General features: G+C 40.6%; 8 protein-coding genes and 1 long non-coding RNA gene across 26 annotated transcripts; 4 read left to right on the top strand and 5 right to left on the bottom strand.

Moving 5' to 3' along the window:
• Positions 1-570: 570 nt before the first annotated feature.
• LOC105925278 (phosphoglucomutase-1) lies at positions 571-16,562 on the bottom strand. Of its 2 annotated transcripts, XM_036137933.1 has the most exons (12): positions 16,479-16,562; positions 14,533-14,884; positions 10,102-10,264; positions 9,765-9,911; positions 8,455-8,580; positions 6,449-6,639; positions 6,128-6,282; positions 5,903-6,018; positions 5,687-5,822; positions 2,602-2,785; positions 2,322-2,450; positions 571-1,360 (listed from the first exon to the last, which is right to left on the bottom strand). In XM_036137933.1, the coding sequence occupies exons 2-12, from the start codon at positions 14,788-14,790 to the stop codon at positions 1,271-1,273; spliced, it is 1,695 nt and encodes a 564-aa protein (XP_035993826.1). In that variant the 5' UTR covers positions 14,791-14,884; positions 16,479-16,562; the 3' UTR covers positions 571-1,270. The 2 variants fall into 2 exon arrangements, 1 of the variants encoding a protein (XP_035993826.1); XR_004931193.1 differs by lacking the exon at positions 16,479-16,562 and having other exon boundaries at positions 2,322-2,418; positions 14,533-15,103.
• A 980-nt stretch (positions 16,563-17,542) lies between these two features.
• Positions 17,543-36,307, bottom strand: LOC105925279 (angiopoietin-related protein 3). 4 transcript variants are annotated; one of them, XM_036137936.1, is made up of 8 exons: positions 36,000-36,307; positions 27,407-27,842; positions 25,886-25,996; positions 25,390-25,507; positions 21,634-21,750; positions 21,223-21,318; positions 18,422-18,694; positions 17,543-18,326 (listed from the first exon to the last, which is right to left on the bottom strand). In XM_036137936.1, coding segments are annotated over exons 1-8 (1,374 nt in total). In that variant the 5' UTR covers positions 36,002-36,307; the 3' UTR covers positions 17,543-18,105. The 4 variants fall into 4 exon arrangements, with proteins under 4 accessions (XP_035993829.1, XP_035993828.1, XP_035993827.1 ...); XM_036137935.1 differs by lacking the exon at positions 36,000-36,307 and having other exon boundaries at positions 21,634-21,747; positions 27,407-28,453; XM_036137934.1 differs by lacking the exon at positions 36,000-36,307 and having other exon boundaries at positions 27,407-28,445.
• Positions 36,308-36,484: 177 nt separating this feature from the next.
• On the top strand, positions 36,485-52,722 carry LOC105925277 (KN motif and ankyrin repeat domain-containing protein 4). Of its 4 annotated transcripts, none has more exons than XM_021315665.2 (9): positions 36,485-36,667; positions 43,699-45,168; positions 46,586-46,661; positions 47,099-47,419; positions 47,545-47,629; positions 49,800-50,043; positions 50,120-50,262; positions 50,483-50,683; positions 52,178-52,722. In XM_021315665.2, exons 1-9 carry the CDS (start codon positions 36,658-36,660, stop codon positions 52,268-52,270), a joined length of 2,643 nt encoding a protein of 880 aa, XP_021171340.2. In that variant the 5' UTR covers positions 36,485-36,657; the 3' UTR covers positions 52,271-52,722. The 4 variants fall into 4 exon arrangements, with proteins under 4 accessions (XP_021171340.2, XP_021171341.2, XP_021171342.2 ...); XM_021315666.2 differs by having other exon boundaries at positions 43,699-45,165; XM_021315667.2 differs by having other exon boundaries at positions 36,487-36,667; positions 49,824-50,043.
• Positions 52,723-56,236: 3,514 nt separating this feature from the next.
• Positions 56,237-178,815, bottom strand: LOC105925275 (low-density lipoprotein receptor-related protein 8). 3 transcript variants are annotated; one of them, XM_012861035.3, is made up of 18 exons: positions 178,643-178,815; positions 177,860-177,976; positions 134,570-134,692; positions 112,420-112,548; positions 100,534-100,923; positions 94,217-94,339; positions 92,013-92,135; positions 85,069-85,188; positions 83,149-83,274; positions 78,123-78,294; positions 76,659-76,886; positions 69,060-69,178; positions 68,657-68,796; positions 65,194-65,335; positions 64,371-64,523; positions 62,469-62,756; positions 61,688-61,756; positions 56,237-58,635 (listed from the first exon to the last, which is right to left on the bottom strand). In XM_012861035.3, exons 1-18 carry the CDS (start codon positions 178,707-178,709, stop codon positions 58,295-58,297), a joined length of 2,970 nt encoding a protein of 989 aa, XP_012716489.2. In that variant the 5' UTR covers positions 178,710-178,815; the 3' UTR covers positions 56,237-58,294. The 3 variants fall into 3 exon arrangements, with proteins under 3 accessions (XP_012716489.2, XP_012716490.2, XP_012716488.2); XM_012861036.3 differs by having other exon boundaries at positions 56,237-58,617; positions 62,469-62,759; XM_012861034.3 differs by having other exon boundaries at positions 62,469-62,759.
• A 3,952-nt stretch (positions 178,816-182,767) lies between these two features.
• Positions 182,768-187,505, top strand: LOC118563397. 8 transcript variants are annotated; one of them, XM_036137940.1, is made up of 10 exons: positions 183,642-184,119; positions 184,278-184,336; positions 184,462-184,570; positions 185,524-185,582; positions 185,699-185,801; positions 185,911-185,981; positions 186,096-186,224; positions 186,422-186,565; positions 186,682-186,789; positions 187,059-187,505. In XM_036137940.1, the coding sequence occupies exons 1-10, from the start codon at positions 184,090-184,092 to the stop codon at positions 187,063-187,065; spliced, it is 819 nt and encodes a 272-aa protein (XP_035993833.1). In that variant the 5' UTR covers positions 183,642-184,089; the 3' UTR covers positions 187,066-187,505. The 8 variants fall into 8 exon arrangements, with proteins under 8 accessions (XP_035993831.1, XP_035993837.1, XP_035993835.1 ...); XM_036137938.1 differs by lacking the exon at positions 183,642-184,119 and adding an exon at positions 182,768-182,874 and having other exon boundaries at positions 186,682-187,505; XM_036137937.1 differs by having other exon boundaries at positions 186,682-187,505.
• Positions 187,506-201,559: 14,054 nt separating this feature from the next.
• LOC118563370 lies at positions 201,560-203,420 on the top strand. The gene is made up of 3 exons (XR_004931165.1): positions 201,560-201,583; positions 202,675-202,751; positions 203,399-203,420. It is a non-coding gene; the product is annotated as an uncharacterized LOC118563370 (long non-coding RNA).
• A 12,375-nt stretch (positions 203,421-215,795) lies between these two features.
• Positions 215,796-217,873, top strand: tmem125b (transmembrane protein 125b). The gene has a single exon (XM_012860960.3). It carries the CDS (start codon positions 216,404-216,406, stop codon positions 217,106-217,108), a length of 705 nt encoding a protein of 234 aa, XP_012716414.2. The 5' UTR covers positions 215,796-216,403; the 3' UTR covers positions 217,109-217,873.
• Positions 217,874-218,026: 153 nt separating this feature from the next.
• On the bottom strand, positions 218,027-224,800 carry LOC105925169 (leucine-rich repeat-containing protein 19). Its single transcript, XM_021315648.2, has 3 exons — positions 223,892-224,800; positions 220,065-220,255; positions 218,027-219,972 (listed from the first exon to the last, which is right to left on the bottom strand). The coding sequence occupies exons 2-3, from the start codon at positions 220,228-220,230 to the stop codon at positions 219,578-219,580; spliced, it is 561 nt and encodes a 186-aa protein (XP_021171323.2). The 5' UTR covers positions 220,231-220,255; positions 223,892-224,800; the 3' UTR covers positions 218,027-219,577.
• A 21,568-nt stretch (positions 224,801-246,368) lies between these two features.
• LOC105925222 (protein shisa-like-2A) lies at positions 246,369-253,970 on the bottom strand. Of its 2 annotated transcripts, XM_021315650.2 has the most exons (4): positions 253,554-253,970; positions 252,891-253,027; positions 252,685-252,742; positions 247,244-247,363 (listed from the first exon to the last, which is right to left on the bottom strand). In XM_021315650.2, exons 1-4 carry the CDS (start codon positions 253,733-253,735, stop codon positions 247,333-247,335), a joined length of 408 nt encoding a protein of 135 aa, XP_021171325.1. In that variant the 5' UTR covers positions 253,736-253,970; the 3' UTR covers positions 247,244-247,332. The 2 variants fall into 2 exon arrangements, with proteins under 2 accessions (XP_012716409.2, XP_021171325.1); XM_012860955.3 differs by lacking the exon at positions 252,685-252,742 and having other exon boundaries at positions 246,369-247,363; positions 253,554-253,962.
• Positions 253,971-288,358: the final 34,388 nt, after the last annotated feature.

The raw sequence follows: 288,358 nt of genomic DNA on the forward strand, positions 1-288,358 counted from the left end.
TGTTGTTCCTTTCTCTATTACATTTCCCGAACTGAATACAGTCACTCAAATTAAAGGTGGGATTTTTGTTTTCCGGAGTAAGACTATGCTGTTTTACCAAAATTTGTTTTTTTAAAACTCTTTAAATGAAACTTCACCAGCAAGGCAAAGAAATTGGTCCACGTCTCTATCTTTATGTTTGATGGTAAGGGTATCTTTCTTGCCCATACCTTTAATTTACAGTTCAACATTTTAGAGTTTTCCATAAGATGATTACCGGGTGCTCTCAGTGCCGGTTTTTAGCAGGAAAACGGTGCAATACGTGACCTGTTGAACTGCAGCACACAAAAACCTGACCGCGTGTCCATGTTTTCTTCTAGACGGATTTCAGGTTCGGAGACCAAAAGGAAGCAGCACTTCAAAGCGCATCAGTGATCACAGAGCTGGACCAGATGTTTGTTGACTCCTGCTGCCACTGTCCGGATGGAAATTCTGTAGTCAGAGTATGTTTCATTCATAATGTGTTGTTTCTGTTATATCCTGGCTTTGTAAAAAAAAAAAAAAAAAAAGTTGGATAGAAACTACACACAATACAATTAAACAGAAGTTTATTCATGACGACACGTAAAAAAAAAAAAGAGATCATTCTATCTGGTGAACAAAATGGTGCCTTGTTTTTATTTTTGTAATTTTCTGGAGAGCTGACTTTAATTGCTGCAATGGTTTATGACACGCATGCACTGTTTTAGGTTATTATTCGCTGAGGAGTTTCACTTTTCCCAAATTACGGAGCACACATGTTCCAAAAGAATAGTTTGAAGCTGAAGAGAGTGAGGCTGTCATAGGCTTTTTAATCCAAAACACAGTCTGTGTTAAAATACAATACAGTATTAGAGGGCCTGGAAGCAACCAGCCTATTTATATGAAATTAAGCTCTCAGTAGTCTTCAGCAAACAATATTTGTATGCAAAGTCACATTAGTAAAAACAACATCAGTGGAAGAGCAGAGAGCATGCAGTGGCGAATAATTACTGGAGTTGCTCTAATCAGACACAATGCAGAGGAGTCAAAACTCCATAAGCAGGAAGCAGATGGAGTTCATTCCAGGCAAAAACACATTCAATTACATCCCAGATGCATGATTAAAATACAAAGATGAGTCAGAAATGTCATCTGTTGCACTAAGTGCTTCCCCTCCTTGATTTGCTGTTCTGTTTACACAAAATATGGGAGGAACAATATAATAAAAAAAAAAAAAATTAATGGGAGATGAAGCCCTTTGGAGGAAGATTCATGTAATGAGTGACGGCCCCTTTCGACTCGTCCTGTGATGAAGCTGAGAAATCTTGAGAGCAATAGTTGCCAGGGGCGCCAGTATCACCTGTCCCAAAGAATAATGATAAGGTCACAGACAGATACACCTGGGTGTCACATTACCGCAAGGCTAATTTTCCCTGGACTATTTCCCTGCAATACTGCATTTACATTGTCACCTACTAAGAGCATTCTAGTGCAGTGTGAATGGATTTAATCTATTTCGTCACATTGCAACCACAAACTTTATTATATTTTCTTGGGATTTTTTATGAGACAGACCAACAGATATTGGTGCAGAATTATGAAATGATGGGGAAAAAAAATGTAAAAAGTGTAATTTGAATATATTATCAGCCCCACTGAGATGATATTTTGTAGAATCGGCTTTTGCAGCAATCATAGCTAGAAGTCTCTCACTTTCAGCTTTGTACATCAAGAGGATTAATCATAATTTCTAAATAGCCCAACTGCAGTGACCTTGGACACAAAGCATTTGTGGACACAGATTTTCAAGTCAACAGATTCTCAACCAAATTTAGGTCTGGACTTTGACTGTACTATTGTTAGACATGCACAACCTTTGATGGAAAGCATTCCATTCCATTGGTTCTCACATTTCTTTAAACCCAAGCCTGGCTTTAAACTTCTCCTTGACCCGAGTGGTGAGAGATTTAAGGTTACTCTCAAACAGCATCATGATATACATATACATATATATATATATATATATATATATATATATATATATATATATATATATATATATATATATATATATATATGTGTGTGTGTGTGTGTGTGTGTGTGTGTGTGTGTGTGTTTTCTGATAGCAACTGGTTTTACTAGATAAAAAAGGAAAAGGAAACCATGCTTTTTTTTGGTCGATTACATAAAATCCCAATAAAAAAGAAAAATACATTGAAGTTTAGAAATGTTCCACTTTTGCATGGCAGTGGGCATGTAAAGACCTAGTCTAGTCTTAATGCTTCATGCTGAACGAATATTATTAAATATATTAAACGTACCTGGGTGTCTTCAAATATGAGTTTCCTTTCATAGCTGTCAATGTAGATCCTGACTGTTGCTCCCTCAGCAGCTGTCCCACCCAGCCTGTAGATGATTCTGGAACCGTCAGAGAATATAATCCTCAGTCCCTGCAGTGAAAACATGCCGACACACTGTGAGAGCCTTCAGAGACTCAGATTAGTGCTTTTGATGCTTACAGACATTAAGGATACAACCAGCCAGGAGTCCAGTTCCTCCCTGTGTCTTTTACAAACACAGCACAAGCAGCGGCAGCTATACCTGGTTCCTGGTTATGGTGCTGTCCACAGGGTCTGTGTACTCAAAGTTGTCAGCTTTTTCCACCTGGTAGATTTTGTCTTCAACAGCAAATCTCTGCTTCACAAAGGACTTGTCTGAGATCAGAATCTCCAAATCCTCCATCATGTCGCACGCTGCATCTATGTCAACATTCTCATAGTCATATCTGAAAATTGATGAAAAAAAAAAAACAGATTAGTGAAATTTTTATGGTGCATGCTTTGTTTTAAAGTGTCAGATCATTTAACAAAAAGCATTTTATCCATCTCTTGTTGCAACAGACTCGCAAAGCAGTCTGTTATTAGAGGTTGACAGTTGATCAAAGAAGAATAAAAAGACTTAAAATAAGCTTAAGATAAAGCATGCAGGTGCAAAGGATTAAGCTTGAGCCTCTTTGGGGGGAAAAGGGAGGAGGAGGGGGGGGGGAACTGCAGGTTTGAGTAAAGACAATGTAGTTGCCTTAATTCACCACTAGGTGACGCTTGTGTTCTCTGCTGTGCTTCTGTCCTTATGGGGACAGGTTGGAGAATATAATAAGCACTTCATGTTGTCCCTAATTTGACAGAACACAACAGGAGAGATCAAATCAAATACACAGATCCGTTGGCAGCACAGTTATTAACACCCCCTGGTAGAGCTGAGTGAAAAGCATTAAAATATATTGGCCTATTTTCAGGGTCATAATCTCACGCTGAAAACTTTGGAGAACCCCAACCTGTAATTTTGACACAGTCATTCCATGGGGACAATATTTCAATAAGAATTTTATTTATTTTTTTAAACAAAATCATCTGCACGACACTAAGCACTTCTTCAATAAAATATGCCTAACTGAAATGTGTTTGGTAATTCATCCTGTCACGATCCCCAGGTATTTGTATGTTTTTAGGTTCCTGGGATCATGCGTCTTTCTGTTTTCTTCCTACAGTGTTCATGTTTATCCGGGCTGTCGTATATTCACTTCTGCACATATGCTGTCCTACGCACGAGGACAATCAGAGTGTTTTCTAACCAGAAACCATGGGTGGACAGCTCGGTGCGGGGTCCCTGCTGAAGACCCGGGGTGCAGCATTCAGTTCTGGAGACTAACTGGCCTACAGCAGGGCTAGAAGTGAACTGAAAAAGGCATCCAAACAGCACAGCACAAGTGCAAGCAGCGCATAGAGGAACACTTCAGCAGCAACAACCCACGTAGCATGTAAAGAGGCATCAGGACTAACACCGACTATAAGAACAGCGACCAGCAGCTCAGCAATGACCCAGCTCTACCTGACACTTTAAACAGCTTCTTCGCACGCTTCGAATCTCTCAGCAGCAGAAGCTCTGAATATCTTCCTCAGCCAGAGGTGCAGCATCACCCCTTCATCTTGCAGCTACACCAAGTGACCTGTTCCTTTACAACGGTCAATATCAACAAGGCTGCAGGTCCAGTCTTGTGCTGACCAATTCACAGGGCTTTTTCTGGACATCTTCAACCTCTCCCTGCTGCTCTCCATGGTCCCTGGCTACCTGAAATCATCCATCATCATGCCGGTCCCCAATAAAACAACCATCACCTGCCTCACTAATACCGTCCTGTTGCTCTGACCCATGACATCATGAAGCGCTTTGAGAGGATCCTCCTACAACACATCATGGACTCCATCCCTGCTGGCCTGGACAGCCTGCAGTTTGCCTAGAGGGAGAATCGCTCCACTGCACTCAGCTCTGACTCACCTGCTGCATCCCAGCACCTATGTCAGAATGATATTGGTGGACTTCAGCTCAGCCTTCAACATTGTGCTCCCAGACATGCTGGCCCTGCAGCTCCACAACATGGGATTATCTGCACCGCTGAGGGCTGAGGACACAACCCTGCAACGCTGCAGGGTTGTGTCCTGAGCCCTGCTCTCTTCACCCTCTTCATACACAGCTGCTCTGCTATCCACCCACAAACAACAGTTAGGTTTGCAGACGACACCACTGTGGTGTTAACATGACACATACTTGCCTTTTTAGGTTGATCAGATTGTCTAAGAACTGTTGATTGCTAATCTATGATGCCCTCTTTTCCCAGGGATATAAATATGACACTTTTCTTTAGGTGAACACTTCAATAAAAATTTCTTATAGCCACTCTTCAAAATAGGAAAGACAAAAAAAAAAACATGCAAGTAAAGGAAGGGTGTTTTTTTTTTTCATAATTCAGTTAACAGCTGCATAAAAATATCTACTCACTTATACTTAGACTTAGACAAACATTATTGTCATATGTCATATGCCCAGATCCTGAGTGCAGGCCAAGTAAAATGTACAAAGATTGACCCTTGCATGTTTGTCCCCTACCTCAAACAAACCCCTTTGTACCAATGTCTTTGAACTATTGGGTTTAAGTTGTTAAAAAAATAGGGTCTGTGTAATACTAGCGCTCAGGACTAGTGTCCTGCATGTTTTAGATGTTTCTCTTCTCGGACACAACTGATTTAAATTATTCGATCATTAGAAAACTCCTACAGAATCTGAAAACAGACTGAGGAGATTGTTCAAAGATATTGATCAGGTGTTAGAGCAGGAACACATCTTAAGCCAGCAGGACAAATACTACTTACTGCAGTTACCCACCTTACAATAGACAGTATTTATTTGAGACATATGACATTTCCTTACAGTTTTCTGTTAGTAGAAAAAAATAACTACTTTAAATTGTTGGTTGTTAAGGCAGGTGGAAAACTTCTCCCTGGTGGGTACGACTTCATGCCAGTTTTGTACCAAATCTCGCGACATGTCTTAGAGTTGCAGGAGAAAAGGTTGGGTACAAAATTCACTATGAAATTACAGAATGGGAAAAGGAAGAAATGACCAGCACCAATTTAAACCAAGTGGAACTGTGCCTACCAAGGCTGAAAGACGACCTAAGTCCGTCTCACTAACCCGGACTGTGAGGAAAATGGCAAAGGAGGTAAGACAAATGTGTCAGATCATGCTACTGCAGCAAAAGATGGATTTATTTTGAGGCTTTTTGCACATCTTAACCAGGGGTACCAATACATGAGACAGGGCGCAGTCTGTTGCATACACCACCCCTCACCTTGTGAAGTAATTTCTTCCATATTTCAACCAGTGTTCCTTCAGAATGTCCTCCACACTCTGCCTTCTAGTCGCAATGATGGACAGCCATGCCAGCACAGCCCAAAGCCCATCCTTCTCACGAATGTGGTCCCCACCTATATGTATTTTAGAGTTTGCAACTCACAAAAACCACAAGCGGTTCAAATCTTCTGATGTTTAACAGGAGAAATCTTACCTGTACCAAAGTTTTCCTCTCCACACAAAGACAGCTTGCCGGCGTCCATCAGGTTCCCAAAGAACCTCCAGCCAGTGGGAGTTTCATGCAGCTCTATTTTTGTTGCTTTGGCTACTCTGTGGACAGTTCAATGAGAAAGTATTCTTGGCCCCAAACAAGAAATGTTTGAGCTTGATTGAGCTTTTTGCAACAATGGGTCAACTGGATACTTGGCCAGAGTTTTACCTGTCCAACGCTGTGCTTGTAGGCATGCTGCGGGCAAAGCCTCTTACGCCTGTATGCTGAAAGTACGGGATGCAGAAGATGTTGTCCGCTATCACAGCCACAGAGTCAGACGGGGTGACGAAAAAACCATGCTTACCCAGGATCATGCTACGGTCCTGGAAAGAAACACAGACAGTGATTTGAAATCTTGGTCGGAGGTTCCTCTGAACATGATTGGAAGTCCAGCAATCATCTAAACGACAACCCCCTGAACAGGAATTATTATTTTAATTTTCTAGTATTAAATCTGAAAAAGAAAAAAAACTGAACTCAAGAACACACCCCGTCCCCATCAAATGCCGCTCCAAAGTCATACTGTCCGTCTCTCATGCTGTCAACCAGGTCTGCAGCATACATAAGGTTAGGATCGGGGGGTTGACCTCCGAAGTCTTCCAGCGGGACACAGTTAATGGCAGAGTTAGCCGGGCAACCCAGCTCCTCACACAGTATTCTCTTCACATATGGTCCCAGCGCTGGGGAGCAGAAGGAGTTACAGCAAGGAGAGGAGACATGCAGCAAGGAGCTACTGAAGACAGACCTCCTACTGTACACAGAAAGCAATCCCATCAGCTTTCTAAAGCAACAACTACACAAAAACAACATCTCTACATTGTGATGATGCGACATAGTTGCAGTATTTGGGAATTTCCTGCACAGGTCAGGTAACACAGCTTCAACTGTGAATTTAAACTGATAAATGATGTTTGTTACTGACGTGAGTATTGGAGGTGGCAGGAACTGGGGTATTTTAAGGAAATTTTCACACCAATGCCGCTTGGACCACTTGAAAGGCACCAGAGTCTGTTCCCTTGCATAGCCTGCTTCATTTGGTCAGGTGTGAAAGTTCATCCAAACTCTGGTTTTGTTTTCTGGACCAACAAGCAAACTCTGTTCTGTGAAGTATCCAGTGAACAAAAAAATAGAAAGCGATCCAAAGGGGGCCAGTTATGAGCGATTTGCGGACATATGTGATCTGAAAACGTTTAAATCCTTGTGACACCTAAATCTGGGTCAGTGTTACCACAACAGCCCGTCTGGCATTGCTTTCATCAATTTGCATATAGCTTAAGAGTCTTCTTAAGCTATAAGTTTGTAGCCATAAAAATGTGACTCAGATCCAAGCCATCTCAGAATAGTTATGTGGTGATTTAATTTAGCCTTTCCATTGAATGTGGGCATCTTTACTGTTACAGAAACACCAGCATATCTATTGACTGATCAGCTGACAGTCCACTCTGTAAATGTGTTTGTGGACTTATTTGAAGATAAAACATTTCACTGTGATCTGATCACGGGATTTTAATGGCAGGTGTAAATTGTCAGTGTTAGGCTAGTTCACCTACATCCTGATAAGCCAGGGCGCATGTTAATAACATGTCTGTGCAGCGTTTTATGATACTGCTCCGAGTGAGCAGTGGTTGTCAGTGTTTCGCACTGTTGATGGGGTTTGCTCTGCTTTTAGTAGAACAGCTTAAAAATGAACCAAACCAAATGAAACCACGATTTTTAAGCATTAAAAGTACAAAGGATCGAAATGACCAGCAACCTTGCTTCACTGTTCTAGATTTCAGATTTGTTTAGCTTAGTTTAAAAACAATATATATATATTCACGTTAGCATGTAAATTCATGAGATTATAGCCTGGCGGAGAATTTATATCTCTAGTCCCATTGGCAGATTGGTGTCAAACACATAAATAAAATAGCAAGAAAAACAACAAGCAGATAAAAGATATATTAGAAAATGCATAAAAGACCACAAAACATACTAATTCGGACAAACTCATGCTGACATCTATTGCTTTCCAGTGGCCATATTTTGTGAGGAATGGGAGTTCCCTTGTGTTACTCTGGTCTGTATTCCTACGTGAGATGAATGATGAGAATAAGCAGCTTGACCAAAAGGAGTTTTCTTGTTATTTTTTTTTCATCAGAAATAAAAACAAAACAAAAACCAAAGCCAATCTAAAGTTTATTAGCTAAAGTCCTGATAAACTGTAAAAAAAAGAAAAGAAAAAGAATAGCCAGGTTTATACAAGTCTGTAGAATTTCTACAAAACGTTTCACTGGAGCTCCATTTTAATTTCTCATTCAGCCAGGCTCACTGAGCTAGTTCCTAGCCCTTTTTCATTTAATAGGTCCTACATAGCGAAGCAAATGAGCTTGAATGGTCTTACCCTGACTTTAATATGGCAGGGGAGTTTATCTAAATGAGCAGAACCAGAAGTAGTGGTATTTTTCCGAACCTTTAACTCTTCAGAGTTAGGCTCTTGGTAAACTTTCTCTCACCTCCATGCATTGCATCTAGCCTTATGCTGATATGATTCTCGCCAGACAGAAGTTCCTTCAAAGCCGCAAAGTCAAAGATGTTCCTCAGAAGGTTAGCGTAGGACTCCACAGGGTCAACTATTTCCACTTAACACAAAAAACAACAGAAACAAAATATGTCAAGAACCAAAGGGCAAAGGGTTTGAAAGCTAATCACATAAGTTTGCATCCCACCTAAACTCGATGAATGATACAATGTCTTTACTTCCTGTATTTGAGCTGGGTTGAGTTTGAGTTTTTTGAACGTAGCATAGTAAAAGACTCCACTATGTCAGCAAATTTGAACAATTTAGATGAATAGTGCATTTCTGTGATCCAAATAGCAAACCTTATTGATTGTTCATATTGCTTGTTTTCACAATATTATCAGTGACTGTAGTGAATTTATGTAGTTATTGCCCCACAACTCTACACAGTAGCTCAGATGTGGTAAAACTAGGAAGTAGTTAAGAACGTGAAGAGCTGTTTCCACCAGGACATGTTTGTTATTCAATATAAATAGACTATTTGATAGCTTACTTTGAATATATCTAATTTAAGGTTTCCAGTTTATCATCGATAATGACCCCAAGAAATCTGTAATCATTTACGCTTTCAATGCTTACTCCATATAACTGTATTTAGATTTTTATATTTGATCTACAGCCAGCTTTGAAGACAACTTGCTCTTATTAAATTCATAATTTCAAGTTCTTCATTGTTATAGTTACATCACCGAGCAACTGCTCCAGACCGTCTCCAGCAAAAAAAAGGCACTAGTGTCATCTGCAAATGATAACATTTTGGAAGTTTGATATTTTATATTCGATATTTGTTTGATATTTTCACCATAAAGTTTGATATAGTACAAGTCTTTGGTACATATCTAAACAATATAAAGTAGCTAAATGTTGTTCTCAGGTATTTGGTAGCAGATATCATCTGTAACGAAACTCCAAGTCCCCTGACATCAGATTTTTTCTTTCTGTGCTGTATGTAGACCATCCTGGGTACCTGACCAGGATGGTCAAATAGGCACAATTATGTGCCTATTTGTCTTGCTCTATGTTATAAAATATTAATAAAATACAATGGGGTTCATTGTTCGAAAGTTCAAGGGCTGTGAATACTTTTACGGTGTACTGAAGCATATATAAAAAAAATTCTAATGCTGCAAGTTTATCTGCCAGCTTATTTTAGACTCTGGCTCCTTTTTCACATGTTCCCCTTTTATTCCTGTCATTGTTGCGCTGTTGAAGAAGGACTGAAGGCATGCTGATAACCCACATCACCTGTGAAGGGTTTGAACTTGTTTTCTAGATCAAACGCCTGTTTGCCGAGGGTTTTCAGATCCACACACAGTCCAGGGCAAATAGCAAACTCCTCAATGGTTCTGCTGATCTGGTAGATCTTGCTTGTGACCTCCTCCTTTGCTGGGCCTGGAAGCAGCGGAAAAAGGTTTTCTGTTAAACTGATGTTCATACGTTCCGAGGTTTGTTGCACTACCACAGGGCATCAATGGCAACTTCCCATTATCCAGAAGAAGCTGTGATCTGTCTGCTTCTCCTGCGACACTACATTGCACTCCGCTGATGGTTTTGCATGTGTGATTTTCTCACATTACCATACCTCCAGCTGCTGTGTTAAACTTAATGCCAAAGTCTCCACCGGGTCCACCGGGGTTGTGGCTGGCAGTAAGGATAATCCCACCGATGGCTTTGTATTTCCTGATGACACATGAGACCGCTGGCGTTGACATTATCCCATGGTGTCCAATGATAAGACGTCCGATCTGTGGAGATGCCACACAGGATTTTGAGTGGGAGCAGAGGAGAGTGGGTCACAGTTTATCTCAGTGAGATAGGTGCACATGCAGCCTGACTCCTTCCACTTGTAAGTGAAACTAGGATTACTGCTGCTATTAACAAGTTCTAACATGATTAGGTCTATTTTAACTCTGTGTAATTAATTTGTGATGTAATTTAAAACTGGGGAACAGCTCCTGACTAATGCTGGCAGCCAGCCTGAAACCAGAATGGTTCCATGTGTTTCTTGTGGAACAAATCAGAGTCAGGACCTGAAACTATTCTGCTGACTTAGATTTTACTGTGGAGGTGTAGAGCTGCACTTCTCCTGTCACATTCTGCTGTATGTCTGCTGAGGCCTGTGGTATTGCCATTCTTTGGAAATGCCCATTATTCAAAATGATCACCAATTTTTCATTTTTGTCATTAAAGTATGCTGTTGACGATCAGAAACCACTTCTTTTTTCTTCAGGAACCGGGATTTAAGAAAAAGCAAACAAGAGCAATGGTTAGCAGAGCCGACCCAAGACTGTATAGGGCCTAAAACAGAATTACATTTTGGGCCCCATTTCCAGTTAAACCCAAGCAGCAATAACATCTCTTTTAAACTAGTGCAGCTTGATTCATTCCACGGTTGAGTGGTAAGGATCTGAAACTATTCTGCTATTCTTCCTAGCTAGCTCCGTCCTCTATCATCTCCTCGCTCTCTTCAATCTCCAAGCACCTCCTCTCACCTAAACTTTACAAAATCTATCCAAACTCTACTATTCATTCTATCAAAATTATATCCAAAACCTGAATTGACCGCAACTCTCCAACAAACTTCCACATTTTTACTGAATACTGAGGCGCCTAAATGCCTGTCAAAATTCACAGGCAATCTGAACCGCTTCCTGAAGCAGTCACGTGGTACGGCTGGGTAGCAAGGCTTTGGACGTCATCGTTTTCGGCTCCTCCTCTAAATACGCGCTTTGTGGAAACGCGCCCTCCATCAGTCCACACACACCGTGAGGCCTTGGCTCATCTCATAACATCCCTACCTGTCGGACTGACCCAAGATATCTGGACCTCGGATTGGATTCTGGACTCGTTCTGGTGGATTCCCAATTGGTACCTCAGCCTTTCTCTGAATGTTTGTGTATGACCCCAGACTGTCTCTGCCAAGCGAGGGAACCAGCTTCTGAGAACAGCGAGAGCACTACGCTCCTTTTGTTTGTGTCCCTTTCACTTCCAGAAGTTTTCCTCACCGGCTACACCTGACACTGTAAAAGGTTACTCTGTGTCGGTCGAATTATCGAGTCAAACACCAGACATTTTATAGTGCGGTATCATAGTGATAACACAAATATTTAAAAGAAATGCAAAACAGGATCTAATCACCTTTAATAAACAATGACTATTAACTTGCTGCTAATAAAATATTGATTATTGCAGATAAAAAAACATTTCCTGTGTTACTGCAGCTGATTGGGTTATCGGTATACTATCGAGAGTATTAAGATACACATTTTTTCCAACTGAAGAAAAAATAGGATTAAATGCTAGTTTAGTCACAAGCAGTAAAATAAAATTTAAGTCAGTGTCATCTTAAAACAGGCCATTCTAAAACACTTTTTGAGAGATGTGGTGGAGGACTGAAGCAATGACTGGAGCAACACCTGCTGACTTCGGCAGAGGCATTTATGTTCTTGTTGCCCAGAATACCTTCGCTCCTTGCTGTTCTGCTCCTCATGGAGTACCTCTGAAAGCTAATATTGGTTGGCTAATTAGCCAGGCTCAGTTAGCTAGCCAACTGTAGTTTCCAGTTCATGCCTTTCCAAGGACTTGGCTGTCTTTCTTGTAAACAACAGAAATGAGAGGGCTCGCTGTGGGAGTGCGCTGAATCAGGGAAGGGAAGAGCGGCTCTGCTCCAAACTCTGCTCACTCCAGAACTTTCTCTGGGGCTTTAGTGAAGGGTCTTTAAGCTATAGCAGCAGTATGATGGAAAAATTTAACATTCTGAAACTGCCCCATGCCTAATTACCAGCACTAACATTGGCAGATCTTTAGAATAAAGCTGTTTTATTTTTAAAGAACCTGTGGAACTCGTACGCATGGAGAGGTAATTCAGTAATTTAATTGAATTGTCATGACTTGGTTCATATTCAAAAGATGAGGGATTAGGATGGAGAATAACAGCCATTGAAGAATGGAGTTTGACACCCTCGCCTTAAACCTTTGAAGCAACTTTAAAAGTATGTCCATTAAAGATGACAACTATTTTGGTGTTTAATAATCTGGCACCAGCTGACTGTGGAAGGCCAGTATGAAGGCAGAGAAACAGATGAATGAAATGAAGTGATTATGCTATAGCAGAGGAGCACATGTGCAGCTAGAGAACCTGATTATAGGTGCAGAGGGGCACACACACACACACACACACACACACACACACACACACACACACACACACACACACACACACACACACACCGCAGTGCAGGCTGGTAAAATCTCATCATTGTTGGTCTGTAAAAAATGTCCCTGAAACTGCCTGTTTTTTTCACTTTGCTAGAAAGCCTGTATTGTTTCATGTTGAACTCACATGTTCGCAATAAATGGATTGAAGACTATAGAGACAATTCAACCATCTTATTGTGAACAATAAGTTGATTGAAGTGTTAATGGCCACCCTGAATATGATCAAAACTGAGTGACACTACGTGGGCCTGTTGCTGTGCCGCATGTTAAGACCATCTGGACAGGTTGTCTGCAGTAATGAGAGTGCTGGAGGGGATTTCAGATGAGACTATAAAGAGCTGCAGAAGCCAGAGGATTACACTCTCGGATTGACTTGAAATTCATAGGATTCAAAGGTTTCGTCTGGGATGCAACTAATGTACAGCAGCTGACCTCACTGAAGCCCTCGGACTGACTTTAGAAGACTACCACAAAGAGGAGAGCTTTGATGAGCTGTGGAGTACAATGACTGAAACATGCAACAGCTGCAATATTTGCAATATTTCTACTGAAGCCAGTACAGTCGTGTAACACCCACACTTGGACAGCAAATGACTTTCAATAGCAAATATAACTTTAGAATCGATATATTCCCTGCTATTATACAGTCAGTGATGGGTGAGATGGTCAGATGTCTCTCAAAATCTAGCTGTGAGAAAATGAGGGTTAGACAAATATTAATCCCACCAAAGAATGACTTCTTAAAGGATGATTAAGTGTTTTTAGTAGCTTAATCATGTGGTTCTGACTTCCAAGACATGAAAACTGAGATGTGCCATGCAATAAGACTCCTTGAAGAAAATAAAGCAAATGACGAGCTGTGCCCATCCATCTGACTGAGTTTGCCATGTTCCTGAACCTTTCCAGGAGGTTTTCTTTGAACTATATCTCCTGTGTAGGATTGCTATTGTTTTCCCAGTTGATTATATTACTATATTGCCAATGATTAGTGCTGGGTGTGAGCAAAATGCTTCTACTTTAAAGGAGCAATAAGCGATTCTTCACCACTAGATGGAACTTGAGTACGTACGCACATACGCAGCAGCCCTGGCTATGTAAACAAGAGATTGGAGAACTACACAGAGAGGTAGTGTGTTTAACCATAGTCCATCTAAAAATGTACCTTTAGTTCTTCACAAATTCATTTAACTATACTTTCTAACCACACAGATAAGGTATAGTTTGAAAATTTTAAAATTCAGATTTCTATTTAAGTAAACATTTACTATTTCCGGGCGACGGTGGTGCAAGAGTTCGGGAGGTTATTCTGTAACTGGCGTGTACGATCCCCTGGTCCGACCGTCTCCTTGAGCAAGACACTTCACCCACATTGCCTGCTGTCGTGCCAAGCTTCTGTCAGTCTGCCCCAGGGCAGCTGTGGCAACAAACATAGCTCACCACCGTCAGGGTGTGAATGTGTGAATGACTGGTTGTAGTGTAAAGCGCTTTGGGGATCGTCAGACTTGATAAAGCGCTATACAAGTACAAGCCATTTACCATTAAACTATTTCACCACTGGCTGTAGTGTCTTCTGTCTTGCAAATCAACAGATGGTCACCCTGATGTTTCTAATTTGAAACACAACCCAACTATTTCATCTGCTTGATACAACCAGCATGCAGGTTACAAGTGATGAGTCAGGTGACACTGACATTCATACAGTTTTTTGTCAACATCACCTTTTTGTCACTAGTATTCATGCATGTAGCCGATCACTTTTTAGTGTTCACACAGACACAAACACACACAGACTGACCCCGTTGGCAGCTGCCATCTGAACAATGACCCCAATCGCCGGTCTGTTGAAGAAGCGGCCGTCTCCTCCCACCACGAGGGTTGCACCCTGACGGTCAGGTAAGTCAATGGAAGAGAAGATACTCTGGATAAAGTTGTGCAGATAGTTCCTCTTGGACTGAAACACGTAGACCTTCTTTCTAAGGCCGCTGGTGCCGGGTCTCTGGTCGGGGTAGGGGGCTGTGGGCACAGTCAGAACCTGCAGAGGCACGTTCTCCATTGCTTTAAAATTAGGATCCAACTTGGAGAGCCATGTGGAGAGGACACAACCTTTTCACTCAGAGGGAAGCCCGCCGGAAGGTGCAGCAATGGCTCTGAGGAACAGAATGGAAAGAGGAGAGCTCGGCTCCTCCTATTATTTCGCCGGGTTACAGCAGGACTTCAGCAGCTCGAAATAACCATGTGTGTGCAGAGGGGTAACTGAAGACGCTCCTTCACACATGTGCATGTAGATCACTGTCAGGGCTCCAGGCCCAGCCACAAAGAACTGTGTGTGTGTGTGTGTGTGTGTGTGTGTGTGTGTGTGTGTGTGTGTGTGTGTGTGTGTGTGTGTGTGTGTGTGTGTGTGTGGTTGAGTTTTTGTGTGTGTGTACTTGAACTTGCAGCTGAGTGAGGAAATGTTTTTGCTAATTTTACTAGTAGAGTGAGGACTTTGATGTAAAATGAGGACCTTTTGTTAGTCCTCACTTTTATTCTGGGCTAGGGGTCAAGTTTAGCACTATGGTGTCAATAAGGTTTAGGTTAGGGTAAGGATTAACGTGGTAAAGGTTAGGGCTAGGGTCAGGGTCAGGCCATAGAAAGGCTTGAAGATGAATCAAAGTCTATGGAAGACAAGACACGGTCCTCCCTAAGTACTTTAAACAAGGATGTGTGTGTGTGTGTGTGTGTGTTTGTGTGTGTCTGAGTGGAAGTACTGAGGTCTTATGGGGGATATTTATCAGCATGTGAAAGGCTGCAGCTGTGCTCCTGGTAATGATGTGCAAAAACACGGATAGCATTTCTCATTATATGCACCACCAGCATTTTAGCAGAGTATTTACCATGTGTTAAATGCTGACTGTAAAATCTGACGGTCAGAGGAGCAAACAGTGCGCAGACTGAAACATGCAACATGTACATTCCGCTTTCACAGAAACCTACAAAACAAAAAAGTTAACTCTAAGAGCTCATATCAAAATTGCAACAGAATGTGATCAAATGAGGCAAAACAGCACTGCCCTCTAGAGGTTAGTAAATGCTACACCACAAAAGCACAAAGTTACAGTAGCAACATTTCTCATACATTTTTCTTTTTGGCTTCACACCCTAATTAGCTCATTTACTAAAATCTTTCCTGAGCCTCTAAGGTCTCTCACTCTGGGTCAGTAGACTACACAAACATGGCGAAGAAGGTAATTTCTAAAGAATCTGGTTGTTCTCAGAGTGCTATATTCAAGGATAGTCACAGTTTAGTGGAAGGAAAAAGTGTGGTAGACAAAGGTTCACCTGCAAAAGTGAGAACCACAGCCTTGAGATGTCAAACAAAATCCATCCAAGTATTTGTGTAAGCTTGACAAGTAGTGGACTGAGGTTGGAGAAAGGGCATCAGGAGCCACTACGCCCAGAAATTCCCCCCTGGTCGAACTATGCAATGATTTGAAAGATTACATACACCCAAAGATCTCCATCAAGTAATCCACAGGCGCCAGTCAACATGTTAAATTTTAAAGTTCATCACAGGGTAGTTAGTATAAGACTGAACAAGTATGGCTTGTTTTGGAAGACTTTCCAAGAAAAAGCCTGTTCTCACCAAAAGAGCATTGCAGCACATACTTAGAGCTCCAAGCTGCACATCTGAACCAATGTTCTTTGGACAGGTGAAATTAGACAACTTTGACTATAATGCACAGCGTCATGTTTGGAGGAAACACAAGCAGATCATCATAGCAACCACCTAAAAACTGTCCAGTATGGGGGTGGATGATTTAGCCACAGCACCTGGGTGCCTTGAAGCCATTGCTAAAGAGTTTCTGAAAAAGAAAGAATCAAGATACAATGGCCCAGTCAAATATGCAGACCTAAACCTGATGGGATGAGACTTTTGGTGAGCTGTCCAGAAACAAATGCCCACAAAACCAAGATAAACTAAAGCAATGCTAAAGAAGAGGCAAACCTCTCCTATAACGATGTGAGCAGAAAAGTCGTAAAGAAAACAACCTTCTTTTTTTTCCTTCCATTTTTTTCCTTTTCTTTCTCTTTTTTCTTCTTTTTTCCCTTTTTTTCCTTTTTTCCCCTTTTTTTCTTTTCTTTCTTTTTTTTCTTCTTTTCAAGAAAACAACCTTCTAAGGTTGTTGTTGTTAAAGGTGGTTATTCAAACTGTTGAAAAAAGGGATACATTTAATATTTCCTTTTTATTATACAACAAAATGTAAAACCCCCAAAATGAAAGAGGTGCACTTTATTTATCCCATGACTAGTTTTTTTATTTATTTTGCTTACATTGTCAAAAAAAAACTAGATTTTTTTTTACATTAAATTAGATATAGTAACATAAGAGATGGAAATGTGTGGAATAATGAATGCTGCAAAGACATTTTTCAGCAAATCTTGAAAGCTGTGTTGAAGAATAACAAGTTTAGATTTGACAAAAACTTAGGGTCTACAAGCAAAATGTTTTTAGGCACATATTTAAAAATGATGTTGCTTTTTACTAAAGCAATGTAAAACAGCATTTTGCCAACATTTACTCAGGTGTAACACAGGTGGACCAGTTCAGTACTTATCCTCGTCTTCTGCAGCATAATAGCAGATATAAGTACTGAAATGACCTGTCTGTGCATTGTGTTGAACACCATTAGACATTTTTCTATTATTAACCTTTTAAACAGAACTATTCCCCCCATGAAGGCCGGCTCAGCATCTACAACAACAAGTTGAAGAAACCCCTCTAACAACATTTGATTTCCCTTTGGGATTAATAAAGGATTCTTGAATGGAATTGAATTGAATTTATTTTTTAAACATATTACAGCAGCTGTTCTGTATAACACATTCTAAGTTTACATTAACTATTTGTTCACGAGTGCTGAGACGTTTCTGCTAAAGTAAACCGTTGCGCTACAACAATATGACCAGTGGAGGATGAAGAGACGTTTAACGACAGCATGAAAAACTGATGTGTTAAAACACTTTTTCTTGGCCTAAATGTTTGAAAGTCTATCAAAGGTGATGTCTAACATGACATCTTCAGTATTCAGTCATGAATCTATTACCTCATGCTATAAAAGCATCTTTACAAAAAGGCTCTAATGCCCTGAAACGCGACACGGCCGTTAAGGCCCCGAGTGGCACACTGGACTGTTATTTTTAACACAACAACACATTGCTTGTGTAACCGGATTTAATATGCTGCTACTGAGACATGTTCATTCTCCTCCAAATCCCTGAAACCACGGCTAACCAAATGAGGCTCTGACTGAAAGGGCTTTCCTAAAAGGGGCCGCTGTCTCATTACCATTCAGAATGAGCGCAACAATCAGAGATAGCAGGCGTCGCATCAGAGACGGACAGTGGCATCAGAGGGGGCTGATGCTGGGGAGATGGGGCTGATGGAGTCCGCAGGACGGATGGAGATCTGGGTGAACGTGAAGGAGTAAAATGGCTTTGGTCCTGACTTCCACTGGATCCCTCTCCTTCGCTCTGAGCGCCCATTGGCTCTCGTGCGCAAGTATCTCTCGTTAAGGTTGGTGTCTCCACAGGACCTGAACCACCACCCACCTTAAAATGGAAGAGATCATGTGTTGTGCAGAAATTACGACCAGACAGGTACTTACTAAACTTATTTTTTGTCAGGTGGTATATGTCTGCTTTACCTGATTGGGGGTGGGCACATCTGGATGCCCAGCGGCTGCCGTTGTCTCTGTCCTTGGTGGAAAACACCACGCCTGTGTGGTTGTTCATGGGGTTGGGCAGACTTCCAGACAGATGAATGAGTTGTATGGCATAACTCCTCTCTGGACCTTCCAGGTGAAATCTGTATTCCATAAAGTGTCGGTTCTGCTTCCAGTCTTCCAGTTGGATGTGAAGGACATAGTTGCCCTGAGAGGCCAGAGAGTAGGTTTTCTTGAGGCCGAGCCAAAACTCCCCTGTGAGAGGAGGAGAGATAGCATGTTGGCTGCATACTGAAAAGCTGACAAGCAGACATACAGACGTGCAGAAACAGTAGATCTCATAATTGTACCCAAAACTGCATCATGGTTGTAAATGTGCACACTGTTAAACTAATGCCTTGTTGAACCATCTGCTGATTAACTTTCAGCATTATTTTAGCATCCTACTGCCTGGCTTGGCAAAATGTGCCAACTTTTCCTGGCAAAGGCTCTCCAAATCCATCAGACTGTGAGGACTTTATATTTCTACAAGGCCTCTAGATCCTTTGTTGATATGGATGCAAGCTTGGACTTACTCCATCTTTGTAGCTAATTGTTTTAGGTGGAAAATGATTGCTATTTTGAACTGTTTATAACTCCATCTAAAGAAAAATAATCACAGCCAGGACTAAATGCTGAAGAAAATTATTTAAATTTTTAATCCTACAACTTTGCCCAGATAAAATGGGAATACAGGAGATTGTTGTTACATGTAGAACACAGCTAGAACGTTTGGAAATATCCAGTTTTTGTTGTTCCATATTTGCTCTTTCTTACTGATGACTGTTTTCATTTGGCCAAGACGCATACACACAATGCTGTGGACCATTATTTGCAGTCTTCCCCAGACTGATACCTTTCTGCAATGAGGTATTTTTGATTCTTTGCATCCAGTGTGATAACCATGGATTTGGAAAGAATATGCACATAAGTGAATGGCAGGAAAATCCAACAACCTGATGTTAGGCTGCAAAAGTTGAACAAATGAGACACAAATGAGACACGCCTTATGAAACATCAAATCATGTCACATCTATAAAGTGCATGTGCTGCTTATGCTACGCCCTGTTTTGTATCTAGAATGTGTATTAGGATAAAGCACGAACCTACGGTCACATTGTTTCCCAGCTTGTGTTTAATGTGAAAAAATGTGTGTACATTGTTCTAACATGAAGAAATGAGTACATGTAGTAGTGCATCAGTATCTGTTCCATGTTTTGTATAGTAGCTACATGTGTATTGTGATTAAGGATGTAATCTCTAAAAGGGTGTTGTAACAAGAGCTGTCACTTAAATTTTTTTAAATAAAAAAAAAAGACCAACTGCTGCCTCAGTAGTTGGTTAAGTATTAGCTGAAATAATCAGAAGGGATATCTGGCCACCAGCAGAGTTCAGTTTACAGAGCTAAATCTTCATCAGTGTAAACAGAGAATCTGCAGAGCACAACATGACAATAAATAACTAAATAATTATTATGATAAGTCATTACTGTAACATGTAACATTCATTACTGTAACATTACTGTAACATTCTATTTCTTTGGCGGCTATGAGTATACATGGTCTCTGGGAGTTGTGATGCTCATGCCATGGAATATTTCTTCACTTTTTCAAATGTGTATGAAGGTAACAATGAAGCATTATTTTTCTTTAACTGTTGTAAGACATTAACAAGCCAGGCAGATACACCGTTAATGCGATGATGGATAAAATCTGCTAATGGTCTACTGCATCAAATTACTTTAAATGATGTTAAGACCTTATTTTTTCCCACACTCACTTATGACCTGCCCATCTTGGGCTGAAAGTTAAATGTTTATGAGTTTTCCTTAGTAGTCAAACAATTATTTGTTAAATTAATCAAAGAATAGGTCAGACTTTGAACACAGACCACACTGCATGTCAAATTGAATAAATATGAATCAGTGCAGACAGAACATCTGCCTAGCATAGCATGGGATTAGGTGATGTTTTTTGCTGCAAGGTTTCTGCAACATATGTGCCAAATATAGAATCCCAGAGCTGTGAAACTAATGTTACAGTGTTTATCAGTACAACCAAAACATCTGTGGCATCAGTCTGACTTAGCTTAATATCATTTTAGTGTCATTTCTGCAGGAGGGGGACAGTGGAGCATTATATATCTTAAGCTGCAGGTCTTTGCATTACATTGACAAGCAAATATATGTGACCCAAATGTCATGGAAATGACCAAGTATTAACACTGCTTAATCTAATTCTGTACTATGCAGTCATTCTGTCTTCACTAATGAAGATTCTCTCACATCAGCAAATGCTTGAAGTGTTTAAAATGGCAACAGACTTCGCCTTATTTTCTGATTTATTCAGGAATATTTTTCCATTTGCTGGCATTCATAGATTCTGATTAGAGCATACAATTCGTACTTCAAGATGATTGGTAAAATGATTATTGAGTGTGGCATAAACTAACTTTCTCAGTTCTTAGCAGCACATTGTGATTTCTACACCCTTTTTCCTGAAATATGCAATATATGTAATATAGATGCATCTTAAGCAACACAGACTTCATATGCATAACCGAACCTGATTTTTCTCTAAATCTGTTTCCTTTTGTCACATTTATACCAATATAAAACATGTTTTAAATACAACAGGAAACATAGCAGAACAAGAATCAGTATAAGAGCAGCTTTAAACGTTTCATGGTATGAGACAGATCCCCGGAGTTAGTTCACAGCATCAGATAATTAATTAGTCTCTCACATTGCAAATCTCCAAATCCATCTTCATACTTTTCCCATGGTTGATCAAAATTCATTGAACCATCTTTCCTCTGCTGGATAACCGTTGCACCATGGCCTAAAGACAAAAAAAAGATCAGAAATTCTACATTAAAACAAATTACAGAAGCTGTCTTTGAGCCTCAGCAAATATATGTAATGTACAAACACAAATGCATAATAAACCTTTAAATATTTTTTTATTAGCAGACAGCTTTATTAAAGCTTTTAAACAACACATGTTACTGATCCTGACATTAAGGCTTGCATTAAAAACTTGAGTTGAGCAGACAAGGAATCAACATTAATAACTAATAAGTGGTTTATCCGAACACTTATGGCTCCAAAATCAATCTATGCTGTGGTGTAAGTAGAAATGTGGCTCATATCGTACCTCTGCTCATATCACAAAAGACCATGAAGGGCTCTGACCCATTTGGTCTGATGGTATAGGTTCCGTCTGCCCGTTCCCCTCTTTCAAACAGCTCGCTGCAGTCTGACGGGAAATCTGCTGTAAAGAAAACAAACAAAAAAAGGCAGGAAAAAAATATAACCAAGGTTCAATGAAGGGGGGTGGGGGTGGGATACCAAAAGAATATGTCATAAAAATCTGATGTTTATTTTTATTTTTTCCTTCCCTGATGTTGCACATGACGCAAAGAGGAGGATGGCATATTCACACTGACATTGTTGTTGTCAGGGTACTATTTGTGACATCTGACTGTGACAATGGAATCGTTTTCTCATAAATGTTCAGTAGCACACAGGCACGTTTGTAATTATATAGAAAATCAGCAGAAAAGGGAAATTTTTCTGACTCACAATGTGATGAGAAAAACCACAGCTGCTATTGTTTTGCTTGTCTGAAATGCAAAACAGTAAAATAAAACTCTTCAATCAGGTTAAAATTCAACAGCCACCTTTTTTAGATGAAATGTTGTGCTTCTGCCCTTGAATCCGATCTGATCATCGTTCTCAGATGACATTCCAGGCTGACATCACTGATCTAGATGCTATGGACTGCTATGGATGCCATGTTACGATCCCCAAGTGTTTGATTATTTTCAGATTCCTGGGGACCTGTCAGCTTTTAACTATTTGTATTGTTGATTAGTCTGTAGATTGTTTCGTTCTTCTTCTTTCCTGTCATTTAGTATTCTGTCCATTATGGATTTGTATATAGTTCTGCTGGATTATCGTGTCCTTGTGCTCTTAGCTGCTGTATTCAGTTCAGTCTTTAATAGGTTTCTAGTTAGAGTCTCTTTATTTATGGCAGGTTTTGTGGTCCTGTTAGGTTCTATCTTCCTCCTGGTCTCTGTCATTTGATTCCTTTCCCTCAGCTCATTGCCAGAATATCATTCACCAGTGCTAATTGTCTGTCTCTTCTCCTATTTAAACTGACAGTTCCTCTCACTCTTGGTCGGGTCCTCTGTTGCGCTACCCTTATTCAGGTTCTTGTCATCGCCTACCCTGCCAGTAAATTTAGCCATTTGCGTCATAAAATATTATTACTTCACTCCATCATGCGACTCCCAAGCTCTTGCCTGTACTTCGGTCCTGCTACAACAACACCAAACTTGACATGCTATGAATTTTATCCACATATATGAAGGGACGAAACATACACAACATTCTCATAAATTTATTTTTGATATATATTAATACATGTATTTGGCAGATATGCCAGCATACGTTAAGTTTAAACATGGGTAGAGGTTGTAGAAGTCCAATGTACTCTACTACTCATTGTCACTTTGTTGAGAGGTAATATGTCACTGAATAGGAGGAAGAATATAGCTGTTTGTGCTGTGTTCTGTACGCTCATTTAGAGCAGTGGCTGTTTGGTTGAATTATTGCAGGGAAATAAGTGATGAGAGAACTATGTGCAGCATCACTTGCAGCTCTGCTGAGGAGCATGAATGAGCTTCAGCAGAAATAGGATTAGTTCCTTTAATTGATTCTTCTGAGCTTTTAACCCGCACCTCCCACAAGGCATATAGGATTTACCAAGGTTGGCAGCCTGATGGAAGACTTTAAATGACGTAGGGATGGTCTACAATCTAAACTATACACAAAGGGACTGTGGTTATTGCTTGCAATGCTAACTGCACCGTGGCTTTATTCATGGCATAAAAAGAACATTCTGACACATATTGTGTAATTATTAATCATGAAAAAATAAAGACAAATTGGGAAGGCTTGTAGCTCTCATTGGGTATGGTTTATGCATATCAGCTTGTGTAAAACTCATACCACATACAACACTTAATGTTTTAAATAAAACCAGGGTAAATCTGAAAATATTAGCATAAGCTTAGATTTTTCATATAGGTATTTGACCTGGTTTGTGAATCCAAAATACCTGGAATGGAGCATCTTCACTGATAATAGTGAAATTAAAGGTCCAATTAAGGATCTTGGAAATGCAGCCCTTTGCTGTGAATCCATTTCCATAAAACATTTTACAGACTATGCCAGATTGCATGCTCTAAAGTCAGCCAGTAGATCTTCTTTAGTTATATTATCAGCTGATCTGGAGGTATACACATTATCTGTGCTGTCGTATATTCACTTCTGCACTGCTGCTGTCCTACTCACAAAGACCATCAGAATATTTCCTTACCGGAAACCATGCTGATCAACTAGTTATTCTGGGCATTTTCAACCCCTCTTTCTGCTGATCTATCCTGCCTGCCTGAAGTCCTCCATCAATGTGACTGTTCCCAATAAAATAACCATCACTTGCCTCAGTGACTACTGTCTTATTAATCTGACCCCTGACTCATCTGCAGCATCCCAACACCTATGTCAGGATGCTATTGGGGGACCAAAGCTCAGCCTTCAACACAGTTCTCCCAGCATGCTGGCCCTGAAGCTCCACAGCTTGGGGTTATCTCCACCGCTCAGCTACAGTATCAGTGACTTCCTCACCAACAGGCCCCAGGATGTGAGGATTGGGAAATGCACATCTGCTCCACTGCTCCTCAACACTGGAACGCCACAGGGTTGTGTCCTAAGCCTTGCTCTCTTCATCCTCTCCACACGCAACTGCTCTGCTATCTGCCCACAAACATGGTTGTGAAGGTTGTGGAAGACACCACTGTGATGGGTCTCATATCCAACAATGATGAGACCCACTACAGAGAAGAGGTCCACGATCTGACACAGTGGCGCCCCAGGAGTAACCTGATCCTGAAACCAGCAAAATAAAGGAGGTAATAATTCACGTCTCCGCTGACTTTCTCCTGGACTGTAAACACCTTCCACCGGGTGAAGAAGGCCCAACAACAGTTCTTCTTTCTCACGAAATTGAAACAGACTGGACTTTCTACTCAGCTTCTCATAAACTTTGACAGAGCTACAATCAAAAGCATTTTGTGTTCCAGCGTGAAAGTGTGGTATGATGGCTGCACAGCACAGGAAAGGAAGGATTTAACACAGGTGGTGAGGTCAGCACAGGGGATTGTAGGATGCTGTCTACAAGATCCAGACACAGCCTATGCTGCACAAGTACAGAGAAGGGCCAGCCGCATTGCCACAGATCCCACCCACCCGAGTAACAAGTTTGTCCCACTTGCATCAGGGAAACAATTCAGTATCATTAAATCAAAAACTATTAGACTTAAAAACTGTTTCTTTCCCTAAGCTGTCAGGGCTAACGCCCCCGGATGAAAAACAGAAAACAACCAGCCCAGTTCATAGTCTGTTACATGTTACAAACACACCACTGGTTCCACAGGTTCTTGATCTGAAGAGAATTATTAACATTGTCTCTCACATGCAAACCTGTATTCACTCACTTCAATTTCTGAGGAGAGGTCTGTTTGGAGAGCCATGCAGATTGCACAGTTCTGTAACATGAAGGTTTAAATTTATTGCTCAGTATTGCAGACTGCTAGTTGTCTTTTTGACTTGAAAATGAGTCTATTAGCTGCTAAGGACTAGTCACATACGTTAAGCCTCTCAGGGAGTGTTGTTTGTCAATGCAATGAACTGAAAAAAAGACTTTGGAAAGATTATGTCTTGTTGTGTCTGCATGTTATTTGTAATTTGTGTGCATTCTGAGCCAGTGTCTGTCTCATCGAGAATTTCAATATGGCAACACAATAAAGATTCTTGATTCTTAAATCTTTATAGTTATTCATCTTACGCATCACTGCTGTGCTTCTGGTGCCTGAGGTCAGATAGGGGGAGGGTGTTGGTGGTTCAAACTTGGAGATCTCTGGCTTCTTCTCAAAGGTCTCCTGAGCTGATGTACTGGCTGCTAGCTGCGGTCATTAAGGTAGAAAAACACTTGTGTTTTTAGTCATTGCTGGCAAATCAACTCATAATGAATTGAGGGTTCCCGTTAGGCAAAATCATATTTCTATGATGTACTTTCAAATATGAATTTGCAGATGTCAATATCATAAAAATGTAACAGGACTGAGATCATTGCAGGAAAGCTATCGGTATTTTTCAAAGGTAATCTACGTGGTGCGACACAGCAACACAGCTAGATTACAATTACTTTTCCGAACATATTAACTTTTAGATTTGTTGTCTCTTTTGTGACAACAAATCTCATACAATATAACAGAATACTACTGAGATGCAAGAGTTAAATGACCAAACCCTGGCGCAGAGGGGATATTTGAAACGTTTACCTTTTCCTCCAGAACCTTGATCTTCATCGTCTGGTGGTCCAGACTCCTGCCTTGTTCCTTCATAGCTTCCATCAGGTTACCAATGCTCTGCTCCTGTTGCTGGATTACTTCCTGTTCAAACAGTGGATCACAGCTACAGCTACAGTTAATAGATTCCTCTGAACATGTGCTACAGGAACTTTACTAAGGGAAGAGAAAAAATGAGCTGAGGATAAGAAAAAGAAAGAGCTTGTGTAAGTCACTGGGCATTCATAATGAACATTCAGACACTTTCAAAATGCAACGAAAAAGTAACTGTGAAAGGGAACTGGTGGATTTTCACCTTGTTTGGCCCTGACAGAAGTCCAGTCTGTCTCTGATCAGAGAATGCACTGTAAGAGCCACCTGATTGTGTTGACACCAATACTGCAAGACACGCAAGTTGTCAACGTTGCCAACTTAGTAATTTTGTGGCTATATTTAGTGAGTATTCAGACCTCTCTGGTCACTCCTTTAAAAAAAGACACTAAGGCCTTTAATTTTCCACACACTAAGGCCTTTAATTTTCCAAAAGCCCTCAGAGACAGTCCAGTCCTCCCACAGCAGTGCATGTGAGATGTAAATTAATCAATTAGAGACAGATGTTACATTTTCTGTTTAGAATTACATCATTTTACTAAATCACTGCAGATCCATTGTTTCATATTTAGATGGGTAATGTAGATAATGAACAAAATAATATATATATATATATATATATATATATATATATATATATATATATATATATAAAGATGTATTGTGTAAATTGGGTGTTAACATCATAGCAAATTCAGTAGCTGTTTTCCTAACTGAAGAGTTGCCACCAGTGCACGTTATTAGGTCAAAGAAAAGGCGAAACATTAGAGGAAAAGAGACATGCCGATAATTAGAGTCAGTGCAAGTGAAGCTGCTCCACTAATTAGCTGAGTGGAGCAGAGCTGAAGGTGGGACACAGCGAGCCTGACTAAGGACTGAAAACAGACAGACAGGATGTATGACAATTGGAAAGTCTACATCCTGTCAGGCATACACACAAAGACGGCTCATTCCATAGCCCTAGCTGCCTAACTATTAACATAAAATGCTAAACATAGGTTAAAATGTAACTCTGTGATCATTTTGACCACACAATCAAAATGTTTCACAATGACTGTTCTTACTCACAAACATGATGTGCCCTATATTCCTAATGCACATTATTATTTACTGCTTTTAAAGGGAAGACTTGAAAGTATATAAAAAAATCTTATAATAATCTTATATTGTTATGAGCAGGTCAAAGCTTTATCTGGCCAGTGTCTCTGATTTAGCTCCATACTGTGAACAAAGCTAAATACAGAATGACTGTTGATTTTGCTGGCTACATTTTTTTTTTTTGTTTTGTTCTTTGTGCAACATAGAGAGTGTCGGTTTGCTGGGAGTTTAGGGTTTAATGCCAAATCATCAGAATAACATTTCAGAAGCTGACGGTATTAAAGTTATCTGGTACAGGTCACTCACTCTGAGGCTGTTGATCTCTGCTACCCGGGTGATCGTCACTGGGCCCACAGACAGGCTGCTCAGTTTCTCCGCCAGGCTTTCCACTTTGTTCAAAAGTTGGCTTTTCTCCTGCAGGAGGCTCTCCATCTTGGAGCTGATCTTTTCGGACAGCTCCTTGATTTCTTCATTGTGTGTGTTTAGCACAACAGCAGTTTCTTTCAGCTCCTCCTCCCCCTCCTTGATCTCACCGGCCAGCGCCGACAGCTGGCTGAAGGAGCGGTCAAAAATGTTCAGCTTCTGGAAGATGGTGGTGATCTGTCCCTTTGTCTTTTGCACAAACTCCCGCATGCTCTGGCCAAGCTGTAGGAGGCCGTTGGACAGGAGATGCACATCATCCAGAGGAGCGAACAGGGAGCTTGTTGCAGGTGGAGCCTCGGGGTGCAGGACTGGAGGCTCCCTGGTGTCACATAAGACAGGGACAGAGGCAACAACCAGGAAAAATATGAGAGAAGTTGGTGTTATTCTCATGTTTTCCCCTGCTGTTTGTCCGAGATGTCAAGGTATCAGCTGTTTCGTCGGACAAAGAGCCACTGGGTGAAAATGCATTGCTGTATCCCCTGTCTGGGATCAGGTCAATAATTAATCCTGATCAATATACTGCATTTAAGTTGAGCAAAACAGTTAATGATTGAAATGTCTTTGATATTCTTCTTGGTGTGATTTGTGGAAGAAAGAAGATTCTAACAACTAAAAGCAGAAAAGAAATAACATGTTTTTTCCACTAAATATCCATTTCAATCAACTGCAGATAGCTGCCTGGGTGTGTTAGGCAAACAGCAGGCTTGTTACAATAGCTGTTCTTTTTGTTTTTTTGCTGTGGGAACTGTTTTTTTTAATGTATTTACACTTCTTGAACTGCTTTTCTCCGTCGGGACAGCTAGTGAAGGGTTTTCATGCTGTTGTCGTGGAGCTGGTTTCATTATTTTTGCTTATTTTAATTTCGTTGACCCAGTTTTAAATTTCAATGAAGTAACAAGGCCACCAAGGCTTTGCAATGCATACAATGTTTCCTGTCTGTCCTGATAAATTTGAATCAAAGGAAAAATCATACTAAAACAATTAGTTCTATTTATAAAGCAAATGGCTCTGAAAATACAAAGCCCAAGATGGAAAAGTATGTACATTTTTCTTAGGCATTCAGGTTTAGCATGTAAATCACATCATTGTTACATTAAAAGTAAAACTTTATCCTTGCTTTTCCCGTTCATGAATCGTATCCTTCTTTACCAATTAACTGATCAAATACAAAGACCAGTGCTTGGGGTCATCATCCTGCTCTAAAGTGGTGAAATGCTCCATCACAGATTTCTTCAGTTTTTGCTTTTTTGTCACAATTATATGTTTTAGATAATCAAATTAATGTTAATGTCAAACAAAGATGACCTGAATAAAAATAATTTTCAAAGAATTCCCTGATCCAGCAATACTTTCTGAGGGCTCTCTAGATTTTTAAGAATGTTTACCATTAAAGGTTGAAAGACCAAAGTTCTTAATTTGAGCTGAATTTTGTCAGCATTTAGCACTTCTCTTGTTTTACTCACCAATGAAACTGCTTTTAACACTAAGCACAAACCTTTTAACAGCTCTGGGGTAGCATAGGGTCATTCACAGTGTTGTGAGTCAAGAGCAGTTTGAAATGTGCTGTAGAGTAAGACATGCGTGTGTGTTTGAGTGTGTGCCTACATGTATGTCTATCGTTGTGAGGACCAAACCTGACAGTAGACCAACGTTGTGTGGACAATTGGCATTGGGAGGACATTTTGCAAGGTCCACACAATGCAAATTGGGCAAATGCTTAGGTTTAGCGCTAAAATGTGAAATGAAGCTGAAGGCGCAAGTTCAATTGAAGAAACTCATCGCCTGCCTCCATTCAATCAGAGTCCGATACGCCTCTGATGTGAGCCAATCAGCTACGAACCGCACCTCCATGAAGCCAATCAGCATCCCACGCTCATCTTAAAAGCAACTTCAAATCCTCGTCTCAGCCTGCTAACCAGCAAGCGCAAACGGATTGCATGTTGGATTTCGAATCAGATGTCCGATTCAACCCACCCCCAACCCCTTCTTCACCATCATAGCTGAGTTCATCTAGCTTCCAAGACGTTCCTCCATCCTCAACCCATCAGAGTGTTTTCTCCCTTCAGTCGCCTGTTATTGGTCCGGCAGAAGACCACCATGTTGGGCCCGGTTCTGCCAGAGGTTTCTTCCCAAAGGGGAGTTTTTCCTCTCCACAGTCGCTTCAAGCTTGCTCATCATGGACAGTTCATGCAACCTGTGTTTATCAAGTTGGACATCTATCTTAAACAGATCACCATATGGACTGAACAAACTTCTTCTATCTCCACTCCACCACCAGTTTCAGACCCGGGGGGAACATACCTGTTCTCATACATCTACTTATGCATATTAAAGTATAATTCAGCATTAATGTTCCTGCCGAGGTCTGAGCGCCAAAGACTTAAAATATTGTATCAATAAAATCCTTCTAATTGCCATTTCTTTCTCTGTGAGTTTTTCAGATTGAATTGAGTTTAGGTTCAGTTTAGGGTTAGGTATTCACTTGGGACCTTAGGTTTAGGGTTAGGGCACGGAGAGCAATAGAAAATTAATGGAAGGTCCACACAATGATGTAGATACCATGATGTGTGTGTGTGTTTAAGATGTATGTGGTCTGATGAAATCTGCTATATGTTTACAATTTCAAGAAATAATTAAATTGAATCTTGCGGCCAATCATGCGGGGCCATTGACACTTAAAAAACATCTTTGTCAAAATGCTGGTACTTGAAAGACTTGGTGTTTACTGACGTGGCACTTGTTACCAAAAGTTGGAAAATCACTGAACTACATTAGTACCATTCCCCTCCAATGCATCTGGACTAAAAATCTTGGTCATTGCTTTTGTACACCTACTTCTACATGTAATGATTGGTTTCAGTGTGTGCTCCATGACAAGACTGTTTCAGCGGGCCAACAAGCTTTCTCGACGGTTATGGTTACAGCTGATATGTACTTGAAGAAGATGCCAGCTGGGACAGACATCTGAGCGAACTGAAAAACTTCTTCAAATTCCTTCATCTGTTATGTGTTACTGTAGTTCTTCTGCAAAATGCAATTCCTCCTCAGAGACTGCCTGTGCTCGCTTCTCCTGTAAATACTTACTGTTCAAGAAGCAAAAGGATCATGCAGTCGCGTAGAATAACTGACAGCTTTTTCAATATGTCTGGGTAACTGAATAAGGCTTAGATTTCCTTAAAGAACTTTGTAATATGCAAAAAGTTCCTGTGTTTCTTGCTAAAAGAAGAACCTTCCTCCCTCTAACTGTAGTGACCAGGCCCAGTACCCAAAATGCTCATCAGGTAAGGAAAATTAGCCCCAAACACACAGGCTGCTAAAAATCTATAGCTTTCTGACAGCTCATCTGTTGTGTTTTAATACCATTTAATATCATTCCTAACTGGATTTATGCCTCACATCTCCTAAATATGACCGACCTCTAAATCTTTCTCTGAGACTGCCCTTGAGAAGATTTCTGCAGTTTGGCCAAACTAGCAGCAGCATGTGGTCAGTCCGTCAGCAGTTTTTTGGTCCAATAAAGGCTTTTCCTCCCTCTGATCAAACCGCAGTCCCTCTCACAGTCCCTTTTCTGCTGGTAATGGAAAAAGGGGGATCTTTTACTAATCCTTTTTCCATTCATGGCAGGGCAAATGACTTAAATTGCAGTTCATTACTCAACATTTCATGGGCATTGCTCTGTTTGTTTTGCTTCTGACTGAAGTATCCACTGAGAAGTTTGTGGGTTGGAGTTGATGGGAAATGCAGTTCCTATAGGACTTTTGGGCCCCAACAGAAATGGTGAAACTAAATGGACAGTGAGATTTCCAAGAAACAGATATGAAAAAGTCAAAGGACTCATCAGCAACTTTACTGGAATCTGGACATCTCTTTTTAGTTGTCTTAGGAGAGCACATTTGCAGCTCCCCTTCAATAAAACTTCAATAAAGTCAAGATGTTGATCACAATGATGCTTTATTACGAGTGAGAGGGAAGGAAAAAAGAAATAACAGCTATAAACTTGGAAAACGTAAGTGCAAAAAGGTCAAAAGAGCTGTTGTGTGTGCATAACATCTTACCACTAACTACATCCACATGTGCCTGGAGTACCTTTAAAAGCTACTGACATTACACACAGTTCAGAAACCTGAAAACAATAAGCAAGAAGGCCTCCATTTATCTATTCTGCACAGAAGTAGAGCCAAGCTCTCTGGGCACGAGGTCTCCTCCCAGATGGACCCGTGTTCTATCAGTTTACTTTTCTTCTAGCAGAGAAGGTACACTCCTATGTAGCAGTGTTGTAGTACTCGAGTCCGAGACTCGAACTCGAGTCCGAGTCATTAGCTAAATTTAGAGACTCGTGACTTGACTTGGACTTGAGCACTGATGACTCGAACTTGGACTCGGACTCCTACATTCAGATCATTCTGACTCAGAAATTGAGAAAAAGACTCGACTTTTTTTTATATCATTAGGCTATAATTTTAATATGTCATTAGAATATTATTTGGTGTATGATTTTAATATCTAAATGTCGTACCGCGCACGTGACGTCACCATCTCATGAGCAACGCCCCTTGCTGCTAAGGTTGGGCAAACAGTGTGAGAGCGCACGTTGCAACCAGCCGTTACACATGCAACATATACAAGGATATCACCGACTTTACAGCTGTTAAACTTTCACAAGAGGATGTCCAGGCGCCCATTTTACTGGTAGAACTGTGGAATAACATACCAACGTTCAGCTCAAACGATGGCTTGAGTGTCGAGGGCTCGGAAAGACGGGCCGAGTTGATAGGAAGGTAAGTCGTTGTTTTTCTCCTGCTTGGTGTTCATGCCGTCATCGGCCGTTTTTTTTTTTTTTTTCTGTTTGTAGTCACCGTCCAGGAATCGGTATAAATTTTCCGGCCCGCCGAACAATTTAGTCCGGTCCGGTGGCCAAATGCATTATCATTATCCAACGGCTATATCTCCTCGCTGCATCGACCGATCCACACCAGATTTGTTGTGAGTCATGGGGGAACACTGCCGAACGCGTTTGTGGGAATCGCCCGGTGGATGAGCGAGGAAAATGCGTAACAGCATCTGCGGTGGCGGGCGGACACCGCCCGCCGGCCGGCACCGCAGCGGTGTGCGAACCCCGCCCGCCGGCCGGCACCCCAGCAGTGGCCAATAGGCCGGAGCACGCTTGGCTGCGAGGGCCGTTCGACGCCGCTTGCGGCTTTAACATCCTTCATATGCGGCCTATCAGCGTACCTCGAGTCGCTGTTGCACGTTCCATAACAACAATGTTTAAAAACCATGGTTAGGAGACGTCTTAGACTTGGAAAAAGCGGTAGTTTTACCGAGTAAAACCAAGGGTAACTACAGCGAAAGAGTTATTAGTGCAATGGAATGTTACTGCTTCATGTCATACATCACACGTCAATAGTGACTCGACTCGGACTTGACTCGGATGAGTAGTGGACTCGACTCGGACTCGACTCGGATTTTTTTTTTAATGACTTGGACTTAACTCGGACTTGAACACTGGTGACTCGAACCTGGACTCGGACTCGAGGCATAGTGACTTGACTACAACACTGCTATGTAGTAAGAAAAGGAAAGGACCATGCAGAAATATTTTAGTAAAAAGTGCAAAAGGGTCTTGGATGGTGTCAGGATGCATTAAGGCCAACAGTGGTCTGCAAACGTTTTTCACTGCAATCACCAAGTTTAAAGTACTCAGGGTTCATAACATTAATGTTTTTCTTTTTTTAATTAAAATTGAAAAAAAAAAAAAACCTCATTGGGAACTCTTTTGGCTATGTAATAATGAGCTCGGTTTGGCTCAGAATAACTAGAAATAAACGCCACGGGCAATTAATAATAAAGTTAGTAATTTTACTAGAGCAAATGACTTATTTAATTCGACTTCAAAAAGGTCTGGGACAGAAACGATGGCAGAAATAGCATGTTTATTTGGCTGCTGAGTGAGACTGTTTAGGTGGTATTCTGCAGTACTCTGCACTTTTCTTTTGTTTTTCCTTAAAATATGAAAACTACCAACAAATAGAGTTACAAAAAATGTATAAATAACAAAGTTGGTAATTTTAATCAAAATTGCAAAGTCTGGGCACTGCGTCGAATAAGGGTCTCAGAAAGGTTTACAGTTTCATAAGGTTTGGGGTGGAATCTTTTCTGTTTTGCAGGTCAGGAAAATCTTTAATGATTGGTTGTGACCAAGTCTGCTTTGATGTCTGTGGCCCTACTTGCTATGACATTAAAAGGAAAGTAAAAAAAATAAAAACATGGCTAAAAGAGAACAAAAAAGGCTTCATGTTGGTACATTTTCCATTTAGGGTAAACCTGTATTTTAAAACCTCATTAATACATTTATAAAAAGTCTCCATCTCTATCAGCTCCATTTGTTGTTTGATCAGAATGTTACCAATCCTGACCAAACAATTATTACAAGGGCTGCAAACGGCCACATTTAGCCACACTTTGAGCACCCCTGGCTCAGATGACCTGCATTCATCTGAATGTACCTTGGTGGAGTGGAGACTTGTGAAAGTTTGGATATATTCAGGCTTGAATCCACACAAGGCTCTTTCAGTAAGAAGTCCATAGGCTGTCACTGGGAGCCCTGCTTTCCTCCCACTCCCCTCAAACCTGACTGTTAGGTTATTTGGAGATTTAAATTTGATCCTAGGCGGGAGTGTTCATGTCACCTGTAGAACCCTCACCCACACCACCCTGAGAAAGCTCTTATCTTTAGATGTCAGATTGTGGAGAAATGAGAACATTTTCAGAGCAGTGGAAAGCTAAGACTTATTTAGAGAGAAGCCTCCATTATTTGATTTAAATATTTACAAGAACAAGTAGGTGATCTTAAAATGCAAAATGTAAAATATGAGAAATTGTACTGCGCCAAAAGCAGGTGTGGAAAATGTTACATTTATTTTTGTTTCATATTTGATATGTTAACAGCAGAAATTATCTGACTCAGAGAAACAAATAATAGCCATTTATTTTCTTATTTCTAGACAAGCACCTAATTCTGCGAGCTACGCACACTGTGATCATAGGAGGTGCTGTTTCTTCTCCACACCTTGACTTCATTTACTCTATTCACACACTCCTATTATCCTATTATTATTGGAAGCCAAGGTGTTCAGAAGAAACAGCGCCACCTGGAGCCACAGCAAATAATTGTTGCAGGAATAGGTGCTCACTTTTAGAATCATGAAAAAAAAGCTCTATTCTTTTCATTTCTCTGAGCCAGAAATGTTATTTTTTTATTATCTTAATATAAGAAAGGAAAATGACACCTTTTCCTCATTTGGTTTTTGTCAAAAAAATTTTTTTAAAACGATTCGTATTTGAACGTCACATTTTGGGTTTTAAAACAAAAGTCAGTACTGGTTTATCATCTCTAGTTTCTGATGAGAACGTCCAACTGTGAGAATATGCATGGACCATTTCAGCTGATATTAGTTTACGTCCATGGGATACAACGGCACGTCATTAATCGTCTACTCCTTCATGTAAAAATGCTGTAAAGTTTGTTGTGCTGCAACAGCGACGCTAGCACATTTTCCTGGGACTGGTTTAACAGTAAATATGGTCATAAGGTTGACCGTTGTGTCTCTGCATTTGTCCTGTAATGTAAATATCAGCAGAGATAAACTCCAGCCCCAGTTTGCCAGCACAAAACAAAGCATATGCAACTAAAACCAAATATTTACATACACCTTCTAAAAAAACACATTCTTATTTCCGACTTGGAGCATAAAATTAGACTAAACTTTTTTCCTGTCTTAGGTCAGTTGGAATGATCAAAAATGATATCAAATTCCAAAAAAATAATGACACATATGCACACATGCTCTCAGAATTTGGTGGATGCCCAAGCTTTAACTTCCTGGCTGATGTCTTGAGGGGTTGCTTCGATACATCCACATAATATTTATTCCTCATGCGGCCATCCATTTTAGGAGCTCTACCAGACCCCCTACAGTAGAAACCACGCAGCATTATTCCGCCACCACCATACTTAACAGTTGGGATGCCGCCCTTAGTCTTTCAGGTTGGCACTAATGCCAAACATTAAAATTTTAGTTTGGTCTTTTGAGCTGTAATCTGGCTTTGTATGTTGCTTTTGGAGCGATGGCTTCTTCCTCACAGGGTGGCCTTTCCGCCCATGTCTGTATAGGACTTGTTTGTCCTACCAGCTTCAGCCAGCAGCTTCTGTTATTTCTGTTTTGGGGTTGAATGCATAGTAATTTTAGTGAATGCTAACGAATGACCTTGAAGAAAGCGATAAAATTCTCTCTCCCCTATACTGGTGTTTGGCAAATAGAAGCAATGTTAGCAATCCTAAAGGACCTCGAACAGCAACGGTTTAGCTATATTTAATGTCAACTATGTGCATCTATCTATTTCTGTACAGGTCGAGCAATCTTGAAGCATGTGTAACAGACCCCCTGGCATTATAAAGAGCTGGGCAAAGCCTTACATTGGCACGGTGGTGTTGACGGTGTTGCCTCAGAGGAGAATGTTGGTAGCATGCTGAAAGATAATCCATTAACAATGAGAGGTATGCCAACAAAGAATTAGCCCCCATGGATGACATCAAGCCCTCTGATCACCCCCACTCTGCACACAATTATACAGGAGACGGCGCACAGTGGATAAGGGTTTCCCATCTCGGTTTGCTGGTCAGTTGGTTGGTTACTCATGTTGTCCTTTTGATTCTGGTCAGCACACAACTTTCCTCACGTTTTGCCACACGAATCAAACCTTGACAGACTGTCCCTTTTTCCTCCCCGGCTGTATTTCTAGACTTGGCTGCTGTCTGGTGGAGTGGGTGTGGTCCAGTGAGTCTATGCCTTCCTCTCAATCAGTCACTCTTGCTGGACCGGAGGCAACGTAGGAAGGCATGCTCCTGGCTCCTCCTCGCTCGGGGCTCTCTTTCACACACACTCACACACACACGCACAAACACACAAGCAAACCCAGCTTCTGTTATGGCAGGGGCCGCACGATGGCATTTCCCAGACAGCCGAGGCATGCCGCCCTCCCCGTCTGCTGAGGAGACAGACAGGCAGAGCTGAGCGCAGACTGCACAGGACCGTCTGACAAGCAAAACCAGCAAGTGGAGGAAAGTGCTGAGCATGTCCCGAGGTAAGAGCCGATAGAATATATTCCCCTCATAGCATCTCTCCAGGCTGTGCAGGGCTGCTGGATTGGGTGCTTGCAAGAAGCTGATGTGCTGAATGCTGAACGCTGACCTTGACCGCTGTGGTTCAGAAACTGGCTGCTCTAAATTCAGGGTCAGAATAGCAGTTCACTAGTGCGATTTAACAAGTTGCGTGAAGTGAACCTACAGGCTTAACATGAATATTAAGACGACTTTCAAGACAAGAACTTTGTGTCTTAAAGATACCTTGCTGAACTGCACTGACATTTCCATGCGCATGCTTCTCAGGACTGCGGCTGAGCTGACAAACATGCGTGACCATGTAAACACACACATAAGCGGCGCACTTTCTATTTTAACTCTGCTATGCTAACATGCCATCGCTTTCTTCCTTGCATGAAGCCCCTGGCAGCTGTTTCTGCCATGCAACGAGGCTTCGGATGCCACACTGCAACTCTGAGCCCGTTGCTGTTGGAAAACGACCCGGATGTGTCCAGCAATCCAAAAAGACCAAAAAGCTGAATAACTAAAAAAAAGATAATACAGGGTATGATATTTCTAGGAATCCTGGGAAGAGTTTGATAGAAAAAATAGGAGACAGAGTGTGTGTGCCGTGTGGTGGGGTGGGGTAAGGGGGGGAGCAGAAAGTCCAAACAGTTGGCTTCGGTTCCTAAATCAACTCTGAACAGAAGATGAGGTTCAGAGCTATGTGCTGGTAAAAAGCCACAGGTTGTACGGCCAAAAAGGGGGGGAAGGAAGGATTTTTCCAGGAACAGAACAACGATGGTGAAACATGCAGGCAAATGTATACTTTGGGGAAGGAAGGACATTAAGAATAAAGAGAGCTCTGTTCTTTACTGTTAGTTTACAGAATTGCTTCAATTTGCTTGCGAGCTGCTTCACTGTGAACGGAAAGGGGATCCAACCTCAAAAATACGTCCAGCGTGGTAAGAAGGCCAGACAGTAGTGCCATGTGGTTCATGCAGGTTTGTCAACACATTCTCCCTCCTAACTCATCTCCTACTGACCTCGGCTCCGAGCCTGTCCAATCCAGTGTAAACTCACAGGGCAGACCTGTTCCATCAAGATTTTCCACACTGCTTCATATATGCAGGTCATCTTTTTAACCCTTGAGTTTCACGCTGAAACTTTTCTTTCTGTCATTCATCTGACTTCCATTTCACTACTACTAGATATATAGGAACAGTTAAAGGAAAGAGTCAAGATTTTTAGTTCTGTTACCAGGTTATAAACAGTTTTAAAATGGTCTGGGTGAATACTTGGTCCTGATTGGCTGCACGGTGCTTTGTGTCAGATAGTTTACACCTCCGCGTTGTCCATTCATTTCTGATAATGGACACCTCTTCGGGCATTATCCCTTACTCAGCAGGTTATAAACTGTTAATGTCTAACCGGTGGTAGATAACTCTTTTGGCACCTTCATTTTGTTTCCATCCAGATTAGTAGGTTGCAGGGCAGTCAAATTTTTTTTACAGTAGCAGGCCGCACACTATCAGGTAGGAGAGTGCACTTATGCCGGTGCCCTAGCCCCGAAAGGGAGAATTTTGAAAAATAGAGTCTCCCTGATATATTTTGGAAGCTCAGGTGATTATTTAAAGAATAGAGACAGAGTGCATGTTTTAAGTTGAATAAAAAGCAAAAAAAGTGAATGATCAATTCTTCAAAAACAACCTTTGTTTTTTTTTATTATTATTATTATTAAAACATTTTTCTCATGTTATCATCATGTTTTAACAAGGTTTTGAACAAATTTGCATAAAATTAGTTGAATTTGAATTACTAGCACCATATAAATCAGATCAGATTAGGTGAATATATGGCAAGTTACTAACTTCCGCTCAGTTCCTTCTCTGCTCGCGTGCTCTACCTGCTCATTCCATGCTCAACACCAGCTGTGCTGTGCGCTCGCTTGGCTGTTTCTCCGGGAGCATCGCGCGAGAAGAGTTTTTCAGAGTTGAGCTCGTATTCGTTCCTGCGCGCTCAACCAGAAGGCACAAATATCGCTCCATTATATAATCGGGGAAATGTAGGCGGCGGCATGAGCTGCTATAGATAGTGATTTGCTGCCTGTTGACCGGCTACTTTTGACTGCCCTGCTGTTGTGGAGACAGAAGCTAACGGTTAGTTAGAGATTGGCTAGGATGAAAGGGGAATTCAACCGCGTTAAATTAATTCAGTCTCAAAAACAATGGAATGGGTTATGAGAAGATTATTTTACAAACATCAAACCACTGTCAAGTTTGCACTGGGTGGCTATTTCTACAGAAGCAGAGAATCTTTTACACACAAAATGGACATCAGAGGCTGGGCGACACAAATGATGGTCCTGTGTGAAACACGTATCGAAAACTAAACGTGTAAAGTGTTTTCAGAGTAACGGCCTGATATAAAAGGCAATGTAAAAAAATCTTCCCTGAGAGCACTATAAGATTTGTCTTTTGTACAATGTTCATCAGTATCAGAAACACCCAAGTTTTTTCTGATACTTAAGGTAGCAAAGATCCACTTGCTCTAGACCCCTTTAGCTCCAGCCTCCAGCCTCTGGGACCAACCAACCAGAAATTATACTAAACGAAGACATCAAGAGATTTATCTACAGCATGTAATATATTGTATATTTAGAACCTTTCAAGTGAACATCACTTTAAAACTCCTAAACTATGTCTTTAAAGTAAGGTTTCAGATTATGAACTTAAGCCACAATATTCAGGAGTTACAAAACAATGAAATACATTTCATAGTATAAGGTCCGCAGACTTTCTGTGTCGCAGGAAGACACTTTAGGGATTAGCTGTGGGTCAAAAACCGAAGCCGCAGACAGCAGGCAGGTTTAGGAGTGAGAATGGGTTGGGTTGTTATTGGATTTTGGATCAAGTCTTGGTTTTCTGTTACCAGGTGCAGGACTCAAAGTTTGGCTCTCACAGAGCAATGACTCCTCGGTCACAAAGTGACCACATATCAGAGAATTATCACACTTTTGTTTGTCTTCTAGTCTAATTTGAGGGTTATATTTTTAAGTCAGAATCTAAAATCACTGAGAAATTATTTATAGAGGTCATAACTCCTTCCGGCACAGCTGGATATCTATTTGCGTCTGTAAAGGTCACCCCCCCCCCCCCCCCCCTTCATGGCATTATACAGAATGCTAGTTTAATGGCATTACCTTTCACATGTAGAATTTATGCACAATGTTCTTTTACTGTTTATACCAAATCGCCTTTCCAATATTTCATACACCACCAGCATTGACAGCTATATTATGCAATATGGCTGTACAGGCTGTGCCGGATTTTAGCAGGGGCTTACCGGAGCTGCAGCCCGGGGCCCCGGCATTTCGGGGGCCCCGAAGGATGTTTTCTATTTTTGTGAATGGATAGTGCCCGCCGGCCGGCACCTGCGCACCGCCGGCCGGCCGGCGGGCGGGGTTTGCGCAGCTAAGCACTGCTGCGGTGCCGGCCGGCCGGCGGTGCGCGATCCTTGCCGGCCGGCCGGCTTGCTCGCGGAACGCCATTTGTTCTGGCAAACGTCCATCTTGAATGCTTGCTTGTTATTGGTCCACTTTTGAAGCATCTTACGCATTGGGGAGGAGGAGCGTCAAGGGAAACCTCCAGCAAAAAAAATCCAGAAAAGTGGGCAAATTTTCAAATTTCATATCAGACTAAGGCTTAAATGTCTGATAACCCTTTCACTCATTACTGAAAGGGCTTGGTGTTACTGGTTAGGGCAGTGGTGTCCAAACTTTTTGACATGAGGGTTAATATTATGTAAAATAATTTTGGAAACAAACTTGGTCTTTTTTAAAGTTTATCTGCTAAATGAAAGTAAAAATTTAAATGAGTGTAGATACAAAACAAAGATTGTGTTTGTGTGCATTATAAGACAGGCTCAAAGTTTCAAACTTTTCAGGGTTGAGTATTGTTTTCTTATTTGGTTTGCGTTTGAGTAAATGTAGGTCGTGTTTGTGGTTCCAGTTCCTACAAAGAAGTTGAATGCAAAAGTGTCACTAATAAATGAAAAAAAAAAAAAAAAAATATATATATATATATATATAGACTCTAGCCCAGGGGCCCCCATCCTCCTAAATCCGGCCCTGTGTACAGGTACCATCAGTGAGCAAACGGACCATATCCTTTGGGCTTAGCAGGATGCCATTTTTAAGCTTTTGTCATTGCTATACTGAGAGATCGCCCCTATCTGCTGGTTTTTTGGTAAAGAATGCTGTGGACAGACATGGTGTGATTATGAGGTTTATGCTGATGCAGGGAGAGTTTGTCTCAGCCGGGTCATATTCACCCAGAGGAGACGAGCAGCTGCTGTGGGAGAGGGACAAAACTGTCCCTAGGAAAAGAAGGGACATTTCCTCTTTCATCATGTAGGTTTACTTGTCTGAAAAGATGAAGGTAAAGGCGAACGTTACACTAAGCCGAGTCTTCAGCAGCAATGCTCTAGCTCGCAGCGCTGCTGTTTTTTTTGCTGGGGCCTGTTTGGGGTTAGGCAAATATTTTAACGTTTCATTTCTTTGGTTTCCTGTGAGGTGGGCCCACTGCTCCTAGCACAGACAATTAAAATATGTGCCACAGACATGTGGACATAGTTAGGCAATGACTCTGGGGAATTACCTAACCCTAATTCAGCTATATTGTTTCCTCTGTGGTAACCTGGTCTGGATGAAATGCACAGGTCTATATTTATAAGTAGGAAACAGAGAGCGCATTGGCAACAACAGGCGGCTTTGATCACGTCTGCAGGGCGGTTAAAAACCCGCTGTCTGAAACCGGATCTTCTGATTCACTGGGAGACATCCAGGTGATTTGTCAAGGCACCCCACTGATCTCCATCGTTTTTCAGAGAGTTATGAAATTTGGTGAAACGGACATTTCCCAATTTGTCGGGACCTTTATTTCCCAGACGGAGGGATTTTCTGTCTATTTGCTGAGCAGCGGGTCATTACCTGCAAGTTTGTTTGCATAGCTGGAGCTGGAGCTGGTCGTCTGAATGATCTCCTATAGCGTGGAAACTAAAACGGAGTCTCCTTGACATGTCTGCCTGATGAGTGCTCTGGCTTCTGGTACATGTGTGCATGCTAAACTTAAACTCTTCAGAGTGATGGGATAACAACATACTAGAACAGATGACAGGAGGGATAAAAAAGAATCATCATATTTATACCTTACAGCACTTTGCAGAAGTCTTTAAACTGCTTAACTATTACATATTTCATCATGTTACCGGCATATACAGTATTTATTGCCATTTTCTGTAATTGTCAGTTGCAAACTAGCGTATAATTGAGAAGTGGAAAGAACATGATACATTGTGTCATGTGTATTTGTATTCAAACCCCCTTTTCTCTGGCACCCCTGAATGAAATCCAGAAAAACTGGATCTCAGTCTAAATCCAGCTGTTCTATGGAAGCCTTTAAATGTTGGAGAACATCTGGAAAACAAAACACAGCACCATGAAGACCAGGGAACACAGCCGGAAGGTTAGGGAGAAGGTTGTGGAGATGTTTAAAACAGAGTTAAGCTTTGAACATCTCACAGAGCTGTGCTCAATCCGTCATCTGGAAATAGAAAGAACAAGAGGAGCTGCAGTGATCTACAGCTCAGGTGGGATAATCTGTTGACAGGACAGCCAGTAGTTGTGCACACTGGTAGTTGGTTAAAGCTTTCATGTGCCATGTAGGAGACGCACTAAAGGCCAAGTCCTTTGCATGGAGGAAACCTAATGCTGTAGGTCACTCTGAGCACACCATCCACATGGTGGTGGCAGCATCCTTCTTTGTGGCTGCCTTTCTTCAGCTGGTTACAGTTAATTAGACTATTTAAGGAGCTTTTCCTTCCGCTCAATTAGAATGCACTACGGTCCAAATTAGCGGTTGTAAAGCAACAAAAAGCGAAAAACCTTGTTTGCTTTGACTGCTTTTGCAGGGCGCTGTGAGTACATATATAAAAGTTTTTCTTGCTAGAGAGAGCTTCATCTCAAAAGTGGAAAATAGTGCCAACCTTTCCAAAAAAAAAAAAAACCATCCGATTAAATGTTGCAACCCATTGCAACATTCAGATGTTTGTGTCTTAGCTAACAAAATGAGCTCATAAGCCACCTTGGATTTGGGGATTTGTTGCTGTTTACTGTCGGCCTTCAGAGGGTGTGTGAAAGATAGACGCTCGGATTCCTAGCAGGGCCATTTGTGGGTGTTTGTCTGTTTACTGCATCGCTTGCATTGTTTGGGCCTGTGGCTTGGTGGCTGCGGCGCCTCATGATGACAACGAGCTCCCGCAGGAGGACGGTGGTCAGTGGAGGGGAGGGGGAACGTAGGAGGAAAGAGGAGGTCGGGTTTTAAAGAAGATGTAGAGAAAGGACCATGTGGGAATTCCCAATCGAGCCGCTCATTAAAGGAGGGAGAGGTGAAAACTATCGTGCGGTTAGGGAACTAATTGACACACGCTGGAGGAAGTCAGCAGATCACCTAAAGTAGATTCAAACTCTAAGGGAAACTGCTTAACTAAAGGAGCCACAGCGAGTACAGCTGTGAAGTAGTGAGTCAGAACAATGGCTGCCTGTGTTTATGTCTGTAGGAGTATATTTTTTGCGTTGCTGGCCATAACCGCTGGGCGAAACAGTCGCAAACTATTTTCAGCTCTCGTCCTGGAAACCGTGGCTGTAATCAAAAGAAGATCAGGCCGGCCCCTGCTGAAAAAAAAAACTGCTGCCTGGTGCATGGAAGAAATGAAGAGTCTTTGGGAAAAGAGGAGCGTTAATGGGTGGAGAAGGAAAGCTGCACTTACTGGCTGTTTCTACCTTGCTCTGCACGTGGGACTCAAGGAAGCTATGTTCATATTAAGCCTGAAACACTCTTTGAGAAAATATAAGTTAATTTCAACCTCTCATTGTCAGATAGCAACAGATAGGCAATGTTTTTTTTTTTTTAAATGTCAGAGATGCACTAACCCTGAGATGTATTTGTAATGCACACTCCCTTCCTGTTTACAGGTCTTATTGCACGACATAAAATGGCTGAGAATGGAGTTAAAGGGAAGCCCCCATACTCAGTGGAAACCCCCTACGGCTTCCAAATAGATCTGGACTTCCTAAAATACGTGGATGACATAGAGAAAGGCAACACCATCAAAAAGGTTCCCATCCAGCGGCGAAGCAAGGGACCCCGGGCCAGCACTCTTCCCAGGCACCTCCACTCCTCTGGTTCTGGCTACCAACCAAGTCCATGGAGATCTACAGGAGCTCTTGACCCCAGATCCCGACCGTGCGATAACCATCATCACGGGTATTCCTCTTGGACCTTTGATCACAGGCCGCCTGTCTCTCCTACAGGGCTTACATCTCTAGTAGAAATGGAGGCCAGGATCAAGGAGTTTGATGAACAGCCTCTCGGCGAGCACATCCGGCCTCATCTCCTCCGGGCCTCCAGTTTGCCGCTCACAGTGTTTCTCAGGCAAGAATCAGAGACCACAGATGACAGAAGCAGCATCCGGAGCTCCAGGGATCACCTCGGAGGAAGAAACACCTCCTGCGAGGACGTCTTCCTCTCAGACAGCCCCCGGCAGCAGGACTGCTCAGGGCTGCTGAGGCGCCTGAGCGAGGCCCTTGAACGCGTTGGGGAGCTGGAGATGGAGGTGAGGGTTGTTCCTGAGCTCAAAGCTCAGATCTGCATCCTGCAAGAGGAAAGGGAAAGGCTCCGTCTGGGCTTGGTCCACCACGTCCCTCCATCAACAGCTAATGGAACAACAGAGCGTTGTCCTTCATCTCCCTACGGCAAAGAGGACGGCCTAATGTCACAGCGGGACGGTCACGTTACGTTTCCCAGAAATCACAACATCACTCAGAAGAAAACAAATTCTACGCACGATTGGCAAGCCAGCACGGATCTGGATGAGCTGCTGACGGTGACCTCCCTGCAGGCTAAAGTCGCAGCGCTGGAGCAGAAGCTCCATGACACCGAGCAGGACCTCCAGAGGATGGGGGGACTTCTGAAGGAGCAGCAGCAGGAGAGCAGAAGGAAGGATGAGAAGATAGAATACCTCATCAGGAATCCAGGGACGTGGGTCCGTGCAGAGAGGGTGGTGGTGGACCAGGAGGGAGATGAGACCGTGGTGAGATCCCTCGAACCCGATTATAATGCAGCCTCCTCCTTCGTCTCCACAAGAACTGCAACCCCAAGTTCCCAAAGGCACCTTTACTCAGTAAGGCCTACTGAAAGGGCTTCACATGATGGGGGCACAGACACGTCAGTGATTGTTCAACACATTCAGAGGATTAAGAGTCTCCTGGACGAGCAGTGGGAGTGTGTGTGTGGAGAGTCAGGAGACAAGGGTAAACCGCTGAAACACCCAGATCCAAAAGTCAGCTCCCTGCAGCGGCAGATGATGGAGCTTGTTGACGTCCTCATGTCTGGATGCAAGCAGCAGGAAGGCAGCGATGGAGAGAAGATCCAGAACAGAGGTGGTGTGTCACAGATCTTCTTTTACAGCACCAAAACCTTTGGACAGCACAAAATACATTTGCTCAGCTGTAAATTGACAAAATCAAACCCACAAAGCAACTTTTTGTCATGAAATTACTGATTTTCCACACTTGATTCTATTAAGAGAATATTGATTATAGGCCAGTGGGGTGGGTGGAGAACATCTGGAAAACAAAACACAGCACCATGAAGACCAGGGAACACAGCCGGAAGGTTAGGGAGAAGTTTGTGGAGATGTTCAAAACAGAGTTAGGTTAGAGAACAACATCTCAAGCTTTGAACATCTCACAGAGCTTTGCTCAATCCGTCATCTGGAAATAGAAAGAACAAGAGGAGCTGCAGTGATCTACGCACTAAAGGCCAAGTCCTTTGCATGGAGGAAACCTAATGCTGTAGGTCACTCTGAGCACACCATCCACATGGTGGTGGCAGCAACTTACTTTGGGGCTGCCTTTCTTCAGCCGCCAGAGGGAAGCCAGAGGGAAGCTGGTTACAGTTAATTAGACTATTTAAGGAGCTTTTCCTTCCGCTCAATTAGAATGCACTACGGTCCAAATTAGCGGTTGTAAAGCAACAAAAAGTGAAAAACCTTGTTTGCTTTGACTGCTTTTGCAGGGCGCTGTGAGTACATATATAAAAGTTTTTCTTGCTAGAGAGAGCTTCATCTCAAAAGTGGAAAATAGGGCCAACCTTTCCAAAAAAAAAAAAAAAAAAAACATCCGATTACTTGCTACACTTAGTTTGGTGTATTGTGTTGTAATTTATACCTTACATTTTAACCATACTTGAACAGAAGTTGTAATTTATACCTTAAATTCAGATACTATAGTAGTTAGAATTGAGGGCAAAATATTTACATATGGATTTGGAAAATGTTTTTTTCAAGATTATTCGAAATTTTCCAGAAGAAAAACTCAATGTTGGACCTTTTCAAAAAATTCAAATTTTCTGATATACGGAATTTGGGGTTTTCATTAGTTGTCATATATAATCATCAAAATTAAAAGAAATGAACACTTATATCACACAAATATATTAGTCTGAATGTAATGAATAAATATAATACACAAGTTTCCCTTTTTGAATGGAATCAATAAACTTTCATGATATTCTAATTGTATGATCAGCACAGGCACTGTACGGTAAAACATCTTGACATTAATTATGAAGTTTTTTGTTCAGATTCAATGATAACTGCAACACATCATCTGAACTCAAGAAACTGCAAATTCTATAGTACACTTATGACACATGAGCCTCAAGAGTAGGTGGCTCTCTTTTGCATCAAATAGAAAATGTACATTTTGGGAAAAATAAGTTTTATGTCAAAAAAGTCTCAGCTATATTTGTTGCTGCTTATATATTTGATCTCATTTTGTGCATTTGTCTTCTGTTTAGCCTCTAAGTCCACCCTGGAGATGGACGGAAGCACCCAGACGTTAAAAAAGCCGCACTCAGTGGATGTTGATGAAGGGTTAGTGGATACCACTCAGAGACTTCAGCAGCCTTAACAGTTATGATTATTGGTTACTTGGCTGAAATTGAGGCTCTTTAGGCGAATATCTCTGTGACCATGAAAAAAAAACGAGACTTCTTGACTTTGTGTCTGGAAGATGAATACCACTCCATCTGAAGCTGTCAGTTAGACAAGACCCACATGTCTAGAGATGACATAAGGGAAAGCAGACAATGCCTTAAATACATGTTTCTTTTACCCTTTTAGGTTTAAAGCCTCAAAAGAAGACTAATGTAGTGTCTGGCTCAGACTGTCACATATTCAGCTTTAAAAGGCATCATGTTCAGTTTGGTGCCTTCACTTTTGGCCCCTGAAGCCTTACTGACTCAAATGGTTTCCACCTTATATAATGAGGATAAAAAGGTAATACCTTACTGTTTTTCATTTTACCGTAGAATCCAAATGTCCATAAAAGGAGGCATGGTTGGCCAGGCCAGTGGGAACCTGCATGGTTTTGGTGATTTGGAGAGCAGGGACATCAGTGTTGCCCCCCAGGACATGGAGACCACCCAGGTGGATGTACACACTGCAAAAAGGGGAGTCCAAGCAGAGACGTCAACATGCCCAAAGGGACATGTAACACCGGTGGGAACGATATCAGCACAAACAGATGGAGGCACAGTGTCGCTGGAAGCTGAGGGGCCAGAGAAACGGTCCAAAGCAAAAGCCCTGGGAGAACAGATGGAGGGGATCTCTGGCTCAGGACCCCAGGGAAGGTGAGAACACTATAGACTACAGATCAGTGTCTCTTTAAAATAAATCTTATCTTGATCAGGTCTTGCTTCTAAATTTTGTAATAGGAGGCAGGTCGTTCATGTTGTTTCTTCACTTTCTCTTCTAGGGACACATTGAGTGCAGACTTTATGTCTGCCTGTCACTTTGTTAAGGATCACATGGACAACACAGAAAACCCCAATGAGGACATGGTGAATACCCTTTCATTAAACTTCAGGAGAGGAGAAAATATTAATTTCAAGCAGTTAGATCCAGTAACCTGGGAGTTTGTCCGCCCACTGTCGATAACTGACAAACCCAAAACCCAAAACCCAGCTAGTCATCTTATTTTCGAATACCTAAGTTTCCTTTGCCAGTATTTGATCATGGACAGGTCTCCAGTCATAGGGCTGAAATATAACCGTTTTATTATTATTTACTTTATTAATTTTCAAAAAGGTTAAACAATACCTTTTATAAAATTGTGATAATTCATTGTGCAATAACAGGCAAAGCAGAGAATGATTACTGTAATGTGCGATCTGTGCTAAATCAAAATTATTGTTGATTATGTGTCAAAGCATATTGTCCCACATTTGGTTATTTGAAATCTGGTCACCCTACCTGTGAAACATGTGCTGAAGTGGGTAAAACTTTATTTTATCCACTATTTTACCCACAATTGAAATTCTATTTAAATTTTCTTCCCAAAAGTATTTGGGATTCTATATTATGAGCTGGACCAGATGCTTTGATGTTTTGCATCCAGGACTTTTAGGTACCGATCCGAGCCAAATATACAAATTTAATTAAGTTAGGATATAATTGTATTCCAATCCAGAGTGCTTTTACTTAAACCTTTAGACTTGTTTTAAGTCTGGGTTTTGGAAAATATAAAATGACAAAAAAATAAATAAAAGCTGCTGAAATTTGTGTCAATAATTTCAACTGAACTTTTCTAAAAATGCATTTGGATTTACAAGTTTGATACTTTGTATAATAGGCAACAGAATGATCCCTTTATGTCTTCAGTAGCAAAGTTGCAAAAACGTAAAAGCTGCTTTACCCAATGACAAAATAAATTGGTTATAGATAGTGAGCAAGCTAGTGGTTAAGGTTTATTAATTATTTATTAACAGAAGCAACATTACGTCATGTTTATGAATGACAGACTAAAAATGTTGAACTAAAGAGGTAGGTTAAATAACAATTTCTTATTTTAGGCACAAAGTCAACAGCCTTTAATGGTGACATTTTTAACAAACAATTTTTAAAATAGCTTTTTAATTATTTATTGTTTTTATTTACGCTTAATTATTTTTTATTATTTTAACTGTTTTAACTATCTTACTTTTTCTTTTAGCTTGTCTAAGTTTTACTTGTCCATTTTAACTTTACTGTTATTTTTAGTAGTATTTACAGCACTTTGACAACCTTTGTTAAGATGCTTTATGATTAAAGGGGGTATGGTTTGGGTATTAGTAATTAAAACTGTTAGCGGAGTTAGGATCACAGTAGCAGCAGCTTCTCTGTATTTTATAGAAAGAAAACATTCCTTCCACTGACAAAGTCTTTCAAGAGTCTGTCAAGATTTCCAAATCCTTGACACTCCATGTAATAAAGAGGTCTAAATAAATGAACAAAATAAATGAAAGCACAGCTTCCTGTTGCTGCTAAGGCTAAACCATAGAGTTGTACAGCTTACATCTCAGTTATTATAACTGTAATGGTAAGACATGAGCTTTTCTGGTCTCAATGTTTGCACATATCTATCCTGTATTTTGTATTTTTTAACAGTAAAGCATTTCAGTGAAAGATTTTGGCAGAGCGGTCACTCTGCAGCTAGCAGCCGCCACTGACGGCTAACAAGCTCCACCCATACGATTAATCCATTATTAATCTGGCAAATCAAAACATGCTACATACTAAATACAGAAACAGGTACTTGTTACATAATATGTCTTTATGGATGTGTTTATTAACACATCCATAAGGTTACCATGGTGCTTTAACAGAAAATCTAAAACAGTCATGTTTTTCTAAGGTTTTCATGCTTAAAAAATAAATAAATAAATACTAACAGGCAACACCCCAGATTATTGGTTTGTGTCCAACGGTAAAGCCAAAGTTAGCTGATGGCTAAACATGCTTGAAATGTAGTGTTCTAACAGCTAAGGAAAACGTTTGTTGGTCAAAGTGGAGCTTCAACAGGACTGAATATCAGTGGTTGTATACAAACCATAAAACAATAATAAAAAGGCATTCAATAAAACTGAATGTAACTAGCTTGCCTATTACATAAACTCTAGATACCCTCAAGGGTTATTTTAAACTCAGTTTAAATCAGCTTTGCTCCCACCTGTTGACCAATTGGTTCATCAGCTTCTTCTTGGTGTTGCGGTCCAGAGGAAAGCTCTGGTCACAGTGTTCCAGCACTGGTTCGGCGCTGCAGCGGATGAGGCCTCTGAGGCCAGCAGGGTAGCTGCGTACCTGAAAGAAGTAAAGAGGGAGGCGCCATCTCTGCTGGCCTTCCTCGTCAACCTGGCAGACGACAACGGCAACACGGTGCTGCATTACAGCGTGTCCCACTGCAACTACAGCATCGTGAGCCTGCTGCTGGACACAGGTAATATGGTTGTTGGCAGCCTTTGCATTAGGAAATAACTTTGCTGTGCAGGCTGAAAATAAAATCTCTCGTGAAGGTGTGAGCGACGTGAACATTCAGAACAACGCCGGATACACAGCAGTGATGATGGCCTCGCTCACTGCTCCCGATGGACCTGCTGGGATGGAGGTTGTCCGAAAGTTAATGGAGCTGGGGAATGTTAATATTCGCTCCAATCAGGTAAGACTGTGTGTATTTAGTCTAATGTGAGAAAACGTTATACATTATGTCAAGCCTTTCTTTAACTGTTAAGACGCATTGGATTATAGTTTTAGCCTATTCTTTATTTGCTACATTTGAAGAAGTTTAATGGCAAGTTTCAGATAGCGCTTAAATCCAGAAAGACAATGAGCTCAAGAAAGAGTTCAGCATCTCCCTTCTGCTGTTTCTCTCGCCGCAGACAGGTCAGACAGCTTTGCACCTGGCAGTGAGACATGGTCGAGTTGTTATGGTCCGCCTGTTGCTGAGCTGTGGAGCCGACGCCAACGTCCAGGACAGCCAGGGAATGACGGCTCTCATGTTCGCGTCAGAACGAGGCCACACACACGTTGCGAGACTGCTGCTGGAAAGAAGCCAGTGCGACCTGCGTCTGACTGACAAGGTAAGGCCACAGCCAACAGGTAAATCCAACGCAGGGACATCTAAGCAGGAAAGTACCGTAATCAGCTGTTAAAGTTATATACATCTCAACCAACCAGATTGTTTTTGTGGAGCAATTTGAGATTATTTACGTGTATGTAAATATTACATACAGTATAGGGATTATACAAAGCCTGCACAAATGTGGCTGTCAGCAGGACAATGTTCCAGTTTCAGGTCATGCATCGTGTCGCCTCTGGCATACTGTGGTTTTGCAACAGGATTACTTTGTTTTTCTCTACAGCCTGTGACTAAAACCAAATTAGGTCTCAACATTTTTTCCTCCTATGTATGTAATTAAAAACAATGACAAAAAAAGCAGTAGCTCAACGACAGTTTTACCATATTGCCTCCCTGTCCACTTTATTTCAGCAACCAGTTGGTGTTAAATACAAGAAAACGTTTGTGTAGTTTCCCACCAGGGGATAAGCTGCTATGAGGATTTACAGTATGATGACCTTGAGTTAAGATACCAGTTTTACTTTTGCTTTTCCCAAAACGCTTACATACAAGTATTATTCATACTGATAATAAAATAAGAAAACCTAGATTATGAATTATATATGTATAACATTATTTAACAGTATTTCTAAACTGATATTTTGACTTTGGATGCATCAACTTAAGAGGAAAATAATAATAAATACCTTCAAAATATGGAAGTAGTCTAGTAGTAGTGTTTGCACAGAATATTATGTCATGTCTGATGTTAGTTGGTTAATTAAAAAGAATATCTGCTTAAAAGTAGGGGCCTTCTTTCAGCCAGCTCAGCAACGGGTTGGGGAGGGGAAAGCACAGCACACCTCTTTGCGCCATCTGTAGAAAATCCATTCCCATGGCATCTAAAAAAAGCACTTTATATGGAGGGAACCGATGACGAATGACTGAGCAATTCTGAAAACATAACCTTTAAAAAAATGTCTTATACCTTCATACATGTAACCAGTCAATACTTCGTCACATCTAGTAAATATGATCAAAGGGATTAAATTCATGCTATGCATGCTATGAAAAAAAAGATTTATACTTTTTATTGATATAGAAGAAAGCTTCTCTAAGAAAATACTGTGCAAGAATCAAGAATATTGTCACCAAGGGACAAATTTTACCGTGGTGAAATTTGTTTTTGAGACAGACACCGGCTTAGGATGCACACACATAATATATACAGGCAGACACAACAAGCACAGTATTTTCACACTTCTATCCATCCATCCATCTATATATATCAATGAAGTCAGTTTGCACTGGCAAAACATACTTCCAGAGAAGCTTAAGATAGCAGTCTTTTTTCATTTCCTAACCTCTGTGACATTAGCAAGAGAGGTTTTACTAAAAAGAAAGCTACAACAAAGGTTAACAACATGCACATAGGTCAGTTATGCTATCACGTCCAGTGCAAATCATACACCTTGTTTCATCAACAACCTAATGTAGCTGCTTTCCCCTTTCTCAGCGGGGCCAGACTGCGCTCTCTATTGCCACGCGAGGTTCCCACACCGACACAGCGGCCCTCCTGCAGGCCCATGCTAAAGCTCGAGCTATCTGAAAGTGGAAATCTCCAGACCTGCCAGTGGATCATCTTCTCACACCCTCTGTTTGAAGCACTTGAAAAGAGAACAGACTGCTTTTTCTTTCTTGATAGTGTTTTTATCCTCTGAACTGTTGCATGAGCATTAGCTTTAGCCTTGGTCGAGGAAGCCATAAAATAAACGAGACCGTATGTAATCAGTTATGCAAACTATGCAAAGGAAAAAGTATTTATTCTGAAAAGGGTTTACTGTATATGAGTAAGAGTTATAAAAAGGATCAACATGTCACATGTCTGTTTTAAAGGAGCTTTTTGCTGCAATTTAGCAGCCTCTAAATGATTTCAGTGTACCCCTCTTTGCATGCGACCCTTAGAGGAAAGCGACTGATAAAAGCAAACGTGTCCTTCCAGTTGCTAAAACAAGCTGCACACTGTTTAACTGACAATAAAGATAGTGAGAATTTTCTTTACCTTGCTTGTGCATGGACTGAAACACATGGCCAGCAGGTGTCAGGCCTCCTCCACTTCAGGAGAACTCATCCCAGGAAAACGACAGCAAAAGAGCAACCAACAATGCACAGAACGCTCCTATTTAAAACAGTAAGATCCGGGGGATTGGCTACGATCCTTTTGAAGTTTGGAAGATTTGTGCTGATTCCGGTATGCGGTTACCAGAGAGTGATTCACCTGCAGGTCAGATGTGTGGCAGCTTCAGGGCAGCCCAGTCAGTGATGAAAGCAGGTACATTGCATTGGATTATTCACTGTACTTGGGAAATGGCGGGCTGAAGGCAGGGGGGGGGGGTGCTCATGTTTGGGTGATAAAACAAAAGGGATTGAGCGCAGGGAGACTGAAGAGACGCAGGATTTCTGTCTGACAGAGGAAATCCACCTCATTTCCCTCAAGGATTTCTTAGAGCCATGGTGGCTGCCCTGCTGCAATGACCCTGAGCAAATATATCCTAAGACGAGCGAGACAGAGAGGTAGATAAAATGGGGAGCTTTTCCATCTCTCAAGCATCAGAGATATAGGATCACAATAATAATAATAATAAAAACACAATGTCAGAGCTCCGTCAAATGAAAAAAATTATTTAGAAAAGGTAACATATTTCTGCACATCTAATAAACTAAGGCAGCCTTCCAGCTTGTGCCCCCCAGAATGAGCATGTTCCACGTGTGGAAGGGAGGAAATTCCCCATCCCCCCACCCAAACAGGCTTTAATGTCACAATAAATAAAGGGGCTCATCTCAGCCTTTGTGCAACAGTGAGCATGTGTGACACCTCTTTCATCTGCTGCAGGCACCAGTGGACCAATAAAAAAAAAAAATACTTCTCACACAGCTCCCATACTGGGTCTGCAACAAGGAGTCTGAGTCTGAAGGCTTTCGCCCTGCTTTTCCTTTCGTATCGTTAAAGGTCTGGATTTTTCTGTGGCCGGGATCCTCTCTTCTGATCATACTCAATGGATGACAGTACAACACTTTTCAGCCAGCGACAGTTTGCCAAGAGAGGTGTAAAGCCACATCATAGGTTTTATAAATCCAATGGGCTTTAGTGCTTTTAACAGACAGTGGAATAGATGCTTATGTGCGCTGTAATGGTTTTAAAGATGCCACAAATTTACTGCAATGGAAAAGAAAAAACAAGCACAGTAAAAATATGCTATATCTTATCGACAGGCATCATCTTTTATTAGCCATGTCATCTACTTTGTTCCAACATTAAGTGCATCTTACTAAATATGTTTGGTGGCTTTATTCACTGTAGAAAGGATGGGGACGTTGTACATCTTGTCTTTTCCAATGAGGTTGTACTTATGGCTCACAAACAGAGGTATAAAAGTTATATTCATTTTCATATCCCAAAAGGAGACATAAGCAAAAGAAGAAAGAAACTAGCTTGAAAAGTAGCTTAGCACACCGCCGAGAGTTGCTAAAGAGTAATTACAATATGTAACGAACACCAAGCCTTGAGTTCAATCTACAACAAAGTAAAAGATTAACAGCAAATGATGCTGAATGTGAGTTGGTCTGGAGATAGAAAACATTCCAGTGAGGATGAAGTCAGGAGTAATTTAGCCTAAAAGCAAGAGCTTGAAGGCCTAACAAACCTGCTCCCCAGGATAGTGATATGGAAACTTACAAATCAGACGTTTATTCCATTACAAATTAACTTCATCATCACATTACGCAGAGCTCATTATCTTTTATTTTGTACCTGAGACTGTCAGAAGAAGCAATGTTCATCAGAGGTGTCAAGTAACTAAGTAAAAATACTTTGTTTCCTTACTTAAGTAAAAAGTTTGGTTTACACTTTAGCAGACTAACTACTCTTCTTCTACTCCTTACATTTTCATGCAATTACATGTACTTTCTACTTCTTACACTTTAAAAATAGTCTCTTTACTTCTATTTTATTTCATCTAGTTTTGGTTCTGGCTCGTCAATAAAAAAATTATAAAAAATTCAGATAAATTGCGCTACCTGAACAGAGTAATTGTTATAAGAGGGAAATGCACAAATGTGCAGTTTTATCTTACATATGTTGCCCTCATCAATTCCTGCAGCTACGCTTGGATGTTCATTTACATTCCAACAATAACAAGTAAAAGGTTATTGGTAATATGTCTCTGAAATTTGAGTATTGAACAAATACTTATGGACAACCAGGCGTCAGATTTTCTACTCTATGAAACCCATGTTGATGCTCAGTATAGCACCTAAATGGACCTTTAATATACTTGCATTGTACTATATGGTTTGTTTTTAATGGACATTTATATGGGTGAAACAGCCATTTCCATTTCTTTCCAATATTAACATCATACTACAGTTATAGTGGGGGGGGGGGGGGGGGTACTTTCACTTTAATACTTCTACAGAAGTATTCTAAACCCTAGTATATATACTTCTAGCTTAGTAATAGATGTGAATACTTTTGGCACCTCTGATATTCATCACTCTGAAGCTGTTGTTTCAGATACCTGCGGTTGCCTTGAAAGTACTTCTTTAAGTGATCGATAGTCCGGAACTCTGTAAGCTTTAGAAATGACCCAGAATTCATGATGGGTTTTGCTCTATAAGACTCCAAAATGGACACATTGGTGGTCTGTTCCTTCTTCTCATCTCAACCTTCGCAGTAGACTCTCGCTCCAGACAGCGCTAAATCTTGTTGCTTTGAAACGGCTTCATCTCTGAAACAGAAATATTTCTTTTTGACCCTGGTTGTATAACGAAGTGTTTTGGTAATCACTGTCAGACGATGCCACTGAGCAGTTTCAAACTTTCAATGCTGGAGAAGACTGAAATAATTACAGAACAGAACCAAGAAGAGAGCTTGGCTGGATATACCAAGCCTGATCCACTTGGTTATAATCCAGTGCATAATAGCCTTTTGTTTTATCTTCGTTCACCTGCAATAGAAATCAGAGCCACTGTATCCACCTAGATTACATTTTTACTAATGTTCATAATTTAGCTCCTAATTTCTGACAGAGGAACCCCAAGAAGTCTTCCAGAGTGACCGCTCCTAGCAGAAAGAGCAAGACACGGCCGGCGATCCCTGCTGGTAAGAGAGAGACAGAGAGAGAGGACAGAGCTGACAGAACCCTGTGAATTTATCCTTTCAGACTGATCACTGACTGATTCACACTGTCAAAAATGGAATATATTTTATAATGTAACAGATGGGAATCTTTAATAAATAAATGTCATCTAAAGCAGAGTATTATTGCTACACCAGCCATGGGTTTACCAGAGCTCTATGACAATCCTGGTCACTGGTGACCACTAGTGTAGATGGAAAATAGAAATTGTGAGAATATTCAGGTAGATGTTGTAATTTCTGCTATGTAACCCACTGCACAATTTCACTTTTTTTTTTTTTTTTTTACATTCTTGAACACAAAGAGTTTTAGAGTTCCAGTTTAGGGTCCAAACAACATATAGGAGAAAAGAAAAAAAAAAAACAAATACTGCAGACTTGTTTTTGGCAGATTTTATATGACAAGAGAAATAGATATTCAAAACTAATCAATTATGGAAATTTAAAACATGGAAACGGTTTGTTTGTAATACAGTTCATTGTTAGATGTGCAGCAGCTGGCTGATCCTTTTTTTTTATTAAAAAACAAAAACAAGATTAATATGAGAGTGTAAACAAAGGCACAAATAAATACAAAGCAATCTTCTCACTGACATTAAGGTTTAAAATGAGGATTTTTTTTTTTCTTTTTGGGTAGAGGGTGTGGGGCATCTTAAACGTATGTGAACAATAACCAAAAAAAACAAACAAAAAAAAAAAAAACAGGTTTGCCTACAAAAATGATGCTAAACGATGCACAGCAAGAAACAACACAAACTAAACAAACCACTTTGGTGGATACCTCTGATTTTAAACAACCAGGGGGGAAAACAGTGCTTCCTTCATACAAATAAATTAATATAGGTGTCAACACTTTTATCTAAAATCTTATATACAGCTCTTCTTTTACAGAATTATACAATACATTATCAAAAACGTTATGAAAACATATTTACAACCCGATGAATCAAAAAGCACCCTCAGAGCTTTCCTGCTGTCACACACTCGCTTTCACGCACACACACACACACATACACGCACACACACACATACACGCACACACACACACACACACACGCACCTTCTTCCATGAGAAACACAGTACAGAAGGCATTCTAGAGGATTGTGCAACAAATAGCATCCAAAAAACTGTTTCAAATATGGCTGTGCGATGAACACTTGGCACACATGCATTTCAACGAGCACACACTGGGAATTTTAGGGAGATGAGGCTAAACCAGCATGAAACCTGTCCACCTGCAGAATCAGTCGATGCCAACCGCACTGCGTTCTTGTTCTTGGTGGTTACATCACCTGACGCGTTCCTTCTCCCAGAGCAGGCACCAGCTGGGCTCTCCTGCACAGCGCTGTCCCAAACTGTCTGCTCAAACCGCGGCCGTCTCAGCCGGCCACAGAATCCGCTGTGCAGTATGCGTGTGAGTGTGGGGGAGCGTGTCTCGCACGGAGCAGCGAATGGCTGCATTGTCAGCTGGTGAGCAGTTAAGCATGCTGCTTGTGTTTGCGGCGGGCGAATGCATCTCGTCCCCGTCCCCCCCAGGAGAACAGCGGGAATGTGATACCGCTGCATGGCAGGTGGATCCGAGCGTGTGTGCATATGTCACAGTCAAAAGCGTCTCGTCAAATGAAATGGTTAACACTCGGTGACTTTCATCAACCACTAAACACCTCAGCTGGCTGATATCTGTGGCCTATTGCTTTTCTCAGGCCATTTAACATCGAACAAGCCACTGAAAAAAAGCACTAACCTCACCTCCTTTTATTCTCATGCAAGACTAGCCAAATATGGCATGTCTCAGTTTTTTCTTTCCGCTCTTCAAATCTATTGCTCTTCACCAGATAAAATAAATAAGTAAAACCAACAGTGTATAACTACATTGTGAACATGACCTCAGAAGGGTCTGAACCAGGAAAACTTAGCCACAAAAATGTTTACAACACAAGACTTCTCCAGCAACACCATTTGGGATTGGGAACACCAATCTGCACAGATTGTCTCACCAGATGCCCCAGTTTAAGAGCTCCTCTTTCTTTAGCAGCTGTCCCAGAGCTCCACTGCCAACCAGGAATAAACTCAAAATGAACACATCAAGGACGTAACAGAAGCTCAACCGAGCCCGCTTGTGAAATCTGAGACACACACATCTCACTCCGTTTTCAACAGAAGTTGAACTTAATTTTTCGAACTTCGGGAACACATTATCACACACTGTATATTCGTAAATCATTCCCAGCATTTGCTCAAGAAAAACACACCATTCCTTAAACATGAGCTGATCTAATAAGAAATGTCGGGGTTTGAATGAAGTTTGATGAAGGGTATGGCTGCGTTTGGCAGAATGAATCAATGATATGTTGTTCATCCCTTCAGCAAACTTAGTCCGGGTTCATTCTGACTTCACCGTGTGCCTGAGCGTCCATCTGCATCAGCACTTTGCCTCACTTTGCAGTGGAGAGCATGGGCTGCTCCGTGTACCAGTGAGTTCCTGCATCCGGCATGCTGCCCCCTAGAGGCAGGGCGATGAACTGCGGGCATGTACCACCCCCTGCTCCGACAACACCCATGCTCACCCCTGGAGGATAAGGGTGGTGGTGCACGTGGTGTGCCATGGTGTCAGTCCGTCCGATGTGGATTTCATCCTCCTCACCCTCGCCGGTGGTTTTGCGGTACACTGGATTGTCAAAGTTCATGCTCTTGGTGGAGTTGCGCCGCCAGTTCCGCCACACCAGGTAGACTCCGGCGCAGACCAGGCCAAACACCACTGTGGCAACGATAGGAACTGCATGCATTTAACACACAGTAGCAGGGACATGGGAAGGGGGGGAAGCGTTAACGAGGCATAACAAGTCCATGGTGTGAAATGACAGGAACAGCGAGGAGAAGAAGAGGCATGCAGGGGACAGAGAGGCAGGAGGGGGCGGTATGGAGGCTGTGTGACTGGGTATGGGTGGTGCCTGGGTTAATGATGAGTCACACGGCCACCCACAGACTCCAGACAGTCACAATAACCGTCATTAAGGCCTAGATTTTCAAGATCCCGTGAGTCTTTAAATACCAGACTATGTCACATCAAATTTAAATAAGAAGACTGCACCATGAAATTACACCAATTAAATGATGTTGACACTGTCATGGTTGATCAAAACCTTTTGTGTTCTCCACCTGTAGATGACCTTATTTTATACCTTTTAAAATGATAAAAAGTCCATCTGATAAAGGAGGCTAATCTAGATAGTACCAGTTTGTTGAATGCACAAATGGGGTTTATTGCAAAGCTTGTATGGACTAAAATGGTATATTTGTGGGAGAATTAGGTTTATTTTCGTTGCATCCAGTGGCTTTCAATTAGGGCTTTTATTGTAAAGAAAATATATCATCAATAAATGCTTTGTTCCTTTTTTAGGAACAATTCAATCAAACATCCAGCACAGTGTAATGTAACAAATGAGCTGTGTGCCTTTGCTTAAACACATACGGATAATATTTGGAGTAGTATTTGGGATTCCTGATGCAACATTGTTATATAATTTCTTTCTGGGTTAAAATGAAGAAAGCCTCATTCACCTTTATTTACCAGACACTATAGATATAATGAGTAGATATAGCCACCTTGCCATGACTCAGACCTGGTGTTAATCCTTTGGCTATTATCTTGCTCTTTTTGATGGCACAATGGGATGGACTTAGAGCAATGATTGAACACTTAATGGCTGATTGAAAAGACTTCCCCGCCAAGAGAGATTACATTAACAAGACAGAACAGAGAAACATAGAAAACATAATGTGATCCTCATCAAAACGTCTTCATATCTAAATGTGGTAAAAAAGCCGTTAACATTGATTAAATGGGTTAGCAAAGCAGTTTTTTGTTGAGGCTAATTAGGTCATAACACATGGTCTTAAGAAAGTCCCATTTTTAATGTGTTCTTCTAGGCCAAAGGAAAAAGAAATGTTAATAAGATGTCCATGGCTGTTCTGTGACCACATTTACCAGACAGTGCACTCTAAAAAGAAAAAAAAACTTAAATGAATTGCTTCAACTGGTAACAAGTAATCAAATTAAGTCTAGCCAACTTATTTTATTTATTTTCTAAGTTGTCAAGTTAAACCATTGTAAATAAAGTAAGTGGCGTAAACTTAATTCAATTACTTGTTACTAATTGAAGCAATTTGTTAACTTGTTTCAAGATTCCCTGTAAGACAGATAAACTTTATTTCTAGTTCACCATTAGTTGATTCCCTATAATTGATGGGAGGTGGGAACCTAGAGAAAACTGAAAGCTGAAACTGACAAAGAAGTGATTGCATGTTTTTTTTTCATTTAGTTACTGTATTTTGTTTTTCACTTCAATTGTAGAGGGTAATTTTTTTTTTCTATTACAAAACCCCAACATTTGCACAGGAGTGTATATGCTTTTGAGATCCACTGTATTTTCTGAATGACCATTTTGATCTGTAGGAGCGGCTCAAAGTATTCAGTCTGGGGTAATATTCCTTAGCTCCTTTAAATCTAAGTTCACTGGCCAACCTCTTGCCTCCCACACTTCTCTGGTGTACCTTTGTTGAACTACAGCAAGTCAGATGAATGTGTCTTCAATCCAGAAACATAGGAAGCCAAAACTAAGGAAATGATTTCAGTTTATCATAAATATAGTTCCAAAGATATTTGCTGTGGTTTCTTTTTTTAATCATTCTTACTCCTCATTAAAGTTTGAAAACCACAATCAGATGGTTTAGTCCTTACTAAAACATTACCCACAAAGCACCACAATAAAAGGTGAACATGGTAAGAACATGAGACACAGAAAATGAACAGCTAGAGACGAAGACCTGTGGATGAAGATGGGCTCTTCCAGTCCACGGCTGTGGATGTGGGTTGGGCTCTACAATCAGGGGCCTTAGACAGCAGGCACGGGGTACATACTGGGTGCAGAGCCTTGCAAGGGTATTCATATCCCTCAATACTTCCACATTTTTTAAATTACAAACCTCAACATATTGTATTGGAAATTTATGTGACAGACCAACGCAAAGAAGCACAAAGCCTCTGCTATGCTCAAAACCAAAACCAAAATTTTTTGATTTACATTCAAAATAGTATTAGTGGGGGAAAGCTAATACTGTAAATCATTCAGAACACACCATCTCTGTGGTGAAACATGTTGGTGGCTGGCAGAATCATGCCGTGCTTTTCTTGCGAGAACAGAAAGGGGGTAGAGTTGATGGGAACACTGGTTGGAGTGAAATACAGAGCGATACAGGATGAATACCTGGCAGGGGCTACAAAGGACTTGAAACTGGGGCTGAGGTAGCCCTTACAGAAGGACAACCCTAAATACACCCAGAACTAAAATATAATAGTTAGGATTAAAACATATTCATGTGCTAAACGTGTCCAGTTAAAGTCCAGGCCTAAATCCAAATAAGAATCTGGGAATGTTTTGAGAAAAAAGTTGTTCAGGCACCCTCCATCCAATCTTACTGAGGTTAATGAAATATGCAAAGAAGAAAAGACCTGCAACTTTAATTACAAAGAAAGATGGTTCTCCAAAGTATTGGCTAAGTGGGACTAAATACAAATGAATGCTACACCTTTAAGAGTTTTGTTTGCACAGATTGTTAAACCCAACATATCCTTTTCCTTCTATGTCCCAGTTATGTGCTACTTTTTGTCACATGAAATACCAACAGAATGCACTGAGGTTTGAGGATGTTACATGAGAAAAATGTGAAAAGAGGTTTGAACCATTTTGCAAGGCACTGTGCATGTAGCCCTAGCATCTTCTCTGCGACCAGACAAACACAGAAAACAGAGGCTGCATGCAGCTTACCAATAGGAATGACCACTCCGAGAACAGCCACTGTCAGGTTCTCACCCAGGACAAAATTCTCACCACCAGCTGGGGAGAGAGAAGAAATGAGAAATGAAGTGGTGTAAGAGTGGGGGGGATGAAAAGGCAGCAATGTGAGAAGAACAAATAGTAAGAAGGTAGGTAAGATATAAAATATGCGAGGAAGAGTGTGGGAGATAAGCAAAGCGGCGAGGAAGGGCGAGCCTGTGGAAGAGAGAGGTGATAAAACAGGGAGGCGAGAAGCGGGTGACCGTGCCTTAATGGCCGTGAGTGTTTTACAAAGAGAGGCAGGGACCAAGATGAGGGAGGAAGAGAAGGGAATGTAAAAGATGTATTTCCAGGTATTTGCCAGAGCGTGACTTTGAGATAGCCCTGACCTTCTGAACTGCACATATCCAGGCTCCATTTAACTGCATTAGAGCAAATTTGCATTCAACATACTTAGTAACGCACTTACATGCCGCAACGCAAATTTTCTTCCAGACATGCAACCCCCACCCGCCCACATAAAGCACAATTTTATGAGGAGAATAGCATAATTTTCAAGGTGACAATTATTCCTGCCGATGGTTGCTGAGGCTTGCAGAAACCTCACTTTAACGACATCATTACAGCCAGGAGGGGATTGTTAGTGCTGTTATGACAGGAAGTAGAGCCACAGATGCAAGTGAACAAGTTTAAAGTTGCTTTTCTTTTATCCCAATTTCTAGTCATGTTGAAGTTTGGAGGTAACACTAAACTAGTTTTTCAGCCAACTTACAGTGTTGGGAGACACTGCTGTCCCCTGCAGATGTGGTTGAGATGACCATAGCTGAGGCCGTGGAGTGGGAGCCCAGTGATTCTGACTCCTGTGACGACAGAGGGTGCAGGGTACTGAGGGAGGTGAGAAACTCTGGAGAAGCAGACGGCGCGGTGGTCAAATAGGGGACATCATCTGCCTGCGAGACTCCCTTTGAGAACGGAGCGACACCCTCAGCAGCAGTCGCTCTGGTGTTTGGTGTAAACCCAGAGGGAGGCGGCGATATCACCGTCATGTCATCTCTTGGGGCTGCTGAGAAGAGAGTTAAAGCAAAACAGAACATATCACCAAGAGATGGACAACTATTGCTATTAAAACATGTGTACCATATTGAAATTAGCAAAACTATTTAAAATGTTATCTGAAAAGAAAACATTGTCAAGTCTTGAGCTGCTCTTTCTAATTCCAATCCTCTTTAGAAAAACGTGCTTCATTTTTCTAGTCACATAACTCACCATTAAATTTGGCAAGAATACATTATAAACTGAATCACAATACTCCATATTAGTGGCCTGCTGTAGTGTAAAGAGTCAACTGTTTTTGAGTTGGATCTACCAGAGAAAAAGCCAAGAACAACAGTTTCAGTGTATGGGTGACTATGGAACAATATTGCTCATCAAAGGAAAGCCTGTCTTGCCAAACACAATCCAGATGTTGTCATCATGAAGGTAGGAGGGTTAAACTTGACACCCTGTTGCTTCTCTGCTGGAGACTTTTATTTTGAAAATAGAAAAAGTAGGTTTTGAAGTGCTGACAGAGGCTCTCATTCAAATGGTTTTGAACTGTTGTTCAACTGCTAATTTGTTGAGATTCTCCGCTGCCACTGAGGCATTAGAGAACACCCACTGTTTTAGAGATGGACCACGAAAGACCAGCAACAAGCTCTTCTCAGACCCAATCACAGACTCCAAACAAGAGTTTCAAAACAAATCTCTAGTGTGACAAAAAGGGCAAAATTGGACTCAGATCGGCGAAGGAACCAAACCAGAGTAAATATCGGGGCAGCTGTCAGGCAATGGAGGGAGCTCCGATCTACCCTGGAAAAAAAATGGACCAGCAGTTGGCCCTCTTTTTGCTAAAAAGGTAAGATGCTGTGATAGAGATCTTTTACCTCTGACATAATTTGTATCTGCTGTGTCGGACTCGGGAGCGCGTATTCAGCAGAAATAGTGAATCCAGTAAACTCCGCCTCATTGCCAATCAACTACTAGATAACTCTTGATAACAATCCATGGCATTCATCCGCTGCTTCGCTACCGTCTTTTTCTGTGTTATTGGCGACTTGGGGGAGCCGTCATTCCCTTTCCACTTCAGACAGCTGCTACTGCCTCATTCTGGCTGCAAACCCCGCTATGAAGCTTATTCCTGCCTGCAGTCATAGCGGGCTTTGCAGCCAGGACGAGGGTGGCTGCCAGACAGCGGTCTCACAGACAGCTGCGTGAGTCTGACGGCAGAAGTGGAAAGCCAATCACGGCTCCCTCATGTAAATGGAGAACAAATGGTGCTTTCACGGTGAAGTCGTCAGTAAAACTGAAGAAAAGACGAGAAGTTGCTTTTTTGAAAATAAATAGATAGGTGTTCTCGAAGGTGGCCAGTACGCCACTTCTGTTATTGACCGACAAAAAGGGTAGCTTGCCTCAGGAAATATCACGCCTCTAAAAAAATTAAAAATAAACAGTGAAGTCATAACGGTTAGTTTTTTTCCTCTCTTCTCCCATGTGCGTGTACACTACACTAGTATTATTACAACTTGTCGCCAGAGGGGGGAAGGCGTCAGCAGAAATCCTGGAACTTGCGCAATGCACCTTTAAAGCAGGACCTTTTGGGTCACTAACAAATGCTTGCAGTCCCTCAGACCCTCACCTGGTACACAGCCCCTCATGTCAGGCCCCAGGTCCTGTCCGTCCGGGCAGGCACAGGTGTATTTGGGGGAGTGTTCTGTGATCTGCGGTGCTTTAAGACATAAATACTCGCAACCCCCATTGGCTACACTTCCCAGATTACAGCTGTCAGGTCCTGGAAAGAGAAATAAGTGAGAGACAAACAGATGCACACAGATATAGTTAACATGAGAAGGGAGACAGCATGGATCCAAGAGTTCAAATATCTTCTTGCTCCTCATGATCAGCGCTGACAAACAGGCTTCAGACTAGGTTTATCACTCCAAAGAAAATAAAAAAACAGGAAACGTGAGAAAATCCTAATATCTGTACAATTATGGTGGGTATAATATTTTTAATTCCTTCATTTCAATATACCAGATACTCATCAAGCCTGGTATGACTATGCAACCCACAGGGCCCTGATCAGAAGTAGTCAGCACTTATGAGACACCAAGTACACTTTAAAAAATGGCCAAAACAAAATCCTTTAGATTAAAATGGAAATATAGTGCTTAATTTAATAAAGCATTCATACAAATGTTAAATGGGAGGCTTTGAATAAACAAATAAATAACATGAAACCAAAACCATGAGTAAATGGTCTCTTCACTTTGGTTCAAATCAGATTAAACTAGTTTGGCAGCTAGATTTGGTTTATTTATGGCTGTGGATTGGCTCAGATCACAAAGCAAAACCTTATGCACTGAGCTTTGACCCTCAGCTCACACAGACAGAGAGCGGAGGGATGGATTTGACGACCCATTCCTGCAGACACTTGTGCCTCAAACAGACTGAACACACACCTGGCGGCTGTCGGAGGTAGTGGAAGACCACAATGTCATGAGGGTCATTCAGGTTTTCAGCCAGAGCTTGGACGTCCTGGCCAGTTAACCTGTTGGCCATAAAAACTGCTGCCTTGTCTCTGTCAGTCCAGTAGATCCGATCCTGTAACACGGAAGACAAAAATGAAAAGTTATTTCTGTTGGTGTAGCTGTGGCTTCAGGACAACAGCCCAAAGTTGTAACAGATGACTGAACTCATTTCAGAGCTGGTGAGGCTTTAAACACTGTAACGCCTAAGGTTCAGATAGCTTCACAAGAGTTATACAGAAAGTGTATTCCAAGAAAGAGCCCCTACATAGATCACAGGGATTTTACCACTTTCATTTCTCTTTTAAGGAAGTTCTCTTTTAGCTGTTATGACAGTTCGACATTCAGAGGACTAAATCTTTCCGACAGGGACATTTATGGTCCCCAGCTTAGTTTGGTTATGGTTGGTTTCAATCTCAACAACTAGTACTCCATAATCAGAGGGGTCCAAAACTCAAGACCTATACCTAAATGTTTAATGTTGTGGCTTAAATGTGTCATTTAGGTAAAGTGCATTATATTAAAGTTTGTTCTGTAGAGAGAACATAGGATGCTACTTTTTTGGGACTATTTTATGTCAAATTGTTTAAATGTGCTGCTACATGGTTATTTTAAAAAGATCTTTACCTGTGCTTGAAAAACAAAGCAAGTGATTTCATTGTTAAAAATTGAGAGAAACAACAATGAAATAACTAATCCAACACTGGATCAGACCACTGACCTCTGACAGAGAAGAAAGGAAAAAAAGAAATCAGAAGATTAATAACTTAGAATTCTTGTCTTCTTAAATCAAAATGCTAGATAAAGATAAGTAATGAGGATCCCTAATATTCTCAAAGATGCTTTGATGAGATAAACCAAGTAGGGATGTTCCCTAATTCAAATGAAGCAGTTCTGACAGAAGACATTGACCGTTACACTGAGTGAAAGATTCAGAGTCAGAAATAGAAATTATAATAATGGTTGCTGCTTTAGAGTTTCTAACTAAAGTGTCTTACTGCTCTTCCACGGCTGCGTCCCTTCCCTCACATTTAGCCCACTTACCAGCACACTCTGAAGGTAAGGGGCTGAAGAAAAGAGATTGTTTGCAAAGTGTACCAAGATATACATTGTGAAGCCTGACATCATCAAACTCTGAAATCAGAGGAACGTACTATATGTTTTAAAATTATGGGACATGTTCAATTTGCTATATACTGATAGTTTAATTTCTTTAATAAACAGATTATTAAAATTGCAGAATGAGATTACCTGATCCTTTCTATATTGTTTTGGCTGCTTTAAGCAAAAAAAGAAAGAAAAAAAGAAGAAAAAGCCAATTTTCTATTGTCCTGGCTGAGCCAGGACTATGCTGGTACTAAGTAAAATTATGATAAATTCCCTGTAGTAGAACATATAATCGATCCCTGGCTTCACTCTGCCCTGTTGCGACTACAAGGTGACTCTCTTGTTCAGCATGCTGGAAACACCCCAGCCCGACGATATCGAGCGGGGCTTGTCGCATGCATCACATTACTGCCGTTGTCTGACCTACTATATCAGTAGTCATGAGGTGCTCTTCCACACACTCATCCGTTGTTTCACTCTAGATATACCGGGATTGTTTTTGCTGAAAAGCTTAATCTTAGTCTTACTTGACTAAAGTGGACGGTTACAGTTTAAGTCCCAGAAGAGATCCTGAAGATTTTTTCCTTTTCAAGATTTTGCTTTATCTCTCTCCCCTCACCGGCACCTCCACCCCCCACCCTGCTGATGGTAGTAGTGAGATAAATAGTCCTCATCCAGATTTTGGGCAAGTGGCTATAAGAATTGGGCCTTTGTGTCACGTCATATTTATACCCCAGGGAAACGGGAAGTTATGGACTACCAAAAAAACAACAACTTAACCAATTAACTTCAATAAGAAAAAAATGCTCAAGCAATATCAACTTTAAATGCTTGTTAGGAAAACTACTAACTATTGCTGGTGATTTTGTCAAAAAGTATTCAGTCAGACAACTTACATGTAAATGTTTAATTCAATCCATATAAGCGAACATGTTATAAGTTGAAGTTGAACATCCAGACGAGATGGTCAAGCTGTTCATGTAATGAGGTTATTAGCACATCACTACCCTCCTGGGCATATTGGTATGAGGGATTGCTGCAAAGCCATGGACAATGCAGACGACTCTCCCTGTGGCTCTACGCTTCTTCAGGAGGAGTGAATGCTGCTTGTCAAGACTTTGATGCAATCAACTGGGTTCCCTTATATAGGAAATGTTTTGACCAATCTGTATAATCTGATTAAATTTGATTTTGGAAAGTGCCTTGAGATGACACGTTTCATTAATTGGCGCTATATAAATAAAATTGAATTTAATTTAATAATTTCACATTTAAGGAAGTGAAGAAAGGCTCTCTAACCCTGAAGCCTGGGGACTGAGGGGTGGGTGTGTTTAGAGGCTGAAGAGAGCCAAGCCAAATCTGGACATAATATGTGTTGCAGCTTGAATAACTGGCCCAAACGGGAAGGGTCCACAGAACGTGTGAAAGATCACAAGTAAAGCAGCAGCACAGGTCGACTGCCTGAACTAGCTCACTGGTGACACTCATTTGTCTTAAGAGCTATTTTTTCCCCACTGAAAAATATATATTAACCTTAAAGTTTGCATTTTTCTAAAGGTGTTTTTTCTATATGATTATGCTAGTGCAATAATAGATGAGTTCATTTTAATGATTTGCATAGATCTGTATCAGTGGTAACAACACATGTTGGTAGCACTGCAGGACTCCCCCCTAGAAGAAACAGTTAATGGTAAAGTCTCAGTGGACTGCTGAATCAGTTTCTACCTGTAGTCACACTGAGACTACCTCCATGAGAGGAACCGCTCAGAGGGATAGGTCTCCTAGCTGTTGCTAGACCTGCTGGGATGATGCTGCAGGCACCTGTTGGGACATTGCTGCTTCTGAAAACTACAGTGGGCTTACACCAAGACATAGATATTCTTCATTGGATTTATTTTCTTTGAATGCCCTGATTCATCACACACACAAACGCACATACGCACACACCAAATTTGGCTGGTGACCAAAAACAGAACTGTGTATGCTGCTTTAGAATCCTCTCTACTTCCTACAGCTTATTTGGTATGCAAACCCAGTGAAAGCGACAAGGAAATAAGACAAAGAGCTAAAAATAAGGACACCCACCAACTGAGCATGAAATAAACTGAATTAAATGATTTGATTCAGACTCCAATTTCCCATTCCTGAGGCTTCTATGAGTTTCTTGGCATATATGCAGACCTGATCAAATGTGGGGAGGTTGCGGCTTTCTTTAAATCAATCTTTAAAATCCATTGCAAATGGTTACTGCATGAAGGACTGAGATTAATTGGTGAAGCAACACACAAACCTCAAATACAGCCAGAGCATAGGGGTGTCCCAGGCTCTCTGCAGAGGACATGTGTGTTCTGCGGTGAGCTCCGTTCAGGTCCACGCTGGCTATGAGATGCAGTTTAGAGTCCACCCAGTAGAGGCGCCTGTTGGCTACATCTGAGAAGCACACACAGACACACAATGGGAGGGAGGGCTTTCCCAGGCTGAATAGAAATTGATCGTCTTTGTGGTAAGCCTTCATGCACTCTGACCAACAAATCCCTCTGGTTAGAATTGATTACTTTTTAAAATGTCAGATTCTCAGTGTTACAAAACACACAGAGATTTACTGTGAGGATCCCAAACACTTCAAATATCATTTCAAAGCAAAGCCTTTTTTCCCCTTAATCTAGCTTTTGCACGATTGGTCTTCCTCTTACCCAGAGTAATGCCATTGGGCCATTCAATATTTTCCGACACCAGAACCTGTCGATCCACTCCATTCATCCCAGCCTTCTCTATCTTGGCTCGTGTGCCCCAGTCTGACCAGTACATGAAGCTGCAAGAAAGACAATAAATTGATTATTTTATTTTTTATATTTTGATAATCATTGAAATTCCTAATGCTAAAATTGCAATATAGAACCCATTATAGAACATCATGACTAGTCAGGAACACATCTTTTTTTTTAATCAAAGCATTTGATTTGCAGGATGTTGCTGCTGTTTTTGATTAGCATAGAAGCATGTAAATGTTTCAGAAGACCCCAGTAATGGTATGGTTCCAAAGGTATTTTCTTCATACAAGTCTCTTTGCATGATCAAGAACCCTCCAAACCAGTTAGAATTTGTTCAAAAGTTAATGGTCAAGGCTCAGAGGGAAGACTGGTCGTCCTCTACTTGATGATTAGTGGTTCATCACATGTTGCATTGAGCTCTGCAAGAACTGAACACTAGACTGTAACTGCCTGGTGATATCACTGTCCTCCTCGGTGTGTGATTGAAGAGAAAGAAGCTGTATATGAAGAGTGAAATATGATGCACATAAGAAAAACAGAGAGGGGAGAGCATTAAATTGTTCAGAGTACAGATCTCTGATGACTTCAACAACTAGAAGAACACCAATCGCATCTGAAAACGGTTCCAGAAGAAACTGCATTTTCTGAGGAACAAGCTTCACAGTCTCCCAGCATCCTAACAACATTCAGAAGAGTAATGGTTAAGAATGTGTTGATGCACTGTTTCTCAGTGTGGTGCTCCACTTTCAAAATGGTTGATGATGGCCTGGTTGAGGACAGAGGGGGGAGCTGAGAAGGTCAGAGTACTCCTGTTCTCTGCCCACGATCTGTCTCTGAGACGCTGCAGGGGAAGGACTCTGGACATTGTCACAGGTTCTTCACACCAGCTCTATGAACTTTTTTAACCAAATCAGCCGAATGGTACCACATAACCAGCAGGCTCCTACACAGCTTCCAGGCTCTGTCTTTAAAAGGCTAAGCTGCTCTTAAGATTAATGTGCCAGCTGCTAATTTATCTTGGTTGTGAACTACATCCATCCATCCATCTTCTTCCGCTTATCCGAGGTCGGGTCGCGGGGGTAGCAGCTTCAGTAGGGAGGCCCAGACGTCCCTCTCCCCAGCCACTTGGGCCAGCTCCTCCGGAGGAATCCCAAGGCGTTCCCAGGCTAGCCGAGAGACATAGTCCCTCCAGCGTGTCCTGGGTCTTCCCCTGGGCCTCCTCCCGGTGGGACGTGCCTGGAACACCTCACCAGGGAGGCGTCCAGGAGGCATCCTAACCAGATGCCCGAGCCACCTCAACTGACTCCTCTTGACGTGGAAGAGCAGCGGCTCTACTCTGAGTCCTCCCCGGATGACTGAGCTCCTCACCCTATCTCTAAGGGAGAGCCCAGACACACTACAGAGAAAACTCATTTTGGCCGCTTGTATCCGGGATCTCGTTCTTTCGGTCACGACCCAAAGCTCGTGACCATAGATGAGGGTAGGTACGTAGATCGACCGGTAAATCGAGAGCTGCGCCTTTTGGCTCAGCTCCCTCTTCACCACAATGGATCGGTACAGCACCCGCTTCACAGCAGACGCCGCACCAATCCGCCTGTCGATCTTCTGCTCTATCTTCCCCTCATTTGTGAACAAGACCCCAAGATACTTGAACTCCTCCACTAGGGGCAGCACATTCTCCCCAACCCGGAGGAGGCACTCTACCCTTTTCCGGTTGAAGACCATGGTCTCGGATTTGGAGGCACTGATTTTTTATCCCGGCCGCTTCACACTCGGCTGCGAACCGCTCCAGTGAGAGCTGTAGATCACGCCCTGATGAAGCCAATAGGACCACGTCATCCGCGAATAGCAGAGATGCAATCCTAAGGCCACCAAAACGGATCCCCTCAACACCTTGGCTGCGCCTAGAAATTCTGTCCATAAAAGTTATGAACAAAATCGGTGACAAAGGGCAACCTTGGCGGAATCCAACTCTCACCGGAAACGAGTCCGACTTACTGCCGGCAATGCGGACCAGACTCTGACACCGGTCATACAGAGACTGACAGCCCTTATTAAAGGGCCCGGTACTCCATACTCCCAGAGTACCCCCCACAGTATCCCTCAAGGGACACGGTCAAATGCCTTCTCCAGATCCACAAAGCACATGTAGACTGGTTGGGCAAACTCCCATGCCCCCTCCAGGATCCTGCTGAGGGTGTAGAGCTGGTCCAGTGTTCCACAACCAGGACAAAAACACACTGCTCTTCCTGAATCCGAGACTCGACTATCCGACGGACCCTGCTTTCCAGAACCCATGAATAGACCTTACCAGGGAGGCTTAAGAGTGTGATTCCTCTGTAGTTGGAACATACCATCCGGTCCCCCTTTTTGAATGGGGGGGGGGGGGGGGCACCACCCCAGTCTGCCAATCCAGGGGAACTGCCCCCGAAGTCCACGCGATGCTGCAGAGCCGCGTTAACCAACACAGCCCCACAACATCCAGAGCCTTAAAGGCATACTCTGCAACATTTTTCAGTTAATTAATGTGTTCCATACCGTTTTAGATGAAATAAATGAGTCATTTCAGGTCGAACAAAGGTTTTCTCGGCCGCCCTGGTGGTCTGTGGGGGAAATACCGCACTTGCAATTGCAAGAGCCCTCGGCCCGCACCCGAGAGTCGGTCTTGCTTTACGGCGAGAACTCCATGTGTTTTTTCCCTGCCATTCACTATATGCACGCGCGGAAGCAACAACAAAGAACCGTGTGTTAATGTCAAATAAACGTGCAAGCATATCAAGTTTTATTATTATTATTATTTATTTTATTTTTATTTATTTATTTATTTATTTTTTGAATGTTGGCGAGATGCGGCGGCCGCCTCACCAAGATAGCGCTGCGGGAAACCCCGATGTTCATACTTTCACTGTGTTAGTCATTGCTTGTACTGCCGTTTTTTCGACTTTTCGTTGCGTTCGCCTGTCTGCTAAGCTCAAAACAACCGCGCCTGGCTTGACGGAGAAACCAGAACAGCTGAGCATCTTTATGACAGTGCACTTTTACTTTCGCCCTCTGGGGGGAGCCTCCCTGGAAAATCAACCCCGGTTGCATAGTATACCTTTAAGGTATTCAGGGCGAATCTCATCCACCCCCGGGGCCTTGCCACCGAGGAGCTTTTTAACAACCTCGGCGACCTCAGCACCAGAGATGGAAGAACGCGACCCCGAGTCCCCGGGCTCTGCTTTCGCAATGGTTGTGAACTATTTGCTTTAAATTGACAAATGGATATATATCTGTTGGTTTAGAAACAGGACATCTATTTCCAGAACACAACATTTAATGGATAATCCTGCATTTTTAAAAACAACAAGATTTTTGTGTGCATGTGTCCTGTCTGGCAATGTGCCAATAAGAATTGTTGTCTTAATGCCAAAGAGAGCCCAACAGTGGAACCTTACTGCGTTCGCCATAGTGCTCAGCTTGATTTATATATGCAAGAAGCTTTATTAGATTTTATGCTGGGAATATTTCATGTTCAATAGACACTGAAACGGGAAGGCAGAAGAGGAAAAAAAGAGGAGAAACAGATTAAACAAAATGCTAAAATGGAGAAAAGGAGAAAAAGAAAGGAGAGAAAAGTGAGAGAGCAATATAACATCCTCTGAGTCTGCTTCTACACCTGAAAAAGAGAGAGGTACAAACAACTAACACCTTGATACCATTACTCAAGAATATACAGTATTCTTCAATACGGAATGTATAAAGTGAAAGCTAAAGCAAATAATCAGGATTTTCTGTATAGAAATGAATCTGTAAGCACCTGAATCCAAGCAGCTGTAGGTGTTATTGAGAGTGCGCTTGTGTATGTAGGGATTTTCCATAAGAAAAATGCTCAGTAGTGGATGTGAGGAGCCAAAGACCACCCCCCCAGAGCTTTGACGCAGACACCAGGGGAACCAGAACTCCAAATGCCCGAAGGGGCACCCAGAGCAAAGGTGCCCAAGAGGGGCCAACACAGGGAAAGCTGCACACCGAGGGAAGAGCAGAGATGAAACCCTCCAATAGCCATAATGCCAAATCCCCTTGGGAACTGCGAGGGGCGCCACAACCTGACCTACCTGGTCCAAACTCCGGTCCTAACCCCCCACCCTAATCCCAGCCCAGACAACCCACGGGCCACCCAGAGATGGGGCCAGAATGAACCGAACGGGCCAACCAACCAGAGCCCAACCACAAACCCTGAGGTTCTACTTCTCCCACATCCTGCCGTCCATACCTAAGCCCCCCACCACCACCACCATGTTCCAGCGGAGAGCAAAAGTGCCAGCCCCAGTTGACTCCCGGGACCCAACGCCCACCCCCAGCTAAGACTCCAACCAGGTGGTCCACTCCCCTTCTAGGCCCCAGACTCTGCATGGCAATCAGAGAACAGGGGTGTGAAAAAGACCCCAAGTCAATCTCGTAAACAAATCTCACACCACATACGACGATAGACACCCAGGCAGGGTTCATGCCACCCACCCTCCCTTCCCATCCCCCCCACTAGCATAATGCACCCCCTGAAGGGGAGAGCATCTACCATGAGATGTTAATGTCGATACCACCACCCTCACAAGGCCTGCCAGCGTAACTGAGGCCCTGGGCAGAAACCCGGGAATATACCGGCCCAAGCCCCCAGCAACATATTCCACAGAACCCAAGCCCCCTGAGGCCCCCACCAGGACACCCGCCCAAGGACGACACACCCGAGGAACCCAGAACCCACCCCAGACCCACACAAGAGCAGCACAGCTATCAGGCCAGTAACCCACGTCTGCCGGCGCAAAACCGCTGGATGGCGCTTGCAAAGAAAAACAGATTTAAATGATACAACAGGGTCCATGTAACATTTAGCCACTAGGGGCTAAAAAGAACATGCTAAAAGCCACTAAGGTTTAGTGCCCCTGAAGGCCTCTGGTCTTAAAATAAAACAGTTTTCCTCCATGTTTTGGAATCTGATAGCAGACCACTTTGGACCAGCAGATTGAGAAGTCACGGAGTTGCATGTAAAGGCAAGGCCACATTCACCTCTCTAGATTAAATACTACATCAAAGAAACAAAATATGTCTGATCCGGTTAGTGTCATATAGATTTTATCACTTTACTATGTTGTGTAGTCTGGTAGATTTGTATTTGGCTCCTACAAAACTGCAAAATACACATATTCCAGTCTAATAATAACGATGCAAAAAAGAGAATGGGTCTTGCACCCTGGTTCCTCTTTCATCAAACACTAACAAGCAATTTATTTTGCAAGATCCAATCTTGTTTATTCTCTGGAGCGATCCCTGTGTCGCTCTTTCTTTTTTTGCTGTATATTGACCCGAAAAATAATTCAATACATCTAAATTAAGCTAATATTAAGGTCAAAACTTCCAAGGTGTTGCTTTAAAAACTGGAAGAATTAAAAAAACAAATCCCTGCCCTGTTTTTTCATACAACCGAAACATGATTAGTTTTAGAATCTCAGCATAGTTTGTATTATGCTAGAGAAGCAATAACATGTCCAATTGTTGAAAATTATTCTTAGGTGATTAATAAAATCAAACAATTAATTCTAGATATGTCCTTTCCTGAATTTCTGTGCACCTTCCTCATGAAAGCCTTTCTGTTGTTCCATCAGTTTTTCTTTCTTTTTTTTCACCAAGCATACAGCCTGATCCGTGAGGCTGTGTGAAAGTGCTTCAGCATATAACTTTTCAGACAGCTTCTCAGACAAGTGAAATAATGTCAACAGTAAAAAAAATGACTCAGGTTACGTAACACATCTTTAACTCTGGGAGAGAGGTTGGTGGAAACACATTTAGTTTGTTTACGTCAGGGCGCTCAACTAAAATCCAAATCTGAGTTCACAATCACGATCATCTTTAATAATTTAGAGTGATGAATAAAGTACAGCATAATTGTAGTCTTGTCCCTATAAACTCAGTGTGACACCATATTATGCTGATGAATGGTAAATTGTTATGTAAATTCACAGTAATTAGCATAGCTTTTAAAATGAGAAGGTCAAACAAAGGTTGTGCTGAAGAAATTATCACAATAGTTTTTACCAAAGATGATTAATGATAATTAAAATTATTTCTATTTTTTTTTTTATCTCTAATCAGCTTCAGTAATGATTTACCGCCTGGTTGGGTAAAAGTACAGTGCCAGGGAAAAGCTTCCATCCACTCATCAAGAGCATAAATAATTTGAACTGTTCTTTTTGATTGTTGACTGCTTGGCCAAAAAACAACAACTTCAATGACATTCAGAAACAGCAGCTGGTTGAACAGGTTTATATTTATTGCAGATTTTGTTTAACTCACACAGGGTCAAAATTATTTATGCAGGCTCAAATCTATTATTCAGTCTAAAGTCATTTAGAGCGTTGCAGAGTAACTACATGCTTCTTGTAGCCAGCTACAAGCTTCTGAAACAATTCTTCCTGGATGTTTGACCACTGTATATTATAAAAAAGGCTAATTAAAAATTTAATTAGCCGTTTTCAGGCAGTAAACCCAGAAGGGCTACATGGTGGATCAGTTAGTAGCACTGTTGCCTTGCAGCAATGTCATGGGTTTATATCTCACCCAGGTATCTTTCTACATGGAACTTGGATGTTTTTGTTATGCATCTGTGGGTGACAACCAAGACAGAACCCCTTGCAGCAAAACTAACAGAAAGTTTTAATCTACCCCTATGGACAAGCCAAATGACTTCTATAAGTGTATAAATGAAAGGAGGCGAGATTGAAAGAATCACAGTGAAGCTTTTATACCTGAGAACAATGTCCTACCTGTCATGCATTACGGTGGTAGCATTATGCTGCAAGTCTGTTTCAATGACAGTGGTACTGGAGCATTGAGCTAAGTGGGTAGAATAATAAAAATAGAGTAGTATTTCAAAATTCTTCAGCTTGCTAACACAACTTCGACTTCGTGGCTAAACCTTAGACATACTTGGATATTTCCACAGCACAAAATCCCCAAAACACATTAAAACCAATTTTGGAATGGATAAAATAGGCTAATCATAAGCTTTTGAAATGGTCTCCATTTCAACCCTATAAAAAATATCTGATAGTTATGGTTAAAAGATGATTCCATTCCAGAAAACCGACCAAATTACTTAAACTGTGCTCTTTCTCACAAAAAGTAGAGGGCAAACACCCTGCCATGTTTAGGCCAAAAGCTTGAGTACAAAATGTGTGTATTCTCTCTAAAACACACCAAAAGGCATTTAACCAAAAGTGGGTGGGGTTGTATGTACATATTTGAGCCTGTATGGATAGTTTTGACCGTGTATAAAATAAATCCTGCTTTGTTTTTAAACTTGTTCACCTAATACCTATCTGTGAAATTTGTTGAAGTTGATACATTTTAGAATCATTTCACCCTGGAAAGAGAAAAATTCAAATATATCAGTAAAAGTCCAAAATTAATATGACATTCATGTCCAAGATGAGAGCATGAAAACTGCACTGTAAATGGTGCTGGGGGCCCCGTCAGTATAATTACCCACGGTGGGGATCCAGAGCTATGGCCCGGGGCTCGCTCAGGTCAGAGCTGATGAGGACACGCCTCTTGGTGCCGTCCACCGAGGACACAGAGATAGATTTGTCTCCTGAGTCGGTCCAGTACAGGTTGTGCTGGAGCCAGTCCAGAGCCAGGCCCACAGGAGCCTGAAGAGATGAATCCACCAGTGGCACCTGCTGGGATGGGTCGCTGGCCTCGTGGATGAAGGCGCTGCAGGGAATGAAAGGGGCAGAAACAGGGGAAGGGAGAACAAAGGACAAGGAGGGAGATTGTTGCTGTTTTGGCACATTGGTTTGATCATTTATTCAAAAACAAATATGAATATACAGCATAAAAGCTCACCACATAATCACAGTAACATATATAGAATATATCAACCCCTGAAATCTCCACTGTGCAGTAAAGTCAATGAACAGCACAGAATGAGGTTACTTTGGAAGTCATAGCCTTGGGTCTGCACAGCACCGGTTCATGCAGGGGTTATTGCTCTTCTTAGGTAAATCACTTATCAAATAGACAAGGCTTCACTTGAGGCTTGCCCTAGTACCTAATCATTTGGACCCAGCAGGGGTGTGAGGTAAGGGCAAAGCAGCTGTGCACCTTAGCCAGAATTTTAATTTTAGTTTCTCCAGAGAGGTGGCTCTTTTAATGTCTATATTATAAAAAGAACACAGTGATCCAATTAGAATGCTCTGGGGGGATGAAATATAGTTTGGATACCAAAAAGGAGACATGAGTAGATTCTCATTACAATCAAATACGGCTAAATCTTATGAGAAAGCATCAACGATTAAATTACCTAATAGCTTCCTGTTGAATGGTTCAGGTGTGTCTCTGCGTCTCAAAGGCTTTGTTGCAGCAAATTCTTAATTCAGGTAATATCAAAACTAAAACAACAAAGCGTTTTGAGTTATGTAATCTATAACCCAGTCTTTTTAGTTTGCAAAACACATCAAGAGGATAAGTAACTGTAAATAATACATTATTTTTCAATTTAATTGAATTGAACAGCCAAGTGTTGCTAAACATATGCTTAGCCAAGATACCTGTTGTAGTTGTTACGGTTAGCGTGACCCGATAGTGCTCCGGTACAGTGCATTTACCTTTTAATAAAATCTTAAATCCCTTCTGGTCACAGCTGGTGTTTATATGCATCTCTAAAGCAGATTCGCTCTCATCTTCTAAGAGGTAGGTCTCATTATTTCATTCAGAAACGTTTCCATCCCAATGTTCCAAAAAATGCTGCAACCACTAGAAAAACCACTGGCAGCAGGCGCATATTTAAATTCTTATAAGGTACACAAAGCCACATTTTGAGAGTAACAGTTTATGTATAATACATTTCAAAAGAGTTATTCAAGTTTTAACATTTTAATTGACCGAGTTTCTTTATTTGGTGATGTTCTCCATTGGTTAAACTGTCCTAGACCTCTAATCTATCTTTACCTGTAGATTTTCCTGTGGAATCGGTCACACCAGAAGACCCGGTTGTTAGCCACATCCAGGTCTAGAGCCACGGCGTTCTTCTGTGTAGACACAACCTGGCTGTACTCCCTCTTCACCAGGTCGATGCGTCGGATCTCATGGCGGTTAGTGAACAGTAAATATGGGCTTTTCCCTGCACAAAAAGAAAAAAAGGCAACTGATTATTTGGAAGGGGAAGCAACCATGAATTCGGTGTAAAACTGCAGACGAGCATGTCACAGAGCAAAACCTTTAAGACTAATGCAAAGCTGAACACACTTTGACAGTTTAGTAGAAAGTAGAGAAAAGACTCTGGACCGTTTCCCTGATTAGGAATCAGATCTCGTTTTGGTGCTCCACAAATAATTATCCGTGAACACGGTGCCAATAATATAATTCAAACTAGCCAGCATGTAAAGAGTATAAAAGCAAATTAACCTTTTTGCAGAAGATCAATTTACTATTGCATCCTAAAAAAATGGATTGAAAACAAAATGTAATTGCTCTTGAGCCAATACATGCAAGACTTGTGAACCATGATGTTCCTTGTCAAGATGATTTAGACATTAGGCATTAGCTAAAGCACTCAGGCTTCCCCTTCGAATCACATTTACGGAATATTGAGCTCCACGTTTCCTAGCACACAAGTCAATATTCTAAATACCATGTTTTATACAAAGGTAAATAAGAAGGCTGATTTAAATCAGGAAGGCTGATTTACTGCTGAAAAACCTCCCTGGACAAATAAGGGACAATAATCCTTCATTTAAATGGCTAATCTGCAGGAGAATCAATGAATGGCTCTGTGTGTGTCGTTAGGTTACATGCTCCAGGACACCTCCTCTTTGCAAATACAGATCAGAGGCACCTCTGAGTCTGACTGCACCTTTTAAACAGCACGTTTCCAACTGTTACACAGGCAATAGACAAAGAAAGAACAACACCTGAAAAGTGACTTTATCTTCAGGAACTGCAAAAAAGTTATTTAAATTCCAAACAGCTCTTCTTTCACGGTATTTTATCTTATTGTCATTCGTAGAGAAATCAGCTGATGACCAGCCATGATTGGGCAATTTTAAGCTTGATCAGTCAGTTGTAAACAGAAAAAATGCCCTCATCTGTTTTCCAATTAGTTAATGCATCATAGCCAAGCAGGCTGGTCCCCTTTCAGCAACAATGTTTGTTGTGGGGAAAGTAGTAACTGAAGGAAGAGAACTCAATTAGCTATCATTGGTACCATGGGTGTGCCTGAAAAGGAAGTCAGAAAAAACTCAGACGGTGGAAGAAGCTTCTGGAAGGGAGAGCATGTTATATCTGCTGAGCCAGCAGTCATTCAGACTCCTGCTTTTAAACAGGCATTTAGATTCTGCAAATAACTGGAAACTAAATGTATAACAGCACCAAATAGTTCAATTCTGTCTGTCACAGAACAAGCTGGGTTGGAAAATGGTTGCAGTGTTTTGAAAATCTCAGTTACAGTAAGATTTTAATAACTCGATGGGGAAAACACACAGAGGAACCGCTGTTGGTTCTGATACCAGTAGGCAACAATCCTTCACTACAAAAACATTGCTTAAGGTTTCTGTAAAGCTGCAGTAAATTAATGGAAAATTGAACATCAATTTGAGCTTTATTTTTCATAAAACGTTAGAATTGACAGCTATTAATTATTTTAAAGGGTTCTTGTAGAACCAAATATCTTATGATACACTGCATTCTAGGCATTGAGTTGTACAAAAGGAAAAGCTATATAATGTGTTTTAAAAGAGAGTGAAGGATATACGCTTTAACTCTATTCTGATTTTATTTACAGATATATAGATGTTTTTATTTATATACATATAGATTTATATAGATTAGATCTATCTAATAACTAGGATTTTGTTATATGTGTACATTTTAACACAAAGGAAGACAGCTCTCTAACTGGCTTCTTTTTGATAAATTATTTGGTTTTACTTCATTATATATATATTTTAATCTTAAGACAGAAACCTATGTAGAAAGTAAACAAATACTTTATTGCTATTTATCTTTCTAAAAGAGACATCAGTATCGGCTAAAATCAGTATTGACAGGTCAGAGCTTTACAAAATCTGCAATCTGGAATAGGCCTCAAAATATTTGATTGGTACATTTGTTATTCCCCACAACCAGTTGAACCAACCAGTGAAAAGCTGTGACAACTGCTAAATAAAAACACCATTAATGTGATGGTGTTTGTATGCCCACATGGGCTAATTAGCATCAACAGCTTCACCCATTAATCAAATAATTTTGTATAAATTACTTTAGTAAAATGTGTGCCGCCATGGCAATCCATCAATTTATTTTACAGGAGAATAAATACCACCCTGCACGTGTTGCCACACAAATAGTCAACAGTACTGTGTGGACAAATGACAAGGACGAAATATGAAACAAAACTGTAAAATGTCTTCCCTTTTACAGACTGGTGGTTTTGCTTGTTGTTATCACACACTGCCATCAATGCTGAGCACCAGCATCTAAGTGTACGCTCCTTTTATGTTCAAACCTATTGTTGAGCTCTCTGATTTCCATAATTCAATCAATCAGTGGTACAATACAACAATGTAGCTTTAATTCACGTTATTTCCTCTTCACTTAATTGTGATCTGTAAAAGCCAAGAAGACAGCAGGCGGTAGTATAGTGTCCATGTAGGGTTTTATCTGCAGTGAGGAGCTGGTAACCTCTTTTGTCTGGGTCCATGTCCCTTTAACGGAGTATATGACTTCAGCAGCAGCGGCTTCTAGTCTCCGGAGGCTGATTTGAAAGTTTCTCATTAATAGTTTACAGTCCTCAGTTCTCCTTTGGACAGTTTGTGTCACAACCTCAGTGTAACGTTGTGGTCTAACACTTTGTCTCTTTCTGCTCTTCTTCCTCTCCCAGCCCAAATCAGAATGATGAAAGTGTGGCGTGGGACCAAGTGTTCTAAAAAACTGGTCATTATATTGTCATCTCTAAAGTCTCTAAAGGGGAAATTGCAGCCATGCTGGTGTCATGAGCTGTCAGTGCTGAGCTGGATTTGTTTTATTGTCTCAACAACACCCCAAGCATCTGCAGCTGCATTCACTGCCACCCCGCCTCTAACACTCCATCTCACACTCTGAAAGAAACAAGACTCTTAGAACTACAGACAGTGCCCTGCAAATAAATCCATAGCCTATGATTTTTTTTTTTTTAAGTTTTTATGTTACAACCACAAATATCTATGTTTTTTAAGGTGGGAGACGAACGCAAACCAGTGCATAGTTTTGAAGTGGAAGGAAAATGATACTTGGTTTAAAAAATGTTGGCAAATGAAAGAAATCTGAGAACTGCACAGTGCATTTGTATTTAGTCCCCTGAGTCAATATTTTCCAAAACCAGCTTTAAATGCAAATACAGCTGCAAGTCTTTAAGGGTAAAATGTGTCTTTAGAGTTTGACATAGTTCCCTTTCCTTCTACTGCAGACTATCTTTGGCAATACAAATTTTGAATGAATAAAGAATAACAAGTTTTAGCCAAGATTGACTGATGCAATATCTCAGCTTTTTTACAATAGATCTACACGTTGATATTATCACTATAATATCATAATGAAGAAAATAATAAAATTCATTTATAATAACAAATCAAGTGAACAGATATTTACATACTTTTTTGCAGATCTTATAATTTTTTATTTAGACTCCTTTCAGACCAGCCAGGTTATGCTTGGTCTAAACCTAGACCAACTGAACAGGTCCAAATCCCAGCCAGAACTAGATTTGTTATTGACTCATTTCTTAACAAGGTTTATGTGCACTTTCTATATTGAAATCAGGTCTAAGTCTCAATGGGATGTTGACCCAAAATGCATTTATGGGTACCAGACTAAAGTGGGCTAAGTACAAATTGCACAGCATACTTTTCAGATTTCTATTTGTAAAAGGTAAAATAAAAAAAAAGATGAATTTGTATTATGCTTCATAGTTATCCACCACTTTTCCTTGCTCTACCATATAAATGCAATTCATATTGAAATTTCTAGCCGTAACAAGACCCCGTGTGAAAAAGTTCATGGGCTATCAATCTTTTACATAAAGCCCTGTAATATTTATATAAGGAATATTGAAATGCACAGACATAACATAAAGGCAGCATTTAAAATAGCTGAACTTTAATTAAGCAAAATAAAGTACCTGCAAATGAATGTGATTAATCTGAGTCGCTGTTTTCAGTCTATTAATACATTCTAATTTGGAGGGGAAATGAGGTGTAAACAGAGAACACAAAGGCCTTTATGCACAACGACCTTCTTCATAGCCTCCAGTCAATGCTGAAGCCAATGAATATGAAGTTGCCTTGAACCAGCTCACTTCGTTCCCTGCTTGTCACCTAACATTTATCAGCAGCCAAAAACTAAATTGACTATATTGATGTAATTTCCCTCCACCAAGATCGGCCAGGTACCCCCGCAGAGTTGATATGCCTATTTATAAATGTTCAGCATGGCTAAACACATCAGTGTGTCACTCAGGAAACTAAAGTGAAGAGAGCCAGTGGATGGATTTGGCCAAGGAAAAAACAAGGCTGGCTGCTCTGATGACGCTCATCATTTATGTTTTTTTTTTTTTTTTACAGTTCTGTTAGGTACACAAACAGCTGCAAAATGGTGATAAGGCTGTAATTGCAGAAAGATGTTTATGATTATATGAAGCAGGGGGTTTGACGCTGTGGTACAAAGGAGTGATTGGGTCCACTAATGAGCCAGTGCAACAGTTCAGAGATTGTCTCGTTATCAGCAATACAGCAGAATTTCTTGTTTATAAAAGGAAACACAAACACAAAACTAGTTAAACTGCATCTATAGATGTTATTAACTAATAGCATCAACTCAGCTAAACATTATATTTGCTCCATCGCACACATTTGTTAATAGTTCCTTCACTGCGTTTTACCACATTTAATCCTCAGTTTCTAATTGTCTTAAATGTCCTTCACTGTTGGTCATCATAACTCACCTTCAGCCTTGCATGTCTTGGTGACCAGGTCCATCTCATATCCTTCATAGCACTCACACTTAAAATCTCCCTTATAGTTGATACAGATCTGGCTACAAGCGTCAGGGTTCTCACACTCGTTGATGTCTGCGAGGAAGACAAGAAAGAGATGTGATCAGTCCCAAAGCTGAACATCAGAGCTGCACCGAAATGGACAATTATCCCTGTGACACGGAAAATCGTTGAAACAAGATGCTTATTATTGATATTACCAGCGGAGAAACACGGATGATATAAGGAGCTTAAGGAAAGAGCTTAACAGGGAGGCATGTTTCATGTATGTCATTCTCTCCTCACCTTCCTTTTCAGACACCTTTTTCTTAGGGTTGTGATGGGTGTGATTGTTGTGTTAGAATAGGGGGAAAGGGTGTGAAGGTCATGTTATGTGTATGTGACAGTGTGAGAGCAGTGCAAGTGCACCCGTTTCCCTGTGGGAATGAAGAGCAATGCAGATGGACGGACAGCTAGAGAGAAGCAAACACGTTTAAACTGGTATTGCCAGCAGTCAGCTGGCTACTCCTTCCTGTGCCTTTTAAAAGTTTTTGCTAAGCTACAGCCAAAAGATGTATTGTTTCTTATTGGGATTTTATGTCGTAGACCTGGAGGCAATGGCGACAAGAAAACGGCTGTGCCCCCGCTTATGCCCCCTTCCCTCCGAGCCCAGCACCGTTACAGATTATTATAGATTCACATTTTGTGGTTGGTTGTTTATTTGATCCAAAGTCAGATCAAATCGCAGTTTTCATGCCTGCTGTATGTGCTCTCATGTCTATCAAACTGGCCCTGGATCTGTGCCACATGTTTTGTAGAAAAAAAGCATTCCCATGGATCTGCGGGGAGATAGGGCTGCACAATATATCTCAAAAGTCACCGCAATATCACGGATCGCAATGTGCATCTAGCAAAGAACCACCTGGAGTGCAATAAATGTTAATAAAGTGCAATAAATGTTAGCTAATTATTTAAGCACCCGGTTACATGATGGAGGTTAAATGATAACCTGCATTCAGGTTCTCTGTGCCCATAATGTGTTTGGTGACATTTGTTGTTTATTGCAATATAAGAAGCTTAAAGAGGTGGTAAAGTTGATAAGAAACTACAGATAGATTGTTCTATTGCCAAAACATCACAAATTGGACAAAGGCAACCTTTTCATTAAAACCTTGCGTTTGATATAAAAATTATGATGAATGCTTGTTTTTTTAGTAGCTGGGTATCTGAGGTCTACATTTGCTATGATCCTAAAGCAGAAAGTCATTAACACTTTAATTTATCTGAAGCTATATTGTTACCGCAACATTTACAAATATAATCGCATATCACAACTTTTGCTGATATTGTGCAGCTCTATAAATAAATAATTTTTTTAAAGAAGATTATTTAATCAGTATTAACAATTTAATTGCAAAAAAGAGCGTTTAATTTTGTTGTAGCATCTCCAGATTTATTAAAATGTTCACATATATAAATAGCAATTCTGGCCATTTTATTTATTTTTTTTAATGTGTGGCTCTTTTGGCTTTATATCCATTTCCTTGGAAAGCAAACAGAAGGTAGGCTGTACCTGTGGCTTGAGGCGTGTCCGTCAGATGACCGTCAAGATACCATTTATTAAAATCAAAGCGATGAAGTGCCTGCCTGATCTAGAGCAGAGGAACGGCTTGAGGCTGCAGATTTTCCTCCCTCTGCCTGAAGCGCCCCATGCATTTTACTGGAGCATATCAGTAAAATCTAAGAAGTTTTGTAATTCTTACAATTTTTCTGTTCATCTGTCACACACATCCCAAAACAATACTGTGTATTCAATCAGTTATGACAAAATGGAGTAAAGTATTACGGGTATTCTTTTTGTTGAGCTGTGTGCTTAAAATCTAATTTTACCTCCACAAGTCTTCTTGTCCAGCAGCTGGTAGCCAGAGGGACACTGGCACTCAAAGCCGATTGGTCTGTCCATGCAGACATGGGAGCAGCCGCCGTTATTGATCATACACTCGTTCAACCCTGTGAGACAAACAAGGGGAAGATGGTGTTCTAATGCAAAGAATTACAGAAGAGGCAGGCACAACGTGATCAACTTGCAGGTCAAGTTCTTCAGAAATGAACCCTTTCTGCTCTGCTCTAACCCCGCTGTAAGATCTGCACAGAGGTTGGAAAAAAAACTCATTCATCTTGGCTTTTGTACTTTCATATCCTCTTCTAAAGCTTATCAGATGTTCTCAAAAGTAGAGGCAGCCTCAAAGAGACACTACAGCACACAAGGGGAGCTGTTTAATTGAAAATCCTCCCATCTGCTGGGATATGAAATGTGTGTGTAGAGTGCTTCAGTGCTGTGAACTGAGAATCTAAAAAGCCCCATAAGAATCTGTCACAGAAGTAAAGGGGGGCAGTTAAATTAAACAGGTACCCTGTTTAATCTTGGCACAGTGATCCTAAAAATGACAAAAACTCAAATATGGCATACACAACCCATGACACATTTCTTTTTAAAGTAGAACACTTTCCACGACTTTCTGTGTTTAACCCCGTTTCTCTCCTAGACAGATTTTGCTGCGACTAACTGTATGTGCTCTCTTTCATCTTGTAGACTTTAAACCTGCCTCAGCGCTGATCTGTTTAGCTGTGTTTCTCTTCTAGATGAAGCCACTAGAGGAACTACTACTTACATTTTTTATTACACAGGAAGTACTGCTGGATCATTTCATCTTTTTCTTTTTTGTGCGCATTTGCTTTGTCTTCTCAACCCCCCAGTCGGATCTGGCAGATGGGTGTTCATACTAAGCCTAGCTCTGCGGGAGCTTTCCTCCTGTTCAAGGGGAATTTTTCTTCCCACTGTCGCTACATGCATGCCCGGTATGAAGGATTGATGCAAAGTCACCGACACAATGTCCAATGTGTCTACATGCTCTTCCAGGAAAAGAAAATACTGCGATTCAATGACTCAATGCAATCTGCTGGCCTTCGTTGGATAGAAAACGTTTCACCAATTTGAATAACAAACTGAACTTGACTGTTATTCATTAACTAGGATCAAATCAAAACATGTATGTGACTTTGAAGCTATATGATCGGACTGAAAGCTCATTGAGACAATATTTGTTGTGAATTGGTACAAAAAATACAAAGAAACTGAATTAAACTTAAAGCAGCTGATGGCACAAAAACTGCTCACAACAAAGAAAACAATTATTTTGATGTGCATGAGCAACATTGATCATTTTTTCACTGACACATTTAGGAAACTTTTTTGTGTGCACATGATTTATCCAACTCTTCTATACACGTTAACTTTTGTTTAAATGAGCAACATCAAGATAGCAGACAGGGTAAAAGTGGAAAACATTGAAGGATTTCTTTCAGACGGCTGAATTGCTTTTCAACGTCTAAAAGCAAAACTGCACAATGAACAGCTGGAAAGGGGTGATAAAAGAAAAATGGATTAAGCTGCAAGAGAATCCGCGCTCCCCAATCATATTTAATTCTGTCAGAAATGTGCTACCCAATCTAGAGTTACACATTTGTCAATAACTAGAGAGCTTCTTATCAGCCCTTGAAAGCTAAACTTGTGTGTGTCTGTGTGTGTGTGTGTGTGTGCGCGCGTGTGTGTGTGTGTGAGAGAGAGGGAGAGAGAGTACGAGAGAGAGGGAGAGAGAGACAGACAGAGAGAGTTATTAGTCAGTTCGGCCAAAGCAAAGCTCTGCATCAGCTTACTCCACAGCAGAATGTAGCTGCATTAGACGAACACTTCAGCAGTAAACAGAACAAACCTTTTTACCTCTAATGGGTGTGCTCTCTGAATATTTTTTGTAAAAGCCCCATCTAAAGTTAAAATCTATAAGGTTCAGAGAAAAAAAACTGTATCAGTGTATCACTGTAGTTATTATGGCAATTCTAAAAATGCATCACGTTCTTATGAATATTTACGCGTTTACGCAGGAAAGGGTGGGATTCCCGTTTTTCTATGAAGCACGGCTGTGTTTTTAATATCTTTATGTGGATAAATACATTCAATGGTTATGCTAACCAGGTGGTTTGCTCTGTGAATATTAAATGAAAAGGTCTCTGGTTAAGGTCTTTGGGTATGCATGCCTTTTCTGTGTGATGTTTGCTCATTCTCTCATTATTTGGTTTCGTCAGAGAAAATACTGCTCTAAAAAACCACTCTGCCAGTGATGGTGGGCTAAATTTGTATCATTATCGAACTGGGGTCAGGGTCTGCACCAAATCATTCAAAGGGCTGCAAATGGTCCCCAGGCCATACTTTGGACAGGCTGTTGTATTCCATTTATGAAAGCATCAAATGGGGCAATATAGGACCGCCTAAAAAACAGACAAGCATAAAAAGCTAAACATAAGGTCTTGTCAGAAGTTTACATAATGTTGGGTTCACAAGAGAAGATGAGATTTTAGCAGAGTCTGGTCTTGCCATTTCCTTTTCTCCTATCATACAGGGCATCTTTCTATGCAGAAATGCAGAGTGATTGGGTATAAAAGGAAATGGCATCAGGAGCACCGTGGGGAGACGTTGATGGTCTCAGGCCAGTTGGGAACTTTGACACCTTGGTTGAGTCTTGCTGAATATTGAGACAAGATACACGACAGGCTTCCACCATGGTTTGTTATATCAGAAGGATCAGTCTACTGAACGAGAACAGGGTTCAAAAGGGATTTCTTGGCACAACTCTTTAAAGTCTCAGCCACCGACAAGACCTTCCTGGTATGGATTGTTTAATAAAGAGTAATAGGTGAATACTTTTGGATGTGTCATAGGTTTTTGTGGCCCTTACGTGGAAGTGCACATTTGCCAGGTTATTTTTTCTAGTGTCTCTTCAATGATCCTTAGACACTGACCTGCGATTACAGCTAGAATAGATATTGTAGCCTGTGCCAGCTTGAACAGGACGAATTAGAAGTAGAAAATTAAAAGAAGTAATTTTTCCATGACAGATGTATTTTTAATGCCCCCTTGGAACAACAGAAGCAGGGAAATAATGCCCCGATTTCCAATCATCAAAGGAGTAAATTAATGATAATAGGAATTTGCCAGCTGCCAGTGGCAGCATCGAGTAGGTGTGGATTTTCTGATAATTATACAGCCACTGTTAGCTTTGCTTTGGGTCTTTAGTCTCCATTCTGTATAACTGGTAAAAGCATCACATCGCCTCATTGGCTATGAGGTCTACCATGTAATTGCAGTGTCTGGTTCTCAACAGATAGCGGGTGGAGTACTATTGATCTTTTGAGATTGGTTTAGAGTTAAGCAAAACAGAGAAGGTGCAGGCTGGAAAAATCAAAACAATGATCTGATAGTAGATGAAATCCTTTGTAGAGCTGACACAGTTTTACTGGACTTGCTGAATTTGCTAAAAGCTAAATAGAGACTGCAGGGACCACAGAACACGCCTTCTTAATGCAGAAATTAAGGAGGATGAGTTACAGGTAACTCTAGTTGACAATGTTGAACTGTCTACTAATTGAAAGTAAATTTTCTCATGTAATTTTGCCCTCTGCTTTGCGTTAATGCCAGCAGACTGAACTGCTGTCACCATTAAATTGCCTCCTATAAATCAGCTGAATGAGTGGCGGCAACCTACCACTCTCAGTAACGCCATCTATCTCCCTACTGTCAGCTCAAAATGGACGTCAGATAAAAGAAAAGACTAAGATGTAGCAGCATGTGAGCTTTCACTCAATCCTGCGTGTTCAGGAGGGGCATGCTGGTTAAGACTGAAGCCCCTAGAGTATTGGTGTGTGAAAACAGAAACTGCTCTTTCCTCACTGCGTCCAAGAAGATTTAGAGGGCAGATCCATTTTCCCCACATGAGAAAACATCACATCTCTTTTTCCCTCTTTCTAAATCTATCTTGTCTTTTTGCCAATGTGGAATCTTAGTATGTTAATCCTGTTAACATACATTCCTCCCAAGTGAAATAAATTAATGGTGTTCAGTAAAAAGCCAGGGCAGTGGTGATATGTCAATAATTTCAATGAGACAGTAAAGCATTTGCCTGAGCACTCTGAGAAATGCATTGTCTTTATTTTCTTTATTAAGCGACCAGGAAGCCAAACGTCCTTGCAGAAGTTTGTTGCGTTGCAGCACGAAACAAATGATAATGCAGCCAAGACTGTGTGTGTGTTTTTTCTGTGCGCGATTCAGATGTGGAACATCTTACACGCAAATGGCTGAGTGAGCACAGACAGGAGCAAGGTGTTTGTGTGGACATGCTTTTAATGAGCTGAGAATGTGAAGCGATGAGGGAGAGGGGGAAGGGAATTACACTCTGGAATATCAGTCTTGGTTCTGTAATTTCATTTCCTGGCAGAGGTCAGTCTGCCTTGGTACCTGTCACATTTCCCGCACAGATTGAGATTCCTCCAAGGAAAGGTCCTCAATGAAGCTGGATGTCTGCTTCTTATTTTCTTTCTTTGAAATTCTCACCCTGAAATCTGAAACCTCCACATTTTGTCTCTGAATTTCCATTTTATTAATTTGCTTAAGTAATGAAGAATATAATTTTTGACCAAACTGAGCATGTGCTTTCAATTCTGAAGATGCATTTTTTCTGGACAATTTTGCAAAAGGAATTGTTCTGTATTAGCCCAATTGGTCTGAATAATAATGTAAATAAATACCCACTACTATTTAGAAACCATAAATACACTAACTGGTGACTTTGTGATGGACATCGAGCTAGTACTGGGATGAAAACCCTTTTGCCTTTTAAACTTCCTTATTTTGGCTTGAAATCTATTCCACAAAGTGTCTGAAACAGCTTTTAAGAGATTTTTGTTGGATGTGCACCACCTCACAAAGATGCTCTGTTGGATTGGGATCCAGTCACTGTGGAGGTCTTTGGAGTGAATACATCATACAGTGATGTATTCACTGTATGATGTGACATGGTGCATTATGGGGTCATAAATGGATAAAAATGGTCAACAGCCATACTTAAGTAGGCTACGGCATTTATACAGTGTTAAAATTGGTACCTAGGTGCCTAAACTGTGTAAAGAAAATATTTTCAAACCATTACACCACCATCACCAGCCTGAGACATTGATATAAGGTATGATGCTAAATCAATGCTTTCATGTACAGGTATTTACAGCTAATTCAGTGTCTAGATTCACCCCACCAGGATACAATTGCTGTCTAGCTTTGGTGAGCTTGTGTAACCCATAGCCTCAGTTTCCAGTCTTTATGTTACAATTCACACACTCTGTGTGGTATTCTGCTGCTGTAGCCCATCTCATTCAAAGTTTGATAATTTTCGGTCTAATCTGATCCTAAATTTCATACAAAATAGTCTAACTAAGATCACTGTGCTAGGTGCTCCAAGGTTATCTGTGTACAGTGGACAGCAAACTGCATCGAGACACTGATTTTGTAGTCATCACAACCGTAACCCTAACCCTAACCCTAACGGTCCGGATCTGGACCCACCTGCTGGCTAATCTGGACCCAACCTGATTTAAAACATTAATAAATTACTGCATGTTGTCTGGCGACAATGTCTAACTTCACTTGCGCCGCTTCTTCTGTTAATATGGTAAAGCCCTCTGGAGCGTCCGGCACCAGGATGCACATGATGCAAATTAGCCAATGAGCTGTGTCAGTCAGGGTTGCTGCTGCTAACATTTTTTAGACACAGCAGGCAAACCTGTGGCAAGCTGGGCAGTGGAAAAGAAGGAGAAGATGAAAAAAAAGAGCAAGGAAAGACTGGACAGCTGGAAAAAGCGCGGTGAACTGGTGAAATGACATGCTCAAAAATTAGGAAAGTAGACACAGAAAACAGGTCTTTTAAGGAAGAATGGACTGACGTGTACCTGTTCGTCTCGCCAGGTGGGAGCTAAAACCCGCCTGTTTCCTTTGTTCCAAGACAGTCGCTCTCATCAAAAGCAGCAACACTAAGCGGCACTACGTAATGAAGCACAGCTCATTTTCCCAAACATATCTGCTTGCTTCAGCCATACATACGGAGAAAATAGCCGATTTAAAGGCACAATATGATCGGTGCTGCAGAATTATGGTCCATACATTCACTCCGCAGCAATGTGCTAATGAGTGCTCTCCTTTTCGCCATTCAAGCTCAGGTTTAAAACCGTTGCAGGGCAGTCTAAAGCCCATTTCTATCATTAAGCCATAAAAAAAGAAAGGAAAAAGAAATGGTCGGTTCAGGTGTTTTATAAAAGATGTGAAAGTCAGGAAATTGTCTAGATACCAAACTGGAAAGTTGTTCTTTATTTCAAAAAGCACTTTAAATTTTAAAATGAAAAAAAAACATTCTATTTTTATGCTATTTTTTAATTAAAAAAGTCAATGTAGAAGATGGATGCATAAACACTTGTATTTTATTTCAGTGTTAAATGCTTTTTAAAGTAACAGATTATAATTAAAAATGTCTCCGGACCTTTGCTGGTTGTTGATTTTCTTTATTCGGACCCCGCTAATTTTTAATTACTGACCCCTGTTCTAGACGCTTAACTGCAATAAGAGGCTGCTGAGATTCTCTTTTCGTGTTAATAAGGAAATGAAAAGGTGCACCTAATAAAGTGACTGATTAGCCTGTATTAAAAGGAGTCATTTTATGAGGGTGCTCCATTGTTTCAATGTGTGTCACAGAAATGTTGACTAATTATATGTCAAACTGAGAAAAAAAAGTAACTGACATGATTCCCATGAATACAAAAATAACTGGATACAGATGGTAAAGTGTGGACTCTAGTGTGTCAGTATCAGTTAGAAAAACCTTTTATTTTCACCAATGATAGAAAAATCTATCTATAACCAGACCTGTATGTACTAAATACATATAACAACATCTTACCGCACTCCTTTTTAGGCTCGTCAGAGCGGTCCTTGCAGTCCTTGACAGAGTCACACACCTTGGAGCTGTCGATACACTCTCCATTTTTACACTGAAACTTCAGGGGTCCTTCACATTTTGTGGCTGCAACAAAAAGCCAAAGTTTAGAAACAGCCTGTGTAAACCACACATAACCATATGAATTTTTTTGTTTGATGACTGAAGTATAAGCCATATACTTAATGACATAAAATAAGTAAACATACAAAAAAAAGTCAAACTGAAGTTTGCAAAAAGGTGAAAATGTTAAAATTAAAAGTAAACTTTATCTTACGGTCTCATCTCTTGTTAATTGTATTTTCTAGGTCTGATTTTCCAGCCGTTTTATTACCAGACAGCTGATAAATTATCCATAAGAAGGTGAACCCAGGCGACTTGCATACCCAGAGCACTGTCTGAATCCAACCCATTCATGTTGGTTTATACTCTTCACACTGGTTACCTCTCTGTACAGCTGTTAGTATTATAAGCTTTAAACTGTCCATCAAAACATGAGCAACTCACAATAAACTGCACCACAGGAAATTCTGCCTTTTTTTTAAAATCAAGCTTCACACCTTTGATTCACAGATTCGAAATAAATCATTTGTTCCCACATTTAACACTACCTGCTGGGATACATTTAAACCAAACAACAGATGTTTTCTGCATTTGTCGAGGCAGCCTTTGTTTTAGATACTGAAGGAGGCAATGAAGAAAAGAGCAGCGGCACTGAGCTTTTAATGAGGGAGCTGAAAGCAACAGACTGAAAGTATCCACCTACTCATCAAGGTAGCACCGCGCGGTAAGCAGTATCATGGACCCGTCAGTGCAATTCTGGTTTTGATCAAGTTTTGCTGTGCTGTAAGCTCATGAGGTTCACCTGCTGCTCTTTTCACTCTCAGCTGCAGTAACACCTGAAGGAGCATGATGCTACCCCAGGTTACACTTGCATATCTTTAGCACCAGCTTTGTTTGTTTGCATATACAGTAAGCCTGACTGGCATGTGGTAATGTTAGATAAATTTGCTAATTGATAATTAATTTCCCCTGAGTCGAGCAGTAAAGAGGAATTTTATTTTCATCATTCAGATAGGGGCTGATAAAATAAGCCTTGTTCCATATCCAGCAGATACATATCCCAGATGAAAAATCCAATAACACAGTCAACAGTGTCACTTGATCATTACTGTAATCATTATTTGACTGATAATAAGGTCACATTGGGTGGATGAGATTTTTATTATCATTTCTGCAGCAATATCTGCTTAATTACATATTCTGAAATTTTCAACTTTAACAATTTTTATGCAAAAAAAAATTAAATCAAGGGATTGCTGCTACGAATGAATTTGCAATTACCATTAGTTATTTGCTCAGAGTTATTTAGCTCAAATGGAACAAAATAAATATTTATTTGAAATGATGCACACCGATAACATTAAGCCTACCTGCCTATTGGTGTGTTTGCGTGCCACAACAGACCTGAGTCATTGAGGTCCAAATCCAAATGTGCTACATGGCACCAAGATGTCAGCAGTTCATAATTTAACTCCTATAAGTTACAAGCTGCGGCCTCCTTTGATCATACTTATTTGTCTAGCACATTCTACGGATGTGATTTTTTCTGATATTTGAGGAACACCTCAAACTTGTGATCCTCAAATTATTTCTAAACCAGTTTTACTTTGTGGCAGGGTCCATTATACTAATAATAGAGGCTGCTTAGGTCAGAATAACATCCACATGGATGCCAGAATCCAGCTGTCCCAAGTAGATCAAACTGGATCCACAGACTTTCCTTTTTTCCATTGTGTATACTGTTTTTGTGTGTTTCCCAGGTAAGGGAAACCCACTCACACACAGAAACCTAACCATCGATGTGATGTAAAGAAAACTGTGATTTATTTACCAGGCCTCCTTTTTCATTTTGTTTTTAATGAACATCCACTGTTTTCTTACGGTTGTCACCATTGGTGCTGGAAAAAAGACTTATTTTCTTATTTGCTAAACTGAATGATGCACATATGTCCTAAACTACTGACAACTTTAATTAATGTATAATTAAACACAGAGGTGCTAACTTGATGTAGCAACAGATGCATAAGATTTCAGTACAGAAGAGAAGAACGTAGAGGCTTAGATAAAGTGAAGATGCTGAGGGGTGTGTAGCTTCTGAAACCAACCGTTGACGCAGCCAGACTCGTCACTGTGGTCAGGACAGTCATGGACCTTGTTACACTGCTTGGTACCGTGAATACACGATCCATCACCGCACTGAAACTCATCGGGCCGGCATGTCAGCAGGGCTGCAAGAGGGACACAAAAAAGAACAAACACATTTTAAAAAACTAAACAGAATTCACACTCCTCTGAAGATTACTGGATCATATCCAATTCCAAGACATTTTCTTAAATTTTACCCATTTCTTGCCATTTCTCTTTGCCTCTGAGATAGTGTTAATAACCTACTTTGAAAAGAAAATGGGCAAGAAACATGTATAAAATCATCAAAATTGAGTAATTACACACTTCAGCTATGTTAATTTCTTTTTGCGTTTGGTGCAGCCCAGAAAATGTCAACCTGCGGTGTGCGATTAATGAATTTCAATGTAGTGAGCCAAAGAGGGAGGCAGCATAAGGCCACACCAAAATTTCTTATTACCCCAAGATGAGAGCAGCTTTTTATCAACAGCAGAACTCCCCTCTGAACCCCATTAAAAAGTAATATATATGTCTTATGGGATGCAATTTAGTGTTATCATAAGATAAGATAAGGACAGGACAGGGCGAGTATAATGGAGACAGGCCAGCTGATGCCTCAACATGGATGTAGCAGATCATCCTCTCTGTGTTGTGCTGTGGTGATACGTCAATATCAGTGTAGTGATCTGTAAATAAATGATGCTCCCTTCAGATCCAAAAAAAGAAGAAGAAAATGAACAACGGGTGAAACATATTGATCAGCGGTGCTAATAGGAATTCAATTCTTTTGAGAACTGTGTACAAAATTCAATGTCTATGGGAAAAATATCCTTAAACAGACCCAAAAGTGAGTGAATATACCAGAAACAAATGTCTAATTTGAAACCAGAGCACATCCATCTCTTGTAAATGCTGCTTAGATAACACCACACACCATGACGGTTTGTCCTACATGTTCGCTGCACATCTTGATAATGAACGGAGGGACTATCTGAGTTTCACCCTTTGGCTTAGTGAGAGCGCTCAGCTCTGTGATCCTTGGCCAGCTAACAGGAAAAACTGTTTTATTACAGAGCTTCATCTTTCATCTACACAGTGTTATTCAACCGAAATATTGGAAAAGACAAGCATACACTAAACGTCCAGCTAAATGTTAAATACCAAGCACAACGGAAATGTTATGTAACATGACAAAGTTAGATGACTAAATTGGAAAGAAATCTGTTGGGACTTTCTTAAATTTTTCAGATCTCAGTATAACAAGTTTCAGCTTAGTTCATCCATTTCCAGTTTATTGCTCTATTAGACTCAAAGAGTCTTTATTGTCGCCGCGTGTTACCGTGGTAAAATTAGCCATAAGTGTATTTGTTAAAACCTAGAGTTTTTTTTACTGTTAACATACTTTTGGTAACACCTGAACCTGCTGGTGCATTGGTTGACATAATAAGTTAATGGTAGCCATTTTTGCTTTTATTCATGAGTGGGTATCTCAGTCAATAAAGTACTTGTTTTGGTTTGACCAGTATCTATATGAAAAAAAACATGTGACATTACACCCTCTGGTTAATCAAATCCATCTTCGTTTGCAGCGACATAAACAGCAGACGTATTTCACTGAGCAATGGGTTCTGCTGAGTCAAAGGGTCTGAGTGCAACAAGCTCTGGTGCCATTATGTGTACTGCAGAATCTCTCCTTCAGAAGCTGTGTGTATAAACGCTGCATGTGTTAGGACTGCAGCTCCTCAAACACTTTCAAAGAGAAGACTGCTCTGCGCTGACAAATTTATTTCCTGCAGTGTGGAAAAACCATGCTGCAGAGTTTGGACAGTTGCTGTTGTGTAAGTGGACTCTAACATATTACCATGTTACACTGAGCTTCGTAGACATAGAACAGGTTAGTGTGTTAATGTAAATAGAGGAAGTCCTAGTTAAAGCTAGATGTTTAAAGAGGCTTTAAATATTATTAAAATTGGATAATCATATCTACCGGCTCTTAAAGGTGTACACACCTCTTTGATGAACCATTTATCTTGTCCAAATCAAGTGAAAGACAAAGTTCATAACAGGAAAAATAAAATCAGTACCAAACCTCACTGCATTCATGTGCACACTCTTAAAGCTGCAATAGGGAGTATTGAGAAAACTGTGAACTTGCAAAACCGTAAACAAGCACGTTACAGGTTCCTCCCCCTTGCTCTCTGCTGTGCTACAGGCCTCCCTCTACAGCTCCGCCCCCACAGCGAAGCTAGCCCTGCTGCTCCAGTGTTTACCAGTCCTTGTTTTCTGAGCAGGAATTGGCAGTTTTGCTGTAAAGCAGGTTGTTCCTCCATCATTTCTTTTCAAAGCTGCAGCTCACCGGCAATCTAGGGTTTGAAAAACAGTAGAGCTGTGCAGGGCAGGGGTATGAGCAGCGTGCACACAAAAGTGACTGACACCATTAACAACAACAGAGCCAGACATTACTCTTGGCTCTGATTGGTTGTTTCTGACTGGGAGCGGTGTATTTCTGCAAATGGCAGTAGGACCACTGGGAGACACCGGAGGAGCTTTATTTTTTTTCACAGATTATCTGTCTCATATTTTATTGTCAGGACTTAGTGGCTGTTTTAAGAAATCTGTAATTTTATTTATTATTTTTTTACAAAAGTTACCTACTGCAGCTTTAAAGTGCTATTACCTAAAGTGAAGTTCAGCTGTCGCAGCAGAATATTCCAGACATTCACTTGTTTTCAACCTTTACCAAAAACTATTAGCTCTCTTTCAAATCACAGGTTGTCAATTAAAAAAAAAAAATCACAACACATGATCACAAAGAAAAAAGAAATTTTGTAACAGGTGATTTGAAAGGAGAATAGTTTGCAGATAGGTTTCAAGGCATTAAACGGATATCATTGTACTAAGGCCTCAGTCAGATGGTACAATAAAAAAAACAATCTACAGCAACATATTTTTATACTCCTCAATTGTATCATTCAAGTTATTGGAATCATTTTTCAACCCTAAAAGAAAGTGGAAAATCTTGATCACAGTAGACAAAAAATTAGCACTATAAAAATGGTTGTGACAAACTTTTCTGGCTAAGTTCCCCTTTAAAGAAAAAAAAAAAATCACAAATGTATTGGGTTCTTTGGAAGACATATCCAGTCTCTGTGTTCTCCTCCCCACTTATTAAAAACAGCAGGTATCAGCATCTTTACTTCTCTTCCTATTCTCTCTCAGTCTGTTTGCAGCATTTATACTGCGTCAAACTGTGACTTTACTCAGACAGGTCCAACAACATTGGATCTGTCTTCACACTGCAGAGAAATGCAACCCATATCCGTCTTTTTCTTGGCAGTAAGAACTGCCCAAATCTTTTCATGCCCAAGAAAATCTGATTTGTGCCACTTCCATACGTTGTACTATTTCGGACACGTATGGGATATTTTTCAAAGCGTCCGCAGTCTGAACGGTCATGTCGCATTTTATCCGTCTTTCACGTCACTCTCCAGTCTCTCACTATATATCCACACACAGTGGTAGCAGCTGGTGCTCCATAAAATACCATTAATAATAGCAGTGCTGCTTTCTTCTTACCTTACCTCATCTTGCTATGATGTGGTCTTAATAATGTTGGCTCCCATTGCTCAACAGCTTTCTTATAATAAAGAGATATTGGCAGGTATCCTCATTTCTCTATTTCTTCCAGGATTTGTTTTAAACCAAACTTTATTGAAACACTTCTAGTAACAACTGCATTCACCATTACTTCCATAAACAATCTGCTACTGTGCAACGTCTCTTTCCGTTATCTGCGAATGCGGGTCGCTTTGTAGTCTTGAACCGTTCAGACAGCAGTATGATAGCAGTCACATTTAATAGTACTATGAATGGCCACCCTCAAAAAAAAAAATCAGATTTTAGCAAAAAAATAACAACTGAGTATCAAGACCTGCAGTGTGAATGCAGTCTTAGTTTCACTTGTGGAGGCATATTTTTTTCCCATATGTTTAGAGGAAATAACCGTCTCCCACACTGCACAGTCAGTAGCTCCCCGATCGGCTTGCGTCACAACGAAGGGGGCCTGATAAAATACAAAGCTTAGATACCAAAGTTCTGCCAGGTGCAGCCAGTTGCTGCTCATCTTCATCATTATCATCATCATCATCATCATCTATTTACTGCTGGTTACACCTTGTTATGTCAATGTGTCTAAATTCAGGGGCTGTATCCTTTAAAAGATCCCAGTCTACGCAGCCTGGGTTCTTCAGAGGCCTCGAAGACCACAAAGGCCGGAAGTGAGCAGCTGTCTCAACCTTCACCAGCTATTCCCACCCTTACCTCAACGTAACTTCTGTCGCCTAGCAACCATGACAAGGTGAATTACAGAGCTGTGCATTTCCAAATATATTCTCCTGCTCTTAACTATTAAAGTTAAGAAAAACTATCCCATTATGAAGATTAATTTAATCCCTGCCGAAGTGATTTGTTCAGTAACAAATGAAACACTGACATAAACCAAACATGAACTGTTAGATCACAGCTTCCATTTCCACTCAGTGGGGAGAGCCAGCCAGCCTGCAGAACGAGGTGCCAGCTGCCAGGTGTCAGATGTCAGGTGTTCTCTATGGGTAAAGCGGGCCTCGTCTGCCGGGTCAGCTGACAGCAGGGAAGGCGGGCTGCCTGTTACCGCAGTGGGAAACGGATGTCTCCGGAAAAGTCGGAGCGTTTTTGTAATTAAGCAATGTCTTTGTAAACCGACCAGATATTTGAGGTTTACAAAGCTACATTCTCACCTAAAAACATCTTAAAAGTTAATATTGTGTCACAGAGAAATCCATGTCACTAAAACTTAACTCTATACTGCACACAACAAGGAAATAACTTCCTAAACTGTATGAATCTAAAAACAGAAATTGCAATGAATAAAGGGAGACGGAGTCACTTCTCCACATACACTCCACACTGTGAGAGGGCATCGGCCAACTCCACCCTGCACTGAGCACAGTTCATGTCGTGTTGTCCTGTAGTTTTCTCTATCAGTATCAACAGTTTTGTTCCATACCCTTGCTACTGGTGTTTCTAGCTGTGTTTCCATCCAATTCTCATGCAAATTTTGAACAAACGTTTACAATATCTCTAAAAAGAGAATGTGCATTAGCGAATTAGTTAGCAAATTAACCAGGCGACCCACAGTATGATGTCGTCATATGTTGACGTTGGCTGTAATAAACAGGAAGCAGAGGTTGTTAACTAGCAAGGACCACAAATCACTAATGGAGCGAGGCTTCAATGAATGTGCTGAGTTTTTTTTTTTCAAGGATGAGACTAAGAAATGCTTGTGTCTCTTCGTTGTTCCACACGTATCTGTTGTTGCTTCCAGCCCTGTTTGAGCATTAGGGAATATCCCTGAAGATGTCGGCGGCGGAAATAGCTGATCAGTCATGTGAGGTAAACGTTCGCTACATCAGAACTAATTAGAGAAATGTATCTCCATCTCCTCTTTAGCGCATTTACTGTTTTTTGAAAAAGTCAAAAACCACTTCAAGCGAGCGTAAAAACGTTATTGCGAACCATAGCAGGTTTTTTGTAGCTGCTGGTTGCTGGATTTTGTCATTTCATTCTATGCAGTTTTTTGTCTCATTCCTTTCTGTTATTCTTGCTTTGTTGTACCTCTTCTCCTCTTCCTCTGTCATGTTTTGCATCAGTTTGTACATACTGCTATTAAAACAATAAAATAAATCAATGAGGATTTATATGTATAAAGCAAATTCAATTCAATTCAGTTTTATTTATATAGGACCAATTCACAACACATGTCATCTCAAGGCACTTTACAAAGTCAAATTCAATCAAATCGTCCAGACAGATTGGTCAAGAAGTTTCCTATCTAAGGAAACCCAGCAGATTGCATCAAGTCTTGACAAGCAGCATTCACTCCTCCTGAAAGAGCGTAGAGCTACAGGGAGAGTCGTCTGCATTGTTGATGGCTTTGCAGCAATCCCTCATACTGAGCATGCATGAAGCGACAGTGGAGAGGAAAACTCCCCTTTAACAGGAAGGAAAAACCTCCAGCAGAACCAGAACTCAGTGTGAACGATCATCTGCCTCGACTGACTGAGGGTTATAGAAGACAGAGCAGAGACATAGAAAGCACACTATGTTATATGGAAATAGTGGATGATCTGCCCCCTTGGATGGTGGCACAGCTAATGGATATGTTTTTTTTGGCATAACTACGTCTGACAGAGCACCATTCTACTTGCCATGAAGCTGGACACTGATAAAGGAAAAAAAAAGAAGAAATAGAGACACTCACGACAGTTAGACTCATCAGACTTGTCTTTGCAGTCTGGATCTCCATCACACTTCCACGTCAGGCGAATGCATTCCCCATTGGCACAACGAAACTCGCCACCAGTGCAGTTAGCTCTGCGATTAGGCAGGTAGGGGGCGCCATCACCACCGCAGCGTTCTGGGCTTTCATCGGAACTGTCAGAGCAGTCGGGATCCCCGTCACAGCTCCACATCAGTGGTACACACTCCGAGGTGTTACAGCGGAAATGGTTGGGCCCGCAAGTCTGCGGTGAAGAACACTTGAGCTCATCGCTGCCGTCTCCACAGTCATCATCACCATCGCACACATAGACGGTGGCCAGACATTTACGGTTAGCACACATGAACTCTGCGCTGGGGCAGGCTTTGGCATCTAAAGTCAGAAATGACAAAAGGCAGAGATGAGTATCAAGAGCCAAAGTATTACATTTTCATAAATACATTCTAATAACTTAATTTAGAGAAAGTGAAGTCCTTGGTGACAAAAAGTAAACAGAAACATGAATGAATTTTGTTAATTAATGTTAAAAGCTTTTCCTTACATTTAACAAAAGTAAGGTTGAAAGGATACTGAATGAATATTATGACATAATGGTGTGAATTTCAATTTAAGCGGCAGGTCACAGACACAGAAGTTTCCCTTGGTAACAGTCTAAAATAAAGCTGGATAGGATGAGAGCAAAAATCACAAGAAAATATGGAGAGGCTTCCTCTTCACATGAGTGAATGCATTTTCATATTCCATAGTCTTTTGTTTTTTTTTTTGCTGGAACTAACAAAAGCATCAATAATAATATGTTGTTGTGTCAATATCAAAGTATTTTAAAGGGTTTTTTAATCCTGAAAAATATTTAATTTGAATTGAAAGTTTTTTTTTAATTTTTTTTTTAGATAAATTCATACCTCTGTGTGCAGGTCATCTTGCATGAGGAAATAACTTAATGTGCCTTTATTAAAGTATCTCAACATGTACCCACAATTTGATGCCTGATATCCATAAAAATCCGAATCAGATGTATTGGCTGAGATTGTGTGCCCAAGCAAGGAGTTTGACTTTGGTTTCACACACTCACAACGTACAGACATTAAAGAAGTAATAAACCAAATTTCATTATTTGACATTGAAAGAACTAAAAAATAGTTTTGTGAAGAACTAAAGTGAACGTTTTAGATGGACTATGGTATAACATCACACACCATTTATCTGTGTTGTTACCAAGTCTGATGTTTACAATGCCGGGCCGGCCTTGTAAACATCAGGTAACAAGAGGCTTTGTAAACAAAAGGTAAAAAAAGCCCTTGAGGTGGAAAGTGAGGGCTCCCACTGAGAGTCCACAGCCTCACAGAGGTCGGCAACAGAAAAAAATCCTATTTACACAAACCTCGGGGAGTTCAGCCTCTGCGCCACACTGCTTTAGTTGCTCCAGCTGGTTACAGGAACGGGTTTATGTTTTACCTTATTTTATGAGGGATCAGCTGTGGTGTGGGGCAGCAGCTGGCTGTATATGCTGCACAGCAGCACCAAACGGCAAACCTTACACATCACCTATAACTGCTACAGATGTGAAGGAGCCACAAAATAAAACTAGTCAGAAGCAGCAGAGTACATAATTGTGCTCGGTTCTGATTATTGCGTCCTTTAACAGACTTGAACGGAGTTCATCCTTAAAATAAAAATCAGACATAATTGTTACTTACTGTTATGTCAATCATGGTTTTTTTTTTTATTAAATGGTCGGACTTAATAACCTGGCTGGTACCATAATTGTTGCCAAGATGGGTTGGACAATTAAATGAAAACATGTGTTGTGGATTCAGTTCAATAAAAGGGTTATTATTCATTAATATTAAACAAGCTGCTGCAGCTGGTTCTGAAGTGCATTTTAACCACTGCCCTGGTTTCGCCTCAACACACTCTCTATCCTAATTTGGAATTAAATCATTAAAGAGCCTCAATAAACATGTGCATTATTACACAAGGGGCAGAGCATTAGCAATGTATGAGTGGCCGGGTTAAACCGGAGAGGCACTTTGTTTTCCGCTGGGGCGATGAATAAATGTACTTAAAGACTTCTGAGCAAGGTTGATCCCACAGACCATCTGCTGAGGATGTCATACAAGTTGGTAGGTTTTAACTGGTGAATAAATAATACAGAAAACAAGTTTTCTGGAAAGTTGAGTGTCTCATTTTATTTACAGCACTTTGAAAGAAGTATTTGACCCTGATAGATTTCTACTGACTTTAGTAACTGGATCCTGAACCTAAAAACTGGTTGTGCAAAAAAATTACATTTTTTTTTCTATTCCAATTTTAAACAGACTCCTTCCATGGATTTAGTTCCAAGCTTTGACTAAAATTATCGTTCTGTGGCAAAACCCATGTGTTTTTGGGCTCAAGGTCACTAACGTCTGTTTTTTAGTTTTTTTTGGTAGAAAGTAAAGGCAAGTGGAAAAGGTCCTGAAACAGCAGATTAGCCACAAAACCTCACACTAACACCACTATGTTTAACGGTTGGTATGATGTTTTTTTTTTTTTTTAAATAAAATCCTGTGTTAGTTTTCTATTTTTAATGATTGAACAGAACACGCACTTTACAAAAAGTTCAACATTTTTCTTGCCAGCCCACAGAATATTATCCCAAAAGTCTTGGAGAACATGAAGATATTTTGTAACAAATATGAAACAGGCCTTTATGTTCTTTTTTATGGTCAGCAGATATTTTCACATTGACCTCTCCTACTACTAGTCGTAGCTTCAAACTGTATACTTTCCAAAATGATCAGAAAGTATGATTCTCATTTTGCTTTATCAGACAAATAAGATGACTTGAAGAGAAATTAATTCAGACAATTTCACTACTGTAATAATCTATAAGGCATAACATCATTAAACTCAAAGCACACAATATTGTGAGGGAATCAAAACCTAATACCTCGAGAGCTACAGAAATGTATCAACATTTTCTGTTCCCTCTCTTCTTCATCTTAAAGGGTAGAACATTTTCTGTGCAAACACTAAAAGAGTCAGGAGTTGGGAGCTTAGCACTTTCCTTAATCCGGCTGCATTAATGATGGAGGATTGTTGCCAGCGGCAACCGGTGGTTCAGATGAAGAGCAAACGGAAGACATGTTGCTCTCCCTGCATTACTATAACAGGTGATGAGTGTGTGCATGAGAATAGATGGATTAATACAGTGTCAAAGGTGAAATTTAAAGTAATATGGAGTAATTATCGACTCAGATGTTAAATTTAATAAACACGTCAGCTATGTTTTGCAGAAAGTTTTTTTCTAAAAGGCAAATAGCAAAGGCTAAAGATATAGTTGATAATCCTGTTCAGAAACCCTTTGTTATACTCTGTAAAATCGTCCTTCCATCCTGAAAGTAGTCAATACATTTTTAGTCAAATAGATTACTGCAACAGTGTTTTCACAGGCCTGCCTAAAAAGTGGATCAGACAGCTGTAGCTGATCCAGAACGCTGCTGCCCGCGTCCTCACTAAGACTAAGAAAGTAGAGCACATCACCCCAGTTCTAAAGTCCTTACACTGGCTCCCTGTATCTCAGAGAATAGACTTTAAAATACTTCTGTTAGTCTATAAATCCCTGAATGGCTTAGCACCTAAATACATCACAGACTTGTTATCAGTGTATCAACCCTCCAGACCACTCAGGTCTTCTGGCTCCAGCCTACTCTGCATACCTAGAACCAGAACTAAACAAGGAGAAGCAGCATTTAGTTCCTATGCTCCACTGATCTGGAACAAACTTCCAGAAAACTGTAAAAGTGCGGAAAACCTGAGTTCCTTTAAATCAAGATTAAAAACACATTTGTTTAGGATTGCCTTTGACTGTTCTAGTTAAACTGTTTTACTGAAACATCATTAGTTCAACTTTAACTGTTAATGTTTGCTTTTAGTTTCTACTTTCCCATGTTTTATTTTGTTTCAATGTTTCTACATTTTATTCCTATTTGCTTTTATTCTGTTTTTATTTCCCTATATTTTAATCATGTAAAGCACTTTGCATTGTCTTTGTACTGAAATGTGCTATACAAATAAATTTGCCTTGCCTTGGTCATGTATTCAGAAAAAGGAGGATTAAAAAAAAAATCCATCTCTTTGAAAGCTGCAAGCCTGTAAACACTCTAACCAATCCTTACCATTCGGTCCGAATAGCAGGGATTTGTCAGAGTTTTGGTCCTGCTGTAACCCCCCCCCCCCCCCCCCCCCCCCCCCCCCTCCTCTGTCCCTCAAGTTCCAGGGGCATCACCTTATCTATTGGTTGTCCCACATGCCATCATGCTGACCGTAGACTTTGAACATGGCTGTCAGTCACAAGAAGCAAACCGCGTTAATGTTTATGAGAAGAATAGGAAGGCCTCAGTAGATAGAAATAAGGCCAGGGTGGATTTGAGAGATTTTTGAGGAGTGGAAGAATAAGTTAAGACGGTCTTGCACATATGAAGTTATTCAAAACTTGGGGAAACTTCTCTTCTGGAAAAATCTGCAACTCTATACCTTTAAGCCAGTTTTACTAAGCACAACCTGGAGAAAATAATACAAGCTTTTCTCTAAACTCATCTCAACTTCCGCATCTTCAGCTTGTTCAAAATGCTGATGCCTGTCATGGGGTAACCCATGACTTCAGATATGAAATACCTTTATGGTATGTTCACACCAAACGCAGTGTCCCGCAAAACTTCTGTCTGCGCCACACGGTGTTGACTATTGTGCATTTGGCATGAACAAAAGGTGACACCGGCTTCACCGCGTCATCAAATAGGAGAAGCTTCTGTCCGCTTGTCTGTTCTACTCAACACGGCGGACCGGGATTTTACCAAACGAGTCACGGTGCTGCATTTAATGGGGAAAGCTGAATAACGGCGCCGGTGTCCCTTCCACGGATCTCAGACAGAAGCACCAGGAGAATGCAAAGCAAGAGGCCAAGAGACAGATTACCCGATCTCCCCAGCGAACTGGCAGCTGGCCGGTCCAGTTCTGGAGCTACAAGAGGAGGACGAATGATGAACGATTTAACAGTCATTTAAAGGACTAAATTAAAACGGCTTTTTTCAAAGCAACCCACAAACCTTTAAAGAGCATGCCTTTCTTCATGATTTTTCCATCTACTATGTGATTGAAAAAAGCTTTGCCTGCGCTGCGCTCCTTCATCGTGTATCACAACAAGAACCAGACCCTGACTGGTTCCTGCGACGCAATTTGACAGAAAAGTTCAGATTTTTGAACTCCAGCGAAAGTCACCGCTCCACTCGTTCCGTGCCAACCGAGCTGACCGCACCACTCCAACCACGCGGACCTCACCGCGGGCTGCTTCACCACTCCTGACCGCGGCCTTTGCATAGGAATAATATGTAAATCCACCGCCTCACTGTGATCAGTGTGAACGCACTATTATTGTTCCACAATGGGGAAATTCGGGCTGGACAGTGGCAAAAACAGAGTTATACTAGGTGAGTAATGAATAGCAAGCTAATTTCAAACAAAAGAGAATTAACTTTTCAGAAAGGCAACTAGACGGTTTTGTGCAATTATTGATATATGGCTTATTCGGAAAAATATGCAAGTTTCAAGTTCAATAGAAATTTACAGAACGATGTGATAAAATTATGCAATATGTATGATGGTACAAGCAAACACTAAGTAATGTATGCAAATGGAAATTAGTATCTGAGAGACTAAATTGTTCTTGATCAGATCAGAACCCGTGCAACCGTTAGCGTGTTTCTAAACACTTATTGAGTCTGTTTTGAGCAGCAGAGATTAGAAAGTCTAGCAGCAGCTGGGAGGAACCTATGCGCCTAAGAATATTTGATTAAGCATTAAAATATGCTTATAAAAATTATGCATTTTAGGTAATATTTTTGCTTTTCTTGAGCTACTAAATGACCTGTGAATTTTCAGGATTTTATTTCTCCTGAGGTGATGCAAAGCCTTCTTTGGTTTCTACAATATCAGAATAAAAAAGTATTAATTATTTAGCTGTAGATTTTTGGGTATAGACCCAACTGAAAAAGGCACATAGACCTTTTTCAACTATTTATTTTTTTATAATTCTGCTATTTCCACCTATTCAGATAGAAATAGATTTAAAAAAGTGTATTTTCATTTGCTGGTTGGATGAGTTTTCATCCATCTGAATGGAAGGAGTACTCTGACTAGATGAAATAGACCTGTCTGTGATTGAATGATGGTGCGGTTCATTTACATACAGCTTAAGTCATTGCACTGCTGATGCTGAGCGTGAGGAGCAGGCGAAGCTCAGAGACAAAGCCAAGCAGGAGCATAGCAAGAGTTTGTCAAAGTTGAGCGTGTGCCGGACACATATTGAGCATGCATATGTGAGATTTAAACTCTGAATACCTGTCCCCCTGCCCGCTCACATTCGTGTCTGCGCTCTCAAGTTGGTGCCACAAATATAACGCCAAAGAGTAGAAACTTCCACGCAAGAGTTGTGCAGTTTGAGCCAATAGGCACAGAGCACTAGAACTCAATACCTAGGGGTCTAGTGCTGTCGTGTACTTTTAATGAGTTAAGTTTGAATATTCAAAGTTTTTTTTTTTTTTATTGGGATATCTTTTTCCTCAGAATTTTGCTCTTCATCATCCAAACTCTGCACAATGTACGTCCACCTACTAGGGAGAACTGAGTAAAATAAAGCACCAGCTGGAGTATGAAGTCTCTGAGTCCTCCTTCCAACGTTAGCCCAAATCTTACACCTATCTTTTAACTGGTACCCACAGACATGAAGACATCTAACCAATTCTGAATTGTCTCCATTGGCTTTCTGTGCACCACACAATTAGTTGTAAACTCCTGATGTAGGCTTTAAAATGCCTAAATGTTCCTTCTCTTCTATACAGAAAAATCCAATTGTTGTGTTTCTGTAATGATCCTGGCACTGGAGCTGATCCGTTTCTCTATCATCTCACCTGTTCAGTCTCCACCTCTCTGCAATTAACCTTTACTGGTTCCACCTGTCTCCAGCTGAATAAAAGCCCCGTCATTTTCAGTCTCCAGTGCCAGATCGTCTCGAGCCTCACGGTGAGAACCTTCAAGGAATTATTTACTAAGCCTGTTTGCCTTTCTGAAACCCGACTCCGACTTGTTGCCTGTTTTTTGAGCCTGCCTGTTCCTAGTCTGATTCTGCCTGCCTGGTTCCCTTTTTTCCTGGAACCCTCACCCGTGGACTACCTTCCCGTATACCGGACTGGACCTGTTGTGAGTACTGCAACTTGCCTTTCCCCTCTGACACTGTGAGCCTCCTAGTTACTGGATTTGGATTTGGACCTGGACCTGCCTCTTGGATTTCCCCCCTGTACCTCTGCTGGATTATTGGACTCCCCGTTACCGGACCTGGATTGCCCCTGGACAAATGTCTCTTGGAAAGCCCCGTTGTGATAGACTGCCCCTCAGCCACTCAACGGCTGCCTGTGGACGGATCCGGCTTCCGAAGCAGCGTGTCTGTACAGCCCGGTTCTCCTTATTATAAGGTCAGTTTCTCAGCAAGATCTCACCATTCACTTGTTGTTGGTGAGTCTAAACCTGTGCTTCTACCTCCAGGAGGTTCCTGCCTGTGAGCGCGCAGCCGCGAGCCCTGAGAGCCGACACCTGCTTCTCCAGTGTATAAATAAACTTTTAAAAAACGTTATTAACCTGTTGTGGTGAATCTTGGGTCCAGTTGTCGGCTCATTACAGTTTCTATATAATTGAAAATGGAGGTAAAGGATCCATGTTTTATTTTCTTTTTTTATTTATTTTTTTATAAATATACTAGCCTCAGATCATACGTTTGTCTGTTTTGGTTAAAAGAATAATGCAATCCAATAGTTTTCAGAATTTGCTATACAGTTTCGTTTTATTAGTACAATGTTGCACAGCTTTTATAGTAGCAGAGCTTTTATTGATTTATGGAGTTACATATAATTCTAAGGTGGAAGCGTCAGAAGGAATGGCCTTAGGTATTATAGTTTAACTATTCATAAAATGAGCAGATTTGAATTTGCAGTTTAAGTGAAAACAACAACGTTATAGCTGAAAGTCCTTGGTTTCTTTTTGTATAGTTATTCCCATCCTTTAGAGTGAAAAGAAAAAAGCTCTTAGCATTTTTAAAGGAGTGCACACCTGCAGGTGAATGCATGAAAGCTGCAGCTTCACACCCACACAAGACACACAGAAGGCCTATTCTATAAGCAAACCACCATTTATGAATAACAAAAGCGGGTGAGAATGTGCACAACCTGCACTGTTTAGACTGCATAAACATTCATATCACAAACAGAAATAGAAACATAAGTCCCTACACCACAGAGAGACAGGAAAGTCATCACCTGGTGAGGTCTCAAGATCACATTTGAAAATTTTTGATAGCTAATCAATGTCATCACCACCACATTCTACAAAAATATAAGTTCTTGAGTTTTGTAAATGTCATAGACTTTTATTACATAAAGTATGTATTTAATTTGTTTAATGGGCCAGTTAGGAAATTACAGGAATACTACTGCTTCAAGTGTTGATGTTCAAATCCCATCGAGCAGAACATATTTTTCTTAGTCTTCTTTGTCAAAGGAGGACGCTCTGTATAACAATCCTTGCTTATTAGAAATCTACTGCAAAATGTCATGTTTTCAAGAAATCTGGTTATGAAAGCAATTGTTTATTTCTTCTGTTGTGTTTTAGGTCTGTGAAAGTCTGCACTGCCAGCTTTGCTTTTTAATGTACAGGCATGTTATTTCTATCTTAGAATGTGTTTTTACTTTGCTTTTTATTGGAAATGAGTGAATGATCCAACATCCACATCTGCTATTTTACATGGTCTACCACTTTGTGGATGGATCGCTGTCATTCCTCATTACAGAGGTGGCATCCTAGGCTGGACTGCGCCTATTTCCTGGGAGTGACTTAGTCTTTTACAAACGCTTGTAGAAGCAGCCTGCACACTGTTGCTGGTTTTGTACACCCCGGACAATGGAAGCGTCAGACAATATCTGAATTCAATGATTTAGATGGTTCAGCGAATACTTATGGAAATCTACTGCGATTTTAAATCAGGACTCTTGACGTGTACTGCACAGTGCCATGTCTGCGTTATGAGCAGCAGAGGTGCTGCCGCTGTGTTAAAGATTAACTCTGGTTAAAAATGTGATTCTTGCTGCTGAACAACTGACACTTTTACTTTAATAAAAGTGGACTGGAATGAGGTGATGCCTGCAAGCTAGTTTAGGCAGGGAGCCAGAGCCTGTGCTGCTGCTGCTTCACATGTGATCTCCTATAGAACATATAAACATACCTCACCAATTTGGACGGTCTATTTAAGCTTTCTGAATCATTCTGCATAACATGTCACACTGCTGCTCTGCTGCTTTTCAGCCCATCCACCCCTCCAGCACTCACGTGGGCTCCAGCGTTATAGACTATCTCCTCATTTCTGTCATGCTGAAACTCTAGGGGTGGAAAAACATTTCACTCCATAACATGTAGAGCAACATTTGCATTAAGTGAAAATATAAGAGTCTCAATGTCAAACCTAATACATATTCTATGCTCTCTAATACAGATATATATATATATATATATATATATATATATATATATATTATTTTTTATTTTTTTATTTATTTTTTATTTATTTTAATTTATTTATATATATATATATATATATATATATATATATATATATAATTTTTTATTTATTTATTTTATTATTTTTTATTTATTTATTTTATTTTTTATTTATTTATTTATTTCATTTCAACATTTACAGATGAGTTGTCCTTGCAAACTGATTTTTGTGATGCCTCAAAAGCAACATGTTGCCAGAGCACAGACTGTTCCGCAAAACATGTTGCTTCCCTGCTTCCCAGTATGGTAACAAATATGAACTGTGACACACTCAAAGCTCCCAAATAAACCGATATACACATTGATGTGAGAAAAAGCAAAAAATAAATAAAATAAAAAACGCATTGATATTATATCAAATGAAGCATTCTTCAAGTTTCAGTTTAAGCTTTCTGGCGTTTCTGCATTGACTTTTTCTGAATCTTAAATTTTTTTTTAATTCTGAGTCTAAGCTGAGACCACTTTAAAAGCAGACAATTCTCTTGGCCTAAACTTGGTTGAAATGTAGAAGTCTGAATCAGGGCTACATTTATGAAACTTCATGGGGACTTTGTGTAGCTTCAGTATTTATATACGGCCTATTGCTCAGCGGGAAAGCTTTATAAACCTTAGGACAGACTTTTAGAAAAGTTTTTAGTAGAAAAATAATACACAGTGGAACATTGTGACTTTTGCAAAAGTAAGCAAGTTTGATTTTTATCTGAAGCCTCAGTTAAACTTTTCTGTTGACCTTTTACCAGTATGCGTGACAACAATGTCAGTACTACCTTCTGAATTTTGATGAGTACAGCTATTAGACATTGTAATTTTTTTCAGATTGCAGAGCTGCAGCACAGACAAAGAAGGAGGGAAAAATCAATGCTATGCAGATCCAGATTTGATCTGCAGAAACATTTAAAAAGCTTCTAATCCTTGTTTCAGACATCCTCTTTCAGGTTGGTACTGAGTCCAATCACTCTTCAGATAAACTGGTCTGAGCAGCATTTAATAGTTTTAATTTGTGATGCTATCAGACCCAATTCTACGCTAATGCAACAGCCAGCATCTCTCAGCTGGTCATGCTTGGCGCCATTAGTCCCTGCAGGGACTTGAGCCCTTGGCTGGGTGGACAACATCCTGCTGCCTGCCCTTGTGTCACTACTGAGAGGCTTAGACTGCCACATCAATACAGACATTAGAAAGAGAACAGGATTAGTCCAGGCTAGAATGGCTCTCAATGAACAGCGCAGTGAAAAGCCAGCTAAGCTAAGAAGGTGTTAGACTGAAAGTCAATAGAGTCACTACTACTTGCTCCAGTATGAGGGCATGAAGGCCACTTTGAGCTCTGAACGTCATTCAGAGGATAATTACACAATTACTGTTATACGGCGATTTTTAATCAGACGGGTTTAAATAGAACATCATGCTTTCAATTAAATACTTTTTTCAGATTTTCAGTTTAATTTTGTCATATGTGGTTTCCGTCCTTTGATGAAAACTCCTAATTACTTATATTTTTAACAGGTTAAATCAATGGCAATGCTGGACAGACGAGAGGTGGGTGTTGTGTGAGGCGCTGAATTCACACAACCCTAAAATGTTAGCATAGTAAGGAAATGTTTTCAAAATGTATTTTGCCAAATGCTGAAATGTGCCATTTCCACAGCCTTCAACTGTAAACACTTTCAGATTTGTTGCCTCAATCGCATTTTCCTGACGTAAAGAGGAAAGCGAGTGAGAAAAATAAACAGCAGATTCTTCACGGCTCCTCAGAAGTAGGCCAAGGATAGTCCCCGAAGCGATCTGGGGGTGGGGGTTACCATACGTGCGAGTCATGTGATTGGCTGCGTCTAAGGTGCCTTCATATTTGATGGCTCTAAGGGCTTCATGAAGAGTTTAAGAACTGTACAAATTATAATGGTAGAAATCCTCCTAATACCACCAGGAAGCCTAGATATGTGAAGTTTCACACCACAAACCATTTTATATCAAAGGGGACTCTACTGTCAAGTGTGGGTGGCTTAAATCAGAATTCACATCTATCTGATTATACAGTGACTTCTTACTTACTTTAATGTGTTGAACCTCTAAAGAACACGATCAAGGAGGTAAAAACCTTTTAAAATCTAAAAGGGATCCTCAGAAAGTCATTCACTTGAGCAGAACTGTGCTCCTGAGATGAAATCAGCAGCAAAAAATTAAATAAAAAAGACATTTCTTACAGGAAGGCGAGTTTGCAAAACTCACCAGATGCGCAGTCCTCCTCGTCCGCGCCGTTATCGCAGTCTTTCTCCCCATCGCATCTCCATGACAACGAGACACACTTGTTGGTGGATCCCCCGCAGTCAAATTTCTCTGGAGGGCACGTCTGTTTGCCTGTGGATGGAGATCAAAGAGACGGGGAAGATTTCAGCAGTGAATTTATAGTCCCGTTAAGGCAGTTTAAAAAAAACCCATAAAAACTACAAACCACAACAGCCATGATGCAGTTACAACTCCTCTGGTACTACAACACTCCAGCCAATTGATTTTACCGTCTGGGCAGCCTCTAGCAGGAGGGCATGCAGAAGGATACTGAAACACAGCTAATGCATATTTGGCTGAAACGCAAAGGAGCAACCCAGCCCTCCCTCCCCTCTTCTTCTTCTTTCCTGCCAATCTGTTCAAGTTGGCACGGTCGATTTGATCCTGATTACAGCGTGTTTAATATGACGAATGTGGTTAAATTTAAACCTTAGCTTACAGTGCGGCCTGAAGCTTTCCAGCAAGAAAACAAGGGCACAACCTACAAAGCAAATCATCCACCCTCTCAGATCTTAGTATTAGTTATTATTAATTAAAGATGCACGAAGAAATCGTCTGGTAACCAGCACCAGATGATTTTATGCTACTGGGCCTGATTCTGATCGGAAGGTTGGAAAATAAAAAGCAGAGGCTGATTCGCAATCAGTGAATTCACCATACAAAAGCCCTGCTGGGAAGCACTGACAGCAATGTGGAAGTTGGTTTACTACTAGAGGACCTCTCAGTTTAGCAACACGAAATGTGAAATGACGCCAGGAAGCACAAATGGTTAAAGAAGCTATTTAACAGAACATTGCTTTTTTAAAACTGTTTTTTTAAGCTCCCACAACAAGAAGGCAACTTTCAAGGTACAGGTTTACAAACTATGGATTAAACACATTTAAAATATCCACTCTGTAATCATGTTGTTGCCATTTGTCTTAAAACATTTACTTGAATCCAGTTGGTATTTATTTTTGCCATTATGTTATAGGGGAAAAAAATCCTCTAATTTGATGAACATCACATTCTCTGGTGGGAAAAAACACTGAACTATAATTAGCTTTTTATTTCAGTGAAGGAGATATAATGTAAATCTTTTTACTTTTCAGATATCCCTCCCCCAGTTGCTTGCTCCCCCTGACAAACCTATTTGCAGCCCCCACACAGGAAGGCAACTCCATTATTTGCTGTGGGCAGAGTAAGAACAAGCTCCGTAATGAACATCATTGGTGAGTTCTAATAGAATTTCTGATGCCGTCGCTGGTAATGTTGGCTGTACGTTGCATTGTGGGTTATTGAACGAGACAGGGAGGGAGTCTCTGAGGCCATGTTTGCACACAGAGTACATCTGTTCATACAGATAGAACATTGTGCTTATGTTTCAATTTGAATTCCTACTTATCTCATGCAAATCTGATTTTCTGAAGAGTTCAGCTAGAACAAGTGAAAAATCCTCTATTGCACTGAAAGAGTCGGATTACAACGTGTTTTAGTATGACCGCTAGAAGTTCTGTTATTGGAGCATCAGTACAAGTTTATGATTTGAACAGTACATGCTTTTTGTTCTGTTTTTGCTCCTGGCATTGAGGTCCAATAGGTCAGTCACATTTTGTGTTTGTAGGACATGGCTCTTATTGCAGTTTCTTTTTAGAGAACCACAGTAGTGAAGTCAGCACATCGATTTTACAAAAAGTAATTGTATTGCAACATTTCATCGTCTCACTAAGCCCCATTTCAGAGGAAATATTTAAAACCCTCATTGATAATCATAATCTGTCCCTTGATTTTCTTCCTAGTACACACACACACACACACACACACACACACACACACACACACACACACACTAAGTAAATGGGTGAGATACAGGGTACCTCCTAGCCAACTATGCAAGCATACAGTCAATAATCACCAATTTACAGGGGTAAAATTCACAAAATCTATGTTTTTTGACTTTAGGAAGAAACAGACATTTCCTGAGAAAACTGTATATGCAGAAGAACATATGAACCCCACGAGAAAAAAAAAAATCCAGTTCAGATTTGAACCCAGTATCCTCTTGCTTAGAGGACACAGCTCTAATCCCTTCAAAACAAGGGATGTGTCATGAACGGGGACAGAAGGACCCAGTATTCAGGCCGGACAAGCAGATGATATTTAAAGGAAATTTATTAACGAAAAAACGGACAGAACTTAAATGGGCATCTAGCCAAAAACAGAACAACATAGCTCAAAAACAAAAATAGTCCAAAACTGATAAATGGTAAGACTAAATCAAAAACAGAAGACAGGCAATATCCAATATACGAAAATCAGATCCAGTCAGGCAACGGGCAGGCAGTCAGAAAAAACAGGACAATCGGGGGGTCAGGCTAGCTCAGAACTCCAGAGGCTAATTGGGTCAGGTCTACAAGCAAACAGAGTACGGGGAATGCTGGACAAGACTCACCAATAGGCATGGAAAACAATGATCTGGCCTCGTGCAGGAGACAGAGGCAGGTATAAATAGGGGAGTGAGCAGGTGAATTGAGTAGAAACTAATTACAGGAAAACAGGTGGAACTAATCAGAGGCAGGGAAGTGACTGACAGAGAACCGAACTGATAGGTTGGTGACTGCTGACAGGGGAGTGACAAACTGATTGGGTGAAAACAGGGAGGTGAGCTGGCAGGTGAACAGAACTGAGCTAAAAGCTTGCAGAACCCTGACTGATAATATAAAACAAAGAACAAAAGCAAACCACAACAAAACTCAAACTATTCCATAAACCAAACTAAGACAGAACCTAAACCTAAGACAGATTTGGTAAAATAGAAAGAAGTACAAAACAAACCAATAACAAAACTCCAACCATGACAGGATGGATGTATTTTTTGCCAAACTGCCACGGTACATATGTTACACAGAGGTCCGGGCAGCCAGACAATCAATACATCCGTTATGGGCGATCACCACTTCTATTAAAAAAAAAGGGACCTAACATTTTATCTCAAATTTTTATGTCATAAGAGAAAATAAAGAGATTGATAACTTGTACTCCACACGAAAGTAATGCAACAACAACTGGTATGAACAGGAACCTGGTTGAAGATCTCCCTGCTTGTGTTTAGTCAGCGCTGCAAAGAGTTGGGCTTTCCAGTGACAGACGGGAATAGGAGCGGTGGACACACGTCCAGCCCGCTGGTCATATAACCATGTGCCTATGACAGTGTATCACTGATATCTGCCTTTATTTTCTGGTCTTACTTTGCAGCTTTCCATGCACCTTTGTAAAATTTTGCTTCATGCTATTTGATATTCTAGCATTCACCACAAGAAAACAAAAAGAACAGATACCAAATGTTCACGAAGTTTTATACCAAGTTATAAGATATTGATAATTTTATAAGCTATTTATTTTGTATTTTTGAGTGGGCAGAAAATGTAATACACCTGCTGGTGACACAGTGTAACCCCCCTCCCCAACCTTACTGTTCTTAAAACAGGAACAGTAATGCTGTGTTCACACCGCATGTATTTTGAGTGTCAAGGGCATCTGGTTTACATGCAAAGTCTATGGTGGACGTCAATAGGTCCCGAGGCACCTTTTGAGCTTTTAACGTCGGAGGCGGCAGATGCTAGAGTTGAAAAATCTGAACTTTTGCAACTGGACGCGGAGTTTCAACCAATTAGAGAGACCATGTTCATATGTGACGTAGAGGTGGAATTTTTAATGGGACAGAAGGACCATGATAAAGCTGGGAAATCAACAATGGAGGACAAACTCATCGTCGCTGTTTGTGCGCCTCCTATTATCTATGATCACCTAACACTACAGAGGCAGTAAAGGACCTTTCCTGGAGAAGGATTTGCGAGGAAGTTGGACTCTTGGGTAAGTTATCAAAACTTTTAACACGGTAAATATTTCCCCACATTTGAGGAAAAAAACAGAGCAGCTCCTCCCAAACGCGTTTGACCACTCTGTCAACACTTTGCTGACACTCTGCACAGGCGTCCAAGCTGAGGCGCTCCAGTCTGAAAGCAACATAACACTTGAACTACTGCCAGAAAGTATATGAAAGTATATGATAAATATATCAAATCTGCCTAAATTGTGGTCTTATATGTAATTAAAGGCAAGCATTCATCCTCTGCTTGAAAATGTCCTTGCACCATTGAGGGGATGACACTAGGAAGGCGAGAGGAGGAAGTCCGGGAGACAGTTTGCGTCTGGGGAAAGCGAGCAGTAAAGATGGCTGATGCTGCCGGGTCATGACCCCTTCAGAAAAGAAGAAAAAAAAAACTCAGAGCCCTGACATAGCCAGCACTTTCTGTTACTACATCAGCAAATACTTAAGACTCAGAGAACCGTGTGTTGCAGTTTTCTGTTAACTTGGAAGTGACATTTACCTCATGCACAAACTGTGGGCTGAAAAACAGCTGCAGGTAAATGTCAAACAGACGATCGTAGCTCTGAAGAGATTTCAGAATGAGGGAGAGACTCCTAAAGCTTGCTGTGCAATAGACTGTCAGTCAACACTGTTGACAGCTGTACCTTATTAAAATAATATGCTGGAATATGTCCTGCAGTGATGTAGGAGATAAGAAAGGATTATGGTAACAAATAAGCAGTGTGATCATGCAGTTCTGTATTAGCCAGACAACAAAATATTGAGTATAGATGCTAAATGGTTTCTGCTAGTCTTATGCCAGCAATAGGAATGTACTGTCTTTGTTCTTGACTTGTCTTGTCTTCTCCAGTCAAACCTAATTTACTTTTTTCCAAACACAAGCGTCAAGCACTGACAAGTGGAGTATGTAAATGCTGAAGCGAAATGAATGCTTACGACTGAGTTATGTTGGAATGCCAAAGAATACAGGGGCTGCTTGAAATTCACAAAACATAAAAAGATGAAAGAGGTGCAGGGGAAAGAACCTTTGAAAGAAGAAAGAGCATTCAACTGGAATGAATTTTAGCTCCACGCACAACCTCACTGAGCATGATGAGGAAAATAAAACGGTGAGAATGAGAAAAGGAGCAACACAAAGGAGGAAATCAGAAGCAATAGGGGTTCCACAAGAGACAAGGAATGTGGGATATCAAGGGAGGATGGGATGGATGAAGAGGAAAAGGTGATGCGCAACCTGTACTATTTTGTTCTAAAGCTAAATCGAAGCCATCCATACCAAGTGGAAGGAGATGAGGGAAGAACGGCAGACTGAGCACAGACCCGAGCAGAATGTGAATCCACTGATTGGAGGGTGAGCTGTCCTATCCTTTTAACTGATGGCTCCTTAATGAAGCGTGAACTCTGCTCCTTCAGACTCCAAACAGAGATATCAGACCAAAGTTGTGCCATTGGATCCACAACAAAGACAGCTAAAGTTAATGGATTCAGGTTTGAAAGTTAACAGCTTTATAAAAGTGCTAATCTACAACAGACAAATCAACTGCTTGGCTATCATTTACCATCATGGGGAAAAGTGTCTCCAGACATGTCTTTGTTTCAAGACTAAATTCAGCTCCACAGCAATGACACTGCACTTTTAATTTGAGAAGTACAGCTAAACTTGCCATTTGTGGCAGTTTTTCTTTTTCCATCAGAAAGCTTTGAATGAAAAACTAAAAAGGAGACAAAATCTTTGTTCCATGATTCTGATGCAACATGAATAGATTATCAGAGGGCTTCATAGGAACTAGTAGATTGAAAATAAGTTAAACAGACCTAATCTAATCTAGTGCTATACTACAGCATGCCACAGAGGTAATGAATTTCAGACTGGTATTATAAATTAATGATCATCCTTCGTTCAACTAATAATCATTTAAGAGTTTATCAGATCTTCAGTTTGCTTTAATTCTACATCTGGTCCCCATCTAAAAAGGTGTGTGTGAATTAGTATTCAGACCCCTTTACTCTGAGAACCCTAAACACAGTCGAATGTAACCAATTGCCTTCAGCAACTACCTAATTAGAAAATAGAGCCCATCCTTTTGTGATTTACTTGGCATATAAAATGATCTTTTCCATGCAGGCCTCAGAAGGTTTTCAGAGAACATCGGTTAATAAACAGCATCAAGAAGACAAAGGAAAACAGCAGACAGGAGGAGATGTTTAAAGCAGGTTTAGGTTCTAAAAACAGCATCCACGTTTTTACATATGACAGAGCTCAGTTCAATACATCATTCAAAAATAAAACATGCATAGCACAACTGCAAACCTACGAATATCCTCCACATAAACTCACAGGCCAGGCTAGGACAGCAATAATAAGAAAAGCAGCCAAGAGGCGGATGGCTGCAGAGATCCACAGCTGACATGAGGGACTTTGTAGAGAACATAACAAATAGCCATGTACTACTCAGATCTGGCTGTATATAAAATATAGCAAGAAGATAAGCCATTGTTCAAAAACAGCCAGAAGGTCCCAATTTATGTTAGCCAAAAGCCATGTACTGGACACAGCACACATAAGGAATCAGGTGTTTCTGGTCAGGAGTACAACTAGATGCAAATCGTTGTGTGTTCCTAAACACATTCTCCCAACCATTCCCACACAGCATCATGCTGTGGGGAATTTCTTTCTTTTGTAAGGCTTGAAAACCCAGTCCAAGTTGATGGGAAGATGGATGGAGCTAGATGTATCCTGGTAGAAAATCTGTTATATAAGACTAGAGACTGGCACCCCACCTTCCAGCACGACAACAAACCCAACACATACATTCAGAGGTCCAGTAGAAGAACTAAGCAAATTTATGACTGTAGAAAAGCAGTATTATTTAAAATCTTGGGTACACATACAGTAAAGATACAAGCAGGAATTTTTTAGGAATACACTGTGCTTTTTATGCCTCCATCGGGTTCTATTTACTGCAGGAGCCCTCTATGGCATGTGCACCTGTAAAAGTCAATGTCACTGTTGGGGTGGTGAAGGATATAATTCAGCACCTCCGTCTCAGAGCTAAAAAAGGCACAAAGTGCTTCAGTATCATGAGTCATTCTCAGTTTCACTGCTTCATTAAATTGGGCTAGGGTGGACATGTCGACTTTGAATTATAGATCTGTTGTGAAAAAGAACCCACTTGCTGCTTGGAGACTACAGGTTGGAAAATTGTTGTTCTCAGTAAAGTGTCTTTGCAAGAAATAGACTTTTGCTTCACATTAAATGCTCTATCCCTGCTCCCTAAGAGGTACTTCATTATTCGAATAAAACCTCTGTAAACTATTGCTTTTTTTTCATCCATTTGTTAGCAAAACCCTCTCAGAGTTTGCTTGGTGGAAATGCTGAACATGTTTACACCAACTAGATAATGCACAGCTTAAAGTGGTTGGATAAATATGTACTTAAAGCATTTTAGTTCTGAGAACTGAGCACAGAAGGATGTGAGCACTATGAACTATTTATGCAATCAAAATAAACGTGCTAAAGTAGATTTTAATGTGTTCATTCGCTGACTTAATTATTTAAAGGCAAATTCTGTTGACTTAGAACCAAAGCATGTAGTTGGGCACTCAGTGACTGTCACACTTTTATTTTGGCTCTGTTAAACTGCATTTTAAATTGAGGTTTGAGTTATGACACATCTACAATTCATTGATGCTTATTTTTATCACGTATTAAAATTGTTTATATTAATATAAAGCCTCTACATCTATCACTACTGCAATCTTTCCTGCTTAGTCCATCACCTCTTTATCTTAGTCCTATCATTCTCCACCCCTTGGTGTTGTCTCTCAGTCTGACTAGTAAAGCTCTAGCCCATACTCAGCACAGATGTTGCTGTACACTATTCTTTCCACTTGGTTATGGATATCCATGTATGCCTGTCCTGTCAGCAACTTGCAGCCAGCTGCTATGTGCTGGACTGTTTCAGGGGCATCTTTGTCCAGCCTGCATCTTGGGTCATGTCTGATGTGCTAGACCCTGACCTCTATTGGTTTTGTGGTGAGAGCCTGATCCTGTTCCATTGATAGGACATCTTGATGTCCGCCACATCGTCAATCTGACTTTGCTTTCTATGACGGGTTCTCATGGTCCTTCATTTGCACATTGAGTTTATGACGCTTGCATCATTTAATAATTATTATGAGTAGATCATCATCATTGGGGGCTGATAGTTGTTTCCAATTCTTATGCAAAATGTACTTTAATCTAAAAGGACAATTTTGGACCCCTGACCAATAGGACTGGGCACTGTGCTTTTTCTTTTTTTTTAACTTAGTGCATGTAAGAGGCTTCTGACAGTCTCTGAATCAGGTATGGCACAATGAATGTGACAGCTGGCGTCTGCATTCTGGTTATGTCTGTGTGAGGTGGCTTTCAAATCTCTGACTCTAAATGCAGACCATATCTTCTAAATGTCTCCGCACATTTTATATCGCACCTCTTTCTTTTGCTTGAATCCAGAAATCTGTGAACAGCCAGATTCTTTACAAATGGACTGGCCTTTTTTTGTGGTTTACCTTCCTTGTTGAGGGTGTTAGTAGCTGTCTGCTGGACAAACGTCAAGACAGCAGTTTTTCTTACTGTCTTGCAGGACACAACAAGGTCAAAACATAACATTTCTTAATGTCTTAAAATCCATGTATTTATTCGTGTAATCTTCTTTGACAAAGCCTTTTGTCCAATTTATTAGCTGTAAGCCAAAATCAAATGTAATTCATTCAAAATTAGCAAAAACAAGCGCCTGAAAAATATCACACAGTGTGTAATGAATTGGAATTAATGTTTTAATTTTAATTAAACTCTTTAAATGAATTACTTAAACATGAACATATACATAATATGTCTCTAAAAGGTCCCCAATGACCAGCGGTCAAGAGGCAGGGTATACCCTGGAGAGGTTGCCAGTCCATTACAGAGCAACATTACAGAGGTGAAACAACCATGCATGCACACACAAACACCAAAGGGCAATCTTGCATGCACAAGAAGAACTCCATACAGAAAGACCCCAGGCCAGAACTCACACCCAGGACATTCTTGCTGCAAGGCCACAAGGCTACTGACTGTGAGCCATGCAGCCAGAAGTCATAATGTGAATCACAATTAAATGAGCAATGAGTAAGAAATTTAGTGTTAAATTAACCCAAATCATTCTCATTTATCAGCCAGAATGGAAGTAGCATTCCCTATAAGCAATTGGTTCTCACCATCAACAATGTCTTAATCATGTTTTTCTCCTTTCAAACCTAGAGGTACTGTCCGGAACCACTTCAGTTGTGAGTGTAGCCCGTGTTTACTTCCTGGTTCCTGAGCCAATCATAAGAGAGTTCCCAAAACATAGCACATCATTTGGTACAACATATTCCTGTCCTGTGGAAGTAACAATTCAGTGGGGTTTCACAGCAGCAGGACCGCTGAGGAAATGGCTGTTGTCAGTGGCAGACTGTGTATGTGTTTTTCTGATTTGAAACGCTAGGTGTCATTATTACTTATTTCTCCTTTAAAATTATAACATTATTTCGAAATAGTTAAGATATTTCTGCTGAATGGATAGACGTATATCAATAGTTTGGTTTCAGCTATTCTTTGCCACTTACCAGTGTCAAATCTGACACAGTGCTACGTAAACATGGTCTTCCGCTAAGTTTGTGTCTTCGAGCGATATGGACAGACCAAAAACACAGCTGTGCATAAGGTCAAGGTGGCTCGCGGATGTACCTTTGATTTGCGATCCCCTTGAGGAGCTGAAGAGGAGGTAGGATGGTCTTGCACATGCAGTTATTCAATCAGTGACTTGGGTGTTTCTTACCTACATTTCTGGAAAAATCACCCATTATATCTATGAATGAATTACTTCAATTGGTAGCAAGTAATGGAATTAAGTATACCTAACATAATTTATTTACAATGGTTTAACTTGACAATTTATAAACTATTTAAATTTGTTGGACAAATTTACTTCAGTTACTTCTTAACAATTGAACCAATTCATTTAAGTTGTGTTTTTTTTTACATTATATTAATTGTTGTCTTATCACTCCTGACTTAAAGTCTAACTCTTGGACCGAAAAAAATCCTGAAAACCATTGAATAACTTCCAGAATAAAGTAAACTTTGAATATTCATGTATCAAAAGTGTTCAAATTAAGTTTAAATATGAAATATCGGACATTTTTTACACCGATTATGGTATTCCGCGTTTGAGTGCTGCCTCCGTTTACAATCGGCCAATTCCGACGTGTGACGTCAGTTCAAGAACACCGAGAATGCGCGAAGCGAACTTGCATAGAAACACACAGGCGAACAAGGAATATTTATGCATGTTTTCCAGTATCTTCTTTCACACACCAAATCTGCTGATCTACGTCTACTTTGAGCAAGCGCTTTTGAAAAAAATAGATAAAAAAATTGCCGAACTAAGTCCACAATAAAATGCCTTCTAGGTGCGTAGTTGGTGGCTGTAGTGCAGACCGCAGTGAAGTTGGCTTGACATTGGACATTCAAGCTCCGCGGAGTCACCGGGATGTAGCTCACGGTTGAGCCGGTTGAACGACTCCGATTTCGGCTAGCGTCTCTCAGCTGCTCCCTTCTCCCATACGCGGTGGGACCGTCAACAAATCTGATTTGATTTTTGTTTCTCAAGAGTGCTCCGCTGACTCCGCGGAGCTTGAATGTCCAATGTCAAACCAACTTCACCGCGGTCTAGTGCAGGCCAGAATTTAGCGCTACATACTTGGCCGAAGGATCAAAAGGTCCGAAAGAAATGGGATAAATTCGTAAAAGAAACGCAAAAGGACTGGATTGCCGGCAGTGACAAAAGTGTTTTATGCAATTCATACTTCACGAACGAGGATTTTGAGGGGTACTTACAATGGAGCATGGGCTCTATGTCTTCTTGGGCAGCGTTAGATATAGTCTCCTCAGGTTCACCTTGTTCAAACTGCGTTTCTTCGTATATATATTCGGTATCGGAGTCGCCGATGCTTGAGGTGGAGTTTGTAAATGTATCAGATATTTTTTTATATAATTTTTTTGTAAGTAGAGTACGAGTTATTAATTAAATTTAATAAATCGGTAGCAAAAGTCGTAGTGTTAGCAGCCGGATGCACGGTACTAGTTCTGTTTGTGACGTCACATTCCGGAGCAGCCTGACTGAGGAATGTACGGGCTTTTTTGCTTATACAGCAAGTTTTATCGAAATTACTTCCAAACGGCGCACATAATTCATATATAATATACATTTCTTTACTCTGGTGACTATTTGAATGCATCTGTGTTAAAATACATTCAGTCCAAGAGTTAGACTTTAAGGTAGCCACATTTCTTTGCCAAAACACTGTTGTATTCTGAGAATATTTCTACTATATGGTTGAATAATGCTTTAAAATACAAAAACCAAAGTCAATAAATAGCCACGGCTTCGGAGCCAACTCCTCCAGAAAAATCCCAGCAGGATGTGAAAAGCAATATGTGTGAAGCTTATGAGGCACCCTTCGTCAAAGAAAAATCTATACTCCACTCTAAATTATATACCACATGAAAATTTACATTAAAAAGCAGAACACAGTGGATTTAAAAGGAACTCCCCTGTCTGACTTAATGGTTAATTTTCGTTAATTTCATTCATTTGAATAATGTAAGACCCCTGAAGGAACAGGAATACACCAAAGTTCACTCATAGCTGTCAACTCATAGAAACATCTTTAAAATCCCAGAGGACCAACTGACACACAGACTTGAGCTGAACTTATTAATTTTGTCAGAAAGCATCATGTAGCCACCATCCCACCTCCCTCTTAAATCCGTGAGACTGTCACTGCAGCATTGTGGGAGCGGAGGAGTTTCTGCACAGCTGGCTGCAGTGGCCCACTTCCTCCTTGATTACACGCTAATCTAATTTGAAAACCAGGAGCTCTGGCACTTCACATGTTTCTCCAAAGAATCATTCATTTTTCACCGCTCTTGAGTTACTCGTTCCGTGCGACCCGGATTCGAAATCTGCAGAGCAGTGCTACTCTAGCGTGTAATTGGGAATCCAATCAGTGAGGCAAGAATGACTCTGGCACAGATGTCTGCAGCACAAAGTTCAAAATGTCTCAGCAATGTGCGTGCAAGCATGAATGTTTATAGTGTATGTTTGGGTACATATGAAATAAAAAAGACAATCTAATTCCAGCTGCACCTGTATGTGACAGACCCTCTCTCATCAGGCAAGCAAATACAGAATCAGTGTGTTATGGTGCACAATACATTGACTCCATTAGATGTACAAAATTAATTATAACCATCTATCCAGCCATTCTTTATAGGATTGTTTATATTGTTGCAGGGTCACAGAGGGTAGGGTTGCGGGTGTACCCCACCTCTTACACCCTGGACAGGTTACCAGTCCATCACATAATGACGATTGCCATAAGAGCTCATGTTTTAACTCAGATAAATTAAATGTAACATGCAGAGAGTGAATATTCCACATCTATAGGCAGAAATCTTCTTTTGAACCTCTAACCAGTCCATCATGTCCAAGCTGGTTTGGATGCAAGGAAACATTACAACCTTGGAAATAGGAGACAACACTACAGTGCCAGAAATATTCACTCATCTGCGTTCACACACACATATATGAACTTGAGTAACATTCCACTTGAATTAAAAGGTTTGATGTGTTGTTGTTTTGGAGGCACAATAGCTTCAGTTCATCTGAGAAGATTTCCCACATAGTTTAGGGGAATCTTTGACCATTCTTCCAGAAGATGAGAGATGAGATGTGAGATCACACTCTAATGTTGGAAGAGAAGGCCTGGCATCCAGTTTTTACCCAAAGCTTTTCATCCAATAAATATGAGGACCCTATGCACACAAGTCAAGTTCAAGTCAAGGGAGTGTTGGTGTAGTGGCTAGAGCAGCATGCTTGTGTTCTGAGCAGGCTACAAGTACCTGGTCTCGATCCCCGCAGACTGCCACCATGGGTCCCTGAGTAAGACCCTTAGCCCCAGATTGCTCCCCGGTGCCACTAAGTGTGGCCAGCCCACTGCTCCCTAAGGGATGGGTTAAAACGCAGAGACAAAATGTCCCATCTGTGGGACTCTAAAGGGAAAGGTATTTATTCATTCTTCCACATCATACTCACTCACCCATGTCTTTATGGAGCTTGCTTTGTGAGACACTTAAAACATGCAGGACAGGGGTACTGAGTACCAGGGTTAGGAACCACTTCATTAGATTATCAGAAAGGGAAGCATGAGTCATCATTCTCGAGAAGACCTCTCCACTCCTCCAAATACCAGTGGCAGAGTGTTTTCCATCACTGCATATGACACTTAGCATTGCACCTCAGGATGTAAGGCTTGGATGCAGCTGTTTGGCCATTTAAACCTATTCTATGAAGCTCTCTACATGCCATTATTTAGGTAATTTAAAGGCAGCTCTGTAACTACTCACCAGGTACACTCTGTAATTTAGTTGCAGAGTAGCTAACTTGTTCCACAGGTGGCATCGTATCAGGATACCATGATGAAGATCACCAAGCTCCTGAAAGTGCTCCATTCTTTCACAAATGTCTGTAGAAGCTTTATCTGCATGCCCAGGGGCTGCATTTTATACACATTTATACCATTACAATTAATTTGCTCCCAGTTAAATATCGATTTAGAAAATCCTCTGAATCGATGTGTTCCCCTGGCTACTGGGTTCATGAGCGTCAATTTCGACTGATTCGCGTTTTGCGGCCGAAAGCCAGAAAACGCACAGCGCTTTAGAGAATAGAGAAAATTATTTTACTGCAGTGTTAATTCAATGGTGGACTGGGCCTACTGGGGATTTCCCTGGCACACAGTGGTTCAACCCGTGGAGGTTCTGACGTGCTCTGCCTGGTAATCACGCAACACGCTCTGCGGTGCCCTGGTCCCTCAAACATCTTCTGCTCTCTACCTCTCCTCTGGTCCATCCAGGCTCTGCTCAGCACGTGGCCATGGAGTGGACCTGTTAACTCATGAACGAGTGCTACAGGGCCGGCTGGCAGACAGTGAGTAGTCAGAATCAAATCAGAAAAGCATGTCCCATAAAGCCCAGCCAACGAAAACAAAAACTTTCTGTGGTGCTTATATCTCTGCAGTCATGAATGGAAAAGCCTCTTCCCTCCCTGTTTGGCCCTCACATTTAACAGAGAGAAGCCCGGTGCTGGGGTTCAAGCTCAATTACAGATAGCGTAGCAGAAAACACTTTTGCAGAGATTACTAATAGACTGAACAATGTAGGCTTATTAGCTTTCCAGTTCTTTATTTTGTTAAGTTCATGTTAAGTTTATAAGTTGTTTTGTTGCAAGGAAGAAACTGTGGCTTCATTATAGTTTACTTATAGGCTGCATACTATATGTTGTTGCTGTATATTATATTGACCATCTGAGAATAAAGATCATCATATTAGCGCTGTGACTAGCACTGTGTTTTTTCATTTAAATTTCAACCCAGCAGTTGAAAGTGTAACTGTAACTCCCAGGCTTCTACCCCCCCACCCCCACCCACCCCCAGGCCAAAACCCTTTTTAACGTTTGCTCTCCATATTCATCACAAGTATTACTGCTTTAGTGCTTTATTTTCACATGTTATTGTTCACATATTATGAGAATGATCCCAGTTTGTAAGAGGAGAGTAATTTAGGTTTACATGCACTTTACTGCAATATTAATACATTACTGTGAAGTTTTCACTTTTGTACTCCATATTGATTTTTGCTAATAACAATCACCTCAGTGATAATAATGCATGCCTGGTATACTATAGCTGTTCATATGGACAAAATATAAATAAATAAGTAAATATCTAAACTGTACTGACAGGTACTTCTAAAAAAATGCTTACTTTTGCAATTTTTTATGTAATCACTTATTACAAAATAAATCAACATTGCAACATTTAAATTAATATTGAATCAATGTTGAATCTAATTGTGACCCAAAGAATTTAAATTGAATCGAATTGTGAGGTTCTTAACTATACCCAAATCTATTTTCACACACAGTTTTCTTTTTTTTTTCTGTTTTTTGTCCACATAATTTAATACTCCTTATTTATAATCTTTGAAGTTCAGGCCCTAAGTGTATATCTCATTAGATGAGCAGTGAAATGAGCCTTATGACAGATCATAAAAAGCAACTTTGGTTATTCTAGTTAAAGATGTATTTATTAGAATGAACACTCTTGAGATTCTCTTTATTGATTTGCCTATTCAGTGTGATTCTGTCACAGCAGAAGTCACTCAAACAACAGAAAGTCGGCTGTGATGACGATCTCATTAGGAATCCCCTGTTCAGTTGATGTGGTCATTACCTGACTCTCTTCATGTGAAGTTGTTAGCTCGACAGCCAGAGGCAGCTGGGTTAGACCTACTACTACTCTTTTATGTGAAGCCATGCTTCCATGTGGACATCTGAACCCTAAGTGGAAGATCAGTCTCAAGCTGAAATCAGAATCTCTGAAACTGATTTCATAGGCAAACAGAATCCAAATCTTGCATTCTAGTATTCAAACTTTTAGAAATTTAAAGCATTAAGTAAATCAATTTGAGATTTCCATTTAACTGGATTTCATCCAAACCAGGATCTTTATTCTGCAGCCCTCTTTCATTTATCTTTAATTGGATTTCCAACATAAACATGATGTCCTTTAAAGTAATTTTATGTTTTCAGTCTTAAACTTTGTGAAACACATTAGGGATTTTGCTTGGCTGCTACATTATTTTAAAAACAGCCTGACTCATCCACAGCCAATTAAATGTAAAAAAAATAAAATAAAAAAAATAGTAATAAAACTTGAGCGACAGTCCTGTGAAAGATTGAGTTGGACTTTTCCCATTTCACTTTCCACTCAGTTATGCATTTAAAAGCTGTCCCAAGAATCACTTTCAGGAGATTAAAGATGTAAACAATAATTAATGTGGCTAAGCTGAGTAGACTTGACCCTATCATAATCGGGAACATCAACTGACATCAACTTATCTTACCTGAACAAAGTTGATGGTTCAAAAAGAAAATAGTGGAGTGAAAAGAGGCCCGGCAAACTATAGACTTATACAACTTATTTACCAATTATCACACAAACAGCTTTACTAAATGCCCGAACTGTGAGGAAGAATTTGTAAGGAGTATTTCTTTATTCTCTTATTTTATTCTACATGCCTAGAGATTTCCTTAGTGGTTGGTGGAATTATCTTTTAAACTGTACAACATCTCAGGATCATTTCCTGGAATTTTTCCCTGTCTGATGAAAGTGGGTCAGGGTTGTAGGCCACCTTACTCACACACACACACACACACACACACACACACACACACACACACACACACACACACACACACACACACACACACACACACACACACACACACACACACACCTTTTAATCTCTGCCCACACACTGGACTGAGATCAGGGCTTTGTGATGGACACTCAAAAACATTAACTTTGTTATCCTTAAAGCTATTGTTGGTAATCCTGTTCAGAAACACTTTTTGTAATTCTGGATAAAATGGCCCTTCCATCCTGAAAGTAGTAAATACATTATGTATTCACAAAAAGGAGATTTAAAAATTGTTTCTGTGGGAGCTGCAGGCCTGTAAAAACTCTAACCAATCCATGCCTCTCAGTCTGAAGGGCATGGATTTGTTTTGTCCCTGCTTTCATTCCCCTCTGTCCCTCATGTTCCGGGTTATGATCTTATCTATAGGTTGTCTCACAAGCCAATCATTCTGACGTGCTCACATAAAGCCAGTGTCCGTGCTTGTTCCTTCTGGCTGCGCATGAGCACTTCTAGTGTTTATGTATCCGGTTAGCCTAGCATCTAAGTCAGCGGTTAGCCGTTCATTGTAGCTCCACTGCTCTCACTGTAGACTTTGAACGTAGCTGAGAGTCACATTAAGCAAACCACGTTCATGTTTATAAAAGAAGAGGAAGGCTTCAGGAGAAAGAAATAAGACCAGAGTGGATTTGGGAGATGTTTATGACGCGATCCCCCTGAAGAGCAGAAGAGCGAGGTAAGCTGGTCTTGCGCAAGTGCAGTTATTCTTGGGGGAACTTCCGGAAAAATTGTAGACACTAACTTTTTGCGACTTCCTAACTATTTTGATAATAAGCTCTAGGTCATTTTCCATTTGGAAGACCACTTATGTGTCCAAGCTTTTACTTTTGTGCTGATCTCAAAGATGTCTAAAATATGTTTTATCAGTTTTGAATTTTAACACTCTGTGTTGATGATGTCGTCTGTTTCAGGCACCAGTTTCTCCTCCAGGAAAATACCCACACACGACCTGAGGCTCCCAGCTGTGTACTTCATAATCAGCATTTTGTTTTTCGACTTGTGAGCTTCTCCCTTTTTTCTCCTGACGTAATAATGGACATTATGGCCAAAAATTTTAACTTCAGTTTCATTAGACCACAGGACATGTCATGAAAATTAAGGTATTCGTTCCTGTGCTTAGTTAAACTATAAATGTTTTTTTCATGTTGCTTCTGAAGTAATAACTTATTCCTTGCCAAATGGCGTTTCAGCTCATGTTTGTACAGAATAATCTCTTTCCAGCTTCAGTCAGCATGTTCACAAGAACCTTCTCCATTGATGGTGAGCTGGGCATGTCCAGGCTGTTTACACTTGCTAGTAATAGTTTAAAATTATAATGAATGGCACCTTTGGGCATCTGGAAATTGTGCCCACAGAAGAACCAAACTTGTGGGGCTCCACAGTTCTCTTCCTCATTTTTACCAATTTGTATTTTCCCATAATGCCACACAACGAACCTCTGCATCTGAGATGTGCTTTAAAAAATATTAATGTGTGCTTACAACTAACTGGAATTAATTTGAAAAAAGCAAAACTGTGAAATCATCAACTGTTTAGAGGCATAGTAACCTTGTGTGATAAAAAAAGTCTCAAAGAAATTATCTCTCTCATTGATTTGGCATATAGAAAATAGAAATAATTTTGGTGATCCTGAGACCTCTATAACCGGGAAAATTCAGCATGATTTAACCTCAAACATAGAAGAAAAAACAGTTTTTTTATTTTTATACGGTGTATGTAAATATGTTTCAAATGTATGTTCACTATTTTATTTTAAAATAAAGTAATACTTTCTATTTCAAAATACAGCTTTGTGGAATATACAGATGGAAAATAAGAAATGAGGTACAAAAATAAATAAATTATGGCCGTATTTAGGCTTTATAATTTGAAAAAATATCATAGGAGTATTCCTGAAGGGATTGTCATAGTGATCTATTATACCAATGGATGAACTGTGGGGTAATTTGAACAGGTTTTATATGTATATCTAAAAAATAGAAGCAGATTCCTTCCCCCTGCAGGGAACTGTCTGCTCTACGTCAGGTCCTACATAAAGGATGTTTTACTGAAGCTGTAAGGAAAGTTGAAGCAACAGTGACAGAGGTCTGAAAACCCTCTGTTTGGGTGACTGTTAAAACTATACAGTATTATCTTCTCTGTCTGCAATTGGATTCACTTTTTTAATAACAAAGAAAAAAATAAAAGAATCAAAATTAACTCATATCACTCATTATAAACTATTTATCAAATACAGCTTTAATATACTGTACAATTTAAGTACTGTACAATAATCTATTTCAATTTCATGCAGAGAAAATCTACTATTCCAATAGCGCAGTGCATTCAGCTCTCTAATAACTGAAGTCCCAAGAAGGAACGAAGCAGCCAAAAAGTAGTGAATCACAGAATAAAACAAATATTGATTGATTAGTTACCTCCTGTGCTAGAGATCATGCTTGGTTTTGAAATCAACTCATCCAAATTGGTGCCTCTGAGAGAAACCAATGAAACTGACATCATACACGAGTCAGGCAGCACTGGGTCTTCACAGCTTGGCAGAGAAATTATCAAGGGTTTTCTAGTACTTGCCATCAGACAGCAACGAGTTTTAGAGCAAGTGGAGGCCGGCGAGATGACTGAACCGCAGCCAGAGCCAAGGCAGCATGGGAAATTAGCAACTTTAATGAAGGTTCCAGGACAGACAAGTTAAATCTCCCTTCCTGGATTTGAAATCAAATGTGGGTGCATTATCTATCTATCGTATTTTGTCCCATTTTTATTAACAGTTAACATTACTGGTGAGATTTTATTAAAATGAAATCAAATTAATTTGAGGCTTTGCAAATATTCAATTATAAGTATTTGTCTTTCAAAGCAAAGTTTTTGTTTTCATTCAAATAAATTTTGATTGACTGAATCAAATTTAATAGACATATCTGGTTTGTGTCATGATGATGTACAAACACTTCTAGAGGAAACTGATGCTTTGGCTTTGCTTTCAGGCAGGATTCAGATGCAGCTAAAACAGTCAAAACATCAAGTAAACCAGCAGCTTTACAAAACAAATAGCAACATTTCTATATTAACACAGTTTCAGCTATAATAAGTGTAAACATTAAATAAATAAAAAGTTGACCATGAGAAAAAAAACACAGAACAGCACAAATGATTTAACCAACACAATAGGACCTTAAAGGCAATAATGAATATAGTCCAAATGTGAAAACAAGAGAGAACCAAAACACAGACGTGCACAGATCAAGCCTATGTGTTTTTCACACACAATCTTCAGACAAAGCTCTATGTTGACAGATTATTTTACCATCTATAAATCACCACAAGAGATGCATCAGAAATTCGCTGGTGACTAAATTCAACCAATGTTGAATTGACCAGCCCTGACTGCTTCCTAGCCAGTCAGAGACTCTAAAAACAGATAATTTGCCGGTCAGCGAATGCATCATTCTCACAGTGCTACAATGTTTCTATAACAACACCTTTTGGTGTGGAAGTTATTATTACTGCCAGAAGAAAACTCAAAATTGCTATTTTCAGTATCACTGAGGTGATTAAAAATGACATCAGTCAAAAGATGTATGAAGCTATTTAAAATAAAAATCTACGGAGGGATACATGCTGGTTATTCACGCCACTAGAATGTAGACATGAATCTGGTCAAACAAATGTATTTAGTAGCAGCTTTGTTCAATCTCTGTGTTTCTGGTTATTATGTCAGATGGGATCATCTAGAGTCAACACAGTAGGTTCTCCTGGGTTCAGACCCATCTTTGAGTGTCAGTCCATAATTTGTTCACTTTGAATAGTTTTATTATTAGCCACATTAGCCACTAATACCTCTACCTATGAACAGCAGAATAATGGAAGGCATTGGACATTTCCATCTTTCCAGTTACCCATGAAGATAACTGTTAAGCAGTTTAAACCTAGAACACTGAGCACCAAAGCTCATTAGCATCCTTTGGCATTTTGGCCTTTCTTGTTCATCTGCCTAATAGGCTAAATTTGTTTGGGCAATGTTTTTTGCCATTGCCTTGTCTACTAAAGAGGGTCACAGAGGCTGTTCTCCAGACATACACACATTAATGGAGTTTTGAACTTCCAGCAGCCCCCCTTTTTTATTCTTAGACAAAATTGTTCAGGTTAACTTAGTGCTGTCAGTTAAACGCGTTATTAACGGCGTTAACGCAAACCCATTTTAACGGCGACAATTTTTTTGTCGCCGTTAACGCGCGTCGCGTCAAAGCACACACACTGTTCCCTAATGTTTTTTCCCCCGCCGCGCTCTCCGGACTGTGTTTCTTTTACGCTCGGCGCTTTCCGTAGTTTCAAGAGTGCTAGAAAACTGTAGCATAACACACCCGCCCAGAAGGGTTTCTTTTACCCTCGGACACATGCGACTTTGGGCTTCTTTTTTCTAAAAGCGCTTCTAAATTTCATGAGTCACGGGTTGCGGTTTTTTTGGGCACGTCTCTGAAAGTGAAATCGCTTATTTGGGCTCTAAAATAAGTGACGAAACAGCGGTTATTAAGAGACCTGCCTGCACTAGACACTTTGTATCCAGCTGAAATATCCCTCCGCCATAGGAGCCGACGGTAGTAAAGGCAGACAGAGCAACTCTGCTCGTATTTTCTGCAGTTTACGGTGCAATAACCGGTGATAACTGCTGAAAGTAGATTACATGGTGCAGATCACCATTTTATCAGACATTGGTTCTGAAGATGAGCTTTTACACGTTGATAAAATTGCACAAATCCAACCCATAAACCGTACTTTAATGCTTATTAATTTGTTTTCTCTGTATTTGACAAACTAAGGCTGAATCACGTTGCCAAACGAAGGACCTGGAGTTACTAAACAGTTGCTAAACAGTCTTTTTCAGGGGTATTAAGCTCCTGCCCAGTTGCAAGCAAAGTGTAAGACTGGAATGACCTGTATTGTTGTTGGTGTGAAAGCTCAGAATTAGATGTGAGAGAGAGAGTGAAGAAATGAACAAAACTTATGACTTTATTGAAATGTACAATTTTTATTAATTTATATGTTTATGCATAATACCATGTCTAGCTTTGTTTAAGAGGCAAAAAATATATATCGGTATGAAAACAGGTATTTATTTACAAATTTATTCACACATTGTGTAAACATCAGGGCGTCATGATTAGTCATTTAGCCATTATAGTCCAGAGTTTAACATTTGGCACCAGGATGTTTTCATTCCAATTCTGAAAAGTGCTTGAAAAATAACATAAAAATATGTTTTGTACAAGCATGTATTTTTATTAGTGTCATTTATTGCAAAATTGCACATTAAAATGCCCAAACAGGCTATTACACTTTCAGAAATAAAAGGATAAAATATGCGATTAATTGCGATTAATCTCGAGTTAACTATTGACATTATGCAATTAATCGCAATTAAAATTTTTAATCGTTTGACAGCACTAGGTTAACTATAAGGGAGAGGAGTCTCTGCATTTTAGTACAAATATAATATCAATAAATCATTTTATATAGCACTAATGTTGCTACTACACTAAACAAATCACGAAGAACAGTTTAAAACAGCTCACGTTGAAATTATGAACAGCCAAATAAATGTAGATTCTTTTAAGACCAATCATTCAAAAACATCATAGGTAAAAGCAAAGATGGAAGAAAAGTCTCAGGATTCCTTTTTTATTAACTAATATTTGATCTTATTTCAGTCAACAGTTTAACAGCGCGTCACTGTGTTGCTGAGTTTGACTGTAACTTTTCTAAAGACAAAACAATAGTGAAGAGCATCTTACAATAATAGTTTGGAGCAGGAAAATATCAAATGAGATTCTTACTGCATGTCTCCTCTGCTTCGTCGGAGCCATCTGGACACTCTGGTTCCCCGTCGCATCGCCACCGTCCCGGTACACACTGTCCGTTTAGGCAGGCAAACTCTGCAGGCGCACATGTTTTCCTGGCTGTTCAGAAAAAGAAGCACAGATTAGGTCAGAGTGTGTGAGTGTAGGGACTTAAAACGTGTCAAAACACTGCAGCCAAATCATGTTGGCCAGAAACTGTACGCTTGATCTAAATCGCAGCAATCATCCTCCGATCAGAGGAGATCAGTCTCAGCATTTCTCTCATTATTCCTGCCTAGACCTCTTCACCACTCTCCTCCTCTCACGATACCCGGTGCTAATTATCTCCACTTCCCACTATTTCTGCGACTCATTGTGCCGTCTTCCCCTCACCCCCATCTGTCTGGCTGACAGAATGAGTCTCCTGTAGGTTTTCTATCACAGAGCAGTGAAATGGATATTAATTGCTGAAACTCAAGGTTAAATGCCTTCCCTTCCAAAGCTGTGTCCTACATTAAGATACAAGCCAGCGATGGGCCAAGAAAGAGATCGAAATCTCAAAAACATTTAAGGATGATCAACAGCCAAGAGGTTATGCCAGTTACGTTCTCACTAATCCTTAAAACATACCCCCACAAATAAAAACCATTTCTACATGTAAACTTTGCCAAAGACTCAAACACAGGCAGAGGTCGGAGTCAATCAATTTTGTGGTACTCCAGGAGGACCTGTTGTTCAGACTAATAAATCACTGGCTGCAAGCCCTCAGCACAGTTGTCTGCTCTTGTTATTCAGCCACAGCTGTAGCTGGCTCATTTGCCATTCCCCATCGCAGGCCACCGCAAGGCTTAAATCTCACACCACGACTGCAGATATTCAGCAGTTCTAGTAGACATTTTTAGTCTCTTGCAAAAAAAAAAAAAAAATTCACACCCCTTGAAATTTTCACATTACAGCCACAAACCAGAGAGTGTTTTACTGGGATTCTATGGAATAACAGCGGTGAAATGGAAGAAAATCAATTTTCACAAACAAAAATGTAAAGTTTGCCATGGATTCAGCACCCATGAGTGGCGTTCTTCAATGCAAAAAAGTTAAATCCTAGTTAGGTTTGCTGAAAAAAATTTCAAAAGCAATTTTCAATTCTTGCCACATATTCTCAACTGAATTTACGCTTGGCCTTATGAGCCATTCTAAAATATGGCAATGCTTCAGTTTAAATCCTCCCATAATATCTTTACAGTCAGCGTCCTGCTGGAAGGCAAACATTCACTGCCGGCTCGTGTCTTTTACAGCCAATCTTCCAGGATTGCCCTACATTTACGTCAGTTCCTTCCATTGTCCCATCAAATCTAACCAGCTTCCCCGTCACTGCAGAAAGAAGGTCGGTCCCATGACACGATGCTATCACCACCGTGTTTCATGGTAGAGAGGGTGTTCAAAGGGTAAAAAGTGTTTTGCAACGCATTGTTAATCTTTAGAAAATTTAGAATAATACACTTTGACAATTAATATCTGTCTCCCTCCTTTCTTTCATAGTTCTTCTAAATCAAAACCCAACAAATAAACAATAACTTATCTCTGCTCTTTGTGAATCAATCCTAACAACAGTTTGTCCAATTTGCCTGTCATAAACCATTTGCAAATCTGTCCTCAAGCTAAACAGAGGTTTCACCACCACGAGGTGCACAAAGCACAAAGGGTACAACACATTTGCCAGAGGATTTTTTTTCTGGGGTTGATACACACAATTGGATGGAGGTTCCCATGGAGTTAATAGTTATGTATTAAATTTTTGACTAGATGAGGATAGCATCTTCAGGAAATTGTACCCAAGAATAAACCAGACTTGGAAATATATTAATTTAATCAAAAGTGCAAATCCTCTAAATTAAATATTTTCTCCTATCACTCTGACATCAACACATTGATAGAAAAATATTTGGTGAGCATAAATGGCATCAGGTCCATTTAGTTTGATTTAATGTCAGACAGTGTGAAGACAAGGCCACTCTGTTAAAGATCCCTGTTTTAAAACAATCAAAAATTCCCTTTGTTGATTGCCTTTTTCATGACAGACAGCTTAAAGCTCAGCTTCTACTGCCTTGATTCATTAGTATAATGGCTTGTCTTTTCCATGACTACAAGAGCCAATGTGCACGAGAACTTCATTCAGCCATTGTCAAGTCAAATTACAGTTGAGATGAGTGCATTTTTAACTTGCACTAAAGAGATTCAATACAGGTGTGTACAATTCACTGACGACAGTAGCGTCAAGCACCAAAACGGAGACAACATGCTTAATTGCTGCCTGGTGCGCTCAAGAGCTCATGACGTCATGCACCCGACGCATCGCTGAAGCGCAGGTGTGATATCAGACCCAAGTAAGAGCAGAAGTTGTTGAGACACGGACGAGGATCCTGTTAAAATTAATACCAACGTAGCACGTTGGTTTGAACGTCTACAAAGATTGGAGAGGCAGCCGGTAAGAAGCTAAACTTAAAATCTGTGCTACAGAGTTGCTACTGCTGCTGCTGAGCCGTGCGGGAATGGTGTTTGTTTACTTGATAGTTTGCAGCAAAATGGATGCGTAGCTCTGTTTAATACGTGTTGTTTGCCATGCTTTGATTGTCTTGATGAAATGTGTGTTAGTATGACCATAGGCTGCGTGTTTCTTAAATATTATTAGAAAGTGTTTGGTCGATTGGTGTAATAAGAGGGTCTGCTTTTTAATTGGTTTAACAGATTTAAAGGATAAATAGGTTAAATGGGGTTTGTGCAACTAAAGTGGCAATATGTGGTTTGTACTACATAAGCTTGTATGTGTTTCAGTGTTTGGTGTTATTTATCAAGTAGCATTTTGTATTGAATGGAATATTTAAGACTGACATTTACATGTAAATTTGTAAATATTTATGGATATTTATGTGTTTATGCGATTACTTATGTGTGTATTTTTTGGTTGTTTAAAGGTTGTTTACCTGTTTGACCACTGCTAAAGAAAAGAAAAGAAAAAGAAAGTGGAAAAGAAAACAAACTGAGTGGATTCCAGTTTTATTCTTCATGTAGACGGGTCAAAATCCCTTTCAAGTTGGGGAATCTGCACAACTAAGCTGACAACTTGACAGCCATTTTCTATTCTCAATAATCCTGGTCAGAGTTGTGAACAGACTGGACCCTATCCCAGGACTCAACGGGCAATAAGCGAGGCCACCATGTGCAACTCAGCTGTCAAAAACTAGCACCGTTTGTTACATTTGTTATGCCATAAGCTGGTTGAATATGCTTATTATTATTATTATTATTATTTATTATAATTTAAATAATAAATCATTCAACTCAAAATTCCGCTATAACAAATATAGTTCAAATGGTGGTGATGTTAGCTATAAGCTTGTAAGTATTTATACCACTAATGCATTAGTTAATTTGCTGTTATGAACTCATTTATGCTGGAATAAATGATCAGGTCGGACTGTTAGCCGACCAGGTTTATCCAGCAGGCTGTGAGAACCCCAATGTAACTGCAATTAGAGTTTAAATTCTTATTCCTTATCACCATCCAATGATATTGTCTCTGTATTAATATCAGATGTTAACTCCAAAGGAGGTTAGCTCTGAATTCTGAATACCCAGGCAACTGTGAATTGGACTGAACACAAAACAATGTCTATTCCGCAGTCGTTGGTTTTATTGAACCAAAAGCAATTCCCTGTTACAGTAATTCTCTGATTCAACAACTTTGGAATTCTTACTCACTACTAAACTAACATGCAAAATATATATATGGAAATAAAAGAACAAAACAAAAAAATAAACAATGGATTAAAATGAGCGGTTAGCAGATCTTAACTTAACTCACAGTTGTTTAACACCGCCCTCGAAACATCTGCATTTGACGTATCAGCATTGACAGACAGAACAGCTTCGGGAATCTCACTGGACGCTTTGATGTCTTACCAAAAGCTAGTTCAGCTAAGCTCCCTACAGTTAAGATACACGTCACCCTCCCAAGATGGATGCTATGATGACGTATGAGGGGAGGTCCTAATGACGTAACCACGCTTACGCTGATGGGATAATGCCTCGCTTCGAGAGGGCGCAGCTAACTGGGAGTTTAAAGCAAAGCCCGCGACTTGAGCTTGGACAAAGAGATTAAACTGATAAGAAGAAGCGAAAAGAGAGAGGGGGGAAACAGGGAAGAAGATGAAAGAAATGAAGCAGTAACCCACGGCGGGGTTCTTGATGGATCACAAATCAACACAGCAAAATCAATTGTAAAATGCATGCACATACAAAGAAAATGTTCAGCAAAATAATTCCAACTTCGTCATGGAATAAAAGCATTAACCAACACCTACAAAGTTCTAACGCCTGCCCAGGCACTTCTAAACACCCTGTTGGTGAGACAGAAATAAAAGAGGAGACCCCGTTACTTTGAGGTGCCTCGGGGCTGGTCCGGAGCGCTCCGAGTAGTGGCTTTCTGGACGCGCCTTGACGAGCGCAGTTGTCCGCAGGCTGCAGCGGCACGGGGAAAAAGCTCCTTCGTTTCTTCCACCGGGTTCAACAGTCGCTTTGTTGGCCAGACAAAGCGGGGTCCTCTTCGATCACTGGGAGATACGGCGTCTCTCAGTCTTTTGATCAGAGGGAATTTAAAAGTACTTATTTTAGTCGACCTCCTGTTATGTAAAGCAGGGAATAACCGTTGCGTCGAAAACTCTCGGTCCAGCGAGGAACTCGAACACGTGGCGTGGGATTAACCCAACGGAAACAGCTGTGTGTCTTCTCAGGTTGGCTAAAGCCAGGGAAGAAGGAAGATTGTCGTATGTGATCGGCTTTTATAGCCATCACCATAGCAACCTTATCTTGATCGGCGGCCATTTTGCCGTGTTGCGTGATGGGAGTTGGTGGCCATTTTGACCACATGAGTTGGTGGCCATTTTGACCACATTGCATCATGGGTAACGCAGTCCGTTACGTCCCGAATTGATGACGTTTTCTGTCACGTCTGAACTGGCACAACACATTAGTTTAAGAATTTCCAGATAAATCGTTAACTAGTAATTAGCACAAAGAGTAACTTTGAAAACAACTAGAGCCAGACAAATTACTTCTAAAGTGGTGCCAGACTAACCTGACTCTCGCCAGATGTATGTCGCTCCGCCTAGCTCCACTCACATCCATCTGGGACCTCTCCATAGGAATTGCCTTTTTTGAAGGCTGGGCCTTATCAAAAATCCTTGGATATGATTGGATAAGCCACTTGTCTGTCATCTTTATCGACGTGCTATTTCAAACACTCACACCAAAGCTAACCTGTGACGCTGTGAGAGCGACGCAGAAAAAAAAAAAAAAAATTTTTTAAATGTGTTTGCGACAGTGAGCTGACAGGAAGAGGGGAAAAGACAGGCGGCAAAGCGCCGCGGGTCGGAGTTGATCCTGGGCCGACCGCGTTGAGGACTAAAGGCCTCCTAACATGGTTCGCGCTAACCTCTAACCGCTCCGCAAACAAAACTTGCCAAATCCGGTCGGGAGAAGGGCAAAAACATCGTTTCCACCAACAAAAGCCTTCAGAGGCGTTCTCTGATGTTCTTTTAATGAAACAATATTAGGTAGATTGGACAACACGGAAGAAATAGCAGCATCAATGTTAACGCTTGCTTCCTCGATGCGAGCCGCCATTGTTGTCTGAATCAAAACAGTCTCACGTCACAGTCGTCACACATGGCATTTGCAACATGAAGCTGTCTAAACGGAGTCCGGTGTGGGATTACTTTTGCACTTTTTAATGACGACAGTGATGCAAAATGCAGTTTATATGGTTCTAAACACTCAAAAAGGCTCTTTAAGTTGAGCTAAATACCTCCCATTCAGCCGGGCTGCTTGGCGGAGCAGTGTCAACCTCTCAACCAAAACTTGCTGATGTGTTTGGAAGGTGATGATGTGATGACAGAAAAGCGGCAGACATTACACCAAAAATTGTAACATGATAGAAAATGAAATTATGCCAAAAGCACTGTTGATGGTAAGGGATTTCGTGGCGATTACTATTGTTTCATATCTTTTTTTTCTATTCAGCAACCTAATAGGTTCCTGTTTTGTTATATATTATAAATATGTCCAACTTTAATAATGTGTGAGAAAACCACAATTTTTGTTTTTTCAGTCAATATTAAATACAGGTCACATAATAGACTGTTAACATATAATGATGTGCTTTTTTTAAGTTCAGCATATTGTAAAAAATAAAATAAAAATAAATAAATAAAAAATTGCCCTTCATGTTATGGAAAGACTATTGATTCAAGAGAAAAGTAGAGTTTTTAAGAAAATGGCAGCTTATCAATTAATCATTATTTGATGAATAAGATCAATCAACCTTAGAGTAACTCAATCAATAACTTGCATCCGTAGTGTCAACCTTTTACTCCCTAAATCATCTGTCAATCATCTATATAAGACTGGAAGAGCTAGACTTCTTAGGCAGACGATACTTGCAATGAAGGTCAGCTAAAAAATCTGTTATATGACTTTAAACCTTGTTGCTGCACTCTAGCTGTTAAAGCCGTGAAAAGCTTCACACTGAAATGCACTTATACAAGAAGGTGATTATCTCTCTCTGATTCTTGCAGCTAGCAAATCATGGAGCATCTAACAGAGTTTCTAACAGGATGTGGAGCAGTAAATGTGTTTGTCACTAACTCTTTTATGCTTTTCCTGCAAAATGCATGAACTGACCCCATTATGCTGAGCAAAAAAAACTCAAAAAAAACAGCATATTTCTAAGACTTTCCCTTTCCTTCTTTCAACTGTAGGTATTCATTAGATTTGGCAAATTCTGAGGTCTCTTTCTTATTGAAAAAACAAAAACACTTCACCACAATTTTTCTCTACGTAATAAAGCAAACACAATTTTCAATGCAAGGCTCATATGTCATTTATCCACGATGGAAAGTAGAACTGTGGACCTTTGTTTAAAACTGAACATGGTAGGGCTAAGGTAGCAAATAAAGACTATGGCATTCTTTGATCAACTATAATTCTAGTTAAATAATCCCATCAGTTACATGCAAATATATTTTTTTAATATGAAAGCTCCTTGTTTCCTGTCGAAGAACAAATGTTAAAAGTTGACAGCTGCAGGTTGGTAGGTGCTGAGAAAGAGCTCAGCACAGAGAAAGCAACTAACTCAAACTTTCAAAGACATCAAAAGTCCTGTTGGGAATATTTTAAAACAATTTATTCTCCTTTACTTAAGATAAAGAAGTTCATTGATTAGTATTATCACAGAAACAATTCTGTGACTAACAAAGGATAAACTGATGCAAACACCATTGAGGACCAAAGGCTCTGCACACTGCACAGTATTTGGTTGCATGATGTTTCTAAAAATCCCACCCTGATCCGCTGCATAGCCCCTGCAGGTCAAATGTCTCTTCATGCAGCTACTCTGTGAGAAACTGAGCTTCTTACCCATCCCAGCTGTGTTCTCTGCTCATTTCACTCAAGGTCCACAAGGGCCACGGTTCCCTTGGCAATAATTACCCAGGCCAGATCATACCATCTGCTCGGAATGACTTTTAGTTTTAATTAGTGTGAGTTTTTAAATGTTAAGGCTGATTGGGAAGGGAGTGAGCTTGATTGGCATGGAGACGAAACTGACATGAGAATCAGAAGAAAGAAGACTCTTAGATTATGACCAAATTCGATCGTGATGAAAAGCCACATGAGAGTTTCAGCACAGTTAATGGCACAGATACACAAATCTAGACTACTTTTTCCTCACATAAACTACTGCTATCTGTTTAACTATTAATGATAGATTTCTACACAGAGACACAGTTTCAGTACATCTGAGAAAAATCTGAGCAAAGGCTGTTTGGTGTTACGTGAGTCACAGCTTACAAGCATCACAAATAGGATATGACTCAGTCAGATTGATGCATAAGCATGGGAATTCATCTCCTGGAGGAGGCACAAGAAGGAGATCCCTGCCCCAGCAACCCCACTTGGAGCCTTCTCCCTTGGAATCCATGTTGGCAACATTTAGCTTTTCCCACTCTCTTTGTCTACAGCTGGACTTCAGACGATCCCTCAATTGGCTTATGTTCTAAACACCCTATTGAAAATCTGTTTTGGATTTCTATAACGAACACATATGTTACGCACATCTTTTGAAGAATTCAGTTGATAGTTATTTGAACATTAGGGGCGGGGGCACTCAAAAGCCCATTTCATATAATATTTCTGATAAAAACAAGCAACCATTAAGCCACCCCTTAAAGATCACTTGGTATGATACAAGTCAATCTTCCAAGAACACCAGCCCTGTGTGCTTTCAGAGCATGCAGCTAGTGCTGGCGAACCAAATGGGTGTATCTTACAATGTGCAGTCATCACCTGTGCATTACGTGTGTATGTGTGGAGAATTTCCACTGTATCTGCGTGAGCTCCTACTGTTGTCCTCAGGCATGCTGTCGAAATGTAGTCAGTGTTTTTAATTGAACCAAAGCTATTCTGTCACTTACTCAGTACGCCAATATCTGCATCTTATTCTTCACTTTATTTCTCTGACCAGATGCCCACAGAGAATCTCTTCGCAGCTGTGCTCTGCATACACCTGTGGACTTAGGCTGCTCTTGCAGGTTATTATGGTTATGGGTTTAGGACTACCTTCCGATGATCATATCGGTTCAGTTGGAACTTTTCGGTCTACTGTGAGTGTATTAAACATGTTGCTCACAGATCAAAAGCATCACTGTTTATAAAGAATTGACCTTTCAGAAATGTCGCAGAAACTTGTTACTTCTGTAGTAACTTAACAGTAAGCAGCAAAATTGATGTTTCAAGTCAATTTCAAAGAGGGTCTTTATAATTTTTCACCACAATATTATCCCAGTTCTCACAGGTGTGTTATTTGGTCTTTATAATGTTTTTTGTTTATTAATGTTCTCTAACAAACCTCTAAAGTGTTCAGAAGTGGAATCTTTTTACTATTTAGGTAACTTCTGATGGCAAAGGTTTGCACTGGGTTGCATCTAACATAATCACAATAAAGTACACTGATGTTTGTGGCTGCAGCATGAAACATGCAAGAACATTCAAGAGAAAAAAAAATACTTTTGCAAGGCATTAAGTGCTTGTGCAGCATCTGGTTCAAATGTCTTTCTGCAACTATTCAAGAAATGAGGTCACGCTACTGTGAGAAAAGAAAACAAAAATTGGTTATCAGATACAAATATAAATACATATAGACACATAAACCAACATTCTTATTTATTTCACCACAAATGATAGATATGGCCGACATTTATTTTTGGTATTCGTTAGAAGCTGAATGTAAGTAATGCATTGATAAGCACGTTCTCCTGTGCATTAAAGATGAATGGCCTCTTTAGCTCAGAGTGATGTATGGGAGCGGTGTCTAAACAGGAGACATTATGTATCCTGTCGACCAAAAGCAGCATGCAAATCACTAATCTCCTAAAATGAATGAGGTGTGATGAAAGCATAGAAAATGCTGCATGTCATCAACAAATCCTGAGACAAGCTGTTCTCTAAAATGCTTTTGCAAGTAATTATTGAGTTAATTAGTGAGAGGTGAGTACCAAGACCAGATTTTGTTTTCAGTTTTTTTATTTAAGTATCCAGAAGCTTCATGTAATTATATTAGCTACCCTTTGGCAACATAACGAACTTTGCTCTGCTCATTTCTAGTCATTGGTCTTGTTTTTCATCAGTAAGGTCTATGTGGATTATAGTGACAGTCTGAAAACCCCTCACATCAAACCCATTTCTTACTAAGCGGTCGCTGACTGATTTCTCTACCCCTGCTCTCTCTAATTTTGAACAATTTCCATTTCAGACAAGCTGACAAATCAAATGCTCAGGATTAGGCTAAAGACCTTTCATATCATATTACTAAATTACTCCATGACTTTAACATCTAATCAGATAAAGCTTTTTGATAAAAAGATTTGATGATAAAAAGATGATAAAAGAAGGACCAGTGATGTCATACCTGCAAATATTGCAAACATTCTGGTGCTTTAAAATGTAATAAAGTCAATAATGTGGTACTGGATGGATGGATGGATTTATTTGCCTGGTAAAGAGGAATATTTTACAGAGTAAAATGTGCTGAAATTAGGAATGGGAGGCAGAAAACAAAAACATAAAATGGAAACTGTTATAAAAAGTTTACAGTTTTTTACTAAATATAAACTGGTAGAGTTAGGGGACATTATTATTCTGAGCCTGTCAACAGACCTGCATCACGAGGCATGCAGAATGTCAGCAGCTACCTGGTGTGACTTAAAACACAGCAATTTCTCTAACCTTCTGAATGGGTCAAAGACACACGTTGTGCTAATTATAGCCCACAGCCTCCTAAAATACATGATTTCTCCTTTCCCATCAGCTCACATTGGCACAAACTCTTGAAGCAAGAGACTGGGCACCCTCATTATCTCTTTGGAGACACCTCGGAGTGATTTATGGTCAGAACATTTTGGTAGACATTTTGCACATTTATCTTGAAGCCAGAAGTATGACAAATCGCATCAAATATGAACACATCCAGGTGGAAGCGTTAGCATCTATGTGAAAGCATAGATGTTGATATCTTAGTGTTGTAAACATAACATAAACACACATGCACATTCACATCATTTGCCAAAAGCATTTTCCCGATGTGACTGAGCTTTACATTCATTTTCTCTTGTTTCCTAGATTAGTTTTACCACATGCTAACATTTTTCACACAGCTACATGTATACATTGAATATGTGTGTATGTGTGTGACAAATAGGTGCTGCATGCACACACACAGCACATGATGAACTTCAACTTTTACATGGCAGTGGAAGCTTATGAGAAGAAGATTCTATACCTTTGTGCCCAGACTGTAGCATTTAGAAAAAATGTTGCATGCAAGTCGGGAAGCCACTCCAGCGTTGCCAGTTATTGTGGGAGAAACAAGCAGCCAGTTCTATTGGCTCTACCTCGTAAACAGTATAAATTGACAAGCCCAAAGTCACGGAGCGGACCTGGCAATACTGCTGGAAGCTCGGAACACAGTGCTGACCATTTCTGGACGACACTTTTCCCCTGCATCATCAAACTTAAAATAAATCATTACGTTTTGGGTTACTTATTGTATCAGTCATATCATATATTTAATGTGCAATATTTTTGACTAGAAAAGCATGAATAAAGATTGGTTTCATCATTACTAGTTAAATGTCCCTTGAGGATTACCATAGGACAGTAAGCTGTTTTATACAGAAGTGTTGGAAAAACAACGCTGAGCTGTGCAGCGACCCAAAAGCCCAGCTACGAGTTAGGGGGTGGGCAATATGAAGAAAATCTAATATCCCGATATCTTTGGGCTATATCACGATACACGATATATATCACGATATGTTCAAATAACCTTGAATAACAAATGTTTTTAGCCAAATAGTGCCTAAAGTTGCATTGGTATATCTCATATTAACGTGTAAAATTTTTTTGTTTAAAAAATTGATTGCAAAATAAAAATTAATTTAAAATGTTTTATTTTAGCAATTTTTTCCCACCACAACTGCACATAGAAGCTTTTCACAAATTACATTGTCACATTTTGTGCTACTGCTACCATTTGTGGCAATGGTGTTAGGGCATGTTTTGCAAATTACCGCGTTTTGTTCGACATCCGCTTCCTGAAAAGCTCGCTGTCACAATAGTTCTCGCTGTCTCGTCAACGTAAGCAAGCGCACGGGTTCGTTGTTGTGTGCACGCGTGCCAGAGCACTTTCTGGTTTGGAGGAGGAGCGAGTGATGCGTTCACCGCATGTGGGAAAACTAAACTCACAGTGTATTAAATACAGCGGCTCAATCTTGCCAAGAAAATTTACACGCGACGGTTGTGATAAAGTCATTTTAACTATCGTGCGGAGGAAAACTTGAGACACATCGAGTATACGCGATATATCGCCCACCCCTACTACGAGTCCAGTCTCCTTCCACCTCATGCAGTGCCGGAGACAAACCCAGAAAGCTCTGTTACACTAGACTAGAGTCACACAGAAAAACAGAAGAAAAAAAAAATGCGGAGACCGGCGTCTCTGTTTTTGAGCAATGGACCAACTGCATCACAAGAAAAAAGCCAACTAAGATGAAAACAGCACAGTTTTTTACAATGGTGTTTTGTGGAGTCATTACTCTTACTGCTGTAGGGTCAGTGGGGATGTGTATTGAGAGCCTGGAAGTAGCAAAAATTATGCATGCATACAGTATGTTGTTGTGAACGTTATCATACTTGCAGTTATCAAAACCCAATAAAATGGATGATAACCGGTCTGCAAGCAATTTCTAGACTTAGCTTGAGTGATAATGCAATGAACAAAAAGTTAGCCCCATAATTATCTATATTTGTATTATCACAACTGTACTGTATTGCACACTGTATACAGCAGAACAATTTTTCCATAAATGTGTCACAGCTCAGTTTACCTGGGATCCGATGTTACAAGCTGAATAATCAAGGCGTTTTGTTAAAACAGTGACGAAACATGCAAGCACCAGCCTAGCTCTATAGCTCTTCTAGCTAGCAGAAGCAAAGCACAAGTTTACTGAAGACTGTAAGCCATGTTGAGTCAGATAAATCTTTAAAAACCTAAACACTAACTTTAATAAGGTACTTAATAAAATAAGGTACTTAATAAAATTCTCTAATAGGTTTTAAATGTTTAACTCACCCCTAGTAAACATATGTTTTTCTTCTTCTTGTGTGATATTTTTTCACAGTATACAATGTTGCCTATTGTAACTTACAATTCCTAAAGTCTGTCTCTTAAATTGTGAGGATTAGAGCCAGAATGAAACAGAACATTTATGGTGCCAATGTGTCTACCTGGCTTCTATATTTTTCTGTTCCTGATGTAATTTCAGGTTCGTTTTCAGCAGGTTATGATTATGACATATTGTGACAGTCTGTTCATTTCCAGACTGTACCTAAAACAGGTGACTACCAAATGATTGATGGTGATTTTCAGATAAATAAGTCCCCCATCTTATCTAAAAATTAAGAAAACTATGACAAAAAAAATAGGTTATAACTTTTACGATAAGGATGTTTTGAAAACAAGTGTGAGAAAGAGATATGTAATACTGGTTTAGCTTAATAGATTCTAGAGAAGCAGTATTTCTTTCCACTGCAGCATTAAACCATATCTCTGTTAACAGAAACTGGATGATACAATCATAGTGAGTAGGTCTTCTCTACTTGGATCTCTTTCTGCTTGAAGTGCTTGGGTGGTAGATGCTCAGTTAAGGAAATTAAAGCGATCAGCCTTGTCAGGTACCATATAACACCACGAGGAGAAAGTAATTAAAGCTTGCGGACCTCTGTGATGAGATGATGGGGATGTGGAAAAGTGCTTGACATCGTGAGTCCCTGACTCATGAAAGACTGTTGAATGGATTTAGTCAGAGACTAAAGTGACCTATAATAGCTGAAACCAGTTATTGAAACAAGTCTGCACTCTATCACCATTTTTAAAATAATTATTTTAAAAATTTCAATAGATTGTATATCAGAAAACAAACAGCACAAATATAATATATTGATGGACCCAACAACAAACACAATAAAATTAACAATTAACAGAGTGCTGCTTCTTTTTTTGGGCTGTTGATTAATTCTTCCAATTAGCCACAGAATACAGCTTTATATGAGCAGCCAGCTTCTGTCTCTCTCAATGTTTCTCTTATTTATACATTTATCTGTCTCTTTTTCTGTTTCTGTCTCTATTGATCATCTTATACGTGGTTATATTTTGAAGGCTAAATGTTTCTCTTCCTTCCAACTTCTTGATTGCATGAAAATCTATTTAAAAGGCAGATTTTATAATATAGTGTAACTTAGTTCACTTTTAATTTTATTACATTTGGCATCCGCTTCTGATTCATTCATGAGGTCCATCTAGCAACAAAAATGTGTTTTCAAAGAATAAAGCAGCCATCTGTTTTCATAGATGGAGGCAGGAAGGTGTTTTGTTTCCAATAGACAGACTTTTGGTGATTTGCGACAGTCAAAGCAAACTGTATCTTTGTAGGACCATTTATACTTGTTGAGAACGTGCTGCATTGAGCTTTAATGTTTATAATAATCAAGTTTAAACAGATGTGATCATTCTTATATTTGTATTAGGCAAACAGTCTCAGTATATTGAAAGTAATCAGGGTACCATGTGAAGTAAACAAATGTGTCCTTTTCTGTTGTAACACACATCAGAAAAGGACACATTTATCCTGTTGGATCCTGCGCTCCTGACATAAGTGATACAAATTCTATCAGGGAAAACTACTCGCTCGTTTAAGCAGTTGTTGATTCAATTAACGCCCCATCAGAACAGACTACGACAACGTGTGCAAGGCAAGTAGATAACCAGTGCTCCCGACTCCGTGGGAGATTTGACTGGGTGCATTTACAAAACACAGATATTTTTATCAAAGCAGGCAAAAATATGTTACGACTCGTGAGTTGTCACTCCTGGTGGTGTGATGGTGCATTCACATTGGCGCCACAATGTCGCCACTTTTGCATGCTGTCACTCGACTGACATTATTGCCGGCCGTTAGCACAGCACGCTACAGTAATTGCTCAGCAGACAACAAGCCAATAGTACAGCGGTACAATAGCGCCATCTAGAGACGCTTTCATTTAACTGCCACTCCAGTCTCCTCACTCACTCTTCTCCAGCCTTGCTCCGTTCTGGACTCGTCTCTGTAGTAAGAATTGGTTGAGTCATACAACTTAGAGCGATTGCAGACCACCACTATCAGTTTTTCTTCCATGTTGAATGAAAACACCTTCGCCTCTGCTGCAGTCCTTAACCCCACATCACAGCCACATTCAGTTCCTGACTGGTTGTCGTGGAGCGACAAGACACAGAGTTCTGCTTTTTCAACTCCAACAACTGTTGATTTGCAGCCATTGCAGGTTTCGTGTCGCTCTGGCATCGCTTTAACTGCCAAAATCACTCGTTTAGCGTCGCTGGAATTGCCTCAGTGGCATTGCGTTGCATCAATTTGCGTCATATCGCTTTGCGTTGTGTCGCTTGGCGTTACGTTGCTTGGTGTGCAAACCCTTGTGACTTTGAGCTGAAAGTAGGACCGATGACACACAAGGCTCCCCCGCACACCAGGGCATACTGTGTGCAAAATGTGAGCCACATGGACTCTCCACAGACATTTTAGTTGAGCAAATTCCTACATTTTCCACAGCAGGCGCCCACCGCGCCTGTCAGTACGGCACAGAGTGGGTGTGACGCTGTAGGTGCTTAAGAATCGTGACTGCCTTGGAGCAGCTCAGAGTATCAGCTCAGTGTCACATAGAAAACCGTTCAATGTGAAGACTTCTCCACGCCAAGCAGTTTATATCGTGACGCCGCATAAGCGCTCGTAAAAATTGAGCACTGGGCGTACCTGACCGCAAACTCATGTTCGCCTTGTGGGAGCCTAGAGACAGAAATAGCTCCGGGAGTGACCTGGTGCTATTCAGAAAGGCTCATTTAAAAAAAATTAACTGCGAACACGTACAGACGTTTAATAATGTACTACATGCTGTGTGGGTGGGGGGGGGGGGGGTATTTTGATGTAGGCGTGCTCTCCTTGTTGAATGGTGGGGGAAACACTGCAATAAACAGTTCAGGTGACTCAGAAACTAAACAAGCTTTTTCCAGACTGTGCTGTGCCGTCTTTATAGGCCATATGTGGCATTTCTACAGCACCACAAGTGCTGCAATCCGGCTGTAATGTCAGCCAGTTTTTATTTGCTACTTTTACTGTAAGATTTTATCATGGATTCAAGCAGGAATTTTACATCTCATCATGATTTCAAACAATTGTTCAACAGAGCAGTTAAAGCCGCTGCACAGATCATTTAAATGAAACCTGGTCGCTGTGTGGATTCCAGCAATTCTTGCTGAAGATTCAGCACAGAGCATAATCAAATCCCCGGTCTGTCAAAACCGATTGCTGCTGAGACATAGACAACTCAGTTTCAAGAGGAACTGCATCACAAGCAGACAATGGGAAGCACGACACAGGACGGTATAATGAAAGGCTTAAAAAGCACAGTGAAGGTTAAAGTAAGCACTGCAGTGGTATGCTTTAGACAAACTGCTTATATTATAAATTAAATGTGATTTGTTTTAAACCATGTAAAATGGGTTATTGTTCTATATGCGACTCAAAATTTCGGCGTAAGCTCTGAATTATCCAGAACAAACAAAAAAGTCAACAAATAAGACAACATTTTATGAAAAAGGCTCTTCTCACAACATTTGTGAGAAAAGCTGAATAATGGTCAACAGTTGATGTTAAACAGTTCATATCAGCGTTTGTAAATCCAAGGAAAAAGGTCAGATCATGTGCTCTTTTTCCTGTTAAAACCAAAGCAGCCCCAAATCCTTCTGGCTGACAAGAGGCAAAAAAAAAACTGTCAGCTTCAAGAACTAATCCTACTGGACAGATGGAGAGCCTTCTGTGTTAAGAGCCCAGGATATCTTTTTGGTCTAGTTTCAGATCTGTCTTTTTCTGATTCTTAGTTACTTTTACAGCTAAACTGTATAAAGTCTTGTGAAATAAATAGAAACCTGCATCAGACTTTGATGTTGCCAATGTCTTCGTCATCCCTCTGTGGAACAGCTGAAACAGTAATCACCTCCGTTCCCTGCATGGCGTCTGCATGCTTTAATGGAAATGATCAATAACAAATAAAATCAACACAGGAGCCATATGCTTTCTTGTAGCCTAAACGTTTAATTTAGATCATGTGAATAAAACTTAGATTTTTTTACCCTTTCTGTTAATTACAGAGACCTGAGAGCTTACATTTCTCAACGCAATCGAAGCTGAGGCTTTTCCACTGAGATTCCATATTTCCACTCTAACCTCTAACAACAAAAGGAACGAAGCTTGACTGCCACACAATCTTCCACAGCGATGCTTTGCTTTGCAGTCTAACTGTTCACAGCAACTTAACTCTGCAAGAATCAAAGTGAAAGTGCAGAGATGAGTCTAAAACAGCTAAGCTGTAAAGATGAGAGAAGGAATCAACAGAATCCCACAGCAATTTCCTCTTCACTTAAGTAAATCTTTCCTCAGTACTTCAGTGTAGCTGAAACACAGGAGACCCCCCCCTTCCAACCCCCTTAAAATTCATTCTAAATCTGTCAAAAGTAATTATAGCTGCAGACCAAAAACTTTCAGTCTTTGTTAACAGCCATCAACGTACCATCCATACAACAAGGCAAATTGCTAGTGTCCTGTGTACTAAATAGCTATCATGCTCATCTGGTGAATAGTGGGAAGGAAATTACCTGAACAATATCTGAGGGTTGTGGGAGACAATTAGTGCACAAACAGCATCACGAAGACAGTAGAAAGCAAAGCAATAAAGCTGAGGGGAGGTTTAAAGCAGGGTTAGGTTATAAAACAATATCCAATACCAAGCATCTCATCTCAGTTCAACCCATCATTTGAAAATAGAAAAAGTGTGGCAGAACTACAAACCTACCAAGACATGGTCATCCACCAGGCTTGGCAAGTTGGGTATTATTAGGGGAGGAAGCCAAGAGGCCCATAGCAACTCTGGGAAAGCTGCAGAGGTCCACAGCTCAGGTGATAGAATCTTTTGACAGGACAAATATTAGTGGCGGCCTAGTCGTTAGAGAGCAAGATGCTGTGTCCTGGAGAAGATGCAATGTTCTGTGTTCGAATCCCACAGATTGCCACCAAGGGATGGAATAAATGCAGAAGATGAATTTCTTTGGAATGTCTGTTGTAATGACAAATAAAGATGATTATTATTATTATTAAAGTGCTCCACTAATCGCTGCCCGTATTCACAAATATTCTCAGAGTCCTCACAGAGAGCTTCTATCCTAGCCAAACATTTCCTACCTTAGAGTTTTAGCTTCAGAGGAATTCAGATAGCTGCTGAGAGTGACTCTATGGAACGAGATGATAGAAATGTTCATCTTAGTGAGGAGGTGTGGTTTACTCTATTGCTAGGTGTGACAGTCTTTTAAGAGGATGGTTGATAGTACAAAGAAAAAAACTCCCTGTTCTAATGTTCAACTCAACTCAACCTTTATTTATAAAGCACATTTAAAAACAACCGGGGTTGACCAAAGTGCTGTACAGAAATCAAAGTTGCAGAAAATAAGATAAAAACTGAAAGCTAAAATACTAAAACACAATGCGAAAAGAAAAATCAAAAGGAGATAAAATACGATAAATGTTTCAATTTAAATAAAATACATTTTAAAATAAAAATAAATAAATAAATAATGTCCCGTCAGTTTTGATAGACACTACGTCTTCAGCTTACAACTTTTATGAGATGGAGAAAAAAAAAGTTTCCTTCCTTTTTCCTCCATCGAGACGTGTGCCAACCCATTCACTCCGTTGGTCGTAGGGTTAGGGTCAGAGCTTTATTACCTTTCAAAAACGAATGATGTCTACTGTCATTTATTTTAAATGACCTTCCCAACAACTGCATGCAGGTTTTGACAGTGAATGTTAACACGTGCCTACCTTCCCAGAAATGGAATGGGTTAACGTCTTAAAAGCAGCAGTTCTGCGTATGGAAATATGTGGCACACTGGATTATAGTAGCTCATTTCTAATTATGGGGCTGTTACTTGGAATCTGGAGATTAACCTTTTACCCTAAGCAGAGAATGAGCCATCTTTTTATTCCTTCCCCTATTTTCCTTTCAGACACTGAATTTCACAAGAAAAAAATATTAAAACTCACTCCACAGTGCCGACCAACCTTACAGAGAGACCCTTCCTGGCTTGAGGACTAAAGCATTCAAATTACTGTGACAAGGCACTGGGAGCCCACTTTACATTACCCACTGCAGGCAAAAAATTTGCATAACTGTAACACTGCCTGAGGTCACATTTCTTGTTCTAGAAAATCTGCCTCTAGTAACAGAAAAGAGTAATTAAGAGCCACTCAGACTAAAGTCCCAGCTGCTGTTTGAACGTACCCCGACAGCTGCATGGAAGCATGCACACACATCCTGCACATGTGTGATTAAGCCCTTCGTGTTTACAGTTCAACACTCTTCTTTCTTTTATCTTTCTTTATCGCACACAATGAGGTTATAAGACCAAAGGGAAATACGGCTACTGATGAAGCCAAGTGGGGGTTGGTCATCTTTAATGTTAGCCCGCTATAAGCACGCGTTACAGTCTGGAAATCCAGGAGCCGCCTACTACATAAAAACACTGGACTGGATGCAATTCTTTCAGCCACAGGACAGCTCCAACATGGGCAACAAGACACAGTGTTATTTTTTTGTAGAGGTAAAAAGAAAATGCCCATTTCAATCAAACAAATGCTTGATTTTGAAGAAATGGAAATTTACGAGGTTATATAACTTCATCTGAAAAACTCCACCTGACAATACTGGTGGCAAATATTTCCAACACAAGGGTTCCCGTCTGCATCTTCTAAAAATAAGCACACTGCGTCTTCAAGTAATTCTTTAGAAAAGCTGAAGATGAAATCAGCTACGTTCTGAGATGCAGTTCCCTCCATGCATGTAACGCGCCGTTAAAAGCACGGTACACTTGGTGCTCATCAGGCATCTAGCATGTTAGTTGGCCTAATTTAACTAGTTGGAGAGATCAGAGGTGATTCTTTAGCAGCCTTTTATAAAAGTCCAGTCAGAGGAACACCACAGAATCTCTCTGAATGGCCCAAACACAAAGCTGGTTTTACCCAGTACAGCCCAGCTTAATCTGCTCCCTGCATTACACTCACAAGGTTCTCAGATGTCAACAGGGCTTTTAGTTGGAATAAACCTGCAAATAAGGTACAAAAGGCTTCATTAGCAGTTGTTTCATTCAAGTAACATTTAGGATGATTTATATGTAGAGCACAACGTATCAACTATCACCCTAAAATGAGCTAAAACCCTAACAGGAAACACTAACCTAATACTGTAACAGAAATTTTAATGAAGCTTTTTCTAGGCCATGTTTTTGTTACTATTTCTACCATAAAATAATACATGTGTTGTCAGGATTTAAAGTAGGCCACGGCGGTGTATTGCACAGATTAGGATGCTTTAAAACAAATTCTTCTTTGAGTACAGAGGCATGATCTCACACTGAAAACCATTTTAAACTGATGAAAGGTTTGGAAAAGGCAATGAAATCTTCCCTTCGGTTGCTTTTATTGTTAGTTATGTTTATTAAGACATCTGCTTTACATTAATGACTAAAAAAGCAAAGTCTAATAAGTACAGCTTAACTCAGTTAACTCACTACAAACATCAGTAGAAAGGCAATGCTGTGAATATCCGGCCTCCCCAGCCAGCTGGCTGATTGACAGAACAAGCACATGTTCTCAGACTAATTGGAACCTCCAGAAAGACGTTCTGGATCACATCATTCTTCTTCTTTGACTTTAATGCTCAGAAATAAGCTTGTCATTTCATTTCACTTCATACCTTCTTTCGCCAAACAAATACAACTAAACAACTTCTCTTGTTGTTGTGGATGAAATCCCTACGTGAACACAGGAAAAGACACAACCTTGACTTTGACCTTACAGGTAATCTCTCAAAGGTCCTGTGTCTCATCAGATACAATGCATCTGATCAACATGACCACTAAAACAGCGAAACAATCACTTCAAAATCAATGACACTGCAGCAGCACTCCTAATCCCTGCCCCCACCTCAAACCCCACTCCTACTCAGCAGCCTCCTTGGTTAGCGTACACTGCCGCTGCTTTCTTCCTCCCACCATTGCTCGTTCTCATCTCCCTCTGTTGAACCATGTCGGATCAGATGACATCCTTTTCTATCTACAACAGATATACATAAGCAAAGAAAACATTTTATTGTGTGCAAATCGAGTGTTTTGATGTGCAGCGTGTTTGTGGTTCTGTGATTGAGAGCGAATTGCTCAGTGTCTACGAGTAGCCAAGGGCTATGCATAAAAACCTATCTGTCTGTCGGCAGAGCTGAGCTTCAAAGCTTTCATGATATTATGCTTCACCAAAGCGCGAGAGGTGCAGGCACAACCCAGATAAATGATCTTCCTGCAAACATCCCACTACTGTCTATTTTCTGTAACCTTTCCAAGAAACTGTTCTCTGAAGCACATGTTTTTGGTTATTAAAAAGGTTTGAAAAGAATCTTTAGAAGCAATTAGTTACCCTATGCTATACACTTTTTCTCAAGGTGCCTGTAAAAATCAATTAAGACTGTGTTTTGTTGAGAGTAATTATAACAACGGTGATCTAACCAACAACCTGCACTCGCTCCATCATGTGTGTAAAAACATTACTGAAGGAGCTGTTTGGCTTGATTAGTTCGGCTGGGAATAAATAGACGCCGCTAGAAGTCTTCACACCAGATTTCTGCAAATTCTTGCTGCCGTCAAGGATTATGTTTGGTTTTGAGATTTGATTTTTGTCAGATTGCACATATTTGTATTGGAATTATTGATGCTTAAAAATCTTCCTTTTTTGCACATTCATGATTTACTGCCACAGCCTGTGTAAAATATGTATATTATGATATTTATAACCCTGACACTATATTTGGATACCTGCAAACACTAAGGGCAGGATATAAGTCTTGAAATAATATTGCAATGTTTAGGTTGGATATTTTGTAATACACTGATATATATATATAATAATGGTAACCACTGATGCAGCAGCGAGGACTGGGTCAGACTGACACTAATTTCAGCAACCAGACAAAAGCAACAGATTTAGCTGCTGTTTTTCCACATAATCCAGCAGTAGATGTGGTCCTTGACAGATTCTTCTCCAAAGTAAGGAGCAGTTTGGCTGTTTAGCTTAAGAAAAAACAACAACAATTAAACAAATAGAGGATTGTGATCAGTGACTGAAAGAGCAGCCTTTAAAATACAACTGGTATTTAGTCTGTTAGACTAAATCCCAGTTACTCATTGAAAAGTTTAAGGATGAATATTTATTGTCATATAATTATATAATGATTGTTACTAATGAATATTAGAAGAGAGCAGCACAAAGTTGATGATTATTATGGGCTGTTCTATAAAACCTGCCAAACAACAGGTGAATAAACAGGGTAAAGGCCAGCACCGACACAGAGCTGCTCAGAGAGCTGCTATTAGCACATTAGCCTCGTAGCACAGCATGGTCTGTTACACAATACACAACTATTCAGGTTTAAAATAAATACTTTACAACTGGAATGGGAACTTTGATAAATAATCAGTATTAAAGCAACATGACTCATAATGACTGTTTAAAAATGATCAGTTTAAAGAAGCAGCAGGGCAGAGATAAGAATAAAAGCAATTTTACACGGCTGAGAAAATTACTTACGACCCAATTACTCACCCTTTGACAAAGGCGACTATTAAAGTTCAGCATCGTTTTGTTAGTTTATCAGACAAACCCTGGCATCCATTAAAGCCAAACAGGTTTGAAATGTGTCACCCAGGATGATGCGGCACTAAGTCCTGTTGATTTATCAACTCTTGCTGGTCACCTCTACTGGAACCGGAGTTGTTTCTTTTATAAACAAGTCATCCATCAAATAACCAAACATCTCAGAGATGAAAACCTCTGGAACTATTGAATGTCTCCATACTTGTGCACTCTGAACTTGATGCGTTCAGTAGCACTAGAAAAAAACATCAGCTAATAAGATGGAGATGGACAGTTACTGTTGAAATCTATACTGGAGCATTCATAATACTGACACTTTAGACATCTCACATGGCCAGCCAGTGGTGTACATTGTTAAGCTTTGTTTTGGAACTTTCTCTGCTGGAAAACAATATTATACTTTGATTCTGTCATGATTTATTCTGAGTCTCAAACCTTTCAAAACGTACTTTGTTGGCTGGATTTCAGGTTCACACCTACAAAACGCGACAGATTCTACAAACGACTATATCTGTTTTTACAACATATTTAAGTAATTCTTTTCTATATAGTAGTGAGCAATTAAAGCTCACTGAAAAATTAAAGAATTGAAAGAATTTAAGATTGAAATAACAGATTTTTTCATGGGACTGATGATAGTTTTGATTAGTAAACACAGTTATGTTGCCCCATCAGTTTCTGTGTTTAAGGGTCCAATATTTAGAAGTCTCCAACCTCCTCTACTTGTGTTTTTGTTTATTTTGCCTTTTCATTTCCCTCAGAGTCCCTCAGTCCTAGTTTCCAGCTTGGCTCAGCTCATCAGTACGCCTGTCACTCATCCAGCAGTTACTCTGCAAAGTACCAAGCCCATTTCTCAATCTGCCTGCTGGACTACCATCGTGTTTCCACATTCTAGTGAAACCAACACACTGAACCAGTGCATTGATGAGAACCCGCCCCAAATGTCTGGCTGTGTTCCTTCACCAACATTTTCATTGAGGATGCATCAGATGTGTCCTTGGTAAACTCCCACAATGCACAAAACAAGTGAGAACCACCCGTGGTTAATCGAGAATTTGAGTCCAGGAAGTTAGATTTTCTTTTTCTCTCCCAGAGTCATACCAATTTTCCACTAAGATTAGTTTTAGATTCTTGTTTGAATGGTGACAGATGATCATTTTGTTATTTAACTAAATACAATTTGGTGAACAAAGTAATTAGAATTCCAGATCTCCTGGTATGTCTCAAAGTATTGGACTATGGTATTTTTAAAGGGTCAGATCCAGTATCCCTGACTACTCTCAACTCACAATATCTACTGTTTTTGTACTGTTTGATTATTTTTTTTGTCAGCTGTGCTTGATGCATATCCAGCCAGCCAAGCAGACACAATTTTATAGTATGAACGTTATCTAACATGGCTACATGTAAAAACAGCTTCAGAACCATTGTACAATGGACTCTATCCACCTTATTTTCAAACGTGGAAGTAACTATGGGTCCAACTTCCATTTTTTTGTGCAGCACTTCCGTTTCAGTGTTTCCCTAGGCCAAATAATATTAGCTTGACTGAAATGATAAACTGTCGCAGCAACATTTTCAAGAATTGCAGAGCGATCTAAGTGGCAGGTCAGTGCCACATCCTCAAACTATTCATGACTGAGAGGATGACATGAAGTGGCCTCATAACGAACGAGGACATGTTTAACCATTTTGTGTCGTCACCTGGTGTGGATGGCTCTGCGGTGCGACTTTACCGAGGTTGACCTCTACAGTGGAAAGGTTGGATCGGTGTTAATAACTAGCAACATGGATAACCCGGTATTCATGGAGGCTGAAAACCAACACGTCAATGTAGAGGACTATCCTGAATCTCTGTCTTTAGATCTACATGGAGGATGTCTCTACAACCAAGTTCATCACCACAAGGGCAAGTTAGAAACCCTGGTTGACCAATAAGTTACACAAAATGCTGAGGTCATGAATTGCAGCATTCAAGTGTTGGGACTAGGGTAGTCATACTAAAATTTCAAATTTGATATTGATACCCAGGAAAACATTCAACGCTCGATGCCTTTTCAATACCACTGGGATAAAAAATTGACAAAGCATAAAAATGTTTAATTAACATGAAAAACTCATCTTTTTCAATAACAACAACATGCTTTCTCATCAGAATCACAGATGCTAGTTAAATAAGTGTCCAAATAAATGCTAAATAAATAACCCGAATATAACATGCCTACAGTAGCAAACTAGCCACAACTAGTCACACAACATTAATGCAGACCACCAGTCGCACTAAGATCACTAATATGTTCAATGTATGAAATTAAATTACAAACGAACACTTTCATTTTTTAACCAGTCAAAATTCATCATGAAGGCCAGGGTGTCGGTCCTTGAGATGTTTGGCGAATCTTGTTGTGCTACTTGACTTTGTTGCCACCACTTTAAGGCACTGTTTGCACACAGACATGTCAAGATCTTTGGGTTTTCCTTTTTTGTCTTTCTCATATGCTAAAATATTTAGTATTGATACCATGCCAAATTAGTATTGGATCTGGATACAGCATCTATTTTTGACAACCCTAGTGGGGACATATAGACACTAAGATCAGCCAGAGCCAACCTGGACTGTTTATTTTACCAAATAAGGTGAAATAAATCACAGACATTTCAATCAGGTTTACACAAAAACACGTTGGATGACTGTTAATGATTACAAGAGTATATCTTAGAGAATATAATTGAAGCTGCCCGTCTTTAACCTCAAAATTAGAATTGCACCCATGCCAATACCAGCATTGGGTATCTGTTCAATACTTGTGCGTGTACTCGTATTCATAAATGTGCTCCGATACTACAGGTCCTGATAAGAGTGTGATAGGAACATTATTTCCCCTTTAACAGCTAGTACTATTTTGGGAAAGAGGGGGAACAAAATCTAGCACTTTCAACAAGTTATTTGAATAAACATTAAACAAAAAAAAAAATCAACATTTAGTTCAAGCTGTTTCCTGATAGCAGTGGTAAACAGCAACAACCAACTTTGTATACAATAAGAGGGTAGTTCTATACAAGTAAACTACACAAAATGTCTGTTTAATGTGCCAAATGGTAATTGTAAGGAGTCTAATGGCATTTTATTAACCCTCGTAACAGTACTCGATATTGGCCCAATATTGATAAGTACCAAAATGTAAGTATTTGTACTCAGATTCGTGTGTATTTGAAGTAGGGATACACTGATGCCAGATCTACACAACCAGTCAAAAGTTTGGACTCACCGTCTCATTCAATGGCTTTTCCTTATTTTTATGACTCGCCACATTGCAGATACATAGTGATTTAATGCAAACTATGAATCAAAAGTATTTAGAATTATGTATCAAACACAAAATTGTGAAATAACGCTTTGGTCACTCTTGGCCTTCTCTTGATGAGCTTCATGAGGTTAATCCCCTGCAATGGTTTTCCAGCTGTCATGAAGGAGTTCCCAGAGGTATTAATTAGTGGCCCGATACCAGCATCAAGTACTCATACTTGTAAGAACAACCCGATACGCTGAACCGATACCAGTCTTGTATTTTGTGCAGTGGAGAGGGGCAAAAAAGGCGTCTTTTAACACAAAAATTAGACAAAGCATTTCAGGACTACACATGACACAGAATTCAAAGAATTTGCTGCAGAACAACCAAGACTGCAACAAGTAGTCCAGAAAGATACCTGAAGCGCTTAACAAATTCATCACCCTTGATGATGAGGCGTTTTCAGTGGTAGATTATATTGTTAAGTTATGTGTGAACTATAGGTCTCAGTATCGGTACTTGGGAATCAGCAAGTATCTAAACTGAAGTACTCGTACTTGTACTCGGTCTGGAAAGGAGAGCACAGCCACTTTAATGCTACTATCACACAGAACATATTTATTAGTTCCCACCTGCAGTCCTTGTCTTCAGGGCTTCTTGAAAATACTACTGTTCAGTATTAAAGTTTAAGGCTCATTACCATTCAATAAAAATGTACAGGTCGAAGAAATAGATCCTTACATTTCCATTTTATTCTAATCTAGCAGATGAAGTCTCCATTTCTGCAAAAAGGAAAGCACTAACTCATATTTGAAAGGGATATGAAAGGCCATTTCAGCCCACTACTGAAATAAGATCTCTTCAATATTAAAGTGCTAAAATATTTCTTACCGACCTTAAGCTACAAAGTTGCTGTCGTCAGATGACACTACTTCTGGTAAAGTACTATTATGAACCTCATATATAAAAAGGAGAGTGTTTAAAGGTTGACATCCTATTGTAAATATTATATGTTTGAAAATATATAAAAGAGACTCATCTCAATGCCAGACAGAATTAGGCAAGCATGGAAATTATATAGACTAGTCAAACATAAATGGAACTATTTAGCACTGAGTACAGATTCTTCCTTGATTGAATTTCAGTTTTCCTCAAAATATTGCTCATCTCAGCTTTGTGGATTGTGTAGACTAAAAGAGAAACACAACAGACTAAATCCATTTCAGGATGAAACACGTATTGATGACAGTGATTATCTGCTCTTTTTCTAAGTAGGATAGCTTCAGGACAGGAAACTGAAGTCTGGATGCACAGTGGAAGTTTGACCTGGCCAGCTGAGCAGCACTGCTTGTTGGAAGGCCTCTGGGAATGACTGTGTTGTCACCAGTTCGTTTCCAGTGAGGGTCAATAGTTTCCTAGTTATACTAATGGTGTAGACCTGTGGCCATATGGACTGATCTCATGGCAGTGACAGCCTACATGCAAAGTCTGCACACGCTAATGGTGGCACTGTAATGAGTCACCCTGCAGCTGGACAAGAGGAGATAAGTGATGCTGCTGCCAGCAGAGGTGACACTCATAAGTCAGCCAGCTACTCTGAATCATCCGTAAAACAAAGACTGAGGCCTGTGATTGGTGTGTCAGAGCCATTGGTTCATCATTCCAGTCCACTAACATGGCTGCTGCTCCCTGTTACTCCAGCTTGGCTTGAGACAGGAATAATGTCAGGTGCAGTTCTGGGACGAACGTGTGCCCTCAACCACAAAGAAAATAAAGTGAGACTCAGTTACACTTGGCTGAAGCCAGCATCCCTGGAACTGTCAGCAATGATTCACAAGTTGGTCTGTTGAGTCATGGCAACTGGCACTTTTTGTTAAACTGAGTCACAAGTTGTCCAGGGCTACAGCGCTCAAGTGGTGTCAACATCTTTTGAAATGGTCCTTTACCTTTTCCTTTATTACTGTTTTCTGATAAAATGAACTGGCCTGTGGCTACAACTACAGAGTTCTCAAACCAAATAGCTGCTTTCAAACAAACAGCATGTGTGTTAACCAGGGATCACACCAGAATGACTAACTTAAACTCTCCTGGCCATCACTCACCAGTAACATATTCATATAAACATGCCTTAATACATCAGCTGGTGATGAGAACCGGCTTATTTTCAGTTTTGGCTATAGCCGGTATCCAGAGGAAACTCAAAAAGCAGACATTTTCCCAGTGAGTGAATGGACGTACAACACAAAACTTCTATAAGATCACGTTGAGGTGGAAAACTTAATGTAAGCTATGTTTAGTAACAGCCAAGTGTTTATAATACAGAGATGTAAGAAGCAGTTTGAAAGGAAACCATTTTCTACAACTCATCGATACTTATCTGTGCAAAACTTCAAGTAGTTTTAATAGGAAAGCTAAACAGAGTTCAGCAAATTTACTCTGCTTTACAATTTCAAGCTTCCAGCATTTGTTCATCATTGAACATGTTGGATTTGGAAATAGTGGCAACCTTAATGAAATCCTAAAGTAAAGCAACAAATTTGTAATTCTCAAGAAATGTTCACCACTGTAAGAAGTATATAACAATCTAACACCATTATCATTGTATCTGTTTAAGAAATACTAATACATAATAACTAATTAATGACCATTTATGACAGAAGTGCTAGAAACTATTTTGTAAAAGTTGTTATTTTATCTTCCTACATAGAGATCTAGCAATCAGGTCAAAGCTTTACAAAACGCAGTTTAGAAATTGAAGCTACAATTCTGATTAAGCAGTTCAACACTCATCCATAAAAACTATTAAACATTTTACCCAACTACTAGTCATTTGAGAGTTGGCATTTATCAAAAACTCTTTCAAAGTCAGAAAAGTTACGGGAGCAGCTCTAACCGTTCTTTTAAAATGACGCCATTATGCCGGTTTTGAAAGTGAACAGAAACAGCACTTTCAATTTTTCATGCGGCACCACCGAGCAGAGTCCATCCTGGGAAAATTCTCTGCTCTTGATCCTCGGAAATGCAACTTTTTTATCCTTTTTAGGTGTTGAGTAAAACGTCAAGCGCAGAAGGGGGTAATACATGGCAGATGTGGGCAAGAGACTAAGGCAAAGTGATGCTTTTCAGCCGACACATTAATCCCTCTCCCTCCATGGAAGTTTGTGTGTCTCACACACACTAATCTGAGATAATAGCTCAATTGGAGCGGCAGACTTCTTAATGATCACTTAGGGCAAGCAGGCTTAGAGACATACAAACACTGAGCAGCGGACTAGCACGGCCAGCAAGCAGGAAAATATACAGTCAGTCACACACTGATAGAAACACACAGACTCATGCAATCAGGACTCTAATAACGGCCTGTGCACATGACAAAGTTTTTTGGGTTAAAACAGAAACATTTTGTTGTGTTTCTATTGTCTGTGTACACCACAACGTTTCCTCTGACAACAGCACAGTTAAAACGGCTTCCAGAGTGGAAGGATTCAAAAACAACCCAGTCTGTTGTGTGCACAGGAGAAACTGAATCTGCCTGTGTGGAGAAGCCCCGACACAGGCGCAGCATGACTGCAATCAGTAGAAATTCATGTGCACCGCCTGACAGATGTTTAGAACGCCTGTCCATATAAACATTTGTTGATCATGACGAAAGTTTGTTTAGAGGTGGTGTCTTTTAAACAGGGACTGTTTGTACTCATGAACATGTTAATTGTCAAAGTACATCCAGCCTACTAGTGGTGTGTTATGGAAATGACACCATTTTTAGTGCTTATACTAGTGGGTTGTGCATTACGTTTGCAATTAAAATGTGTGTTTACAGAAAGGGGAAAACAATCCTGTTTTTTAATGGCTCGTTGTCATGTGCACAGAGCCAAAGGCCACAACATATTAAAATTGAACACGTACAAAATAGATGCTGCATTCCAGTTAAAACATTGTCAGTTTGTAGAAGCTTATTAAATGAGACAAGTTTTACATAGTAAGCAGTGCACTCTTCACCGTAAGGTCGTTTTTTTCTGCAGTAGCTTCGAGAGCCTGGTGAGAAGAATTTATGAACCCATGAGTTCAGACTCATATTTCACACACACCTGGCTGTGTAATATTCATCCATTCATTATCTATATCTGATTATCCATGCAGGGGCGTGGGTCAGCTGGCACCAATCTCCAGCAGTCATTGGGTGAGAGGCTGGGGAATATTTAACTTTACAAAAACTTGTGGGAATCAGTAGGAATGTTTCATCATGTATTTCCATTAGCATAAGGTTAAAACTTCCCTTTGCATATTATAAAATGCAAATATTAAACTCTAGTGAGCTCATCCAAGTAAAAATTAACTATTAATATAGATGTTAAATAGAAAATATCTTAAAAGCAATGATAGTGTTGCTAAAATCTCTTACTAGCATTCACCTTGCTTATTTTATTTTTAACTGATAAAGACTTGGATCATTTTAGTTTGTCATGTGCAACAAAACATGGGACCAAACACTGGCCAAGCAACAAACTATATGTAATAATGCTTTATTAACCTGTTTATTAACCCGGTGTTCCCCTTAACATTGAGAGCATTTGTAATGTTGGAATATTCCCTCAGTTTCTTTCCCGCTCTGCCCTTGTCATCTTTGTCTCTCTATAACTCTTGTGGTCTGTCTATTTTTTTCTGCCAGAATCAGAAACTGCTTGTTGCGCAATTAGTTTCTTAGAGTCAACTGTGCAAAAGGGGGAAATGTCATTTTCCAGCTTTTGTTGAACAAATCTTGCCACTGATGCTGAAGGGAAACCAGAGCACACCAAGCTGTTTGCCTAAGCTACCTGGACAGGAGGTAAAAACATATGAGAAGAGTTAGAAAAGGCTATTAACATTGTGAAAACAATATTTTTATATAATGAATGCAAACCAATGTGTCAAATTTGTAACGATCTTCCTGCTGCAGTAGTTGATCACTAAAGAAAATCCAATGCCAGATTACTAGAAATGGCACATGGCTGATGCTGAACAACATCTGCATGGATCAGACTCTTGTTTACGCTGTGAAATATAGGTTTTATATGCGCCAGATCCATGTTTTTCTTGAAACGTGTTTATTTAAGAACAGAATGACCCCCTCCTTGTCCTTCAGTAGTAATATATCTTTGTATCAACATCAAATTGACAAACGGAAGTATACAGTGGCACAGTGAAGATAAGCAATTGTAATAAAATTAAAGAATCACATAACTGAATCAGAAGTATTCCGATACCATATATTCATATTCCATGAAGGATAGCAACACTTATACTAACCGATATCTTCTCTACTGTTTTGCCAAACAGGGAAGTGGCACTTTTAAATTATATATTTTTCTAAACAAGGACTGAATTTCCTCATTTAATGGTTTTGCTCTAAAGTTTAAAACATTATAACATTTTAATTAGTCATGCGTTTTGCTCTTAACTAAAAAGAGCCCTGTGCTTTGAAAAAATCTTATTGTCTTAGAAATTTTAGTATCCTGGCAACCCTAAAGGCCATACATTTGAAAATAAACAAAGCTAGTTTAAAATCTAAAGAAATAATTTGCTTTCATGAAGTGGAAATAAACAATCTGAACACAAAGTAACCCGACATCATGAATGGAGGAATTAGGGAATAGTCCTTTCCACTCCATGAACAGTGGTTAGTGGCCAATAGGATTGACGCAGAAACTTTAAAAGGATCCCAAACAACGTCAGTAACTCTCCCTGCTGGTTAAAATTATTTCCCTACCCATTTTTATTGATTCACCTTTACTTAAGTCTCATCCTACTGTTTTTGTGGTTCCCATTACATACAGGTATAACACTCTGAAGCTAAACACCTGTGCTACTCTAACTCTCCATATGATTTTTAAAAAAAGCCTTTACACTGCTCCTTTTTTTTCTCTGCAGCAAAATAACCATATTAAACTTTTATTGGAACATTTTTGCACTGAAAAGGAAATAAATGCTGCAGATGGTAAAGGCAAAAAAAAAAATCTAAGCAGATGCATCAAGTACAATTTCAAGTCATATTAGACAGAAGGCGAAGGAGAATATTGACAATCCTTTTATGATTATTTTAGAAGGTATGCTAATTGTGAAAAAAAAATAATTTAAGCAGGTAATTTTTCAGCGTATGGCTCCATACTTTAAATCCATGTAAATACTTTGAAACTACGATTTTATTTATATAGGGCTAAGCAACAACCAACTAAGGTGACCGAAGCACTTCACAGAAAAAGTTACATACAAAAGAAATACACAACAATAAAATAAGGCAAATGCCATTCCACTACATGGTATTAAAAGCCTGTCTAAAAAGATAAGTCTTAAGCTTAGACTTAAAGATTCTCTGCTCAGAAGTTAAATGAAGATCTACGGGGAGGTTATTCCAAAGTCAGGCTGTTGCCTGGCCCAGTCACCCCAGTGCTTCAACCTGTTTCTAGGGACATCTAATAAAAGGCAACTTGATGACCACAAAGATCTCCCAAAGAGAATAAGACTGGGGTAATATGCTCACGCCTAGAGATGTGTGTTAAAAGACGGGCATCTGCATTCTAAACAAGCTGAAGTCGTCTCAGGATGACACCAATATAAAGTCCATTACAGTAATCAAGTCTAGAAGTGACGAATGCATGAATGTCCTTCTCTAAGTCAGTGTGAATTACAAAAGATTTAACATTAGTCAGCAAACGCAGATGATAAAAGTTAGATTTAACTACAGAGTTAATTTGTTTATCAAAGTTAAACTCCTGGTCGAATTTACCCCCAGATTTCTAACTGTTTTATTTAACTTAAAAGGCAAAGCACTGATGTCTGTGGTAGCAATATCACCAAATAAAATAGATTCAGTCTTTTGATGGTTTAAGAACAATTTTTGTTTACATGGCTACTGTTTAACAGCAGTTATGTTATTTAAATGCTAGTATTATTATTACAGCAGAAACAAGAAAAGACTACGCTACTAATTTAAACGTCCACTTTCAAAGCATTTTTATTAAGTCTATTTTTTTTTCTCCATTCTGTTTATGATCAGGTTGTATAAAAAAAAAAAAAATCACGGCACCTGTCATTCAAAGAGCTGGCAGATTTTTTTTTTTAATCTCCCGCAGGGTGAAATAAATCTACCCAATTTCTGCAACAAAGGGATATGAGCACACTTGTTGAGCGTACAGATGCTTCCAAGAACAGTTGGAATAAATTAACAGTGAAAAAGGCCCTAGACTTCTATATTTACAAAACCTTAAATGCATCTCTGTCCTATAAAAAAAAAAACCCCGTGACTACTGGATATCCGGCTGAATGCATTCTGTTTGAAAAGTGAGCCTGCAGATGAAGAAGTTGTGCAAATCTATTTAACAAAGCAAACAAAGAAGAAAGGCACACAGTTTGGTGCTGAATCTGCATCCCACAGGAAAACAGAGAGAGGACTTGGAGCTCAGCGTGGTAGGGATGTGAAATTCATGAACGTGGATGATAAAGATCGTTATCCCATCAAAGCATGAAAACAAAGAAAAGCAGACAGGGTGGGCTTTGAAGGTAAGACAGATGAATGGAAATGTTGTTTTATGATCAGGTTGAGGATTAAACAGTGTCTCTATGTCAGCGTTGGCACAAGTCTGACTTCAGGAGTCCATGGGAGAATTATTTCGCTGCGTTCTCATCTGTCAGGCTGGAAAGGTGAGAGGCAGGTCAGCTTTGCTTCCAACCCCCTTAAACATTTTGAAGACAGACAATAAGATATGCTATGCAAATATACAATGCAAGAAAAGAGAATTTTGTTCTCTTTCCCCAAGCTGCAAGAACAAAACTATGCCAGTTTGGTTTTGCAGCTCTGGTTGTGGGGTTCATGCAGGTTGTTCTTGAAACAACCTCTGGGCAGATTTTTTTTTCTTCTTATATGGAAATACTGCAGTAGGTGGGACCAAAGAGGATTTCAGGACTTCTGTTAAAGTATGAAATGTCCTGGTCAGAAAAACATTGTTATTGTTCTTTTGTTCTTTTCACCTTCAGTAGAAGAGCAAATCTATTATTTGAAAGAATGTACTGGCAAACACACACACACACACACACACCAAACTAAACCTTGTTTTACCTATTAAGGATGTGTTAGGCTAATGGTTAGAGCACAGTGCTTGCAGTCTGAGCAGGCTGCAAGAACCTAGTTTGATTCCTGCAGACTGGCTCTATGGGTCCCTGAGCAAGACCCTTAGCCCCAGATTGCTCCCTGGGTGCCCCTCAGTGTGGCAGCACACTGTTCCCTAAGGAATGAGTTAAATGCAGAGACAAATTTCCTCTCTGTGGTACTATAAAGGGAAATATCTATTCATTTATTTAAATAAAATATGTTAACAAAAATCTTATTTCTAGTTGATAATGGCTTCTATTGAATCCCTCTGCTGAGTGAGATGTTCTTTGTAGCCCTGTACCAATCTCTGACATAAGTCAGGTTCCAATCCTTTTTGCATCTACGGCCCATTTAAAGCTATAGTAGGTAATCCTGTTCAGAAACACTTTTTGTAATACTGGGTAAAAGGGTCCTTCCATCCTGAAAGTTTTCAATACGTTATGTATTCAGAAAGAGGTTTTAAAAGAAATCGTTCTCTGTGGGAGCTGCAGGCCTGTAAAAACTAACAAATCTCTGCCGTTCGGTCTAAAAGGCATGAATTTCTCAGAATTCTTTTTCTTCCACTTCACCACTACGCATTACACCATCAGAAAAAATCAGATTAAAAAACACTTTGGTCTGTTACAACATGACATAATATGAAGGAATTTTGCAAGGCAATGCACCATCAATTTCCTTTTGACAAGATAGGAATGCTCATGAATGTGGTTAATGATGGTGCCTAATATGCTTTCTTATGAGTGCAGTTATACATGTATGACTGTATGTGAGAGAGTGGTCAGCGGGGAACACGGATCAAATGATGGGGGATGGTGGGGTGGATGAAGGGATGAGATAGCACACTTGTGGCAATGCTGTTGGGGGATGGGATCGACGGAAACACGGTAACGGATGAAACAGAATTGTTGATGATAGAATAGGAAACAGTGTTTCAGAAGCTTAACACTTGTTCTGTACGCTTGAGCTTGCAGCTGCAGTCAGGTCAGAAATTAGGTGACACTGGAGCGAAAAATAACCTGCTACGCCAAAGATTTCTTCCTGTCAGCATATTTAAACAGCCACAGTCTGGTGAGCACATTCAGTCATTGGATTTCATAGTTTGGTGCAGCGCTGGACAATAAGAGACGCTGCATTTAAGTAGACCAAACAGTGACACTATCCAGTCTGCATTTCGCAAACTTTATCTAAATTTGCCGAAAGGATCAATTTATGATGAACAAAATCTAACTGAGTGATCTTTTTACACATTAACCATAATCATAAAATAGTCATAACATACCAGCCAGTGATGAAGTAAACACAAAAAAAATTACAAAATAAATAAATAAACAGGACTATAACATTACTATAACATTACGATGGTACCTGCTGGTAGTGACCAGAAATAGATGACTACACTTTAGACAATACTTATTGTTGGAAAAAACAGACTTGAAACAATGTAACACTGTTAACTAATCTAGAGCTGCAGCTATTGACTATTTTAATAATGGGTCCTCTATTAAATCCACCCTTCATTAGTCCAACTGTTTGATCTACAATACATGTGTTACACCAGGAGCTGCTAACATTTTTTTCTGGAAGCCACATATGTAAATGTACAACTAGAGCTATCCCTCCAACACCAGTCCACTGTTGACCATCAGTTCAGTCATTTATTTTGTGTTTGCATCATGTTCGATATTCTGTTTGTTCTGAATGATGTGCTAGAGTCCCCATCAGGTATAGAGGGACAGAGACCTAAAACTAATCGTTGGACCTGCCAGAGGCCAACAGTGGCTGTTTAGACAGTTTTACAATCTATCCCGAAGACACATGACATTCACGCACACCTAAGGCCAATTCAAAGTGGCCGGTTGATGTAAGATGTAGACTGTTGGACTTTGAAAGGAAGCCAGAGTACCGAACTCATGCAAGCGTAGCGAGATCGTGCCAACCCCACGCAGGTTTCAAAACCCAGGACCATCTTACTGTGAGGCATCTTACTGTCCCACCACTTGTCATTCTGATTTAACAACACGTTAGAATATTAAACTATATTTTAGAAATTACAGAGAGCTTCAAGATGTACGCTCTAAACAACTGAACTGATCGAGTTGTTGTGCATCACATTATCACATTTTTCTGAGTCAAGCCTGAACGCCAGTTTGTGCGTGATGATTTCAGTCCTTTGTGGTGGTTGATTAGTGAAGAATGAGAACAACTACAGATGAATTCAATAAACAATCTGTCAATTGTTTTTTGATTAATTGAAGAATCAGACAAAAAGGAAACATTTGAAATGTCCACCTTTTTATTTCATAACAGAACATTTGGACTGACAGAGCAAATAAGTGCACAAAAAAATAGGTTGCGACTTAGGTGTCCTGTTACAATTTTTTTTATGTTGAATAGATTACTAGATAATTTAGTAAAAATCAGTTGTCTATATGAAGAGAGATGTAACAAAACAGAAGCGAAGCTGTAAAACTGCGGTTTGGGTGCACCTGCCTTTTGTGCTGGTGCAACCAGGGAAAGAAACTGGGTAGAACAATGAAACCAGAGGCAGACCCCCTGCTGACAGTCAAATAGACCACCAGACTGTTTCCGCCCAAGCTTCGCTTTATGTAAATACTACATGCTACAGTTCCTTGTACAAGTTTTTCTTCCAATGATGTTTATATCTTCTACAAGTGTTTCTAATTTTTCTTCGATGAGTCATAAATGGTGTTTAATATTTAATACTTTGCTTTTCTTCGGAGGGTTTTACATTATTGAGGATGTCCTCTAAGGATGCTTATTTTTATCTTCCTGCAAGTGTTTTTAATTTGCGTCTGAGCCTTAAACGTGCATTCTGAGCTGGTGTCTCACCACAATTTCATTACGGCTGCATAATGACTATCACATAAGGACTGCTGATTCTTGAAAAGTCAGTTTAGAGCCCTGCTCCTCACTCCTATACAGTGCCTTCACTAATACCAGAAAATTAAGACTTGAGGCTTAAATCAACACGTTATTACCATTAATCAATCGGAATGAAATTGTAAACACTCGTCAAGATTGGATCATTTGATTTTGAACCCATTTAAATGGTGCATTCAGTATGCTTTCTTTCCTTTTAATCCAAGCACATTTCAATCTTATCAGGAGATTGTGCGCATGTAAACATAGCTTCTGTCATTAACCAGCTAACAAGTAAACAGCAGCATTAGGCGAGCTATCAGGGGAGACCAACGTTAAGGCTCAGGTATAATCGTGCTTCAGGGTGTCGCGCAGGACTCTGCTGACAGCATGTGAGCCGAGATCTGTCGGCTGTTCCTCACTTTGAAATGAACAAACGTCGGAAATGGCAATGACTTAGCCTGCTGATGAGTTCCCTTCACCCTCAGTGACGTGACTCCTTGTGTTTTCAGGTGCATGTCATCATTGCGGTGCTCTCGTGCCGCGTCAAATCCCTTTTTGCAAAGCTTTATTTTTTTCGTTTTGTGAAGCGTAAAGAGCTCCCCCGTCTTTTGAGAACTTAGTTCGAACAGTTTTCTGTGTCGTCGTTTGTAGAATTTACTGGATTTCCTTTGAAAATAACGCCTCCGCCTCACTCCGTTCAACTCGCACCGCAGGTGAAGTAAACAGCTCCGCAACATGGAGAGTGACGCTTGAATCGCATGGTACAACTAAGCGATACTGAAATTTATTGCCAATGCTTTTAATTATCAATTTTTACTGATTTGTATTGATCTTATCGATTCAGTGTTGCTGCCTACTTCAGTCAGAGGCTTCTCCAGACCCGATGTAAGACAGACCGCTGCAGGAGATCCTTCCTGCCAGCAGCAATCGGCATCTACAAAAACTTTTTGAAGAAAACTCTCTAATACGAGTTACAACAACATTTAATTTCCCATTGCGATTAATAAAGTATTTTTGAATTGACTTGAATCTTCCCCGTGTTAACTTCTGTCTTCATGCATCTCACAAAAGCATGTTATATAACAGCAATAATTGCCTCTGTGAAGCACAATGACTCTTGAACCGTATACATTTGTAAACTAAATTAAGCATCAAGTAAAAGATGTTTTCAACAGGGATTTTTAGGTTTTTTTTAATCGAGTCATTTGAGTCAGTCAGTTCATTGTTTCAGCTCTAAAATAGACTGATGTGTTTACTTGGCTTTAAAACAGTTCGGATCTCAAACCAACTGTGCATGTGCTGGATGTGTTGTACAGCCAAATCCTTTCTGTGGAGGATCTACCTCTAAACTGTTAGCAGCTTAGGGGTTTGTTATTGAGAGCCTGGTGCCAAGAAGCCGAGGGGAACCACGGAGGTCAGGTCAAGCAGAGCATACTTCTTATGAGCTCTGTCAGGGCTGTTTTGGAACAAAAGGTTGTCCTGCTCAACATCTGACAGGTGTTCCCTTTCATCCATTGGGTTCTTGGTGTATTTCTAATCAAAATGCACACTATAAGTCAAAGGTTATGTTTACTCTTCCCGGCAGTACACCGATAGCCCTTCAGCTTCTGATGGCATAAAGCAGCCTATGAAAGAACACCACAAAGACCGCAGCGAAAATTAAAACCTGAACAAGACGGGAAAAAAACCATATCCTCATTCTATTGATGACTTCACTCCTCAAGGACACTGATTCAGAGGAAAATTGTTCTTTGCTGAGACAAACCACCCCCCTTCCCACACAGCTCCAGCAACCCACACACAGCGAGGAAACGGCCGCAGAGTGAAGGCCAGCCTCTAATATAGCACGGAGCAAGGCTAGACGGTCACCATTATCACAGTGGCTTGACTTGTCACAGCTTAAAAGGCTTTCAGAAGCATTTTAACTCAACCGCCAACTGCGACAGAAGCTCCTTCTGACGGCAAACAAGCAGTAAAATTAAAACGTCAAACTATTTTCCATTTAATTCATCAAAAAAAATGCAATGGTTATAAAAAATGCCAGACAGAGTAAACGGTGTATGCAAACGTCAGCCTTTGGTTTGTAATAATGGGTGGCAAGCAGAGCTAGATGAATGCTTTAAAAGAAACAACGGTCAATAACGACCTGCTTTCACTCGCATGCCTGAGGACCGATCCAGGGATCCGGTGGCAACACCTTCACACTTTACAAGGAGCCACAATGTGGTGGCATCCGCTACAACAGATCAGAGTGTGGGAGGGTTTATTTCAGACCGAGGCAGGATTAAACAAAGAGAGAAAGAGGGTAGTGCACATATGTTCACAGAGAGGGAGTAAGAAATTTTCCTCCTAGGCCACAATTAACCCAGACACAAAAGAAAGTAGCTGTGCTGCAAACACGCAGCTCCTTGGCACTGGTTTCAGTGCAAGCATTCTGCAAAATGTAGGCCACTGGCACGCAGTCAAAAGAGAAAAACTGCGATCCTCCTGTTAAGGCACAACACATCCCATCTGGGGTACAAGGAAACCTCTGTGCGCTGGACAAGAAGCGGAAAGCAATCTGTCTCTCACCTGGACTCCCTGTTCTGTTTGAAGATGATTGGAAAAGGGTTCCACTCAATCAAGCCTCATCGTGACAAAAGGCGCTTGTTGAGCCGTTGTTTTTCTGAAGGAATGAAGTCAGCCTGAACACGCTGAGCCGCAGGTGAACACGTGTTCTCACACCAATCCTTTTTTCAGTGGTGTCTTTCTGTTAATTAGCTTAGCTTTTGAGGCCCCCACAAAATACATTTGTCTTAATGATAAAATGTAAATAGAACTTGATTTATTCAGAATACTAAAAGGCAATCCACCCTAAAAATTTTAACTAAAATAAATGGTAAATGGACTGAACTTATATAGCGCTTTTCCAGTCATGTTGACCACCCAAAGCGCAAATACATCAAGTGACCGAAGAAAGGTCTGTTTTCCATGCCCAAAGCTACTGTAACATCTATAAATGTCCCACTTCTGACAAATAGTGGCAAAACTGGATGGAAAACATTTTCAGACAGCATCCGTCAGAACAAATAGATATAAAACAGATAAACTGGTAAGACAGATTGGTGATAATATAAGCTGGCCTTTCATGTTTTAGTACATTTGTATAACTCAAAAGAATAGATGCAGTGCTTTGCAGAAGTATTTATAACTCTTCAACTTTTACACATTTTTTTTAACGTTACAGCCACAAACTCTGGTGTATTTTATTGCCATCGTATTTCTTAGATCAATACTGAATTGAGATTTTTTTTTAGTTCAAGATAAATTATGTATGGTTTAAAATTGTTTAACAAATGACAGTCTGAAAGCTATGATGGCATTGGTATTCAGCCCCGTTTAGTATTGACCCACTACTGCGGCTCAGCTCGGCTATTAGGGTTTTCCATTAGTAACGGTTCCATGGTACCAGCACCAGCAAGCCACATCGGGCTGAAAACACGACGACAGAAGGCTGTCAGTCGCTGATCGGGTGGCGTCACTGGTTCTGACGCAAAACTGGCAAGAAAATGGAAGCGCTGACACCAACACCGTGGACCAAGGACAGCTTGGTGGCTGAGGAGAAGATGCAGAGGGAGGCACACGGAGCAACCCGGAAAGGGAAGGTGTTCATAGAGGTTTCTGAGCTAATGGCCACATCCAGATACCAGCAAACACCAAAGCAATGACGAGAAGAGCTTAAACGTTTGAAAAGCAATTACTGGACCACAGGGACCGCTACGTCCAAGTCTTTGTTTGATTTTTTATATAACGGACATGAAAATGTATACACACTGAGTTATTTGCTCTCCGATAGATTTTCCCATTTTGCTTCTTGGATTTAGCCGGTGTTCATAATAAAAATTATTTTGACTAGTGCCCTTGTATTGTGTATTTTATCTGAGTACGCACAGTTAGGGGCAGCCAGGAATACAACCCAACCAGTTCTTATTCATATTTATGTGCATGAATGGCTCATTTTCAAGAAAAGGAAGCATAAATAATTGTATTTTTTTAACTGGGTAAAGTCATTACAAAAACCAACTCTATTCCTGAATTTTCCAGTGCAGAGGAAATTGCTTCGGTAAAAGCAAATTTATATGAAGGAATGATGAGCTGTACTAGCATCTGTCTTTCCTGATGCTGGGCTAGTGTTTATTTGAATTCAATTGGCTTTAACTGACTACTTTCTGCTTCATAATTCTGTTGACCAAATGTTACTAAATCAACAGCAATTTATACATCTGTTGGATTATTTTTTAGTTTTTTTCTTTTTGCAAACCAATTGCTATAAAGGCAACAAGAATATTTTTATGCATGGAGAAGCACAAAACCCCTGCACACAGTCCTGATGCCGACTTTAAAAAGAGGCCTGCACTCTGAGCCCGCAGCTAGCTTCCACAATGCAATGGCCCGTGTCTTCATACAGAGTCCTCCTGTGTGAAGGTTTATTAGACAGAACTGGTGAGCAAACAAACATCAAGAAGACAAAGCAACAGCAGTCAGGTCAGAGGAAAAGTTGTGTAGAAGTTTGAAGAATGGTTACGTTAGAAAACAATGTTCCAAGCGTTGGGCAGCAAGAGAAACTGCAGAGATCCACAGCTCAGGGGTAAGGATCTAGGAAAGGACAGCCACTAGTCTCCACAAATCTAGTGTTTCTGGACAAGCAAAAAGAAAACTATAGTTTTCAAAGTGTAGTTTTTAAAGTACAGATTTCATGTTGGGGCGGTGCTCTAAGGCTTGATGAGACCAAAATGGAACTTTTTTTCTCTGAATTAAACAGCTAAAGCTGACACACAAGGCTGCACATCACCCTGATCAGACCACCTCCGCTGTGAAACATGGTCAACATCTGCTGGGATGCTTTTCAGCAGAATGGACAAGGAAGACAGCCAGAGTTGATGGGAGGAAGGAGGGAGCTTACGGAGCAATTCTGTCATCAAACCTGTTGGATGCTGTAAAAAACTTGAGTCCGGAACAAAGGCTTACCCTAAACATAGAGCCAGAGCTACCATGTGATGTCTCAGACCCAAACATATTCATATGTTAGAATGATTCAGTCACAGCTCAAACCTAAATCTAACAGTGAACGAGAGGCAAGACTAGGAAACTGATGTTAACAAATGCTCTCCATCCAATCTGAGTCAGCTTAATTTATTTTGCAAAAAAATTAGCAACAGTATCAGTCTCTATACGTGCAAGCCAGTGGATTCAGCAATGGCAAGAAATGTTTGTGCAACAAAGTACTCACTAAGAGATGCTAAACACAAAAGCAATCCACACCTTTTAGATATTTTGTGTTAAAAGTTTTTACCAGGTATTGTTTTGATTCCACTTGACACTTTGGCTCCATCGTTTGGGGTAAGGACTCTTTAGCCAAAGCGGAAGGACATCAACAGTTGCCATGATACGTGTTGTCTGAATAGCGCAGTCAGTAAGGAAGGCGGTAGGTAAAGAATCATGTATGCTTCCTCTCATAGGTCTTTTAGCATAGGAACCTCTCAATGTCCCTAACCAGTGCTAAGGAGTTATAAGGAATCCCACAATCCTTTGCGTGACATGACCTATAAGCACAGCCCACCTCACAGAAATTAGCAAAAATGGCCAGAGGGAAGAGAGCATTGTTTGTTTGCTTGTTTTTGGCCAGAGAGAGGAGAGCTGGTACTTGTAAGTAGCACCATTTATCCTTTCAGATATTACATGACTTATTGGTCATTCAAGTGACCAGTGGCCATCTCTGCCTTTGTTGTCTACAGCGAATAAGATCCGATAGATCGTGGAACGGTGAAGTTTTAAATCAGAGGAAGCAATAAAATTGCGAGCCGTGTGAAATATAAATGCATATATACATATTATAACATATGATTGTTTGTTGTACACATTGTTTATGTTGCATATAATGTGTATACACCATTTTCTGTTAAAAACAAAAACATATTTATGAAATGAAAACAATTTAAATAAACATAAGAAAATCTTCGGCAGCATGGCAACTCTGCTTAAGGAGACAAAAACAAGCAATCGGACCGGTTAACTGCTAGAACTACAAAGTTTTGGTTTGTGTAACAGAGAGCTTCAGCCGTTCGCTACATTTATCTAACTTGTGTGTTTTGCAGTTCTTGTTGGGAAGGCTTTGCGCCTGGATTTGACCGGCATCATCCATGTGCGTTTTCGTCGCGTAATGACGTATGCCCTTTCCTCCCCACGATAGAGTTCTTACTGTTGACCTCATGAAAGGTCAAGGAAGAGGAGCTAGGAGCTATGATTAGAATGCTTTGGATGCAGCCCTGTCCCTATTTCTGTCACATAAAACCTCCAGAAAATAAACTGAAGTGTGGGGTCGTAAGGTAGCATAAAGTGAAAAACCTAGAGAACAGTGAATACTTTTTCAAGGCACGATGCATTAGGAGAGATAAGGGTAACTGATGTAACTGATGTTCCCCGCAGACCATTCCTCACATGGACACCGGTGTAATGTGGCAATCCTTACTGTCACTGCTACACTTACGACAGTTTTCTTCGTCGCTGTTGTCTGAGCAGTCGTCATCGTCGTCGCACCTCCAGATGGTCGGTATACACCTTTTGTTGTTGCACTGAAATTGTCCATCCTCACACTCATCAGTGGCTGCAAGAAGAAGAAGAAAAAAACAATAAGAGAGAGAGGGGGGGGGGGGGGATCAGAGTCCAGACGGATGATCACCGCGGCAACATGTTTGTGGACAAGTGGAGCCGCTAGTTCAGCTGTCATTTGCAAATGAATACCTAATTAAAATGCAGCATTCACTCGGGTCAACTGGAAGACGCGCTACACGCGTCATTGTCCCGGTTTTGTTCATTACCGCCCTGCTTTCTCTGGGTATTTAAACCCTCTAAGGGGTGGTGGGGGGGGGGGGGGGGGGGGCGCAGAGGAGGCCCTCTGCTTCCACACAGTTCTTCTAAATGAGCAGGTCCGTTCAGTCTGGGCTACTACACACAGGCTACTATGCTGCGGGTTGTTAGAGATGCTCTGCGCCGGGGAAACACATGCCTGGCACGCTGCTTCCCCTGTCCTGAACACAGAGGAGCAGCACAACGAGCCGCCCCACAGCCGTAACGAAGCAAACTGCATCCAGCGCCTGTTATTAGCAGAGATAAGGAGCATCTTTGTGTCTTCTGCCCTGAGGCTATCGGAGGCACGCGCGCGCTCAGTGCCACGGACGCCCCCCAATTAAGCTACACGCCGCCGTTTACACTGAGCATCACTACTAAGCGTTCACGCGCAGGGGGAAGGGGGAACTACAAATATGTTTACCTTTCAGGTGAGGAAGGAAGAGGACGAACAAATGAAAAAGTAACAATGTCCTTATATCCGGCCACATTTCTGGAGCAGGTGACGGAGCTCATTCACATCCACTAAACAAAGCCCGAAAGCCGCTCTTGTTGAGGCGCTGCTGTGCTGCCGCTCCGCTGCGAAACGCCCACTCACTCCTGCCTCCGCCTCATTGGCTGGTGGGGTGGTGACGACAATACGTGGGGCGGAGCGGTGAGAAGCGGACACCTGATTGTTCTCAGGATTTCATCCTTACGCTGTTAATCTTAAGGTTGTTAAATGTGAGCAATGAAATCGTTAAAATTGTCCCATAAATCATTAACATTTTAAACAAATATAAGTTGCAAAATGTGACGTGTTACATAATTGTTTAATTGCACACCAATTAAGCATATGATTTCGACATTGGTTAACTGTTCATCATGGTTCCTGACTAGCAAACTTTTTTTTCTTCCTTAAAGTTGCCTGTGTGATCAAATCCAACATGACGCTGGTTCTGATAGAAAAGTGTCAGATCAGGCAATTTCCCAATAGGAGGCTTGAGTGGCTCCAGGCTGGGAACATCAGAACTGGGCCCCCACAGAGTAATGGAAGACTATGGTGGAAGAATTTGGATGGTTTGAGCTATGTTCTACTGGAAAACAATGGTTCCTGCCTTTCCTATAATGTAACTTTGAATCATACCACCTGCCATGCAAGTATTTTTGCATACCATAAACAACCCCTTCATGAAAAGGGTATCCCCTGATATCAGTTGCCTCTTTTAGCAGAGTAATTTCAAGAAGCAAAAAGAGTTCTGTAATGGTTTGAGAAGCACAGGATTAGACATTGACAGGGCTTCCATACTGCCAATTCAACTGAGCATCAAGCTGTTGGCAGTAAAAGCAGGATCTACACACCATTTGGCAAGAGGTCACAATGTTATGCCTCGTCATTGTCACAACGTTAAATTATTTGTCAGGGAACAATCATACCTAAACATTTTTATTTATTGTAGAGGGCATGCCGGTGTGTGTGTGTGTATATATATATATATATATATATATATATATATATATATATATATATATATATATATATATATATATATATATATATATATATATATATATATATATATATATATATATATATATATATAGACAGGGGTGGACTGGGACAAAAAATCGGCCCTGGCATTTTGGATTAGACTGGCCCACCACATTTTTTTTTTTTTTTATAACTCTGCAATACCTTGAGGCCAGTTTAATGGAAATTAGGGAGAGTGGACACTTAAAATACTTCCAAAATCTTAATTTATTAACACTGTAAAATGTAAACTCAGCCAGGCCTCACTTGTCATCATGGAAAGAAAGAAAATATATAGTAACATAATATAAATTTTGATTCACTCAGTCATTTGTAATAAGTATTTTTTATCTAATTTCCTCATTTTTAATCATACTCTCTTCAAAATCGCAGACTTTTCGCTATTTTTCATGTAAACCCTTGGTGGCGCTTGATAGCGAAGCCGGTGAGGCTGCAGTGAGCTTGGCCTCCCCTGGGATTGTGCAATCCCATGTTAACTGCGCTGGCTTCCATTCCGTGAATGCATCTTCCTGTCTCTAGATCATAAATTCAATTTTCAAACAGTTATGAACTGATTTTCCACAATTATATATATGTGGATTACGAATTGTGTTTTGATCATCAAACTGTGTGCAGATGCTTTGTGCTGCTGGGCGATCATAAAAGCCAAAGAACTGGTTGTAGGTGAGGCCGACAGTTCCTTGGCCTCTCGGCAGGGGGCGCTCAAGGGGCACCACTCATGATCCTAAAACTGTAGAGTGACAGCAAGTTATGGATGTTTTATTAGCGAGTTTTGCTAAACAAGTAAAGCACTAAAAAGACTCTAAACATACAGCTGGAACCGGACTGATGAAGGAAGGCTTTCCTCCCTGGCAGTGATCTCCACTGACACTGAGAGACTTTTAAAACTGAAGAAAATAAAGAGAACTTTTAAAATGACCGATATTTTTGTTCAGAAAGAGCGCTGCATGGACTTCATTTATAAGTAGAGGTAAGACAGCGATAATTATTCATGTTTTGTTTTTGTAATTAAATGTGTGTAATGGGATTATAGTTTTTAAATGTGTTACAAATGCAGAAATCCATCAGAACTCATAAACTGTTACCATTCAGATGACAAATAATTTAGTTTTATTTTTTTTTCATCAAATAATCAATATTTTTCCATGTCTCTTGGTGAATTGATTTGGCTCAATCAGTCTCCTTCAGCACTTTGCAATGAGTCTACTTAGAGTGTATATATTTGTAAATCTGACTCTGATGACGTCAGTGCCTCACCAGCTATGAACCCTACCGCACGTCACTGCTCCCAGCATACCACAAAAATGGTAGAACAGGATAGATTTAAAGAGATTTGCTCTCAGATGGACCTTCAAAAGAATACCCTTCAGAAAAGGGTTAAAATGAGGGAATGGGGGGTGAAATTAACAAGGAATTCTGACCAAGGCATTGCAGTTCCACTTTATATGGACCACAACTCATTGATGCAGCTAACAAGCAGGATGTGTCCCCTTTAATAAAAGTGTACCATAAGTCTAGCCGGCTTACTAAACTAATGATCACATTATGACCAATGAATGAGTGAATTGAAAGAGCAGGAACATTGTTGTAAAATTAACAACATTAAACTCCTCTTATCTCTGTCAGCTTCTGCAATGTGATAACAACAAGCAGTTTTCACACTTCTCAAATGATGTATAAAGAAAAACAGTTGCTTTTATAGCACACAATCCTTATTTTTATGATTATGTCTCTATAGTGCTACAGTGCAAATTCAGTATTCAGTTTTTGAACTGCTGCAGTTTTTTGGTGAAAATGGGGGGAGGTGGGAGGATGAATTATAAGGCATTCTCCCTGGTCCACTTGTGTGAAAAAATACATTAGGTATTCTTGGATCACAGGAGATGTTTTATTTTAAAGTGTAACTCCCCCCGATTTAAGGGCATAACACCACAACCAGACACTTTTGGGAAAAGAAACGCCACCAAAGTGGTAGATTCAAAGAGAGAGATGGGGGTTTTAAGCAGTGCTGAGTACTGCGAAAGTCCGGACGAAGGAAAACTGTGTTTCATTTCCAACATGAGGCCCACAACTGAGAGGAGGTCCTCAATATTACACAGTGGTGCTCCAGGAAAAATCGCATCCAGAACACCAGCAAGACCAAGGAGTTCATCGTGGACTACAGGAGGTCCGGGAAGACTGAACACGCTCCTCTCTTAATATACGGGGAGGTGGTGGAGCGTGTGTTGAAGGTCCAACAACAGCTCTTCTTTCTCAGGCAACTAAAACGCATTGGACTCTCTGCTCATAAGCCTTTATAGAGCCAGGAGTGAAAGCATTGAGCATGACAGTGTGGGATGGGAGCTGCACTGCATTAAATGCGGGTGGTGTGGCTGATTAATTGATCAATTATTGAATAAATGGCTCCTTTTTGTTGCATTTAATTTTTGGCCCTGTGTTTATTTCATTGTGTCATTATGCTGAAAAAAAAAAAATCCTGGTGAGGACCCTGGTAGTGTCTTGCCTAAAGACACTAAGACGGTCAGACGAGGGATTGAACCGACAACCTGCCAGCTGCAGGAAACGCCCCCTAATTGCCTCCTCCCACTCTAACAAACTACCGTCTAAATGCAGCTGTTGGTTTTACATGTAAAGTTTGTGGCACTTCAATGCAAAATTTGGAGAAACCGTAGGTGGTATGAAAATAGTGTCTTCAATTTTAAATCAATATGATGGATTTCTCTAAAAACAGAAAGTTAAACTGTGTTTCTACATGAAAGTATGACAACAAAGTAAAGCCTCAAAAATAGTGAATTTTAATTTCTATGTCTTTAATGGGGCATAGAATTGTATTATATCTCCAATTGTTGCTATGGCAGGCCCCAACAATTGTGTTTTTAAAAATGTACACAAATACACTTAAAATGTTTATTTTTGAACAGCTGCTAGGTTATTATGCGTCCGCATGATGCTAAAATGATTTTATTCAAATATCAGCACTTAAGATATCCCTTAGCAGACATTTGAAAACCAACTTTCCATATATTACGGCGATAGAGAAGTACTTGCTTAAATTTATCACAGTTTTTGAGATACTTTGCTCAGTAAGTGTGAAGATGTTTTCCTGCATTTGGAAAAAACAAAAGGTATGAACCTGATTCTTTGTGTAATCTGCTGATTTGACTTAATACACTAAGATGCTTTCCACTCAATTTGATCGTAATTTAGTTTGACTTGTTGCTACTAATTTGTGAAAAGGTAACATTATCAAACTTAAATATCTGTTTTTACAACTTTTTAACAGAAAAGCCCTCCAGGGGATGTACGCTCTGGAGATGGTGATAGCTCAAGTCTGCAGAAGAGGTAAAGTTTTATAACAATCCTAACTTGTTTCCATGTAGTTTTAATTTATCAGATTATATTTTCCTGTAACAAATGACTTGGACACCCACAAATTTGACATTTTCTGCTTATTTTTCTGATATCAGGCTACAGACAGAGGGATGGTCTCCCATTTCCACCACAACCCCTGATACCAGCGATGCTCCCAGGACTAGAAAAACCTCCTTCTGGCAACGCTGGTCTCTTCATAACAAGGTATGTATAGCAGAGCTGATCATTTTAAATAATAAGCAGCAAAGAAAAGTGGTTGTAATTTGTGAGTGTCAGCACAGTCTGAGCTCATCTGTGTGGATTTAGAAGAAAAAGCAGACCCATCTCCCACAAAATGTGGACAGGGTCACAATCCTTTCACCCTCTGTGACAGAAAGGAGGTAAAACAGCAGTTTTCATCAACAGCAGTTTTATATTTTATTATTTTATGTAGAAAAACTCCCTAATTCCCTCCTCCCACTCTAACAAACTACCGTCTAAATGCAGCTGTTGGTTTTACATGTAAAGTTTGTGGCACTTCAATGCAAAATTTGGAGAAACCGTAGGTGGAATGAAAATAGTGTCTTCAATTTTAAAAAAATATGATGGATTTCTCTAAAAACAGAAAGTTAAACTGTGTTTCTACATGAAAGTATGACAACAAAGTAAAGCCTCAAAAATTGTGAATTTTAATTTCTATGTCTTTAATGGGGCATAGAATTGTATTATATCTCTAATTGTTGCTATGGCAGGCCCCAACAATTGTGTTTTTAAAAATGTACACAAATACACTTAAAATGTTTATTTTTGAACAGCTGCTAGGTTATTATGCGTCCGCATGATGCCAAAATGATTTCATTCAAATATCAGCACTTAAGATATCCCTTAGCAGACATTTGAAAACCCACTTTCCATATATTACGGCGATAGAGAAGTACTTGCTTAAATTTATTACAGTTTTTGAGATACTTTGCTCAGTAAGTGTGAAGATGTTTTCCTGCATTTGGAAAAAACAAAAGGTATGAACCTGATTCTTTGTGTAATCTGCTGATTTGACTTAATGCACTAAGATGCTTTCCACTCAATTTGATCGTAATTTAGTTTGACTTGTTGCTACTAATTTGTGAAAAGGTAACATTATCAAACTTAAATATCTGTTTTTACAACTTTTTAACAGAAAAGCCCTCCAGGGGATGTACGCTCTGGAGATGGTGATAGCTCAAGTCTGCAGAAGAGGTAAAGTTTTATAACAATCCTAACTTGTTTCCACATAGTTTTAATTTATCAGATTTTATTTTCCTGTAACAAATGACTTGGACACCCACAAATTTGACATTTTCTGCTTATTTTTCTGATATCAGGCTACAGAGAGAGGCATGGTCTCCCATTTCCACCACAACCCCTGATACCAGCGAGGCTCCCAGGACTAGAAAAACCTCCTTCTGGCGTCGTTGGTCTCTTCATAACAAGGTATGTATAGCAGAGCTGATCATTTTAATTAATAAGCAGCAAAGAAAAGTGGTTGTAATTTGTGAGTGTCAGCACAGTCTGAGCTCATCTGTGTGGATTTAGAAGAAAAAGCCGACCCATCTCCCACAAAATGTGGACGAGGTCACAATCCTTTCACCCTCTGTGACAGAAAGGAGGTTAAACAGCAGTTTTCATCAACAGCAGTATTATATTTTATTATTTTATGTAGGAAAAACTCCCTAATTCCCTCCTCCCACTCTAACAAACTACCGTCTAAATGCAGCTGTTGGTTTTACATGTAAAGTTTGTGGCACTTCAATGCAAAATTTGGAGAAACCGTAGGTGGAATGAAAATAGTGTCTTCAATTTTAAATCAATATGATGGATTTCTCTAAAAACAAAAAGTTAAACTGTGTTTCTACATGAAAGTATGACAACAAAATAAAGCCTCAAAAATAGTGAATTTTAATTTCTATGACTTTAATGGGGCATAGAATTGTATTATATCTCTAATTGTTGCTATGGGAGGCCCCAACAATTGTGTTTTTAAAAATGTACACAAATACACTTAAAATGTTTATTTTTGAACAGCTGCTAGGTTATTATGCGTCCGCATGATGCCAAAATGATTTCATTCAAATATCAGCACTTAAGATATCCCTTAGCAGACATTTGAAAACCCACTTTCCATATATTACGGCGATAGAGAAGTACTTGCTTAAATTGAACACAGTTTTTGAGATACTTTGCTCAGTAAGTGTGAAGATGTTTTCCTGCATTTGGAAAAAACAAAAGGTATGAACCTGATTCTTTGTGTAATCTGCTGATTTGACTCAATGCACTAAGATGCTTTCCACTCAATTTGACCGTAATTTAGTTTGACTTGTTGCTACTAATTTGTGAAAAGGTAACATTATCAAACTTAAATATCTGTTTTTACAACTTTTAAACAGATAAGCCCTCAAAGTGATGTACGCTCTGGGAATGGCGAAAGCTTAAGTCTTCAGAAGAGGTAAAGTTTTATAACAATCCTAATTTGTTTCCACGTGGTTTTAATTAATTTTTTTTCCCTGCCACAAATGACTTGGACACCCAAAACCTGACATTTTCTGCTTATCTTGCTGATAGCAGCCAGCAGACAGATGAACCATCTCCTTCTACCATCACAACCAGCGAGGCTCCTAGAACTAGAAAAACCTCCTACTGGAATTGTTGGCGTCTTCATAACAAGGTGTGTATAGCAGAGCTGATTATTTTAATAAATAAGCAGCAAGGAAAAGGGGTTGCAATTTTTAAATCTCAGCATGGTCTGACTGATTTCATCTGTGTATATTTAAAAGAAAAAGCAGAGCCATCTCCAACAAGATGTGGACGGGGTAACAATCGGTTCACCCTCAGTGACAGAAAGGAGGTAAATTAAAACTTCATCAACTGCAGTTTAATATTCTATCATCTATTTTTAAGTTGTCGTTATAGAGGTGTATGCCACCACAGAATTAATTTTCTTTTTTTCTTTATTTTACAGTTGTTGCACAAGTGAGAAGTCTCAGGGAGGAGAGACTGGTGTCCAGTTCAGGGCCTCACCTGTTCGTGACAGTCCTGTCTCTGCTGACCATGAGCCGCATCTCCAAGCAGTCCAACAATGCTCCACCACGTATGAGTTTCTTTACATTAGACTTTTTAGAGGTCAACCCAGTTTCAGTCATTACAAAGTAAAATATAAATATACAAATACAGATGTGAGATTTTTTTGCCCCAGGAATCATTGGTTACTTGTTCAGTTTTTTCTCCACTTGTCCTCAAATCAAACTAATAATTGTCTTGTCTTAATTTTTTGTGTCTTCTTCATAGTATACAATGCACTGGTGATTTTGGGGATGTTGAAGATGGAGGACTGGATGGTTCTCTTGCATCTTCCAGAGATGGAGACTCCCAAACTAGCCAGAGCAGCAGAGTGGAAGAGACTGTCTTGTCCTCTACTGCCACAGCACAGATGTGAGTTATTATTTAGAGCTCAATAATATTTATATTTTATAGTTTTTCCAAGTTTCAAATAAAAAGTCATGTTGATCTGTTTTTGTGTGGTGATTTTTGTGTTGCTTCATTACCAGCATAAACAACGAAGAGGACTGCAAAGAAAGAGAGGTTGATGTCCAAGACAACATCCAACCTGCGTCTGAAAGTCAAGACATAATAGAAAAGACTCCTGAGAAAGAATGGTATGAAAACTGTCTAGTCTGGATTCAGGATGTTTGAATAGAATCATGCATATGCACTTACACACTTAGTATTTTTTTTCTATTTTTCTGTTGACAATTTCTCTGTTTCAACACTCAATAACTTATATATTTGTCCTCCCTTAACCATCACAAAATAGTCTGCTGCAGAATTAAAAACTAGGTACTTGGCATATTATGGTCTGCATGTTTACGTTTTAAGAATGTTGTGTAATTACAGACGTCTGAATGTATTTGCGTTCTCTTTCCAGCCCTTGAAGAGCTAACGCACCTGCCATCAGGGCTGCAAAATTGACCGCAGCAAGCATTGCCAAAAATTATTACATTGGCTTGCAAAATAATTCACATTTCTTTAACTTTTCCACATATAGTCACATTACAACCAAAAATACAAATACATTTTATTGGAGTCTTATGTGAAAGAAAAAGGGGTATACAACTGTGATGTAGCAAGAAACTAATACATGGTCTCTATTTTTAACAAATAAAAAACTGAAAAGAGCAACGTGCAAAAGTATTCAGCACCCCCCAGTAAATATTTCTTGGAACCGCGTTGTGCTGTAATTACAGCTGCAAGTCTCTACCAGTTTTCCACGTCTTGTGACTGAAATTTTTGGCCATTCTTCTTTGCAAATCAGTTCAAGCACAGTCAGATTAGATGCAGAGCGTTTGTGAATAGCAGTTTTCAGACCTTATCAGATCCAAAATTCTTGATTCGGTTTAAGTGAGAGGTCGACCGATACAGGTTTTTAAGGGAGATACTGATTATTTTGACAACATGCAAATCGGTACCCGATACGTGAAAAGTAAAAATAATGCAATTGAAAATGTTGAGTACAACACAAAGTATCTATCTTTTAATAATAATATTATTAATAAACATAAAAACACTTTTGACATTCTCTTTAATTTCATAGTAACATCTACCCAATTATATTTAATTACTCAAATGCAGACTTTGGTGAATTAAAATCTGCTATTAATTTGATTATTAAAATTGGCTAATTACAGCAAGTGTTTTCAAAGAACTGACACAAATACTGTTCTTATACTGCTAGACCAAAAAAGTTAAATTTTTTATTGTTAAAGAATCAAATTAAATTATTCAAAATAATATATAAACTTGGTGAATACAACAATTGAGCAAAACCATTTTTTTTTAATTTTGGATCTAAAATAATTTACACGTTAATTTTCTACAAAAAATCTGACATTTAAAATAGTCATATTTTGCTGAGCAGGTAAAACATTAATGTGATTGTTTTGGTTTTAAAAAACAATTGTGTTAATTTTTCGTTCCTTTGACTTGACAATTTTGGCCCATGTACCGAAAAGTTAGGACACCCCTGTTGTAAAGGCAACTGCAGTAAATGGATGAAAACTCATTTTACATGTCAGACATGTATGAAAAAGGGTGAAATAAAAAGCTTCTAACTTTAGAACATTTAAAATATAACAATAAAAAATAAACACTTAATTGTTTGTGCACTTCATGTAGCAGCACAAGGCCTATGTAGTGCAAATTACGTTCCAGAGAAATGTTCTGTTTGACTTATATATTAAACGTATTTGCTCTACTTAAAAAAATTACCATGTTTTACTATCCTATCCATTCTGCTTCAACTGGCCTGAAGGAAACTGTCAAAGACACCGTCTTACTTCAACTAGCTTTGTGACCCTCAAACTAAACTTAATAACAGCGACAAAAGATTTTCTTGTTGTGGGGAGGAGGAGGAAACCTCCTAGACTGACCACTGCTAAACATTATTTTCTGCAAAGTTAAATGCTTCAAGTGTTGTGATTATTTTTATGCGCATACATGGCTTCATATCAACGAGCACTAACACAGCGGTGGCAGGTGGCCAGCTGGAGATCAGACATGTTTTTTTTAGACAGTGGGATGGAGTTTTATACCGACTTTAGCAGCTTAACCACCATTTACAAACCAGCTTTGACCTGCGAGTTTCATTGAGTGGAAGTAAAAACCCTGCTCCGTTCTCAGTAAAACAGCTGTTCCCACCCGCTCACAGTAACTGACATTCAAAGGGCAAATACCGCTAAATTGTCAATCAGTCTGACATTAGCAGGCGCTGTCTGCCAGGGAGGCAGCGGCAATGTATGCGCGTCACGGGACGTCAAAGCATGGTGGCTGAATGCGCCAATGGATCGGCCAATGCATGCAGTGTATCGTCCCATCCCGATACAACAGAAAACACAAATATTGTATTTTTACCTGTCTGATTTAGTATTTGCCCTTTGAATGTCTGCCTCGGTCACTGTTAGCGGGAGGGAGCAGCTGTTTCACTGAGAATGGAGTAGGGTTTTTACTTCCATTTTCACTCACAGAAACTCGCGTGTCAATGTTGGCTTTTAAATGGTGGTTGAGCTGTTTAAAGTCGGTATAAAACTCCATCCCACTGTCTAAAAAAACATGTTTGTTTCCAGCTGGCCACCGCTGTGTTAGTGCTCGTTGCCATGAAGAGTCGGCGTGTACACGCATGAAAAAAATCACAGCGCTTATAGCATTTAATTTTGTAGAAAATAATGTTCAGCGGTGGCCTTTTTCTTCCTCCTCGTCCCCACAACAAGAAGTTCTTTTCTCGCTGTCATTAAGTTTAGTTTAAGAGTCGCAACGCTATTTGAAGTAAGACGTGTTGGAGCAGGAAAGATGTGACAGAGTGGTGTAGATTGGCTACGAGCGCTCTTTCTGTGTGTGTATGTGAGCGTCTTCCTCTGTGTGTCCATCTTTGACAGTTTCCTTCAGGCCAGTTAGAGCAGAATGGATTGGATAATAAAACATGGACATTTTTTAAGTAGAAAAAATAAGTTTAATATATAAATCAAACAGAAGATGTTTTCTCCGGGAAGGCAATTTGCATTGGCCTGCCTGTCTCCTCATAAACTTTCCAGCACTTTCCACCTCTCATGCAGCCCAGCTCTTACTCCACCTCCTCATTAGTTCCACCTGCCGTTCCTAATTAAGCCTGGATTCAGTGCACCTGCCAACACCTCTACTTAAACCTCCGTCAGTCTGCTCTTCTCTTCTGGATCGTCATCATTCTTCATCCAAACCTCGTCCTGCCTCGTGTTTCTCACGCCTGCTAGTCAGAGCCTCCTACGCCTGCTAGCCAGAGCCTTATACGCCTGCTAGCCAGAGCCTCTTACGCCTGCTAGCCAGAGCCTCCTACGCCTGTTAGCCAGAGCTTCCTACACCTGCTAGCCAGAGCTTCCTACACCTGCTGGCCAGAGCTTCCTACACCTGCTGGCCAGAGCTTCCTATGTCTGCTAGCCAGAGCTTCCCACACCGGCTAGCCAGAGCTTCCCACGTCCTGCTAGCCAGAGCTTCCTATGCCCGCTAGTCAGAGCTTCCTATGCCCGCTAGCCAGAGCCTCCTACGCCCGCTAGCCAGAGCCTCCTACGCCCGCAAGCCAGAGCTTCCTACGCCTGCTAGCCAGAGCTCCCCACGCCTGCTAGCTAGAGCTTCCCACGTCTGCTAGCCGGAGCTTGCTACATCCGCTAGTCGATGCTTCCTACGCCTGCTAGCCAGAGCTTCCCACGCCTGCTAGTCAGAGCTTCCTACGTCCACTAGTCAGAGCTTCCTACGTCCGCTAGTCAGAGCTACCATGTCTGCTAGCCAGAGCTTCCTATGTCTGCCTGACAGAGTTCCCTTCGTCGACGCCTGCTACTCCAGCGCTCCAAGTAATCTTTCTGCTGTGCTGCTGGATCTCCTGCTACTCCAGCGCTCCAAGTTATCTCTCTGCCTTGCTGCTGGTTCTCCTGCTACTCCAGCACTCCAAGATCTCTCTACCCCGTGTTGCTGGCTATTCCTGGCTCCCAGCGTACTTCTGATTCCACAACACAGCACAACACCTGCAGCTCTCTCTCTCTCTCTCTCTCTCTCTCTCTCTCTCTCCCTCTCCAGTCCTCCAGCGTTCGGGTTCATCAGAACAATTCGTGACAGAGGTTTTTTTTCCTTTTTCATACATGTCTGACGTGTAAAATGAGTTTTCCTCCATTTACTGCAGTTGCCTCTACAGCAGGGGTGACCAAACTTTTTGGTACATGGGCCAAAATTGTCAAGTCAAAGGAACTCGAGGGCCAAAAAAGTGAAATATAAGGGGAAAGCCCAAAATCAGTACACGGGGCCACAAATGCCCCCTGGGCCCCACTTTGGACTAGCCTGCTCTACTGTACAGGCTTCATTAGTAAGTTCATGAGAGAGCTATCAGGGTCATGTTCTCTGTGACTCGCTGCACCCTTGCTCATCTGGCTACTTTGTTGAGTCTCTGTCTTCATTGGTGCATTAGCAAGAGAACACAGCCTCACCTCAATATTTACAGCTGTTTTATCTCAGAAGACAAGGCACCTCTGAACAAAAGAGCTGTGCAGTCACAGCAGCTGATACTTTTCCTCTTCTCCCATGCACAACACTGGTGTCATTTCCACATCTGGGCAGAGGGGGGAACTTTTGCAAAAACTCTGGAACTATGCTCCTTTTAATTAATGATTATTTTTTGTTTTAAATACACACTTGTGTAACATTTGTTATAATTGTGTAATTTTTCTCATGTAAATGGAAAATCAAAAAACAATATCCGCTTCAAATCGGCCAGAAAAAATCGTCCACACGTATCGGGTATCACTTTGCCTGATGTCAAAATGATTGGTATCGGCCTTAAAAAAAATCCTGTATCGGTCGACCTGTAGTACACACCATTAATGTGTAAATGCTGTGATTTTTTTTCCCAATATACACATTATGTGACATGATCCAAGCTTCCCCTATTTCATTTGTTGCTACTAAGCCCAGAAATGCAACTTCTTCTTTACTGTCATCCCCTGCTGCCCATATTTCTCTTATTGTTCCAGATCTGCACACTCTTGCATAGTGACCCTTCTTTTTACACCGATTAATCAGTGCATCTCTGGCTGGGCACATGTTTTTACTGTAAAAGGGAATCTTTGGCTTTAATGACGTCCCTGTTATATAGATTTTCCTGCTTAAAGCAATTGGTTGCATCAGAGAAAAGGAGGCTGAATACCTTTGCACAGAGCAATTTTCATTTATTTGTAATGAATGTTTTACATCATGTAGGATATTCCTTCTACGTCACAGTTGTATATGTTATGTTGGACTTTCACATAAGATTCAAATAAAATATTATTTTATGTTTGTGGATGTAATGTGACTAAATTTGGGAAAGTTTAGAAAAGGGCCACTGGAGGTGCTCCTCACGACTTACACGCCAGTGAAGGTCGAACAACGGCTTCCTTGGATCCACGCGTCACACTGCAGGAAGGTGCCGCCACCGCCGGGGGCCGCCAAATCGCAATGATACAACCTTTTAACATGGATTTCCTTTTTCCTTTTTTTTTTTTTTTAACTGTTTCTTGTAATGCTTTTAAAAATGTTCCTGTTTGATGATATTGATTTGTTTGATTTGCAATTTTACAGTAGTATTGTCAGATTGTTGTTTTTTTCCCTGTTACTTTTTCTGTTTTTATTTTGTTTTATTATCAGTTTCGATTTAGGCATGAATGAAAATGTTTAGTTGTGTTACTTCAGTTTTGCTTAAGCAATGTTAAAATTTACATTTGGAGTTTCAAATGTTTTTCCTGACATGATTCGTATTTGTTCTCACTGCTTGATGAAAGAAATGGAGAAGTTTTCGCACACCAAAGATCACTGATTTATGCAATTTTTGTGTATTATGGGAGGACAGACCGGGATCTGATTGGCTCGATAGATCCTTTAATATTAGCTAGTAATGGTAACTCCTAGATTCAACACAGGGTTTTCTGGCTCAGATTGGCCGAGAGCAGATCTCCCTGGGGGTCTCACCAGTTTTTACTACCCCTGTGGGTAGCGTTTTCTGGGGTTTCCCCGCCCACACTGAACCTCTCCTGCTTTTGCTCCTGGTTTGGTAAGTTTGAGGGTGGTGGATGGTTATCCATCGAAGTGGTGAGTGGAGGCTCGAGTAGGAGGGTTTTCAGGGTGGGGAGAGGGTAGACGGATTCGACCTAAATTAGTATACAGGCTTAGCTTAAGTAGTCTAATATACTAAAATAATGTGCGCATAGGGACCTAAAACAGGCCTTACTTAATTAGTTGAACCCTAAATTGTAGGCGAATGCTAAACCTTTGATCTTTTGTGTTAAAACTCCATGAAGCATTCAAGCTGATCTTTACTAAAAGTTCCAGCACGTGATTTGTAACTGTTATGAGTCCTTGGTGTTGTATTTGCATATTTATGTGACGAGTTGTTTTTGTTTTTCAATAAATACTGTTTCTCAATAAAAGTGCTGGAACTTCATCACTCCACCGTCTCCTTATTCAATAACTCTGGGAAGTCAGTAGTTGTTTAGAATTCCATCCACAGGGAGCTGAAGAGTTTCTAAGACAAAGTGTGTTAAAACAATATCTTCCAAAGGGTGTGATATAGGTTGTGAGAAGCACTGACTCCCTGGACAGAGGTATTTGCCAAAATCCTGAGTTTGCATCGAGTTTGCACCCTCTAGCTATCCTAGGGTGTGCTCCACTCATGACAATATGTGTCCTTATTTTATAACAGAATTGCTCAATTTAGTTAAATCGACACACACACAAACTTCTATGTTTGGTCTGGGTACTGGGACCATACGTGCACACCAGTCAGTAGGCTGCTCTACTCGAGAGATTACCCCTCTCTTCTGTTTGAGCTAGTCCTTTTTTACTCTGAGTAACAGGGAAGAGTGACATGTTTTGGGGTTGACAGAGCAAATGGTTTAGCATCTGCTTTAAGATCAATTCTGTATTCACCCTCCATGCGATCTAAGCCGCTGAATAGTTTTGGGAACTGCTCCTCTACTGCTTCTACCCTGGCCACCAACCCAATTGCTACGCTTGCTGTGCGGCTAAGTAACCCTTGTGTCAGATCTGCTACTACATACACAGGCTGTACTGTAGTTTTGCTGGGAGTGCTCAGGTTAGCGGTAAACTTCCCTTTAACTGCTAGTGGAGACATACCTGCACCATACAATGTATATTTTGTGGGTTGCAGCTGTGGTGTCTGTGACAGAGAGATGTACACTTTTCCTGGCAACACGGTTACATCCGTTCCTGTGTCTATTTTGAGTAAATAGTCCAGATTGTTTACTTTTACTTCAGTGATTCAAGCTTCCTCCATTTCATCTGTTGCTACTGAGCCCAGAAATGCAACTTTCTCACCGTCATCACCTGCTGCCCATATTTCTCTTGTTCCAGATCTGCACACTATTGCATAGTGACCCTTCTTTTTACACTGATTACTCAGTGCATCTCTGGCTGGGCACATATGTTTTTACTGTAAAAGGGAATCTTTGGCTTTCATGATGTCCACATTATATTTATTTTCCTGCTTAAAGTTAACTTTAAGAAGATCCTGCTGTTTCTTAACAAGCTCACAAGCCACAATGTTCTGCCAAGGCATTTAATTATGTAATAAAATCATCTGCGGTTGCACTTGCTTCTTGTTACCTCTGATTAAACTCAGCACGTTGAAAGCTAATGTTCTTTCTGACAACAACGTGCACATCCAGTTAGTATTTGGGAGTGTGGTACTCACCTCATCATCGCATAGTTTCAGTGAAGGAATCATTTCCTATATTTTGTCGCCCATTGTATATATCAGAGGGTTTCCCACTTTTTCAAAGTGGGAATAAAGTCCCAATTCGACATTCATCAGATTCGGTGATGCTTTAAACATTACCAAACAGCACCTAGTGTGTGCCGTGCTTATAAAAGTTGTATAAATGTAGCAACAAACGGTGCTTTTCTCTTTAGACAGACAAAATGCTTCCTGACGCTCAAGTCAAGCATAAAAAAATAGGAGCATGCATATTGTGTAGGACCAATGATGTCAGACCAATGAAACTTTGGACCAATAGTGTCCCTGCCAAAGTTTAAATCAAACCTACGCTCTTGCGTCTGACGCCCTGTCAGCAACACTGCACACCTTCAAACCTCTGACCCTTTGATTTGAAGCATATTTTTTCTTCCATTGCACATCTTAATGTATCTGAAATCATGTTTCACCGTGCTCTAGTGTTATTGAGTTGGCTTAAAAAGTCTTGTGGTAATTTACTAACCACAACGTTCAAGTCTGGTCAGGTGCAAGTGGATAACTGAATTAACACATCTCTGTATCAGTGACGTGCAGTCAGGGGAGGCAAGTGAGGCCAGGCCTCACTTGTCATCATGTAAAGAAAGAAAATATATAATAACATAATATGAATTTTGATTCACTCAGTCATTTGTAATAAGTATTTTTTTATCTAATTTCCTCATTTTTTATCATATTCTCTTCAAAATCGCAGACTTTTCGCTATTTTTCATGTAAATCCTTGGTGGCGCTTGATAGCGAAGCCGGTGAGGCCGCAGCGAGCTTGGCCTCCCCTGGGATTGCGCAATCCCATGTTTACTGCGCTGGCTTCCATTCCGTGAATGCATCTTCCTGTCTCTAGATCATGATTTAAATTTTCAAATAGTTATGAACTGATTTTCCACAATTTAATGTATGTGGATTACGAATTGTGTTTTGATCATCAAACTGTGTGCAGATAACATGTTTTTGTGCTGCTGGTCGATCATAAAAGCCAAAGAACTGGTTGTAGGTGAGGCTGGCAGTTCCTTGGCCTCTCGGCAGGGGGCGCTCAAGGGGCACCGCTCGTGATCCTAAAACTGTAGAGTGACAGCAAGTTATGGATGTTTCATTAGCGAGTTTTGCTAAACAAGTAAAGCATTAAAAAGACTCTAAACATACAACCGGAACAGGACTCATGAAGGAAGGCTTTCCTCCCTGGCAGTGATCTCCACTGACACTGAGAGACTTTTAAAACTGAAGAAGATAAAGAGAACTTTTACCGGAAAATGACCGATATTTTTGTTCAGAAAGAGCGCCGCATGGACTTCATTTATAAGTAAAAGTAAGACAGCAATAATTATTCACGTTTTGTTTTCGTAATATAATGTGCGTAATGTGGGTTATAGTTTTTAAACATTTGTGTTACAAATGCAGAAATCCATCATAACTCATAAACTTACCAATCAAATGACAAATGATTGAGTTTTATGTTTTTCATCAAATAATCAATATTTTTCCATGTATCTTGGTGAATTGATTTGGCTCAATCAGTCTACTTCAGTCTACTTTGTAGAGTGTATATATTTGTAAATCTGACTCTGATGACGTCAGTGCCTCACCAGCTATGAACCCTACCGCACGTCACTGATTATATATATATATATATATATATATATATATATATATATATATATATATATATATATATACTGGGTGCGATTTGCTGGGGGGGATGGAGGGGGTTTACCCCCCCTCTGTTTGTGACGTCCCCCCCTCTGGTCATTCATGTTTTATCCCTGGGGGGATACATTCCTACCCCCATCTGTTCTGAATAAGTAATATTATGCATTTTTAAAAATGTATATAAATTATGGCTGTCAGTTTTAATGCGTTATTAACGCGTTAGACCACAACGCCGACATTTTTTATCGCTGTTAATTCCGCGTCAAAACTCACACACCGTTCCCTAATGTTTTTTCCCCGTTGCGCTTTCCGCACTGTGTTTCTTTTACCCTCGGCGCTTTCCGTAGTTTCAAGAGCAGCTAGAGAATGTAGCAAAACAGACCTGCGCTCACTGTTGCACCGATTGTTAATTTCATGCGACTTTGGGCTTGTTTTATTCTAAATGCGCTTGTAAATTTCATGAGTCACTGGTTGCGGGTTTTTTTGGGCACGTTTCTGAAAGTGAAATCGCTTATTTGTGCTCTAAAATAAGTGACGAAACAGCGGTTATTAACCCTCCTGTTGTCCTCGGGTCAAAATGACCACTGTTAAAAAAAAACAAAAAATCCACTAAATGTTATTTTTTTAACTTGAGGTTTTAAGACTTTTCCTAGATTGGCCAAAACAATAGAAAAAGTTAAATGTTGCTTTTATTCACATTTCCATGTAAGCTGTACAAAAAAAGGTACAAAGATAGTCTTCGGGTCAAACTGACCCGTGAGGCAAATAGAGTTGAAATCAAGGTCACAGAGTTATTTACAAACAACAGAATGTTACAAAGTTTTAGTTGTGTCTCAGATCAATCAGTAGCAGAAGTAAACAAGGCAAATCAAATGGTGTTCTCGCAAACTTCAGAAGACCACCTGTTATTTCCAGAGGTTATAAAGGTCCTGCATAACACGACCCTGAATTGTGTCTGTGCTGAAGCCATGAGTGTGCGTTACAACACTGAAGAGGCTTTAGAGGTGATTTTCTCACATGTCCAGCAAGACAACTCTGATTCAGAAGAGGAAGTAGAGGATGTATCCGAAGAAGAAGATGGAGAGGAATACAACCCAGAGCCTGATGAATCATCTTCAGAAGAAGAAGAAAACCCTGAAGCTCAAAGTGAGACTTTCCTTTCAAAATATGGCAAAATAACATGGTCCTCAGCAGCATATGACCAACACGGCAGGTATGCAGATCAAAACATTGTATATGGGATCAAGTCATGGGTGGCTTGCGATGCCAAATCAAGCTATGCTTGGAAAATGCAAGTCTATACTGGGAAGTCAACCAGTGGATGCCCAGAGAAGAACCAGGGGATGCGAGTTGTGCTTGATGTGACAGAGGGACTGAGGGGTCACAATGTGACATGTGACAATTTTTTCACCTCTTATGAACTCGGACAGCAGCTCCTGAAGAGGAAGATCACCATGGTTGGTACAGTTTGAAAGAACAAGCCTGAGCTCCCACCTGCACTGCTTGCGTCAAAGGAGAGAGAGGTCTTCTTCTCAAAGTTTGCCTTCACGCCCACCACCACTCTAGTTTCCTACCTCCCAAAGAAAAACAAGAATGTAGTTCGTCTGAGCACACTGCACAAAGACGGCGACATTAGTGATCGTGAGGACAGGAAGCCAATCATCATCCTGGAATACAACCGCAACAAAGGAGGTGTGGACAACCTAGATAAGGTGATTGGAACATATAGCTGCAGAAGAATGACTGCACACTGGCCCCTGGTCATCTTCCATAACATCATTGATGTGTCCTCCTACAATGCCTTTGTGATCTGGAGAGAGATCAACCCAACCTGGATGTCTCGTAAGCACAAGAGGAGGGTGTTCCTGGAGCAGCTAGGAAAGGCACTTGTAACTCCACTCATTGAAAGAAGGAAGCAGGTCCCCCGCACAGAAGCCTCAGCACCAGTTGTGAAAGCTATTCAGAGTGCAGCAGCTCCTGATCAACCTGAGGATCCATCTACCACAGCCACTTCCCCAGCTAGGGCAAGTAAGAGGAAGAGATGTCAGTTCTGCCCTCAAAAGAAGGACTGTAAAATACATACTGTGTGCTGCAGGTGTAAGAAATATATCTGCAAAGGCTGTGCACTTGCATACTGCTCTACATGTGCTAATTAGTTGAATGGGTTATGTTATTTTTTATATTTTTGTATTGTACATTCTCTTAAATTGTTCACTGGAGAAAAGTAAAAGAAAATGAGTCATTGAATAAAAATGTATTCAAAACTCCTTTTAGCACATTTTTTTTTCTTTTCTTAAGCTAAAGAAATTCAAGTGGAGAGGGAAAACTCAAGTATTCACACATTTTGTGGTGAATTACAATATACATGATGAAATTTGGTGCTTAAAATTCAATTAAGCTGCTTATATTGGGGGTTTAGTGAAGACGGGTCATTTTGACCCGGAGGACACAGGGTGTATACAGAAAATGAGGACAACAGGAGGGTTAAGAGACCTGCCTGCACTAGACACTTTGTATCCAGCTGAAATATCCCTCCGCCATAGGAGCCGACGGTAGTAAAGGCAGACAGAGCAACTCTGCACGTATTTTCTGCAGTTTACGGTGCAATAACCGGTGATAACTGCTGAAAGTAGATTACTTGGTGCAGATCACCATTTTGAGCAGACATTGGTTCTGAAGATGAGTTTTTAACGTTGCCAAACGAAGGACCTGGAGTTACTAAACAGTTCCTAAACAGTCTCATTCAGGGTACTAAGCTCCTGCCCAGTTGCAAGCAAAGTGTAAGACTGGAATGACCTGGAAATTTAAAACCTTTTTCCAGACTTAAACTGTATGAATATGGATATAAACAGCAAGCCAAAAATATTGTTGTTGGTGTGAAAGCTCAGAATTAGATGAGTGAGAGAGACAGAGAGTGAAAATGACGAACAATAAAACTTATGACTTTATTGAAATGCAAAATGTTTATCAATTTATATGTAACTTATATGCCTAATACCATGTCTATCTTTGTTTAAGAAGCAAAAAAATATATCGGCATGGTATGTATTTACAAATTTATTTACACATTGTGTAAACATCAGGGCGTCATGATTAGTCATTTAGCCATCATAGTGCAGAGTTTAACATTTGGCACTAGGATGTTTTCATTCCAATTCTCAAAAGTGCTTGAAAAATAACAAAATAAAAATATTTTTTGTATAAGCATGTATTTTATTAGTGTCATTTATTGCAAAATTGCATATTAAAATGCCCAAACAGGCTATTACACTTTCAGAAATAAAAGGATAAAACATGCAATTAATTTTCAATTAATCTCGAGTTAACTATCGACATTATGTGATTATTCGATTCAAATTCAAATTTTTAATCGTTTGACAGCCCTAATATAAATACATGTCTTGTGTCCTTCACGTTTGTTAATTTAATTTTTTGTTGTCTGTTTTTAAAGAGTATTAATACGTTTTCTGCTCGAAGCGGTTAAAGTAAACTAATACCCACTTCCAAAGTATTTTGTCATATTTCGGCCCGAAAAATCAACAGAAAAGGTCAAGAGTAGATGACGGTACGAACAGCCATGGTAATGTTACAGGATGAACTTTGGTGGATGATGAAGATTTGCAGGCAGCGTCACAAGACAAGAAGCAGCAGCAGCCGATTTCTCCACCCTCCCGCCCAGGACAGGGTGCATGCTGTCTCGAGCCAGGCAGCATGCAGGCCACATAACCTTGTCGTTATGTTCATTTATAAAACACTTGAAATGACCCCCCCCCCCCCTGGTTTTTTTGCAAATCGCACACTGATTCCTAATTCTAGTATTTCAGCTTCCTAAATAAGAATATTTCGGTCTTCTTCATTTCGGTTCATTCATGGCCATAAACTGAGTATCTCTTTTTGTGGACAGAACAAGGGATTTGAGAAGCACCAACATATTTCAAAATGTTTTAACATTTCATGATTATAGCAAGCAATCTATTAATTGTTGAAATAATCAACAACTATACAGTAATCCATACCAGTAGATTAATCAACAATGAAAATAATCTAGATCACGAGTTTTTCTTTTTGTCAAGTTTACCACCGGTCCTTTGCCACATGTCTCTCCCCTTTCTCCACCCCTTTCCTGTCAGTCTACTGTCAATAAAAGCGAGCCATTAGAAGGTGCAAAAAAAAAAAAAAAAAAAAAATTATTTAACTTTGTACTGACTCTGTTCTCCCTTAGATCACAGCAGTGGCAGACATTGGAAGGAGCACTGTGGATGAGGCCACAAGACGGATGATGGTCTTCATCATGGACCATGACCTGTCAAGGCTGTATAATTTTGTTGGCCGGAATGGCAAGCGGGAATTCCGGTCTTTAAAGCTGTTTGAAGTTATATTTGGTAAGTGCATAATGGATAATTAATAACTGTAATATAGTAACTTTTGTCAAGATAAATGTACACTCATTTATTGGCAATGGTTATTACAGAAATGCCATTTCTGGCTAGAAAGCTTAATTTAATGTAATTGGGATATTAAAGTGATCAGTTTTTGGTGAATATCACTTCAACATGGTTGACTTTACAATCCTTGCTGAGAGTGTTGTTGGCACATGTGAAGTGAATGGAACATATGTTTCCTGCAGGAGCTTTAAAGAAGAACAGCCTAACCAGCCAGATCACCAGGAAGGATGTGGAGAGGGCAGTGTCAAAATGGCTGATTGAATCAAGAGACAGGGGAGGCAATAGACAAGCCAGACAGGTCCGTCCTTCTCCCTCCTTCTCCCACTAGATCCACTTCTCGCTCAGCCGAAGAAAATTTGTTATGGGACCATTTTTTTTCTGTTCCATTTTTCGTCTTGTATAAGACTTTCATAATCTGTATCATATTGTGTGTATTATGCATCTGTAAAATACATATTATGCTTTTGAAATAATAAAAAACCTTGAACAATGACATGGCATTTTTATTTATATAGTGCATAGAGGCAACTCGCAGTTGACTGCATCAAAGTCTTCACAAGCAGCATTCACAAAAAATAATACATATTACAATAACACAAAATGACCCACTCCAAAATTAAATAGCCTGTAATAATAAAGGCTATACAGTGTAGGACATAAGGACCCATAATCAGCCGAGGGTCCAGTGTGGGTCCCACACAAGGGGCCACCATGGAACCCACTGACAAAACTAGCTGGGCAGCCCAGCTGGGGCTCACTTACCAGCCCACATCAATCCCGCATGGGCCCCTCATGGGTGTGTTGGCAGGGATGCCTTTCCCTGGTAGCCATCTAATTGTTTGGACTTCCGAGGGAGTCTCAGGCCATATGCGGTACATAGTCCTGCCAGCAAGTACTGCGTCTGCCTGGGAGTTTCCTCTTAGTAGGACATGCATGAAAAACCTCCGAAGGGAGGTGCCCAAGAGACATTGTGATCAGATGCCTGATGAGCCGCCGCTGTACTCTAAACTCCCTCAGGTGACGGAGCGCTTCACTTTAACTCTAAGGGTAAGCACAGCCAGCTACCTGACTGAGGAAGCCTGTTTCAGCTGCTTGTATTCGGGATCAGGCTCATTTGGTCAGGATCCGTACCTAGTGAACATTAGAAGGGCTATAAACCCGTTAATAAAGAGCTGTGCTTTTTGTGAGATTATGTCAAGACAAAAGAATTCTCGTATGTTTAACTGTAACTTCAAAACTATGTGTTTTATGACCTGGCAACGTGCATCTTTTTCTTTTGGTTATAACGTCATGGTTATAGCTGCATGTTCAGTGTTGCACATTCTACAGTTAATAACATAGGTTCAGGTCGGGTCAACTCAGGTCATGTTACTTGGATGCCGGCCTTCATAAACCAGGATCACAGGGGTACAGGTCCTACCTCACAAATTACATTTGTCTTGGCAGATTTCCTTTTGAGCAGATCATTCTATGTAAATATGACAGTTTTGATCAGGGGTTTTCTTTTTGTTGATGCATTAGATCAAGTTATTAAATTAGTTCATCCATCCATCCATTTTCCTACACGCTTATCCCTGTTGAGGTCGTGAGGGGTGCTGGTGCCTATCTCCAGCTGTCAATGGGCGATATAAATAAAGCTTTTGTTCAGAGCAGGCCAGAGTCACAAGTCACTCATTTACATGGGGGGGAAAAAAATCAGGTTTTGAAACCCTGGAACGTGATTGTGTTACGTCTCATTTTGCCAGCAAATACTCTCTGTTCACTGAGATTCCAAAGCGAAATGAAGATACAATGGTTCATAATCTTCCACAGTTGACTTGAGATCAGAGGACTGCTCAACATCCTCACTATTTTTTTTACTGACCAGAGCAACGTTGCAATCATTTCCTGCTCTGAAGAGGACAGTTTTGTATTTTGTTTCACATCACAAAGTTTACTAAAGTAGAGGTGATCAGGACAATTATTGGTTATCTTGTATCCACCGAGTGAGTGAAAACAAATTAGCCTGGCAGACTGGTATTAGAGGCACGGTGCAGTCACAGTTTGAAGACCACCCTATAAACTATTGCAATGTAACCCAACCAGCTGCTTACTCTGGTCTCTCTCTCTCTCTCTCTCGAAAATTACCTGATTTTCAGCAGCCCAATCATTAGCACCTTGCCCCAAGCAATGATGTAAAAAGTCTCATCTGCATGCAAATTATGCAAACATTAAGGTGAATTATTGACTTCAGGGGTTCTCAAACAAAACCGCTCCGTAGGAAAGCACCGATGCAGCTCTTTTATTAACTAAACAACAGCTAAATTATCTTCCCCAAACCAAGTGATGTAATTCTTGTCTTGTGGAGATAAAAGTGTGTCAATGGTACTCACAAAGTCTAGAGGTTCACTTCCAGAGCCAACAAAATCGCTTTCTAGTGAGGCCACAGCGACTGCTGACAGCATAATCATTTAAAATAGTTAGAAGCTGAAGGATAACTTAATCCCACCTACTTTGTGTGTGCAGTAAACACATCAAGAGACACTTCAGCTGTGTGTCCTCTCAGTGTGTTATGCTGATGATAATGATAAACACATTTACCACACCTGTCCCTGAAGTCACCACTTTACACCGCTTCTTAGCAGAGATAGCTTTACTTAAATCATATTAAAACTAACATGCTTATTATCCCACAGGCAGTGTAACTATATTAGCATGCCTCCTGTAACCTTGGCTGTTCATATGATGCTGTTTACCAAAAACATGCCAACTATCTTTGATCAAGTACTTAAATGAGAGAAACCCATTAGGTTTGTAACTGTCTCTGCGATGATGTAGAACTCTAGAGAAGTAGCTGAATTACAATGACGACTCTCTTGTCAGGAGCTAGAAGCAGCCGTTCGTGTGTTTGTTTCACCAGCTATGACAACTCTGTTTATTCCCACTAATCCATGACACAAAGTGCTGCTCACAGATGAACCACGATGCTTCTGTCAGACTGCCCACAAAGACCCCACTCTATTTTGATATCATCCAGGTTCTTAGATCCAGGCACCTGTACACATATTCCACTCTTTGGACTTTTCACGATTTTGTCATGTTACGACAATAAAACTTAAAGTCTTATAAAAGGACTTTATGTGACAGGCAACACAAAAGAGCAAACAACTGTGAAGGGAAAGAGAGAAAGAGACGTACAGTATTTTGCATATAGAAGATTCTAAAGGTGTGGTGTTGTATTCAGCCCCCAAGTGTCGGTATTTGTAGAGACACCTTTTACAGAGGCAACTCTTTTAGAGGATGTCTCTAGCAGCCTTGCAAATCTAGAGACATTTATGCCCATTATTCTTTGTAAAATAGCTCAAGCTAAGTCAGTTTGGATGGAGAACGTCAGTGAACATCATCTTTTAAGTCTTGCCACAAATTGACACTTTGATTTAGTTTCCGACTTTGACTGAGCCATTCTACAAGGAAGATATACTTTAATCTAAACTCAGAAACAGCTTATTTCCTAGAGCTGTGAGAGGTATTGCCCCCCCCCCCCCCCACCACCACCACCATCTGCTGAGAGACTGCCGTCCATCATATGTTACAATCACATCACAGTTATTGCCTATTTGCACATTCGTATTCTCAGGAATATCAAATTGCACATTTCTGTAAATGAAGCCTGAAGATCACTGCACAAAAATGACCTAATTAGCTCATTACTTGAGATTCATGCAGGAGGAACAAATGGCTGATTTCATTCACAAAGGGACTGATATCAGAGCTCTCGGACTCTGATACGAACTTGCATGCTCTAATACTGTTATGGATGACGCTGTTGAAGCCGATATTCAGACAAACCCAGAGTTACGATTTAAAAGGTTTATTGTGAGGGTGAGTAGTGGCAGGTAAAACAGGCAAGCAGAACCAGACTTGACAGATGAGTAATGGCTGATGGTGCAGGTAGGCAGGGATGAGCAGGGGACCAGAAGATGCAGGCAGTGACAGACTTAAGAGTGATGAAGGCAGGAGCTGATCAGGTGCAGAAGGTGCTGGCCGATGTGGACCGAGGAACCACCGGAACGGGCAGAGCGAGCAGCTGGAACTCACAGGGAGACAGGCAGACTTGTGCAGCCCACAGACACCGGCAACTTTCATCGGAAGAGTCCAGCTGGCTGAGCACACAGGAACTGATAGAGACCAGGTACATCGCAATAAAGTGGCAGTGAGTGGATGACTGAGGCAGGTATATGTAGACAGGTGAACAGATGAGCTAAGTTGACTGAAATTAGTAGCAACAGGTGGAGCTGATCTAGAACGGAGTGGTGTCTGGATGGAGACTGAGCTGATTGGATGATGGCTCAGAGGTAAAGGGTGATTAAGAACAGTCCAGAAAGGTTCAAAGCAAATAAACAAAAACTTAAATCATGACAACTGTGTGAAAAAAACAACAACCTGTAAATATTAAGTCTGCTGTGTCTGTGTGTCATGTTATTTGTGTACATCCTAAGCCAGTGTCTGTCTCAAAGGTAATGTCACCATGGTAGCACATGGCGACAATAAAAAGATTATTGATTCTTCTTAATTCTTGATTCCACTGTAGCTCTGACTGTATGTGAAACGTTATCCAGGTGAAAGGTGAAGGTCCAACAGGTTTTCAGTATTCCCATCATCTCTTTCAATCTCTTCCCTCCTGGAGGAAGTATTACTACAGCATGATGCTGGCATAAACGTTTTTCAAAGTGGTACACTCTGTCAGGGTGCAGGTCTCCCTTCTGCACCATGGACAGTTCCAGATCCTTCCACCATCCACTCTGCCCTGCTTCACCCCATGCTGGATAAGTTTCACCTGCTGCAATAATCAAGTCCGGACTCAACACACCTGCCAGCTCTGCTATATAAGCCCTCTTCAGTCTGCTCCTCGTCGCTGGGTCATCTGCATTCACTCCTTGTTGCCTGCCTGAGTCTCACACCTTCTAGCCTGAGATCCCTACCTCTGACGCCTTGCTCAGCCAACTGCCTGCTCCAGCTTCACCGTGTCACTACCCTCAGCCATCTCCTCCATCACTCGTCTGCTCCTGTCTGGTACAGTCTGTGGTCTCCATCTCCATTACTCAAAGCCTTCAATAAAGCTCCTTAAACGTAGCTCTGTGTGTGTGGTGGTGTTCGGATTCATCAGAACAAATCCTGACACACTCTAAAAAGAAAAAGAAAAAAAGAATTGCTTTAATTGGTAACAAGTAATTGACTTAAGTTGATCAAACTTATTTCATTTAGTTTATAAATTGTTGTAAATAAATTAAGTTGGGTAAACTTAATTGAGTTACTTTTTACCAATTAAAGCAATTACTTTAAGTTGGAGCTGCACTCTCTTTTTAAAGTGGCTGTTCAAACCTGGTAAATGTCTTTCTGTGTATGACGAAGGTGCCATCGACTGAGTTTGTTGTTTTACCCAGGAAAATGGTAAATGCCTTGTACCTGTACATCGCTTTAACTAGTCCGACAATCCCAAAGCGCTTTACACTACAGCTCTGCTCTGTCTTCTCTAACCCCCAGTCGGTCGAGGCAGATAACCGTTCATGCTGGAGGTTATTCCTTCCCATTAAAGGGGAGTTTTTCTTTCCACTGTCACTTCATGCATGTTCACTATGAGGGATTGCTGCAAAGCCATGGACAATGCAGATGTCCCTGTGGCTCTACGCTCTTTCAGGAGGAGTGAATGCTGCTTGTCAGCGCTTGATGCAATCTGCTGGGTTTCCTTAGATAGGAAATTTTTCGACCAATCTGTATAATATGACTTTGGAAAGTGACTTGAGATGACTTGTTTCATGAATTGGCGCTATATAAATAAAATTTAATTGGATTGAATTGAACTACAGTCATTCACACCTGGACGGTGGGAAGTTATGTTAGTAGCCACAGCTGCCCTGAGGCAGACTGACAGAGGCGAGGCTGCCATACATCAGTGCCACCGGGCCCTCTGACCACCACCAGCAGGCAATTCAGGTGAAGTGTCTTCCCCAAGGAGACAATGACTGAAACGATCAAACCGGCAACCCGCTAATTGCAAGACAGCGGGAAAAGGGTTAGGATGCACCAGAAGTGGATCAAATATTTTGAGAGGACCAAAATCATAACATGCTACTCAGAATTAATGAAGATCACACAGCTTTGCGCTTTTCTCACACAGAGCAAATCTTGAGAGGGTTTTCTCTGTGATGCAGAGCCAGTGAACTCTGAGAAACCAACTTCCTGTTGAGTCACTGAAGAAGATTCTGCTCGTGCAATATAATTTTAAAAATATACTCCTTGCAAAGGCTTACATTCTTATTTGTTGGGCAATCAAAAACCGATATGTAGGACCAGCTCTGCAGAAAAATATGGATGGTTAACATAGGAGAACAACACATAGTGATAGTGTGTGACGTTTAAACATAGTACATCTAAAAAATACCTTTAGTTCTTCACAAAACAATTTTTTAGTTCTTTCTATCAGAGTATCACTAAACTGTTTCATAACTGGGCCAAGTGTCTTCTGTTATGCTAATCAAAATATGTTTATTGATCTTAAGATAGAACTTAAGCTGGAACATTTTTAATCTACTGATTGAAGAAAAACATTGTACTCTAGACAATTGTTTAATTGTATGTTAAGAATTTACGTCCCAAGTGAATCGTAGTTTTACTGTTGTTGATGAGGTGATCAGAAATATTAGAACTATATGTTTTAGGGTTCCTTTGCTTTACAAATGGATTTTCATAATTTCTTTGAAACTATTGTGCTATACAGAAAAATCCGTACTAAATTTTACATCGGAAATATTTTTCAAAAAATATATTACTTTTATTTTGTTTTTCAATTAAACTTTTGTTATGATTTAGTACCTCTACAGTCTGTTACTAAACAAGACTAAAAGTATAGTCCAGAGAAAATGCTAATTTCAATCATAATTGATCTTACTGAGGAAATAGTGAGTGAAAATTACATATCTGTAATTATAATTAACAATCCTACAATGAGACCTGACCCTGAAGCTACGCTAGAACCCATCATGCACCAGGGAAAAGAAGAGCTCAGAAACATCACCTGGGAAACACAGATGATATTTCTTCAGCTATTTCTGGCTGTGATGAAGTAGATTTATCATCATATAATGGAACATTTCAGCCAGCTGGCTGGGTACACTGTATAAAAAGGTCAGGGAAGTCCATTAGTTTCTGCACAAATTTCACTGCACAACAAAACCCTTTATCTTTCCTAGATTGCATCAGGGCTGTCGCGGTTTGAATCATCTCAGTGCCATGGTTGGTTATTTGGAGGGATCTGGGAAACGTCTGAAAAGGATTCAGATTTAAAAAAAAAAAAAAAAATGGTTTCAAACATGTTCATCCGGCTTCAAAAACATGCAGTAAGAGAAACATAATTTTCCTCACATACAGTTGGAGCATATAGAAATGCACAGAGCTGTTCCTCGAGTGAGCAGCCTGGAGGAAATGTGCGCCTATGGCCACCTTTGGTCTTTGAGAGAAATGTGCTGAGCAAGCACAACGGTTTAGTGTTTTTTCTTTGCAACATTCAATCAGCTGCAGGGGCTGGTCCTGACAGGTATCCTGGCTGAGTTACAGTAGCTACAGATGGACTCCAAAGCACTAACATAATTAGGTTCAAATACTCTCCAAAGGAACACCACACTGGCTGCTGTTGAGAAGTAACACTTCCATTTTCATCGTTTTTTTCCACCTTTAATGAATTAAATAGGCTTGATTTCTATCTTAAATTGTCAGTTTATTCTCTGAGGTTTATGTTGTTCAAAAGGTTTAAAAAAAAGGTGTTAAAAGAGCCAGAACATGATGTTGGGCAGTAATTGATTCTCAGTCCCTAATGTAGGACCAGCCATTTTAAAGACAGCTTTGTTCCACTCTCTAGGTCTCAATGGATTTAACAAATTTGTCAAGGTCTTGTTTTTATGTTTCTTTTACCCATTAGTTTTTGAAAAATGTATTCCAATATATCCAATTTTGAAATCTTTCTCTCTTTCTCTGTATCCTGATTCGTGAAGCTCGGAGCACTTTGAGCACTGTTATTTTTAACTGGATGGTTCTGGTTGTGCTAAGATGTTTGTATGAATATGTAAATGTTGTAACTGCTGAACTAATCTACCACCTTCAATCTTGAATTGATATGCCGGAAACCACAACCCAGCTTCAGCTCACACAACGCCCATCTTAAATATCTTCTCCTTGGTTGTTGGCCCCATATGAAGATGCTTTCCAGCTCCTTTTTCAGGTTTAGACTGGCCAAACCCCAGAAGCCATGGCTGACTCTGGGAGCGTACCTCTGTCTCTTTTATCCTAGCGGGGTTTGTCATATTTTGCGGCCGTTTGCCATAAATATTCTGACATTACTCTCCATCTGACCCCCTAATCCAGACTCAGAGTAGTGAGATCTTAGTCTTGTGCCATGGTTCTCAGTCAAAAATAGGTTGACCCCAGGTCTGCCTCAAGAATTGAGTTCAAGCATTTTGGTGTCTTGTTCATGAATGATGGTTGGATAGAAGGACAGAGGATGTGTTTGCTTCAGTCAGCTGTGGGAGTCAAAAAGATAAGCTCTCCGGTCTGTCAATGTTCAGACCTTCAGGTTTTTTCAGGAGATGCGGGCCAAAGGAACAAGGTTCTGGAGACAAGTGGCTGGATGTTAGGGTTTCTACCAACATTGATAGAAACCTTTGGATATTTATTTGTACATTCTGGATATTTTTGGATATTTATTTGATTTCTGTCACATGCCGTCTTTTGCATGTAGATGAAATGTTGAGTTTTCCGTCCTACATGACCAGAGCACCTTCCTTTACATGCTATCTGTGTCTCCTGTGTGGCTTTCTTGCTGTTCTTCTCCTTCTAAGACCAGGAGTGTGAGACTAATAGTTTTCCTGTCGACAGATTCTCCCACCAGAGCTGTGGATCTCTCCATCTCTTTCAGAGTTACCATGAGACTCTTGGCTAGATGTCTGGTAAATGTTCTCCATGCCAAACTTGTCAGTTTAGGTGGACGGCCATGTCTTGGTAGGTTTGCAGTTGTTTCATAGGCTTTCCCACTCTCAGAGGATGGCCTGAACAGTGCTCTGGGAGAAAGAATATGAATTTGAACTCTAAACCTGCTTTAAACCTCTCATCAACTTTCTCCATGACCAATCTGCTGTGTTCCTTGGTCCTCATGAGGTTTGTTAGAGATTGTTTTTTGTCTAACAAACCTCAAAGGCCTTCACAGAACAGCTGGATTCATCCAGAGATTAAATTACACACTGGTAGACTCTGTTTATGAACTAGGCAACTTGTAAAGGCAGATGGTGTGACTGGGTATTATTTCAGGGTATTGGAGTAAAGGGGGCTAAATACAAATAATGCCTCACGTTTCATTTTCTTTTTCTTCTGCTTCATGATTATGATCTAATCCATCTCGCTCTTCCACTTAAAAGTGTGAAAAAGATCCATTTAAGCAGAAAACGCATTAGAATTTATACAATGTACATGTGTTTTGATGTCTTTCTCTGTTGATATAAAGTAGTGATGTTAAGAACTTCCAGCAGATGAAATGTGCTGCTACGCTTTCGTCACGCCTCCTGCTGCGACTGCTGACTATGACAACAACCTGATGTAAACAGTTAATGGCTGGCTTTTATTTCAGATCGCAAAGATTTGCTGTTTACTTTCCCTGTGTGACCTTTCTTTCAGAGGTTGAATGACTTCAAGTTCTTCAAGAGAGAAAAGAAAGAGAGAAAATGCACACACCTGTTTAATGCATTTGGGATCACAAACGTTTTCTCTGTGGTGTGAAACATTTCAGCATATCTTCTAATTCCATAATCACAAAACTGAATTCAGCTGCCATTTTTTTTTTATTATTATTGTTGCTGGGGTTTTCTTTGGGGGGGGGGGGGGTTAATAGGGTGACAGATTTAACATAACACTAAAGTCTAAAAATGTCTGATGGTCACTGCCAGTGGGATGGGTTCGGGTTTAAAGCTTGCTTCTTTGGTGCTGAGTCTGGAGGGACTTTCAAAAAAAAATAATTGTTTGTCTCGCACACGGATCTCAATTTATGAATGTCCTCAAGCAACTATTGTTGCTTCACCTGAGTAAGCGCAGCTCATCATCCTGGGGATGGATTTAAAGAGGTCATCCCCCACTTGCTGCGGTGAAACTCCACTTGCCTAGACAAAGAATGGAGCACTAGAAGGATCATATCCATTATTTTTATATTCATTTACACAGTTAAACAGAATTGAGCCAACAACATGATATGAGAAAGTGCAGGAAATAAAGCTGATTTCCAGCACCATCAGTTGGATCATCAAGTATGGGAGAAAGGCCTGTTATTTGCTCAACTGAAGGGTCATGAATGTGAACAGCTTCTCTTCAGCTACTTCACTTTAGTTCTTGAGCACAAGACAGATTATTACACCCAGATCACTCTGCAGTTATGGTATGTTTCAGTGGAGATCACGTTCCAGGATACAAGGAGCTGGTGGACAGCTGTGTGGCAGGAGTCATTTCCTTTATAAAAACCGAAATACTGTACACGCATGTGGAAAAAAGGGAGACGGAGGAGGATACTTCTAAATGGACTGAGCCTCTGTAGGACTGTTCTGGTCATTACACAGATGGGCAGGCAACTTTGGCTTAGGGAGGGAGACTTTGGGAGGGAGAGTAATTAACACAGAAACCAGAAAGGCAGCTAAACTAACTCCCTCCTGTACACTCTAAAAAGAGAATGTTGAAACAACTTAAATGGATTGCTTCAATTGGCAACAAGTAATTGCATTAAGTTGATTCAACTTAATTTATTTGGCACATAAATTGTCATGGTAGTTGTAAATAAATTAAGTTGGCTTAACTTAATCCAATTACTTGTTACTAATTGAGGCAATTCATTAAATTAGAGGTGCATTATCTCTGTAGAGTTAGTCTAACACTATAGAGACATTAGCTTGTGCACACCAAGGAAATCATTTATGGGGGAAGCCTCAAATTACAATAATAAAGAACTTGGAAATTATCAGAAAACAAAACAAACGAAATCAAAACCCAAACACCCATGTGTTTAGGTTTTCAAGGTATGTGGAGGTTTGCCCGGAGTGACCAACTTAGTGACTGTGGAGCTCAGCTTGGAGCCCGCTGTAACTCGTCAGAGAAGCTGAGGGTTACAGCATCTATAGTACGCCATGGATGCCGGAGGAACCCTCAAGGGATATTTAATATTGATTAACTTTAAAAAAACAGTAACATATTATTTACAAAAAAGCAGCTTCTAATTAGGAATAAACAATTTTATCTAAGAACAGATAAAATGCCCACGCATGTTGCATTGAGTGTGATATGGTTTTCTTTAACTGTTAGCCACAATGATCAAAATTACAAGAAATAGAAGCTGAAAATATTTTACTGTATGTGTAATGAATCTCTATAAAATAACCGTTTCACTTTTCTTTGAGATGGGTGGTAGTAAATATTGTACTTTAATGCAATATTAAAAAAAAAAAAAAAAACTTACCTGAAGTTTCCTATTGTATTGCATCCTGTGCAGTTGTGTAAACTGAGAGACTGCTGCCCCCTGCCGGTTATTATTTGTCCACAAAGAAAATCCTATGACCTGAGATCAGTGCTACATGTTTATAGCTGCTCTAAATTACACATCACCATGATGTGTAACAGGGCAGTGCAGAGTATTTTAAAGAGCAAATTCCCTATTAATGCAGTGCCATTATTTTTCAGAGTTACTTTTATATCCGCAGCCATTGTGTGTACAATGGACAACAGGCAAGAATTATTTAAGAAATTTTTATGTATGTTAGCTGGATATGCAGAGTGATTATCAGTGGTTGAATTTCATGAATTCCATTTGGTATAATTTGGGCTCTGGGCATTTTGTTCCACTCTCAAATATTTCCTAAAGATAGCTGCAGTTTAGATCATTATACAGATTCCACTTAATTCCACCTGCTGTTTTCCAAAACATAACAAAAAAACTGATAACAAGAAGTACTTCTGAACACCATGTGGTCAAATTCATTCTGTCTATTAAAATGGCACTACAGATATTTCTCCCTCTCATGTGCGCTCTAAAATCACAATGTCAAGTCTCCTTCATGTGCAAACAAAAATCTATGACAAAAATACTTCAGCATTCTAACTGACTGTTGGAATAATTCCCATTGGCATTTGTGTTCTTATTTCCATCAGAGAATTCATATACAATTAATAATAAAATTGAGACAAGAGGAAACCACATCTCTGGAAGAAGCAGCTTGAGATGTCAGATGTTTTTCAGCAGTTCCCAAGGGGAATAATTTATTATGTCCTGTTTGAGTTTCAAATTGCATTTGAACTGTGGTAATAGCTGGATTTTGATGCACCATAATGACGGCAGACAGAGTTTCTGAGATTCTAGACAGGGGTCAACAGGGGCTGGTGCCCCTGTTATGTACTAAGTATATGATATTAAATAAATTTGCTATGATGATATATGCTGACAAAGATACCATAACTGATGTTCACTTGGACCAGTTGTATTTTTTACCTTTAAAGTTTTACTCTAACAATAATTTAAAAATTAAGCTGTTTCACATTTAGCTCCTGCCATATTGTGATAGGATTAGGGGTCTGCAACCTGCAGTTCAATTGGCTCTTTGGCTCACTTAATATATTAAAAGATGATATATTCACCTGTTTCCTCTGGAAAATTAAACCAGCATCCTTTAAGGGCGGTCTTGACTCTGGACTTGATACAACAGTGGAAAAACACCAGCAGGGGACATGGCTACACAAATCATCGCTGATTGTGGAAATGTCCCACTGGACCGACCTGAGGTCCAGTGGGACCTTGATTTCCAGATTAGCTGTAAAGTGTACTTTAATCAGGTAAAGATGATTTTTAACCACAGGACAACAGTATAGTCTTAAGTCTCCTTTGCCTCTGAAGTTCTCTCTGGATTATTAGTGAGTTTAGACCAGGAGTGTAACAGAAGTAGCCCGTGTCTTGGATACATCTGTGTGATGGCGCTGGAAGCTGTGATTCTAGAGACGGTTAAGACCATGTGAATCTCCACCAAACTTAGACATGGGCTTTGCTTCACAGTCCTCTCAAGGCAGAGCTTATGTCTGTAGCTTGGAACATTTTCTTACTACACTTTTTCCTTCCACTCAACTTTTCAGTAATACATCTGCTCTGTAAACAGCAAACATCTGTAGCAGTGAACTTTTGTGGCTTACTACTTAAGTCAGCAGTTTATCGTATAATGTTGCAGAACATAAGATGAACATTCATGTATTAAAAACCCATTTCTATTGGTCATATGTAACATTCCAATTATCTGAGAAATTGAATTGTTGATTTTCCTTTACTGTAAGCCATAATCATCCAAATTAACCAAAATAAACAGAAATTTACATTTCCACAGGTGCCCCTTGTAAAAGACATTTGTATTCTCGATGGTAACTTCCTGGTTAAATTAAGGTTAAATAAATAGATAGAAATTAGCTTATCCATGGTGCTTACACTGGCATTCGATTTGAGCAGGACTGAGACAAAATAGGATAATCCCTAAAACAAGTTCCAAACCTTGAAACAATTGATTGTATTTGTTTGAACTGCTAATGCTATTTAAAATTTTGCACCACATTATTTTTATATCAGACTGTTCCTAAAAAGCCTTATCAGGTAATTTATGCAGTACGTCATTAGGTGCACACCTGCATCCCGTCCTACCACAGACACTAATCTAAATTACCACAGACATACACCTCCTAATGCAAATATGACAGCAGCTTTTCTGTTTGTAATAAAACATTTGCATGTACTGCAATGAACCTTTATGGACTACAATGTACTGTAATGGACCTTTTCAAACCCATGTTTGAAAAGGTCTTCGCTTGGATTAGCTGTTAGCTTTAGCTTCCAGGAGGCATTCCTCTATATTTATACAAAAAGAAGATTCTAAAATTATTCATTGCAGAAAAGTTATTCAAAGCTGATACTTCTCAAAATAACCTCTTGAAAATACCTTTACAGATGTTTCAAACATTCTACCAGTTATACTTTTGTTTTTAACATGTTTCTTTTTTTTCTTTTTTTTTTCAGAAAACCAGCATGAATCCATCTGTAGAATGATAGCTTAGCTCAAAAAATGAGGCAAAAGAGAAAACCGTTTCCATTAGTTTTTAAATCTGTCAGCCTTTGTTTATATCAAACAAAGCTAAATTAAACCAAAACAGGTAGATAGGCTGGATCCCAGTTTACCAAGGTTTTAAACAGTGTCGGTTTTAAAACTGCAAACATATATGATGCCATTCTCAGAGTTTATGAGAAGCCAGAGGTAGTGCTAAAGTAACTGAGGTTTTCCTTTAGTAGCATGACGCATAAAGCAGAGCTGCACCTCCCCCATTTGTTTCTGTTAACTACTGGCTAGCTGGCTGAAAGAAGGATACTAGACCTACACTGTTTTCTCTCTTAAAGGAAAGGCACATTTGTTTTAAAGAACATTTTCAAGTAGCAAAATATATAAATAAATAAATAAATATGTGCCATGATATTCAACCTAGAGCTCCACCCTTTATTCACCCTTTATTCTTGTTGCCTGCGATCTGCAACAACAGCTAGCAAGTCACGAGTGGCATATCTGCCAAGGAGCCGACTGCGGGTCCGGTCAGCCAAGCAGGAAACTTAACTTGTTGACCAGTTAATATCTGCTTGTGTTACTCTATGGGCAGCAGAACAGCAACGGCTTAAATCCTGTTCCATAAGAATTTTAAAAAGGCAATTCAATTTAAAAGGTATTTACTATTTACCCTAATTTTTTTTGCTTAAGTCTAGGTAAAATCCAAAATAAAATAAATGAACATTATGTATCTTTAATACTTAATATCATTCAAAAAGTTTTGCTTGCATTTTTAAATAAAAGCAATCAAATTATGTTATGTTATGATCTCTTTTTGAGAAATTTTGTTCGTATTGGAGCAGAGGTCAGCACCAGAACGCAGATACGAATGGCGCTGTCTGCAAATGCAGCTGAGTGTGTTAATGACGCCATCCTTTGGATCACAGACACACCATTATCACTGCACACTGACATCACTCAGCTCTGCACAGCTCTAACCCAGGACCCCTCCGTGTCCCCCACACATCACTGCCCGCCTTCTTGTAGGGGAGTCATTGTGTTCGCCGTCCAACCCATTGTCTGTGTTGAGGCTAAAGGGGCAATGTCACCAACCTCTGTGTCCAAACATGATCCAACAGTGCTGTTGTGACCTGTCTTTTTCCCACTGAACCAGTCAAGATGGAGTTGCCGTGTGGAGATGGGAGGGGGCGGATTAAGGTCAGCGTGGCACTGGGGAGGAGAACGTGAAGAAGATGCAGACTATCAGTCTGTGGCATAGGTCAGAAATCTCTGAGGACAGTCATGGACAGGAACTACGTCAATATTGCTGCTACTTTAACCCGAAACTGATTCATTCACTCTGTGTTAGTCTCTGGATCTTCTTAAATCCCCTGCCTTCCGCCTGGATCAGGATTCTACACCCAGCTTCAACCCTTCAACCTGCTGCTGCAAATTAATGAGAGAAGGCTACGGGAGCGCAGGACGTTCTTCTTTTAGGAAGGACTTTCTTTAACTTCAGATGAGCGTCATCTCACGTGAAGCATGGACCTAATCCTAGTTACTGGGCTGTTTGGCAAGCTGTTGTTTTGCTTTGACCAGAGATGCAGAGGGATGGACAACACGTGATTCTCTTACATCTGTAAGTGAGTTGGTGTAAAGCTGTGTTCATGAATACATAATCATTCAATCTGGTCAAACTGTTGTATTCTGATAATTAATATAGAATCTGACCGAGTCGTGCCGTGCCATGCCTGAGATGCAGACCCTTTACTACGGCATGCGTCGGCCCCCAAGCCTCTACCTGGACCCCTTTGTCACACAGCAGCAGATCCTGCAGGATGAAGTGCAGTTCTGGTGGTTCCAAGATCCAAGAAGGTCCTTGTTTTGCTACTGTGCCCAAGTGGCCGTCATACTGGGGCTGGGCCTCGGCGGCGTGGGGCTTTTCTCCACCACCAACAGCCTGTCTGTGGAGTGGCGTCTGGGGGTGGGAACCACCCTCTGCCTCCTGGCCCTCGCCGTTTTACTCAAGCAGCTCCTGAGCTCCGCCATCCAGGACATGAACTGTGTTCACAGCCGACGTCAGATCGAGCAGCTGCGGAGCGGCGGGAGGGCTGACCCTGCGCTGATTCTAGCTGTGGGGCTGTCAGTGGTCCTGTGCGGGGCGGTGCTGCTCTGTGTGGCCAAAGCAGGTGGCCGCAGTCATGACGGCAGAGAGATGGCGGTGTCTGGCGCCGTGCTCGTGGCTGCTGGTGCCAGCATGAGTCTAGCTGTAGTCGGCTACAAAGTGATGGTGCACCTGGAGAGTAGACGGAACCAGAGGATGAGGAGGAGACTGAGACTCAGGAGAGCGAGGAGGCTGGGAGGTCAAGCTGTCCGAGTGTTCAGCGTTTCTCCTCGGCAGATGAGTCCAGCTGGGAGAGACGCGTCTACCAGCAGAACAAGTCTGATCTGAAAGGACTGAATAAGAAAAACCGCCCATAGAAAAAGGACAAAAGGCTCCATTAAAAGTGAAATGTTGCAATTAGTTGAAGGAATGTGAACAGAGAGAGTCTTTATGTAGAATGCAGGAATAATGACAGTAGCGGACAAACACATCAATAAAAGTGAATGCATGTTCTCTTTTTTTGTACCTGAATGCTCAGTTCAGATGCAGATGCACAGTAGGATAGTGCAACCTCTTTCAGAGGCAGGGTTTTTCATCAGGACTCCATAAAAGTGTTCAGCCAGGTTCTGTGATTATATAAATCTATTCTCAAATGTTGAAACACACCCAACAGATTCCACACTGACATTATTTTTGTGGCTTGGATGAAGTTTGAGGGGAAAGCAGCAGCCAGGGGCTTCTAATCCAATGCACTAGAGATGCACAATATATGGAATCACAGCCATCATTTCAAAATCAGCGTTAAAAATATCAGTCACAAAGGAAAATCTGGATGCTGTGTGTTATAGGCTATAACATTTCATTACTCATCCTTGTCAATGGCAGGTTTGCCAACTTGGATAGTGCGTCACTGTTTTTTATGTCCACTGCTCATCCAGATCTTTGGGGGATCCCCGGGATTCCCCAAAGATCTGCATCAATCTCCCACATCGGGAGATCGATGTGGACTTTGTGATGATGGAAAAGGTAGTGACAGTCTTTGCAATAGGAAATAATATAGAAATTTTATGACTTCCATATTGTGCAGCTATATTATCCACTTCATTAATGAATCGTCAGTCTGGAGAATATCAGAGTGTGTTAACACGACGCAGAAGGTGGAAATGCAACATCAACGACGTTAGCGAGCTTACAAGCACACAGAGCAGCAACTGTTGCTGCCTATTAGTCTGAAAAGAATTAAAAGGCTATTTCAAAATAAGTTAAAGTCAAATTTTATCTGCAGAGAGAAAAAATCTGTCACAATTTGGAAGCATTTATGACAATTGCCAATCGTCCAAGGAGTTGACTTCCCAGCAGTGCTACACCTAAACCTTTATGGGCCACAGTTTTTATGTAAAAGTTTATAATTGGACAATTAGAAGGAGTAAAAAGGAGTGATTTGTTTGGAGGGGTTCTGTAAAAAAATTGTCCGAATGACTTAGGTTTGCACAGTTGCATCTGAATGAACTAAAGGACTTCTGGAAGAAGAATCAAAATGTTGTGATGACCCACGCAGAAAGGGATGTCTGCAAGATTCACTAAATTACAAACCTCAGCTTGTTGTAAAGAAGATTGGACTAAAACAGACAAAATCCTACAGATAACAGCCACTTGATCTCATTATAGACATTTGACCATGTTGCAGTGTTGTGTGAAACAAAACCTAAACATAGCATATCGGAGAACAGACACCTACTTCCAGCTGCCAGGATCTGGACGTGATTATCTCCCACAATTACACAACCTGTTGAATCACCTCCACTCGTTCTTCTCCACCGTTCCATCTCTGATTTCTCAAATAAACAATGACAGTGCAGGATCCGTTGTGTGCTTTTTGTCCATTTCAGTTTAGAACCTGAATGAGCAGATTAGTCTTGTGATGTCCTGACCCAGGGATGTACTTTCTTTTTTACCAGCACTGTAAGTAAAATGAAATGTGACTCGGACAAAAACACGGCTGCATCACGTGTTTAATGAGTTCTCCTGATGAAAAAGGTCAGTACTAAATACTTTGGTCTAAACGAATTTATTCACACAGAAGATTTTTTAAGCATGATGGCAACAATACATGTGATCAATGAGAATATAACAAAGATGACGGAGTGGTGTTGATTTTTACATTATTAAATCGTAATCACCTAGGCTGGATATTTAAATGAGACTGAAAGTACATCTTTATGTTTTTGACGTGCATTACAATTTTTCAAAGTGTTTAGGCTGCATAATTTGACCAAAGCATAAACAACTCTTTGTGTGATTCCCTACGGACCGCTGCATTAATCTTCAAGGCAAGAGTTGAAAATGACACCTTCAAATAAAATTATTTAACTGGGCGACAATGGGAAAGATTGAGCATTTTTACAAAAGTAGTTAGAGGTCAAAGTACATACAAGGAATGCAACAACTGCAAGTGCATCAACTTTATAACCAGATTTAAAGAGCCTCACCCAGTAGTCATGTTGGTGGCTTGTCAAATAAAACTCCACTGAGGTCAAAACTGGCCTTCCCAGTCTGATAAAGGTTCTGTGGCTGGTTCAGCAGTGTGCTGCAACTTGGCTGAATCATTTTAATGAGCTGCTTGTTTCAAACTGAGCAAAGTCACCGTCCTCATGCCATGGGTTGAATGGTAAATGCATGGATTGCAAACTATCATCAAATGGACGGTAACTCACATGTTCAGGTCTGGTCCAATTATGTGTAAAGGCTCCTAAGCCACAGACAGAAAAAGTTAAACTCGGTCGTTAACCAGTGGTTTTTCAGTAATCCGGTTGATCGTCAGCCAATGGAGAAGTGCAGCTCGTCATCATCGCTGTCTTCCTCCTCCACCCCCTCCACCTCCCTGGTCTCTCTCTCCGCCCTGTCTTTCTCGCTGGTTTGGATGTAGTTGTCCTCGATGAAGCCGTCGTCGTCATCCTCCATGCCCCTCTGGGTGCCTCCCACTGCTCCCATTTGACCGGTCACGTTGGGGTACGAGGCGTCCTCCTGGCCGTACTGGCTGACCCCGTCGGCCTCTTGGAGCAGGGAGTGCCTGTAGCTGGCCAAGAAGCGGTGGAAGAGCCGGAACCTCACGGCCGCCACCACCAGGAGGGAGAGGGTGAGGACCGTGCCCAGTCCTGCTGCCAGATAGGACCACTGCAGGGATTTGGGGCTCCCGCTTGAGTTGTCTGCCTCTGTTAATCAGTGATTTAAACAAAGCTGTATCACTGTCTTCAACACACACGTTCTTAAAAATAAGGAAGACTCTGAGAGTTTGGTTACTCACTAGTTGAAGTATCGTTACTAAGTAGGGGATGTTCTGTCTCCACCAGAAGATGCCTCTGGGCTCCTTTGAGGTTCTGGACGTCAAATATGGTGGCAGATTGTGAATTTGAGAAGAAAGCCACACAGAGAAACAGTCTCACAAAGACACAGCGGCTGCATTTAGCCATTTTGGTTTCTGTTCCAGACCCAAACCTAGAGAGAAAACGCCAAAAGACATTATTACGGTAAGATAAAGTTTCTAATTGGGACTGGAGCACAAAAATAGAAGATTCCACTGGATTTAATTTGAGTTCAAGAACACAAAGCCGAGACCTGTGACCCAAAGTTATATGACAAATTACACTTGGAAAGGAAGATTTATGTCACCTAATGTGTGTTTTAAAAAAACACAGCCATAATGTATTTTAATGTAATCAGTGTAAATCTATGACGATTTTAAATATGACATCCTTAGGCAAGGCAAGGCAAGGCAAGGCAAATTTATTTATATAGCACAATTCAGTACAAGACAATACAAAGTGCTTTACATGATTAAGATATTGCAAAATAATAAAATGTAGATAGAAAATAGAATAAAAGCAAGTAGGGATAGAATGTAGTAACAAAAAAGAACATTAAAAACAGTAAAACTCTTTAACTAGAACAGTCAAAGGCAATTTTAAACAGATGTGTTTTTAGTCTTGATTTATAGGAACTCAGGCTTTCTGCACTTTTACAGTTTTCTGGAAGTTTGTTCCAGATAAGTGGACTATAGGAACTAAATGCTGCTTCTCCATGTTTGGTTCTGGTTCTAGGTATGCAGAGTAGGCTGGAGCCAGAAGACCTGAGTGGTCTGGAGGGTTGATACACTGATAACAAGTCTGTGATGTATTTAGGTGCTAAGCTATTCAGGGATTTATAGACTAACAGAAGGATTTTAAAGTCTATTCTCTGAGATACAGGGAGCCAGTGTAAGGACTTTAGAACTGGGGTGATGTGTTCTACTTTCTTAGTCTTATTGAGGACGCGGGCAGCAGCGTTCTGGATCAGTTACAGCTGTCTGACCCACTTTTTAGGAAGTCCTGTGAAAACACCGTTGCAGTAATCAATTCGACTAAAAATAAACGCATGGATTAGTTTTTCCAGATCCTGCTGAGACATCAATCCTTTAATCCTGGAAATGTTGCTCAGGTGATAGAAAGTCGACCTTGTCACTGTCTTTAGATGCTTTTGGAGGTTCAAATTGACACTCTGAGTTCCTGCCATAGGTGGCATGTGCAGTCCTGGAAGAACCTTAGGACATCCTGTGGAAGCCCAGAGAGTCTTCTAACATATTTGAACATTTGAATATTCAATACTGATTAAAATTGTTTTTTAAAAACTTCTGTTGAGATCAGTGAACGAAAAATGCAATAAAACAATAAAATATTTAAAAAAATGCAGCTTCTAATTAGCAATAAATAATTTCAACTAAGATAAAATGCCCAAGCGTGTTGCATTGGGTGTGACTCAAAATGCTAGAGTTTCTATCAAAGCTCAGCATTTTGATAGAAACATCCCGTTTAAACATTAAACATTATGTTTTTGTGTGCTCCAGACTGTTGAAGTGACAGTGAACGCCGTGGTGAAATCCAAAGAGCTGTCTGGGGTCTTCAGGAAGAAGCCTGGAGCTGCTCATGATCTAGTATTGGATTTAGAGAGGCCGCGAAAGAAATTTAAATTGACCAATCCTCTGTAAGGACCATAGTCTACAAATGGAGAACATTCAAAACAACTGCTACAAAGCTCGGGTCTGGCCGTCCACCCGAGTCCACCCTGAAGTGGACTGCAGGATGCTAGAAGAGGTCTCCAAAAGCCATTAAATGTCATCATGGGTCTTACACTGCAAAAATAAAACTAAAAATAAGAAAAATTCTTCTTGAAATGAAAGTATTTTTCCTTGATTTGAGCAGGTAAATAGGACTATTTGCCAATGGAACAAAATGTTTGCACTTAAAATAGGAACAGTTCATCTCCATCATCTTATTTCAAATGCATTATATCTAATAATCTTACTTTAGGGGTAAAAATACTCATTCCATTGGCAAATAATCTTATTTACCTGCTCAAATCAAGGGCAAATACATTCATTTTAAGAAAATTTTACTTATTTTCAGTTCTCTTTTTGCAGTGTACAACCAGCTCTTGTTACTGTCGATGTGAAAAGGCGGGCTTCTACAATCAGAAAGAGACATAACATGAAACATGAAGATCAGTCTAAAGTTAGCCAGAGATTTAGAAAATATCTACCCACCATGACCGAACTTATGTAGTACACCAAAACAGCATTCTAGCAAAAGAACCACATGCTAACTGTGAAGCATGGAGGGGCTGGAAGACGACTGGATGGAGGAGTTGCTTCATCCGCTAATTAAAGTGGCTACGTTCAATTATTGTATCATTTAACGGCTCATTCCAGTCTATCTGGTTACCTCATCCGTGTCTCTCTGGAGGAACATGTGAACATGTGAGATGTTGTCTCTCCCAGAGATGCAAGACTAAATTGACACTCTGAGTTCCTGCGCTCGGGTCCTTGTGAAGTTGCGCAGCCAGTGTCCGAGACGCAAGTGAAGGTTTTGGTGGTTAAAGCTAAGATGTTTTAAACTGGTTTTAAAAGTGGAGATTCTTTTTTACTTGTGTATATGCATTGAGTGGAAATCCAAGTACGATTTTACAAAATGACTTGAACAAAATGAATTAAAAACAAAGAAAAGTGATAAGGTGCTAAAATAGTTTTAGTCCGCGTTGTCTTTCATAATTTAGTTCCGCTCTAGCTTTTTATGGCATTTATATTTCTTGTTTCATTCTGTTTTTGAAAGTCATTTTGAGAAGAAAAAAGTACTTCCAGGAGTAGTCTTACTGCACTGCTGCTCTAGACACCTATATTTACTCACTGAATGAAGAGCACACGTATTCTAACCAAAAATGCACTAAAGACAAAAATGCAGTTTCTATCCTTTGAGACTTCCGTCTTATTTGGAGGTCAAGTGAAAATATGGGAGACAGTTTAAATTCTGATGGACTGGCAACCCGTCCAGGATGTGCCCTGCCTCTCGCCCAATGATTACTGGAGATAGGCACCAGCATACCCCACACAATTTTATTAAAAGCACTTTGGAAATATATAAGTTATTATTTTGAAATGACAGTTAAGGTTTAATAATTGTTCATTTTATGGTTTAAATACCAATATTTACAGATAATTCTATGTTTTGTGTCTGATTCAAACTTAGGTTTTTTTGTTTTACACATTTCAACAAATCTTACAATCAGAACTTAAGTTGCCTTTTTACTGCCCACCTCTGGCCACTGTGTGCAGTTTGTCATTTTTCTTTAACCAGCCTGCTTCCTGTTCAGGAGCCTGTTTATGAACTCTTATTGGAATAAACCACGATCGTACCGACTTGATCTATCCCTTCTCAAAATGCACATTAGCTTACCATCTCAAAAGCACTTTACTCAAAACACAAGGTTGTAAATCTGAGGTAAGAGGAAAGAAACATTAGCGAGGAGCGTTTCAAGATGCTGAAGACCTTTTGCTTACATTCAGAGTCACATGATGTTTGTGAAACGGCCTGACAGTCCTTGACTAACGTTCGTGCTTATTTTCCTGAGCTTCCTGCTTGTTGACTTTAGTCAGCACACGGAGTGTTAACTGATCACTTTTACTAAACAAAGTCAAAAAATGTGGGACCACAGTGATTAGTTTCTAAGTATAAAAGAAGCTAAACACTTCCCTAGTTTATCCAGATGTTGGTCAGTGACAGTGTAAGAAATAGCTGTAAAGCAGCATTTAAATCAAAGGCTCACCTGCGTAGAAGCAGTTTCACAATGAAGCAGCCGTCTGCTAGAGCAACTTCTCTTTCTGTCTTCCTCTTCTGCACCTTTCTGAAATAATAAAGTCAGTTGCTGGGCAAAGGTTGCAGGGCATACCATAATGCCACCTATCTTAAGACAGATGTTAATGGGTAACTTCATCAGGGTCTATCATTTCTCCTGCTTCTTTAAGCTCCTTCTTTGCAACTTACTTTGGTAGACAGGGCGTAAAAGCAAATGTTTTGTTTTCAGTCAGGATGGGAGATAATGAATCAGCTGAGAGTAGAAGTGATTAGGAATGTTCCCCCACAGATCCTCAGAAAAGGATTGGCTCTCAACTGCTGCAGTTGTGCTCTCAGGCCACACGGTGGCAGTGTCGCCACATCAGAAGATCCCCCAGTCCTCTGTGGGTTCCTGCTCTGACGTTCCAAGAAGGGGGAGGGGGATCTGGAGCCCATCTCCAGTGGTCATCAGAGAGAGGTGGAGTATAACACAACAGTCCATCACAGTGCATCTGATGACTGAAACAAAAATCATCTCACTTCCCACAGAGGCAAACTCCAATTTTCAGCTGAAGCTGCTCAGCTTCTGATTGCACCAACTCAGTAACATCTCATTCTTACTGGTTTGTACATTTTTGCATAGCTGGTGTTGTCATTTTCCTCATTCTTCTTTGTTCTGTAATTCATGAGATGAAACTTTTAATCAGTATCTGGATGTGTAGACGGGGCGCGTGGTGGTGTAGCTGGTAGCACTGTTGCCTTGCAGCAAGAAGGTCTTGGTTCGAACAGTGCTCAGGGTCTGCCTGTGTGTAGTTTGCATGTTCTCCCTGTGCGTGTGTGGGTTCTCTCCAGGTACTCCGGCCTTCTCCCACAGTGCAAAACATGACAGCTATGTTAAATGGTTACTCATCTTTGGGTAAGGATGTGTGTCTTTATGTTGCTGGGATGGACTGGCGTCGCGTCCTGTCCGAGGTGAACGCTGTCTTTTGCCCAGTGACTGCTGGAGATAGGTACCTTTATTTCTGATACCTAGCTATTGTCCTTTGTATTAAATTTGGTTCTAATTGTCTGTGATTCTCATTAGTGAAGATTCTCCTGATCCGTAGTTCTGTTGTCTGCACTGCTGTCATACATTTGGTTGATACTCAGCTTGTTTCCACCACCATCATCATTCCTCAGTATTTAAGATAAGATAAGATAAGATAAGATAAGATAAGATAAGATAAGATAAGATAAGATAGGCTTTATTGATCTCACAGTGGAGAAATTCACTTGTCACACATCGGCTTAATGTGCAATAACTACTGTGCAATTCTATTTAATACACTGTGCAATACCCCGTGAAGCAGCATTTAGTTCCTATGCTCCACTTATCTGGAACAATCTTCCAGAAAACTGTAAAAGTGCTGAAAGCCTGAGTTCCTTTAAATCGAGATTAAAATGACATTTGTTTAAAATTGCCTTTGAATGTTCAAGTTAAACTGTTTTACTGTTTTCCAATGTTCTTGTTTTGTTTCTACATTCTATCCCTACTTGCTTTTATTCCTATATTTTAATCATGTAAAGCACTTTGCATTGTCTCTGTACTGAATTGTGCTATATAAATAAATTTTCCTTGCCTTGCCTTGCCTTAATAAACAAAAGAAGGTGACAAAAGGAGGAAAAAAGGTGCATAAGGTATAAGGTATATACAGTGTGTCTACATATATATACAGTGTATCAAAAAAAAAAGTAAAGGTACAAGGGAAATAAAGCAGATATTTAGGATGACTTATGTACACTCAGGTGACTTATATACAAATGGAGTGACGTACATTAAGTGGTACCAAGTAAAGAGCAACAGTGAGGTAATGAGATAACTATACAGCTGAAGTCGCTTATTAAACAGCATTATTTAACAGTATTATTGCACGGGGTATTGCACAGTGTATTAAATAGAATTGCACAGTAGTTATTGCACATTAGTTATTATTTAGGCCCTCTGTTTTCTCACATTCACTGCTAGATTTTACAAATATCCTCATCCTGGTTCCCTGCTGCTCCTAATAGATAATAGAGCCCCTGAGTCTGTTGGTTTCTTTTTTTTTTTCTATTAATAAATCATCATCATATTCATCCACATTTCTTGCTCTCGTCTGTTTCGGGGTCCTCTTTCAACACAAAATGTGGCAGATTCAAAATTTCTTGAGAGATGCCTGACTGATTTCCTATCTAAAAGAAATTTATTGGTCAAGTTAAAATGAACGTAACTAAAGCGACCAGGGTAGGAATAATGTTGGGCTTAATGTCTTCAGTAACACATTCCCTTTGAGGAACAAGTTCTGCCTGAACACAAACTGTGTTGCAAAAGTGTTGATGGAAACATGCATGACATCAGGACTTCATGCCCCAGTCAGCAGACATTCTCGCCAAACAATCACTGCAATCTAAAGACACGGAATGTCAGATTCCACTGAGCTCAAAGAAATTAGCAGGAATATTTTAAAATAAATGAGACAAGATGTTTGCATGGCATTCCAAAATTTTGTAGGACACGCAAAAGAACCAGGAAAGTCAGAAAACAGTAATTTATTACATGTATCAGATTAGGTCACACGAGTCTGACAAAACACCAATTAGAAAGCATACATCAGGGTTAGGTCACTGATGTAATTTGCACATTTATGGCACATAGCATATTGGATGTAGGCCGGAAAGTTTTATCATCTCGAACAGAGCACCTTCTTCTGCATGCTTACTGTGTCCACTTTAAACATCCCTACAGTTTAAGGCATGCTTCTTGGTTTTCATGATCCAGATTGTTCTCTAATGCTGTGTTTATGCTGAGATCAAGTTACACGCTGTTGAATTATTTACTAATTAGTTGACTTCTGAAGGTAATTTGCTTTCTCTGCTTTCAATTAAACATTATTATCTCACTTTGATTGCATACTTATGTGATGGTTTAGTTAAATATGTGCTAAAGGTCAAGGTAGACTTTTTGAAGGCAGCGCAGACGGTTGTCATCATTACTACGTACTCTACAGTCTTTCTGTAGCAGCTGTGTTGCAGAAACATGGAGGCTAAAAGCAAAGATTTGCATGCTAATTTGTAGCTGAAATTACATTCCTGGTCCCAAAAGAAATTACATTTCCTGAGCAAGGCTTTAAATATGTCAAGACAGTTGGCCCATGACCCACAAAAGAATTGTCTCTGATACACTCAATCAATATGATAAAAAGTATGCTTCGTCCAGGGATTACTGTACATTTGGATCACAGCGGTGGAGCCCAGAGGTCTCTAAAATGACAGTACTTGTGTGCAAGTTTGATGCAATTAGTTAGCCTGTTTGCGCCTGGATTAATTTTTCCAGCCCACCATAAAGATTGGAGAGACATTTTTGGGTTAAACAGAAATAATGATTGCAAAGTGACAGACTCGACGGATGCAGTAATCTCTTAAAACGGGACAGGTTTGTCGCTCCACATTCGTTTTAGCTCTTTTATCCTACAAGAAATGAAACTTTCGTGGGTGGATTTTCTTCGACTGACTTCAGCCAGATAAAAAACACATTTTATGTAGAAGCTCTAAGAGAAAATGTTGCTTATAAATTGAACTATTGAAAAAAAATCACAAGACTGCAAACTTTCGTTAATACAATAACTGGATGCAATTTTATGTTTGGAAGAAAGCACAGAATTTCTTAGAAAATATTTCATGGTAATAAGGTTCATGCTAATTTGATAGAAATCATTTATTTCCCTTTTTTTTCTTTGAACTTGAATAAGTGCTGGATAAATGCCTCACATTTTTCAAGGTGAGCGTATGCTAACAGTTTATGAACACCCAATATCTTACCTCAAGCAGATACATTTTTAAGCTTCCTCCTTTTGTTAAATCAGAAATTTGTTTTAATTAAACTCAATTAAATTTTATCTAAAAGTGCCAATTCACAACACATGTCATCTCAAGGCACTTTCCAAACTTAAATTCAAACAAATTATACAGATTGGTTAAAAAGTTTCCTATCTAAGGAAACCCAGCAGATTGCATTGAGTCTTGACAAGCAGCATTCACTCCTCCTGAAGGAGCGTAGAGCTACAGTGGACAGTTGTTTGAATTGTTGATGGCTTTGCAGCAATCCCTCATACTGAGCATGCATGAAGCAACAGTGGAGAGGGAAAACTCCCCTTTAACGGAAAGGAAAACCCTCCAGCAGAACCAGGCTCAGTGTGAACGGTCATCTGCGGCGATTGACTGGGGGTTAGGGAAAACTGAGCAGAAACACAAAAAGCACAGAAGCACACATTGATTGGGGAATCCTTTGTATGCTAGAGGGTAATGGCAGATGATCTGTCTACCCTGGATGATGTCACAGCTAACAGAACACCAGACCAGGTGTACCTACTATGAAGAGAAAAAAGAGAGAGAACAAAAGTTAAAATAACAACAAACAAATTGGAGAATAGTAGAACTCAATAGAGTGAGAAAATTAGGTCCTGATATCCTCCAGTAGCCTAAGCCTATAGCAGCATAACTATAGAGGTAGCTCAGAGTAACATAAGCCACTCTAGTTATAGGCTTTGTTAAAAAGGAAAGTTTTAAGATTAGTCTTAAAAATAGATAGGGTGTCTGCCTCACGGACCAAAACTGGGAGTTGGTTCCACAGGAGAGGAGCCTGATAGCTAAAGGATCTGCCTCCCATTCTACTTTTAGAGACTCTAGGAACCACCAGCAGACCTGCAGTCTGAGAGCGAAGTGCTCTGTTAGGAACATACGGGGTAATCAGAGCTCTGATATATGATGGAGCTTGATTATTAAGGGCTTTATACGTTAGAAGGAGAATTTTAAATTCTATTCTTGATTTAACAGGAAGCCATCTGTAGTTTGCTGATGATGTATCATACCAGAGCCACATTTAGATGCAGAACCAGTCAGGTTAGGCTATTTAGGTTTAGAAGGTTCAGAAAAGCCAGAAAGTTGCAAAAGAATATTGATTGCTGGTCAAAAATAACTGTGAGACAAGTTCAAAGAGATCAGTAAAAGATTGGGAATAAATGTAGCACTACACCGGTTACTTACTGTACATGCTCACCAATTTTTATCTTCAGCTACCACTTTATACATTTTGTATTGATTAATACTGTATATACCTCAGTGATGGTATCAAGGTGTTGCTGTACTGTATCTGTAGTTCTATATCAGTTGGTTGTGCTGTTCTTTTCACATCTCTCTTTGCAGGTGAAGAAGCAGACTGATGAAGTTTTGTCAATCTTTCTCTTCTGTCTCCTCTTTCTTTCCCCTCTTCTCCTTTTTTTCCTTTCTTCTCATTTTCTCTCCTCTTCTACTTTTTCAATGTAGTGTCCACATAAACATGAATTATTCCCTACATAAATCATAATACAATTATTTACATATATAAATAAAGCAGAGCACTATGGCGAAAGTGATAATGCTCCACTTGTGAGAGTAAAATCTGTTGGGCTTTTTCTGGCATTAAGACAACAATTCTTATTGCCACATTGCCAGACAGGACACTATTAAAAAAAAACACTATTAAAAAATAAATAAATAAAAGTAGCACTGCTCGATGACAATGGAAAATCTCTCCAATGCCTAGAACCCCTGGTTCCATGTTTGTTAAACAACTGACTCTGGAGCAGGCAACAATTACTGACAGAATTACAGTTAAACATGTTTATTGAACATGGATGGAGGGTTGATTGTCTGGGTTCCCTGTGGGGCTCTGCCTGGGTACCGAGGAGCAGAGGTGAATGGTGAGTGTTTGAACAGCTGATAATGGAGGAATGTTGCAGAGAGAAGCGTACGGTATTATTATTGTTGGACAAGATTTTCCCGGGAGAGGTGAGCAAACCCACAGAGATTGAGACCGACAGGTGATTGCATTTTGGTGGCTTATTGGTTTTGAATCTCTCTTTCTTTGTTTCCCGGAAGGAGCGTGCGGTGAGGCGGTCAGCGTAGGAAGGTGGACAGGCGGGTGAGCGGGAGGTTAGCAGCTGAGTGCAGGAAGTGCCCGTTCTCAGGAGGTCATTTCCAGGAGCAGAGAGGAGAATAACAGCGGTACACCCCCAGAGGTTGTCCACTTGTATCCATGAATCCAGGACCTGATCACCAGGGCACAGGAACCTGAGCATAAGCCTGGGGAGGAGCCTGGTGAAAGAAAGAAAAGGCTCAGGTAAGAACGAGAATAACAAAGAGGAGTTTCAGCATGGCTCATGTGTCGAAATGTTATCCGACGTTTCAGACAGTAATAGCGTTACATTTCTTTCAAGTTCTTTAAATGTGGACAACTTCTACCTTCGATTTACACGTTTAATAAAGGCCCTTTTCTGGTGTTTGGCATAGAACATAGTATGAAATCACATAGTTATACATTAATATGTCATATGTCTGTAAGTTAAAGACCATACATTTATTAAATGCGTTCTTTAAACAACACATTTCAGCATGAAAACTTTCTTTTTACTTTATGTTTTTATGTGTGACAGCGTCCTGTATCATAACCACATCTCTGCCGTTTCTAACAAACCAAACCATGTGAACAAATTCAGGGAGTTATGATTTATTTTAGTTGGGCAAACAGCTTCCTCGGTACAAATAAGTGCACTGGGGTCGCATGAGCGACCCATTCAAAATGGCGGCCGCTCTGAAACTTCTGCTCCAGTAGATAGTGCCAGTCCATGGGTCGTCTACCTATATCATTTCTATGGCTGCCACCAGCAGTTTCATACATTAGCAGCTTCCAGCGAGACAGACAGGATCCGGAGGGGTTAGTTTTTCAAAATAAAGTACATTTTAACATTTCATGATGTTCAAGTTCATTTTAAACTCTAATTATGATTAGAATAAGTGTGCAAATATACAGTAGCTATGCTGCATAATATGCTTTACATCATGGGTCTTCAACGTTTTCCAGGCCAAGGACCCCCAAACTGATGACGAGATGGAGCGGGGACCCCCTAATTATATATATTGTATAAAATTGTGTTACATCAAACTAGTCCTATAGTGCCATATGTAAATGTACCTTGTTATTGTGCATTCAATACTAAGATACTCAAATAATACACAGGTTCATATATTCATGTTTTTATTTTAAACATGTGCGAGGCACAGTGAGTAGGGTGGCCATGCCAGTGCCATTTATAAACATAACATAACACAATAAACTGATACCTGCCAAGATCAACAATGTCTGTCAATTGCATGCAATCATGCATAAAAGCTATTTAAATGGACATTTTTAAAACATAAATGTGAAAAGAAAAATAAGTGATGCTTGTGTGCCACTGGCATGCATAAACATACCTGTTATATTACATACAATACTGAACTATTAACATAACTGACAGATTCATGTTTTAATTTTAATTTATTTATTTATTTTTAATTCAACCAAAACTTTCGCGACCCCCATGCAGTACCTCCGCGGACCCCCTAGGGGTCGCGGACCCCCTGTTGAAGACCCTTGCTTTACATTGTTTTAACATATTTTTGAATTCATTCTGAAGGTGTGGCGGTTTTTATTTTTGGTGTGGTGGAAACCCTCTTCATAGGATAAAACTCTTCTCTTTAGAGCAGGGCTCACCAACAGGGAACACCAGGTAGCCCCCCAGGACCATATGTGGTGCCCTCAAGCCTGTTCAAAGAAGTAGCACAACACTCCAGTGAGCTGCATTTAAAATGTTATTTTATTCAGTTGCTCTTCTTTTTTAAACATACTTGTATTTACATAGATTTAAAAATGACAAAAGCATTAAAACCATTTATGTTATGTACAGTTAAGGTAAGCTTGGACTCTTGTAGCTCAAAGATCAGCACAGGTAGCCCTTTGTATGACCCATTGCCGATCAAGTAGCTCTCAGTTTCAAAAAGGTTGGTGATTCCTGCTTTAGAGTATTTTTACAATCATTAACTCTATGTAAACGTACCCAAAACACCTAATCCTGACCTTTAACCCCAACCTTAAACACAAACCACATTTATAAATCGTCAGATTATGAATAGTTTATCATTCTATGTGAAGTTGTGCACGGGAAAAAGTTGGGCAGGGTTTTATTTGCATCATTGCCAACCAGAGATCGCATAATGTATGAACCTGAAGGCATAGCTTAGAGCCCTCTGAGGTCATAAAGTAACAGACAAATATAACTGAAGTGTTTGACAGATTAAATATTATTCCATCAAATGTTACTTTTACCCGATAGGCTCAGAACATTCCATCTCATATTTTAGGAGATGCCTTTCTTTTATTTAAAAACACATCTACATAATCTAGTTTCTAAATGTTCATCTTTCCTGCCTAATATCATCAAACCGAAGCAAAGCTTTTGATATCAGTGTCCCGTAAATTCTTTAGTGCCAAGCAATTAAGTTTAATCAATTGCCTGACAGGCAGCGGGGAAGAAAACGAGAAGCGTGCCAAAAAGCACTCCTTTTTGATTTTCTTTTATATTTCTACCAGTTGAATTTTTTTTCCCATTCCGTCACGTCACAACCCCAAACATCAAAGCGGGATCTTATGTGATGCACCGACATGTAGCAGTGCATAACTGTGAAGCAGAAAGAAATTAACGCATGATTTTCTAATTTCTATGCAAAGGGTATTCTGAAATGGGTGTCATAAGCTTGGGTTCAGAGCCATTTCCCCAAAGTAATTTTTTTTTTAGAAGTCACTTAATTACAAAATAGGGAAAACTGATGTTCACAGATGTTTTCCATCTGATGTTGAGTTATAGTGAGATATTTTTTAAAGAAGGATGGGAAAATGTTTCAGTTACCAGGTGTGACCCATTTCAAGATTTTTACTTATGAACACATTTTCTGATCATATATCATTTTCCTTCCACTCTTGTATCACCCAGTGTTGGTGTCTCACATAAAATCCCAATAAAATAAACTGAGGTGTGTGGTTAGAACGGACTAAAACTTCAAAGGGTACGAATACCTCTGCCAGGCACCCTAAATAAAGACATAGTAACCTGCTTGTACACTTCTTACTATGAGTCAGATGCTTCTCAACCTTTAAATATATCTGCTAAAAATGTTGTCTGATGCCCACCTGACCTATATCTACAGCAAAGATCTTTGAAGTGTTAATGGTAACAAAACCACTTTGTTACCATTTTCACGTTACCCTCCAAACACATTTAAGTTGTTTTTTTTTCTCAGGTTGATGGTAATGGAAGCTCTACAAGTGAGTTTGATGAGGTTAGTGATGCAATTCTCAGCAAATGTGCAGATTTTTACTGAGCAGTGGAGATGGTGGGGGGGGGGGGGGGGGAAAGAGATCACCCATGCTGAGAGTTTGCCCATAAATTGGAAATGTAGCTTAAAAATATGATGCTTCCATAATGTGAATCATGTTTTGTTCATGATGTTATGTTTTTTTTTAAACATACTAGGTGCAATTTTTCTGACATTGCAGTAAAACATCTGTGGAACCTCACCTGTATATGCCTCTCTGTGTGAAGTTGACATCTTCTCTTATGCAGGCATGGTTTTTCCTCCAAGAACTCTAGTTTTCACCTTATTTGTGAAACATGCATGTTAGGTTATTATTTCTGGCGACTGAGTGCAGGAGGCGTGTTAGAAGTCCCTGTGATGGACTGACAAGCTGACACCTGAAATGTCGGGAATGTATTTTTTTTTTTTTGTCAGTCCTTGTATAGAGCTGATGAACTGCATCAGACCAAGTTAATGCATATGAATATATTGATCCCATCAGATGTCAAAAATTATTCTGAAGGATTATTTTTCCCACGTATCAAACAATCCCAGTTTCTTTTCTGTATTATTCTCAGATTAAGATTTATTAATGCCAATCAAAAATAATTACACTTTAATTGAGGATTATAAAACCAAAAGACTGGGAATTGTTAGTTAATTAATGTTAGTTTTTTTTTTTTTTTTTTTTTTTTTTTTTTTTTTTTTTCCCAGTGTCCTGTCTAGCACTATGGCAATAGGAATTGATATCTCAATGCCAGATGGAGCTCGACAGATTTTGCTTTTACAAGTGGAGCAAACAGCTTTCGCCATAGTGCTCCACTTGATTTATGCTTGTAAATAGCTTTATTATGATTCCTGCAAGGAGAATTTCAAATTATATGGACATGACAATGGGAGAGTAAAGGAAGAACAAAAAGTGAAAGAAAAGAAAAAAAAAGAGTAGAGGTGAAAGAAAGAGGAGATAAAAGGAAGAGAATGATAAAATGTCCTCTGTCTGCTCCATCACCTGGAAAGAGACACAAAAAGAACAGCACAACCAACAGACATAAAGCAACAGATACACTCGAATAACACCTAGATGCCATTGCTAAATCATATTTATTATTATGTAAGCTGACATGTGTAATGTGATATTTGAAAAAAGAAAGTGACACAACATAAATAAATAAATAAATAAATTATAAGATTACTGTATATAAGTGAACACTTAATACCTGGGACCCAGCACCAGTGGGAGATGTGAAAGTGCACTAGTTTAGGTGAAGATTATCCAGAAATAGCTTGATAGTGATTGTGGAGAACCGAAGACCCACCTTCCCCGAGCACAGAGGCAGGCGTCAGGGGACCCGTAGCCCCGGACTCCCAAAGGGGTCCCTAAAGCAGGTCGCCCAGGAGGGGCCGACACAGGATATCTGCAACCCCCCCCCCCCCCAAGGAAGGAGCAGAGACGACCCCGAGGAAATCCCCCAGCCACCGCAATGCCGACACCCTCAAGAGCCGCGGAGACGAGCCCGTGGGCTCCGCCGGCAGCCAGCCCCGCTGAAGTGGTCCCGGCCATGGGCCCTGAGGGCCAGAGGCCCCAGGGGCGCCCCGCCCCCGCGACGAGGGCCCCGGCCGCCCCCCGGGGGGCCAGGCCCCGCGAAGAGGCCGCCAGGAGCGGGCCGGCGCACGCCCGGGAACCCGCCCCAAACCCGAAGCCAACTAATGCGCCAGGGGGCCAAGGCGCCCGCCAACGAAGTGGAGGAGGGCAGGACGTGGGGGGATGGGCTCCGCACCTATCGGAGACTTGAGATGTTCTTGGGAGAGGGAGCGGACCACACCCATACCTGAAAAAAAAAAAAAAAAAAAAAAAAAAAAAAAAAAAAAACCCTCATTCACCCATTCCCTCCCTTGTGCCCCACTCGCCACACACAGAGAAAAAAAAAAAAAAGACGCTGTACACACATTCCCACATAACACTCACATCCAACACTGACCAAAAGGGGGGGGGTCACCCCAAATCGACTATACGACTGCTTGTGCCCGACCCCCAGCCCCGGCCCCCGACCAGACGCCCCCCGGACCGGGCCCCCCCAAGAGGGCGGGCCAACACAACCCGCACGAGCCACCCGGCCAGAGCCCCCCCCTCCCCCTAAATACCTAATAAACCCACTCCCTCCCCCCACCTACCCTTGCCATCCCTGCCCCCCGTCCCCTGGGGGGAGCGGAGGCATCAGCCCCAGACCTGGTAGGCCGCTGACTGCACACCGCAGCCCCCCGCCAAGACCCCGGACACAGTGGCCCGCACCTCCTCCAGGCCCCAGACTCCTTGCCTCCATCGGAGAACGGGGGTGTGCAGAAGACCCCGACCCTCCCTACGCCTGCTCAAATGTTGTGTTGTTGCATGTTGTTCTCAAGTGCGTTTAAAAACTGGGAGCGCCGAAGGGGATGCACGGCACAGCCCACCCCCCTTTCGGAAGGTAGCTGTTGCCAGCGCACCCCTTCCGTGTGACTGCCCAGAACCCTCAATGTCTAAGTGGGAGAGGAGGTGAAAGGAGCCGTCCGAGGTGAGGCCCACACAACATAAGCCCCCTCCCAGACGTCTTCCCCCCACCCCCCCCTACCATGGCCTATATGAGTGTGTGATGTGAAAAATGTTTGAAGTGAAAGTGTCTAAGATGCAAAATAAAATTGGGGAGAGGGGCGTCACCAGAAAGTGGCAACCTCCAGTAACGCCCCCTCCCTCATGACCTACATGTGTGGCGGCGTGATGGAGCAGGCAGAGGGAGGAGTCCGGGGATGGGGAGCAAATGACTGGGAAGCCAACCCAGGGAGCCAGCTCCCCTACTGACTCCAATAGGCACCCCCGCTCCCCGAAAGCCCCACCTAGAGAAGGGGGCCTCGCCAGCGGCACCACCGTAGCCCGGGGGCCAGGGAGAGGCCGCAGGGCCCGCCAGCCAACCACCCACCAGGACCAACACCTAAGCCCCCCCCAGCCCACCCACCAAGCCTACTTAAACTAAATAAATAAATTAATAAATAAATAATTAAATAATTACATAAATAAATAAATAAATAAACAATAATAATAATAATAATAATAATAATAATAATAATAATAATAATAATAAGGGGGGACCCTGGCCAGCCGGCCCGCACGAGCCACCCCAACCCCACCCCCCAGGTGAAACCCGCACCCGAAGACGACACGGACCAGGACCGGGACAGGGGGCCGGACACAAGCCCACCAGAACGTCAACCCCCCCCCAAACCCCCCCACCCCCCACCCGTGGATTTAATCCCTCCCCAACATTAACGTTCAAACAACTCACCATACATTCGACAGTAGACATCCAGGCTGGGTAGATCCCTACTCCCCCTCCTTTCCCCCTCCCCCCACTGGCAGAGTGCCCCTCCAATAAAGGAGAAGAGCATCTTCAATTAATGTTAGTTAATATAATAGTGATTATATTAATTTTTAATGTCTACTTACTAAGGATTAGAAACACACTAAAACACAAATCTAAAGAGCAAAGATGCTAAAGCTAATTTAGTTTACTAACCACTTTTAAACTACAAGGGTAAGTATAGGAATAGGAAGATAAACATTTAAAGTATTATGAAACTAATCAAGACCTAAGTTAAATCAAAAGTTTATCTCAAGCGTTTATAGAAAGGGGTTATATGGCTTAAGCTCAACTCGATCTCTACTTTGATCTGACAAGAAACAACTTGAAATCTCTTCATCTGACCACTTCTTTTTTTTTTTTTTAGATTTTTCACAGCTCTAGTGGCTCGCTTTTTATTACAGTAGGCTGACAGGAAGGGGGTGGAAGAGGGGGAGAGACCTGCGGCAAAGGACCGTGGATCGGAGTCGAACTCGGGTCGAGGACTACGGCCTCCGTACATGGGTCGCGCTACCCGCTGCCCCACCAGCGCGGCCCCATCTGACCACTTCTAACACCAGAACCACCAGTAGTTGGTTCTGGATAGGAGAGCCGTACTTTGGGCAAGACATCACAGTAGCTGTCTTTGGAAACAATTGTGCAATCAAATATTATTAACATGTGTTGTGGCTAGAGCTACAAGGCTTGCAAGGACCATTTTTGTTGTATAGGCATATTGAAATGACCTGGAATTAAAGGAATTGAAAAGTCAAATCTGGTGTGGCACTAAAGTTACAAAAGCAAGTTAATACAAAAACTATTTGTTTGACAAATTATTTTCTGACAATATTCTAAAAAGGATTTGAAGATAAGTCTTGAATGAAAAATGTCATGCTAAATGGCAACTAACGTAAGTCATAACTCATAATAGGCGGCTGGAAGTATGTTAATATCCAAGTTGACATCACATGAAATTATATAATTTATATTCATTAACAGTTGAAAGAACGACATAGGAGCCTCGCTTCAAATATGACTGAGGTCAGTCACACCTCTGTAATTGCATGTGGTTGCATCAGTGCTCTCAGTAAAGGCAATTTACACTTCAATGATGGTGGATATGTAAAGTACTTTTAAAGTGGAATAGAATACCAAGCAATATATATATATATATATATATATATATATATATATATATATATATATATATATATATATATATATATATATATATATATATATATATATATATATATATATACAGAGAGAGAGAGAGAGAGAGAGAGAGAGCTAACAGAGGACTTTCACCACGTTAAAACAAATCCAATCTTAAAACCATCACAGGGGTTTATGCAAAAGCTAATTTATGACCCTTTAAACTGTGTTTGCCCTCGCTGGTTATTTTGAAAGAAGCAAGCAATTATTTATTTAGCGTTTCTGTGCAACTGTTTGATGTATTAGTAAAATGGTTTAAAAATGATCATATTGCAGCAGTTTAAGTGAATGTTGTGTTGCTGAGACTGGGCAAGTTTTACATGTTCTGTTGTCAGGATGTGTTTCACACAGTAAGATCGTCCCTGCTGCACAGCACCCTAACATCTTTCATCCAAGTGACCACCCAAAGCAAATGTGACTGCTGTCTAAATGTTGTTAAAATGGGGATGTGCAAAAGCCAAGAACTCTTTGGTCTTTGTCCCTCTTGGACCAACTTAAATCTGGATTTATTCCCTTTAGCAAAACCTCCCTGTAAACATGTCTAATCTATCCTTTTAAGAACGATTGTGCGAAGAGCTGGAACCAAACTTAGTGAATTCAAAAATACATCAGAGCTTTACCTGCTAAAATACACTCCCGCACACTCTTCAGTGGCGAGAGTTTGAAGAGGGAACAGGTTGTAAATTGGCATGTTTGATGATGCCATCCATCAGCCTCTTATTGTAACATTTTGCCATATGGGTTTTAGAAGAAGAAACGGGACAAAAACACCTAAAGCTGGTTATTGTTGGCTGTTCCCAGTGCATTGTCATTTTTAAAGCATTATGAGACTAAATGGGCACATTAAAAGTTTATTGCTCCCACTTAGTTTGGAGTTGTTACAATTCAGCAGTGGAGGCAAATAACAATAAAACAAAAACACATGCTGTATATTGAATATATAGATGCTGCCTTGAAACCAAAGCCATGTTATATGTGGGAATAAATGGATTTAATTTTATTCATACGCAGTTCTGACTGTTGACTTTACGTGTCGCTTGGAGAAAAGGTGAAGAACCCGCAGCCTGAACCACATGTGAGCTGTCTGATTCGAAGTGACACTGGCTCAGGAAATCTGCTGCTGGTTTTAAAAAACACAGCAGCTCTGAATATTAACAGAGAGCCAAAAAGAGAACGGTTCACCATCCACAAAGTGAATCAGTCAAAGAAGTTTTTTAGATAAACCAAAGAAAAGCAAAGAAAAAAAAAAGAACAGTGCCATTATGATATTATAAAAAAAAAACTGTTACAGTGTCAGCAGGACTGCAACAAAATACAGTTACTGGTGTTAATGAGATCAACATTTCTTAGCTGTTTTTACACAATTTGAAATTAGAGATTGTGTATTTGATCTCTGAGATGGCAGTGAGAGCCTTTGGCTTTGATTTAAATTTCATGAGCTGTATTAATAAGTCACTGTGTACGTTCATGTAACGAATCTAAAAATATATGATCAAATATACATGGACATCAGATGAAAACAAATCAATCCACCTCAGATTTCAGACCTCGTTCATTCTTTGAAATGTAAATGTGTTTCGGGTAAGGAAGCGTCTTCAGTGTGCAAAGAGTTTTCCCAAGTTGGTTTACTGGGAAATATCCACGTGTTGAGATGGACTAAGAAAAAGAGAACAGGTACGAGTGTAATGAGGATTTGCTGCTTCAAAATTGTAAAAAGAAAGAAAGAAAGAAAGAAAGAAAGAAAACAGGTCAAATCTATGAATTGCTATAATTCATTATTTGTATGCAGAAACACCTTCCAGTGCAACTCAGAGTTTTACAGTGAAAAGGAACAATCAGAAATGCAACAGCGCTGTGATGTGTTCAGAGCGAATTGCTTTTCACAGAATAAATTGAACTTCTTTGCAACCTATTGAGACAAACTGTTGTTGATCGTGGCGTGCGTTCTTTGTGTGAATGAGCCCAATCTGGATGATTTACTGTTCAATGGAGGTGGCACACAAAGGCTGTTCTTTTCAAATAGTTTAGACTACACAACATATCAGCACAACACTTTCCAGTTAAATATTACCCTGCACACATTTACACCTTTTTCAGGTCTCTCTGCTTGCAGCAGTTGTAATTTTAACTCTGGGCATTTTCTCTCCTACATAAATAACAATTTATATTCCTTACATTCAGTTATTGGTCTGACTGGATGCAGTTTAGTACGCACCAGAAGCGGGCAGCTCTAACACTGACCAGACAACAATCTAGCTGAAAAAGACTGTTGAAAAAGACACTTTTCATGTTCCACCCTTTGAACATTAAAGCTGACTCAGCTTTTCCGGTTTTACTTCAGTAAGGATTACCAAGGTTATTTATGTTTTCTAAATGTCAGAAGAGCAAAAGTGAATTTTTAAAGAATTTATTTCAAACTTTTTTTTAAAATATAGGGTTACATATTGTACATTTCTGCAGTATTGGGTGGAATTTCCTTTGAAACTGGGTCTTTGGGTACCCTTCCACAAGCCTCTATGAATAGTTTGCTGGAATCCTGACCCATTGGGACTGAGATCAGCGCCTTTTGATGGACACTTTAACATAAAATGTTGACCTTGTCCTTAAACCACTTTGTAAACTGATATAATTGTATGTTAGTTTTTCATTTGGAAGACCCATTTGTTCCCAAACTTTAACTGCTGGTTTGACGTCTTGAGATGTTGCTGCAATGTTCTTTATTTTTTTTAAACAATATTCTTACCTGCAAATGCCATCTATTTTCTGAAGAGCACCAGTCCCTCCTGAAGCAACCCACAGTTAAGATCGCAGTTATGATCACCACTTTTGTCACAAAATTAGATCTTGTCGTATTTACACAATGTAATCTTTCTGTTTTTATGGTGCTTATCGAGCTATGACTTCTTTCTCACTGAGAGGCTTTTCAGCCCATATCCGTACTGGACTTGTGCCACAGCCAGCATATGGGGTTCATTGACTGATTTTGCACCATAATTCTGGCACAGAGCATTTAAGCTTAGCGTTAAAATCCATCAACAGGTGTGCCTCCAATAAACCTAAATGTTAACGGGTAAATGGCCTGTACTCGTATAGCGCTTTATCAGGTCCTGAGGACCCCAAAGCGCTTTACACTACATTCATACACAGATTCACACCCTGACGGTGGTGAGCTACATTGCAGCTGCAGCTGCCCTGGAGCAGACTGACAGAAGCGAGTAACTAATTGTAATCAGAAGCTTACAAAGACTTGACATCATGATCTGGGCTTTCCCAAACTGTTTAAAATAAGGTAATAATAGTGTATGTAAACTTCTGAGTTTGCAGAAAATAATAAACATTTTTTCTTATATTTTTGTATTTATCAAATACAACAGTTTTACTTATCCTAACTGGCTTAAAGTTTAGCTTGCAAAGGTCAACAGACACAAAGGATGTTTCATAGATGCATGTGACAGCATTAGCAGCACCTGATCAAGTTTCCAGGGGTTGCACTTTTGGACTTGAATGAGAGCAGGTGATCATAGCAGATGGTGCCCGGCATGGGAGGCACCTACCCACACGTGCTGTGAAGGTTCTTGTCACCCAAGACAGGCCACACCCAACAGCACTGTTGTGTTGTGTTTCAATGATTACAAAAATCCATGCCATCTCCTCATGTCATTAGGAATAGAGTAATGGACTCTTTAGGGCTGCATGATATTAGGAAAACATGCACTATTTGATAAAATTGGTAAACATTATATAATGACTTGACTCGAACAAAATGATCAAAAATTGTTCCTGTGTTTCTTCTTTGGGTTCATAGTATAAATAGTCTTTCCAAACACTGGAAAAAATAATGTATTACCCATTATTTCTATCTTTTCAACAACGTTTTATTCAAAAGGTTGCTTCTGGATAATAGCTGCTGTTTTGGTATTGAAACACCTCTGTTTCTTACTGACTTAACCACCTTTTCCCTCCTTTACCTTCTACAACAGTTTATGTTGAATGAAACAACTAGTGTCGGCAAATATATTACAGACGAACAGGACCTAAGTGCATGGTACTTAAATAATTATCAAATGTTAAGGTATTATTAGTCACTGCAGTTGGAAATTGGTCAGAGTTGCGAGGATGATAGATGGCACTATCATAGAAAAAACTGATTAGATGCTGCGAAGAGATTTGAGGTTAGGGAGGATGTTCACCTTCCAGCAGGACAGCGAACCTAAACAGACATCCAGAGCTACAACAGAGCATATTCACAGGTTAGAATGCTCCGCTCAAAGTTCAGAAATCCATTCAACTTGGGAGACAAAACCAACCGAAAAAGTATCTCAGATACAATCAACCGACACTTTTGATAACATCACTATAGCATACACAGTGTTGTTTAATACAAGATGTATTTAGTGATGACCAAAGATAACTTTAGGGTTTATCTGTATAGAAGGGAATCTGTAAGCACCTGTGGGTGTTTGTGAGAGTGCACTTGTGTATGTAAGCTTTATCTATAAGAAAAATGCTCAATAGTGGTTGGAAGGAGCCAAATAACCACTATATGCAGGAACTGCTGTGTTTTTCATCACAATACCACAGAGGAATTTAAATGGACTTAATTTACATACTTGGTCTCATCTATATTTTCTTCTGTGATATTTGATTTTTGGAAAGGCTTTTCTTTGTGTTTTGGCACATTACAATAATGCAATACTTCTCGATTGCCAAGTTTATTTTTGGCCGGCCCGTCAGTATTAACATCCATGGCAGAGAGCGATATTAACCTCCAGCACATGTCGCTCTCCCACCTCTCTATCTGCCTGCTGAGAAAATGAGTTCAATAAAGAAGGGCAAAAGCATCTCTGACTTCTCTGATCAAGAGAAAATGATAGAGATTAGGCTGAATTTAAGAAAGCTTGGCATTCAGGTGGTTTTGCTACTGGTCTACTTAGTTATGGTGCACACTGAGCATGTCCTTGCGGAGCAATATTTTTCATCAGATAAGTGGCATTGGGAGGAGAAAACCTTTCAGCCCTTGAACATGTTTACACCTTCACAGGTTTTTTTTTTTACCTCCATATTAGTTTTAAAGCACTTCAACAAGGTTGGCTTTGGTGAAAACCAAAGTGGTTTGAAATCAGACATTATGAGGCACAAAGGACTTCTTCAAATGGTCTCCCTGGGAATAAAATAAATACATATATACGATGTCACATAGTGCCCTATCTAACTTTTTCCTCTCAGGCATTAAGCTTTGGGTAACTAAGGCTCTAACAATGCCTTTCTACAAGCCTCATCTTGCAGTATAATACATTTTATTCTCCAGTTTCAATGCCACGCAGAAGAATACGGTACACATTCTTAAAGCATTTTCACATTTTATTATTATTACGTTACAACTACAAACTTTTATGTATTTTGTTGGAGCTTAATGGGATTGACCAACACAAGGTAGTGTGAGTAGGGAAGAATTTGATACAGTGATTTCAAAACATTTTATTAAAAAATACTAAAATGTGGTGTGCATTTTTCATTCAACCAAGTCTTTTGAGACCTTCAAAGCTTGGTGAATTGTTCTGTAATCTAACATCCTGTAATTTTCTCCACAGTTTTATCAATAACCTTTCTGCTGTGCTACTTAGTCTTTATAATACTGACTGTTTACAGATATTCTCAAACAAACCCCAGAGGCCCTCGCAGAACAGCTGTATTCATCCACCTTATGCTCATGACTCATGATGCTTTCAGAACAGGATGTCAATGACATCTGGAGCAGCATGCTTAGAAGTAAACAAACATTCTCTCTCAGTGCAGATACAGATTAAAAAAAAACATGTGAGAATGTGAACCTTTATATCTGAAATGGGTTTTTACATTCAAAGCTGCACCATTATTGTCCAAAGATTGGGAAGATGATCGAAAAAGGGCCTCTAAAGATCCGTATTAGCACCTACATAGTAATAAAATTGGCCCTGTTTTCTTCAGAAAACGTGCAAACAAAATATTAATCTCAAAGAAGAGGCAGAGCACAATCAGGTCATTATGTCGCACATTTCCAGGATTGGGTTCTAATGTCATCATCAGGAGAAATGCAGACAGCTGTCTGTTTATGCGCTTTCAGCCACACCGCTTCCATATTATAAAGCTCATGTATAATTGAACAGTAGTGCCTTTCTCTATTATTTAAATCTGCTGAGCATACATTAATTGTGTATTTGATTATCTTTCAGGGTAAAATTTCTGTTGTTGGTTGGGAACTCTGTCAGGGATGGATGGGATGCATCTGCCCCACAATCTGCCTGCTTCAAGCAGATCCGTCACCAGATCCGTCACCCAGGGATGCACAACCTAAGCCCTCTGGCCCATTTATCAGGAACAGTGCAACTTCCCAGCTTCTGAGAAGGTTAGTGGCTTTCTATCAGCGTTCACAAACGCTCATTGAGTTTGTCTCATCCACTAACCTTTCTCCTTCCTTTGCAGTGGTTCCTGAGTGTGCTCCAGCCCGTTTTCCGATCCTGCAACATGTTTTATTCAATAAACCTTTTAAAAACCGGTCTCCAGTTTCTAGTGCATTACAGCATGCCGCACTTTTCCAATTTTCATGTTAACATTTTCAAAAGCTATGTATCATTAATAGTTTTATTTCATAATTATGCACTACTTAGTTTTGGTCGTTCACATCCCAATCCCTATAAAATGCACAAGACTTTGTGGTTGCAATCAGACAATGGGGAATACGTGATAAAACGGGTGTGATTATTTTTGCAAGTCACTGTTAGCCAAGCTGCCAAATAGTTTTTTGACATTAGCAAAACATACCAAAGGCTTTGGCATTGGTAGCTGCATTTCTGAAATTCTAAATATTCCGGTGAGGAGTCTTGGAGCTCCAATCTAACCTTGTCTGCAAGCAGAATTCTCGCTGTATTTGTGTTCACAAACACACGAAAATCCATCTGGTGCCGCTCCCGCTAATTGTTTGTGATCAAAACAAAAATGGTTCAGGCAGATCACAGGGTAACAGTGGTGCAGGAGTTAGGGAGTTTGTCCTGTAAGTGGTGGATTGCCGGTTTGATCCCCGCTCTGACGGTCTCAGTTGGCCTTGGGCCAGACACTTCACCCACATTGCCTGGCGGAGGTCAGAGGGCCTGGTGGTGCCGATGTAAGGCATCCTCGCCTCTGTCAGTCTGCCCCAGGGCAGCTGTGGCTTCTAACATAGCTCAGCACTGTCAGGGTGTGAATGAATGATTGTAGTGTGAAGCGATTTGGGGTCACCAGACTAGTTAAAGTGCTGTACAAGTACAAGCCATTTACCGGTTACCATGTTGTATTATGGTTTGAGGCAGGGCAAGAGTTGCAATGCAATGACTGCTGCTATCACATCTGTTTTGTCAAAATCAACAATTTCTTCTTTGAAATAAGAACTGGATCTTGTTGTGGTTTCTCATGACGCCTGCTGTTTATAACATTTTCATTTGATACCGTGATTGGCTAAAGCCAACTTTGGTAGGCGGGCACTAGATGTCGTCAATGAGCTCGGTACTGAATCTCCCTCCTTTTTGATGGGAGAAAGGCCAGATCGATAATGTGCAGAACGGAGAGTGCTTCACGTTATCAATCTGGCTGGCCAGGTTAGCCCAAATCTGGAAGTGGAAAGGACATTTTTCAGCATAAATCCGCCACATCTAGCTTTCTCTCATAGGATTTCTGAAAACGGAGTCAGATGAATAAACAAGAGTTGCTCAGAAAACCCTGAAAATAGCTGGCACGAAATATACTCGTTAAAAACAACATAAATGCACCCAAACACAATGGCCTCTAAGCACACTTACTGTCCAAGACTCCACTGCTGAAGAAAAAAACATGGTGAAGGTTGTTTAAAGTTTGTTGGAGTAGATTTGGACAAGTCAGTGTAATACTGGGAGAGGATAGTCTGGTCAAAGGAAGCCTAAGCAGAACTCGTTGAATGTCACTGCATAAACTACATTTGGAGAAGGAATGTTTCTGCACATCACCTCAAGAGCACCACGGCAAAAGTGAAGTTTGTAGATGGTAACATTATGATGTGGGTTTGTGTTGGAGTAGAAGGTACTGGTGGAATTCATTAAATTGATGCAAGAATGAATAGAGAAATGTCTCTAGATATTCCTAATAATAACAACCAGAGAATGAAATAAGTGTGGATTTCCAGGTAAGACAGCATTCCCAAACACACTGCCCAGGACACTCTTACTTGGTTTCAGATGAAGAAAGTAAAAGTGCTAGAAGTCAGTCATGTGACTTGTCCAATTAAAGATCTGCGGAAAGAGCTGAAGATCGGGTGCATACAAAGGACATCCAGAACCTTCAAGACTTGAAAGCGGTGTTTGTAAAATAATGGATCAAAATCTGACCTTTCACAAAATATGTTATAAATACATTTAAGTGGATTCAATACATTTTTCTGTAATTCATTTTTTTTCTCATAATTTAATTTGTGGAATAATTTGAGTTAATTTCTCGAATGTGCATTACTTGGATTGTTGCCAATATCTGGTGTGTATTTATATCCATGGCACCATTAGAAGTATTCAAACTCAGAAAGAAAAATGCATACTTATTTTTCTGACTGTAAATCTCTAACTTAATCTGTAGATTCAGATTGCAGACTCTGTTGAAACATAGAACCAGTTCAGCCAGAGCTATGAGGTTGCTGTCTGTTTTATTCAAGTTTCACAAATCATTTGCTCATTCACAGTGCTGTCAGCTGACTCTTTACATCATCGCCTCGTGATTTTAACTGAAATACACTATGTCACAAACTGTTAACATCACACGACACTTATTAATGTCATTAGATATGTTCAAGGAGATTGGGTTGAGAAAAACATTGTGATAACTGGTGAAAGAAGCCATTGTTCACTGTTGACCTTCCAACCATCACGTTGATGGGTAATAGAGGATGTCTGCCAGTTAAATGTAAAGACGCATCACTGTAAGCTCGTGAGGAAACAACTGGTGATCTCGGTGCAGAAACTTTTACATGGCAAACCTTCACCCTTATCCTTGCATTCCTAAGGTGACACACAGCACTGAGTGTCACAGGGGTCTGACTAAACATCAGAAACTCTGTCTGCATTTACCCTGTTGTCGTTTTAGTGAGTCACCAGGAGCTCTTCTCCACCATATTATTATGTGCCTTTCACAGAGCCACACATACTGTCTTTATTTGCTTCCAAGAGGACAAAAGATCAGCCACTTAAAAAGTTCCAGATGCCATGATAAGTGCTTTCAAGAGTGGTGTACTGTGGATTTACTCCAATAACTGCAAAAGTTAAGCAATTTACTCCACTCAGCTACTGTGACTATAATGTTTGGCACATGATCTCAATTAATGCAGCCTTCCCTCTCATAGCAGTTTGCTGGGAGCTCAGACAGCATCCAGGTTCAGCTGCCTCCTTGAGCTGAGTGCCGCTCGTTGCTTTTCCCACAGATAAGTTCCTCTTCCTCGGCCTAGGTGGGACTTTCAACTTTAACGCCTGTGACCGTGGCAGTAAAACACCGCTGGAAAAGCCGCTCCGGGTCTGATGGCTCATTGTCAGAGTCGACCTTCCTGTTCATCATGTGTTGTCTGAACCCCTGTGGACCAGCTCCACTGGTCACTCTCTCATGACTGGGTCCCTCGCTGGGGTCTCCAGCTGAAAAACACAAAGACAAATAAAATCACCAAACCATAAAACAATGAAAAAATAATAAAAAAAAAAACAGCTGGGTTATATCTGTGCCACAAATGCCGCATTATCGCTGGCAGTACAGAAACGCGGGGTCTTTTTATCCAAAAATGTTTCCTGGCTTAGAAATTGTCACCTTTTCTTCTTCTTGATCATTGTTAACAGAACAATATTGAGCCACATAGAGAGGAAAACAAAAAGTGCCAACCTGAGATAAAAGTCCAAAGGTTTTATTTCCACATTGTTCCTGTAATGCTTTGCATTAATTTTCGTTGTCTCTTCTCAATCATAAGCGGTCTCTCACAGATCAAATTCAGATTAATACATGACAGAAAATCAACTTTTACACATTAAATAACCATAAGTGGACTTCCAGCTTTCAGAAATAGGAGGGATGACCTGAAGAAAAGCAAATGTAATTTTGTATCAACGATGGTCACAAGCCACTTTTTCCAAGTCCAGTTAAAGTCTCAAATCTCATAGGGCCAAGTCAAAGCTGTCATGATTTGTCAGGATGAACCGAACAAACACCACACACACACACACGGAGCTTAGTTCTGAGAGAGTTTATTGTAGAGCAGTCAATACCGGGATGGAGCTGCTGAGTGCAGAGTGCAGGAGCTGGAGGACTGGAGAGAGCTGGAGAGCTGCGGGTGCAGCATTGAGAATCAGCAGCTCAGCAGAGAGATAGTCCATAGAACGCTGGGGCTGCAGTGGATCCAGCAGTGCAGCAGAGAGAAAGTTATTGAGACACAGGGCAGCAGCAGATTCAGTGGGGCACTGGAACGCTGGAGTAACAGGGGAAACCGGCAGCACAGTTGTAAGATCACTTGAGGTGCAGACAGGCGTGGGAAGCTCTGGTAACCAGACGTGGGGAAAATCTCTGGTTGCCAGACTAGGGAGAGTTGATGCTCAGCCAGACGTAGGAGAATCTCTGATTGAGGGCATCAGATGACTAAAGACGGACCGGCGGTGAGGAGCTGACTAGAGAGAGTTTATATAGGGAGGCCTGCAGGTGGAATGAGTCCAGGGTGATTGAAGGCTGAACAGGCGTAGATGATTAGGCAGAGAGGAGCTGGGCGGGAGGAGGAAGGCGCTAGAAAGTTCCAGAGACAGGTAGGCCAAAGCTGCTCCGTGACAAAAGCAAAGTCTTAACTGTCCCTTAAGGAGTTCCCTCTGGGAACTCCTTAAGGGATAAGGGATAGTGATAATAATAAAGACAGACCTTAGAATGAGAAGGGAAATTCAAACTTTTGACTGGTAGTTACAGGACAAGTGAAGTACTGACGAGTCAGCATTCTCTGAAGAAAAATTTGTGTGCAAACTGCAGGCTGTCCAGGCAGCAGGGATTGTGTCCTTCATGTACTTCAGGAGGATCCTCTTGAAACACTTCATGAACATGGGGATCAGAATAACAGGATGGTAATCATTGAGGCAGCTGGTGGTTGTTGTTTTTTTGGGCACAGGCATGAGGATAGAGGACCTCAGACAGGCAGGGACCATGGAGAGCTACAGGAAGGGGTTCAAGATGTCCAGAAAAAAACCTTTCTAGTTGGTCAGCCCATGATCTAAGTGTCCAATCCGACTCTATGTCTGGACCTGCAGCCTTGTTGATACTGACCTTCTTTAAGGAAGAACACTTGATGCGGCTGCAGGACGAGGGACTGATGCTGCTCCTCTGGCTGGGGAGGATGTTCAGGCCTTCTGCTGATTGAAGAGTTGAAGCGTGTCAAGAAGCGGTTTAAGGTGCCAGAGTGAGCTGGCTCGTTGCTGAGCTGCTGATCTCTGTACCTATGGTCCGTGGAGATCCTGATCCCACTCCACATTACGTGGATTGTTGCTGTTGAAGTGTTCCTCAATGCACTGCTTAAACCAGTGCTTGGTCTTCTGGTTCCCCTTTTGCAGCTCACTCCTAGTGAGCTGAAAATATGGCTTGGAGTGTTTTTTCTTCTGACTCTGAGCTGGAATATTTAGATAGTTTTGGAAAAAACTGATTTTCTAAATCCCCATTCAAAACCTCCATTCTCAGCTCTAAATAGCAAAGATAAGTGTCATTAGATAGCGCTCTTATTCCCTTAGTTTGGTAACAGAGATGTATTTATATTTCTGGGATGATCACAGTTTATGTAACTTGTTAACCATGTGAGACAGAGTTGAGTGGAGCCAGGGATGAGTTTATGAATAAATATGGAATCCACTGCTTGAAGAGAAGACAGCGTCAAATGAATTTTCCACCCACACAAGAAGAGCTGTGCGACTCCAACTTATGCTTAACAGGCTGTGCACCCAGGTGAGATGGAAATAAGTGAAGCTTAAGTCACTCGGAAGAAGTTTGAAGTTTGTTTGAATAAAGTAGCAGAAAATTAGCACTCCAAGCCAATGAGCCAGCTTAGCAGTGATAGAAGAAGTCACAGGCCGGCACTTCTGACAAAATGGCAAACAGAGCAGCAAATATTTCTGTATGACCACTCTAATATTATTTATTATTATTGCTAACATGCACACACTGCTGCTAAAAGAAACCATTCCGCGTGGGCCTAACTCCAATGATGAAGAACGGCTACAGACAGACGGAAATATGCTGATTGCTATGCAGAGCTAGTCAAAGTGTTGGATGATGAAAGCCTGAAAAGACATGAAGCTGGAGATGATGGTAGGAAAATGGAAAATTCTGAGACAACATTGTTCTGGAAAAAGCAAGCCACGAATAATAAATCAGTAGACATCATTGACGAAGCTGCACAAGGCATGAACAGAGGATATTATAAGAGCAGTGACATGAGTGATGGACTAATAGTGGCCATGGTATTAAATGGGCAACCAGAATCCTTCAAGTTGCTTTGCCGTCCACATAACACAAGATGAAGATGGTGTTACATTTGCAGACTTTAAGAGAAGATTAAGAGGCTATGATTAAGAGTCTATGACAAAAAGAGAAAGAATAAAAAAGCGGAGTCTACTAACGATGTAATGAAAGTGTGCAAGGCAAGGTAGAGGTTACACTAAGTCGCACTCAAGCGACAGAAATCTAAGGATGCCAGCATGACATGATTACATGATTACAAATGTCGAGCAGAAGGACACTAAGTGAGAAAATGTCTCAAGAGGGTGTGGTGTAATTACTGCTCAATCAACACACAGAAGGACTTGCTATACAAGAAAAATGGGAATAAAAGTGGAGTTGGACAAGTTGCAGAAGAACTCGAAGACCATTTCTTCAAAGCTGAACACACAAAATAAGAAACGGCCAAAGGAGGTGAAAATGACCATCATGGTGAATATAAAGGCAACTTTCCACAACACCAGAAAGTTAAAGCGTTTTAATGAGACATTCCAGCCCAAGTCACACACTGTGGAGTTAACTGACAGGAGCAAGTTTACGGGACTGACACAGAGATGAGGCACAGCTGCAGTCCCCATACTAGACAACAGCACAGAGCACAACTGAGAGAGTTAATATAGTACATGCAACACATCTTCTCAGTAGCGAGAGCAACAAAAAGGGGATCTATTGTATCATCACTTTCAAAAAAGGGGACAACCACAAGACCACCAGAGATGATAACAGGTTTGACATTTACGAAGGTGTGTCCAGGGTACCACTTAAACTGGGTATTAAGAGTCTCACGCACACTGAAGATGAGTGAATTTTGCCTAAAACATCAGCCCGAGCTGCCTCAATGATTGTAGTTTGAAGGTCATGTTGCCAAGACGGTTTAATTGGGGCAGAGGATCAGGAATCTAGGTGAGAAATCCAATTTATCAAAGAAGAGACCGCTTTACTCCTAGTTGCATTAAAAGACATCACCTTGCCAATTATATCACTGAGAGGCTTACTGTATGAGGAAAGCTTGGAATGGATAAAATGATAAAATGCCTAACCTGCAAATATTTTAAAAAACGAGAAGCCAGTGAATTATATTTATCAGACTTCTGTGCAAAGGAAGCCAACTTATTTTCAATAAAAAGACCTTTTAAATATTCTGAGCCTTTACTTAGGCATACATTGAATGTAGCGTCCTTCACCCCACGTCACGGCCACATCCAGTTCCTGATTGGTTGATGCAGCGTGACAACACACAAAAGTTCAGCTTTTTCCAACTCCAACAACTGTCGCTTCGAATTCATCACAGGTTACGGGCCACTCTGGCTTCGCTTTAATCGCCAAAACGGCGTGTTTTGCATCACTAGAATTGCCTTTGTGGCCTCGCTTAGTGTCAGTCGGGAGTAATATCGCTGTGCATCGGGATATCGGGTAAATCTGTCGTTCGGCGTGACACGGTTACGCTCAATGTGAATGCACCTTTACAGTTAGAGACAGGGAAATTGACTGACCACTTAGTTAAAGGTATAGTGGACAATATTTTATCGCCTTTTCTATTGGTTGCCCCACATGCCAACATTAACCCATAAGGCCAACGTGTGTGGATGTTCCTTGTTAGTTTCCGCTTGCTAGCTGCACATGTGCACCTCTAGTGTATGTATCCAGTTAGCTTCAGTGTTAGCTGTTCATTGTTGCTCTGTAGCTCTCGCCATATAATTTGAAAATGGCTGAGAGTCTTAGGAAGCAAACTGTCTTACAAGTTTATGAGAAGAAGAAGGCCTCAGAACAAAGAAATAAGACCCAAGTGGATTTGGGAGATTTTTTTCACGCGATCCCCCTGAAGAGCAGTAGAGTAGGTAAGATGGTCTTATGCATGCGCAGTTATTCAAAAAGGGACTTGGGCGTTTCTTACTTACTTTTCTGGAAAAATTGCCAACTCTACCTTTAATTAAAGTCTGTGCTTGGTCTTAATACACCAGATTGAGTCTGCCTCTGATTTAGAGAGCAGCCTTATAAAGGGCAGGGGGGGGTAAATATTTCAAGGTAAAGTTAGGGTTTGAGAACAGTTCAAGAGGAGCACATTCAGCATGGTCTTCTTTGTCCTTTTTAAGGAACGTTAGAAGGAAGACAGATTATGATGGAGCTCGTAATGTAAAAAACAGAGGGCTGAGGTGGAAGCCTACGTTTTGGACTTACCTTGAAATCTTTGCTCCACTAAAGTTCAAAAACTCTGGTTGAAGATCAAAGGATGTTTTTGGAGCTTTGTGTTATCTGATTGCCTCCAGCTAGATTATCAGCACCACGAGCATGCAAAGTACAGCCATGTAACTTTAAAGGTTTCTTGCTGAGATCAAACCCGAGGCTAAGCTAAGAAAGAACACACACTACCACACTAACGATAATGCCACAGCACCTTTTCCTATTGAGTATACCTGAAAGTACTAAATAAGTACTAAACAGTTACTGTATATGAGGATCGTTCCACTGCCAGCGTTGTGTTACAAGACAAACACTAATCTTACCTGGCACACACACACACACACACACACACACACACACACACACACACGCACGCACGCACGCGCACACACAAAGGGCTGAAATTCATCCTAATTTCAGAAAAACCAAAACGCACAGAAAAAAAGGAGTCTGACACACACCCCTCCTGACCTGGTGCTCTGAGGGGCAGGCCGTTGTCAAGGCGACTGGGTTTGGTGGCTATGAAAAGGTAGCAGAGGACGCAGACAGTGATGAGGAAGGCGAGAAGCACCACCGCTGCAACTGACAGACCTACCAGAGCACCGATACTGAGAGGAGAGGAGAAAGGATGATCAATTAGAATACACAACTGGTAGGTAAAAAAAAACAACACTAGATGTGATAATACATTATACGGGTGTCAAAACCACGGTGGTGTCAAGAAAAATGTGAGGAAATCAACAATTAAAGATGTGACAACACTTGTTGAAGTGTGACATAAGTCAGAATGTTTCCCTTCTGTTGATAGTGGGAAACATGTATACTGGAGGGCCTCTCAGTAATCAGGTTATAGGATAATAAGCAAGGGGGGATGGTAGAAAAAAGCTTTTCAAAAGATTTTGTGACCTCGGTCATTTTTAGATAAAAACGGAAAATAAAATGAATAGAAGTCTTAACCTTTCTAGCAACTAACAAACATGGAAAAAGATTGAATGAAAGTAAAAAAGATTGAATGAAAGTAATTAGCTTACCAATTCAAACAAGTTAGTCAGTAGTCGATTAGAGAACAATGATTTCAAACGTACAGAGTAACAGAAAAAAAAAGCACTTGATTGAAATAAAAAGTATGCTCACCTCAGCCACCACATGTATCCATATTCATAGGGGAAAAAGCTGTTGGGATCATCGCAGCAATACTTCACATCATTAAAGCCGCAACAGTAGACGGCGAAGGCAGCGCTGCCTGGTTTAGGGCAGGAGAATGCCTCCACAAACACGCCGTCAGTGTTGTAGTAACTGCTGCAGTCAGCGCTCATGCTGCAGCCAAGAGAAGGGAGGGGAAAAAAGGGCAAAGGATCCAGAAAGACGGAGCACTTCTGATCAGTGGATTAGAGCGCAGAGGACGATCCCAGCATGAGGGGGGGGGGGAAGAGAGATCACCGTTGGCCACTGGGTGAAGTGAAGCGTTGATTCTGCATCAGCGGAGGGTGCGGAGTTGGAGGCACAGACGTTAGAGAGAGAGAGAAAGAGAGGGAGGTGGAAAACTTTGAATTCGAAGAAAAGTGCAGATCTCCTTCTCTCGCTTCCTGTTTTTCCTCAAACACAAAACCCCCCAAGCGTCCGTTCTTTTTATCTTTCTTTGTTGATTTGTTCTGAGACTGGGCTTTTATTCGTCAGCAGTGTGTCTAATTAGGATGACACCATTAAGCCTGAGCAGCACTGCTGTGTCTGCTAGTATCAACTTATGCACACACCCTGAATATCTAATACAATGAACTGGGTTGTGTAAAGGGAGTTCATGAGTGGAGTCACCTTTCTGGAAAATAATCCCGTTTTCTACATGAGGAACCTTAAACTGGGAGCAGCTCTCTGATGTGTCATTAAACTGTTGTGGATCTGGGAGTAAACTCTACTTTCATGAAGAAGCTTTAGAGCATCAACTGTCTTTCTAAATGTATCTGTTCATCCGTTCAAATAATAATCTTGGAGTTTCAATCCCATCTATGGTCACAGGTGTATAAAATCCCAAAACATTGTTTTATGAAAGAATGGGTCAGTGTCAGGAGTTTTGGTGAATTCCTGGACCGTGATAGGATAACACCTCTGGTGTAAGTCCAGTGATGAAGGTTCCTCACCACTGAATATTCCACAGTCAACTCATAACAAAGTCGAAGGTTTCAGTGCCAAAAGCTACAGACCTCCAAAACCTCCAAATTGTGGGAACAATTTGGGACTACCTGGGTCATCTTTAACCTCTCCCTGCAGCTCTCTGTGGTTCCTGCCTGCCTGAAATCCTCCATTGTTGTGTCTGTGCCAAAAAACACAACAACCATCAATTGACTCACTAACTACCATACTGTTGCTCTTACACCTGTCATCATGAAGTGGTTTAAGAGGATCCTACTGAAATACATCAAGGGCTCCATCCCTGCTGGCCTGGACAGCTTGCAGTTTGCTTACAGGGAGAATCATTCTACAGAGGATGCTGTCTCCTCAGCACTTATACACCTCTGACTCATCTACAGCATCCTACCACCTGTGTTCGGATGCTATGGGTGGATTTTAGCTCAGCCTTCAACACAGTCCTCCCAGACATGCTGGCTCTGAAGGTTCATAACATGGAATTATCTCCACCGCTCTGCTCCTGGATCAGTGACTTCCTCATCAGGTGGTGGGGATTTGGAAACCCACATCCGCCCCACTGATCTTCAACGTAGGAATGCCGCAGGGTTGTGTCCTAAGCACTGCTTTCTTTACTCTCTTCACATACAACTGCTATCCACCCATAAACATGGTTGTGAAGTTTGCGGACAACACCACTGTGGTGGGTCTCATATCCCGTGATGATGAGACCCACTACAGAGAAGAGGTCCACGATCTGACACGGTGGTGCTCCAGGAATAACCTGATCCTGAACACCAACAAGACCAAGGAGGTCACAATGGACTACTGGAGGTGCAGGAAGACTGAACACGCTCGACTCTGCATACAGGGGGATGTGGTGGAGCATGTAGACAGCATTAGGTTCCTGGGCATTCACATTCCTTCTGACTTCTCCTGGACTGAGAACACTTCCCATCTATTGAGGACGGCCCATCAAAGTCTCTTCTTTCTCAGAAAACTGAAACGGACTGAACCTTCCACTCAGCTGCTCATAGACGTCTATAGAAACAGAACTGAAAGCATCTTGTGTTTCAGCATTGACAATGTTGTGTAGGATCTGCATGGCACAGAATAGGGAGGATTTAGCACGGGTAGTGAGGTCAGCACAGGGGATTGTGGGGTTCTGTCTACAAGATGTAGACACGGTTTATGCTGCAGGAGTCCACGAAAAGGCCAGACATATAATTATAGAGCCTACTTAGTCGGGCAGTGCGCTGTTTGTCCGTCTTCTGTCAAGAAAGCAATTCAGGAACAATACATCAAAAACTAATAGACTTAGACTAAGGCAGTGAACGTCAACAGAAATCAGGAATATCATAGTGAAGAGGAAAAAGTATGTACCATAGATAGATAGATAGATAGATAGATAGATAGATAGATAGATAGATAGATAGATAGATAGATAGATAGATAGATAGATAGATAGATAGATAGATAGATAGATAGATAGATAGATAGATAGATAGATAGATAGATAGATAGATAGATAGATAGATAGATAGATTATTTGATTGCACAGTCCTTTAACTTCAAGATTTAAATTTTGGCTAAGGATTATTTGCAGACTTTTAACTTCTCTGGAAATGTTTGTGTAATACATTCATGCATTCATGTATTTCACATTGTTCTGACTGCTACCTATCTTTTTGACTTGTACATCGTCAATAGTTTGAATATGACTATTGCACTCTTTTAAAATTCTGATGGAGTACTTTGTCTGATATATTAATACAGTTGCATTAAAGTATTATATATATATATATTTATGGTAAAGTGACTGCTATCTGCCTCTTTTGACTTGACCATTTAAAACTTATCAGATGCTAAGCACAATTTGCACACTTTTTAGCTTCTCAGAAAGTGTTGGTGCATTCGATTTGAACATTCTTGATTTGTGTCTGTGTGTTATGTGTGAATTCTGACCCGGTGTCTCACCAAAGTTTCATTACGGTTACATAATGACAATAACGATTCTCGATTCTATCTCAGCATGACAATGCATCAATGCACAAAACAAGGTCCTTAAGGACAAAAACTGAGCCAGTTGTGTGAGGAGGAACTTGATTCGCCTGCACAGAGTACTGTAATATAGTAATAGTAATATCATCTTTATTGTCATTGAAACACATGTTGAAACATACATTACAACAAAATGTGTTCCCTGCCTTTAACCCATCCCCTCAGGGAGCAGTGGGCTGCCATGTGCGGCGCCCAGAGAGCAATCTGGTGTTAAGGGCCTTGCTCAGGGACCCAGAGTGCAGGCGCTGGGGATCAAACCGGGTACTTGCATCCTTCTCTGAGTGCAAGTGCACTGCTCTAACCACTAGGCCACCACTCTCCCTACTGAACTGCTGTGTTGAACCTGCAAATCTCTCTTTACTCTCTTGAATCATGAACAATTACCTTCACTGAGGCAAGTGAGGCCTGAAGTGCTTCATATTTTCTAGATTTTTGTAAATTTATTAGCCTTGGAGTAGTATTGGTAGGCTGGCAGGACGTTTAAGGGCGTTATATTTAAACGCCCTTAAGAATTTAAACAATTCACATTCCTCGAAGTATTCACTTAGAATGCTTGCAACATTTTATTTTAAAATGTTGCAAGCATTGCATTGTAACAATGCAAAATGAATAAAAGGGGAATGAGCGTGTTATGAGAGGAATTCATTTTTTTTTTTTTTTTAGAATACAAAACATAATAATTCTGTTTTTGACAAATCTGAAGTAGGTGCAGCTCTGCTTTAGACTGTAGGGAAAACAGTTCCCTTTAAACTGTTAAATTAGAGCTTCACACAGAGAAACTTTAAGAACAAATTTCCATCTTCTATATCCAGAAATGAGTTGAGACAGTTCTCTTCAAACAGTAGAGCTTGGAGACTGCTGCTGCTGCTGCTCGTGGGACCGTTTCAGGCTGTTGCACATCTTTCTCAGCTTCCCGTTGTTGATAATGGATGTCTCACCACCCGACTGAAATGTAACTGTTATATATTAACTGAATGTTCATGTGCCAACTATAAAAACCTGCAAATATGCAAATTTCCAAGTCTACACTCCATGTCTGTATTTAACAGTGTGGCAACTGCAGCCTGGCTGTCGCACATGGAGAACGACCAGCAGGAGGTTCGCAGTAGATATGAGCAGATATGTGAATTGATATTTCTTCTGTCATTTTTAACCTTTCCTCCCATCCATCATACTGGTAAGTATAGCCATAATAACAGGATAGATGTCTTTAAGTTATGTGAGTGATGACTTTGTCAGCTGTCATGTTTATACAGAATAAGGATTTTTAGCAAAAAGGTACACCAACTTATAGTGTTCAATTCAATTCAAAAATAAACCATTAATCCCAAAGCAAAATGAAATGCTGTTGATGGCTTAAGGCAGGAAGGATCCCCCGTAGCAGTCTGTCTTACATCGGACCCGGAGATGCCTCTGACTGAAGACAGTCTGTTGTTGCTTGACAAACATGTTGTGATGGTGGCTGCAATTACATTTAGGAACAAAGTTTTGTATCAACATTTCAATGTTTTTATATAGAGCCATGTTGGTTTGGATAGCTTTTTTTTTTGCCTTAATATGTGAAGCAATCATTTGGAAACTGTACTGACAAAGAAAGCAAACACAGAAGAGATCTGTGAGGTGGCAGAATTTGGCCATTGCAACCATCTGTTTTTGCATAGCTGTTAGATGGTTCATTTTTTTGTAAGACAAGGCACAAAATAAGGGGGCAAAAGTGACACAGGAACTAGGAGATCACCCTGTAACCGGTGGGTTATTGGTTTGAATCCTCACTTAATCGTTCTTGTGCAGGACACTTCATCCGCTTTACCCGGTGATGGTGGTCAGAGGGCCCAATGGCACCAATTGTATGGCAACTTCGCTCCTGTCAGTCTGCCCCAGGGCAGCTGCTACAACAATGTAGCTCACCACCATCAGCATGTCAATGTGTGGGTGAATGACTGAATGTAGTGTAAAGCGCTTTGGGTTCCTCAGGACTTGATAAAGCATTATACAAGTACAGGCCATTTACCATTTACCGTTAAAACCAATACACTCAACCTGCTGTGAAACATACAGCTGGGAAAAAGTGCTTTCAGTCTCACTCCCAGACTGCTGAGTGCACTCTGTGATGGCACTCCCTTTGCAGCTTTAATAAAGTGCAGACAAGACTAGCATATCATCGTTGTGAGAAAGAATCAGGGTCAATGGTAGGAGATAAAAATTGTGCAAATTTTTAGGTGGACTTTTTTCTTGTAATATAACTTTAACATTGAGAATAAAGTTGAAACTTGACTTCAAGAATAAAGTCGAAATTTTGAGCAAAACACTATTTTTGCTTTCTTGCTAAAGTTACAATATTGAGAGTAAAACTGAAATTATCGATGCATTGTGCAAGTACCAGGGTTTTTGCAGTTTTCCCCCACTGGTGACAAGTTAAAATGACACCAGTGTTGTGTACCAGCATGGAAGAAGAAGAAACGCATCTGCCGCTGGAATGGCGCAGGATTTTTGTTTAGAGGCGTAATGTCTTCTCAGGTAAGAAAGTTATAAATATCCCTCACTATTACATCAATGGCGGAAGAGGCTCAACAAGTAGCCAGGTGAACAAGAGCGTGCAGCGCGTCACATCCACATGCACGCCCAGAAAATACAACCCAAATAATTTCTCATTACCTGACTAAATAGAGGAAAACTCATTTTACATGTTGGGCAGCTGTAAGGCCATTAATGGGAAAGGAAAAAAGAAACTCTTTAAAATTCCACAGTGCTTCTTTAAAGAAAGGGGAGAGGGTTTTTCATATGCTAAAAGAAAAATAATGTTATTGTTATTGAATCCTGTTCTAAAGTGTTGCACGAGGCATGCCTTTGTGTTTGTTTTAATTATTACACACTCTTATCTTTTGACTTTATTCTTGTTCTTTAAATTTTTTGTTATAAATGTTTCCCAACGTTTGAACTTAAATTGGAAAACAGATGAGCAGCAAAAAAAACATATTCTACTTCATTTTTCTCCAAATAAACCTAACCTCTTGTACTTGCAAAGTTTATCTGGAAATAGTTTCCTTCCACATAATATAATTAAACTAATATGAACCCTATAAGAATTTTACTTTTGTTGTGCTATTACACACTGTTCTAAGTTATTTAATGTTTAATAAATAACTCTCTGTCTGTTAGGTATTGTCAGGTATATCAGTCCAAGGTCTGATATTGGGACAATAGTTGAAAGGAATGATTCAAGCACTGACGTTCCTTTAACAGCAAACCCTGCACACATATAAAATAAATGAGTGACAACTTCTCTTCAAGTTCAAGAATTTATTAACAGAAATAAAATGAACATCCAGAGAACATCACTATATAATGCTATTTATCTGAATTGACACTATATTTTAATCAACAATTCCTCTCTACTAGGCTAGTGAAGCTTAACTAAATTACTATACAAAAGATAAATTTAAGCAAAACCTTATTTGATAAAATAACATTTTAAAGAATGCTTTACTCAGTAAAATGAGTATCTTTAGAATGCTTGATTCTAATTATACCACTGGGAAGCTAGGGGTCGCTATAGAAATCGATCGCGAAAATTCGTTAATCCTAAAGTCATGCAAAAACACCATAAAATTGGCAATAATTTTCCACATTAATGCGGTAAAAACGCTTGTAGCACTATCAAATGATGGTGGTGCGAAACAAATAAAACCCTGATGTTTGAAAAAGGAACCGTAGTCGTGTATCCAGGAAGAGCGAATGTTATCCGGAAGCTAATAGCATTAGGCTAGTGGACATTCGGTGCTAATTTTAAAAAGCTTCAGATTTATTTTGGTCATAATGAGCGGATCGTAAAACACAAACATCAATATCCCATCAATGTATAAAACCCTTGTGGAGATAACATTTGTTAGAACCGTAAAAACACACTTGAGTTACATCAGCAAGGGCATGGTTCGAGGAATGCTAGCGGGAGCTATCCCGTAAACTCCACGTGTTTCAAAAACACTGTGAAAATGCATTAAGTAATCTTCTAAATAAACCATTTAACTTTCCATGTTTATTTCTCTGCCAAGCCTGTCAGTGCCTCTGTGTCAGTTCGGTTCACTTTGGACATCCAGTTGGAAGCAGTGGAAGCAGAGTGAAGGTGAAGGCTAGCATGCAGCTTCAGCGGCTATGGGCTAGCCGTAACACGGCGGTGGGCGCAGGATGCGCCGGGTTGTAGTCAGGTCTCCAGCATGTGAAACTCAGCTCTGCAGCTGGCGACTTCAAATCAGCCCCTCTTCTCAGCTTGGCCTGGTGAGGAAAGGAGATCACTCCGCGTTGTCTCGAGCCAGTTTTCCTGCAACATTTAGCTTCTATCCAGCTGGTAGTTCTCTGAGCCCAATCAGGTACTCTGTGGAGCGGAGGACGAAGCGAGTTCCCCCCCCCCATGTCGCTCCAATGCAGCAACGGGAAATGAGTGGATGATTATTTGTGGGAAGCTTGGCTTTATAGCACGGCACCCTGCTCAGGGGGGCAGTTCCTGGTGCCTGTAAAAGTCTTAAATTCCTTTGCTTACAACTCAAGTCTGATTATTCCTCATGGGTTGATGGCAAAGCACTTTATTAATATCAATCAGCATGTGCAGAAATTGCAGAAGGCAGACTTCAAACTAGGGTCAAATGTTTTCTACAGTAAACAGTTCATTAAAAATCAAACTGTTCAATACTGGTTCTTCATAGAAATATTTTGAGCTCTCTGTTCTGTTGAAATCCTGAATAACTCTCTCACTAATGAAGAGGCTCTATGTTATTACCAGAGAGGAAAAACATTTTTAAAACCCTGCTCCACTTGAAATCTATCGTCCATTTTCCAAATATATCTTGCATATTACAAAAATTTTGCTCTGGCTTACCTACATATATCCATATATGGAAATCCTCCTTTTTAAATATACTGCTTCTAACCAGTGAGAAAAAGATGCTGAATTAAATCATGGTTCTGCGCTGCCCTTAGCACAAGGAGACTCCAGGTGGCTGTGACAAAAAAAATTGACAAGGAGCAGCATAACAGTTTGCCTTAGCAAAGGAATTACACATTTCTCATGCTGAGCTGAGGAGAGCTCTAATCATCACAGGACAAGGAATCTGCACTGAGAAATTGATGGCATATTGTTGTGTCTGTAGGGTGTGAGAAGTGCCTCTTGTTTGAGCCTTAGATCGGCATTAACTGGTTAGATGAGTATCTAATGTACCTCAAGGTCAATTGTTAGGGCCCTAGGAATGATTATGTGTGAGCCCCTGAATGCAATTCAAGATTGGTCAAATTTGGCTGATTAACAAAAGCAGCTTATAAAGCTGCAGCAAGAATTTTTTTAACAGTTACTCAGATCCTGTTCTTGTTGCTGATAATAGACTATGACAATTGACCTTCAAATCTCAGGTATTATATGCCTGCCTCTTTATCAATGTGACGATCCTTGGGTGTTTGGTTTGTGGGTTTTCATCTATGACTGTGTTTTGATTAATTCCTTTGTTGTTCGTTTATATTTTATAAATGCTAAACATACTTAGTTTGCGCACAGTGGCGCAGTGGGTAGCGCTGTTGCCTTGCAGCAAGAAGGTCCTGGGTTCGAGTACACCCCTGGGTCTTTCTGCATGGAGTTTGCATGTTCTCCCTGTGCATGCGTGGGTTCTCTCTGGGTACTCTGGCTTCCTCCCACAGTCCAAAAACATGACTGTTAGGTTAATTGGCTTCTCCAAATTGTCCTTAGGTGTGAGTGTGTGCGTGAAAGGTTGTTTGTCCTGTTTGTCTCTCTGTGTTGCCCTGTGACAGACTGGCGACCTGTCCAGGTGAACCCCGCCTCTCGCCCAGTGAACGCTGGAGATAGGCACCAGCACCCCCCGCGACCCCATGAGAGATTAAGCGGTTTGGAAAATGGATGGATGGATGGATACTTAGTTTGCCTTACTGCTATTATTGCTATTGTTTGTGTTATATGCTGTTTCGCCATATTAGGTAAATAATGTCAGTTAATGTACTGTTTGTCCCAATTACATCTGGTAAGCGACTCAGAAACATTACATCAAAAACGAATAGACTTAAAAACAGCTTATTTCCCTAAGCTGTGAGGGCTATCGCCTCCTGCTGAGAATAAAATAAACCACCACCTTAGTTTATAGTCTATCACATATTTACAAACATACTACTGACACCACAGGTTCCTGATCTGATGGGATTTATTTACACTGTCTCTCACGTGCAAATTTCTAATTCCACACTTTAATTCCTCCGAATTGCACAGTTCTGTAACTGTGATGATAAATTTTTCAAAAATTATACATCCACAGAACATCTACAGTCATGGCCAAAAGTATGAGAATGATTCAAATGTTAATATTTACAAAGTCTACTGCTTCAGATTTTATAACAGCAATTTGCATATACTCCAGAATGTTATAAAGAGTGATCAGCGTAACAGCAATTAATTGCAAAGTCAATATTCGCAAAGAAAATGAACTTTATCCCCCAAAACACATTTCAACGTCATTGCAGCCTTGCCTTAAAAGGACCAGCTAACATCGTTTCAGTGATTGCTCCATTAACACAGGTGTGGGTGGTGATGAGGACAGGGCTGGAGATCAATCATGATTAAGTAAGAATGACACCACTGGACACTTTAAAAAGAGGCTGGCGCATGGCATCATTGTTTCTCCTCTATGAACCATGGTTATCTCTAAAGAAACACGTGCAGTCATCATTGCACTGCACAAAAATGGCCTAACAGGAAGGAGAATCGCAGCTAGAAAGATTGCTCCTCAGTCAACAAGCTATCGCATCATCAAGAACTTCAAGGAGAGAGGTTCCTTTGTTGCCAAAAAGGCTCCAGGGCGCCCACGAAAGACCAGCAAGCGCCAGGACCGTCTCTTAAAAGTGTTTCAGCTGCGGGATCGGGCTACCAGCAGTGCAGAGCTTGCTCAGGAATGGCAGCAGGCAGGTGTGAGTGCATCTGCACGCACTGTGAGGCGGAGACTCTTGGAGCAAGGCCTGGTCTCAAGGAGGGCAGCAAAGAAGCCACTTCTCTCCAGGAAAACCATCAGGGACAGACTGATATTCTGCAAAAGGTACAGGGAGAGGACTGCTGAGGACTGGGGTAAAGTAATTTTCTCTGATGAATCCCCTTTCCGATTGTTTGGGACATCTGGAAAACAGCTTGTTCGGAGAAGACGAGGTGAGCGCTACCACCAGTCTTGTCTCATGCCAACTGTAAAGCATCCTGAAACCATTCATGTGTGGGGTTGCTTCTCAGCCAAGGGAGTCGGCTCCCTCACAGTCTTACCTAAAAACACAGCCATGAATAAAGAATGGTACCAGAATGTCCTCCTAGAGCAACTTCTCCCAACCGTCCAAGAGCAGTTTGGTGATAAACAATGGCTTTTCCAGCATGATGGAGCACCTTGCCATAAAGCAAAGGTGATGTCTAACTGGCTCAGGGAACAAAACATAGAGATTTTGGGTCCATGGCCTGGAAACTCCCCTGATCTTAATCCCATTGAAAACTTGTGGTCAATCATCAAGAGATGGGTGGAAAAATGAAAACCTAGGAATTCTGACAAAATGCAAGCATTGATTGTGCAAGAATGGACTGCTATCAGTCAGGATTTGGTCCAGAAGTTGATTGAGAGCATGCCAGGGAGAATTGCAGAGGTCCTGAAGAAGAGGGGTCAACACTGCAAATATTGACTTGCTGCATTAACTCATTCTGTCATTAAAAGCTTTTGTTACTCATAATATGATTGCAATTGTATTTCTGTATGTATGTGATGACAACATCTGACATACACACATGAAAACCAGAGGGCAGCAGATCATGTGAAAATATATTTGTGTCCATTCTCAATACTTTTGGCCATGACTATAGAGTGCTGCAGAATAAAAGCAATAATTTTACTTAAAAATAAATATATAGTATATAAATAATTGTTTTATACATTTCAATAGATCCAAAATATATAAATATTTACATCTGGTTACGATGTCAATGTCAACATGAAATTATTCTGCACCAATAGAAACGGTAGGTTGAAGTCACATGAGACAAAGCTCAGGTGCTGCCAGATCATACAGGGGTTGGACAATGAAACTGAAACATCTTTCATTTTAGTGTGGGAGGTTTCATGGCTAAATTGGACCAGCCTAGTGGCCAATATTTATTAATTGCACATTGAACCAATAAGAGCAGAGTGTGAAGGTCCAATTAGCAGGGTAAGAGCACAGTTTTGCTCCTCAAAATATTGCAATGCACACAACATTATGGGTGACATAACAGAGTTCAAAAGAGGACAAATTGTTGGTGCACATCTTGCTGCTGCATCTGTTACCAAGACAGCAAGTCTTTGTGATGTATCAAGAGCCACGGTATCCAGGGTAATGTCAGCATACCACCAAGAAGGACGAACCACATCCAACAGGATTAACTGTGGACGCAAGAGGAAGCTGTCTGAAAGGGATGTTCGGGTGCTAATGCGGATTGTATCCAAAAAACATAAAACCACGGCTCCCCAAATCACGGCAGAATTAAATGTGCACCTCAACTCTCCTGTTTCCACCAAAACTGTCCGTCGGGAGCACCACAGGGTCAATATCCACGGCCGGGCTGCTATAGCCAAACCTTTGGTCACTCGTGCCAATGCCAAACGTCGGTTTCAATGGTGCAAGGAGTGCAAATCTTGGGCTGTGGACAATTTGAAACATGTATTGTTCTCTGATGAGTCCACCTTTACTGTTTTCCTCACATCCGGGAGAGTTACGGTGTGGAGAAGCCCCAAAGAAGCGTACCACCCAGACTGTTGCATGCCCAGAGTGAAGCATGGGGGTGGATCAGTGATGGTTTGGGCTGCCATATCATGGCATTCCCTTGGCCCCATACTTGTGCTAGATGGGCGCGTCACTGCCAAGGACTACCAAACCATTCTGGAGGACCAAACATTGTATCCTGAAGGAGGTGCCGTGTATCAGGAGGACAATGCACCAATACACACAGCAAGACTGGTGAAAGATTGGTTTGATGAACATGAAAGTGAAGTTGAACATCTCCCATGGCCTGCACAGTCACCAGATCTAAATATTATTGAGACACTTTGGGGTGTTTTGGAGGAGCGAGTAAGGAAACATTTTCCTCCACCAGCATCACGTCGTGACCTGGCCACTATCCTGCAAGAAGAATGGCTTAAAATCCCTCTGACCACTGTGCAGGACTTGTATATGTCATTCCCAAGACGAATTGACGCACGCTGTATTGGCCGCAAAAGGAGGCCCTACACCATACTAATAAATTATTGTGGTCTAAAACCAGGTGTTTCAGTTTCATTGTCCAACCCCTGTAATAGCTCCATGACGGCGCTGAGAAATGGCTTCTTCTCTGCGTTACATTTTTCAGATTGACGCAGACTAAAAAAGAAGCAAAACAAGGGTGAACATTAGTCAGGCATTTGAGCGTTGGTGCCAACTTAAGTAAGCAAAGGGGCACCCGAAGCCATGCGGAGGTTCAACTTTCCTTCTGGACAGGTAATTTAAATGTTTGCTGATGTTAAACAAAGGACCTGGCAACCAGTTGGAAATAGTACAACTGAAGGTTGGAACAAGTGCGGAGAAGGAATAGTCCAAGTAAAGCTTGTAGCTATCTCCTTGAATTGCATTTTACCTGTAAACTGACTTCTGCCAGTCTTTCTGTCTCGAGCATCAATTAACTTGAACCTTTACATTTTTGATAATGACTAATCTCCCACTTTTTTATCTGATACATTGATGCAACTGCACATTAATCTAAAGGGATCTGTCTTTTTGACAAAAACATGAATCCAATCAGGCGCTAAGGGCTATTCGTATGCTTTAGTCGCTTCAGTCTCCTTCTGGCCAATGTTAGATCCCTCGCCAATAAAATGGATGCGATCTGGCTGAAGATTGCCTCATGTAAGTTGGACAGCTGTGTAGCGATCTTCACAGAGACCTGGTTTTCTGACAACATGCCTGACACTGGAGTGGAGCTAGCAGGCCGCACTTAGTTTAGAGCGGACCGTAACAGAGCAGCAGAGAGACCACAGGTGGAGGCCTAATAATGTACATCCACAACCACGCCCGCTGACGGGGTGTGTGGGGGGGGGCAAACGGTTCAACTGTCCCAGGCCCAGGACAGAGGAGGGCCCAAGACTGACACTCTGACCAATAAAATGGTATATGTAATATGTTTTCTTTAAATAAGGGGGCATTAGAACTTCCCCCACCCCAACATAAAATGGTTTGACCATTAGGACAACGGCTGGCTGCAACTTTTAAAGTTTGTTTCACTGCAAACTAAGAATCACAGGTGCACAGAAAAGAAAAGAGACAAAGAGAAGATAACACCAAAGGCTTGAGGGATTTTATGAGTAAATATTTTTTTAAAAACTGAGGGATGAGTGAGGAATAGGTCCAGGAACAGAATTGCAGAGGGATGATGCCCATCCAGAGCCAGGTAAGAAGCAAAGCGTTTATTAATGTGATTTTAAAGTATAGCATCCGCTAGTTAGTATAAGGGGGAAAACACCTTTTCTTTTACAGAAACACTTAAGCTTAGCACTAAAAGAGCAGAAAGAAGAGAGAAGGCAGAGTTCCAGGTTCAGTCCGAAAGACAGAGCGGAGGCGGGGAGCTGGGTGGTGTTGGGGGGGGGCGCAGAGAGAGCCATCCCTAGTAATAACAGAGACAGTGCAGGTGGAGGGGCTTACTACCCGATCGGAGAGTCTGAGCATAGTCGCTCAGAGATGGATCACAGCGTTAATTTCAAGGATCCCGCGTTATGGCCAACAAAAATTACTGATTCTGATCGAATGAATGTTGTGCGTTTAATGGCAAAAAGGAAGCCTTTCTCAGAGATGGCAAATGAACCGCCAGCAGATTCAGAGGGCAGAGAATTCCTAAAGTATCTAACATATTCCACAATGGAAGGGTAAAATTGTTAGGGACTGGCTGATATACAGCAGGTCAAAAAAGGCAATATCTTGCCTGCCGTGCTTACTGTTCTCTGATGAAGAAAAGATCAACTAGTGAACTAAATTCAATAGATGGGTTGAAAATATCCAAATATATTGGATCAAGTTCAGGGCTTGACATTCACACTCGCCAACCCACCAAATGCAGGTAAATTTCAACAGTGGCGGGTAACACAGACACTCCGACTAGACACTTTGACGGGTTGAATTCTATATACATTTTTCATTGTAGTTTTCTCAAATGGCATGATCTGGAATAATAAACATTGAAATGTAACACTACGACACCACAACTCCCATAAGTACTGCCTCTGCGCTCATTGGTTTGTGTGTGACAGACGTCAGTTTAGTCAGTGGACTGTTCTCAAGTCAAGGCTTTACCAGGACCTCAATATTATTGAAAACATCTTCTGGCCAGAGGCTAATCTGCAGCTGGGCATGGTATGCCCAGACACACAGCATGTGGCTGACGTTGTCCTTTGCATCCCTGCTTCAACAGCTGATTGTGAGCGGGGATTTGGTGCCATGAAGCTGGTCAAAAGTAACAGGCAGGCCAGTCTTAAGAGTCAGACCTTGTCAGACCTGCTGACTGCTCAACAGTCCTCTTTTTCCATCACAGACTTTGATCAAGCCCCTGCCATCGAGTTGTGGCATGTTGGAAGCCTGGAAGGCCCGTTTTCATGGAGCACAGAGAGAAGCAGACGAGGGATGGCTCTGATGATGAAAGTTCTGATGACATTTACGGTAAGTGCATATTGCTCATTTGCACGTTCACATTTCACACAGACACTTAAAGCCCTTAAATGATGCTGTTTTTCTGAGTTTTCTGAAATCTCATGCAGATTTTTTTCTGCTCTGTATTTACTGCGGTAAATAAATATTAAAACAGTGTTTCTAATAAAAAAAATTCAAATTTTGTTTTCATCTTTTAAATTGATCTTCTGCTTCCTTGCACTCCTTTTAATATGCAAATACAAACCACACTTTTATTACTTTTACACTGCATATTATCATATAAAAGGAGCTTTACACAGAACCTCATCAGAGCTGAATACTTGTTGATGACCTGTAGTGTTAATAATCTTTTGTAGTCTTGATATTAATATATAAGGCTCATTTACATTTAAAAAGGTTGTAAAACTAGTTCAAGTAAACTTTAGCATGCCATAGTCAGCTTTAATAATATTAAACATAATTTCCCAACAACGAAATGTGGTTAGTGAAAAAGCTGAGTGGCTACTAACTTTGGAAAACCACTAGCCACAGTGGCTGGTGAGCATAAAAGGTTAATGTCAAGCCCTCATCAAGTGTACTGCAACACCCCCGGAGTATGTAAAGCTGCTGCAGTTCCTCACTTTGGATCACCAGACCACATCTCTGTGGACCTGATCCCTGCCTACAAACCACTCATCTGCAGAACCAGACCTGCGACCAAAACCATTGGGTTTGGACTGAGGAGGCCTGCTCAGCTTTACAGGACTGTTTCGAACACACTGACTGGGAGGAGTTTGAAGAGGGTGCTGATATACAGAATTATACATCGTCTGTGCTGTCATATATTCACTTCTACACTGATGCTGTCCTATCCACAAGGGTAATCAGTGTGTTTCCTAACCAGAAACCATGGGCGGACAGCACAATGTGGTTCCTGCTGGAGGCCCAGGATACAGATCAGGGGACAGACTGGCCTACAGCAGAAGCGAATTTAAAAAAGGCATCCAAAAAGCAAAGCACAGGTAGAAGCAGCGCATCGACGACCACTTTGGCAGCAACAACCCATATAACATGTGGAGAGGCATCGGGACCATCAAGCGCAGCAACCAGCAGCTCAGCAGCAGCTCTGGCTGGGGAACACCTTCCCCAGCCAGAGGACCACCATCAGCCTCTCGTCCTGCAGATCTCCATGGTCCCTGGCTGCCTGAAATTATCCATCATCGTGCCTGTCTCCAAAAAAACCAACCATCACCTGCCTCAACGACTACCAACCTGTTGCTCTGACCCCTGTCATCATGAAGTGCTTAGAGAGGATCCTCCTACAACACATCAAGTATGCCATCACTGCTAGCCTGGACAGCCTGCAGTTTGCCCACAGGGAGAATCGCTCCACAGAGGACGCTGTCTCCTTAGCACTGCACTCAGCCCTGACTCATATGCAGCAGCCCAACACCTATGATAGGGTGCTCATCATGGACTTCAGCTCAGCATTCAACACTGTGCTACCAGACATGCTGGCTCTGAAGCTCCACAACATTGTATTATCCATGCATCTCTGCTCCTGGATCAGTGACGTCCTCACCAACAGGCCCCAGGTGGTGAGGATAGCAAAATGCACATCTGCTCCAATGAACCTAAACACTGGCACGCCACAGGGCTGTGTCCTAAGCTTATTCCTCTTATTCCTTAGAAAACTGGAATGGACTGGACTTTCCACTAAGCTCATAAAAAAACAACTTACATTGCTATCATTGAAAGTGTTTTATGTATCAGCATAACTGTGTGGTATGGGAGCTGCACGGTGCAAGAGAGGAAGGATTTAACACGGGTGGTGAGGACAGCGCAGGGGATTGTGGGATGCTGTCTACAGGATTTGTACGATTATTGATTCTTAAACCTTTTCAGGAAGTGTTGTTGATACAAAAAATTTAATAAACCACAGTTTGAAAACATGTCTTGTAGTGTTTGCATGTCATGTGTAATCTACATGCATTCTGAGCCAGTATGTCACCAAAATTTCATTATGGTAACAAATCACGTCATTAACGATTTGTGATTCTTGAATACCATCATGTTTAGCTTCTTAGATTATTCCTGTAATCTGTCCTTTATAATCCTGCCTGCAAGATGAATTCTTGCGGTATTTGTGCGTTCACAAACACACGAGAATCCATCTTGCACCGCTCCGGCTTCAACTGTCTGTGTCTGAACCAATAATCACGTTGCAAATTTATGCAACGTTGAAGGCGGGACACACCAGTGCAACTAAAGCAGTAGCTGACGAGCCCACAGCCGAACCAACATAAACATGGCAGAGTGGGAGGACGCACACGTGGCTGCTGCCATCACATCTCTATCAGAAATTTAAAACAAAAAGTGCTGGAGAGTCAGCAGTAAGCAGCTGCTGCTGGGATGGTGACATCACAGCAGGTAGTGGAAGTGGCTTGAGAGAGGGGAAAGCTTTCAAGCGTTCAAGTTCAAGAGTTTAAGAATATTTATTGTGTGTTTACCATGTGTTACCACGGTAAAGTTTATTTTGAGACAGACACTGACTTAGGATGTAGGACAGCCGTAGCGCTGTGGCAGAGTCAGGCAGATTGCCTGAGGTTTGAGACGGATGCAGTGGACAGGCCTGGGTCGTACACAGATTGTTCGAACAGGGCAGACAAATCCGAAAGCTAGGCAGAGCTAGTCGGTCAGGAGGAGGAATTGAGGCTGTGGTCCAGAGATCAGAAGCAGTGCAGCAGTTTAACTGCAAGGCAGAGGAATCCAAGAGTCAGGATCATGGTCAAAACTAGGGAGGGAGACATGAGAAAAACACTGAACATCCACAAGCGAAGGCTTTCGATAATCTGGCGCTGTCCGCAGCAGGTTTATGAAAAGCAGAGGAGAGGTGTGTGTGATGAGTTCAATTGGTGTACGCACCGGTACACAGTACTGGCACTTTTAAATTCCCTCAGCGTACCGTGACCTTTTCTGGTGTACACCGCATACCGTGACTTGTTCTGGCTTTCCCCAGCAGTCAGTACTCTTCTTCTCTACAGCTTGTAACCTATTGTTAATAATAAAAAAAAGATATAGCCTCAAAAGAAATCCATTGTTTTGGTGCACAACTCTTAAGCGGATGTTGCCGTTTTGGATGAGAGAGGAAAAGCGGAGAGAGACGATCAAGGCTGTGACTTGGTTCCCACAGGGCTCAAAGAGGAAAAATACTGGAGTAGATGACCGATACCAGAAGCACTCTGAACACTTCTTTACAACACAAGAAAATGCAGGTCGGACTCCGTAAGCTAGCATTAGCGCATCCTATGGGGAACCTGATGTTGCACAAATGCCTGATGCTGTTGATTTAGTTACCGAAGGAGAAGTCCACAATAATGTCAGACCAATGACCAGTGACCAGAGTGTTGGTCAGAAGATCAAGTGCAGTATGTTGCTGATGAGAGGGCTTGGAAAACACCGACCGATCAAGAAAACATGAACCCAAGTCCTGCTGGAGCCTTTCGTAAGTAAACTAATATATTAAATCTAATGTAGGTCATCACCGTTTTCTGATTATTTTTTAGATGAAAAAAAAATACGTAATGCTGTTTTATACGTAATGATTAATATTTCACATTTGAACATCATACTGTTTGTGTAAAACCTATTCAGTTATTCAAAGTATTAAAAGTAGGACCTCAAATTCTGGGGGTTTGTCAAAGCCAGGCCTAAAGGTACATTCACAGCAAAAGCAAACAAGGCGAATGGAGTGAGTGATTTGCATGTTATCACTACTTAAATCAGCTTTGTTTAGCGTTGTCCAAGAGGATTTTCCCCATTGGTATAATAAAGTATACATCTATCAATCTATCTAAAGGCAAGTTCAACAATCTGCACTTTCCAGTCAATTCGCATTGCGTCAAGGGTGCTCCTCGTCCATTTATTTAAGCACAAAACATGTTTTTTATGTGTTACATGATTAGACAGTACAATTAGGCTATATTTCTACTGAGCAATGATGGATTGCCTGTGCAGTAAATCCATCCAGAGGATGATCTGTCCCCCCCGGATCTTCTCCGTCTCATACTGGGTCTTTATCCAGCTCCAGGTGGTGGTATTCCCCAAACTGCATGTGTCTCAGGAAGATCTGGTGGACCAAGAGACACCGACGCCGTTGTTCAGCTTTCCACATTAAACACAGCAGGGAGAAAGAGGCGGAATGTCAGGCAACCAACATAAAGAATTTGTCTTGTTCGCGTTCGGTGTGAACCTACTGCAATACTGAGAAAGAAATATATTTTCGAGAAGGAAAGCATAACAGTAATAACCTAAATGAAATCTTACGCACTTGTCACTTCTTTATGTTTATAAGGATCTCTTGTTTTACATCTTTATTTTTTCAGTGTTATTTTTCATGTATGTGTTAACGCTATGTGGTTAGAAGTTAATAAAAGGAGATTCACGACTCTTTGAATTTGGCTCATGTGGATTTTTAGAAATGGCTTTGCTCTTTTGTTCTTTGTAATTTCTGTACTATTAAAACCATTCATCTATTGATCAATAGATATATCTATATAAACACATCACCCATATTCTCTCCCATATTTGTATGACATTTAGGGGAATACTGGGACTTTTTTCTACTCAAAGCACTGACCACGATGGTATATGAGACATGAAATGCGGCCCATTGTTTTTTTCGAGAACTCTCTTATTGCTCTCGGTCTGTCTCGCTCCATTTTGCCAAATTTAGTGTCCGTATGTGGAATGGATAATAAACCACAAAATGCAAGGGGACACAGGGAAGCTGAGAGAAAATAGGCTTTAAGCCTAGAAATTGCCAAAATTACAGATGTGCACCACAAGTAGGACTGCAGCAGTGAAAACAGGGTTGACAACATGAATTGCAGAAGTAGTCCCATGGAGTGCAAAAGCTGTCAGGGTGGCACACAGCGGTAACACAGAGGAAAGAGACTTAGCATTTTTGGTGGATTAAGAGGAGGAGGAGCAGGAGGACAGGGATGTGACCCAGCAGGGACTGATAGGGAAGGAGGTCAGAATAGCCACCAACAGCAAGGCAAGAAGTAGCTGAAAAGCATTAGCAGAACTAGCAGGATGAATAAGGAATACCTTTATCTGTCTCACAAAATGAAATTTCACTGTTACAGTAGAATTGGTAAGGTATAGGGATGAAGCACAGGCAAGATAAGATAGGCTTTATTGATCTCACATTGTAGAAATTCACAGGCACGCAGTAAAAAAAGAAACCATAAAACATGTAAACTTTGTGCAATATAGTGATTTGTTGGTCGCGAATAAAACAGCTTTGAGAGCTGAATCTTTGAAGTGAATCAAGACTTTTTTCCCCCTCTTCTCTCTCTCTCACTGTCAATATGTCTGCAATGAGGGGAGAGAGAGAAGAGAGCAAGGAGACCCAACACCAGCACACTCGAATGGTACAATAAAGAAAATGAGTGACACCATGAAAACAGATCAAATCTGGACATTTTTCAGTTGTATTCACAATACAAAGGCAGAGTGTGGCGTCTGCAAAAAATAAAATCTCTCATCAAGCCCGTTTGAAAGATAACCTGTACAGACACGTGAGGTCTGTTCAACCATCACTGCAATGAGAAGAAAAAAGAAACAACAGTAAGTGAAAATCATTTTTAATGGAGTGAATAAATAAAGGTACATAACAAATAATCTAAAAAATACAACAGCATGTTTTGCTTAGTAATTCGTGGTGTGCATACTTTTACATTAATATGGATAATGGGAGCCACTTTGAGGACCTTGTTATTCAGTGTAAGCCTAATTGTAGGCCTTACTGTAGGCCTAATTGTCATTTTTGTATTTGTTTAATAGTAAATTTCATTAAACACTGAAAAGGCACGTGTAGCGGTGTTTCTTTGACAACCACTTTCACTTCAAGATGGGAAACGTGCCGCTGCGGCCGACTCTCCAAAAATCAACGTCTCTGTGAGCAGTGAAGGCATATACATTTTTAAACATGGTTACCCCCCTCCATGTAGGTTACTGAACTTTATTGAAACAACCCAATGTGTGCATATACCTTCTGGTATGTTGTGTGTCACCACATATTTGTATAACTAATCATGTAGGGCTACCATGACCAAAAATGACAAAAGGAGGGGGAGGCTGTGGGGACCCTGGGTGCCCAGATCTGACTGACAGTTTCCTGGCAGACAAGACGTAATGCGCGCCCAACTAAAAAAAAAAAAAAGACAAAAAAGGCATGCCAAACTCATGTTAAAAGTGTAGAACTATTACACACATCATAAATAACACGTTATTAGCACACAACTGGATTGGATTGCTTTATTTGTCCCCCGGGGGTTACATTGGATCTCAGTACAGCTCATCAAGGACAAATATGGGTAGACAGGTGACTGAGGCTGCTGCTGCTATAGCACCAAAGCAAAGAAAAAAGTTTTACATACACGCGTGTCAAGGTAGATGTCTTTTTCCCCACTAATATTATTCTACTATTGTTTTCCCTGACAGTTTGACTATGTTTCCATCCACACAGACTCTCTCCTCATCGTGTCACTGTACCAATGTCTTCTTTCTGACCGCAAACATTGCTGCGCGCAAATTTGCATCTGACTTTCAAACGTGCTAAATATAGACACTATAACTGCGCCCACAATCAGTTTGAGCTTTGAGAAATGGCTTTGCGCGTGACAAGTATTTAGATTTGTATATACTCCTCCCTTAAATTTACCCGGGTTGGTTCACTGGCATATGATCCGTATATTCATGACGGCACACACACACAAAAGTTTGCACCCACTGTTCTGCTCATTTAACACATGCAAATTGCAATGCACCAGGGATGAAGATCAGCTTTGCACATGCTAATTGTCTTGCACCAAGTCTACCGTGAAGCTTTGTGACACAATCAATATGTGGAGCACCTTCTCACGCTTCATAACAAATCTGCTGAAAGCACTACCATGAATGAAAATTCAAATTATCCAGAAAGAAAATGATGATGACCTGCATGATGGGGTGGCGTGTTCTGAGGCAAACATGATGGGAAAGTTGCTGAAAGTTGACATTTTGGCACCACTGCCATGAAATGAAGGAAGGAAGAAATAATACAGAGAGAGTCAGCCATCATCAGTCAGGGTTTCTTATGCCTCTTCCAGGCGATGTTCCTCCTTCCGCTACATGGAGACTGAAGGTAAGCAACTAAAGTGGACCTCTAACAGCTATTAAGATGCAGCTTAAGCGAAAATTCAGACTGAAGAAACTCTATTGCCTACCTCCATCAATCAGAGACTCATCCGCCTCCGACGCAAGCCAATCAGTTTTGAACTGCTCCTCCTCGAAGCCAATCAGCATCCTGGGTTCATCTTAAAAGAACTCCACATCCTCGTCTCGGCCTTCTGTTCAGCGAGCAAGCGGTGGCGTGCCGCGTCTGGTTTGGACTCTGATGACTGGATTCAACCCACCTCCATCCCCTTCTCCACCATCGTACCAAGCTTCGCCTGGCTTTCCTATGGTGCTGCTTCAACCTCGTCCCTACAGAGTGTAATTCATCCCAGACTCTTACGGATTTCCCAGTCACTCCTTAAAACGGTCCGGCAGAAGTCCACCATGTTGAGCCTTGTTCTGCCAGAGGTTTCTTCCCAAAGGGGAGTTTTTCCTCTCCACAGTCGCTTCATGCTTGCTCATCATGGACAGTTCATGCAAACCTGTGTTTATCAAGTTGGACATCAAGCTCAAACAGATCATCATATGGACTGAACAAACTTTATTTATCTCCACTCCACCACCTGTTTCATACCTGGGGGGAAATATCCCTATTCTCATACGCCTGCTTATGCATATTGAAGTATAATTCAGCGTGAATTTTTCCTGCCGAGGTCTGAGCGCCAAACTCTTAAAATATTGTATCAATAAAATTCTTCTTATTGCCTTTTCTTTCTGTGTGAGTTTTTCAGATTGAATTCATACAAAATGTCTCATAAAGTGAGACATTCACAATTCTGAAAAAGGGATGTAAAAATTATGACTTTGGCTTAACATCATGGAAAAATATGGACCAAATATACATGTAATCACATGAATAACTGGTGAAAAGGTAGAATATTCTATTCTTTATCTGTCCTCAGTTGTCTTATTTTCCATGTACCAACAAATAACAGAGTGGGTTTATAAGCCTGGGGCTTAAGGAACGAGGTGTGATCTGGGGGGCGGGGGCAGAATCAGGACTAAATTTCGCAACCTCCCTGCAGTACTTCTCCAGGTTGAAGAACTTTGAATAAACTTAAAGTATCTTAATTTTAATCACTCATTGTATGGTGGAGTATACAGGTCATCATATGAGAATGAGAACATTATGAAAAACTAGATTTTTTTCAGTAATTTAATTGAAAAAGTGAAGTGTTTATGTTATATTCATTCATTACACACAAACTGATATATTTCAAGTGTTTATTTCTTTAAACGTTGATGATTATACCTGACCACTAGTGAAAACCCCAAATTCAGTATCTCAGAAAATGTGAATATTGTGAAAAGGTCCCATATTGAAGACACCTGGTGCCACACTCTAAGCAGCTAGTTAACTCAAAACATACAGAAAAGTATGAACATGAAAAGTCTGAGCGTGTTCAGCACTCAGTACTTAGTTGGGGCTCCTTTAGCCTGGTGTTGTGCCAGTTCAGACGTGACAGAAAGCGGGCATCGATTCGGGACGTAACGGACTGCGTTACCCATGATGCAATGTGGTCAAAATGGCCACCAACTCATGTGGTCAAAATGGCCACCAACTCCCATCACGCAACATGGCAAAATGGCCGCCGATCATGATAAGGTTGCTATGGTGATGGCTATAAAAGCCGATCACACACGAAAATCTCCCTTCTTCCCTGGCTTTTAGCCAACCCGAGGAGACACACACACAGCTGATTCCACGCCACGTGTTCGATTGCTCGCTGGACCGAGATTTTTCGACGCAACGGTTATTCCCTGCTTTATAACAGGAGGTCGACTTAAATAAGTACTTTTAAATTCCCTCTGATCAAAAGACTGAGAGACGCCGTATCTCCCAGTGATCGAAGAGGACCCCGCTTTGTCTGGCCAACAAAGCGACCGAACCCGGAGGAAGAAACGAAGGAGCTTCTTCCCCGTCTCGCTGCAGCCTGTGGACAACTGCGCTCGTCAAGACGCGTCCAGAAAGCCACACTCGGAGCGCTCCAAATCCAGCCCCGAGGCAACTCAAAGTAACGGGGTTTTCCCCTTTTATTTCTGTCTCACCAACAGGGTGTTTAGAAGTGCCTGGGCAGGCGTAGAACTTTGTAGGTGTTGGTTAATGCTTTTATTCCACGACGAAGTTGGAATTATTTTGCTGAACATTTTCTTTGTATGTGCATGCATTTTACAATTGATTTGCTGTGTTGATTTGTGATCCATCAATAACCCCGCCGTGGGTTACCGCCTTATTTCTTTTCTTCTTCTTCCCTGCTTTCCCCCCTCTCTCTTTTCGCGTCTTCTTATCAATTTAATTTCTTTGTCCGAGCTCAAGTCGCGGGCTTTGCTTTAAACTCCCAGTTAGCTGCCCCCCCTCTCGAAGCGAGGCATTATCCTATCAGCGTAAGCGTGGTTACGTCATTAGGACCTCCCCTCATACGTCATCGTAGCAGCCATCTTGGGAGGGTGACGTATATCTGAACTGTAGGTAGCTTAGCTGAACTAGCTTTGTGTAAGACATCAAAGCGTCCAGTGAGATTCCCGAAGCTGTTCTGTCTATCAATGCTGATACGTGAAATGCCGGTGTTTCGAGGGCGGTGTTAAACAACTTTGAGTTAAGTTAAGATCTGCTAACCGCTCATTTTAATCCATTGTTTATTTTGTTTTGTTCTTTATTTCCACATATATATTTTGCATGTTTTAGTTTAGTAATGAGTAAGAATTCCAAAGTTGTTTGAATCAGAGAATTACTGTAACAGGGAATTGCTTTTGGTTCAATAAAACCAACCACTGCGGAATAGACATTGTTTTGTGTTCAGTCCAATTCACAGTTACATGGTTATTCAGAAATCAGAGCTAACCTCCTTTGGAGTTAACATCTGATATTAATACAGAGACAATATCATTGGATGGTGATAAGGAATAAGGATTTAAACTCTAATTGCAGTTACATTGGGGTACTCACAGCCTGCTGGATAAACCTGGTCGGTTAACAGTCCGACCTGATCATTTATTCCAGCATAAATGAGTTCATAACAGCAAATTAACTAATACATTAGTGGTATAAATACTTATAAGCTTATAGCTAACATCACCACCATTTGAACTATATTTGTTATAGCGGAATTATGAGTTGAATGATTTATTATTTAAATTATAATACCAAATTATAATTAATAATAATAATAAGCATATTCAACCAGCTTATGGCATAACACTGGGTTACAGCAGCAATGCGGCGTGGCATGGATCCATCAGTCTGTGGCACTGCTCAGGTGTTATGAGAGCCCAGGTTGCTCTGATAGTGGCCTTCAACTCTTCTGCATTGTTCATTAGTTGTCAGTTATACACTGCAAAAAGAGAACTAAAAGTAAACAAGTTTGTTCTTGAAATGGACAAATGAACGTGTTTCTTTCTGTCTTCTATATGAAGACGTGCTGTAGGTGGAGGAGTAGAAAACAAGCAAAGATGACCGTAGATCATTCTATTTGCCACTTTCTGTTGAAATGGAGGACCATATCTACTCTTTGTCCAGTGAGAGAGAAGAGAAGACTTCTCTCTCACTGGAGAGATAAGTCTTAAAGCTGACAGGAAAGTAGTGCAGCTGTTTCATAACAAATAACATATTTGGTCTATGTTTAGAAGAAATCAATACGTGGATGTGCCAAAATTTTCTTCAGTTGAATAAAAACAAAACAGAAGTAATCATTTTTGGACCAATAGAGGAGAGATCAAAAGTTAGCACACAGCTCCAGCTGCTTCAGCTAAAAACCACTAATCAAGCCCGAAATCTGGGTGTAGTGATGGACTCAGACCTGAACCTTCAAAAGCATCTAAAGACAATTACAAGGTCAGTTTTCTATCACCTGAAGAACATTTCCAGGATTAAAGGACTAATGTCTCAGCAGGATCTGGAAAAACTAATCCATGCGTTTATTTTTAGTCGAATAGATTATTGCAACGGTGTTTTCACAGGTCTGCCTAAAAAGTGGATCAGACAGCTGCAGCTGATCCAGAACGCTGCTGCCCGCGTCCTCACCAAGACTAAGAAAGTAGAGAACATCACCCCAGTTCTAAAGTCCTTACACTGGCTCCCTGTATCTCAGAGAATAGACTTTAAAATCCTTCTGTTAGTCTATAAATCCCTAAATGGCTTTAGCACCTAAATACATCACAGACTTGTTATCAGTGTATCAAACATCCAGACCACTAAAGGCCCGTTTACACTACACCTAAAAACCGAGCCATGCCGAGACCGGTCCGAGCTTGGTCCAGTTAACTGAGATAAATGCAGCCGTTTACACACACAGGAGTTATCTCGGTTATGGTGCCTTGGTTGCTCCTCGCCTCCTAGTGGCGATCTGCGTTACTACCGCTCTCTGGGATTGAAGGCGGGACCGAGCAAATCAAAATGGCGGCACCCGTCACATTCAGGATGTTATTGTTATGGGCCTTTCAGACAGGCTGCGACGACCGCACTGCTGCGCTGTGAAACCCATTCTTTTCAATGGCTTGCGCCGCGCCAGGGCGGTTTATCGCTGCGTCGAGCAAAGCGCAAGCACAGCGCAGCGCACCGCTTCGCGCGCCGCGCCGTGACGAATGTACGCGTTGCCATAGAAACCGCAAATGTGCTGCGCTGGACCCCGCGGCCAGCGCAGCACAAATCGCTTCCTGTCTGAAAGGCCCTTTTTAGACAGATTCGGCTTTTGGGACGTGGATAAGACAAATGAACGTCTAATAAGGATTTACAGACGCGGGAAACAACAACAGACGCTGAGGTTCATAAGCAGAGTCATCACTGGAAACCGTGTGGCACGGTAAGGAAGCTAGTATTATTATGAATGTCTGAAATTTGTCTGAATGGAGCGTGAATCGGGACGTGCAGCCAGACACGCCGGGAAACCCGCTGACAGTCAGCTGACTGTAAGGGCATGACGCGGTCTGCTCATGCGCTCCTCGTTATCAGGGAACCGGGCTAAAAAAAACCAGTCCGAGACCTGGTGATGAACTGGTCTGCAGTTAGCGCGGTCCGGTTATCGTTAGCGCGGTCTGGTTCAGTCTGCTGACCATTTACACACAAGAGTTATCTCGGTTACCGAGCTCGGACTGGTCTCGGCTCGGTTAAAAAAGTGTAGTGTAAACGGGCCTTAAGGTCTTCTGGCTCCAGCCTGCTCTGCATACCTAGAACCAGAACTAAACAAGGAGAAGCAGCATCTAGTTCCTATGCTCCGCTTATCTGGAACAAACTTCCAGAAAACTGTAAAAGTCATGAAAGCCTGAGTTCCTTTAAATCAAGATTAAAAACACATTTATTTAGGATTGCCTTCAACTGTTCTAGTTAACTTAATCACCACTTTTTTGTTATTTTTCTATCTACATTTTATTCCTACTTGCTTTTATTCTGTTTTATTTTGCTATATTTTAATCATGTAAAGCACTTTGCATTGTCTTTGTACTGAATTGTGCTATATAAATAAATTTACCTTGCCTCACTATCTAATCACTCCTGGTTTTGTTATGAGGAACGAGCTCAGAACTCTACTCTGCTACCCCTCCCCCGCTGACATCTGCGGATGCTTTCTGAACTGTTAGCCGGCTCATAACATCAAGGACAATGGCCCCTGGAGAGTGTTCACGGAAATATAAACACTTTCACCCAAACAGACACACATAACTGATGTTCATATAAACTGATGAACTTACAGGCGACTGGTCTCAAATGTTTACCTTCTGCTATATGTGTCTCATCTTATTTGTGCTTTTTGTGCAAGAGGTTTTTGATACCTCAAACTGTATCCTGTTATAGGATAAAGTATGAGTTATGTTTTTTTTCCTCTCACCTTCCTCTTTTTTTGTGGCCTCTATTTTTCCACAGAGTAATGGTAGCGCTATGTGGGCACCGTGTGAGGCGGTTGTCCTTGGCAGCAAGGCCTCAGTAAATCGTCTCCCCCTGTAAATGTTTGTGATGTTCGTTTGTTTGTTATGTTATGGCGGTTGTACTGAAACAGCAATTTCCCTCTGGGATTATTAAGGTATATCTGATTCTGAGAAAATAACCAAGAAAAATAAAGTGGTAATAACTGAGAGGCAATGAGAGTCAATACCAGCACAACAATAATTACCAGGTGGAGATAATTCTGAGGGAGCGGGGATTTAAAACAGATGCGGAGGTTGCAGGCTTTCTGCTAGACAGCAGGTAAGTTAATTCAATATAACAGTGAAGTTTATTCTTGCCATAATGTTAGAAATATTCAGCCCGACACATAGATAGGTTAAAAAGGGTTTATTGTGAAGATGAGTAGTGATGGGTGCGGCAAACAAACAGAATCAGACTTGGCAGATGAATCTTGGTTGAAGAAGCAGGCAGGGATGAGCAGGAGACCAGAACAGGCGATGTAGACCAGGGAACCACCAGAACGGGCAAAGCAAATGGCAGGTACTAACGGAGAGACCGGCAGAACTGCAGCACGCAGATACAGGCAACTTTACTGAAGAGCCCCACTGTCTCAGCGCACAGGAACTGGTAGAGCAGGGTACGTCGCACATGAGAAACGAAGTGAGGTGACGTTCTGGCAGGGATGAGTTTGCTGAGGCGGGAATATGAAGGCTGGTGAACAGGTGACCAGAGTTGGCAGTAATTACTGGCAGCATGTGGAGTCGATGTGGGCTAATTGACTGGGGCAGAACTGACAGGATAGTGGCTGGTGGCTGAGAGGTGACAGGCGGAAGAAAAGTCCAAAAGCAACACAAACAAAACCCAAATCATAACACTGCTTTGGTCTGAGTTCTCAGCCCCTGTTTTATCGCTGTTCTGATGTGCGTCTGAGAGCAACTCATTTTGAAGCGGTCTCTTTAAATGCAAATAAGGTGTTTAATATCACATCCTCCTTATGGTTGCAAAGCATTCAACTCCACCCCGTTAGACCATTTTTGGGGGACGGAGTAATTAATTGTGTTAGTTAATGTACTCAACTGAACATTTTCACTTATCCACTTGTAGATTCTGCATCCTTGAGCGTGGGTTTTAAAATCGCAGCAAAAAAATATATAAAAGTGTCATATTCACAAAATTGGTTGGCCTTATGACCTTATTCACAGTACTTGGAGAGACTACATTCAAATGTTCTGCACTCCTATAGACTCCAAGTTCACAACAAAATGGATTTAAGGGCTAAAATGTGGATTTAGCATGCTATATGCCCTTTTAAGGAGCCATCTCAGCATACTTCACTGTCATACCAAGCCCTCTGCATTCTTCACTCCATCTATGAAGCTTCTCTGGGGTTTTCCTCTTCTTCAGAACTGGGCAGTTCTGATCTTCAACCCATCCTTGGTCCAATAGATCCACCATCCCTCATATCTAATAGTTTTAAATAACTAACGCCAAACTAATCATCTGATCCTCTGTTTTCAGCTTTAGTCAACACCAATTACAATCCCAAGTAAGAAAACCCATATTATTTACATTAATAGTTAAAATATTATGTGGCATGCTTACATGGTCATAGTCATAAACCACATACTTATTGACTCCAACATGTATTAATTAGATGCCACCTGATGACTGCTCATTATGATATTTTTAGCTTTAGATAATGTTCGGGAAAAACATTAGAAAGTAAAAAAACAAAATAAACAAAGAAAGAAACAGGAAAGAACCATTAGCTCGTCTTGCACTGCTATCCAAGAATAATTTGCATAGTATCTCACTAAACGCCAAGACCTTTTATACTTAACTCCACATCCTTGTATAGGTTTGATCTTGACTTTTTAAATGCAGATAGTTCAAACTCTTTAGACAAACAGAGTTTACATTACATCACACAGCTGATAATACAGCTGAAAAAAAAAAAAAAAAAAAAAAAACCCCGGCAAAACCCCTGTGTTATTATCGGCCACAATGAAGCTGCAAAAGCAATATAACCAGCTGCTCTACAACATGTAGAGACCGAACAAACAAAATGAAAGGTGATGCAGACATTAAGGTCTCATCTCCTCCCACCGGTGACACAAGTCAAAATTGGTAGTTAAGTGGTCTAACTCCTGTCATGTTAGACCACTTAAATATTGAGCAACTGTGCAATGATGCTGAGGGAGGAATCGATCTCTTTTGGCAAAGATGAAAAAAACATAGGCTGCATTCCTTACCTTCATATGCACATTGCTCTCAAAGACCCACCACCAGTTCAAAAGACTTGTATTATTGTGCCCAAACCACTGGACCAGAAAGTAAAAGTTAACTTGGTATTGAATCCTACCACCTGATGAAAAAGCCTGGGTCACAAAAATAAAGTCACCCCATCCTTCAGCAATAGTCTGTGTGAGGAAAAAGTCAGGTGAGCGTAGAATTTGTGTGGACTATCGAGAATTTAATCGTAATCAGTGTCTGACAGACATCCCATTGCTAGGAAACATTGCGCATCCTTACTGGTAGCCTCTGGTTCACAGATTAAACTCATTAATAGAACCAGAGAATGGTAACGGCAGGACAAGGGTTGTGCACAGAAACATATTGTTACCCTGTGACTTATTTCCATTCGTTATGAAAATATGACTCTGACCTGTAAAACAAAGAAAAGACATGACAACAGATGGAGACACTGGACCCCATGGCTGCAGAGTTTGTGCCACAAATGGATAGGGATGTAATGGAAGAGAACGAGCCTCCTTAAGCCGGGCATACACTGTCCGAGTTTTTGCCCTTTTCGGGCCGATTCTTTAATCGTGCGACCATTTTTTGGATTGGGTCTAGTTTCAGCTTGATCGTGCCTCCTGCGTCGTGTACTGTAGCATACAGGGGGTAACGACGAGGGGGGATTCATCTCTCACGACCACCTCCCGATCAGGAATCAGATGGTCGGTTGAAAATCAAACATGTTTGAAATTCAGTTGGCCCTCTTGAGGCGACCGTGAGTGAGCGTGAGCGCATCCTGCTGTTGAAGCGGAGTTACGACCGTCTACGAACCGATTACCCCCAACCTCGTGCTCTGCGCACGCGCAAACAAGTAGATTCTTCTTCGCCTTCTCAAACGAAAACATAGGAGCATTATGGCGGTACGTGTGACATGGAGTCAAACCAAGGCAGCGCGTTTTGTTCTAGTAAGACTCATATTTAATACTGAGTATTCACACTTCTGCCTTTTTCTTCTTCTGCTGTTGACATTTGGCTTCCGGGTAAACGACTCTGAGTAGCGCCATCTCTCTGCAGGGCTGAGTCGGACATGTGGGTTTTGAACGCACTGTGTGAGCAGTCAGGTCGCATCAGAGCATCGGGCCGCACAGTGTAAGAACATATATCGTGAGCGGTGAACTTTTAAACCCTGAGGTTTCGTCGTACATTTGGAGCTGTATATGAGTACCACGATTGAAAATATCGTACAGTGTATGCCCGGCATTACAGGACTGGGGATGGTCAGCGGGATCCCACACAAACTGGAGTGGAAAACATATTGCATCAGAGGATGTGGACATTGAGAGAGCATCTATGTGGAAAGAGATTTTGATATTGAACTGGCAGTAGAGACAGAAAAGGCAAATCCATACACAAAGAGAGAAAGGAGGAAACAACAGGCTTTGGCCTATAATATACTTGGATAACCAAGTTTCACAGAAAGAACAGTAGATCCTAAATGTGTAAAGGAACAGGGTTGCTGGTGGTCCTGGTAAAAAAAAAGAATGCAATCTGCTGTGCCGCTCATGCTTTCACACCTCCATGACATCATGGGGACAGCCAGCTGTGAAACTCTTTGTTCTCAGAAGCTGTCTTGAAAAACAGGTTAATACTGTGTGCTCACTGTTTGTTGTGATTTACAGTCTTACGGATCTTTTTTGTTCTCTGGTGTATTTCCGTCCTTTTTGTTCTCCGTCCATTGCTTGAAGGACAATCAACATATGAATCAACCTTGTTATTATTTAATAGCACTCTTCTTTTCTTACTTTGGTAGAACAGATGTATTTCAGTTCCTGTGGTGATTACAGCAGACACAACCTGTTAACATTGTGAGAGGGCCGTGAGCAGAGCAGGGCTTGAATTTATGAATAAATATGACAACCACTGCCTGAAGAGAAGTCAGAGTCGAAAGCTTATCATCCACCCACGAGAAGAGCTATGCAACTCCAACCTGACCCAAACAAACCTAATTAATGTTAATTAATGTACATTTACGCCCACAGTGGTCCGGTCATCAACTGACCTGCAGTTTATTATCATCACCCAGACCACTAATCTGTCCACTGCAGCTCTCAAGCTGCCTGGACCAGAGCCAGATGGTAACAAGCTGAGAACTACGCTGTTATCTGAGAATTGCTGCCACATATTGGCTGGACTGAGGACGAACACAACTATTGGTGTATAATGGAAATGGAAATGGAAAACATAACTCTCCCTGAGGCACCCTGGTGCTGGGGGCAGCTGGTTCTGAGAGGTTGAATTTCACCTTTATTGTCCTATTTGAATGAATAGTACCATTTCATTAAGAAGGGAATTGCTGTTCAAATGGAAAGGTTTTTCCAGATGAATGTGGGTCTGAATTGAATTAATGGTGGAACTAAAATCAATAAAAAGAAGTCTGGCATATGCAGTGGAGCTTTCAAGGTGTTTAAGAATAAAGTGGATTGTCGGAATGTCATCATTTGCACAGTGTTTCTCTGTATGGGCAAATTTGTATTTATCAAAGGATGGCTCAATCCCTGAATGCAGTACCTGTATGAAAGCTTCCTTAAAGACTTCACATCACTGGGCTAGGGAACACAGACTGCTATAGATTTGTTGTATGCTGTAAGGATTTCTTGAGCCGAGCAACTAAACTGACCATATGGTTGTTGGAAAGATGGATAAAGCTAAATTCATGGTCAGCCTAGATGGACTTGAAACTGTCGCTGACTTTTAAATAATAACTCTAAACATTGAGTCAGAGCTACAATGGAATGGTTAACATAAAAGCATATTTACATGTTTGAATGGCCCTTTCAAAAACCAGAACAAAATTCAACAGAGAATCTTTGCCAAGACTTAAGAATATGCTGTTCACGGACATGCTCCAGGCTGAAGAATAAGCAAAAATGTCTCTTTCTATATGTATAATGCTGGTAAAGATCCACCACAAAAGAGTTCCAGCCGGGCTCAAAACACATTTTTAGATTTCTTACTGAAAAAAGTTGAAAACTTTGTATGTATTGTGTCAAAAGAGTAATACTTTTTGCAAGGTACCATGTCCCTTTCATAAATAATCTTACAACGGTAAAAAATATTTACAGCAATGTCCTTTTTATTACAACGCTTCCTTATTTTATACTTTTGACTCCTCCTTTGGACTTAGATAAAAGCTGTCTTTCTATATCATAAGTCTATTGAGTCAAAAGCAAACACAGTCCATCCATCCTGATGAATGAGAGAAATCCTACATAAACTACAGTCATCATATCAGGCGATTATCCACATGAAGGACAGTAGCATCCTGATTTGCAGACTTGACCTTCTAATGAGACCTCCAGACTGCAGGTTCACGGCCTTCCGTTTGGTAGTAGGGCACAGGGGAAATTGCTCTGATGTTTGGAGTCTGCACAAGATGCTCAATTATCATATCAAAGAGGCAATCCGCCCCATGATACCTGTTTTTGTCATACTCCTAGGTCTGGTTGCAGGTCTGTTTTTTTTTTTTCTTAATCTCCTCAGCAGGGCTGGACGGGCAGGTGCACCACATCAGAGGTGATTACCGCCCTTTATAAGGAGCCGGAACCAGGAGGAGGGCGTCAGTTCGTTAACGCCACAGACCAGCTCCTTGTTTGAACCTAGTTACCTTGTGAACCTGAACCTAACCAAGTTCCTGTGTTTTTATTTCCTCCTAGCACCTTGGATCCTACCAGAGAGACACCTTGCCTTGATCCACTGCCTCTGGACCCATGTCAGAAAAACTCCCAGCAACCGGCCAAGAACCCGAGAAGAACCGGGGACCATTCATCTGCTCAGCCCTCCTGCCTGCGCTCGCCTGCCTGTCCACCCTCCAACAACCAACAAGAGAGAGAGTACTGGACCTGCACCTTTAACCCGGACCACTGGACACCACCCTCCCCAGACCGGACCCAAGCCACCTCCTCTGTGAGTTCATTCGCCCAGCACTATTCCCATCAGTCACCTCTGTTTATTCACCAGTTTCCTTATCTTCCCAGCAGAGCCCGGAAAACCCCGACCAGTCTACAGCCTTTACCTGTATATATCCACAAACTGACAATAAACGCTTTAACTGATACTGCCTGCCTCCGTAGTTTCTCTCATTTAGAGTCTTCCTTCTTCAAGTATGACAGTTTTAGGCATCTCAAAGTATTTATTCAAAGAAACTTGTTTTTTTATTGTGAAACATTTTGGATTATTTACTGGGTTAACACACTAAACAACCACAGTAAATAACCAAAGCAAATGATTAATTATTATTAGTCAATAACTAATTAGTTAATAACTATTATTATTATTACAATTGTTTGAATTATTTTGTGCTAAACTGATTTCCCATGTATCCATGTAATTTATCTGAGGGTCATATTCGCAGCAGCATTGAGCAACAAAAAAAATGTGTCTGAACAAATTCTAGAAGACTAGAAAGTGTCAACCTGGCCAATCAGATTGATAATGTGTGGCACTCTCCATTCTGCACAATATCAATCTGGGTCTACTCCAATCGAATCAATTTCTTTGGAAAGGAGGGACATTCAGCAGAACTTTCCAAGCTGATTGGACAAAGCGACACCTACTGCTCACCTAACAGATGTTGGATTTAGCCAATGACTGTATCAATGAGAAACCACAACAGGTTACCCTGGACCCAGCACTTCTTGCTGTTCTTCTTTCAAAGAAA

Source organism: Fundulus heteroclitus, chromosome 6, assembly GCF_011125445.2.
Source record: "Fundulus heteroclitus isolate FHET01 chromosome 6, MU-UCD_Fhet_4.1, whole genome shotgun sequence".
Classification (NCBI taxonomy): domain Eukaryota; kingdom Metazoa; phylum Chordata; class Actinopteri; order Cyprinodontiformes; family Fundulidae; genus Fundulus; species Fundulus heteroclitus.

What these genes read in the sequence shown, in the direction of transcription:
- LOC105925278 (XM_036137933.1), bottom strand. Translation starts at nt 14,790, where the DNA reads ATGGAGAACGTGCCTCTGCAGGTTCTGACTGTGCCCACAGCCCCCTAC. An exon ending in GCTAGATGCAATGCATGGAG is followed by an intron (nt 6,640 to 8,454) that starts GTGAGAGAAAGT and finishes TCTGCTCCCCAG; the next exon opens with CGCTGGGACCATATGTGAAG. An exon ending in GGAAGAAATTACTTCACAAG is followed by an intron (nt 2,786 to 5,686) that starts GTGAGGGGTGGT and finishes ATCAATTTTCAG; the next exon opens with ATATGACTATGAGAATGTTG.
- LOC105925279 (XM_036137934.1), bottom strand. Translation starts at nt 27,913, where the DNA reads ATGAGAATAACACCAACTTCTCTCATATTTTTCCTGGTTGTTGCCTCT. An exon ending in TCAAGGTTCTGGAGGAAAAG is followed by an intron (nt 25,508 to 25,885) that starts GTAAACGTTTCA and finishes TAATGACCGCAG; the next exon opens with CTAGCAGCCAGTACATCAGC. An exon ending in TGGATTTGGAGATTTGCAAT is followed by an intron (nt 18,695 to 21,222) that starts GTGAGAGACTAA and finishes CTCCTCTCACAG; the next exon opens with GGGAGTTTTGGCTCGGCCTC.
- LOC105925277 (XM_021315665.2), top strand. An exon ending in GGCTCAGGACCCCAGGGAAG is followed by an intron (nt 47,420 to 47,544) that starts GTGAGAACACTA and finishes TTTCTCTTCTAG; the next exon opens with GGACACATTGAGTGCAGACT. An exon ending in ACCTGCGTCTGACTGACAAG is followed by an intron (nt 50,684 to 52,177) that starts GTAAGGCCACAG and finishes CCCCTTTCTCAG; the next exon opens with CGGGGCCAGACTGCGCTCTC.
- LOC105925275 (XM_012861034.3), bottom strand. Translation starts at nt 178,709, where the DNA reads ATGTGGCCGGATATAAGGACATTGTTACTTTTTCATTTGTTCGTCCTC. An exon ending in CTACCTCCGACAGCCGCCAG is followed by an intron (nt 64,524 to 65,193) that starts GTGTGTGTTCAG and finishes TTCTCTTTCCAG; the next exon opens with GACCTGACAGCTGTAATCTG. An exon ending in CAGCAGTGTCTCCCAACACT is followed by an intron (nt 61,757 to 62,468) that starts GTAAGTTGGCTG and finishes CTCTCTCCCCAG; the next exon opens with CTGGTGGTGAGAATTTTGTC.
- LOC118563397 (XM_036137938.1), top strand. Translation starts at nt 182,845, where the DNA reads ATGTTTTCCTGCATTTGGAAAAAACAAAAG. An exon ending in AGCTTAAGTCTTCAGAAGAG is followed by an intron (nt 185,583 to 185,698) that starts GTAAAGTTTTAT and finishes TCTTGCTGATAG; the next exon opens with CAGCCAGCAGACAGATGAAC. An exon ending in GTTGGCGTCTTCATAACAAG is followed by an intron (nt 185,802 to 185,910) that starts GTGTGTATAGCA and finishes TATATTTAAAAG; the next exon opens with AAAAAGCAGAGCCATCTCCA.
- tmem125b (XM_012860960.3), top strand. Translation starts at nt 216,404, where the DNA reads ATGCCTGAGATGCAGACCCTTTACTACGGCATGCGTCGGCCCCCAAGC.
- LOC105925169 (XM_021315648.2), bottom strand. Translation starts at nt 220,230, where the DNA reads ATGGCTAAATGCAGCCGCTGTGTCTTTGTGAGACTGTTTCTCTGTGTG. An exon ending in TAGTAACGATACTTCAACTA is followed by an intron (nt 219,973 to 220,064) that starts GTGAGTAACCAA and finishes ACTGATTAACAG; the next exon opens with AGGCAGACAACTCAAGCGGG.
- LOC105925222 (XM_012860955.3), bottom strand. Translation starts at nt 253,735, where the DNA reads ATGAGCGCTGACTGCAGCAGTTACTACAACACTGACGGCGTGTTTGTG. An exon ending in GGATACATGTGGTGGCTGAG is followed by an intron (nt 253,028 to 253,553) that starts GTGAGCATACTT and finishes CTCTCCTCTCAG; the next exon opens with TATCGGTGCTCTGGTAGGTC. An exon ending in CCTGCCCCTCAGAGCACCAG is followed by an intron (nt 247,364 to 252,890) that starts GTCAGGAGGGGT and finishes TGTGTTTTTCAG; the next exon opens with CTGGAGACCCCAGCGAGGGA.